General features: G+C 43.8%; 2 protein-coding genes across 4 annotated transcripts; both read left to right on the top strand.

Annotated features, from left to right (window-relative positions):
• Nucleotides 1-624: 624 nt before the first annotated feature.
• On the top strand, nt 625-130,356 carry LOC125461262 (protein NDRG3-like). Of its 3 annotated transcripts, XM_048549813.2 has the most exons (17): nt 625-872; nt 37,956-38,025; nt 54,324-54,359; nt 64,503-64,608; nt 67,780-67,900; nt 70,666-70,728; nt 71,128-71,188; nt 74,126-74,212; nt 75,093-75,149; nt 88,386-88,489; nt 92,521-92,586; nt 96,141-96,192; nt 98,515-98,562; nt 99,655-99,690; nt 102,482-102,533; nt 114,402-114,440; nt 119,481-121,841. In XM_048549813.2, exons 2-17 carry the CDS (start codon nt 37,969-37,971, stop codon nt 119,648-119,650), a joined length of 1,155 nt encoding a protein of 384 aa, XP_048405770.1. In that variant the 5' UTR covers nt 625-872; nt 37,956-37,968; the 3' UTR covers nt 119,651-121,841. The 3 variants fall into 3 exon arrangements, with proteins under 3 accessions (XP_048405770.1, XP_059508726.1, XP_048405771.1); XM_059652743.1 differs by lacking the exons at nt 114,402-114,440; nt 119,481-121,841 and adding an exon at nt 129,793-130,356; XM_048549814.2 differs by lacking the exon at nt 114,402-114,440 and having other exon boundaries at nt 626-872.
• A 45,883-nt stretch (nt 130,357-176,239) lies between these two features.
• On the top strand, nt 176,240-209,103 carry LOC125461410 (src-like-adapter 2). The gene is made up of 8 exons (XM_048550158.1): nt 176,240-176,476; nt 188,896-189,024; nt 191,698-191,800; nt 194,684-194,770; nt 196,726-196,829; nt 202,567-202,716; nt 204,918-205,047; nt 205,819-209,103. Exons 2-8 carry the CDS (start codon nt 188,946-188,948, stop codon nt 206,054-206,056), a joined length of 891 nt encoding a protein of 296 aa, XP_048406115.1. The 5' UTR covers nt 176,240-176,476; nt 188,896-188,945; the 3' UTR covers nt 206,057-209,103.
• Nucleotides 209,104-243,793: the final 34,690 nt, after the last annotated feature.

Below are 243,793 nucleotides of genomic sequence, written 5' to 3'. Positions count from 1 at the left end.
ACTCCTCAACAGAATTGCTACATCCCACCAACAGTTCCATACATTGACTATTCGAGAGATTAACAAATAGATATTATTTACATTCAATCTACCTCTAAAATAGTTTTAGACTTGTGTAAAATGCGATAAATAGTGGACTTTTCCCTAGGATGGGGGATTTCAAGACTAGACGGCACGTTTTTAAGGTGAGAGGAGAGAGATTTTAAAAAGACGAGGGGCAAATTTTTTACAAGGAGTGGTCCGCGTGTGGAGTGAACTTCCAGAAGAAATGATAGATATAGGCACAATTACAATGTTTAAAAGACATTCGGAAATAAGTACATGAATAGGAAAGATTTGGAGGGATACGGGCCAGGAACAGAGCATGGACTGGTGGGACCGAAGCGTCTGTTTCCATGCTGTATGACTCTAAAACAGTCTCCAACGTTGGCAGTGTTTTTAAACTTTAATTAACGTTGTCGCTGTTTCCTGTTTAATGCACCCAACCAAAATATCTTTCTTCTCTCTCCTGCGATCATTTTGCACCATTCAGAATTTTCATAACCTGCTCCTCATTTTGAACCGGGGTTTGTAGAGTGTTTGTACTGCCGTCCAGACGCAGTTCACTCACTTCCTGGGTTGGAGATGGGCGGGGTGAGCTCTGCATCTCTATTGCCACAGTGACTTCAGCTTCCATTCATTGCGGCCGGTTCCGGCCCAGACTTCTTGTTCCCTCCCCGTTTTCCACTCATTCTCCCTCCTCCCAGTGACGCATCGGAGTGAGATCGGTTCAGTTCCCATGAGAAGGGGAAAACAACGAGCAGTGCAGACAGACAGATAACAACATCGCCACTGACATTGCTATCTGGGACTCGGCGTCGCTGTGCAGCCCGGTGAGTATTGGATACATTTTGTATCAAGTTGGACAGAGTGGAATGCTGAGAAAAGGGATACATTGAATGGGACACATGTCCCCATTCATTCCCAAGCCCCCCATATACACACACACGCACACTCGACTCCCCAGTTGCAAGAGTGAGATAGTTTTCGCTTAGTTTTTTCATTTAAACACGAACTAGGCCGAGAAAGCAAGCGTACCGCGGACCATGCATGGGGAGGTAGAGGAAACAGAAGAAAAAGCAACGACTGCTTGATCTCAGATCACGTGGAAAGAAGTGCTTATTTCTCTCCTAGTGTTGAATTTTGTGTTGCTAGCGGGCGAGGGTTTTGTTGGGAGGGGTGGACAGAGGAATGGGGATGAGTGTTGGGTGATGAACTCCCCTCTCCTTCAGTTGCACTCGTCCAATTTCTTGTCGGAAATTAACAAGCGCTGGGGAGGTGAAGGCGGGGCGGAAAGAATCGAAGCGCCGAGCCCGCAGGTTTGCAGTATTGTGCTGCAATGTTATGCATGCAGACCTGATTTAGGCTTACGGAGACGAATCTGTTCCTCCCTGTCCACCTTCTTTTGTGACATTAGCCGGAGAGATTCTGTCAAGGACACTGACACCTAGCGTGCACAGTTGCACTCCTGTAGCCTGCCTCCTTGAATTACGTAGTAATCGAGGCGAGATTGTAAATCCTACTTAACCCCCACCCCCCCCCCCCCCCCGCTCAGCAAAAGTATTTAATAGTTCTGTATCAGAGTCCACCTTGCTCGATTTGACCTTGTGGGAGGGAAAACTGGCGAATCCTTCTGATCTCTTTTTGAGTTGCCGGAGATAGTTAAAATAGTGTCTAGAGTTGTTGATCCTGTTTCTCGGCCATTTCTCCTCATAAAGAGCTGGTTGTTTTCTTCCAGACAGGACAGAGGTCCGGAAGACCGTCACAAGAGGACTGTTAGGCATTGGGCTCGACAAAGTCCCTTAATTAATAAGAAAGGATGTTAGGGCGACCTGAAAGATTTCAGTTGGTCTTGTCATGTGATGATCGTAGATTGTGTGACACTGGTGATCGCTGAATAATTAACATATACCCACTCCTTCCCTCCCTTTGCTTCACTCGGGGCGGCTGTGTATTAAGCTGTCCCCTCCCTGAACTCTGCAGTCCCCTCCCTACTCTCACCTCAGACCTTTTCTAATCAGTAGTTAAAGCTTAAATGGAATTTGTTGGAGAAAATCAGCAGGTCTGCGGCATTTGTGGTGAGAAAGCCAAGTTAGCATTTCAGGTCCAGTGACGTTTCTTCAGAAATCCAGGTCTCCGAGAAGGGTCAGCTGGACTCAAAATGATAACTTTGCTTTCTTCCTACAGATGTTGCCAGACCTGCTGGATTTCTCCAGCAATTTCTACTTTGAATTGCAGATGTTGAAGATCTGAAACAATGTTTTGTTTTAATTGTTAAAGCTTACTGCTTTGAGTGCATTTTAAAACGTGTCCTATTTTGCCTTAATGAGGGCAAAATGTTGGGAAACTTTCAGCACCTTTATGTAGAACATCTCCGTAGGATGGCTGATGTCAAATTGAGCTAGATTACTGTCCTGTGAAGCACTTCTTCTGTACAATTTACTACACGAAAGGCTGTTCATTTAGGAATTGGTGTGGTGGCCGCAGTTTTACTCTCTCTTGTGAGCTGGGTGACTGTTGATGAGGGTTTGGGGGTATGGTGTTAGAGTGGTCACTTAGCAGTGAACCTGAATGGTGAGTGTTGGTAGCTTGTTTAACTAAGACAGTATACCACACAGGAACCCGATCCTGTTGTGTGTCCATACGCTATTGGCTTTTCCACTAAAGATCACTAGACAATGTTTCAGGAGTGAATGCTGCTTGATAGTCCTCCTGCTCACCAATAGGTACAACAGTGCAGTCGTTCTCTGAAACCTGCTAATATCGCACAAGTTGAAGATAAAACTTGGAGGCTGTAGATTTGTATTGGGCAAATCTGGTCTGAATACAGTGCTTCTTGACTTCACTTGTGGTTTTACTCATGCTTTGTATTCCATTTCAGTGTGTTGGGTAGATGTGGACATGCCTGTTGACATTTCAAGTGCAGAAAGAGACTACATTGTTATTGCTTGTGGGACTGAATTTTCCAAGAAGTGTATCCTACCTCCTCTTTAGATGTTAGTTTCAGATGTTTAGTTTCAAAGGTTTTGGCCAGTGCCTATAAGCCATCTTTCACTTCTCTATTTCCAGGCTATTTGAGTCAGGAGGGGATCTACAAGTGCTTTTCAAACCTGATAGTGAGCAGGCAAACTATCTTGCTTTGGATTCCCAGTCAAGTAATGCCTTAATTTTAAAATTCTCATCTTTGTTTGCAAATCTCTTTTGATGTAATCTGCTCCAGACTCTCAGCTTTCTGAGATATCTCGACTTCTTGAACTCTGGCCCCAAATATTTCTGTTTTAAATTTCTTTACCTTTGGTGGCTGTGTCTCCAGTTACTGAGACTATAAGCTCTGGAATTCCTTCCCTCTGACCTTACTGTCTGTCTTAAGACATTGAAATTTTATTGAGGAGGTAGGTTTTTTGGTAATTTGACGTAAAATGGCCTTATGTGGCTCAGTGTCACATGTTTTATATTTCCTGTGTGGAAAGCCTTAGAACGTTGTATTGCTTTAAAGGTGCGATGTAAATATAAGTTATGATCATGAAGTCCTCACTTAACAAGGTGGGTGGGGGTGAACAATAATTACAAGCTCCAGTTGATTGTATTATGTGACAAGTCAGTGATAGAGGAATTTTAATCTGTTATAAAGGTATAATTATATTAGTGTCTCTTAATTATACATGAATGCTTGTGTTGCTCTTTGCCTTAGTGCAGAGGCATTTTCAGCAGAGTCACTGGCTCGTAATGTAGAAATTTCTGTTCCATTGGCAGTTTCAAAAATAGCACTGTTCATCTAATAACACAGTCCCAGTCACACTTTTTTTTGTTTGCTAGACTTTTGTTTAAGCAAAATGCAGTCTTGAGGCCAAATTCAATGGAAGTGATGCATTATAAATTCAGTATTGATTCACGATCGTGCTTTGTACATTATTAAAATGGTCCTGCTTCTATGTCGTAGCTACTGAGTCGTTTCTATTTCAGCTGCATGAGATTTGGCTACATTATGGTCTGAACTTACAAGGTTCCTGGTGACAAATTGAAATGGTTTATGTATAAATTTTTAAAAAACTTTTGTAAAAAATTAATAAACATATCATAGATTGAACTTGCAAACTTTATGCAGATAGGCTACCTGACTTTAGCCACTTGGAGAGATGTGCTATGGATTGGTTTGGGACATGTTCTATATTCTATGTTCTATGTGCACAGTGGATTCAGCAGTGGTAGAAAAACCCTGTGGAAAAATATAGAAGTAGCAACTTCTATGGGCTGGAAACCAGCATTACTTGCGACTGCGGGGGGAGAAAAGGCCAGTTGCCCTCCTGCCTTAGCACTCATGGCTCAATAGGTAGCACTGTTGCCTTTTGGACATAAAGTTCCAGTCCTGCTCCAGAACTTAAGACGCAAAAAGGACAAACTTGTGCCCCAGTGCAGAACTGAGGGCAGATTAGGCATTGGTTTAATGACTCATCCAAAAGACAGCTGTAATTCCAGCCACTTGCACTTCTTGCATTTCTATTGCTTTGCCCTTGGTGGCTGTGCCTTTAGATGGCTAAGCCCCAGGGTCTGGGAGTTCCTTCTCAACATCTCTGCCTCACTACTAATCTCCCTTCCTTTAAAGAGGGCATCTTTTGAAATAAGGGGTCTCCTATGTAAGACAGTGGTGATGGTTTTACTTGAGAGCTGAATGTCTTTGGACAGAGTAGTGGAAGCAGGATCGTTGAGTAATTTTAGAGCAGGGATAGACAGGAAGATAATGCTATTGGGCATTTGAGCAAGAATATGCAGTTCTGGCCTGACGTTATTGAAAGACAAGCAGACTAGGGAGGCAAAACAGCCTGTTCCTGTTCCTAATTTGTATGTTTGTACAGAAAATTGAACTCTTTGGCCAATCCTCTGCTCCCCTGTGCTAATATCTTCCCAATGTGGCTTTGGTTTGAACTTGTTTGTTATTCCTGTTTTACTACATTAGTAACCACTTGCAAATGGACAAGGAAGGGCAATATCTGTGAGGGTTCCCACTTCTGACCCACTCTCAATGTGCCCTTCTTTTGAACATGAATATTGGGCCTTAACAGAGTTGTTCTCAGTTAGGGAGCCTGTCAGGACTTGACGTCCAGTGAAGCAAAAATCACAACTGGTGAATAGGTGGAGGAACAGAGAAAATGCACGGCCAGAAAATCTTTTTCTCTCCCAATACTGAATCCGGGCACAATGATAAGGTGGAAAGACTCAAGGAGCCCTCTCTGTTAACTCAATGTGCTGTACTATTGGCTTCTCACAGAGGAGAAAACTGCATCAAGTTCCCAGCGGATAATTAAAATGGTCTGCCCGAACTCCCACCTGTACTTGGAACAGAAGTACAGTTCTGAGGCAGACTGGTAAGATTCCATGGTCCTGGCTGCAGCTGGGATGATCAGAAATGAAACAGTGCTCCATGGTAACCATTCACCTTTGTAACCAGAGTGATGGGGTTTGAAATTTAAACATCAACATGTGTGGAAGCTGCAGTTCTTAATTCCTTGGCTTACAGTGATTCTGTTACCATAACCTATCTTTGTCACAACTTTTTGACTCTGTGTGATTTATCTTTCTCCCTGTGTTTCTGACACACTTGCTCTCGCACTCACACTGTCTCCTCCCCCACCGTGTGGAATGTATTATTCGAAGGCAGTTAACTCGAGAAGAATGCATTATTGGAGAAGGCCATTCACACAAACAGCATAGATGTGTGCAAGAGACAACTCTGTCCTTGTAAATTTGTGACACTATTTTAGAAAAAGTACGTCACTATAAAATGCTCATAATCATTTGCTGCTATCATCTAGCTATAGGAGAATAGGAACAGGAATCAATCATTTAGCCGCTTAAGCTCCTCAGGCCTTCAGTAAGGACATGGTCCATGACATTATGCTCCATATCCCATAATAATCTTGGATTAATGAAAACCCATCAATCTCTGTTTTGAAAAGAACATTTAATCTATGATCAATGATTATTTACAGAAAAGAGTTCCGAACATCTACCACACATTTCGTATGTTTGGTAACTTCACCCCTGGCAAATCTGCTTTGAACTATTAGATCATGCCCTCAGTCCTGGACTCTTCAATCAGCAGATATAAGTTTTTCTCCATCTATCTTGTAATTTCCTCCCTGGACATGTTGGAATTTGCATTGAATCTCCCCATAACCTTTCGGGAAAAGTGAGAGATTTACATGCAATAGCCATTTTAGAGATTCTTCACACTAACAGAAGTATCCTCTAAGTGACCCTCGGACATATGTGAGTGAAGTTAATCTTCAAATGACTAATTGTTTCACTATAAGCAGAGAATCAGAAGATGATGACAGCACAGAAGGGAGGCTACTCAGACCATCTCTGAAAAAGGAACTGGTCCAGAGTCATTTTCCCTGCCTCTTCTCCAGACCCTTGCAAACGTTTACTTTAATTGACCATGCCTCACCATGCTCTCGAGCAGTACATTTCAGATCCTGATGGCTAATAATGTGAAAACGATTTCTCTCCTGTTGCCATTGCATTTTGTGCCAGTTCTTGCAAGCTTGTCATCACTGATCATCTCATACACACTTTCTGTAGAAGGGTCACCGGACCTGAAAGATTAACTCTGATTTTTTTCCTTCACAGATGCTGCTAGACCTGTTGAGTTTTTCCAGCAATTTCTGTTTTTGTTCCTGATTTACAGTATCCGCAGTTCTTTCAGATTTTATTTTGTAACTGATTCTCAATCTCTCAGCCAATGGGAACGGTTTCGCTCTGCCAACACTTTTCCAATGCCTTATGATTTTGAACGCCTTTGTCAAATTTGCTCTCAACCTTTTCTTCAAGGTAAATGGTCTCAATGTTTCGAGTCTTTACTAATATTTTGCCCTTCAATGGATGTGAAAGGTCCATCTAAGTAGCAGAATACTGTTTAGCATCTCCATGCAAGAGTCCTCTCCTTAAGAAGCTGTGTTTTGTCCAATTTCCTACTAAATACTCAGGAATTACATTAAAAGAAGAACATCGGCCATTCGTCGTCTGATCTAATCTCGTATCTGTCTCTTTATGGACAGCAGATTGGCCATGTTAATTTTGATATTTTTACTCCGACAAGCAATCCAGGAGTCTAAACTGCATCCTATCCTGCCTATGAGCTACAGTCCTAGACCCTGCAGGCCTGAGCTGCCACAGCATTACAAAGAAACTGGTTAGAGTATTGTAAAAGTTGAAAATCCCAAGAACGAATTTTGGGTCTAAATTTAATAGCGAGGTGTTGATGTAAATGTAAAAGCAAAATACTTTGGATGCTGGAAATCTGAAAGAAACACAGAAAATGCTGGAGAAACTTAACTGTTTCTCTGTTCACAGATGCAGCCTGACCTGCTGAGTTTCTCCAGCATTTTTTGTGTTTGTTCTTGATAGTAATGTGTTCTGCTGGATTTAACTACACTTCTGTAGTGATTGGAACCATGGCCAGGTGGATCTCATTGATGATAAAATCCTTGTCAGGGGTTGTTAATCCAGGTCATTCAGGGAGCTCTGGCTAGTAGATATAACCACAAGATTTAGAAAATCTTCTCAGTCTAGGGACTGGCTTGGAGCTGGCTGGTCACAGCACATGTACAGTGCGCTTATAAATAAAGGGTGACTTGGCCTCTGCGTGATTCTTTCAACTACCCTTAAGAGAGATCTTTGGAAGCCCAATATTTTATGACTGCATGAAAGCCAAGAGGGTGGGTAAAAGCTAACTAGTCACAAGCACTTCTGAAACATTGACACTTCTGTATGTGATAATAAGAGGTGAGAAATTCTATTTTCATGGTTATTCAAAGGTGGGAAAGAGGCAGCTTGTAACAGGGAACACTTCAGGGAGCAAGTTACAAAAATGAGAAAATAACAATCACAGACAGTGAGTTACAATGGCAGGCAGAACACCTCCCTTTTTATATTTAACATCAGTCATATATATTTTGTGAATGATTATTAGCTGGTTGCTATCTAATCATGTTAACAGATGCAGACTGAACTATCTAACCAAAATTGCTGACCTCGCCTTCATGGCACCCATTAACCTTTATGTAAACACCTCACTTTGCCCTTGCCAGGAAAGCTGAAAGTTGGGTAGTTACAAGGGACAAGCTAGTTATGCCCTTAACACATTCTGTCTTAGATCTGAACTCAAATCTTGGAGGAATAGATAGTCTAATAAAGAGAAGCGTTAAAAGAGCAGATATTGTGTGTAAGAGAGAAATGGGAAAATTCCATTATTAATTAAAGTGAAGAATCATAACTTGTCTCCATCTTTCTACTTCTAAAACCTTCAGGGAGAGAAGTACAGAAAAAGACTGAGGAATAGGAGTAGAGGTAGGCCAGAGGTAGATTCAGCCCCTTGATTCTGCTCTGCTTTTCAATGAAGTCGTAGCTTGTCTGGTAATTCTCAATTCCACATTCCTGACTCTTCCCCCATTAACCCTTGATTCCCTTACTGAATAAAAATCTGTCTATCTGAGCCTTGAATGTACTTACTCAGCCTTGACAGCCCTGTGAGGTGAAGAATTCCACAGATTCACTGCCCTCTAAGAAATTCCTCCTCATCGCTGTCTTAAATGTGCAACCACTTCTTCTGAGATGGCTTCCTCTGGTCCTAGTTTCTCCCATAAGGGGAAACAACTTTACCTCATGTCCCCTAAAAATCTTAAATGTTTCAATAAGGTGACCTCTCATTCTTTTAAATGGAATGTATTCAACCTCTCCTCAGAAGACAGTTTCCCACCCCCCAATATATGGCATCACCCTACTGAGTCTTCCTTGACTGCTTCCAATGCTACTGTGCCTTTCTTTGGATAAGGTGCCCACAGCTGTTCACAGTATTCCACCTGTATTCTGTCTGGTGCCTCGTATAGTTTTAACAAGATTCTGTGTTTGTTTCAGATTTCCAGCATCCAGAGTGTTTTGCTTTTATGTTTATATCAATGCCTCACTGTTAAATTTAGCAAAACAGAATGAGCTGCCGCAGGAAGTGGTGGAGGCTGGTACAATTACAACATTTTAAATGTATCTGGATGGCTATATGAGCAGGAATGGTTTAGAGAGATATGGGCCAAATGTTAGCAAATGGGACTAGGTTAATTTAGGATATCTAGTTAGCATGGACGAGTTGGACTGAAAGATCTGTTTTCTGTGCTGTGTATCTCTATGACTCTATGATATTCCCTTTGATATTAAAACCAGCATTCCATTATTTTCCCTATTTCCTGCGGAACTTGAATGCGAGTGTTTTGTGATTCATGGAAAAAGACTTCCAAGCTCCTCTGTTCTGTAACTTTATACAGTCTTTCTCCTTTCAAGTAATATTCAACTCCTCTGTTCTTCCTGCCAATGTGTATAACCTCACATTTTGCCACGTTATATTCTGTCTGCCAAGTTTTTGCCACTCACTTAGCCTATCAATAACCCTCTCCAGACTTTGCGTCATCCTTGCCATTTTCTGCTTAATTTTGTATCACCTGCAAATGTAGTTATTATACAGTAATTTTCCTCATCCAAGTTAGAAATGTATGTTGTAAATTTATTGTGGTTGTGGCACTTATCCCAACTCTCTGCCTTCTATTAATTAGGCACTGCTAAATCATGCTAATATCCAAAGCCATGAGCCCTTATCTAATTAACTAGCCTGAAGTGCGGAACCTTCTCAAATAGCTTCTGTAAATCTAAATATAATACATACACTGTTCTCCTTTTATAAATCTTGCTTGTTACTTCCTCCAGAAAGTTCTAGTAAATTTGTCAGACATGATTTTTCCTTCACAAAGCCATGTTGGCTGCGTCTTCATATTATTTATTTCTTAAAGCTCTACTATTACATGCTTTATAATAGATTCTAATATTTTCCCAGTTGCAGATGTGAAGCTAACTGGCCTATGATTTTCTGTTTTTTTTTCGTCTCTTTGCCTTTGCCAACTAATCTACCATTGTTTGTAAAGAAAACATTCTAGCATTTTCATATCTATAGTGCATTTTCTAACCTCAGCATGTTCCATGAGATTTGCAGCCAATTGAATTTTGAAATGCAAGCACAGATGTTCTTCTTATTTTCCCCTTGTTGTGTATGGCCTGCTCAATGGATTGCACAGACCCTTCAAAATTGATGCTTTGTAAAGAGAATGTTGTTTGCATGTAGACTGTTTCTCCCCATTCCTTGGGTTATTTTGCCGCTGAGAACATGGGTCACTAAGCAGCCAAATTTGTGCAGACCAAGGTCCTACCTACAATGATGTGACAGTAATCAGATAGTCAGTTTTACTAAGATAACAAAGGGTGGAGCTGGATGGACACGGCAGGCCAAGCAGCATCGTAGGAGATCAGTTTTGCTAACGTTGGCTATAGATTAAGTATTGGTCAGAACACCACTGGGGATCACTCCCATGCTTCTCTTCAAGACATCATGTCATAGAAATCATAGAATCCCTAAGTGTGGAAACAGGCCCTTTGGCCCAACAAGTCCACACTGACCCTCAGAGCATCCAACTCAGACCTATCACTCTACCCTTTCCCTGCAGCCCTGCATTTTCCATGGCTAACACACCTAATCTACACATTCCTGAATGCTGTGGGCAATTTAGCATCGTCAATCCACCCCAACCTGCATATCTTTGGACTGTGGGAGGAAACCAGAGCACCCGGAGGAAACCTGCGCAGACACAGGGAGAATGAACAAATTCCACGCAGAGAGTTGCCTGAGGATGGAATCGAACCCGGGTCCCTGGGGCTGTGAGACAGCCTTGCTAACCGCTGAGCCACTGTGCCATTCCTGGACAGGACGTTATAGGGTCTCAATTCAATTTTGTTCTTCATGACTGGACTGGGAGTGTCACCTTACATGTTGCATTCAAGCTGTGGAGTAGCTCATAGATCCAAAACTCTGACTGGGGTGAAAGTGCCTCCAACTGAAGCAGAACAACATCATGGAAATGTGGGGAAATGGATACTTGGAGAACAAGTGTCTATTGACATAGTACTGAGTGGATTTTGTGATTCTATGTCGGTAGATGTTTGCTGTCCAAGCTGAAATTGAACGTGTCCCTGGTGCTTTAAGGCACCACTGCTAACCACTGTTCGACCCAAATCTAATATCGATATTCATTTTTAAAAATTGATCCTTTTACAGTATGTGGGTGCTGTTAGCAAGGTCAGCATTTGTTACCAGCCCTAACTGTCCTTGAACTGAGTGATTTGCTTGGAGCATTTCAGGAAGCAATTAAGACTTACCTGCATTACAGTGAATCTGAAGTCAGTGTAAGGCAGTGATAATGGGAACTGCAGATGCTGGAGAATCCAAAATAACAAAGTGTGAAGCAGGCTAAGCAGCATCTCAGGAGCACAAACCTGCTGTGTTCATCCAGCTTCACACTTTGTTATCAGTGTAAGGCAGACCAGGTAATGAAGGCAGATATCCATCCAAGAAGGATAAGAATGGACCAGATGGTTTGGTGACAATTGTCTGATAGCTTCATCAGCTTTCTTATTTTTTTAATTGAGTTTAAATTCAAGCAGCTGCATGTCATCTGAGCAGGCCCTGAATCTCGATACAGATATAGCTTTTATGATTGCTGCCAGGCAATGGTTTTTTGAGGAGATTATGAGTAGATATCATCAATCCTGTTGGCCACAAAAAATTCCTCTGATAGTGAAACATCATTTGGCCATGTGTGGATTAATTGCGTTAAAGGATGTGTGGCTTATTCCAGAACTCCTCCAGTGTGGAGCAACGTGATAGAGATAAATGAAAGGTGCAGATGTGACAGCAGTCTATTTCAGCCAGTGAGATAAAAAGAAACAAAAATTCTAAAATATTTCCAAATACAAGTTGACACACAGTGAACACTGTGAAACTGCACTTCAGCCTCCGATATTAATGGGGGGATATAACAGTGGATGATGTTGTCTCTAGGTTTTGAAATGGAGAGTGAGGCAAATATTTCCCCAAAGTAAAAGTGACTACATTTGTGTACAGATTAACAGCATGTTTTTAAATTTTCAGAGTAACTGGTGTAATAAATGGTGGTTAAAGTTCTATAAAAGAATAACTTTAAGTCATAGAGTTGTGTGGCATGGAAACGGAGCCTTCGGTCCAACTGTCCATGCCGACCAGATATCCTAAATTAATCTAGTCCCATTTGCCAGCATTTGGCCCATATCTCTCTCAACCCTTCCTATTCATGTACCCATCCATATGCCTTTTAAATGTTATAATTGTACCAGCCTCTACTGTTTCCCCTGGCAGCTCATTTCCATATATGTTCCACCATCTGCATGAAAGCGTTGCCCCTTCAGTTCCCTTTTTTATCTTTCTCCTCTCCCCTTTAAACCTATGCCCTCTAGTTTTGGACTTCCCAAACCTAAGGAAAAGACCTTGACTGTTCACATTATGCATGCCTGACATGATTTTATAAACCTCTATAAGGTCACCCCACAGCCTCTAACACTCCAGGGAAAAGTGCCCCAGCCTGTTCAGCCTCTCCCTATAGCTCAAACTCTCCAGCCCTGGCAACATTCTTGTAGATCTTTTCTGAACCCTTTCAAGTTTCACGACATCTTTCCTGTGGCAAGGAGACCTGAATTGACCGCAGTATTCCAAAAGTGGCCTAACCAATGTCCTGTACAGTTGCAACATGACCCCCCCTCTCCATGCCTGACAATTCCAGTGCCTCAATGCAACCAATAAAGGCAAGCATACCAAACTCCTTTTTCACTATCTTGTCTACTTGGCACTCCACTTTCAAGGAACTGTGAACCTGCACACCCAGGTGTCTTTGTCAGCGACATTCCCTAGGACCATAAAGTTGTGTATAAGTCCTGCCCTGAATATCCTTTCCAAAATGCAGCACCTCGCATCTATCTAAATTAAACTCCAACTGCCACTCTATGGCAGCTCATCTTTGTTCCTTCTTTGTCCCTGAAGATGCTCTATCACAGCTTCCAGTTGCTGCTTAAGCTTTGCTCCAGTTTATTGTGCAGTAATGGATGTGAGTTTGCTCGCTGAGCTGGAAGGTTAGTTTTCAGACGTTTCGTCACCATTCTAGGTAACATCATCAGTGAGCTTCCGACGAAGCGCTGGTGTTATGTCCCGCTTTCTATTTATCTGTTTAGGTTTCCTTGGGTTGGTGATGTCCTAGGACAAGTCAAACAGAGGCACGCACGAGAATTCCTAGAGGCATGGCATTCCAACCGGAACTCCATCAACAAACACATTGATTTGGAGCCAATCTACCATCCCCTGAGAAAAAGAACAGGAAATGACATCACCAACCCAAGGAAACCTAACCAGATAAATAGAAAGCGGGACATAACACCAGCGCTTCGTCGGAGGCTCACTGATGTTACCTAGAATGGTGACGAAACGTCTGAAAACTAACCTTCCAGCTCAGCGAGCAAACTCCCATCCAGAACCTCAACCTGAGCTACAAATCTTCTCAAAACTCGCTATTGTGCAGTAATGTTGGGCTAAGGCATATTCCCGTGTGTTTGCCTGTTCTATACATAATCAAACCCATCCTTCCTTTCTTTGGTTCCTGTGGAGACCTTTATGTCTTGACTGCATCCCTCTCTGGCACCTCAGACCGAATGCAGAAGTAGAGAATTTTGCACATGCTTTCTCCAGTGTTCAGCCCCCTTCCCCCACTAATCCAGCAACAAAATCAGTTTCTTTCACTTCTGCAACATTGTCCAATCTGTCTCTACCGCCAACACCCTTGACTATATTCTAATGAGTCAACAGCAAGACTTGTGGAGTCTTAACACTGCTGGCATTCATTCTCCAACTTTAGTGCTTCCACCGTGCCACTGGAAACTAAACATGCAGCAATTGTGTCACATCCTTTGGGAATTTCACTCCTTGTCATCTCTGCCTTAACACCCCTGTTATTGCCTTCAGAAACCTCCTTAGGCTCATTCTATTTAACTGCGCTTATGACCTCCACATGATTCCTGTCTACATTTAACACCTCTTGGGATGTTTTCCAATGAGAAGCGTGATGCTGGTTCTGGGTAAGCAAGGGCAGAAAAGAATCGAACAAGGACATTGCTGGCTGTCAGTTTGACATCAAGTCCAAAATTAATTGGGGGAAAGAAAGTGGTTCAATGTCATGAAACTGAGGACTTTTTTTAGTTTTCTATCAGTTCCTGCATGCATCTTCCATTTATTTCATCAGCTGTTGCCTGGGGCTAAATATAATGATGCACAGAAGGATGGCACATTCGTGTATGCTGTGACCTTCATGATCTTCAGGATCGTCCCATGTACTGTGCAAAATGTGCTTGCTCTAATGTAGCAAATATGGCAAGCATTTTATGCACAGCAAGTTCCCACAAACAGTAAAGTGGTAATGACCAAATAATATATTGCAGATTTGTTGGTTGACCCATGAAAATGGGTCAGAATACTGGAGTGAACTTTATTTCTCCTCATCAAGTAGTAACATGGGTTATTTTACATTCAGATTTATCAGCTTAACTAAAATCTGTACCTCCTGCACTGAGCTCCCTGTGTAGTGGACTATAGTGTCAGCTTAACTTTTGAGCTTACCGTCTGATGAACCTGATAAAGAGGTTAGTTTTGTTTCCTGCACATCCATTTAACCATCTCTTTGTATGTTGTAGACAGTACCATTAATTTCATGAATAGTAGGAACTGTAGATGCTGGAGAATCTATGATAAGGTTCCCCATGGTAGGCTCATTCAGAAGGTCAGGAGGAATGGGATACAGGGGAACTTAGCTGCTTGGATACAGAATTGGCTGGCCAACAGAAGACAGCGAGTGGTAGTAGAAGGAAAATATTCTGCCTGGAAGTCAGTGGTGAGTGGGGTTCCACAGGGCTCTGTCCTTGGGCCTCTACTGTTTGTAATTTTTATTAATGACTTGGATGAGGGGATTGAAGGATGGGTCAGCAAGTTTGCAGACGACACAAAGGTCGGAGGTGTCATTGACAGTGTAGAGGGCTGTTGTAGGCTGCAGCGGGACATTGACAGGATGCAGAGATGGGCTGAGAGGTGGCAGATGGAGTTCAACCTGGATAAATGCGAGGTGATGCATTTTGGAAGGTCGAATTTGAAAGCTGAGTACAGGATTAAGGATAGGATTCTTGGCAGCGTGGAGGAACAGAGGGATCTTGGTGTGCAGATACATAGATCCCTTAAAATGGCCACCCAAGTGGACAGGGTTGTTAAGAAAGCATATGGTGTTTTGGCTTTCATTAACAGGGGGATTGAGTTTAAGAGTCGTGAGATCTTGTTGTAGCTCTATAAAACTTTGGTTAGACCGCACTTGGAATACTGCGTCCAGTTCTGGGCGCCCTATTATAGGAAAGATGTGGATGCTTTGGAGAGGGTTCAGAGGAGGTTTACCAGGATGCTGCCTGGACTGGAGGTCTTATCTTATGAAGAGAGGTTGACTGAGCTCGGTCTCTTTTCATTGGAGAAAAGGAGGAGGAGAGGGGACCTAATTGAGGTATCCAAGATAATGAGAGGCATAGATAGAGTTGATAGCCAGAGACTATTTCCCAGGGCAGAAATGGCTAGCACGAGGGGTCATAGCTTTAAGCTGGTTGGTGGAAAGTATAGAGGGGATGTCCGAGGCAGGTTCTTTACACAGAGAGTTGTGAGAGCATGGAATGCGTTGCCAGCAGCAGTTGTGGAAGCAAGGTCATTGGGGTCATTTAAGAGACTGCTGGACATGTATATGGTCACAGAAATTTGAGGGTGCATACATGAGGATCAATGGTCGGCACAACATTGTGGGCTGAAGGGCCTCTGTTCTGTGCTGTACTGTTCTATGTTCTGTGTTCTAATCTCAGATAGCAAGGTGTAGAACTGGATGAACACAGCAGACCATGCAGCATCAGAGGAGCAGGAAGGCTGATGTTTTGGGCCTAGACTCTTCTTCAGAAAATCTGAAGCAGGGCCTAGGCCAGAAATGTCAGTCTTCCGGCTCCTCTGATGCTGCTTGGCCTGCTGTGCTCATCCAGCTCTACACCTTGCTACCATTAATTTCTTCATGCTTTGTTAACAAAAAAAGAAATATTGAATAATAATGCAGAAAGCACCATTAAGGTTCTTGGAACCTCCTATAATAAAGTTGAAATTTGGCCTTGTTAACTGTCTATTTCAGCTTTTCTTAAAAACTCTTATTTGTTAGCACTTTTAACCCCTCTGGTTAATTTATACGATGTTTACTTGTCTGCAGGAGGATAGCTGGGGAGGAAATGCTTTCTGAATGGTGAAATACCCCTGCAATTTAACAACTGTTTAAAGAAAAGGCAAGGTGTATTGAGAAGTGGTGATTAATGTAAGATCTTTAAGAACCTGTAGAATGGGAGTCATGCTGATTTGTTAAGACTATTTAGACACCAGGAAGTGAAAGAGCTTGCAAATATGACATTTATTTTACTATTTATTCACTCATTCATGGGGGATGTGGACATTACTTATTAATTATATTTATTACTTATTTATTACCCATTTCTATTTCCTTGAAAAGGTGGTGATGAGTTCCATTTAGCTGCAGACCATACAGCGTAGTTATTCCCACAGTGTTGTTTGGGAGGTCTCTAATTTAATCAATCAATCAATCATCCCATTTAAGGCTGGCTTTCTGAGGTTATGGATTGAGAGGTGAGCTACGATAACTGCAAGAAAGGTCAAAGATAACACTTTAGCATTCTCACTGATTGTTCAGTTTAGTAGATACGTTTAAAAGATTGAAGCCTCAGGCTAGGAGTTGAGTTTATATTTTAGCCTTAATGCCTTGATTCCATTGTGATATATCATTTGGAGCAATTGCCTCCAGCAATTGACAACTGGTGTCGTGAGTGAGACTCCACTGTGGTGTTGAAAAGCAAGGAATGGCCTCCCTGACCTTCCTGGCATTTCTCCCTTAACCCAACCCAACTAAGAAATTTTTTGCACTGAAAGTTGAGGAGAGATTTTCGGAAGGATTGACGGAGTTAAAGAAGGACAAATTGTTTTCAGTGGCAGAAGATTAATTATTTAAAGGAGATAGAATGAAGATAGATGGCAAAAGAAGGTGTGATTATACACCAAGAGATTTTGTAATTTGGAAAGATGGTGAAAGCAAGTTTATTTGCTTTCAAAAGTGAATTAGAAAAGTATTTGAAAGTGTTTGCAGTGCAATGGGGCAAGATGAGTGGATTGGGAGTCCTCTTCCAAAGAGCTGACAGTGGCAAGGTGAGCCAAACTAATTTTAACCAAAGGCAAGAAAGAAACATGAATTGCTAACTTAAACTCTCCTCCTTTTTAGGATTTTCATCCATGTACAAACAGGCCGACAGTGAGAAAGCAAGACAAGTGTCATGGGAGGGGAAGGAACGTAAGTTGGAGAGGTTGATAAGTTGTTTATTTCCAGCCTCGTTCTGACTTCTTCCAATTCTTTGCTAACGATGCAAGGTTGCAGAGACACTGATCTTCTGTCTTTCATTCACTGGCTGAAGGTTGGCCATTTCAGTAGCTCTGAAGGTGGTTTCCTTTGGATAAGGGCAGTATGGTTGCTCAATGGTTAGCACTGCTGCCTCACAGTGCCCGGTGAATGTCTGTGTGGAACTTGCACACTCTCCTTGCCTCTGTGTTGGTTTCCTCCGGGTGCTCTGGTTTCCTCTCATTGTATGAAGATGTGCAGGTTAGGTTGGGTTGGCCATGCTAAATTGCCCCATAGTGTCCAGGGATGTTCAGGCTGAGTGGATTTGCTGTGGGCAATGCAGGGTTACACGGATAGGGCAGGGGTGTGATTTGAGTGGGATGCTCAGCAGAGTGTTGATGTGGACTTGATCGGCTGAATGCTCTGCCCCCACGCTGTGTAGGGATTCTATGATTCTAAATAAGGGAGTTTTCAGACAGAGCGCTTTGTAGGAACATGGCGAATGAGAACAGGAACTAGAAACTTTCTGATGAGATGAGCTGGGCTACTCTTGGGGAAAGTTGGCAGGATGTTGACAGACTGAATGTCCTCCTGCTATGCTGCGTCCATTCTGTGAAGATCATAGAGTCCTGACAGTGTGGAAGCAGGGTTTTCTGTCCATAGAGTCCACTCCAACCCTCTGAAGAGCATCCTACCCAGACACATTCCCATATCCTAAAGCTGAAACCCTGCATTCCCCATGGTTAATCCACCACATGTGCATATCCCTGGACACTATATATAATGGGACAATTTAGCAAGGATAAGGGAGCACCCAGATGAAACCCACACAGAAAGGGAGAACGTGAAAACTCACAGACATTGCCCAAGGTCAGAATTGAACCTTGGTCCTTAGTGCTGTGAGACAGCATTTCTAATCAACAGATGACTAAATGAATAAATAACAAAATGAGTCAGTGTCTTCTGCAGATCAGGAGAGGCAGGTATTTAATCAAAAAATTGTACTTCATAACGAGAAACTGTTAAGTGGTACCCTGCTGGGAGAAGAGTTTTGGTAATTTACAGTCAGCTAAAACCAATGGGAAATCAAATCCTCAGTTTACTTTGTTGCGTCACTCACTTCACCTGAAAGAAAAAGAGTGGAAAAATTGAGTGACAGAGTGATAGTGTTTTAACGTCTCTGGGGAGGGGAATGAACGTTATCAGGTTGCATTGTGCTTTGGGGGAGCAGGTGTATGTTTATCCGACAGCAACATTTCCGTTTACCATATGCACAACGAACGTTGCCAGGTCCTGATAGAAATAGTGAGCCAGGGTTGTTTGGTAAATAATAACACTGTTCACAACTTCAAAGTACTTTCCAGCCAATCCATTATATTTGAAGTGTAGTCACTGTTGTAGGAAATGTGACAGCCAGTTTGCACACAGCAAGCTCTACAAATACAGTAATGATTGGATAGCGATTTTATTTCTGTTGGCAAAGACAACTTGCATCTCAAGCCTTGGTGCTCTCAGTTCTTGCAGGAACAGTTTTATGCAGGAATCATCACCTGATCACTTGGATTGAAGCTTTAGCACAGAAAGAAACTTCAACCATCCGTTTGGGATATTGAGACTAGGTGGCTGGAGATGTAACCTGACTACATTTTCCTTTCACTTTAGACAATATTGCTACTTTCGCTCTTGAAATGCACAAGCAGAGTTTTAATGTGATCATGGATTATCTGTGAAGCTGGTACCTATTTCAATCAACCTGTTCAGAGATGACACATCTGTGGAGCAGGTGGGACTTGAACCCAGAGGTAGAGATACTATCACTTTGCCACAAGACATGTTCTATAGAGCTGGTATACTACTTACAATTGCTATCTAATTAGCAATTAATGCCAGCTGTGCTTATGGAATCTAAAATATCCCAAGACATTTCACAATGGCAATTGCCAACCTAAATTGACATAAAGCAGCATGAGGTATTGGGGTGCGGTCACCGAAACTTGTTTTAAGAGGGCTCTCGCACCGTTACCATCTGTCTTGGAGATGTTGGAAGGACGTGGAGGTTGATAACCAGCTTTTGTTATGAAAGATCCTTCTTTGGCCATCGAGCCCAGAAATGAAATTCAAATCCACAGTTTCCAAGCTGGGCCAGTGTTCTGTGCACCTGAAGACCTCTCTGCCACAGGGATGAGGATTTGAAAATAAGAGTTGTCAGAATTGACGATGGGGAAGAGAACACATTTGGGTGTGTCTGAGATTCTCCAGCATTTCATTGTACAATGTAAAAGTGTTGTGTTGACATCTACTGTCAAATTTATTCAGAGAGATTTTTGATGAGGGAACAAAGCCATAAATTAGACTTCCTATGATGACTTGCCAAACTTCCACAGCAGTAATTTAAGTTGAAAGCAAGCCACTGTGTCCTTTGTTTACAAAACAACAGGAATTTGTTTTTCTGTACTTTATGTGGACTCTCTGACAGCATTCAGCACAACTCCACTTTAAACCAGTGAGGACAGCTTATTTTCAACCCAATTTCATGTTGAACGAGAACAGGGAGGAACTCGGTTGGTTAGGATTAGAATTGTTGTCACGTGTGCTCCAGTTAAGGAATTCATGAATACAGTGAAAAATGTGCAGTTACCATTCTCCAGTGCTGTCTTGTTTACAAAACCAGAATTTAAAAATAAGCAATAGCAGAAATAAAAGAAAGCCAAAAGATAAGAAAAACATAGATCTTAAAGTCTAAGTGTTTGGAACCACCGATACAGATACCTAGGCCTAGCCATGGCCTGAAGTCTCTTGTCAGCCTGTGAGTTAATCTGTTTCTGACTGTGCATTTGTCTTCATTAATATTTTCCTCTTCACATATCAGGGGACGACACGGTGGCTCAGTGGTTAGCACTGCTGCCTCATGGAGCCAGAGACCTGGGTTCGATTCGAGCCTTGGGCGACTGTCTGTGTGGAGTTTGCACATTCTCCCCGTGTCTGGGTGGGTTTCCTCCGGCTGCTGCAGTTTCTTCCCACAGCCTAAAGTTATGCAGGCTAGGTGGATTGGCAATGTTAAATTGCCCACAGTGCCCAGGGATGTTTAGGTTAGATGGTTTAAACATTATGAAATCAGGGGTCTGGGTGGGATGCGCTTCAGAGGGTCGGTGTAGACATGGGCCAAAGGGCCTGTTTCCACACTGTAGGGATTCTATGAATAGAAACTTTTACAGTCAGTTTGTTCTCTACAATTTTACTGCTGTCAAACCTAGATAGCTTCCAAATTTCAGGTCTGCTGCTTTTCTTGGCCAATTTATATGGCCTTTCCTTGGATCTAATGCTATCCCTAATTTCCCTTGTTAAGGATGGCTGGGCCACCACTCCTATTTTAGTTCTGTGCCAGACAGGAATGAGCAATTTTTTGCAGTTCATCCATGTGTTCTTTAAATGTTTGCATTGCCCAGCCACCATCTTCTCTAAACAGCATTCTGCAATGTATCATAATGAGTTCTCACCTCATAGTTTCCTTTCGCTTAGATTCCGGGCTCTAGTGACGTCACTGTCCGATCTTAATTAAGCATCGTATCATGTTATGGTCACTATTTCCAAGGCACCTTGCACAGCTAGAATGCCAATTTATCCTTTAATGAGTACACAATGCCAGTCTAAAATGGCCTGTTCTCTTGTTGGTTCCTCAGCCTATTGATCCAGAAAATCATCCTGTCCACACTCAGGAATTCCTCCTCCAAGGTATTGCCGCAGATTTGATTTCCCAGCCTATATGTAGAGTATGTTAGCGGGCATTCTGTGGTTTGTTCAAGCAAATTTAAGAGGACAGGTATCCTAAATATCACCGTCTGTAATGTTGTGCTGGATGAAAATAATACAAAAATCGAGGCACATAACATGCTGCCACTGGGCATGAGAAATAAGTTGGGTAGGCTAGCTCACTACCTCCCTGCTGACTTCCACAATAGAGGATGGGCAGGCTCTGAAATTGGCAGCTGGCCAACTAAATAAATAAATTAAAGGCCGATTGAGCTTGTTTAAAATCTGATACTATGCTGTCCATGTCAAAATAGAGTTGGAGTTTGTAAAATGATGGCAGGAAATATAGAAACTATCTTCAGGGGTTACTCGTTTTGTTCACCGGAGAAACTCTCATTGTCACCATTGAGCCACCTACTGTCAAAATCCCTCTAACAGAGGATACGTTGGGAGCTGAAGGCAGCGTATGCTCGGTTTGAAGCAATTTAATATGGAGCCTTTATTCCAACCTGATCCAGGCAATTTTTAAAAATTCATTCATGTGATGCTGGGCCAGGCAGTCAAGAGTCAACCACATTGCAATGCATCTGGACTCACTCAGCAGATATTGGTGAACCAGGTAAGTTTTAAGATAATTGGGCCATGTTTTCATTTGAATTTAAATTTTCACCTTCTTCCATGGTAGGATTCAAACCCACATGCCTAGAACATTTGCCAGAGGTTCGGGATTACTAATCCAGTAAGACACTACCACCTGTCCATTCACCATATTTCAATAACAGGGAAAATGAACAAACCTGCACTGTTGTGGGCTAGTGTTGAAGTTGTATAAGGTAAAGAGTTGATTGGTAATAAGGATGTTCTTGCGCCTTTTTTTTTAAGCAGGTAACAGTGTTGCTACATTTCATTTTGGACCCCTGCACAAAGCGTTTGTTTGGATTTAAAGCCACAGGTGGGACCTAGTCACTGGATTGGAGGTAAAAGTAATCATGAGCAGAGGAGTGCCAGGATGGATGTAGGTCCCATGTGGAATCAGCAGAACTAGAGAGTGCAAGAGCATGGTTAAAAATTGACTATTATTAGGAAATGTGCTTAAAAATAAGGGATCACCTACTTTAAGTGGACATGAGTTGAAAATGTTTCCTGAAGAGAGTAGGTCTTTCAAACACTGCTTCCAGTACTTTCTTGTACAAAAACAATCTTTGAATATTTTTATATAGGTAGTCAGAATCTTGGTAACGAGAAGGGTGATGTGGGAATTTGAAGTTGAGGTAACGATCACACTTTGATTGTATAGATTAACGTGAACTTCAGTTTAATGATGAGGGGGAGAATGATAGGGACAGAGATGGCAGTGAGATTCATTACAGAATAATTGGTTCCACTTGTACAGTTTGATAAATTTAGACTGCAGATTCATCACTGATGAACATAAATTACATCAGTGATTGAGGCCAATAGAATAGATATACATTTAAAAGATTGGCTAGAATGGGACAAAAGAATACAGGTATTTATTGGTGAGCTTAGGTAAAGAGACTTAGGAACTGCTTCGTGTGGCGGAGCGTAAATACTTTCAGGATCCAAATGGCCTCTTTCTGTATTGTGTGGTCTGTGTAAGCATTCCAACTAAATAATTAATGAGCCTGAATTTGATTTGGATTCACCTAATCAGTGCTGGCATTTGACCAGTGTTCCACGGCAATGTATATAAAAAACAAAGACTGTTCTTGGGTGTATGAAATCACAATATATTACCCATTAACTCTGAAGAGCTTTCAAGTGGCTTGCACATTCTCCCTTTGAAGTATTGTTTAAATTCTGGTGAACATCACTAATCCTGAGTATAAAGGGATTGAGTTATGAGGAAAGAGGTATTTTATTGATGTATGAAGATTAGGTAATCCAAAATGTGCCAACCAATATATTTGCATAGCAGGTGTATTGTGGTAAAACATCCCTCTACGTAACAAAATGTGACACTGAGCTCTGTAGGCCATATTAGGACAGATGACAAAAATTTCAGACGAAGAAGTAGACTTTATGGGCTGTCGTAAAGGGGACAAACATAAAGGGGGAAGAGAAAAGTGTGGGAGATAATTTCCAGTCATTAGCAGCAGCTGGAGTTCGGACCACAAGTAGTGAAAAGATTAAATCTGGAATATTTAATTAATTCTGGAGGCCAGAATTAGAGGAGTGCACAGAATTAGAACTGATAGTGTAGAAATCAGCTGGGTGGGCCTGGTTGGAGGGATTTGAAAACCAGGGTGAAATATTACTTGCAACGTGTTCAGGAAAGTGAAGTATGCAAAAGAATTTTAAAACAGATTTTGGGAAGAACTTGACTCAAAGAACTATAAGGTTTTCAATGATCCACTAGGAGAGCGAAACTAAAAATAGACACCATTCAGTAGGAGATAACACGGTGTGGAGCTGGATGAGCACAGCAGGCCAAGCAGCATCTTAGGAGCAGGAAGGCTGATGTTTCAGGCCTAGACCCTTCCATTCAGTAGGAGATTGGTTAGTATTGTGGAAATTTTGCATATTACGTTCTTCAATCTTGCATAAGGACCATTTTTCAGCCTTAACGTTCCTTGCATTCTTGCAAGAGGAATTTAAAGAGTGTGCCCATAGGTAGACAGCTTGAAATCATGTTGATCAAACACTTGTGGCTGAGACTTCTCAAGATTGGAAGTGCAATCAACAGGAGGAGATTTTCAAAAGCAAAGCTATGGATGAGATTAACATAAATAAGAGATCTGCTGTGACACCCCTCAGAAATGATGGTGCATTGTGTCGTCGTCTTGTCTTTAAAATACTGTTTAGTAGCATGGTGCAATGTTATGTTTTTAAAGGATAGATGTGTAGCCTATATGTTGTAGTAACTGCACTTTGACCACTTGTGTTAAAGGACAGGCTGCAAAACAGAAAATGTTAGTTTTGAGAGAAAATTGATTTAAAGAAGCTGTAGACATGCTAATTTATATGATTGTCATGTAGAAATTTGCATTAGATAGCAAGTGCTGTCCACTTGCAATCCAGTCAGTTTTTTGCACCGTAATATTTCATAATTTTGAATAAAGTGCCCTTAAAGTTCAGCAGAATGCTAATAGTGTGAAATGTTTTTAGCTATCTGATTACCTGATAGACACAACTTAGTAAAGACCAAAAGTGGAAAGTGAGGGAAGTACTCGGGTCTGGCAGCATCTGCTGACTGCAAAACAGAACAAATGCTTCAGTTTGATCCTGCTTTCAATTCTGATGAAAAGTCCTGCTGTGAATTTAGGGAAGACTATTCGCACATCTCCAAGCATTTGTTGAAGTCACTACGTGGTGGGGAAAACTCTCTGCTGGTTGGAATCTTATCTAGCACAAGGAGAATCATTGTGAATGTTGAAGCCAATCATTCTCAGTCCCAACGCAACACTGCAGGAGTTCCTCCGGGTGAAGTCTAAGACAGAGTCAGCTTTAGATGCTTCATCAATGACCTTCCCTTCATTGCGAGGTCAGATCTTCATTGATGATTGCACAGGGTTCAATTCTGTTCATAAGTCCTTAGAAACTGAAGTAGTCTGTGCTGACGTGCAACCAGACCTGGTCAACATTCAAGGTTGGAGTGATTGGTGGCAAACAGCATGCACGTACTAAGTTCTGACCACCTCCAGCAAGAAATCTAGCCACCTCCCCTTAACATCCAACAGTGCTGCTTCATCTGAACCCACTTGATCAACACCTTTGTGCTTTGTGGATATTAACCAGAAACTTTACAAAACCAGCCCTAGAAATAAGGAGTTGACAGGAGCAGATCAGAGGCTGAGTCTTCTGGTGAGGAACTTTCCTCCTGACTTCCCAAAGCCTGTGCACTAACTTCAAGGTGTGCAGCTCCAACAACACTTGAAACTTAAACATTCACTTCCACTACCATCAAAGCATAGTGGCTGCAGTGTGCATCATGTAAGGATGCACTGCAGGAACTCCCCAAGGTCCCTTTGACACCACCTTCCAAACTTGTGACCTCTACCACCTCGAAGAACAAGGACAGCAGATCATAAGGCCATAAGATGTAGAAGCAGAAGAAGGCCATTCAGCCCATCCAGTCTTCTCCCCAGTTGAATGAGATCATGTTTGATCTGATCATCCTTAGTTTCATTTTCCTGCCTTATCCCCATCAACCTTGATTGCCTTCCTGGATGGGAACATCACCACGTGTGGTTTCCCCTGCAAGCCACCCACTCTCCTGACTTGGAAATATATCGCCGTTCCTTCATTATCACTGGGTCAAACTCCTGGAACACCCTCCCTGATGGCATTGAGGGAGAGAATAATAAATAGGTTGACGATAAATTGCACGGATTAGATAGAGCAGATTTAGGAGAAGGCCAATGTGAGCTTCGGCACTGAAGTAGACCAAAGCCCTTTCTATGCTATAACTTCTATGAAACACTTCACAAATGCTGCTGTTTGCTTTGCTCAGAAATGCGAATGGATTGAATGTTTTAAGAAATGACAAAAGTTCAATGCCCTGCAGAACACTTATGTTTGTCCCTCTGTCCCTCTTTCTGCACCTGCTGCCAGGGTTTCCAGTGTTTTTTTTGGTGTTTTCTATTTTCCTACTCTCCACACCATTCCCATAATTTATTCAATAACTGTAGAGTCTTTGCTCTGAAGCAGGAGATTGTTAGTTCAGTGACTAGTTTTAGATCTTGAGGTAATTTTTGTTTCCATGGTGAGTGGGATGTTGAACATTGCGGTTCTCAGACTGAGATGCATTTTATTCGGTTTACGGGTCCTCAGACTAATTGGAGCTAATGTGTGTAGGGATGGATCCATGCATCAGGATAAACCAACAGAAATAATGGGAACTGCAGATGCTGGAGAATCCAAGATAATAAAGTGTGAATCTGGATGAACACAGCAGGCCAAGCAGCATCTCAGGAGCACAAAAGCTGACGTTTCGGGCCTAGACCCTTCATCAGAGAAGGGGATGGGAGAGGGAACTGGAATAAATAGGGAGAGAGGGGGAGGCGGACCGAAGATGGAGAGTAAAGAAGATAGGTGGAGAGGAGAGTATAGGTGGGGAGGTAGGGAGGGGATAGGTCAGCCCAGGGAAGACAGAGACAGACTGGGCTAGGTTTGGGATGTAGTGGGGGGAGAGGACGAACTAGGCTGGTTTTGGGATGTGGTGGGGGACCCGCATGGGCCCAAGCTATGCCTGCCTCTTTGTAGGTTACGTGGAACAGTCCCTGTTCCGCACCTACACAGGCCCCAAACCCCACCTCTTCTTCCGTTACATTGATGACTGTATCGGCGCCGCCTCTTGCTCCCCGGAGGAGCTCGAACAGTTCATCCACTTCACCAACACCTTCCACCCCAACCTCAAGTTCACCTGGGCCATCTCCAACACATCCCTCACCTTCCTGGACCTCTCAGTCTCCATCTCGGGTAACCAACTACAAAATGATGTCCATTTCAAGCCCACCGACTCCCACAGCTACTTAAAATACACCTTCTCCCACCCACCCTCCTGCAAAAATTCCATCCCCTATTCCCAATTCCTCCGCCTCCGCCGCATCTGCTCCCATGATGAGGCATTCCACTCCCGCACATCCCAGATGTCCACGTTCTTCAAGGACCACAACTTTCTCCCCGCAGTGGTCAAGAGCGCCCTTGACTGTGTCCCCCGCATTTCCTGCACACATCCCTCACACCCTGCCCCCGCCACAACCGCCCCAAGAGGATCCCCCTCGTTCTCACACACCACCCCACCAACCTCCGGATACAACACATCAACCTCCGACACTTCCGCCATCTACCATCTGACCCCACCACCCAAGACATTTTTCCATCCCCACCCATGTCTGCTTTCCAGAGAGACCACTCTCTCCGTGACTCCCTTGTTCGCTCCACACTACCCCCCCCCCCCCCCCCCAACCCCACCACACCCAGCACCTTCCCCTGCAACCGCAGGAAGTGCTACCCTTGCCCCCTTGCCCCCATCCCAGGCCCCAAGATGACTTTCCATATTAAACAGAGGTTCACCTGCACATCTGCCAATGTGGTATACTGTATCCATTGTACCCGTTGTGGCTTCCTCTACAAATGGGAAAACCAAGCGGAGGCTTGGGGACCATTTTGCAGAACACCTCGGCTCGGTTCGCAATAAACACCTGCACCTCCCAGTCGCGAACCATTTTAACTCCCCCTCCCATTCTTTAGATGACATGTCCATCATGGGCCTCCTGCAGTGCCACAATGATGCCACCCGAAGGTTGCAGGAACAGCAACTCATATTCCGCTTGGGAACCCTGCAGCTCAATGGTATCCTCTCACCCATCCCTTCCTCCCACCCCAAGCCGTACCTCCATTCCTACCTACTAACCTCATCCCACCTCCTTGACCTGTGCGTCTTCCCTGGACTGACCTATCCCCTCCCTACCTCCTCACCTATACTCTCCTCTCCACCTATCTTCTTTTCTCTCCATCTTCGGTCCGCCTCCCCCTCTCTCCCTATTTATTCCAGAACCCTCTCCCCATCCCCCTCTCTGAAGGGTCTAGGCCCGAAACGTCAGCTTTTGTGCTCACAGGATAAACCAACAGTTTGCTTGCTTATGCTGTCAACATTGAGCTCTGTCAGGCAGTTGGTTCTAAATCGGATTAGTTTACGGTATAAACATTGTGCAGCTTATGGGCTGGGTCCAGAATCAAAATAGATTACACTATAAGCTCAGTGTTAATGTCCAGATGGTTTAATGCAATGTGGTGATGTACTGGCCCATTATTACTTTGCTTGTTGACCTACATTAGCTTTCAGCCCAGCAGCCGCCTCACTTGTAAGATTTAGTGTTTGGATCCTTCGGTGGCCCTGTACTTCTGTATTTTTAGTGATCTCTTTCACCCTCCTAGCCCTCTGAAATAACTGTACTCCTCCAAGATTGGACTTTGTAGCATTCCTGATTTCTTTTTTCCCCTCCCCACCTTGAGCTTTGCCTGCCATTGCCCAGTCCTGTAGATCTGGAATTATCTCCTTTTAAAGCCCTCCACCTCGTGGAATTTTACAGGACCGAAGGAGGCCATTCCGCCCATTGTGTTCTGTACTGGCACCCAGAAAGGGCTGCTCAGCTTGTCCCATTCTTTAGTTCTACCTCTGTAGTCCTCTAAGTTCATCATTTTCAGATATACATCCAGCTCTCTCTTGAAACCTCAGATGGAATCTGCCTCCACCCAGGCAGCACATTCTAAATCATATCAACCCTCTGAGCAAAAAAGATTCTCCTCATCTCACTTGGAGGTCTCTTGCTGATGGTTTTGAAGTTGTGATCCCTAGTTACTGACATAGCAGCCATTGAAAACAGAATATCCTTCTTTATTCTGTCAAAATCATTCAGAATTTTGAATACCTCAATGAGGTCACCTTTTAACCTTCTCTGTTCCATGGACAATAAGCTCAATTTCACTAATCTTTTCTTGTATCTAAAATTCCCTCATTCCTGGGTAGCACTCTGATAAATGTCCTTTACCCTGTCTCCAGGGTTTTAACATCCTTCCTTATTTAAGGTATCAGAACAGAACACAATACTCCAAATGTGGTCTGTCCAATGATTTGTAGAGATGTAGTGTCACTTCCTTGCTTTTATCCTTTTGTACTTCTATTTATAAACCCGAGGATCCTATAAACCTTCTTAACAACTGTTTCACTTTGCCTGGCCACTTTCAGAGAATTATTCATTTGAACCCCAAGGTTCCTCTGCTCCCGTACTCCCTTTAAAAGCTGTACCAATGAGCCTCTATTGTCTCTCCATGTCTCTTGTACCAAAATGCATTACCTGTCATTTTGCTGCATTAAAATTCATGTGTCAGATGTCTGCTCATTTTGCCAATTTGTCAGCGTCCCTGTGAAGTTGTTCAGTGTCATCTTCACAGTTCTCCCTAGCTTGGTGTCATCTGCAAATTTAAATATTTAGCCCTCAACTCCCATCTCCAAATCATTTATATGAATCAGAAATACAAGGGTCCTAACACTGACCCCTGGGGAACACCACTTTCAACTTGTCTCCAATCTGAGAAATGCCAATCTGTACCCACCGTTTCCTATCTTTTAGCCTACTTCTAATCAGTGCTGCCAAGGGCCATCAGCCCAAATTCTTGCTAATTTGCCGACCAACCTTCCATGTGGCACTGAATCAAAAGCTCTCCAAATATACAACATCCACAACGTGGCCCTCACGGACTGGTCAATGAAATTAATCAAATTTGTCGGACATAACCTGCCCTTAGCAAAGCCGTGCCGATTGTCTACTATTAACATATTTTTCTCAACTTATCCTGTCTTGTGGCCTCCCCAGTTCTCCCACTGTTGTCAAGCTGACAAGACTGTAGGTCCCTGAGTTATCCTTTGCCCCTTTCCTAAACAACAGTGTCTTCATTTGCAGTCCGCCAGTCCCCGGGAGTTAACCCTGTATTCAGGAAGGCCCGGAAAACTCCTGTCAGCAGCTCCATAATTTCCTTCCTTACCCCTCTCACCAATCTTTGGTATATCCCATCCAGGCCTTGGGACTTCTCTACCTGCAGTGCTACGAGCCTATTCAGTTGCTGAATAAGTGTCTATTAGAGAGCACTGGCACATCGGGCTCGATGGCAGTGTTCTTGCGGCTGTAATATTTTAAATGCTAAAATGGTTAGGCTGCATCTACAGTATCATGTGCAAGCTGGAATCCACATTTTTAGGACGGAAGTAATTGCGGAGGAGATTTCCCAGGATGCTCCCTGGGATGGAGAATTATGAAAAGAGATTGGACAGACTGGGGTTATTTTCTTTGGAGTAGAGGAGACTGCGGGGGACATGATTGAGATGTTTGAAATTATGAGGGGCGTAGGTAGAGGAAACTGCTCCCCTTCCCAGAGGACGGATCAACAACCAGAGGATATAGATTTAAGGTAGGTGCAGGAGGCTTAGAGCAGATGTGAGACAATTAGGAGAATCTGGAATTTGTAGCTATTAACAAGTACTTAGATGTACACTTGAAGTGCCAAGGCATACAAGGCAATAGGCCAAGTGTTGGACGTTTGAATTTGAATAGTTAGGTTGCTATTTTTTGACTGGCACAGACTCAATGGACCCTTCAGAAGAATATTTCAGAAAGGTCCAGACCCGAAACGTCAGCTTTCCTGCTCCTCTGATGCTGACGGGCCTGCTGTGTTCATCCAGCTCTACACCTTGTTATCTCAGATTCCAGCATCGGCAGTTCCTGCTATCTCTGAGATTCCAGAGCAAGGTTGATTTCAATCAGGAAGGTAAACTGAGAATGTTGGAAACAGTCAGCTGCTCGGGTTGTATCTGCAGCAAGAGAGTTAATGCTTTTGGACTGTGTCCTTTTACCAGTACAGGGAGAAGGTGGAGATTTGGCACCTTTATAAACGTGTGTGAAGATTGGGGCAAGATAGCAACTCCGAGCTAAGAGCGTCCAAATTCTTTTGAGATTAATAGCTAACTGCTCATTTATAAATACTTGAAATTGTTCACCAAAAAGCATAGTTTGACAACATCTGGATTTTAATTGTGATTAACTTCTTTGCACCCACGTGCCAACCTGTCACAGATGCCCTCTGCTTCAGTTCCCCTTCTCTTCTGAATATCTTCTCAACAAATAACTGGCATTTGTCTAGCACCTTTTTGATATTGTAAAACCTCTCAAGGTACCTCATGCCCCTTAGTTGTAGGGGTGGGAAAAGAGACTGTTCCAAGGACAAAGTTTGACGGGGAGAGGGAGGCAGCTATTGACGACAGGTAAATGCCTAATTGAGCACTAGAAGAAAAAGAACAAGTATTGAAGAGAAACAAGTGCAAATCCGTTTGCTGAGAAGATGGATTTAAATCGGGCCTTAGTTATCTTTGGACCTGTGGCAGGTTATCCCTCAGAATGGTATTCCAGGAATGACCTAGATCTCAAGGTATGAAATAGCTTCACGTATTTTTAAAACAAGGACTCTTGAACGTTGCTGAAAAGTGCAGTTGTTTTGTGGGGATCAAATAAGGTCAGGATTCTGCTGAATTTTGATTCCCTAGTGAATAGCTGTCAGCAATTCACCATCTAGCTTCCCACATCAGACTAAATCTCTAGCTTCCTTGTCAGAGCAAGAAAAATCTTTTTGGTTTTGGTGTGGGGCTGGCTGGATACGCAGAGTGGGTGGTTTAGCATGCCAGGGTGGGGGTTACTGTTAGTTGTAGTAGAGTGTGACTGAATATTTTAGTGAGTTGATGCCGGTGGGGGTGTGTGTGTTTAGGACGACCAGGTAAAGAAGGTGGATGAGGGGTAATTAGCAAGCGGCAGCTGGTATATGGGATTGGTTAACAAGATTACCAGGAGTCCTGTCCTAATTTATTAAAGGTAAGCTCCAGAGCCAGTTATCTGTCTCTGTTCTGTAATTACAAGTATCATAACTCCCAGAAAGATTAGATCACATCCTGCGCATAATTTGTTGTAGACAAAGAATGCATTAGTGAATGGATGGATTGAAATGATTTCTGTGAAGGTTTGTTGAAACTGGAATGAAAGACAACATTGAAAATTTTAGGAAAATGAGATTTGCTTCGTCCTTCTTGATCTAAAAAAGTTTTGTCCTTTCCCTCCTAACCTTACCGTTTTATGTAGAAACTGCTGGAATGATTTTCCCAAATATGTACTTTCCCCTTCCTGTTTATTGAAGTATTTTTAAAAATGCAATGGTATGATGTGCTTGAGTGCCTGATTTCACTCTGTTGTGCCTTCCGTTGTCAGATATTGCCTCAAGCCTGGCACACGGCCCAGATTCTCTAACTGACATTATGTTCACGGCTGTGTTGACTCTTTTAATTAGAAAAGATAAACAGGTCACTTTATCTTCTGATGCTGATAGGAAACACTAGTCTGTGTTGCTGAAATGACCCAATGGACAAGTCGGAACAGGAGACCAGAACCTTTTCCACTATTTGGATAAAATACAACAGTTAAATATGAGACCATATGTTTTGGCAGGAAGAATGAGCAGGTTGCTTATCATTTGGAAGGAATGGGTCTCAAAGGATAGAGGAACAGGTAGAGTAAAAATAAGGACTAAAATTTGCTGTCTAGGTTAGCAAGACCATTTTGAAAAAGCGAATCAAGAAGATGGCCTTGTTTCTAGAGGGATAGATTTAAAATCTAAGGCAGTTGTGCTAAACCTGTGTTGAGCGTTAGTTAGACCACATTTGTATAATGTAGTTCAATGTTACATAAAGGATGTGGAGACATTAAAGAGGGTCCTGAGGAGATTGCAAGTTTGATGCCGGAAATACATGAGTACACATTGTCGGGAAAGGCTTGAGAGACTGAATTACTTCTCTCTAGATGAATAGAAAGCTGAGGGGTCACCGAGTCATGATTTTTATAGATAAGAAAGGTTTTGATCAAGAATTCTGCTATTATCCCAGCTGGAGGTAGAATTGGACAAGTCAGTTTCCGGGATGAAATCTGGCTTTGTATAACATTAGTTTTGTTCTTTGCAATCTTGTTAGTATAGTGGTTAGTCGCTGAATGTATCTACAAGAGGCTGTAAATATACTCTCGACAAAAGAACATCAATGTTTATTGCACACAAAAGGAAATAAAAATCAGAAACTTCTTTGTATGATATATAAGATTATTTGAAACATTCATTACAAATATCAGATATTAAGATTTCTCTTACAGACAGTAAAACACTCAGAACTTTTCTTTTCTTCTGCCCTGACTATTTTGGAGGAAAAAGCCGTGGGGGAAAAAAAATTTAAGTTGCATTTATTTAGCACCTTTTTTACACCTTGAGGTCTTTCAAACCATCTCACAGCCTATTATCACACTTTCTATTGTGCCTAATATTGTTAGGTAACACAACAAGGAATTTGCGCTCAGCAAGATCCCAGATACAGCTTTGATTTGAACTAACGCCTTTGTTTTGACATTGAGCATCGGTCAGAAAACCTAGAAAAATCCACAGCTGTTAACTTTGAGTGGCGCCCTTTGATCTTTTGTTTTTGCCCAAGAAGGCAGGCAGGGCACAAGGTGAAAAATAAAGTCATTCAGCTGATCTAAGCTGAATTTGGACTGAGTTCTTAATGCAGGTACAGGGGACTAACCTTTTGTAACAAACTAACACTGTACAACCTGACTGGACCAGCATTCTGTTTGTTTTTGAGTGTAACTTTCAGTTCAAAGAACAAAGAAAATTGCAGCACAGGAACAGGCACTTCAGCCCTCCAAGCCTGCGCCAATCCAGATCCTCTATCTAAACCTGCCGCCTATTTTCCAAGGATCTGTATCCCTCTGCTCCCTGCCCATTCATGTATCTGTCTAGATCCATCTTAGATGACGCTATCGTGCCCATCTGTACCACCTCCACTGGCAACGTGTTCCAGGCACCCACCGCCCTCTGCATAAAGAACTTTCCACGCATATCTCCCATAAACTTTCCCCCTCTCACCTTGAAATCGTGACCCCCTAGTAACTGAGTCCCCCATTCTCGGAAAAGGCTTCTTGCTTTCCACCCTATACCTCTCATGATTTTGTAGACCTCAATCAGGTTCCCCCTCAACCTCCGTCTTTCTAATGAAAATAATCCTAATCTACTCAACCTCTCTTCGTAGCTAGCACCCTCCATACCAGGCAACATCCTGGTGAACCTCCTCTGCACCCTCTTCAAAGCATCCACATCCTTTTGGTAATTTGGCGACCAGAACTGTACACAGTATTCCAAATGTGGTCGAACCAAAGTTCTATACAACTGTAACATGACCTGCCAACTCTTGTACACGATACCTCGTCAGATGAATGAAAGCATGCCATATGCCTTCTTGACCCACTCTATCCACCTGCATTGCCACCTTCAGGGTACAATGGACCTAATCACCCAGATCTCTTTGTGTATCCATTTTCCCCAGGGCTTTTCCATTTACCACATAGTTCCTGCTTACTTGCTTATTAAAAACACAAATCTCGGCTCACAATCCTTAGAAATTCTCCATCTGTTCCCAGTGATTATCTGATTCTCCAACATGTTTGTCTATTCTAAATATTGGGACCGCAGCAGATTTTTGAATGCGTTACTTATATAAGTTGGAGCTGAGATGTTAGTGAGTTAACATCCCATGAATTTTTATGCTCCTTATCTCTTCATACAGGGGTATGTGAACACTGTCTCAACTTCTGGCCCGAATAGAATTGGGTGTGAAACATCTGTAAAAACAAATGGCATTAAGCTCTGTAATCTTTTATGGTTGCACCCACGTACTGCTGCCTACCCCTGTTTCTGCTGAGATGGCCAGGTCAGTGACCTTTGATCAAGCCAGGCAGTTGTCACCACTCAAAATCGCATCCTGTCGTTATCATACACGTTGTGACGATCAAAGCTGTATCCTGTTCTCGTTTTAGCAGTGTGACCACATACTTGTGATGTTTCAGATGTAGGAATTGTTCTATGTATCTGCCAATTCCAAGGGTATAGAAGCAGGGAATGTCCCCTGTAGGGGGAGAATCGCTCACGATATTCAGCGCCGGGTTGCGTACTGCGATCCTCCGCAGCTTGTACTTGCTTAATAATGAAGGATTGTGTTTTTGTAACCAGGTCAGTGTCTTGCTCTTGCATCAAGTCCGTGAGGGTCTCTGAAAAGCGAATCTAACAGGAGCATGTTATTTTTTCAGTTGCCCTAATGACGTGATGTTTTCATTGTCCATCTTGAACTGGTGCTGGATGTATGGGTACCACTAATCGTTTGCCCTGAAAGTGTTTAGTGAAAAAGAGTTCCAGAGAGTGTTCACAGCTGTGCCAACTGTGCCACTGTTTGAAGCATGATAATTCACTGCAGTTTGGATATTTGGAAGGATGTTGCTAAGAGTCAGAGAGCTAACGGTCAATGTGTACATTTGCAGTTAGGCCATTTCAAATAAGTTCCTGTATAGTGCAACACAGTTAGTTTCTTTCTCCCCTTAGTTCCCAATTGTCAACAACAAATTGGTAACCTCTTGTGAAAATGTTCATATGTTTGCTCGGAATAATATGTTCTGACCACCAGGATAAACGAAATATCAAAAAATAAAAATGCTTGTAGTCAAAACACTAGGATCTGACTTGTTTAGTCTCAGCTGCAATATAACAATCATAACACTTATGTTCCCTTCTCCCTCATTTGCTTTGTCTAGCTTCCCCATAAATCGACCTACACTATTCCTAGCAATCACTTACTTTGTTAGTTCCACATTCTCTCCACCCTGAGTGACAACCTTTTTTACCTAATTCCTTTTTGTAGTTCTTGGTGCTTGTTGCGTAGCGATGGCTTCTCGTTATCCTCTGCCGCACAAGAAGAATCATTCTCTCTGCATTATTGAGAAGGTTCACTATGTTATTTGGAACCTTGTGGCCACTGGTCACTGGGTGGTGTGCTCAACTGAGTTGGAGCGTTCACTCCAGAGACTAAAGGAAGATCCAGGGGCTGAATGGAATGCCGTGTTGTTGAAGGTGCCAAATATTCTCCTGAGCCTTTAAAACAAGGCCCTGCCATCCCTGACGGAGATGGGGTGTGAGGGAGGTGGTAGTTAGAATGGTACAGAGTCCCACGACACTGTTTCAAAGACGTCATGTTGTGGAGGGGCTGGTGCTGGACTGGGGGGTGGACTAGATCAGAATTGGGGAAATGGGTCTGGGTGGGATGTTTGGAGGCTCAGTGTGGACTTCTTGGGCTGAAGGGCTGGTTGCAACCTGTAGGGATTCTATGATAAGTCACGCAGCACTAGGTTACAGTCCAACAGTTTATTTGAAGTTCACTTGAGGAAGTATCAGCGCTCCAAAAGCTCATGATTTCACAAACCTGTTGGACTATAACCTGGTGTCGTGTGACTCTGGCCTCGGACAGGAGCAGGAAAGTTTGTCGTGGCGATCTGCCCGATATCTATGCCTAAATTCAATAGCAAGAAATTATTTGAGTGTCATTGCAATGTGGTCTGTGGGATCTTGCAGAGAGAGTCTGCATTCAAATGTAATTCATTGACTGCATAGTGCTTTGGGGTGTCCTGTGATCATGAAAGGCTCCATGTACATGCACCAAAAACAAAATTGCTGGTAAAGCTAAGCAGGTCTGGCAGCATCTGTGAAGGGAAAAAACAAAGTTAATGTTTCGGGTCCAGTGACCTTTCCTCGGAACCCACGTACGTGCAAGTCTGTCTTCCGTGGGAAATTCAAGCTCCATCCCATTCCCACCACTGACCACCCTGGGAGTGGCCGCTACCTACAAGGATGCTGCAGACCTGGTCCCAACGGTTCGCTGTAAACTCGACTTGAGCTGTTGCTCAACACACTCAGACACTCTGCTTAATTTGTTCTGTCTGCATCTATCGTCAATCAGTCTGTCTTGATTACCCCACCTTTTATCTCTCTCTTCAACTTGTCCATCAGTCACAACTTAAATAATAAAATGTGAGGCTGGATGAACACAGCAGGCCAAGCAGCATCTCAGGAGCACAAAAGCTGACGTTTCGGGCCTAGACCCTTCATCTGAGAAGAGGTCTAGGCCCGAAACGTCAGCTTTTGTGCTCCTGAGGTGCTGCTTGGCCTGCTGTGTTCATCCAGCTCCACACTTTGTTATCTTGGATTCTCCAGCATCTGCAGTTCCCATTATCACAGTCACAACTTAAAACCCACTTCTCTGATCCTCTGCTCTCATGTGAGCTTGTTGTCAGATTTTTTTATTTGACAATGTTTCGGTGCAGCACCTTGGGATTTTTGGCCATGTTAAAACTGTTGTGGAAACTCAAGTTGTTGTTGTAGTTAGTATTTTTTCACTTTTTCAAAGACACATTCAAGTAGCAATACTTTACGTGCATTGGATGATCAATTTTCCGGTAACTCTACAAATAAGAGAATTATTTATAATTCCGCTTGTGATTAAACACAGACTCACAGGAACCTTGCAGTACAGAGTGAGGCAATTTGGCCCATCATGTAGGCACTGGCTGTTCAAATGTGTTCCATTATCTACAGCCAGTCCCTCATTTTTTCTGCTTTTTTTCCCTTGAACGTTGCTCCTATCTAAATTGTGTCTTGAATACCTTAATTGAAGCTCTTTCCACCACACTTTCAGGCAGTGCATTTCGGGCACTGACTACTGGCCGTGTGAAAATGTTTGTAAATATCTTCAAATCTGTCCCCTTCTGTTGTGGATCCTTCTGAGTGGGAACAGCTTCTCTCCATTTACTCCATCCAGCCTGCTGTCTCCTCTATCATATCTCCACTTAGCCACCTTCTTTCTGTGGAGAACAGTTCCAATCTCTTCATTGTATCCTCGTAACTGAAAGTTCTTGTCCCTGGAATCATTCTTATAAGTCTCTTTTGTGCTGTTTCCAGTATCTTCACGTCTATCCTATAAATGTGGTGCGCAGAACCATACACAGGAGTCAAGTGAGACAATTATTTCAATTCTGACACATCCTGAGAGTCGTCATTGGCCAGTGCAAATTTTCCTTCAAAATTATTTCACCGAGTTGATTTCTGTTGAATCAGCACTAAAATGTTTGACCCAGCCTTTCCAATTCAGTCATTTAAATAAAATATCACAGGAAGCTTTTCAGGAGAGGTGTGAGCTAACCAGAATTTAATACATTGCTTTGTGATACTGTGTGTTTTGGTCATTGTGAGATTCTTACTGGTTACAGTTAATCCTCTGTATCCAGACACGCTGCTTAATTTGTGCTCCTTTTGTACTTTTTGCAGGATCCTAGAAGCAATGGAGGAACTCCAAGATGTTCAACTGACTGAGATCAAGCCACTCCTAACAGATGGGGTAAGCAATTGGCCTGGATAAGCCTATTTTCTGTCACTAGACTAATAATCAAAAAGCTTGGACTAGACCCTGAGTATATGCACTCCAACCCTACTGTGATAGTTTAAATTCAGCTTCTAAAAGGGATGTTAAAAATCATAAAGTAGAATGTTGGGACCACTGTGGCCTGGTGATAATGTCACTGGGCTCAGCCTAAGGCTATGGGCTCATCAGGGCAACTAATGGACTTTAAATTCAAATTGAATTGAAAGGTTGTCTTGATGGTGCCACCACATTTTAGTGCAAAACCCATCTGGCTCACCAATCTCCTTCAGGATAGAACATCTGCTGTCCTCGCCTGCTCTGGCTTACAAGTGACTCCAGGTCCACAGCAATATAGCTGACTCTCAGCTCCCAAGCGTAGTGGCCCTGCCACCCAAATCAAGCACAGTGGGTCTCCTGGAGCATCGATCGCCCATCTTAAGTGCTGGGTTGTGAAGGCTATCAATGGGCTTTCTTGCGCGAACTTAGTTAGGATGGAGGCAGGAATATGCAGGCAGGGGCCTGCATCCAGTTTGATGCCTCCCCACCACCAAACTGCTACATGGGGGAGGACAGAAGATTCCAGCTTCTGCAATCCTTTCTGTTTGCATTGGAAAGAACCACTGGCAGAAGCATATGTGGGGATGAGTGGAAATGTGCTGAAAGCAATTCCTGTAGGAAATTTCAAAAGGCAATTAGGCATTTATTAAAAGGATTTAGCTTGCAGGTTATGAAGGAAAATCTGTGGGATGAGGTGGGATTAAGTTGGACTACTCTTTCAAATAATAAGGACAGGCATAATGGATCGTATGATGCTAAGTGTGTTAATCTTTTCATGTACTATTTTAGGCTTTGAATAACGGTCTCCCTGTCCTTTAAGGAATGTTAAATTGCTTCCTTTCTGATATGCAGTACAATAGATTTTCCAGTACAGCTAACAATGCTGATCTATGCCAGGGCACAGTAGGTTTTGGACTAAGTGCAGGTAATTGGGATAACTGTAGTTTTAATGTTCATCATTTGCCTTAGATGTAGTTGGCCAAAGGGCCTGTTTCAAATCTGTCTGATTAAGACTGTGATTTTTCAGGGTCACACTTCTAGCACTTTCTGAAAGGAACTTCAAATTGCTGTCCATGCATTTGGTTTTGCTCTCTGTGAATGATGAAAAGCTTTATGGCACTTCCTTCGTTTCTTAAGTGGCACTGAGCAATTTTATATAACACAGACAGAATCTTGTGAGAAATGAAGAGCACTCTGAAAATCAGGGAATATAAAAGGAAAGAGGTAATATTCCTGTAACAGTGAAGGCTCACATTTCTGTATGTTGTTGTGGATGGATAGTGAAATCCCCAACATTTCTAGTATGATGTTTTGGAAAAGTGACAAGAGGGGAGGGGACATGAGAAATCCTGTGATGTGTATGTTTATTTAGCACAAGGTGACCAATCTTCCTGGCTTTTATGGGACTGACCTATATTTGAAGTGTGTTCTGGTGTGTCTTGCTCAGATGCTATTTGTCCCATATTTTTGATCTTTGAGCTTTTGTGTGTGTGCAGGAGCTATCTGCACCTGTGGATTGAAGTTATCACGTATCTCCCCCTTCCGGCTCCCACAGGCCTGCCACATCTTTCCATTCCCCTGCTCCCATAGGCTTCCCAGAATCCTCATCAACTCGGCTCCCTCAGACTTTACAGCAGAGCCTTAAAAGAGCAGAGTTTTATCCAAGAAAAGAGAGGATCGAGAATTTGGGCCATGACAGGGTGACCACCAGTAATATAGTGAAGGAAGTGAAACATAAAAATTGGAGGAGTGTGGAATTCACGGTGGGTGTTTGGAGTCTGGAGGAGATTATAAAGACTTTCAGTCATTGCTACTTAGAGGTTCCAATGTCTCTAAATTGTCCACCATTTTGGGTTCAGTAGTGAGTAGATTGTACCTGACTGCTTCCAAAAGTGTGTGGGTTAGGTGGATTAGCCCTGGTAAATTTTCCATAGTGTGCAAGGGCGTACATGCTTGGTGGATTAGCCGTGGAAATGCAGGTTTTATTGGGTAGAGTGGTTATTGGGTCTGGGTGTGATGCTGTTCTGAGGGTCAATGTGGACGCGATGGGCCGAATGGTGTCTCCCACACTGTAGGGATTCTATAATTCTATGACTTATTAGCTATCATAAATGAGCAAATCCTTATGGAAGAAAATTTCATATCTTAAATTATTGTTTCCACCAACTAAATTAAAATTAGAAGCAGACTGTGTGTTTTGTTGTGAAGGTCAAAAACATACACAGGATTCAAATTAAAGGGGAGGGCAAAACTGAAATTATTTCTGATTGCTAACAATGCTAATCAATTCATGACAATGTTGAAAATTTGAGAATGCTGGATAAAATCTGAATTATTGCTGGAAAAGATATACCTGCGTGATAAGATTTTTTTGTATTTCACGCAACAGGACAAACTCAAGAATGCCAAATTTCAAACCGTCAGTATAATTTATGTTACAGAAGGAAGTGATCTGATTGGTTAGCAGGCCAACTCTGGTCGCAGTTTCTTATAGGAGAATGTAACATGGGATTGTTGGCTTCCCCAAGCTCTCAAGTTTAGACCTGTGTGTTAAATTTACCACAGACAGACAAAAAAGGCACAAGGCTAGATTGTATTCCTTGCATTCGTAGAAAATGCTCCCTGTGTGTGAATGTGCATTAAAGCGTAAATGATCCTTTATTCTGAAGAATTTTAAAGTCTTAACTATAACTTGAACCTTAGTGTGTTATTTGTTCACACGTTGTATGAACTGTTTGAGGAATCAAGCACCACCAATATATTTTTTAAAAGAAGCTGGAATGAAATAATGGAATGCAAAAATTAGACCTTCATTCATTGTTTTCCTCCAATAGACTAGACTAAAACTAAAATGTGATTTAAAAATTGGGAACAAAGATGAGACCATTTCCTCGCACCCTCCCTATCGCTGTAATCTTCCCCACGTTCTCGGAACCTGTGCTCTTTTCATTCTGTGTTCTTTAGTATTCCTAATTTTAATTGTTCCATCATTGATGGCTCGACCTCCTGATGCACTCATGAATTCTCTCTCTCAACCTCTCCACCTCGCTGCTTCTTTGCTCCCATTTAGATTGAGACCGTGAATTTTGCCCATCAACCCTAACATTGCCCAATAAGAGACCTTCTCAAATTTAAATGATGTTTCTTGGGAGGTTTTGTTGCATTAAATGTGCTATATAAATATAAGTTGTCAGCTTCTTGCAAGAATCAAACAAAATAACCATAAAACAACAGTTCAAGCCTGCATTGAAGCATTTCTAAACAAAAAGCATCTGCAGTGGCAAAAAGGACCCCACTCTGTGCTGCCTTTGGTATTGACTTGTGTATTTGAGTTTAATTCCTGTCTCTGCTCTTTTAAACCTGTTAAAATTACAGACAGGATTAAACTCTGGTATGTCAGGAGCAGGTCTTTCCATTAACTGAACTTTTCTTTCTCATTCTACTGCAGAGTGGGTAGATGCCCTGTAATTATCAACCTTCCTTTGACTAAGCACTGGCTCTTCAAATAATTCCATTTCATTTCCTCCTCCTCACTGCAATGACCTGTCATAATTCTAGTTATTGGATCCCTTTCTTTCCTCATGTCACTAATAACTCAGCTCTTTAGAACTGAAGTTAAATCTATTGTCTTGTCAACTTGCTGATCCCCCTTTACAGCAATGCTGCTCCTTCCCCCTCCTCCTCCATTTTATTATCTCTTCCAAAAGTTTTTAAGGCCTACTGTTTTGAAATGTGTCCTTCTCATCTGACCTAGCTAAGGCCACTTGTATTTCATTGCAACTAGGATCCTAAATGCCTTGTTTCCAATACTAGGAGAACGGCCACCGTTGAGTAATCCACCTGACTCCCCAGTGTCTCTCTGGCACAATGGGAGAGTGATGGAACTCTCTCGATTTACCTCCCCCGTGGTACATCTCCAACCACCCTGAGGACCACTACACTAGCCAAACCCAAAGCTGCTTCCTTGATTGGCACCTTGTCTACAGGCCAACAATTCACTGCCTCCACCATAGTCTATGATAGTGATAAGAGTTGTATTATTTACAAGACGCACTGTAGAAACTCAACAAAGCTTCCTAGGAAGCAGCTTCCAAATTTAAGATTGTTTTGATTTTTTCACAAGATGCAGACATCACTAGCAAGCTGTCCATCCGTAACTTCCATTGAACCAAGTGGCTTGGTTGGCCATTTTGAGGACTGTTAAGAGTTTATTGTGAGTATGGAGTCATATGTAGGCTAGACCAGGTAAGGATGGTAGATCTCCTCCCCAGAAATATGTTAGGGAACCAGATGAGCTTTTTACAATAATTGATGAAAGTTTTACAGCTGCCATTCCTGAGGCCAGCTTTCAATTCCAGACTTTTTTTTCTTCTTAATTGAATTTCAGCCACTGCTGAATTGGGACTTGAACTCGTGTTGACCCAGGACATTGGCTTAGGCTTCGGGATTGCCAGTCTGGTGAAATTACAGCCTGCCTCTGCCCTTTCTAAAGCAAGGACGGCAATGGCCTCATGATGCCACTGCCTCCGTGTTCCTCTCTACCCTGACTTGGATGCATGTCATCGGACCAGAATCCTGGAGCTTGTGGCACTGTTGGGAGCGCTGTCTCTTGTATCCTTCACTTTGGCCGCTTCCTGTAAAATGAGAATGTAACAGGAATTGGAGTTGGCCATATGACCCTTAGAGTTTCCTTTACCTTTTGGCATGATCATTGCAGATCTTCTACTTCAACACCTTCACCTTGTCACTCTATCCCTTATTTCTCATTCCTGTGGTGCCCAAATCTCTGCCAAGAAAATAAACGGCACTCAGCTACTGGGATCCTGAGGTAGAGATTTGCAAAGATTTGCCTTTCTTCAGTCGCGCTCCTCCTCATGGCCAATCCCTTATCCTGAGACTATGACCATGTTTCAGCTTCTCCCAACAGAAACGTTTTCTCAGCATCGACCCTGAAAGAATTTTGTTTCAGTCAGATCACCTGTTATTCTTATTAATTCAAAGGAAACTAATTTACTAGGAAGACAAATGCAACTTTGGCATTTATTTTGAGAGGACTTGAATTTAAAAGCAGGGATCTACTTCTGAGGCTCTATTAGGTTCTAGTCAGGCCACATTTGGAGTAATGTGCACAGTTTTGGGCCCCATATCTCAGGAAGGATGTACTGGCCCTGGAGTGGGTTTAGAGGAGGTTCATGAGAATGGCCCCAGGAATGAAAATCTTAACACAGGACTGTTTGAGGACTCTGGGTCTGTACTCAATGGAGTTTAGAAGGATGGTGGTGGGGGGGTAGGGGGCGGGGGTGGTGGCGGAGTCTAATAATACTGAATGGCCTGGACAGAGTGGATGTAGGGAAGATGTATCCATTGGTAGGAGAGATTAAGTCCCGAGAGCACAGCTTTAGAGTTAAGGGAAGACTTTTTAGAACGGGGGTAAGGAGAAACTTATTTCGCCAAAGAGTGGTGAATTTATGGAATTCACTGCCACAGAAGGCTGTGGAGGACAGGTCATTGAGTACATGTAAGACTGAGATAGATGGGTTCTTGATTATCAAGAGGATATAGGGTTACAGACAGAAAGTGGAAGAATGGGGTTGAGAAACTCTTCAGCATGATTGAATGGAGGATCAAACTCAATGGGCTGAATGGCCTAATTTCTGCTCCTATGTCTTATGGTCTTATCAATGTAGGCCTAGTCTACTCAATTCTTCCACATGACAAACCCATTATTCCAGGAACCAGTCTAGTGAACTTCTGTTGCACTCTCTCAAAGGTGGGTATAGCCTTTCTTGGATAAATGGCTGAACTATACACGATAGCACAGTCCTCTACCTTGCCTCATTGGCTGCTTCCCACACCATGTGGCCTGGGGGAAACAATGGCTGCCTTGCAGTCATTAAACAGCCACTTGGCCAATAATAGACTGGAGGCAGAATTTGCCCCCCTCATAGACAGGGATTCTGGCATTACAGAGCTGCTGGCTGACCAGAGGCTGACAGTTTTCCATGTGCTGATAGGTCCACTGGAAGACTGGTGGCCACTACAGGTATTGCACACCAGCAATCGCCAATGGATTGGTACTTTGTCGTGTTTGAGGGGGTCAGTGATGGGGCCTGGAGCTTGAGATTCTATGGGGATGGGGGAAGGTGACCTAGCAGGAGTGAGGTACCTGGTGCAGTTTGTGTGTTTGGGTGGAGTAGGCTACCACTGGATCCAGCAGGCCAGTTAAGGAGGGACTTGTCCCTACCCACTACTGGCCTGTTTAAGGAAGCTAAACTTGATTTGCACCTCTCTCCCCACCAATTAGAGACATCTTTAGTTAACCTGTTCTGATGTTTTATGACAAATCTCTGGTGCAGATGGGACTCCACGCGATGAGGAAGAATTTCTTCATTCAGGGTGTGAACCTGTGGAATTTTCTACCACAGAAGGCTGTTGGGGCCAGTTTGTTGGATATATTCAAGGTTGAGCCTGACGTGGCCTTTTTGACTAAAGGGTTCAAAGGGTATGGAGAGAAAGCGGGAGTGGAATACTGAAATTGCATGATCAGCCATGACCATATTGAACGAAGCGATGGCATGGGCTCAGTGGTTGGCATTGCTGCCTCACAGTGACTGGGACCTGGGTTCGATTCCAGCCTTGGGTGACTGGGTCTGTGTGGGTATGTCATATTCTCCCCTTATCTGCATGTGTTTCCTCCTGCAGTCCAAAGGTGTGTGGGTTAGGTAGTTTGGCCATGCTAAATTGCTCCATAATGTCCAGGGATGTGCTGGCTAGTTGATTTAACTATGGGACATGCAGGGTTACAGGGTGGATCTGGGTGGGATGTTCTACAGGGGGTGGGTTTGGACTCGATAGGCTGAACAGCCCGCTCCCACACCGTAGGGATTCTCTGAATGGTGGTGCCGAAAGGCCTACTCCTGCACCCATTTTGTATGTTCCTAAACCTTGTCCTTCTAGCTCGGAGGTAGTGATGCTAACACAGTGCACTGTCACTGCTCCACAGCAGCCTCTCGCCACTATTGGATGATGCTTGAAGCTGGGGTGAGGCCTATAATGGACATTAATTGGGGTTTAGTTGGTCCACCTTTGGCAGGCAAGCCGCCCAGTGCCAGACCCATGTGGTGAGGAAAGGCGTGGGCAGTAAGGAGTAGGTGGGCTGCTCACTGGGTTTAACATTCCCAGTCCCTTAAACCTGCTGGAGGGCCGGGGTAGCTTTGAATCCAGCCCATGGTGAAGAAACCTGCACATATAGCACTTCAGGGTAGCCAGACTGATAACCTGTAACCCCACCATTGGCAACTATTCCCTTGCTGCCACCTGCAGATTGTCAGTTTTTCTTGAGCTAGAAATGACAGAGAAATAGTGTGCATCACGGGGAGCTGTGATTTGAAATTCAAGCTGCAATGAAAGCCTCAGAGTCGCTGGGGTGTTGCACCGTCCTCTTGGGAAACTTGAGTAAATCCTCAGCCAGATTTTCTTCAGCTGCCCTATGCAAAGGGGCGGTCCCATGAATGATTGCTCCCTGCCCCAGAGGGAAGCTTCAGGTTGGGATCAAACAATATGAGGATCCCATCTGCAGCCTCCTTCAAATTGCCTGATTTAGCTGAGAGAGAGCCAGAAAATCTGAGGGGCATCTGGCACCACTTTGTAATGATCAGTGCAGCACCATGGGTGACTGTAGATGGAGTGGTGGATATTTATTAGGCTTTAGAAATGGGACAGCCAGCAACACATCCAGTCTCATATTTTGTATCAGAGATAATGGGAACTGCAGATGCTGGAGAATTCCAAGATAATAAAGTGTGAGGCTGGATGAACACAGCAGGCCAAGCAGCATCTCAGGAGCACAAAAGCTGACGTTTCAGGCCTAGACCCTTCGTCAGAGAGGGGGATGGGGAGAGGGAACTGGAATAAATAGGGAGAGAGGGGGAGGCGGACCGAAGATGGAGAGTAAAGAAGATAGGTGGAGAGAGTATAGGTGGGGAGGTAGGGAGGGGATAGGTCAGTCCAGGGAAGACGGACAGGGCAAGGAGGTGGGATGAGGTTAGTAGGTAGATGGGGGTTCGGCTTGGGGTGGGAGGAAGGGATGGGTGAGAGGAAGAACCGGTTAGGGAGGCAGAGACAGGTTGGACTGGTTTTGGGATGCATTGGGTGGAGGGGAAGAGCTGGGCTGGTTGTGTGGTGCAGTGGGGGGAGGGGACGAACTGGGCTGGTTTAGGGATGCAGTAGGAGAAGGGGAGATTTTGAAACTGGTGAAGTCCACATTGATACCATTAGGCTGCAGGGTTCCCAGGCGGAATAGGAGTTGCTGTTCCTGCAACCTTCGGGTGGCATCATTGTGGCAGTGCAGGAGGCCCATGATGGACATGTCATCTAGAGAATGGGAGGGGGAGTGGAAATGGTTTGCGACTGGGAGGTGCAGTTGTTTGTTGCGAACTGAGCGGAGGTGTTCTGCAAAGCGGTCTCCAAGCCTCCGCTTGGTTTCCCCAATGTAGATTTTGTATGTTCGTTTTTCAAACCGCAAAGCCACTGTTACTGTCTCTGCTCCAAGTGGCTCAGTTGGTAGCAAACTTCCTTCTGATTCAGAAGCCTGTGAATTCAAACCTCCATTAATGTAAACGTGTCATCAATGCTGACACACCGGTGCAGTTTAAAGGGCGTTTCCCAATGTTGGAGCTGCTGTCTTTCAGATGAGCAGTGTGCTTTTTTAAAACTCACTGTTAAAGATCCCAAACACTTCTTTTTTTCTTTAAATGAAGGAAGGGGCAGCATGGTGGCTCAGTGGTTAGCACTGCCGGGGACCCGAGTTTGATTCTGCACTCGGACGACTGTCTGCGCATTCTTTCTGTGTGGGTTACCTCCAGTTCAAAGGCGTGCAGGTCAAGTAGATGCTTGTTCTAATTTACGCATTGCGTCCAGAAATGCAAGAGAAGGTGGATTAGCCATGGGAAGTGCAGGGTTAGCGTGGGTCTGGCTGGAATGTTGTTCGGATGGTTGGTGTGGACTTGATGGGAGAAACCATCTGACATGCTCTCTCCCCTCTGCTGGCTGCCAATGATCTCTCAACCTGACATTACTTTACTAGGGTACTTTATCTTCTTTGTGGGATCTTGCTTTGTGCTAATTTTTCTGACACACTCCCTACACTTCAAAAGAAACTGCATCTCAGAACTTCCTCAATGGCTGTAAAGTTCTTGAGGATGCTCCCAGAAAGGTACGATACGAGTGCAACAGAAATAGAAATTGCAGCAAAAGTTTAGCAGGTCTGGCAGCATCTGTGGAGAGAAATCAGAGTTAATGTTTCAGGTCCTCACAAGAAGCGTACTTTTTTTTTAACTATAATTTTGTCATTCCCTGTCTTAATTCATTGCACAATGCAGTATTTTCTTAAATTTTTGTCTTTTAATCTTCTCTCTCCAAATGGGCCTTTTACCAAATATTAGGAAATCATAGATTCCCTACAGAATGCAAACAGGCTCTTCGGCCCAACAAGCCCACACTCACCCTCCGAAGTGCACCCCACCTAGATCCATCCCCTCCTGTAACCCTGCATTTCCCATGGCTAATGCACCTAATGTATACACTCCTGAGCACTATGGCCAATCCACCTAGCCTCCACGTCTTTGTGACTGTGAGGAAACTGGAGCACACGGAGGAAACCCACACAAACATAGAACATAGAACATGGGGAAAATGTACAAACTCCACGCAGACAGTCACCCGAGGGTGGAATCGAACCCGGGTCCCTCACTCTGTGAGGCAGCAGGGCTAGCCACAGTGCCACTGTGCTGCCTTCAGTAAAGGATGGAGTGGCAGAAGTGCGATACGCTGGCTTATTGATTTAATGGTTTCTCCTGTCTCGGCCTGAACCCTTTCACTGGGATATAGTTCTTCACCCATTCTTCATGTCAGTCCAGACAGTGAGTGCTCACAGTTTGTAGTATTTGACCATGAGCCACATCATGGTCTAGCCTTTTTGCTGGCCTCACCTCCTGGCTGCATGTTTTTAGCTGAGGAGGCACAAGGTAGCCATGAGAGAGCTGGGACTTCGGCTGAATGTTTTTTCCCTTCTGTAAGACTCTCCAGCTGTAGACCATCACCATATCTGTCTGCTGTAGGTGCTGGGGACTGTACTGGCACTGCAGAGCAGGCTTAAGTGTTGAATGGTCTTCTCCTTCCCCTGTTTTCTACCTTTAACTCTCTCGTGATTTAGTAGATTATTTCACACAATGCATTGCTGTGCTGCAGGGTTACAAGAGGCCTGCCAGGTAAGGTGGATGAACTCGGGTTATGGATAGGAACATGGAACTGGGACGTCATAGCTATTACAGAAACATGGCCGAGGGAGGGATAGGACTGGCAGCTCCATTTTCCAGGGTTTAGATGCTACAGGAAGGATATAAAGGGAGGAGGGCAGTGGCAATTTTTGATGAAGGAAAATATTAAACTGTACTTAAGATATGCTTGGGGGTGGGGTATTGTACAATATAGCTGTACGGGTGGAACTCCAGAAATAAGGTGGAGATGATCACCTTGAGGAATGTACCATAGGTCCTCCAACAGTCAGCGAGAAACTGAGAAGCGAATATGGAGAGAAATCTCCAATAAGAATAAGAATAATCTGGTAGTAACAAGGGATTTCAACTTTCCAAACATAGACTGGGGCTTCCATAATGTTAAGGGGGGCTTGGATCGGGAGGAATTTGTTAAATATGTTGAAGAAAATTTTCTTTGTTGGAATGTAGATGTACCAACCAGAGAAGGAGCAAAACTTGACCTTCTCTTGGGAAATAAGGCAGGGCAGGTGACTGATGTGTTAGTGGGAGAGTACTTTGGGACCAGTATCATTATACTATGAGTTTCAAAATAGCTATGGAAAAGGATGGGCGTTGTATAAAAGTTAAAGTTCCAACTTGGAGTAAGGCCAGTTTTGTTGGCACGAGATAGGAACTTATAAAGTTGATTTGGGTAGACTGTAGGTAAAGATGCCTGGCTAGTGGGAGGCTTTCAAAGGAGAGGTAACAAGGTCATCCACAGGAGAAGGGAGAGACACTACATGAATATTTTACATCAGTATTTACTGTGAAGAAAGACATGGAAGCTAGGGAACTCAGGAAAACAAATACTGATTTCTTGAAAAGAGTCCATGTTACAGAAAAGGAGGTGCTGGAGATCTTAAAAAGCAGAAATGTAAATAAATCTCCAGGACTTCAATCATGTGTAGCCCAGAATGCTGTTGGAAGCTTGGGAAGAAATTGTAGGGCCCCTAGCAGAGACATTTGTATCATCTACAGCCATGGGTGAGGTGCTGAAAAACTGGAGGGCGGCTGATGTTATACCTTTTTATTTAAGAAAAACTGCAAGGAGAAGCCTGGGAACTTTAGACCTGTGAGCCTGACATTGGTGGTGGATAGGTGGTTGGAGGGATTCCTAAAGACAGGATTTACATGTATTTGGAGCGATGAGGACTGATCAGGGATAGTCAGTATGGCTTTGCAAATGGGCAACTATGTCTCTCAAACTTGATTTGAGTTTTTTTGAGGATGTGACCAAGAAGATAGATGAGGGCAGGGTGGTAGCCATTGTCTCCGTGGCCTATAGTAAGGTTCCACACAGTAGATTGATTAGTAAAGTTAGATTGCATGGAAATCAGGAAGATTTATGGGAATCAGCCAATTGAACACAACATTGGCTGGAAGGTAGGAGATGGAGGCTGGTGGTGGGGTGTTGTTTTTTGGACTGGAGGTCTGTGGCCAGCAGTATTCCACAGGGATTAGTGCTGTGTCTGCTACCGTTTATGATTTATATAAACGATTTGGATAAGAATTTAGGAAGCTTGGTCAGTAAGTTTGCAAACGACTAACATTGCTAGTAAAGTGGACAGTGAAGAAGGGTATCTAAGAGTACAATTGGATCTTGGTCAGCCAATGAAATTTAGATAAATGCGAGGCATTGCATTTTGGGGATCTGAACAAAGCCAGGACTTATCAGTTAATGGTAGGGCCCTGGAGAGTGTTGTTGAACAGAGAGAACTGAAAGTTCAGGTACATAGTTCCTTGAAAGTTGCATCACAAGTAGACAGGTGAAGAAGGTAGCCCTCATTGCTCAGACCTATTGAGGATAGGCGTTGGGATGTCATGTTGTAGTTGCACCGGACATTGGTGAAGCCTCTTTTGGAGTACTGTGTGCAGTTCTGATTGTCCTGTTAAAGGAAGGATATTATTCAATTGGAGAATGTGCCGAAACGATTTACCAGGATATTACTAGCACTGGAGTTCCAAGGGTAGGTTGGATAGGCCGAGACTTTTTTCACTGGAGTGTAGGAGGTTGAGGGTTGAGCTTATAGAGGTTTATAAAATTATGAGGGGGCATAGATAATGTGAATAGCAAAGGTCTTTTCCCAGGGTTGGAGAATTCAAAACCAGAGGGCATAATTTTTTTAAGGCGAGAGCAGGAAGATTTAAAAAGGACCTGAGGGGCAACTTTTTCCAGTGTGGTTCATATGTGGAATGAACTGCCAGAGGAAGTAGGAGTTGCAGGTACAGTTACAACATTAAAAGACATTTGACAGGTACATGAATAGAAAGGGTTGGGAGGGATATAGGCCAAATGCAGGCAAATGAGACTGGTTTGGAAACCTTGTTGGCATGGACAGGTTGGACTGAAGGGTCTGTTTCTATGCTGTGACTGAATGACTCTGTTTGAGAGTCAGGTTCTGACCCTGGTCCAGGTTGAGTTATTTGAGTTCATAGTTTCACACGTAGCTACACTGGGGAAGGACAATAATGATCTTCACTTTATCTACAATCCAGAAAGTGTGGAATGAGGTTGAGGACAGCATCCACTTCTCTCTAATTTGGAATTCAGTGATATATTGGTCATACTACTGTGTACTAATAACATCAGACCATAGGAACAGAATTGGGCCATTCGGCCTGTCGAGTCTGCTCCATCATTGGATCATGTGTTTCTCACCCCCGTTCTCCTATATTCTCCCTGTAACTCTTGATCCAGACACATCCTGTAGAGAATGTCAGTTTAAATCCCACCACAGCAATGTGAGAATTTTAATTTTGTTTGGTAAATAGTTTTTGTAAAGCCTGGTATCCATTAAAGTGACAATGTAGCTTCCCTGATTGCTGTAAAAACTGGACGTGAGTTTGCTTGCTGAGCTGGAAGGTTAGTTTTCAGACATTTTGTCACCATTCTAGGTAACAACATCAGTGAGCCTCCGACGAAGCGCTGGTGTTATGTCCCGCTTTCTATTTATCTGTTTAGGTTTCCTTGGGTTGGTGATGTCCTAGGACAAGCCAAACAGAGACATGCACGAGAATTCCTAGAGGCATGGCATTCCAACCGGAACTCCATCAACAAACACGTTGATTTGGAGCCAATCTACCATCCTCTAGAAAAAGAACAGGAAATGACATCACCAATGCAGGAAATGACATCATCAACCCAAGGAAACCTAAACACATAAATAGAAAGCGGGACATAACACCAGTGCTTCGTCGGAGGCTCACTGATGATGTTACCTAGAATGGTGATGAAACATCTGAAAACTCAGCTTCCAGCTCAGCGAGCAAACTCACATCCAGAACCTCAACCTGCGCTACAAATCTTCTCAAAACTTGCTGTAGAAACCTAACTAATCTCCTTTTAGTAGAAATTCCCTTCCCATCCCACGTCAATATAGTCATTCTCAGCACCCCATTCTGTAACTGCTGTTTCTCCTAGGCTCTTCTCCTCCCACTGTTTTCATCTCTATTCCAAAGTCTCCCCCCCCCCCCCAGTACAGAACTAGAGCATTATTTGCTGGGGGGGGGGGGGGCGGCGTGGGAAACCTATCTTGTCGAAGACATATACTGTTTGATACAGCCTGCATACTCACACTGGGACTGGGTGCTCCATGCCACTTCACTCATTTGTGTGATCAGCAGAATGTCTTTTTGCCTTGACAGGAGCATTCTGTTAGTACTGAGCACTACACTTGTTGCTACCACATTTGTTTTACATGAAACAGTTAATTCTACCTATTCCTGAAGCCTTTGAGATACCTTACCCAGGGTAATCTGAGGCAGGCTGGGAAGATTTGTGTCAGTAGCGACATCTTTAGGCCCATTCATGAGTTTACATAACATCCAGTACGAGATTATTTCACACTGTTTGTCATTGTCCCTCAGGTTGACTTTGATGCACTGTGTTCACCATGCAAGCTTGGCACTCAAATTATTGGCTGACATACACCAATATATTGTACCCTGTCTGTTGCAAACAGAATGGTCATGTATACACACTCTACCCGCTCCAACTCAACAAAATAGGTGACAGTCATTTACTGCTTCATTTCTCAGGACAGTGTTTTGACCAATCAAATTCATTCTGCCTGATTTAAAATTTAAACAAGATTGGCAGTTCACTACCAATTGTCATCAGCTGGTGCATTCTCCATGGCATCACTTCTACCAATCAGAGTCCACTTGACAACCAATCAGTACTGTACTTTGATACAGTATAGCTGTTGATTTCCTTTAGGTTGGTATTCTCGTGAATTGTTTCGTTGAGCACAGGAAGAAAATCTTTGACAGAATGTGTTTTCCTTTCAGACAGTCTCTCTCTTTCCTTTATGATTTAGTGAACTCTAACCTTGGGTGTTCCGTATGTGAATTCGCTTGGTTTGTACCTGTGGCACCTCTAGCTTAATTGATCTAGCAAGTCAGTCAGTTGTAGGTCAATTAACATGTAGAGAGATGATATAATAGATTTCAAGAGTAGATGGGGCATTAACCTGGGTGTCCTGGCTTAGAGATAGGGACAGGCTAGGTGAGTGGATGGATGCATGGCAGATGCAGTTTAATGTGGATAAATATGTGGTTATCCACTTTGGTGGCAAGAACTGCAAGGCAGATTACTATCTAAATGGAGTCAAGTTAGGTAAAGGGGAAGTACAACGAGATCTAGGTGTTCTTGTACATCAGTCAATGAAAGCAAACATGCAGGTACAGCAGGTAGTGAAGAAAGCTAATAGCATGCTGGCCTTCATAACATGAGGAATTGAGTGTAGGAGCAAAGAGGTCCTTCTGCAGCTGTACAGAGCCCTGGTGAGACCGCACCTGGAGTATTGTGTGCAGTTTTGGTCTCCAGATTTGAAGAAAGACATTCTTGCTATTGAGGGAGTGCAGCGTAGGTTCACGAGGTCAATTCCCGGAATGGCGGGACTATCGTATGTTGAAAGATTGGAGCGACTGGGCTTGTATACACTTGAGTTCAGAAGGATGAGAGGGGATCTGATTGAGACGTATAAGATTATTAAGGATTGGACACTCTGGAGGTGGGAAGCATGTTTCCGTTGATGGGTGAGCCCAGAACCAGAGGACACAGTTTAAAAATAAGGGATGGTCATTTAGAACAGAGTTGAGGAGAAACTTCACCCAGAGAGTGGTGGATATACGGAATGCTCTGCCCCAGAAGGCAGTGGAGGCCAACTCTCTGGATACTTTCAAGAAAGAGGTGAATAGAGCTCTTAAAGACAGTGGAATCAAGGGTTATGGGGATAAGGCAGGAACAGGATACTGATTGTGGATGATCAGCCATGATCATAATGAATGGTGGTGCTGGCTCAAAGGCCCGAATGGCCTACTCCTGCACCTATTGTCTATTGTCTAACTCGGTTGTACTTGACAAGGACAGCTGGAGATGGGCAATAAGTTGTGCTATTGCTGAAGAATTAGAAAACATTGTCATGAAGCCTGGTACTAGCGAGCAACTAGACCCCAATCCAATGTAGAAAATGAGCAATCCAGAAAGTTAACAATTAAGGAGAAAAGCACAAATAACACAGAGAAAATTTAGAATTAAACCACCGCCTTTTCTGTTTAAAGCCTAAGTCTATTTCGCTCAACATTGAATTAAAGTAGTTCTGAGGAAAGGTCACTCGACCTCAAACATTAACGCTGATTTCTCTCCACAAATGCTGCCAGACCTGCTGAGCATCAATTCCGTTTTTATTATTGAATTAAAATAATTGCTGATAAAAATGACCTTTTCCCTGTGCAATTTAACCATGTCCTACATGTGAGGTATCATTTATTGGCAGGCATTTTGTGGGGCTTTAACCTTCGAAGGCCCCATTGTTCTCCAGGATGAGCATCTGACCTGTTAATGAGCTGGTAATTGATGAAATTTCTAATGATTTCCCTTTTTGTCTTCATCCACAGAATTCTGCAAGGAACTTCCAGGATTTCGATTGCCAGGTGAGCGGACCCCACGTCCTCTGAAAGTCTGTAGCAGAATGTAACGTGGGTTTGTAGCACTGCTTTTCAGCATCACAGGAAAGTTGTGGGCCTGGTCACATTCCAACCTGCTGGGACGGAGAAAATAGAAAGCTGGATGAGATGGTAGGAACTGCAGATGCTGGAGAATCTGAGATAACAAGATGTAGAGCTGGATGAACACAACACGCCAAGCAGCTTCATAGGAGCAGGAAAGCTGATGTTTTGGGTCTAGACCCTTCTTCAGAAAAACTGAAAGGCTGGATGAGTTCCACAGAATTTGGATGAAATGGCTGAGCAGATCTCAGTCAGTGAATCAATTACTGGGGACGTCAAGTTTAAGGTGTATTGTTAGAGAGAACATGAGAAAAAACTTTATCACCCTAAGGATGGTGACTGTCTGCAATGCACTGCCCAGTTTGGCGATTGAGGCAGAGACCCTCCCCTCCATTAAAAGGAACCTGGATCTGTTCCTGAAGCAACGTAAGCTGCAATTGTGTTGCTGCCTGTGGGCCAATAAATCTGGTTCAAGTCCCACCTGTTCAAGATGGATGGCAAAAAGTATTTGCACAGGTTGATTCAAAAAATAAATGAACCAAGTGCTGGTAATTGGGAATAGATCGGGTGGATAGTTTATTCAGGATGGGCTGAATGATCTCATTCTCCAGTATAATCTTTCTATGGTTCTGTGGTAGTTGGTTTGCTTTGTACAGCAGAGTCTTGAGCACAAAGTCCGTGCCAACACTCCCAGAGCAGTACTGAGGGAATGTGACGCTGACTGAGATTCACTGTTTAAATGAGATCTTGAACTGAGGCTCCCTGTACTGTCTCAGATGGACATCAAAGATAAAACAACGCCATTCATGGAAGATCAAGGCTGTTCTTTCTGGTGCCTTTGTCTAATGTTTTATCCCTGAACCTGCATTGTTCACATTTTATCCCTTAACCTGCATCATTCACAATCTGTTCACATTTAGAACAGACGGTTTGATTAATTTATTAAATTGTTCGTCCTGCGTTGTTTTGTTCGCACCTCAGTTCTTTAAAAGGGCCCAGTGTACAGGGTGGGGGGCAGTGGCGGGTGGGGGGTGGTGCAGCAAGCCCTGAGGCAATGACATTGAGGTAGGCCCAGCCTGAGAATTGGCGACTTTGTCACTGGCTCTATCTGGCGGTAATGGTGGTGAAGCGGTGTTGGGGGTGGCGGGGGGTGAAATGGGGGCACCACGGTGGTAATCTCTAATGTTGGTATGCCTGATGCAGCTAGTGGTTAAGGTGAGTTGGCCAGCAGTGGCCCCTGAGGATCGCCGACTTTTGATATTAGTTGGGCCTGGTGAGGAGATGGTGCTTCTGGACCAGCTCAGAGCTTGTACGGAGGTGAACGTCCCTTTTTAAACTACAAAAATAGCACCGGATTATGGCGACAAATGAAAGCTTTTCACTGTGTTTTTATTGTATGTCACTGAATAGTACACGTGACAATAAATCATTCATTCATGTTAAAAGAGTACTTCACTGGGCGTAAACCTGTGGCAACTTTCAATGTAAGTGCTTTTTTTTGTTTAATGACTTTATTTTGTAATACGAGGAGCAGAGGATCAATTCCATAAATGGGGAGAGAAAGTCTGCCTGGGTTAGCTGTGTACAATGCTTATCACCCAGACGGGCCGCATTCAGTCACTAATCCCGAAGCTGGAGGTTTAATACATTCTGACAGAACACCCAGGTGGTACCATCATAATATTCTGTAGATTTTCGAGTAATCCTGGAATGAGTGTCTTTAACACCACAATGAACAGCTGGTGTTACAGTTCCACAAAGTGCAGTCTCCATCAGGCACAGCCTGCACTATTCGATGCGGGAAGAAAAAAAATTACAGCATGCATTTGTACAATTTGTCAGATTGTGCAGTGAATGTCAGCAGCAGGTTGGGGTTTCGGTTTGGTCAGATTTCTTCGTACCCAATTCTCAAACCTTTCCTGACCCCCACCAAACCTGCAGCAAGAGAGCTGCAAAACAGGAGATGAGAGAAAATAGTAAACTTATCACACTCAGTGTGGAGTTGCACTGATTTGCAGGCCCAATTGTGAGAATTAACTTGATTAGTCCATATCCATGCACAGCAAGATTTGGACAGCGTTTTCAGGCTTGAGCTGATAAGTGGGGAGGAATTTTTAAACTACACAAGTGCCAGGCAAAGGCCATCTCTAACAAGAGAGAATCTGATTTGTCTCCTGGTACATTGAACATCATTGCTGAATCCAGCACCGTCGACAATCCTGGGATGTCCCACTGTCAAAGAACTGAACTAGACCAACCATAGATGTTTTCACAATCAATCTTTCAGAGTACATGCCTCTGAGAATCTTGGCCTCCTGGCTCAGAGATAGGGACACTGCACTCGCCTACAGGATCACCCCCTCACCTTTCCCCCATAGACCAGCCGTATAAATGCAGGTCAGGAATTGTTCATCTGAAAACCTTGGGACTGATCGTTTCTCCAGATAAAGGATAGTTTTGGTTTCCAGATATAGTTACTCAGTCAGTCTGTTCATGTTTGTTTGTGCCCTTTGAAAAAGGTCTTTGCTTTTTAGGTCTGTTTGAGTTTGTGTGGACCAGGCAAAGTTTATTTCTTTTCCCCCAAAGGGCCTGAACTCCATGGGTGTATATGTCCGTTCTGGTCTATTCCGGTCCCGTATCTGAAGGCTTTCAGATTTCGGATCTTTTTGGTTTTCAGACTTGTGAATAAGGGATACCCGATCTGTACTGTGGCGACTGGAACAGGTCAGAGGCTGGGAATTTTGTGGTGAGTAACTTGCTTCCTGTCTCCCCCCAGAGCCTGCCCACCATCTGCAAGGGATAAATCAGGAGTCTAATGGAATACTCCCCACTTAACTGGATGACTGCAGATCCTAAAACACTCGAGAGACTAGACACTTTCCAGGACAAAGCAGCCCATTTAATTGGGACCACATCCACAAACCTACACACTGCTACTTCTGAGGGAGTGAATCATCTACAAGATGGTAGTCAGGAAGTGAGTTAGTCACTGTAGGATTTTGTAGCCTGTCACTTGGTTTTGTGACTGCTGTTATTTATATGCCAAGTCCTTTCAGTTTCTGGTCAGTGGGAACTGTAGGATATTCATTGTAGGAACTCAGCAGTGCTAATGCCATTGAACATTAAGAGGAAATGGTTCAATTCTGCCTTGGTGATGGTCATTGCCTGCCATTTGTGTGCCATGAATATTACTTGCCAGGGATCAGCCCAAGCTTTTATGTTGTCTGGGTTCTGCAGCATTTGGATATGGAATGCTTGGTATCGGAAGAGTAGTGAATGATGCTGAACATTTGTGTGCCATCATCAGTGACTACTTCTGTTTCTGACCTTCTAACGGAGAGATGCTCATTGGTGAGAGAACGGAGGGAGATCAGGCCTAGGATACTACTCTGGGGAGCTCCTGCTGAGATGTCCTGGAGCTGGGACGACAAATCTGTTGCAACCAAAACCATCTTCCCTTCTCCCAAATATGACTCCAACCAGTGGAAAATTTTCCCTCCGATTTCTACAGACTGCAATTTTGCTAGGGCTATGTGATGCCATACTTGGCCAAATGCTACCTTGATATCAGTGGCAGTCACTCTCACCCCAGTCTTTTTGTCCTAGTTTGGACCAAGGCTGTAAGGAAGTCAGTGAGCAGCTTCTAGGAACATGGGAACTAGAGTAGACCATTCAGCACTTTTGAGCCCGTTCCACTTTCTAATGAGATCATGGCTGATCTGTGGCCTAACTCCGTACACCTATCTCTGGCCCATATTCCTTAATTTCTTTTGCTTAGCATAATTTTAAATCTGCAATCGATAATATTAACAACTGACCCGGCATCCACTGTCAGTGTTCCAAACCTCTACCACCCTTTGGTTATTCCTTGGTAGCATTGTCAGCAGCCCTGTTGCTGATGTTTGGGAGTGGGGTTGGTGACTGACTGTGTGGTATGTGTCCTGCTTTTTGTGTACAGACATACCTGGGCAATTCTCCAAGTTGGGATACGTGCCAGTGTTGTAACTGCCCTGGAACAACTTGGCATGTTCTAGAGCACAAGTCTTCTATACTACTGCTGAAATCTATTAATTGTAAATCTTGAACACCTGATGACATTAAAACATTGCTGTGTATTAGTTTAAACAAGGATCAATTTAATATATCTGCTAAACTTGCAACCAAAGCCGAGAAATGGAAATCTGATAAATCTTCCTTGATTTATTATTTTGACATTAGTAGTTGTTCAGAACTTGCATGGGATCAGTTGGTTACATCTGAAGTCATGTGGAGAGTGTTACATTTTATAGGGAGATGGCAAACAATTTTTTGGTGACTGTGTGGAACAATATGAATTAATTGAGATAGTTTGGAACACAACTGCTTTTAAGATGGTGTGAGATACAGGAACCTGGCGTGTGCGTCTATTATCCTATAATATAAACTAGCCGTACGTATTGTGCTTTGCTATAGTTTATTAAAATTCACTCTTTACAGTTGAGTTTGAGTCTCCCATTTTTTAAGTAGACCTTAGAAATTCACAGATTAATGCTCTGATCTCAGAAGCTCTGTAGCATTGTAATGCAGAAGCCCAGTGTTTCTGCTGCTGTTGGAGGGAATGAATAGGAAAGAGACGTAATTTTCAGAGCTGTAATGACCTTTTAATTCCTCACGTCATTTTCAGCAAGTGTTCAGCTGCACTGTAAATGGGACAGAGTAGAGTCGTTATTTTATGTCCTTTAGTAATTCACCATCAATAATGGACATATTGGGATTGTGATTAAAAATGGCTGTCTCAACTAAAACTACAGTTTTATTGCATTTGAATTGCTTCAGTATGTGTCTTTTAGTAAATGACACATTTTGTTGAAGCTTTTCATCTTGCACTCAATGGGATAATTTGCAAGAATATTTTTCAAGGGAAAACAACATTTTATATTGTATGAGAGGGGTGTTTGGCAACTTGGTAGAGCCATTGCCATAGTTAATGCACCAGTTAATGCTTTGTTTTGCTTTCAGCTGAACTTTGAGTGTTAGCAAGGTACTGCCATCTTTCAGGTGAGCAAAAAGTTGTCAGTATACTATTTTGAATGAAGAAAGAGACTTGCGTTTGTAGAGTAGAGATAATAAAGTATGAAGCTGGATGAACACAGCAGGCCAAGCAGCATCTCGGGAGCACAAAAGCTGACGTTTCGGGCCTGGACCCTTCATCAGAGAGCTCTCGGAGAGCTAGGCCTGCTGTGTTCATCCAGCTTCACACTTTATCATCTTGGATTCTCCAGCATCTGCAGTTCCCATTATCTCTGCGTTTGTAGAGTGCTCTCCATGACCTCAGCACAATTGAAAGCACCTTATAACTGAGATAACACAGTAGCTCAGTGGTTAGCACTGCTGCCTCACTCTGCCGGGGACTCTGGTTTGATTCTGTGTGTGTGTGTGTGTGTGTGTGTGTGTGTGTGTGTGTGTGTGTGTGTGTGTGTGTGTGTGTATCTCCTCCCCCCCCACCCACCTCTGTCATTTTGTCGAGCATTCTAGATCATGCCTAGAGTAATAACTTTTAGACTTTTGATAGTTTAGTTATTTATGAACCAAATGAATAACCGGAAACTACAGTCACATATAAAATGATTGGGCACTATTATCCATTTTCTTGACCTTTTAAAGTAGTCAAAGGATTGACTCAGGTGACAAAGGTTGTTTATACTTTACATTCGCACTTTGAGCACTAACGTCTCATGGCGGCAACAAGCTGATGATGTGTTTGGACAAAGATCAAAGCCATGTGGTTGAATGAGGATTGGGGCTGGATGATGATTAAGCTGTTTCAGTGGGTAAGAGCAATGTTTGAGTTGCCATGATATGGGTTCAAATCACACTCCCAGGATTTCAGCGCAAAGATCAAGGCTGAAATTGGAATGCAGCACTACCAGAGCGCTGAAATACCAGAAATTCAATGAGAAATCAAGTGGATCCCATTGCGCTAATTTGAAGCAGTCAGAAGTGTTGGCCCCAGTGCATTGCCCAGCATTGAACCTTCAGTCACAATAGATTTCTTTAATTGTTATCACATTGCTGTTTATGGGATCTTCCTGCGCACAAAATGGGTTGCTGTATTTACGACATTACGACAGAGAATGTGTGTCAAAAGTACTCAGTTGGCCGTAAAGCACTTTGAAACATCCAGGGGCCACAGAAGGTGTTAAATAAATATGCATCTTCTTTACGCCTTTTTGAACATGTTCGTGTGACAAACTGATTATTAGGATTGCAGATGCCTTCCAGCGCTGTAGAACTACTCCCAATTCCAGTTAAATTACCAGCTCCTTAGAATCCAATTCTCAAGAGGGTTTATCACTAAGTGATGTCTGTGTTAAAAGCTCGGAGCTAGGATAATGATATTCGGTTTAAAATGTAATGCGTCAGTTTTCTGAAGCATCCAGCATGTAACAGCTGAGCAAGTTGAAGTATAGCCCCCTTACTTTCAATCTACCAAGAGCTGAGTTTATAGCCATGTTGGGAACTGATGACCCACTGGGGCCATGCTCCTGAACAACAGCAGCTTGCTATTGTATAGAGCCTGTAATGCGATAAAACATTATAAAACAGTATTTGACAGTGAGCCAGATAAGATATTAAGTGCTCAATATCACTAAACGTTTGGTCAAATGGTTTGGTTTTGTTTTGGATCTTAAAGAAGGAGTGACAGATTTGTGACTTAGCTGTGCCTTAATTTGGAGCAGCCTGCCCTGAGTCATAAGCTTGGAGGCAGTATTGGCTGTGTGGTCCAGGCTAATTTTCTAGGGACGCAGATTCAAATCCCACCATGGCATTCGGTGGAATTTAAATACAATTAAAATATCTGGAATTGGTCTCAGTAATGGTGACTGGAAACCATTGTTGAATGTCGTAAAAATCTATCTGGTCATCTAATGTCTTTCAAGGAAGGAAATCTGTTGCCCTTTTACCTGGTTTGGCCTACGTGCATCTCTGGATGTGACTAACTCTTAACTGCCCGCTGAAATAGACTGGCAAGCCACTCAGTTTAAAGGCAATCGGTGATGGGCAGCAACTGACAACTTTGCCAGGGATACCCAATTCCCACAATAGAATAAAGGAAAGAAGAAGGCCCTGCCCAGTGTTGGAACACTACAATAAAGCCTGAGAATCCATTGCAGTTCAGAGAGAGTTGGAGCTGCTCTCTTTTGGATGAAACTGAGATTCCCTCTGACTGTTTGGAAGAATGTAAAAGATTCCAAGTCTGTGGTTCAAAGAAAAAAAGAAATATATCCCCACTGCCCATTCCACATTCCAGTGAAAATGCCTTGTTATTTAAAGAATACTTGCTATTCCATATGCTGTCCAGGTCTTTCAGGGTGGGAAGCTCAATAGGTGTTGAGTCCCTTTATTTTCATAGCCATAACCTGGTATCTGCTCAATGATCTTTTGGCTTTTGTCAAAATGGTTCATAATCACGGTGCAAATATTAATAGCTACTTAGTGCAAGTACTTCTAGATCCATGCATGATAATGGAGATGCTGTATCTGAGATGCATTATTAAACAAGACCCATCTGACCTCTCTGTAGTGTGAAAACACCATCTCAGAAATCCTGTTTTTATGAATGTTTGTTTGTTTTTCATCTAGCATCACTTAAGTGGATGATCTTGACACTATCTCATTAGCTGACATGATTCCTACATTAAAATAGTGAATAAAGTTCAAAATTGGCCTTAAACACACTTGGGACATTGAGGTTATAAAAGCAGCTATAGAAGTTGAAGTCTTGATGGTCTCTGTGGTGCAGCGGTAGTGTCCTTACCTCAGAGCCAGAAGGCCTGGGTTCAGGTCCCACCTGCTCCAGAGACATGCATAACATCTATAAACATGTTGGTTAAAAATCTATAAATGCAAGTCTTTCTTTTTAAGATCAAAACTTTTTAGCTATCCGTCCTAGCATCCTTACTTTTGGCTCAAAGTCAGTTTTGATTTTATTGCTTGTATTGCTTTAAATGTGGTATAATAATTAATCATTGTTAAGGATGCAAGTGTTCCCAAGTGTTTTGAACAAACAGTTGTTTTGTCATCCAGAATTTGAACATTGCTGTAAAAAGAGACATGTTGCTGGAACTTTGTTACCTCATCAGGGCAAACACAAGATTTCCAAATTTCACACGATCACAGGAGAAGCGTGTGCTGATTGGTTGGTAAACCAAATGTGGCAGAGACCTTACCCTGGAGAAAGCAGTTGGGAAACTGTAGGTTCCCGAAACTCCTGGATAATTCTGTAGAGGCAGAAGGCTTGAACAGTTCCTTTTGTTTGCAGAGAATGCGCATGAACCCATGTCACTTCAAGCAAGTGTAAACAAAAAGCTTCAACATTATGTCTGTCTTTATAGCAAAACCATGAACTGCTTCTGTGGAAGCTTGAAAACTTGATCTGCTCTGTTACCACCATCCACATACCCCACTTGAAGGGGCTGACCTGGTTACCATTAGTGACCTGGGGCGCACTTTCTAGCAATCTATTAGAGAGCAGCAACAACAAAGATGAGTCCACACACTTTAGGAAGGATGTCACATTTTGGAGCAGAAATGAAGAACATACCGTGTTATTGTCTGAAACTGATACAAGTTTTCAAGAGGGGTTCAGACCTGAAACGTCAGCCTTCCTGCTCCCCTGATGTTGCTTGGCCTGCTGTGTTCATCCAGCTCTACACCTTGTTATCTCAAAGTTTTCAACCTGTGTTGTTGGAATTTGTTTGCAACCTAAATGAAAAATTTCTATAAAATCATGAGGGGCATTGGTAAGGTGAACAGCAAATGCCTTTTCCCTAGGGTAGGGGAGTTCTAAACTAGATTACATTTTTAAGGTGAGAGGAGAAAGATTTATAAGGTACATGAGAGCAACTTATTCACACAGAAGGTGGTGCAGACGTGGAACGAACTGCCAGAGGAAGTGGTAGTTGCAGGTACAGTTACAACATTAACAAGACATTTGGACAGGTACATGAATTGAAAAGGTTTAGAGGGATATGGGCCAAATGCAGGCAAGTGGACAAAGTGTGAAGCTGGATGAACACAGCAGGCCAAGCAGTGCTCTGGAGATGCTGCTTGGCCTGCTGTGTTCATCCAGCTTCACGCTTTGTTATCTTGGATTCTCCAGCATCTGCAGTTCCCATTATCTTTCATAACACGCTCTCCACACCTCTTCAACTCACTACTTTGTTTCCTCCTTTACAACATTCATTACACCTAGAGTTTTATAGCTTCTAATATTTCCTTGTGTGCCATGGTATCATACTGTTTTATAATAGGTCTGTCAAGCACCCTGGAGCATTTCATAATGCAGAAGTGCTGATGAAAGATCTAGGCCCGAACCGTCAGCTTTCCTGCTCTGATGCTGCTTGGCCTGCTGTGTTCATCTAGCTCTACACCTTGTTATCTTGGATTCTCCAGCATCTGCAGTTCCCATTATCACACACCGGCAAGTGGGACTAGTTTAGTTTGGGAAACTTAGTCCAGGCATGGACTGGTCGGACCAAACGGTCCGTTTCCATGTTATATGACTGTATTTCCTGGAATAATATCAGCGACATGGGTCTCTGTTGTGTGAAGAGAGTGGAGCTGCTATGGTTATGTTGTTTTGGAACAGAAAAGATTAATGGAAGATTTGATGTGAGTAATTAAGGAGAAATTGTTTCCAGTGACAGGGTTGGTAATCAAGTGTTGCAATTTTTAAGGCACTTTATTGAAAGGAGGATCTACAAGACTTTCTTTAAAGTACCAACTTGTTGTGTTTGGTAATACACTGCTGTAAAGACTGGTTGAAGCAGATTTTGAGACCTCGCAAAAGAAAAATGGATGAATACTCGGAATGAAAAGCTGTGAAGGGCAGTGGAGTAGGAGAGAAAGGTTGATTTTTGGTTGCTCCATCAAGGTGTTGGTACAGGCCTGGTGTACCAGATATCTTCCTCCTTTATTTTGATATTGTTTGCTGCTATTGTTTAGTGGAGATTGCTCTGTGAATTCAGAGTTTCAGAAAAGTAAGCAAAAAACTAAGTGGAGGTTTGCGATCTTTTCTACCTTCAGGAACATGACATCGAAACTCCGCACGGTGTATTGCATGTGACCATGCGAGGCACTCCAAAGGGGAACAGACCTGTCATCTTGACCTATCACGACATAGGCCTCAACCGTAAGTCTTTGCTTTTTAAGTTTTACCTCTCCTCAATCTGTGTGTGGCCAGTCTAGGGCGTGGGATTAGCAGACTGTCTGCAGATTGTTCAGTAACTTGAAGAGCACACTGGTCTGAAACCCTGTGCTGTTTCCTTTTGCCCAGATTGACATAGCTGAGCATTCCCTTCGCCAGACTAGAGGAAGCCAGGAATTCAGTCTTGTGAAAGTGTTGGGTGTAGCACTGAGTCTGAACGTTGTGGGCTCAAATCCCACTGCAGACACTTGAACACACAAACCTAGCCTCATTTTCCTACTGCTGTACTACCATAGAATCTCTGTAGTGTGGAAGCAGGCCATTCAGCCCATCGAGTCCACACTGGTCCTCCGAAGAGCATCCCACCCAGACCCACTCCCCAAACCTATCCCTGTAACCCTGTACTTCTCATGGCTAATCCACTTAGCCTGTACATCCCTGGACATTATGGGCAATTTAGCATGGCCAGTCCATCCATCCTGCACATCCTTTGGGTTGTAGGAGGAAACTGGAGCTGGGAGAATGTGCAAACAGACAGTCGCCAGAGTGTGGACTCGAACCCAGGTCCCTGGCACTGTGAGGCAGCAGTGCTAACCACTGAGCCGCTGTGGAACGCTCTAGTGTTAAAATGTTAAAGCAAGACCTGAGATGCCTCCCTCTGTTCTGGCTGAAAGAACTGCATCATTTCAAAAGAGAATAAGGAAATTCTCTCAATACTTATTCTTCAACCAGCATCAACTGTGCCCAGGTCTGGTTGCCTTGTTATAGGAAGGATGAAGTTACGCTGGAGCGGGTTTGGATGAGATTTACCTGGATGTTGGATTAGCCATGAGAAGTACAGGGTTACAGGGATAGGTTTGGGGAGTGGGTCTGGGTGGGATGCTCTTCGGAGGACCAGTGTGGACTCGATGGGCTGAATGGCCTGCTTCCACACTACAGAGATTCTATGGTAGTACAGCAGTAGGAAAATGAGGCTAGGTTTTTGTGTTCAAGTGTCTGCAGTGGGGTTTGAGCCCACAACGTTCAGACTCAGTGCTACACTGAGAGTTTGAATTATAAGGAGAGGCTGAATAGGCCGGGACTTCTCCTTGAGCATAGGAGGTTGAGGGGTGACCTTGTAGAGATTTATAAAATCATGAGGGGTATAGATAAGGTGAATGGCTGGTGTTGTTTCCCCAGGGTGGGGGATTTCCAGACTAGGGGGCATATTTTTAAGGTGAGAGGAGAAAGATTTTTAAAAAAGACGAGGGGCAATTTTTTTCTTACAGAGTGGTGAGCTTGTGGAATGAGCTTCCAGAGGAAATGGTGGATGTGGGTATCCTTACAACATTTAAAAGACATATGGATCAGTGCATGAGTAGGAATTGTTTGGAGGGACATGGGCGAAATGCAGGCAGGTGGGGCGAGTTGGGATTATGGTTGGCATAGACTGGTTGGACCGAAGGGTCTGTTTCCGTGCTGTATGTCTGTATCACTAAAACGCTTTAGCCCGTCATTGAATTGTATGTAAATTGCCTTGCTGTGTGTTATATTTCCTACATGACAACAATGCCTGCAAACAAGACCAAAAAATTCTGGTGGAAAGGAGCCTTCAAGCACTCTCCTGAGATTATATAAAGCACTTCATAATTTACACAAGAGTTGGAGAATGTTACTGAGTTCATTGCTGTATGTGTAGCTAACATGGACCCAACTGGGCCAAATGGCCCACCTCCTGTGAAGTAATGATTCTGTGTCTTTTTTTTTACTGGGGGAAAGGTGTTGATATTGCTGGTATCTAGCATGTTGTGCCATTTGATGGCGTTCTCCCATATCTCGCAATACTGCACTAATAGCTTAAAGGAAAAGCCATAGTTTTAGTTGAGGTATTCAGGGGTGTGACATGGATTCTGTGGTGACCCTTATGCGGTGAGTTCCTGAGGGATAGGAGCGATGGATTGTGGCATCAAGTAAGTGGCCCTGTTCAGGCAGAGTGGTTACTTTTCGGGAATCCCTGCTGCAAACCAGTTTAAAGAGAGGCGAGTGCCCAATTCTACAGTCTGATCACCCACTAATCCTGTGGAGTGGGATGAAAGAGGAGAGTGGGATCGGTTGTGGGATGTGGAGCAAAGAGTTGTAAGGCTTGAGCATTAGACAACGTAATCTTGTGCTGAGCCGCTGTGAAATAATGCAGGACTAGAGGGTTGGAGTTATAAGGAGAAGTTGGGTCTTTTCTCATTGCAGAGTTGGTTTTTGAGGGTTGACTTTAAATTGATTATAAAATCATGAGGGGCATGGATAAGGTGAACAGCAAAGGTCTTTTCCTGAGGGGGGGGGGGGGGGGCGTTCAAAACCAGGGGTATGTTTTAAGGTAAGAGGAGAAAGATTTAAAAGGGGCTTGAGGGGCAACTTTTTCATGCAGAAGGTTGTTTGTACGTGGAATGAACTACCAGGGGAAGTGGCCGGTGCAGGTATAGATGCAACACTTAAAAGACATTTGGACAGCTATAGGAATAGCAAAGGTTTAGAGGGATATGGGCGAAACAAAGGCAACTGGGGCTAAGTTAGTCTGGGAAATTTGGCATGGACGAGTTGGATTGAAGGGTCCATTTCTGTGCTGTATGAATCATAGAATCATCATAGATTCATAGAATCCCTACAGTGTGGAAATAGGCCATTCGGCCTAACAAGTCCACACTGCCTCTCTGAAGATCATCCCACCTGGACGCATTCCCCTAATTCCCCGTGTTGATCCCACCTAACCTAAACATCCGTGGGCACTATGGGCAATTTAGCATGGCCAATCCACCTACCCTATACATCTTTGTTGACTTTAGACTCTATCAGCAAATCTATGGGAGGGTGTCTTGGAAACCCAATGAGGTCAGAGAAAAAGAGATCTAAAACTAAAGGATAATGCAACTTCCTCATGGGCAGAAGCAGGATGTACTCACTAGATTGAAGCTTAACTTGTGAAGGAGGAAGGAATAAAAAGCTATGTTAGTGGGTTTAGGTGAAGTCATGTTGGATGAAGACTTGTGTGGAACCATAAACACTGACATCAACCAGTTGGGCCAATGGCCACTCTCTGTAAAGAGAGAGAAAGCAAAAATTCTTGTGAAGAAATTTTTCATCCCTCTGTTCTCCCACCATTCAGTCTTTGCTGTTTATTCGCAGACAAATCTTGCTTCAATACATTGTTTAACTATGAAGACATGCAGGAAATCACACAGCACTTCGCTGTGTGCCATGTGGATGCCCCTGGACACCAAGAAGGAGCTCCACCGTACCCAGCAGGGTGAGAGGTTTTTGGGCTTTATCTTTTGTGTCACTACTGCAACAAAGTTAACCTTGGGGGATTATTTTGGATTAATTTCTTGGGTGTTTCTGCCGTTCAGTCCCCGATCCTAAACCGCAATTCAGTTAGATCATCTTGGTTTCTAACCTGTAATACCCTGACCTAGCAAATACCCCTTGTGAGATTTTTGCTCCCTTTGCCGGTCTGCTCTGACAGCCTCCTGTTAGGTTTTTTGCCAAAACCCTCATAGTTGATAGTAGGAATTGTGGAGATCAAATGGATATGTTTCCTCTCTAAGTTTCCCTTTTTAGCCCCTTTGCCTGCCTTACCTTTCTGCCCAAGAGAAACAGCAGCCAGCTTGCACAAGGGCATCAACCCAGGCCTATTGAATGCCTTAAATGTTGTAAGTTGTTTTTTAATTCTCTCATGGGCCGTTGTCTGGCTGGCCAGCATTTATTGCCTGTCCCTAATTGCCCTTGAGAAGTTGTTAGTTAGCTGCCTTCTTGAATCACTGCAGTCCATGTGCTGTAGGTAAAACCCTAGTGCCCTTAAGGATGGAATTCCAGGATTTTGACCCAGTGACAGTGAAGGACGGCGATACATTTCCAAGTCAGGATGGTGAGTGGCTTGGAGGGAGCTTGAAGAGGGTGGTGTTCCCATGTCCTTCCAGGTGATAGAGGTCACAGGTTTGGAAGGAGCCCTCAGAGGAGCAGCTTTTAGATGGTGCACGCTGCTGCCACCGTGTGTCAGTGACGGAGGGAATGCATGTTGAAGATGGTGAATGGGGTGCCCATCAAGCAAGCTACTTAATCTCGACCTAAGATTCCATTCGCAACTGCTCAGATATTGAAAGCAGTTCATGTTCAAATGCGGGAAGTTCTGCCACGGGCAAGTCACCAGCCTGACTTGGAATTATATTGCCGTTCCTTCGGTGTTGCAGTGTAAAAATCCTGGAATTCCCACCCCAACAGCAATGTGGGTGTAAAACAGCTCACCACCACCATTACCACCTCGAGGACAATTAGGGATAGGCAATAAGTGCTGGTCTTGTCAGTGATGCCCACCTCCTGTGCCTGCGGGGGGACGAAACAATCCATTGCTTGAGTGATGGTTATTTATGCGAAAGGAATGCCAGCAAAACTAATGGCACCTCGTATTTGAATAAGATTCCTTAGCACTTTTTTTGAGAGTCATGTTACAATAGAACCTGCCAGGTAAGTAATAGATTTCTAGGAAGCATAAGGCACTTTTCTCTTTCCCTTGGTGCTCCCTTGAGAAAGCATAGATTGAGCACATACACTGCAAACTCGATTCTTCCAGTCTAGGAGAACAGAACCTTGGACACACCTCCTACTCATTATTTTAGTTCATATAACGTGACCTATATAGAACAGAAATCACATCACAGTACTTTACACTGGACATCCAGCATGGAAAAATTTGGTGAATGTGAAGTGTTTATTTACTAATGAAGATTGAATTTCCAGCCTCTCAACCTGCAAATGTATACAGGCTTTCCATAAGATTCATTTCATTGATGGCTGGGAGGTGATAGTAGAATCTTAGAAACCTTACAGTGTGGAAGCAAGCCACTCAGCCCATCGAGTTCACACCTAACCTATAAAGAGCATCCCACCTAGACTCAACTCTCACCCTATCTATAACCCTGTACTTCCCCTGGCCAATCCACCTAACCTGCACATCTTTGGACTGTGGGAGGAAACCGGAGCACCAGCAGGAAACCCACTCGGATGTGGGGAGAATGTGCACACTCTATACAGACAGTCGCCCCGAGGGTGGAATCGAACGCAGGTCCCTGGTGCTGTGAGGCAGGAGTGCTAACCACAGAGCCACCGTGCTGCCCATAGATGATGGTGGGGTATATGACAAGTTTGGTGGGGAGGAGACAGGTGTGACAACAGTGTGCTTGACATGTCACCGGTGCAAATAATTTTAATCAAAACTGATTAATTGCATTCATACCAGATGTGATGGTAATGCAACTTGAAGAAACAGAGGCAACGTAGGAAGTCCAAGGGAATAGATCAACTGGTCCAATGTTTACTTCTAAACAGCTGTTGTGCAACGTAATACGATGATCTAATCGCAACCCATTACCTGCTCAGGTAAATAGGACCAGAGGTTTTGATGTTGCTAAAGTGAGTCCAGAAATTGATATCAAAGCAAAGATCTGCGGATGCTGGAGATCTGAAACAGAAACAGAAATTGCTGAGGAAATTCAATAGGTCTGTGAGCATCTTTGGAGAGAAAGCAGAATCTGTGTTTCAGGTCCAGTGACCTTCCTTCAGAACTAACTGTAACTAGGAAAAGGTTGGAATATATGCTGAAGGGTAGAAGCAGTAGACTGTAGGTGGAGCCAGATGGAGCCCAGCAAGAGGGCACATCAGTTGGGCAGACAAAGGGATGGATAATAATGAGCCAGGGAAAAGAAAAGCTGCAAATGGGAACCATTTGTGGGTGAAAATGTGTTGGCTGTAATGAAAGCAGCCCAAGGCCTGGAGTGTGGGGATGGATAAAGGACACGGGAAAAGTTGCTTCGGCCCTAAAATTATTGAACTCAATATTAAGTCCCTGAAGGTTGTAGGGTTCAGAAGTTGATATATTCCTGCCTTTGGGATTGTCACACGGACCTTGGGATGCTGTTCCTGAAATTACCAGGATGTTGGGCTGCAGTAAATCGCTGCATGGAAAGGACAGCAGTGGAACGTTCCTGATGTCGTGTTTTCTGCCTTTTGATTTTGCAGGTACCAGTACCCAACTATGGATGAGTTGGCTGAGATGCTGCTCACAGTTTTAACCCATTTAAAGTGAGTTGATTGCAGAAATGGGCTTGGAGTATATCTTGGCTCCCCCACCTCTTCATCTGTGAATCCCCCTCCCATCCCCTCAACAACAGCATGATCTCCTCCCTCCGGACAAACCCCAGGGGATCCCTCTCCCACTGCAACTCTCTTGTCCTCTCCACCTATCTTCTCCTCTATCTGTCTTCGATCCACCTCCCCCCTCTCCCTATTTATTTCAGAACCCTCTTCCCTTCCCCCATTTCTGATGAAGGGTCTAGGCCCAAAACGTCAGCCTTCCAGTTCCTAAGATGCTGCTTGGCCTGCTGTGTTCATCCAGCTCCACACCTTGTTATCTTGACCTTTCTCTTCATTTGCCTCAAGTGTGCATAATGATTAGTTTTCTGATTTTTTTTTTTCTCACAGTATACAGAATGTGATTGGAATTGGAGTTGGGGCTGGTGCTTACATCCTAACCAAATTCGCAGTGAGTATCAAAATCTATTAAGGAATTCGTTAATTAATCCTGAGCTAGCAGACGCTTCCTGACACTTGTTCTCCACACTTCTTGGTTGCACCTTCATGCTGGTGTAAAACATGCATGAAGAGGATCCAATTTACAAGCAAGTTGGCGGTAATTAGGTGACTCCAGGCTCTGGGCAGTAGCTGACATTTTGAAGTGAACCCCTGAAACATCTCCAGTCCATTGCCATGTTATAACATGAAGCAACTTGCATGCACCAACTGCCCGATCATAATTTTCTCCTTTAATCTTGCTTTCAATTGACATCTTGTGCATGCCTCATCCTCTTTGATCAGTTTGATCCAGAGGAGAGGTTTGCCTGGTGAGTCCACGGCTTCCCCCTGATAGGGCAGTGAGATGTTTCATCAGCACTGGGCACTATAGCATGGCATGTCCACCTAACCTGCACGTCTTTGGACTCTGAGAGGAAACCGGAGCACCCAGAGGAAGCTCCTGCAGATGTGGGGAGAATGTGCAGACTCCACACAGATACAGACCCAAGGCTGGAATTGACCCTGGGACCTTGGCGCTGTGAGGCAGCAGTGCTAACCACTGAGCCACCGTGCCGCCCTCCTCTTCCTATGAGGGAAAGGAAATTTACAAGATTCCAGAATCTGAATGTTTAAATTATTTCCAGGACAAGGACAGTCGGAATTAATTGTAAGAATCATTGGCATCTGGGTTGGCAGCAGGGATTTGTTAGCCTGATGCAGAGCTGAGAAAATTCACAGGAATAACAACAGAAACACCAGGTTTAAAAAAGAAACAGGTCCCTAATCTCTGGGTTTTCACCACTTTTCTTTCCCCCTTTGACTTGCGTCAGCCTCCTGTGGTAGCCGTAGCTAAATTTATAGCTTCTGAATCGTGTGGTTCTGGGTTCAAGTCCAACTGCAGGCAACAAAAGTCCAAGCTGACTCCAGTCCTGCACTGTCAGAAATGCTATATTACATTTAGAGGCATTAAGCCGAGGCCCCCATTTGCCTCTTGGGTATGTAGAAGACCCCACTGTGTTATTTTGAAGAGAAGGGGAGCTAGCCCCACTAGGCTGATCACTATTGATCCCTCAATCAACATCACAAACAAAACTCTGCTCATTATCATGTTGCTTCTATGTGAATTTACTGAGTGAAAATTGGCTGCTATGTTTCCTACATTACTAGAAGTACTCCATTGGCTGTAAAACACTTTGAGACACCTGATAGTCATAAAAGCGCTGCAAACATAACAAGAAGTTTTTCCCAGTGTTGACATTGTGAAGCACTTTGGAATGGTTTTGCTACACAACAGACATTGTATTCCTGCAAGTTTTTGTTGCATAGGCAGATTGAACCATTTTTGTCTCCTTTCTGTTCGTGCCCCATTTACCAACATAAAGGTGAATTTTTGTAATCCTGTAGCCACATTAATTAGGAGGCTGGAGCAGAGATGGGGTAAATCGGTGTTCCCCCGTTCTCCCACCCAGTCTATTTGAGCAAACCTCCATGTTGCAATTCAGGGAGAGAAATAGCAGGCAAGTGGAAGGAATCTTTTACAGTAGGTCGGAGCATCTAAAGTAATAAGGGGAATGAGACAAGAAATTGCTCATGCTGAACTCCTACACTAATTTGGTATTGACCAGAAATATGTTCTCCTTGAGACATTTTCTTGAAAGAATTCACAATCTGATCTCTTTCTTAAATATGATTCACCCGACACTAATTGTCTTCCAATAAATTTCACTTAGAGTTATTTAATTCACAAGAGTGCTCCATGCTGCAAATGCTAAAACACAGGGTGCTATTTGCTTAATCAAATACTTTCTCACTTAGTGCAGATAACTTCAGTGCTTTGTACATGTATACACTTGGGCCCCTCTGCTTTTGCACCCACATTAAAATTGTATCCTTTCGATTCTATTCTATTTCTGCTCTTCCTACTAAAATGAATCACTTCACATCTCTCTACATTAAATTTCACCTGTCACTTGTCCTTTCAACTTTGACTGGCTGATGGAATGAAACAGACCCTTTGGGCCAACTCGTCCAATCAATCTAGTCCTGTTTGCTAGTATTTGGCCCAAGTTCCTCAAAACTCTTCTTATTTATATACCCATCCAGGTGTCTTTTTAAATATTGTAATTGTATCAACCTCCACCACTTTCTGAGCAGCTCATTGTGTACACGCATTACCCTCTGTGTGGAAAAGTTGCCCCTTAGGTCCCTTTTATATCTTTTCCCTCTCACGTTAAGGCTATGCTCTCTAGTTTTGGACTCCCCTAGCCTGAAGATAAGATTTGACTATTCACCTTATCCATGCCCCTCACGACTTTACAAACGCTTGTAAAAAGGCCCCCAATGCTCCAGGGAAAATAGCCTCAGCCTATTCAGCCTCTCCCTTTAGCTCAAACCCTCCAAACTAGGCAACACACTAGTAAATCTTTTCCTGCATCCTTTCTAATCTGCGTTCTTTCAATGTTTTGCACCATCCTGTTTGTGGTTCACAACGCTTTCAAGTTTGTATCACACTGATCCTCACTTGCACATTCTTCCTTGGTGAGCCTGACCTGCTGCACAGTCCTCCCAACATTGGTTAAGTTGTAAACGTCGATCAGGATCCTTTGTAGAACTCCCTGCTGCTCTCTGCATTTATAGAATCGGATCCTTTGCCTAGCTAGTAAGGAACTGTAGCCCCGAGTTTATACCTGAACAATGGCACTCCACCAGTGCAACCTCCCCTGGCTGTTACACTGACAGTATCTGTCTGGATCTTGTCACTGGAGTGCAACTTCAACACGTGATCTCTGGCTCTGAAACATGAGTGTGCTTAACTAAGCCACGGCTGATAGACAAGATACAGTGCAGCGTGTCCAATTTTGTTTCGAATTGATGTTGATATCTTAACTGTTTTTGTTTTTGTGCGCAGCTGAATCACCAAAATCTTGTTGAGGGACTGGTCCTTATCAACATTGACCCGTGTGCTAAGGGCTGGATGGACTGGGCTGCATCAAAGGTAAGTAGGGCTATACCTTTTAATTGTTCTACGAGGAAGTTACTTGCCAATATTTCCTCTCCTTTCCTAAATGGATTCACAACTGACACATTTTGCTGAGATTTGATTCCCCTCAACATTAGTTGTCTTCCAATATCTTCACTGTTCAGTTCAAGAGCCCTCACATTGAGCCTTACTGAATTTTGGCCTGCAGAGTGTTGACTAACTATCGAGGTGAGAGGGGCACAGTCCACCCTGACAGGGGATTTCGGGTTGTAGCACCGCACTGAATAGTTTCAGCTGAGTACTTGAAAGAATGGCATTGACATGGTCATGGGGCATAAGCAAGGGCAGTGGGACCAGTTGCATAGTATTTTTAATCTACCTAGTTCATGACATGCCTCTAGAACAGGTGGGACTGGAACCCGGGCCTCCTGGCCCAGAGATAGCCACACTATCATTCATTGTGTCACAAGAGCCCTATGAGACTAATTACACAGCTCTGACAAATGGGCTACAGGGACATTGGTTACATGCACTGACTGCGTCTGGTTTGTTTAGCCCATTCCTGATCAGTAGTATTTCTTTGCAGAGGTATGCTATGCGGGTCGATTTGGTCCTTGTTGGGATGCCATTTATTTCACTTGAACAGCCTGTCATTCTGTGCATACTCACCAGTATTGGACAGCTCCTAATTGCCCACTGATACTGCCATCAATAGCTATGACCTGTGGTTCAACATGAAGTGGTGGTTTCAAGACAAATCTGGGATGAAAAGCATTGGAAGTACTTGGTCTTGGGTGGATTGGTGAATCTTCTGTTGCTAGTGCCACCCGTTTATTGGAGGAGCTGCATATTTTCTTTCTTGAGGGAATAATCAGCCTCTTATTTGTTTTTCCAGCTTTCAGGATGGACTACGAATCTGGATGATATTGTACTGGCTCATCACTTCAGTAGCGTGAGTTGAAGCTGTTTAATGCACTTTGCTGAATGGGACTCCACATCCAGGTCCCTTCATTCAACCAGCCTTAGTGATGTTGTTAATGATTCTTTGTCCTCAAAATCTGTCCCCCTGTCTGTCAAATCTGCTCCTATCCAGCCCTGGACTCCTCCACTCTTGCAATGTACAACTCCATCGCCACCCTCCCTTTACTGAGAGGGATTAGACAGACTGGGTGCAGGGAGGACGGTTTCCACTGACTGCGAAGCATGGAACTGGGGTATGCAGAGTCCAGATGTGGGATGGACCATTTAGAACTGTAATGAGGGAACATTTCTTCACTCAGAAGGTAGTGACCTTATGGAATTATCTACCACAGAAGGCTGTGGAGGCCAAGTCACTGGTTATACGCAAGTAAGAGATGGATAAATTTTGAGATCTTAAAGGCATCCAGGGGTATGGGGAAAAAGTGGGAGTATGGCATTGAGACAAAGGATCAGCCATAATTGTACTGAGTAATGGTACAGACTCAAAGGGCTGAATGGCCTCCTCTTGCTCCCAGTTTCTGTTTTCTTTTCTGCTTCTGTGTAAACTCCTTGAACATTTCGGCTTCTGAATTTTGTGCCCATCTTTCCTGGAACTGCACAGACAGATCTCCATCTTCCAGTCTCATCAAAGAGGCTGTGGTTAAAGGTAAGTAATGCTTCTCGCCTTTTAATGACCTGTCTGCAGCCTTTGACACAGTTACACCCACTGTCTTTCTCCACTGTCTCTCCATGATCTTCCGACTGGGTCAGCGCTGACACCCCTGATTCCAGTTTTATCCTTCCCATCCTGGCTGAGAATCACATGCAATGGCATTCTGTTCCCACACCGTCAGGATTCCGATCCCATTTGGCATTGACGTGCAGCCCCCTACTTGGCAACAGTGTCCAAAAACCACGAAGTTAGTCTGCACGCCAGAGCTGATAACAACCAGCTTTATCTCGCTAACACCTCCCCTGAGCGCCTCCACTGACTTTAAATTAAATAAATGGCTTTGCTGACATTTAGTTCCAGAGCTGCAGAAATATTGTCAATTGAATGTTGCGAAGACTGAAACAACTACACGTGCAGTTCCCTAGCTCCCAGCTGCATTCCTCCCCTAGTAACCATGAGAATAAACCAAGCAGCCTGCAACTTCGACACAGTCTCTGACCCCGAGAAGTTCTAACCTCCAATCTTTGCCATCATGAAGACCGCCCCACTTTCTTTTCCATAGAGTCATCCAGCTGCACCATGACTCAGTTCATCTGCTAAAACTCGGCCAATGTCTTTGTCACGTGTAGAAGTGATAACTGTCTAACACTCCAGAAGCCTGAACACCATCCAGGACAAAGCAGCCCACTTGATTGGCACCACACCCACTAGCATTCGCTCCCCCCACCACTGACGCTCAGCAGCAGCAGTGTGTACTATCTGCAAGATGCACTGCAGAAATTCACCAAAGATTGTCAGACAGCATCTTTCAAACCCACGACCATTTCCATCTAGAAGGACAAGGACAGCAGACATAGGGAACACCACCACCTCCTCCAAGTTCCCCTCCAAGCCACTCGCCATTCTGACTTGGGAATATATCACCGTCCCTTCACTGTTGCTGGGCCAAAATCCTGGAATTCCCTCCCTAAGAGCATTGTGGGTCAACCCGCAGCTGGGGACTGCAGTTGGTCAAGAAGACAGCCCTCCGCCACCTTCTCAAGGGGCAACTAGGGACGAGAAATAAATGCTGGCCAGCTAGTGATGCCCACATTCAACAAATGAATAGAAAAATAATGCTTTCCTGGGTGACTTGCCATGGTCTAACCTCCACAAAATTGAGGCTTTTCAGAACTCTGCTTCCATCTCCCGACTCGCTCATCCATCACCCTGCTGTTGCTAACTTATGTTTGCTCTGAGTCAAGTAACATTTCGATTATGAAACTCCCATCCCTGTATTCTGATTCCTCAATGGCCTCACCTTTCCATTTCTCCAGAGTATCCACGCTCCTCTGATTCTGGCCCCATGTGCATTGGCGATTTTGACAGCTAAGCCTTAGGATGACATGCCTGCAGTTATCTTGTAATGTTCCCTCCGAGTTGCTCACACTCTGATCTGCGTTGTCGTGGCATTGGCTTCCAATTCTAGAAGTTGCTGTTGTGCAGGGACCTTGGAAGTTGGCACAGCAGGAAAAGGTGTTGGAGGGCCATTGATACCTAGGCTCCAAGCTCAGGAATGTTCCCCTAAACCCCTCTGTTCCCCCTCCCCTGTACTCTCTTCCACCTTTTAAGATACTCTTTGAAACCTACCCACTTTGCTCACCTGACCCAATATGTCCTTGTGCAGCTCAATGTCAAATTTATTGTGAAGGGATTGGGGATGTTTTGCCATGTTAAAGGTGCTACATGAATGCAAGTTGTCATTGTTGTGTAAGTTGAAGTTGTTTACTCACTGTATTAGTTGGGATTACTGCTGCAATCCGATTTATGCTTTCCCGTTAACTCCCTGATTACTCATTATGTAACTGTGGACGTTAAATACAGTTATTTTCCCTCAGCATGTTGCAGAGCAAAATAGCTCAGACATTACAGTGAAGCTTTTGGAGATATTGGTGAGGCTGTTGCTGTGGTGATAGTGTAGGCATGGTCTGCAAATGTGATAATCTAATTCCCCACACTGTCACTGTCAGCAGCGAAATACTTTGAGCCCTGGGAATGAGTCGGGTGCTGGCTCACAGGGAGCGGGGATTTGCTCATGGGAGATTTGGAGCTGGCTTAGGGAGGGGTGTTGGCTGAGTGATGCCAGAACTGTTGCACTTACTCATTTGACCTCAGCTAGACTCCTGTGTGCATTTCTGGTCACTGCATTACAGGAAGGGTATGATAACACAAGAGAAGATACAGAGGAAATAAGTAGGTTGCCAGCAATGGGAGATTTTAGCTGTGAGGAAAGATTGGATAGTCTGGTGTTGGTCTTTTTGCATCAAAGGATATTTAATTGTGGTGCGTAAAAGTATAAGGGAGTGAATACACTGAATAAGACATTTTCATTAGCAGAAAAGTCAATAAACAGGGAAATAGATTTTAAGTTATTTGCAGAATGGTTGGGGAGTCAGGGATCAGTAATTATTTTCCCCACTGTGGGGTACTGGAACTTGCTCCTGAAAGGATGGTGGAGGCAGAAATCCCCATGACATTTAAAGAAAAAACACTTTGACAGACTCTTGAAGAACCGTATTAAAACTGAAAGGACTGCAGGTGCTGTAAATCAAACAAGAACAAAAGTTGCTGGAAAAGCTCAGCAGGTCTGGCAGCATCTGTGAAGAGAAATCAGAGTTAACGTTTCAGGCCCAGTGACCCATGGCAGCCCAGTCCTCAGGGAGGGTCTCCAGACCCGAAACATTAACTCTGGCCTATGTCTATGCTGTAGCCATTCTGTGATTCCCTGTCTCCTCTGCTCGCTTTACCTTGTTTACTGTATCAAAACACTTGAACACATTGAATGCCTCTCTCTCAAATGTTCCCTTAACTTTCTCTGCTCTGACATTGGACAGTTCCGGCTTCTCCAATGTCTCTCAGGAAGGAGTTTGCGAAAGAAAAGCTCGGGAAAAATGGTTTCAGGAATGAGGAACTTGAGCTATGAAGATAGATTTGAGAAGTTGGGACTGTTTTCCTTGGAGAAAAGAAGGCAGAGAAGAAATTTGATTGAGCTGTTACCTTCCTAAGGTACTTGAACAGAGTGGAGAGGCAGAAGCTGTTTCTGCTTGTGAAGGGTGTTCCGTTTCACAAACATGAGGGAACAGATTTACAGTGATTAGTAAAAGAAGCAGAAGTGACATGAAACATGCTCAAGGACAGTTTTGTGTCAGCTAAACTGCTGTGGGTCAGGACCAGGTAAGGATGGTAGGTTCCAATTCTGAAAGGACATTAGTGAACCAGAATGTTTTTTATGACAATGGAGAGCATTTACACGTTTGATATTGTGCTCGCTTTATACTCCAGATTTTTAATTGAATTCAAATTTTGCCATCTGTCATGCTGGAAATTGAGCCCATGTCCCCAGAATATTAATTAAGGTTTCTGGATTGCTAGTGTAAGGTTACCATTACATCTAGAGTCAAAAACACACTGCCTGAGGGTGTGGCAGAGGGCAAATTGAGCTGAAGCGTCCAGAAGAGAATTGGATTGTAATCTGTAAAGGAAGCTGGGTAGGTCCACGGGGAGAAGGCAGGAGAATGGCACAAAGTAGTTCAGTGGTTAGCACTGCAAGCTATATAGTACCAGGGACCTGGGTTCAATTCCACACTTCTTGCGTGCAGAGTTTGCACATTTTCCTGATGCCTACGTGGGTTTCCTCTGGCTGCTCTGGTTTCCTCCCACAGTCCAAAGATGTGCAGGATAGGAGGATAGGCCATGTTAGATTGCCCGTTGTGTCCAGAGATGTGCAGGCTAGGGGGCTCGGCCATGGGAAACATGGGGTTATGCGGATAGGGTAGGTGAGTTGTTTCTGCTTGGGATGCTGTTTAGAGGGTCCGTATGGACTTGATGGGCTGAATGGCCTGCTTCCACACGATAGGAATTCTAAAGTGAAATGCTTATTTGGAGAGCTGGTGAAGCCACAATGGGCTGAATGGTGGTCTTCTACTCTGTCTTAGATTCTGAGATTCTCATAAATGATATATCCTTTATTCCTAATAGTGTTCTGATAAATTTCACCCACCTCAAAGCTTGGAGTTCCGTATTGACGCAGTTTAATCCAGCTGAGGCTGATGTGTAACAGTATAGCACAACTTCACTTTTGTAAATGAAATGATTTAAATTAGTCTCAACACAATCCCTAGTGGCATGAATCCCCCTGAAGATCTGCTTCTGGTTCAGAATCCGATAGAGTTAGTGGGGATAGGTTGCAGTATTGTCTGCTGACATTTAATGGCAGTGAGAGGCTTAGCAGAAAACCAGCCTGCAGAACTCTCTTTCTGTGCATCTCACCAACTAACATGCCTCATGTGCAGAAAGAAATTTTCAGTTTTATACACAGTCAGTTTATGCTAAACTTCGAGAAAGTTGCGACAGTTTTTTGCTGGGAGAAATGGAGAGGACATCGATGGGAGTAAGCTGCTCACCAATCTGAAGTTAACTTAATGACGAAAAGCTAAACCCCTTTGGCATGGTATTTGTTTGAGCCAAATTTTGCTCCGAATGTTACATTAATCGGTCCAAGGTCGCCATGGTTGAGATGTGTGCAGGAACACATGCTCTGGTGGAGATTGCACAGACACACTCAGGCCCATATCATACATGTGCATGCACCCACCACAACTGGCACATGAACACATACACGTGTTACGTACATACCACACATACACGTATGCTGTACGAATATGCCGTGGACACACAAACACATCACATACAAACATATGTATGTGCATGCATATGTATAAACGACAAAAAGTATTTATATTTACATGAACACTTCACACGTTAACCACACATGGGCACACGCACATAAACTCGGACACGCAGATGCGCGCGCGCGCGCACACACACACACACACAGATACGGACACACACACGCACACGCACACACACACACAGATACGGACACACAGCCCAGCACACAGTAAATTTGCAGAAGATCAGGCTGCATCTGTGAGCAGTTGACATTTGCCGGTCAATGATCTTTGATCAGAGGTGGAAAGTGTCAGAGATTGAGAGATGGAGATGGGGGTTGGGAGAATGCACAATAATGTCACTGGAGTCAGATTGGAGAGGTTCAGGTTACTGCTCGGGACACAGGTTCAAGTCCCACCCTGGCACTGGTGGCATTTCAATTCACTTAATGAAAAGGTCTACAATTGGAAATAAGTCTCAGACATTGTGACCGTCGATTTGTTGCAAAACAAAATGTAGTTCACGCATGTTATTTTGGGAAGGATATCTGTCCTCCTTACTTTGCTGGTGCTGCAGATCCATGGCAACGTGGTTGACTCTTAACTGCCCTATGAAATGGTCTGACAGCAATCCACTCATTTCAAGGGGCAATTGTGGGTGGATATGAAGTCCTGGCTGCCATCCCATGAAAGACTAATGGAGGCAAAAAAACCTCAGTGCAGACTTGAGGGGACGGGGCAAAGCAAAAGGTAGGTCTGTGATGGAGTGGAATGCAGTGAATTAAACAGGAGCAGTGGTGCATGGAGAGAGGGAATGATCATGGAATGTGCAGTGACAGACAATTAGTTTGGAGATGATGGCACCAGAAAATGATAGCAGTAGAAACATTGCTAGCTCCTGATAGCCAAGAAAGTGAACAATTATGATGATTTTAAACAGACATTAGGAGGGCTAAAAGGGAACATGAAATGCCTTTGGCAAACAGGGTTAAGAAGAATCAAAGGGATTCTACAAATACATCAAGAACCAAAGGGTAACTAAGGAGAGAATAGGCCCCCTTAAAAATCAATGAGGCCGCCTAAGTGTAAAACCACAGAAGATGGGGGATACACTAAAGGAGTATTTTGCATCAGTGTTAACTGTGGAGAAGGATATGGTGGATGGAGAATGTGGGCAAATAAATAGCAACATCTTAAGATGTCCATCTTACAGAGTAGGAGGTGCTGGATGGCTTAAAATGCATGAAGGTGGATAAATCCCCAGGCCCTGATCAGGTGTACCACAGAACACTGGGAAATGAGATATCCATGTCATCGATAGCCACAGGTGAGGTGCTGGAAGACTGGAGGTTAGCTAACTTGGTACCACTCTTTAAAAAAGGCAGTAAGGAAAAGCCGGAGAACTATAGACCAGTGAACCTGACCATTGGTATTGGGCAAGTTGTTGGAGGGAATCCTGAGGGGCAGAATTTACATGCTTTTGAAAAGGCAAGGACTGATTTGGGATAGTCAACATGGCTTTGTGTGTGGGAAATCGTGTCTCACTAACTTGATTAAGTTTTTTGAAGAAGTAACAAAGGGGATTGATGAGGGCAGAGTGATGGACATGATCTATGTGGATTTCAGTGAGGCATTTGACAAGGTTCCACATGGTAGACTGGTTAGCAAGGTTAGATCACCTGGAATAGAAGGGAGAACTAGCATTTGGATACAGAACTGGCTTGAAGGTAGGAGGCAAAAGGTGGTGCGGAAGGGTTGCTTTTCAGATTGGAGGCCTGTGACCAGTGATGTGCCACAGGGATTGGTGCTGGGTCCACTACTTTTTGTTGTTCATATAAATGATTTGGATATGAAATAGGAAGTATAGTTACTAAGTTTGCAGATGATGCCAAAACTGGAGGTGCAGTGGACAGTGTGGCAGGTTACCACAGAGTACATTGGTCCCTTATCAGATGGGCCAATGGGTTGAGGAGTGGCAGATGGAGTTTAATTTAGATAAATGTGAGGTTCTGCATTTTGGAAAGGCAAATCAAGGCAGGATTTACACACTTAATAGTAAGGCCCTGGGGAGTGTTGCTGAACAAAGACCTTGGAGTGCATTGTTCCTTGAAAGTTGAGTTGCAGGTAGACAGGATAGTGTAGAAGGCATTTGGTATCATAGAATTCCTCCAGTGTAGATGCAGGCTACTCAGCCAATCGAGTCTACACCGATCCTCTGAAGAGCATCCAACCCGGACCAAACCCTTTAACCCTGCATTTCTCACAGCTAGCCCACCTAAACTACACATCCCTCGACACTATGGACAATCCACCTAATCTGCACATCTTTGGCGTGTGGGAGGAAACTGGAGCATGTGGAGAAAACCCATGCAGAAATGGGGAGAACGTGCAAACTCCTAGCCACCCAAGGGTGGAATCAAATCTGGGTTAATTGCACTGTGATGTGGCAGTGTTAACCACTGAGCCAGTACAAAATGTTTCAATTCCATTCAGCCAAGTGAAATGCACGTTGTTAATAAAATTTACAGCAACTGAAACAGGCTATTTCATCCAACTGGTCCATGTCTATTAATGTTCAACATGTGCCTCAACACTGGTGGCCAAAAGTTCAAAAAATTTAGCAATCTTTCCTTTCACTTCCAATCATCATTCACGCAAGTGGCAGAAGTAAAACAGCACGTCACATGTCCGTAGTCTAAGAAAGATGCAGAAAAATATCCAGCTGGCATGAAAGAGAAACCACTTACCCAGAACACATCATAGATAAAAAGTCCACCAAGGAGAATACAGCCTGTGCTGACATTGTTAAGGTGCAGGAGCTCAACACCGTTAAGAGCAAATGCTAATCCAAACAGATTGTTGGCAATCCAATGCTTCTTCAGCAAATATGCTTTCCTTTATTGGTCAGTGCATTGAGTGTAGGAGTTGGGAGGTCACTTTGTGGCTGTACAGGGCATTGGTTAGGCCACTTCTGGAATACTGCATGCAATTCTGGTCTCCCTGCCATAGGAAGGATGTTGTGAAACTTGAAAGGGTTCAGAAAAGATTTACAAGGATGTTACCAGGGTTGGAGGGCTTGAGTTATAGGGAGAGGCTGAATAGACGAGGCTATCCTTCCTGGAACATCGGAGGCTGAGGGGTGGCTTTATAGATGTTTATAAAATCATGAGGGTGTGGATAGGGTAAATAGACAAGATCTCTTCCTGGGGTGGGGGAGTCCAAACTACGTTTAATGTGAGAGTAGAAAGTAGAAAGCAACTTTTTCACACATGGGGTCGTGTGTGTATGGAATGAGCTGCCAGAGGAAGTGGTGGAGGCTGGTATAATTACAACATTTAAAAGGCATCTGGATGGGTACATGAATAGGAGGGTTTAGAGGGATGTGGGCCAGATGCTGGCAAATGGGGCTAGATTTATTTAGGATATCTGGTTGGCATGGACAGGTTGGACCGAAGCGTTTGTTACCGTACTGTACAACTCTATGACACTATAACACTGTTAGGTGACAATCCACCTGTCAGCACATAAAGCAATTAACAGAAAACCTAGTAAATAATTCCAAAGACACAAGCAGATGATCTGCCTGGTTATATTATTGTGAATTATACCTCAATCTTTTGAGTTTGATTTCAAAACAGAGGCTCAGTTGCACAAATGGGAATTAATAATTTGGTCCTTTACCCGTCAGGATCAATAAGCCAGTCCATTAAAATCTGGAAATGACTTCCTTATTGTGTTGCTTATGCAAATCTGTTATTATTGCAGTTTTCTGCAGTTTGAAACTTCCTCTGAACTTAGTTCTATATTTAAAAGGGACAAAATGTGCATAATTTCAAGTGGGGTGTGATGGACCAGGTTTGTGAAGAGAATACTGACAGAAGCCTAATCAATAGATACTTGCAGAAGGAGAGCTGAAGTGATCAGCAGTCTGTCTACTGCTGTTACTCTTTTTTTTCTTCACGCGTTCATGGGATGAGGGCATCACCAGGCAGCATTTATTGCCCATCCCTAGTTGCCCAGAGGGCAGTTAAGAGTCAACCACATTGCTGTGGATCTAAAGTCACATGTAGGCCAGACCAGGTAAGGATAGCAGTTTCCTTCCCTAAAGGACATTAGTGAGTCTGAGATAACATGGTGTAGAGTTGGATGAACACAGTAGGCCAAGCAGCATCAGAGGAGCAGGAAGGCTGATGTGTCGGGCCTAGACTCTTCTTCAGAAAATTAGTGAACCTGATGGGTTTTTCTGACAATGGATTCATGGTCATCATTAGATTCTTAGTTCCAGATATTTTATTGAATTCAAGTCCCACCATCTGCCGTGGGATTTGAACCCAGGTCCCCAGAATATTATCTGGGTCTCTGGATTAACAGTCCAGTGATAATACCACTAGGCTAACACCTACCCGTGCCCCCCCCCCCGCCCATCACCTTGAAATCTCCCCACTCCCAACCTCCCCCCAGACCAGCCCCCTCTTGTCCCTGCCTCCTTTTACCTGTCCGACTTCTCTCCCACCTCACTAGCAATGCCTATCCCCGCTTCTTACCTACTAGCTTCATCCCCGCCTCCTTGACCTGTCTGTCTTCCCTCCCACCTACCTGCTCCTCTGTCCACCTTCTATCATCGCCTCACCCTCTCTCTATTTATTTCAGAGTCCCCTTCCCCTCCCCCATTTCTGAAGAAGGATCCAGACACGAAACATCAACTTTCCTGCTCCTCTGATGCTGCCTGGCCTGCTGTGTTCCTCCAGCTCCACACCTTGTTATCCCCCCGTCGCCTTCTGCTTTAAGATAAAGTTGTTTAATTTCAACAGATTGTGAGCAACTTACTCAACGACATCCCTTAAATAAAAGCAGAAAACTCTGGGAACACAGCAGTTCAGGCAGCATTCAAGGAATGAGAGAGAAAATTAACACTTTGGTTCTGTGCCCTTTCATTACAATAATGTGACAAAAATATATTGATCTGAAACATTTAGTCCTGTTTCTCGAGAACTGCTGCTGGCTTGCTGTACATTCCCAGCATTTTCCATCCTTATGTTAGATTTTCAGTATCTACTCTGCCTTTGTTTGCATGGCCAGGTGTGCCCAGTATAATACATAGGGCAAGTGATTGTAAGAGTACATACATGATCCTGGCAATCTGGGATATACAGTATTTGTGAGGGATGCATCAAAGATAAATGACATAAAATGCTCACTCTAGATTTAACCACACAAACTCACCAATGGGGAAGTGAATAAGAAAGAAAAACATAGAAGGGAGGACCAGGAGTAGCCCATTCGGCCCTTCAGGCCTGCTCCACCATTCACTATGAGCATGGCTGATCATTTGGCTCTATAGCTTGTTCTATCAGTTTAGCGGCCCGGTGGCTCAGTGGTTAGCACTGCTGCCTCACGGCTCCAGGGACCCTGATTCAATTTCATCCCCTTGCAGCTGTCTGTGTGGAGTTTGCACATTCTCCCTGTGTCTGTGTGGGTTTCCTCCGGGTGCTCCGGTTTCTTCCCACAGTTCAAAGATGTGCAGGTTAGGTGGATTGGCCATGCTAAATTGCCCATAGTGTTCAGGGATATGTAAATTAGGTGGGTTACAAGGGGAAAGGGTCTGGGTGGGATGCTCTGAGGGTTAATGTGGACTTGTCGGGCCGAACGGCCTGTTTCTACACTGTAGGGATTCTATGATAGCCATAGTTGCAATAGCCAACTCCTCCTTGAAATCATACAGTGTTTTGGCCTTCAACCCTTTCTGTGTAGCGAATCTTACAGGCTCACTACTCTCTGGGTGAAGAAATTACTCATCTCAGTCCGAAATGGACAGTGACCCCTGGTTCTGAAGTCCTCTTCTATTGGAACACTCTCGTGTCCAGTCCTGTTTGAATTTTCTATGTACCTATGAGATTCCCCTCTCATTCTTCTGAAAGCCAACAAATAAGTCTTAACTGATTCAACCTCTCCTGGTACATGTCAGTTGTGCCATCCTCAGAGCCAGTCTAGTAAACCTTTGCTGCACTCCCTTTACATCATGAACATCCTTTCTCGGATAAGGAAACCAGAACTGCGCACGCTGTTCCAGGTTTAGTCTCAACAAAGCTCTGTAGAATTTCTGCAAGAAGTACAAGATCGGGGCGTTGAATGGAAATGTGTTGAGTCTTTCTGTCTTTTGGACAGATTACAGTTTAAGAGAAAAGACAAAAAGACTTGGAGCATTTCCCACCGAAAGTTCAATAGATTTACATTCCCCAGTCACTTCCTTGCACTGAAGGCAACCAGACTACAGCTTGAAATAGTTACACCTTCAAAAGAAGGTTTCAGGAAATTCATTGGAAAATGCTCCAAATCTTTTGTCTCCTTGGCAGCCTGGTGGCTCAGTGGTTTGCACTGCTGCCTCACAGCACCAGGGACCTGGGTTCAATTCCACCCTCTCGCAACTGTCTGTCTGTGTGGAGTTTGCTTCTTCTCCTCGTGTCTGCGTGGGTTTCCTCCGGGTACTCCAGCTTCCTCCCACGGTCCGAAGATGTGCGGGTTAGGTTTTTTTCTGAAGAAGGATCTAGGCCCTAAACTTCAGCTTTCCTGCTCCTCTGATGCTGCTTGGCCTGCTGTGTTCATCCAGCTCTACACCTTGTTATCTCAGGCTAGGTGGATTGGCCATGCTAAATTGCCAATTGTGATCAGGGATGTGTAGATTAGGTGGGTTATAGGGTGATGGGCCTGGCTGGGATGCTCTGAGGGTTGGTGTGGACTTGTTGGGCCGAAGGGCCTGTTTCCACACTGTAGGGATTCTGTGATTCTTTCTGCCTTGTTGTTTTAAATTGAAATCTATTCAAGCTTTTCCTCTTTAGGCACCTATTGTTGACACCAGACAATCATGAGCAGTGAAACGAAGCAGCTGATCCAATATTGCCTGTTTTCAAGTTCAGCTAATTCAGCATAGCCAGTGTGAAAGCTCAGCTTCTCATGGGCATTGCTCAATGAATCCCAATATTCTGCTGGCAGGACTGGCTGACGATTTCATCATAACTGGAATTATGATTAATCTGACCAACGGTGGCACGGTGGTTCAGTGGTTAGCACTGCTGCCTGATGGCGCCAGGAACCTGAGTTCGATTCCAGCCTTTGGGTGATTGTTTGTTTGTGTGGGGTTTGCGCATTCTCCCCGTGTCTGTATGGGTTCCTCCAGGTGCTCCCGTTTCCTCCCACAGTCCAGAGATGTGCAGATTAAGTGGATTGGCCATGCTAAATTGTCCATAGTATCCAGGGATGAGTAAATTAAGTGGATTAGTCATGGAAAACACAGGGATAGGGGGATGGGTCTGAGTGGGATGCTCTTTGGAGGGTCACTGTGGACTTGATGGGCCGAATGGCCCGCTTCCACGTTGTAGGGATTCTGTGACTATGATATATCTCAAATTCGTTGTAATTGCAATACTTCATACCATCCAACAATTACCCTCATGTTCCATACACTCACTGTTGTTGAGATATTTTGACGGTCTCTCACCTTCTCACTCTTTTGGTTTCTGTATCTTTTGGCATTTTATATGAAAGACTCTGTGAATGTTAAATTGACCAAGTACAATATCTAGAGTTGCCAAAGCACTGTTTACCTGATGTTGTACCTCGAAGAGAATTCACTGTTGGATCCTGTACACAGCAAGCTGTAGTGTGGGGATCTGATTTAGTGATCTTCACCAGGAGCATGGGATATCAGTAAACAGTGAGCAGTTTGGTGAGGGAAAGTGCCCAGGACCAATTTGTTGTTTGTTGCTCACTGCAGTTTCATCTTCCCAAGGATAACCTGTTTTATTTTTCCCCTTATTTTCTCCTCCTCATTAAACCGCTGTCCTGATAGGAGGAACTGGAAACAAACTTGGAATTGATCCAGACCTACCGGCTGCATATTTCCCAGGACATCAACCAGGAGAACCTTCACCTCTTTGTCAACTCATACAACAGGTAGAGACCGTTTTATGTAAGGTTGTTCGATCTAGGCTTGGATTTAGCCCTGGAGCGATGCTATTGTTTTTAAAAAGTATACTAAAACGCTGACTAGGAAGGATGAATTTAACCCTTTATCTCGTCTTAGACCAGACGAGATTCAGGTCCCTTTGTTTAAACATTTGTGTGCATGGGAGATATACATAAGAAGAAAATAGTGTTCAGCTCAAATCTTTATGATAAGAACAAAGGTTTTCACACAATTTTACAGATGCAAATTTCCAATCGAAAATTCCTGTGAATAATAATACTATCCAGCTACATCATTACATATTCACACACACCCAGCTGCCGTAGGTACTTTGACATTACAGAGAAACCAATACTGTTTATTTAACCCCACAGTCTACATTACACTAAGGTGGAGGTGACAGCCTAGTAGTAGGATCCAGAGACCCAGATAGTGTTCGGGGGACCCAGTTCAAATGCCGCAAGGGCAGATGGCAGAATTTGAATTTACTTTAGACCATCAATTCCAGACTTTTAATGCTTGTAAATCCATTGCTGACTGAGGGAAAACCTATCTGGTTCAGTCATGTCCATTAGGGAATGGAACTTCCATCCTTACTTGGCCTGGCCTACATGTGACTCCAGACCCACAGCAATGTGGTTGACTCTTAACTGCCCTCTGGGTAATTAGGGATGGGCAATAAATGCTGCCAGCGATGCCCTCATCCCATGAATGGATGAAAGAAAAGTCAATAAATTGTAATTCTCACTATTAACCTATTCCTTGCGAAGAAGCACAATACATTTTAATGCTTAAATTATGTCTTCCCTGTTAATAAAATTATTCAGAAAGTTGATGAGACAAGCAAAGCAACAAAACCTGGATGTCATCTCAAATCTGTGTGCTGAATTCCCAATCTCAGTCTGGATAATGCCTTTACAATACCCAGGACAAAATTAACTGGGGTTTCTACTCCTGAACACTGGTACAACACCCTGCTGGAAGGTTCTATATTTAGATTTTTAGGGTGTGAATGCAGTTTGATCTCTGCCTGTGCTGCCCCCCATACTCGAACAGTTCCTTGACTCCCATTACCATCTTTCAAGTCAGGATCAGACAAGTGAGGTGCAGTGTTTCCAATTCTGGAAAAGAAAGTACTGCCTTTGAAAAATGAGGGGGTAAAGGATTCACGAGTCTATCAAAACATTATATATGCCATCTGTTGTATGTGCACATGGTACAGAAAGATCTGCTTCTACTGAAGCATAGTTTGGGATGAATGCAAGCAGTGATTTCTTGCCAAGATGAGGATGGGCTGCCTTTGCAAATTCGGAGCTACTTGACTAATTTGTAGTGTGCTGAGGTGGGAGGGACATTCAGGATGTCTGCAGAAAATTAGGCATTAGAAAAAGAAAGCTGGGTGGCTTGGCCATGCTAAATTGCCCGTAGAATTCAGGGACGTTTAGGTTAGGTTGGTTTATAGATGGATGGGTCTGGGTGGGATGTTATGTGGGTCAGTGTGGACTTGTTGGGCTGAAGGGCCAGTTTCCACACTGTAGGGATTCTATGATTCTATGAAAATTTGAACATTTATTCACACATGCATGGGAAATGTATATGTCAACAAAATAGTGTCTAGCTCAAATCTCCAATACAAGAACAAAGCTTTTACAGACGACAAGCTTCTGGTTGACTATTCCTACAAATGTTACCATGCAACCATTCATTCAGTGAAGTACAAAAGTAGATTTGAGGATTATGCAACAAAATTTGAGGGAATTTCACATCCACCCTACACTGAATTTTGATAAAGACTAGAATAGATATTGTGTGGTGTGGGGTTTTACTCCACACAGAGCTGGTCTCATGAACTTATTTGCCTGAGGAGCTAACTACATTCCAAACGCATGGGGAGCTGAAGAATAAACTCTTTCTGACCCGCTCAACTTGCAGATGTAGCTCCTTCTGGAAGAGCAGGAAGGTGGAGTGTATCTTGTTTCAGAAATACTGAAAGTAGAGCTGTCCTTCTGTGTTATCCCTGGACCTGTAATTCCCTACACAGGAGATATTTCTAGTCTCAGAATAAAATGTGTGTGCGTCTGAAGTCAGCTATTTGGGAGGAAGGCTTGTGGGGAGTGGATTCCTCTTGCTAGAATCATTGAATATTTGCAGAATTGAGGTAGTGGTGTTAGATCGGGTTGGACAAAGTCAGAAGTCACATGACACCAGGTTATGGTCCAACAGGGTTTATTTGAAATCACAAGCTTCAGAGTGCAGTTCCTTCACCAGTTGAAGTGAACACTCCCATGTACATCTCCCGTGCATTTTGTGAACTTCACCTGACAATGGAGCAGCGCTGTGAAAGCTGGTAATTTCAAATAAACCTGTTGGACTGTAACCTGGTGTCATGTGACTTCTGACTCAGCAGAATAGAGGACAACCAATATTTTGTTGGGGTAAGGAGTTACGTGGAGTGTAGGAGACTTGTACTGACTGTCCCACCTTGGCAGCTGGCAGAATTTAATTTCAAATTTTGAAATTTAGCGTCAGTAATGGGGAATATTAATCTATTATTGATTTATTGAAACCCAACTAATTCACTGATGTCCTTTCGGGATGGAAATCAGCCAGGTTGGCATCCAGACCCACAGCTGTGTGATTGACAGTTAACTGCCACCAAGCCACTCTATTCAAGGACAGTTAAGGATAGGCTACAGATGCTAGCCTTGTCGGCAACGGCCACATCCCATGAAGCAACAAAGAAAACAAAAACTGGTTTTCTGATTCTAATGTGGCATCCATCTCCACATTGGTGAACGCAACAAAATTTATTACATGGATGGAAGGACTTAGAGGGGGCACCGAGCCAAAGTATTGGTTATTTTCTCCTCTGGTCCTGATCAATAACCTGAGGCAATGCTCTCAGTTCAGTTGGTTTTCTTTGCAATGTGATGATACAGAGAGACTCAGAGACTTGCTCTGTAGATCCACGTAATGGTGGAAACTTGGGACTCTAGTTACATTTAATATGGAAAAATGAACAAGGAAGTGTTGACCTAGCAGTTTACAATGACAAGTGAATCACAAAGCACGGCCAAAAACTGTAACAAGGCATAGGATTTGGTAAACTTTTTACAGAGTTTGGAAAAGATGTACAAGGATGGGGGGGGGGGGTCTAGGCCCGAAACATCAGCTTTTGTGCTCCTGAGATGCTGCTTAGCCTGCTGTGTTCATCCAGCTCCACACTTTGTTATCTTGTACGACGATGTTGCCAGGGTTGGATGGCTTGACCTATAGGGAGAGGTTGAATAGACTGGGACTATTTTCTCCCAGGCATTGGAGGTTGAGGACTGACCTTATAGAAGTTTTATTCAATTATGAGGGATGCATATAGGGTGAATAGTCAAAGTCTTTTCCTCAGGATAGGGAAGCCCAAAACTAGAGGACATAGGTTTATGATGAGAGGGAAAGATTTGGTAGGGACCTAAGGGGCAATTTTTTCATGCAGAGGCTGATGCATATATGTAATGTGTTGGCAGAGGAAGTGGTGGAGGCTGGTACAATTACAACATTTAAAAGGCATCTGAATGGGTACATGAATGGGAAAGGTTTCGAGGGATATGGGCCAAATGCTGGCAAATGGAACTAGATTAATTTAGGTTATTTCGTTGGCATGGACATGTTGGACTGAAGGGTCTGTGTCCATGCTGTATAACCCTATGGCTCTATAGCAGGAATTGCGCTATTTTATGAATTTTTTAAAAATCTGTTTATTTAAAAATTTTTGTAAAAAGCAAGAACAGAAATTGCTGGAGAAAGGTCTGGCAGCACCTGTGGGGAGAAGACCATGTTAACATTTTGAGTCTGGTGACCCTTCTTGGTTCTGAGAAGGCATGACTGAACTCTAAGCATTTACTGTTTTCTGTCTACAAATGCTGCTGAATTCCCGCCGTAATTTCTGTTTATGTGCATTTCAGATTTCTAGCATCCGCGGTTCTTTATTTTATGATAATGACGTACTTCTCCTCCACATTTACAGTCGTCGAGATCTGGAGATTGAACGACCCATCCTTGGTGTCAATGAAACAACTGTTAAAACTCTTCAGTGAGTAACTGTTAATTATAGAAATTAAATGTGTACAGTGGAGAGTAGCTAATTATTCATTGACATCGTGTCCTTTTAAAGTTGCAACGTCTGAGGGGCTATTAATTTGTCTAACATTTGATCAAAATAGTATAGACAGATATTTATCAGCCCTGGAAGTGGATTGTAAAGTTAGGATTTTTACATTTTATAATGCCTCACTTTGCAAGTAAATCTAAATTTGCATGAAGCTTGACTTCTGGTCTGCTGTTTCACAATCTGGCTGGAGAGAAATTTGGTAGCAATCGCCATTAGCAAAAACTTATATTAAGTTATTCCAGTCAATTAAACTTGGAGTCTCAGATATACCCACTGCAAGCACAGTCTTGGCTTGAAAGATGCTGTTTTTCTTCAAATTTCTCCCTCAATCAGTTGTTGATTTTTTTTTTCTGCTGTGTAATTAAATCTTGGAGACCTTTTATGCATGATACTGAGGTGCCAACTTCACAACTTTCATGGTATCTCTGCAATTCCACTCAGAATAACCTGTACACTCTGAAGAAGAAAAATCAGGAATTCTAATATCTTCTGTTTCATCCCAATTGTTCCTTTGTAACGTTAAGTCTAGGACTAGGAGTCTGGCCGATGTGGATAATGTGGTATCACAACTTTGCCTAACTATTTTTGTTGTCATTATCTACCTAAGCTTGGGTATTATTCTGCTGTTGTTTCGGATCAAATTTGTTACACTGGAGTTTGGACATTTTTCAGTTTTCTGGTTCCACTTGGCAGATTTTGTGCTCTGTATGGTTAAACCCTATGCTACTGACCCAGCAAGCAAGGAGACTTACATAATTTATCAGCAGATCTGCTCTGTGTGACAGTGGATGTGTGAGAAGAACATGTTATGGCACAGGAGGGAGGCCACTCGGCCCAAACACCCTGCGCCAGCTCGTTAAATGGGTACCATGCCAATCTCCTGCTTCTTCCCCATATCCTGACACATTAGCTTAACCCTATACTCATCCAATGGCCACTTGAATGCCTCAGTTGAACCACCAGTGATTTTCGTCCTTTCTTGTTTTGGCTTTTACTAGTATATAAATAAGTGACTGACTGTAAACAAACATATTCAGTCCCAGGGCTTTGTGATATAGCTGGTAGTGACCCTACCTCTGGTTCAGAAGACCAGGATTCAAGTCCCACCTGATGATCACAATGCTGTGACATAAGATGAACAAATAGGTTGATTTAAAATAAACATATTCAGCCCTGTGTTTGTCATTGAAATAATTGTTATCTTTGCCCAGCGTACATAAACAGAAACACTGTTCATCAGATTGGCTGCATAATGGCAGATTTTAACTTTAGGATTGAATGATCCTTCTTAGTGGTTAGGCTGTCCATTTCCTCCACTGCAGCACAGTGCAACTCAGCCTACCTCGCAGTCACTTACTACCAAGCCCCTCCACCACACCTTACTCATCTTGATCCCAACACTCTCCCATACCTGACTTTTGCTGGCCTCCTGAATTCTATTATCCACAAGTGCCAATGCATTCCAGAGCTCTGCTGTCTGCCTCCTATCCTGTGCTAAATCTTGTTCCTCTAAAATCCCTGTTGTCATTGGCCTCCATTGGTTCCCTGTTCCCCACTGTGTTAAAATTGAGATGTTTCTTCTCCCTCCCTGATGTTTAGCCTCTTCAACTGCCATCTCTTATTCATTTCGTGTTATTCTTCTAATTCTGAATTTCAATAGTATCAGTCCTCTTCCTCCAACTTTGGTAGTTGAACATTCGACCCTCTTGGCCTCCCATGTTTCAAGGTCTTCTTTGTAAACACAATGTTGCATGTTGCCCGATTGTGTGTTGGGACATTTCCGCCATATCAAAGGCTTATAGGAGCTTGGTTTATTTTTTAGTGTGATTTGTTTTTTTATAAATGAGCAAAACAGGATTTGTTAGACTAGCGCCAGCTCCCAATCCTCCCCTTGTGGAGCATTCATAACAATACAAGTCATTAGGAGACAAAACACATTTAGGAAACACAAACTCATAAACAGCAATGCTTATGAAAGTAGCTCCTGAGACCAGTTTGCCAGACACACTGACAGCTGTGTGTATGTGCTTTACCATTTCTGATGGTTGCTGGCTAATATTTATGCGATAACATTATGTTGGCAGACAAGCTGTCAGTGTCTCAGTCAATTTCCAACCCATTTAGGCTAAATCTTCCCAGGTTTCTGCATAGATGTCTTATAACGTTGCTTTAATAAAGCACTGAAATGTTCTGAGATAACAAGGTGTGGAGCTGGATGAACACAGTAGGCCGAGCAGCATCTTACGAGCAGGAAAGCTCGGGCCTAGACCCTTCATCAGAAATGGGGGAGGAACTGTCTATTCAACTTAACTTGAAATAAATAGGGAGAGAGGAGCAGGCAGATTGAAGATGGATTGAGGAAAAGATAGGTGGGGAAGAGACAGACAGGTCAAAGAGGCGGGGATGATGCCAGTAAAGGTGAGTGTAGGTGGGGAGGTAGGCAGGGGATAGGTCAGCCCACAGAGGACGGACAGGTCAAGGGGGCGGGATGAGGTTAGCAGGTAGGAAATGGGGATGGGTGAGAGGAAGAACAGGTTTGGGAGGCAGGGATGAGCTGGGCTGGTTTTGGGATGCAGTGGGGGGAGAGGAGACTTTGAAGCTTGTGAAATCCACATTGATGGCATTGGGCTGCAGGGTTCCCAAGCAGAATGAGTTGCTGTTCCTGCAACCTTTGGCTGGCATTGTTGTGCCAGGAGGTCCAGGATGGACATGTCGTCTAAGGAATGGGAGGGGAAGATGAAATGGCTTACGACTGGGAGGTGCAGCTGTTTATTGTGAACCGAGTGTAAGTGCTCTGCAAAGTGGTCCCCAAGCCTCCGCTTGGTTTCGCAGAGGCGTCCCTGCCTCTTTAACTTGTCTGTCTCCTCTCCACCTATCTTCTCCTCTATCCATCTTCGATCCTCCTCTCTCTCTATTTATTTCAGAACTCTCTTCCCCTCCCCCATTTCTGATGAAGGGTCTAGGCCTGAAACGTCAGCTTTCCTGCTCCTCTGATGCTGCTTGGCCTGCTGTGTTCATCCAGCTCCACACCTTGTTATCTCGGATTCTCCAGCATCTGCAGTTCCTAATATCACTGAAATGTTCCCACTGACTCTTCGCTGTCAAATTGGGGAATTCCCATCACCCCTTATTCCAGTATCAGTGATTTCTTTGTTTTCCTTGTGTTTTGCACAAATATCTTTAGCCTCAACTAAACTTACAATATCTCTCAATTTTAACATCCCAATATTGGCTACAATATTCAGATCCATCAAGATGGTGTGTGGAGTGCAACTGATCTCCAGCCTGGAGCGAGTGCAGGCCCATGGCTAGAGAAGAGCTGTAACGTTGGGTGTTTAACTTATTTCTTTAGTTTTTGACTCTTTACCTAAGATGGCGCTGAGAATTGTTTTCACTGTACTCCTGTATCTCTGTTACTTGAGTACACATGACAATAAAACCTCGTTCTAATTCTAATTCCTTCTGTTTTCTCTCAGGTGTCCTGCTTTGCTGGTTGTTGGTGATACGTCTCCTGCAGTGGAGGCAGTGGTGGGTGTATCAACAGCTCATTTAGTCATTGCTTAATGTTCTGATCAGATGTTTTTACTGATTAACCTAGAGAATCTTTTGGGTTGCTTATTACCATTCCCTCCCTTTTCAGCAAGCTGGCTGGCCTGAGAGAGTTTGTTCCTTGCTGTAATTTGTTTTGTTACTTTAAACATCAGAATACTCACACACAAGCCACTGTAACATGGCCAAGGATTTAGTGAGACACCACGTTAGATAATATGGTATGTGTGCTCAGCTACGTCACACTGCACAATTCCACAATAGCGGAAGGGTCTAGGCCCGAAACGTCAGCTTTTGTGCTCCTGAGATGCTGCTTGGCCCGCTGTGTTCATCCAGATTCACACTTTGTTACATTGCCATGGATTGTTAACAACTTTTACACCTTTGATCCCTGCTTTCTGCGCTTACACTCAAAGTACGTCAAAGATAGATGGAATGACAGAATCCCTACAGTGTGGAAGCAGGCCATTCAGTCCATCCTGTCCACACCGACCCTCCAAGGGGCATCCCACCTAGACCCACTCCTCCCTACCCTATTCCTGTGACTGTGCATTTCCCATGGCTAATCCACCTAGCCTGCATATCTCTGGACATCATGGACAATTCTCATGGCCGATCTGCTCCAGCTTCCTCCCACAGTTCAAAGATGTGTGGGCTAGGGGGATTAGCCATGCTGAATTGCCTCATAGTGTTCTGGAATGTGTGGAATAGGTGGGGTCTAGGGTGATGGCCTGGATGGGATGCTCTGAGGGTTGGTATGGACTTGGGCCAAAGGGCCTGTTTCCACACTACGAATTCACTGTACGAATCCACTTAACCTGCACTACTGTGGACTGTGGGAAGAAGCTGGAGCACCCAGAGGAAACCCACACAGACACGGGGAGAATGTGCAAAGTCCACACAGCCTGAGGGTGGAATCGAACCAGGGTCCCTAGTGCTGCGAGGCAGCAGTGCTAACCTCTGAGCGACTGTGCCACCCAAGATAAGTGACATCAGAGTAACAGTATGAAGTCAGTAAAATATATTAAACTCCTCTGATCACTCTTATGAGAGTTATGTTGCTCTCGCAAGCGTCATGGTTCTAGTTTTCTTGCAGACTTTCAGAGTTTGGTTGACTTTCTTTCTCATGGAACAGTTCCAGCTTCATGATAGAAAGGATGTAGAAGCACTGGAGGAAGTACAAAGAGGATAAAAGATAATAACAGAACCAAGAGGATATAAATATTGGGAAAGACTCAGCACACTCCTTTGAAAAGTGCAGTTAAAGAACAGACCTGATGAAGTGAAGTCGCCTTGTAAAATTTTGTTAGGGTCAACATAAGGAATACATTTCCACATTTTCTTTCACAGACTGTGGTCATTCTTTTGCAAATCTAACATTACCCCAAATTTCCCTTGAACTGAACATTTTCTTGGGCAGTTAAGAGTTAACCACACTGCGAAGTATCTGTAGGCCAGACCAAGTAAGGATGACCAATTTCCTTCCCCGTGGCACATTAATGAACCAGATGGGGTTTTACAGCTATTGATGGTAGGTGTCACTATCATCATTATCAGACATTAGCTGTCAATTCCATATTTACTGATTCAATTTAAATCCTACCAGCTACAGTAATGGGGTTTGAACCAGTGATTCCAGGGCTTGGGTCCTTGGGTCAGTAGCCTAGTGATATTACTACTTAGCCACTGTCTAACAACTTATGTTTTAAAAGCAGTTACAGTGGAAGGGGAGAGATAGTGGGACCTGCTGATGCTGGAGAATCTGAGATAACAAGGTGTGGAGCTGGATGAACACAGCAGGCCAAGCAGCATCAGAGGAGCAGGAAGGCTGACGTTTCGTGTCTAGACCCTTCTTCAGAAATGGAGTGGAAGGGGTTAGGATGTTGGGGGAGAAATAAAACAAAAGGAGAGAGCTAGTATAAGTTGGAGAATAGAGCTGAATGATGCAGTGTAGGTAAAAACAAAACTAAATTAGTAAATGGTAACAGCAGAATTAGATGTGCATTTGAAGAAAATGGATATGATGAAGAGATGCCTTTGGTGCACTTTTTATTATGAAGGTTTAAAGCTATGTCAGCCTCATTTTCACTGGAGCAAAGTATCTATTATGACAGTATAGGTTTTGGAACAGAGAATATTCAAGTCTGTAACAAACAGGGCAGTTTGGTAAGTGGCATTCATGGGACTATATCCCTATTGGAGGATGTACAGCATACCCTCTGCTAATCAATTGTGATGTCTCAGGTGCAACTTCAGGTCACAGTTGCTAACCTTGTTCCTGATTTTTCTATCACATTTTAGGTGGAGTGTAATTCTAGGCTAAACCCAACCAACACAACACTGCTCAAGGTGAGATTTCCCTGAAGCCCTAGGGCTTTCTTCTCCGTGTTCGGTGTATTAAAGCATTACATAAATGTAAAAGAGTCAAAAATAAGTGAATTCAACAGGATCTTTCTCTAATGAGCATACTTCGACAAGCAGCAGCAAGTTTCATTTTGGCTGATCAGTATTCAATTCTATCATGTAAGCCCGCGTGGTGAATATCCCCATCCCTGACTTAATGGCTCAGGAAACATCAATGAGGAAGATGTTGAGGGCGTTCTTGGGGCTTGCATCACTGAGCAATTTCTGTGGAAATGTGCTTTGCCAAGCTTTCTGTACATCAGGTAGGATTTGAGTGACAGAGCCATAACAGCGCGGAAACGGACCCTGAGATAACGGGAACTGCGGATGCTGGAGAATCCAAGATAATGAAATGTGAGGCTGGATGAACACAGCAGGCCCAGCAGCATCTCAGGAGCACAAAAGCTGATGTTTCGGGCCTAGACCCATCAGAGCTGATGAAGGGTCTAGGCCCAAACGTCAGCTTTTGTGCTCCTGAGATGCTGCTGGGCCTGCTGTGTTCATCCAGCCTCACATTTTATTATCTTGGAAACGGACCCTTCAGTCCATGCCAAACATAATCCCAAGCTAAACAATTCCCACTGCCTGCTCCTGTCCCATTATCCCTCCAAACTTTTCCTATTCATGAACATTTCCAAATGTCTTTTTAAACCTTGTAATTGTGCCCACATCCACCACTTCTTCAGGAAGATCATTCCACACATGAACCACTGGAGTTTTCCATCGACCCAACTTCTTGTTGGCATAGTGAATTGAGTGAAATTAGTGAATTAATCCAGAATAGTAATGCAGTAGGTGAAACTTAGACAGTTTGCCTCTGGTTCCACGTGCTTCCTTTACATTTCTTTAAGTCCTGCAGTAAGATTGTTGAATTGCCATGCAACTGGAATATTGTTGATCATTAAGTGATGAGACAGTAATACACAACAGCAGGGAATGCAGACCGTTCAAATACTGGTTCTGTTTTGCTTTTGATCTGCTGAAAAGGCCAGAATCTGGTTGCACTTATACAGTAATGTATCTTCCCTTTATTGGCAGATGGCTGATTGTGGAGGACTTCCGCAGGTTGTTCAAGTAAGTAGTTAATCCTGGCTCTTTCTATGAGTGTACTTGTCTACCTCCTCTGGACTTGTTCATTGAAATCAGATTCTAAATTGCCTGGGATGAACATTTCTGATCGTGGATCACTTGGGATGGACATCTGGAATTTGTTTGTAGGTTCTGGTATTTGTTTCCCACACCACTGCTGAACAGGAATAAGTAAAAGTAAAGTGACCATAGTCCTTCAGGACTATAGTCTGGTCTCTCATTTGAGAGATAGACAACTGGTAGTGGTTTCACACAGCATCACCTTGCCTCAGGAGAGGAAATTAAGAGGGTGAATTCTTCATGGTGACCTCAGCTGATATGGCAATTGAAAGTGGCATCATTAACCTCTCAACAGTTATACCTCAATGTTTGAAAGTAAGGCAGTTCGAGATATTGAACACAAATCAGTGCAGCTTGGTGTGTCCCATCCTTTATTGAAAACAATATTTCATTTCAAACATTTGATTTTTCTTTCAATTTCTTATCCATCAATTTGTTTTGCTTTGCTCTTGACAAGTGTAATCCCATCTGATGGGATGCAGTTATTCCTCCTGTTTTTCCCCATGTGAATAATAATTAGAGATGGGTTAATGAGATTGATTAAAATTTAGTCACACCTTGCCTGATGTCAGTGATGGGTTCCTCCTAGAGAGCCATATCACAAGCTGGGTCCTGCCCTTTGATCTACACATCCCTGTGGCTGGGCTCAGAGTGGCAGACACCCTAAATCTCAATGAGGAAGGTTCGGCGGAATAGAAGGAAAGAGGGGGGAAAGAAACCAAATCATAACAGGAATGTCTCCCAAACATAGGGTTGAACTACACAAGAGAATGTGAATTCCTCTTTTAGAAAAAGCATTGTGACCAAAGTATGTTTTCACTTGCCTCTGCATTGAGAACTCTACTGAAACGTTGGTGACTTCTTCATCCATGCCTGGTTTGGAGTGGGGCCACGGGGAGAAAATCTTCTCCATTTTTGTTCCTACAGTGAGAACATCTGATTGCCTGCAGTTGCCCAGAGATAGAGCTCTGCTAAGGGCTTGGAGCAAGGGTGCTGAATGCTGAAGGGTTACCAACATTTTCAGTTATCCCTCCTGTCCTGTGAGGAACTGCCTGCAAACCAACGTACTTCCTCACAAAACATAAACACAGCGAAAAGGAAACAGAGTTGAAGCTTTTAATCTTGTACTCTTGGAAGCAGAGTGCAAGAAACACATTTGAGGAGAGATAGTAAGAACTGCAGATGCTGGAGTCAGAGATAACACAGTGTGGAGCTGGAGGAGCACAGCAGGCCAGGCAGCATCGGAGGAGCAGGAAAGTTGACATTTCGGGTCGGGGCCCTACCATGCTCCTCTGAAGGTGCCTGGCCTGCAGTGTCCCTCCAGCTCCACGCTGTTACACTTGAGAAGGGACACCATGTTATATATTATGCTCAGAGGATGCTGATTGGCTGGGCTATCATTGGCATGGGGATACAGCAAGATCTGTTATTTATCAGTCTTAATTTTCAGACCAGGCAGGGTAGATTTTGATTAAGGTGTTGACATGGGAATACAGCAGAGTTTGGCTTTATTTTTAAAAAGATGCAACATTGTACAGCTTCCTTTTGCCTACATAAAGTAGGGGTCCTGTGTATATATGTATGTAGCTCTTAGTGTACCTTTTTCCAATCAAGAGTTCATGGAACCAACCAGACACTACTTCATCCCCATGGCAACAGCCTGACCAATCTGGAACTACCTGCCTGTTTTTAAGACTGACCAGTATCTGTTCCTGCTGCATCTCCATGCCAGTCATGCCCCAGTTTATCTCCTGGTGTAAGCTGTACTTGTGTGATTGTACACCACCCATATGATACTGTGCGGGTTCTCTCAAACTGCCCTCACAAAGTACCATGAAAAGAAAACTCTAAGGGAGCTATCAATATAATCTTCAATTTTTTTTTATAATGTACAGAAATTTTGTTTAAGCACAGGCTTGATTTTTTTTTGCTTGGCCACATATGCACAGGATAACTTAAAGGGGCAACCTGCGAGAGAACATTTGGTTCTGTAAGCAACATGCTGCATGCCAGAGAGGCAGCTGAAGAGGGCAGACTGCACTTAATGCTAAACATCTAGAAGCAATTTTGCTCCACAATCCTTAATCAAGCTTCTTATCTTCCCAACTATTTTCCCAGCCAGTGCTTCTTGTATGTATTTGGATTGCCTCCTTCCTTGAGGAAATATCCTGGGAGAGCCACGCTTTACTACTGGCTCCGATCATCATCATTTCATTGAATCCCTACAGTATGGGAAGAGGCCATTTGGCCCATCAAGTCTGTGCTGACCCTCCAAAGAGCATCCCAGCCAGTGCCATATTCCCCATGAACCCGCATCGCTAATCCACCTAGTCTGCACATCTGTGTACGCTGTCAATTTAGCGCGGCCAATCCACCTAACTTTCACATCTTTGGGCTGTGGGAGGAAATCCACACAGACACAGGGAAAACAAGCAAACTTCGCACAGACAGTCACCCGAGGCTGGAATTGAGTCCGGGTTCCTGGCACCATGAGGCAGTCGTGTTAACAATTGAGCCACTGTCTTTTTAGGTGTAGAAATAAGCCATTTGGCATGTTATGCCTGGACTAACACAGCGCATGTCTATGCAATGACAGAGCCTTGTTCAGAACTTGCTTCTTATTTTGAAATGTGTTAGCAAAACTAAGTATGGTGATTTAATGATTGTCTGTCTGTCTGTCTGTCTGTCTGTCTGTCTGTCTGTGTTTGCACCCTAGCCTGGCAAGCTGACTGAAGCCTTCAAGTACTTTCTGCAGGGAATGGGTTACAGTAAGTATAACCTCCTGAACTTCAAAGTTGGGATATTCAGCAACTTGATTTCCAAGCCTGCATTTAGCTATTGTCAGTTTAATGATGGAGAAAGCTGCTTTTTATCCCTGTTACTCCAGGAGACTTTTTGACTTAATGCAAGAATTTCAGACTGGATGGACCCCAGAATGTGGTGGCGGTGCTGGGGGTTTCTCCCTCAGAGGAGAATTGGAAAGTGCAGATTTGTTAGGGTAGCGCAGTTTCCCAGTATTTCAGTATTTTACAGCAGATTGCACACTAAAAGTCGGCGACTCTCTCAGCCTCATGCAGGATCCATTTGGAATCTCCTGCATGGTTTCCATAGTAATTGTTCACATGTAACTTTTTAGTTTTAGTCAGGATGACTAGGCTTCCGCTCCCCGCTCAGGGAAGCTCTGTACAGTGTGAGTTTGACATGACTCATTAAATTGATTTCATGAAAACCTTGTGTGCCTGTAAATGGTAGGACTTTTAAGATTACCGTTTAACTCTGGATTAAATAGAAATTCAATCTTCAAGCACTTCAATTATTAATTGCTTGGAATTAAATTTTGCACCACAGGATTGAGCAATTCAGCCCAAATGGTTTTGGTCAGCCCTCATTCTGAACACAAATCACCCTCATCTGACCCTTTTAGCTTTCTCTCGAGCATACTCATCTGTCTTCTCCTTAAATTAATCGATCACTTCAACCAGGTCCTTCAGGTAGCATATTCTACTCAAACCATTCTCAGAAAGACCTTTTTTCTCCTGAATTCCTGTTTAAGAAGCCCCCGGTAGCACAAAAGCTGACGTTTCGGGCCTAGACCCTTCATCAGAGAGGGTTTAGGCCCGAGCGCCAGCTTTTGTGCTCCTGAGATGCTGCTTGGCCTGCTGTGTTCATCCAGCTCCACACTGTTATCTCGGATTCTCCAGCATCTGCAGTTCCCATTATTTCTCATAAGAAGCCCTACTTTTTATTTTGTCCTCATCCGATGTATATCCTATCAAACCCTTTCAGCGTTTTCAAGATTTTAATCTATCAGTTTTTGTTTGTTTTGTATCTTCACATTTTACCTCTCCTTCCTTCCCCCAAATTCCTCCCCCTTTCCCGCCCCTCCTCCAACTTCCTCCCCTCCCCTTTCCCCCTTTCTCCTCTCCCTTGGTCCTCCCTCGTCCTCCCCTTCCCCTTTTCCTCTCTTGCTGTCCTACCTTCTCCCACCTTCATCCTTCTTCCCACACCCCTCTGCCCCGTATCATCTTTGTAAATTCTTTTTGTCCCCCCACCCCCAATGTTTTTATATCCATCATGTTTAATTAACATCACTGAAAAGTGACACACTCGTGATTTCCTGAGATTCATTCTCATTTGCACTGCCTACCTTGCTGGGTCGTGGAATCATGCTAGCAATAATGTTGGGTGTTTCTGACAGCACCGCACTCTGCAACTGTTTATATTTTGCTGTTTTCTGAAACCTGCTTAGCGGTTCCTTGGGCCACTCTGAACTGTTTTAGGTACCATGCCTTGGGAGGGATACACTGTCCTTGAGGTGCTGCACTGTAGGCCTTATCATAGTGAGACTTGAACTTCAGTGGTTAAATTAGCAAGAACAATTACACAAACTAGTTGTGTATTCCCTGGAATTTGGAAGGTTCACCGTGATTTTGATTTCAGTTTTTAGGATATTATGAATACAGATAGTGTAGAGAGAATTTTTTCCATTGGTCGGGAAGCCTAGAACAAGGTACGTGCCTTTAAAAGAAATGAGAACAAAACTCCCATAGAATCCCCCTACAGTGTGGGAGCAGGCCATTTGGCCCATTGAGTCCGCACTGACCCCTCCGAAAAGCATCCCACCCTGTAACCATATATTTCCCATGGCTAACCCATCTAACTTACACATCCCTGGACACTATGGGCCAATTTAGCTTGGTCAATCCACCCAAACTGCACGTCTTTGAGTGCGGGAGGAAATGGGAACACCCAGAGGAAGCCCAGGCAGACGGTGGGAAAAACGTACAAACTCCACACAGACAGCCACTAGAGGGTGGATCGAACCCAGACCCCCAGTGCTGAGAGGCAGCAATGCTAACCACTTACTCCCCATGCTGCCCCTTTCAAAAGTGAAATTAGGAAACCCTTCTATGTGCAAAGGGTGGCAGATGTTTGGAACCCTGTTCTACAAATGGCCCATTGGTGATAGATCAATTGTTAACAAAAGCCCTTCAAACGCCGATTTTAATATTAACAAAGAAACTAGGTGGTGGAGAGACGAGTTAGGTCACTGATCAGCCTTGGTTTTATTTCCTGTTGCGTCTGAACAGGCTCAGAAGAATGAAGTAGGCTCCTCCTCCTCCTTCCATGATCCTATATCTCTTGTTGCTGACCCAGTTAAATTTATAATTGGTGTTCAGTAGATGCTTCTGTACAGTCCCTTAGCGTTTCTGTGTGGCATTGGTCGATTTTGAATGGTGAGCCATAAGATAATGGGAGGGGTGCCTTCCTTGGACAAACTAGTATTGTATACAGGCTTGGTTTTCCCCGTCTGACCCAGGGGGTCTTGCAGTTTGCTGCTGTTTTATTGCAGCTTCTTTTGCTTCGAGGAAATAGAGGGGAGTTTCTTAAATGTCAGTTTCTGTCAGGTATTTGTAATGATGATTCGGACATGAGGGGGAGAACCCAGCCTCAGTAAGGTAAGTATTGCATTATTAAAGTGCAGGTCACGCTTTAGCTTCCGCAGTGCAGGGGTATAACCCAACCAGGTATGGTGATTTACTAACTGTCCCCATTACTATCTTATTTACAGTGTTTCACAGTCATTGTAAGTACTTGAAGAATGGGCTTGAACGTCTGCATGCTCTGGGATGGGGTCTCTTATTCACTGCTGCTGTTTTTAATGGGGAAACAGCTCTGGGGTTTCCTTTTAAGTGGAATTAAAAGACCCAGCACCAATCTAATAGAAAATCTCAGGGATTTATAGAACATAGAACATAGAACAGTACAGCACAGAACAGGCCCTTCAGCCCACAATGTTGTGCCGACCATTGATCCTCATGTATGCACCCTCAAATTTCTGTGACCATATACATGTCCAGCAGTCTCTCAAATGACCCCAATGACCTTGCTTCCACAACTGCTGCTGGCAACGCATTCCATGCTCTCACAACTCTCTGCGTAAAGAACCTGCCTCTGACATCCCCTCTATACTTTCCACCAACCAGCTTAAAACTATGACCCCTCGTGCTAGCCATTTCTGCCCTGGGAAATAGTCTCTGGCTATCAACTCTATCTATGCCTCTCATTATCTTGTATACCTCAACTGGGTCCCCTCTCCTCCTCCTTTTCTCCAATGAAAAGATTGTAATAATCTCCCAGTTGACTGTTAGCCCCCTTTGATTGTCTCATGACTTCAAAAGAAGCACTAATTAGAACAGTACAGCACAGTACAGGCCCTTCAGCCCACGAATCACCCAATTCACACCTAAAATCTGATGATAGTTGCCCCCAGCTCAACTCTAGTCTGGGGTGTGTAGCATATTTTCCAGTGCTTGTGTTTGTTTGGATTTAGAGGCATAGATTCATAGATGTACAGCACAGAAACAGGCCGTTTGGACTGACCTGTCCCTGTGGTGACTTGGGACCTCGATAACATGCCATTTTACTCCATGTGCTTTGCAGAATCTCACCTGTGAAAACATGAGAGGCGATCTAAGAAAGATGACTTCTTTTTATTTTTTGGGATGTGGGTGTTGCAGACACGGCCAATCAGTGTTTGTTGCCTAAGTATCCTTGAGCGGAGTTACTTGCTGGGCCATTTCAGGGGATAGTTAAGACCCAACAATGTTGGCTCTGGAATCACATGTAGGCCAGACCAGGTAAGGAGGGCAGATTTTCTTCCCGGCAGGACATTAGTAAGCCAGATGGATTTTACAACAACCAGTGACAGACTGGGCATGATCACCATTACTGAGATTAATATTCAATTCCACGTTTTATTAACTGAATTTAAATTTCTTCAGCTTCCTCTTTGGGAGTATCTGTCTCCCCGTCTCTCCCTATTTATTTCAGAACCCCCTTCCCCTCCCCCATTTCTGATGAAGGGTCTAGGCCCGAAACGTCAGCTTTCCTGCTCCTCTGATGCTGCTTGGCCTGCTGTGTTCATACAGCTCCACACCGTGTTATCCCAAAATAATTAACTTGGGTCTCCTGGATTACTGGTTCAATCAACATGCCACTGTCTCCCTACCATTCTTTTTTTTTGATGCTGTGAGGTGAAACCTTTCATTTTTAGGAGGAGGCCAATCGGCCCTGCCATTCTTTGCCAGCCCATTCTTTTTAAAGAAACTCTAATTTCTGCAACTTGTTCGGTTTTAAATGCAAATCCAATTCCAATTACCCTCTCTGGGTGAGGAGTTTATTGTCCAATTTGCCTTGCTTGCAGTTTTTAGACCCTTTCAATGCTGAAGCTTTGCAATACTGGGGAGAGACTTCCCACTGGAAACCCTAATGCTCTTCCCCACCCCCCCCCCCCCCCCCCCACTTTCTTTTGACCTGTTATGTTCCTCACATTGGCCTCTGCGATAGGAATAGACACAGCACCCAATGTACCTCATGTGATGCTTGACATTGGTCTGACTGAATCTGCAGTTTGCTGCATGGAACAGGAACTGCACACATTGCTTTGTTCTGACTCTGCTTGATTAAACACCCACCAACACCCTCCAACTCCAGGCCCCTTTCACCACCTGATTTGACAAAGGATCAGTGAACCTTAGGCAAAGTGCAGACTGCAGCACCGAGAGGTGGAGACATGCTTCAGTTCGTCATGTCTGTGTGTAACTTCTGACAAGCATTTAATAAAAAGGTTTTGTGAGAGGATAAGGAGGTTTGTTCGAAAAATGCATGTATTTCACCCCCACCAATACATCCTTTCCTAATATCTCTCCCCTTTTCCCCCACCGCAGCATACAACGTGCACAGCTATGCAAATAGTCAAAATTCACCAAGATCACTGTATAAGACCACACAACAAAGTGGGAATGAAAATGTGAAATTCTGTGATGTTTACTTTTAATATCCCCCTCACCACCAATATCTCCCTCACATGCAACAACGAAAACAGAAATAGCTGGAAAAGCTCAGCAGGCCTGGGCAGCATCTGTGGAGAGAAAGTCGGAGTTAATGTTTCGAGTGAAGTGACCCTCCCTGAGAATGGTCTCGGGGTTCTGAGGCCTGTCATTTAACCCAAAATGTTAACTCTGTTTTTTTCTCAACAGATGCTGCAGAGCTTTTCGAGCAGTTTCTGATTTACAGCATCCGTAGTTCTTTCAGGTTTTTATTTAGTATCTTCCTCACATTATCTGATTTCCAGCCGACTCTTAATTTGCATCTTTGTTTACACTTTCTTCTGATTCATTTTCCCAAATATGCAGAGCTGTGGTAAGGGCTCGTGTAGTGCAGTGGTAGTGTCCCAGCGTCTGAGCCAGGAGACCCAAGTTCAAGTCCACTCTGCTCCAGAAGGATATGTAATATCATCCACGAGCAGGTTGATATTTGCAGAATGAGGGTGTCCTGAGAACTCCCCTCTCACATTACCAATATCCTGACAACTGGAAATGTTTCCCCCACCCATATTCTAAGTACCGATGAACTAATTTTAAGTAAGGTGGTGAGAGGATTAAGTTAGGAAGACCGACAGTATGGACGAGATTTGAATTCCTTGATATTGTCGATTTATTGTTCATTTATGCTGCTGTATTCTGGAAGATTAAGACGTCATTTAATTGATGTTTTTAAGATAATTGAGGTGAGGCAGAGAGAAAAGAAACGTCCCCATTGGAGAATTCGCAACAAGGCAGCATTGTTTTAAACTAATATTAGAATAAGGCCATTCGAAGTGACATCCAGAAGCAGTCCATCACACAAGTGCTGTTGAAAATTTGGAACTTTTATACTTTCCAAAAGGCTGTTTTAGAATGGGTTTCAATTGAAAACTACCATTAATATTGTGAATCTCACCACCACACGGTGGCTAGAATCTGTTCTAGTATGGATTCTATTGAATGTTGCTGAAAAGGGGCATACTTTGCTGAAGTTTTTCATCCTATGATCATCAGGACAAATGCAAGAATGTGAAATTTCAAACAATTTATACCTCAGGAGGAAACGGTGCTAATTGGTTGGCAAGTCAACTCTGTTTGGTTGAAGTAATATCATGACAAAAGCAACAAGGAAATATAGGTTGATTTTATAAGAAGAGCCAATAGATCCTTCCGAGCTCCAACCGCAAGGTTTAGACATATTTCCTTTCTTCGCAGAGAATGTGTCTCTGTGTTTGAATGCAAGTCACTTGCCGAAAGCTTCAGCAAAATGTTTCCATATTCAGTAGTGTTCAGGTTGTGAACTACCAAGTTAATTGAATGGGGGAGCAGGCGAAGTGCCTTCTTGAGTTGCCAGGACCCATAGAAGACAATGATGCTTTCAGGCTTCCACATGCCATGTGGCAAATGGCTCCCTTGAGGCGGGTGCAGGTGCCAGAGCCCTCAGCTGTGCCAGTCTTCCTCCTTTTCAACCTAGGGGATCTCCAGCACCATTGGAAGAATCAGTGGGAAACCCACCAAAAGAATTTGCCAAATTCTCCACAGCAGGTGGTGACTGGTCCAAAGGATTGGCAGGTCGAGATCCTGCCCCACCAGTTCCCTGGGCATATTGAGGGAGAAAGGGGCTGAGTGGAAATTCAGACCACTGGTGCTTGAGGTTCTTAAGAGCATGAATAATTCCCAAGAATCAACTAGGAACATCATGCTGCCACTTAGATGGTAAATTCCTCAGATGTAAAGTAACAGCTTGTTTTAATGAGAATCTAAAAGATGCAGCTGAAACATTGAATGATGTAGGACAGAAGTTTGAAATCCTCATCACTTGAGTGATTTCACATCTGTTTCAATGCTAATCCAACCGCGTGCACGCACGCAAAAACCAGTCCCCCCCACCCTGTGCCCCCACCACACCCCATTGTGTGTTTTTTAAACTTACAACGAATTACACCCAGACATATAGTGCACTTGAGTCATATGATCTAGTGAGGAATGAAAAGTCTTGCCTTGTGCTCCACTAGACTCAGCTCCACTACCCAGCCCTAAACAAAACTGAAAGAACTGCCAAAGCTGTAAATCAGGAACAAAAACAAAGTTGCTGGAAAATCTCACCAGGTCTGGCAACATCTGTGAAGGAATAAACAGAATCAACATTTTGGAGGAAGATCTGAGGAAGGATCGCCAGACCCAAACGTGGCACAGTGGGCCAGTGGTTAGCACTGCAGCCTCACAGTGCCAGGGACCCGGGTTCGATTCCAGCCTCAGGCAGCTGTCTGTGTGGATTTGCACATTCTCCCCGTGTCTGTGCGGGTTTCCTCCCACGGTCCAAAGATGTGTACGTTAGGTGAATTGGCTATGCTGATTTGCCCACTGTGTTCAGGCACGTGTAGATTAGGGGGGATGGGTCTGGGTGGGATGCTCTGAGGATTGGTGTGGACTCTTGGGCCAAAGGACCTGTTTCCACGCTGTAGGGATTCTATTAAAGTTAACTTTTTTTCCTTCTCAGATGCTGCCAGACCTGCTGAGCTTTTCCAGCAACTTTGTTTTTGTTCCTTGTTTTTGACCCAGTCCTAATCATTGTTTGTTGAGGATTTTTTGTTTGATTATTCTGCGAATTTTGAGCAGTGGGCCGTACTGCTGCCTCATGATGGGTAGAGGATACTGTGTGGGTCGTCTTTTTCTTTAAAATTCAGAGGTGCTGTAATGCACCACCAAATCGCCCTTGTTTCAAACTAAAGCTGCGGGGTATTTTTTGTGACATGGTCGATCCTGTTCACCTGTGCCTTCATTTACATCCACTTAATGCCCAGCTGTATCTTGGTTTATACTGGTCTTGCTATCAGGCTTTTCACTGAGCAGTTGTGCATGTTTTACTCGCACAACCCACCAGATTAATCATAGTTGTAGCAGGTTGTCTGCGAGAAATTTCGGTGTATATTGTTGAGGGGGAGTGCATTTGCTTTGGATGTGCGTTCTCCTGCTTCAGGACACTGGCTAATATGAAGTAAATTCTTGATAATACAAGCAGCTATTTGCTGAATGGGGGCTGATGTGCTTTGAAGGAAAACATCCCCCACAGAATGATGCAACACTGGAGAGGGCCACTCGGTCCACCTGCCTGTGCTAGCATATTGCTGAGTTGTGATCTCTATGGGCTCAGCTTTACTCCTTGTCAGTGGTGAGTGCTCATGTGCTTCAGTTTGTCTCCAAGAGTCAGGGTTTGAGCTCCTTTTGCATGAGAACGTTTATGTCATTTTGTCCATCTATGTCTGGAATCAGGGTCAAGATGTGCGTTCTTGAAATAATTGACTTTCAAAATATTTTGTCGCAAACATCACCCTCTGGCTATGTTTTGCAATGAGCAGGTGTATTGTGAATGCCAATTGGAAAGAAGTAAAGCAACTTACAAAAGAAATCTTTTTGAGGGTAAAGAGTGAACGCCAGCAGGGTGACATTTCCTACAGTGCTGTCTAATCAGGGGAAAGCTTCATCTTCAAAAGTCATTAAGCCATGACAGTAAAAAAACTTGATCAGTTGTGACCCAGTCAGTACTTTTTCCTTTTTTTATTTCTTGTACCCACCCTCCTTGTAACTTGTTTTCTCATGGTCTTCCCCCAACCCCCATTCCACAGTCTCTATCTGTCCCTCAAACCGCCTTCCTCTTTCTCCCAGTCTACTGACCCACTTTCTCATTCATCTCTCTCCGTCTCCAACTCCGATTGCTCAGTCTACTCCTTTCCCCTGACACACACACTGTTCCAGTATACAGCTATACCCCAGCAGTCTTCCTCAGCTTCCTTGTTTCCTCATTCCAGTCTCTGACTCCCCCATCTTTCCTAGTCCCCTTCCACCAATTCACCTTCTCCAATCTTCGGTTCTTCCCCTTCCTCAGACTCACTGTCTACTCTGGCTCCTAATTTCCCAAAGGCTGTGAAGATTTGAGTGAGTATAAGTGTTTTGGATTTGCTGTGCCATGGCCTTTCACCACTGGAAGCTGTCTTATCTCTGCTTTGAGTCCCTCCACTAGACTGCGTCTGACATTGGTAATGAACTGGGGAGTGGGGAACAAAACAAACATAATGACCGTCTGTTGTAGAACCTCATGGGATACAGTTATTGTTAGATTGTTCCCTCGTGGAGCTGTTGGAAAGGACTCCCAGTACATTAATGTAAAGGTAACATTACCTAAGTCCCAGAGGGCCATATGGCTGCTTTCTCACTGGAGAGAATGATGACCGGTGGTGAATTTAACCTGAGAGTTGTTATGTCTCAGGCGAGGAGCTAGGTTGTGATGGCAAGACCTTCAAGGTAACCTCAGTTAGTGTGGGAATTGAATCTGTCCTACGTTGCAAACCAACCATCCATCAACTGAGCTAACTGAACTCGAACCAGTGCATTACGGAGTTTGTGAAACCAGAAGGTACCCAGCTTGGAGCCATTTGGTTGTCTCAACTGATCAGAAGTAGATTGTGTACAGTTGTCACCTAGGTTAGAGACAAAAATATACCTAGTCTTCCCATTCATTAGTACTAACCTCACTTAGAGTCATACAGCATGGAAACAGACCCTTTGGTCTAACTAGTCATGCCCACTAGGTTTCCCAAACTAAACTAGTCCCATTTGAATGCGTTTGGCCCAAATCTCTCTCAACCTTCCCTATTCATGTACCTATCCCAATGTCTTTTAAACATTGTAGCTGTACCAGCACCCACCACTTCCTCTGGCAGGTCATTCCACACACAAACCACCCTCTGTGTGAAAAGGTTGTCCCTCAGGTTCCTTTTAAATCTTTCTCCCCTCACCTTAAAAGTATGCCCCCTAGTCTCGAACTTCCTCACCCTTGGGAAAAGCTCTTTGCTGTTCACCTCATTCATGCCCCTCATGATTTTATAAATCCTCTATAAGGTCACCCTTCAACCTCCCATGCTCCAGGGAGAAAAATCCCAGTCTATCCAGCTTCTCTCTATAATTCAAACCCTCCAGTCCTGGCAACATCCCGGTAAATCTTTTCTGAAGCTTCTCCAATTTAATAATATCCTTCCGACAACTGACTGACCAGAACTGGACATAGTACTTCAGAAGTGGCCTCACCAACATACTGTACAACCTCAACATGACGTCCCAACTCATAAACTCAAAGGTCTGAATGAAGGCAAGTGTGCTAAACCCCTTCTAACCACACTGTCTAGTTGTGACACAACTTTCAAAGAACTAAGTACCTTAAACCCCCAGGTGTCTCTGTTTGCCAGTCCTACCCAAGGCCCTACCATTATTTATATAAATCCAAAATACAACACCTTGCATCTATCCAAATTAAACTCTATCTGCTACTCCTCACACCTTTGGCCCAAATGATCAAGATCTCTTTTTGTAATCTTAGATAACCTTCTTCACACCTTTAAACTGCAATGGGTGGGGAGGATTTGGTTAGTTGCAATGTCCACTTTTGGTCGATAGCTTAGTTGTACATGAGCAAAGAATCATTTTGCAAGATAGCAAGAGGTTTTTGGTGTCTATGGACCTGTGGCCAACTCTGAGCTTTGGGAAGAGAATGTGAGGAAATTGGGAATGGATAAAGAAAAGGAGCAACAGTTTACTAAATGAACAATCCATAACTTATTATTGTGTGTGCTCTCTCTATATTTACCCACTTTATTCTGATCTTTATCCTTACCTGTTCAAAAAATGGAAGAGTTGTCCCTTTCAACACCATGTTCTGTGCTGCTGGAAAGGCAAAATTTGATTCCATTACTTCCTGTTAAAATAGATTTGAGTGAGTTTATGTTACTATAAAACCCCTCAAATGAGTATCTCTGACCAATAAGGGTCTCATTTGCTGTTCTTCCAAAAGCAAATGTGCATGCTGGGAATGTGAAATGAGAACAAAGTGTTGGAAACACTCAATCAGTCTGTGGAGAGAGAAGCAAAGTTAACCTTTTAGGCTGATGATCTTTCATCGGAATAATTTGTCAGCTGCTACTCTTAACATCCTGTGTATGATAGTCCATTGTCTTAAAACATAATAAATGAATTCATGTCATTTACACCTCCTCCAGAGATGATGCAGAGATCTCTCTTCCTACAATGACAATATTGTTACCTGAGATTCACTGATGTGTAGGGCTGTTCTCTGTGCTTTATTGTATGTGATCTCGTTTAAACCACTGTTAGACTCTTTGATTTCCGTATTCTCTATGTAATGACATGGGAGTATGTCAGCATGAACCCGAGAGGGAGCTATAATCTGGTGTTAGTTTTCGGTAGAGCCCCTTCCTTCCCCCACTCCCTTCCTAGTTGTATGAGCAAGCCTGTGCTTTGGCCTCAAACCGAGTTCCCCTCGTTCGATTTGCAAAGCTCCCCATGTCCCACTCTTTGTGTTGCAGTTAGTGAAACTGTGACAGCAAGCGTGGGCAGGTGAGGGGGCCTTTCAGTGTTAGAAAAGCATTGCCTTTAGCAAACGGTGCAGTGTCCAGCTGCCAAGCCAGAGTTAGCACTGGTGTACAAAGGAAATTGACTTCAGTACAGAATGTAGAAAGTGTGTTGTGGGTGGTTTTGTGCACCCCCAGTGATTTTGAGAGTGTGCATGCACCATTGTTTTCTAACCAACACCAAACACTCTATAGAAAGCAGCAAGCTCCCCCACCCCATCTGTGTCTTACAGCCTTTGCAACATACTCCCAGCTGTCTGCTGTTAGGTATTGTGTGTAATGTGCATTGTATAACCAATAATAACCCTGGTTCTTTTCCTGTGTGTCATCCCCACCCGCTTTACAGTCCCTTCCGTCCAGCTCAGCCACCTGCACAGTGAAACAGGTAGCTCTATGTGCATTCAACGTTTCCCATATGCATTAATCTCACACCCTCTCCTTTTGTGTTAATGCTTTTAGATTTTTCTATCCTGTAGTGGTGACGAGACTACCCAGAATGTGTGCACAAATGAATACACTGAGACAGTCCACCCCTCTTAATTCAAAGTTGGTTAATTCAACGTATCTGATTAATTGAAATCCCATTTAGACATTGACTTGCTGGATTTGGGACAATTATTTCTTAGCACAACCGTTGACTTTGAATCATCAGGAGTAGACTTTCATACACCGCTTATTTGCAAACCATTTAATAGAGGGATTGTTTCAGTTTGCTGGTGAATACTTTTTGGCTGGGTTTTTATTTTGGTGGCTCTTCCCATTGCATCCTGGGACATTTGGATTCAATTTTGCATCTTTTATCCCAAAGGTTCTAGAATACCCACCTGGTGTAGAAGTCTAGAGTCACAAATTGGGATACAGAATGTTCCCAGAAGCAGCCAGTTTGATCGGCTTGATATGTTAAACATAGTGGAATAAAAACCTGATTATTTCATTGACTCAATGTTAGGAGATAACCAAAAACCTCACCAAAGACGTGGGTTTTAGGTGTGGTTTAGAGAGGGGCCTCTCAATAGCTGGGACTGTGGCCTAGTATGATGTCGAGAATCTCAAGTGAATGGGCATCTTTGATGTGAGAAACTCAAAACAGTTGGCAGCAATAAGACATTTGCAGTGACTCTGGAAATCTGACACTCAATCTTTGGTAAGTAAGCAATCTTCAAAAGGAAGTTCTCCCACAGTTTCCTTGCAAGATCTTGGAGCACTGGATGAAGAGAGGAGCGTGATAGATTTTGCCATATAATGGGATTGTGATGGGAATAGGTTGAGCATGGTTTAACCACCCTTGAAATCCAAAGTTTGGACTCGTTTACCAGTTGCAAGCCAGGCTGACTGATGTGAATTCTATCCCGCTGCCATGTTTAGTTAGTTTGTTTAAGCGCGGCTCCTCTTGCATGGCACTGTTCTATTTTTCACTGCAATGACATTGTGACACGCTTCCTGATTTGTGTGGGTGTGTGTGTGTGTGATTTGTGTCGGGTATCTCGCGTACCTCCACTTTCTTTCTCTCCCCTCAATACAGGATGCTTCCCGCACATGAGTGAATTTGGGGCTTGTGTGTTCAAACAGACCATTCTCCTTCCAAAACATTTCTCTGGTTACCTCCATTGCGATGTTGGGTTTGCGTGGGATTGTGGGTTTGCAGGGAACCATGACAGGTCTTGAGGCAGAATGTGCTAGATTACCTTGGACGAGCGAGTGTAAGTGTTGGTAGCACTCATGTGAGAGTTAGAAGACTCTGAAGTTTTACGTTGAAGACCCCTTTGCTCTTCAGTTAGCTGATGTAAAACATGTCCTAACGCCATTGGAAGAAGAGTAGGGGAGTCCTGGTAACTATTTACCAATGTGCTGAAAATTTTGTCAAACATTAAGATTGACAAGTCGCCAGGCCCGGACCAGATTTGTCCTCGGCTGCTTTGGGAAGCGAGAAATGCAATTGCTTCGCCACTTGCGAAGATCTTTGCATCCTCGCTCTCCACTGGAGTCGTACCTGAGGACTGGAGAGAGGCAAATGTAATTCCTCTCTTCAAGAAAGGAAATAGGGAAATCCCCGGCAATTATAGACCAGTAAGTCTCACGTCTGTCGTCTGCAAGGTGTTAGAAAGGATTCTGAGGGATAAGATTTATGACCATCTGGAAGTGCATGGCTTGATCAAATACAGTCAACACGGCTTTGAGAGGGGTAGGTCATGCCTTACAAACCTTATCGAGTTTTTTGAGGATGTGACTAGAAAAGTTGATGACGGTCGAGCTGTGGATGTGGTGTATATGGATTTCAGTAAGGCATTTGATAAGGTTCCCCACGGTAGGCTCATTCAGAAGGTCAGGAGGAATGGGATACAGGGGAACTTAGCTGCTTGGATACAGAATTGGCTGGCCAACAGAAGACAGCGAGTGGTAGTAGAAGGAAAATATTCTGCCTGGAAGTCAGTGGTGAGTGGGGTTCCACAGGGCTCTGTCCTTGGGCCTCTACTGTTTGTAATTTTTATTAATGACTTGGATGAGGGGATTGAAGGATGGGTCAGCAAGTTTGCAGACGACACAAAGGTCGGAGGTGTCATTGACAGTGTAGAGGGCTGTTGTAGGCTGCAGCGGGACATTGACAGGATGCAGAGATGGGCTGAGAGGTGGCAGATGGAGTTCAACCTGGATAAATGCGAGGTGATGCATTTTGGAAGGTCGAATTTGAAAGCTGAGTACAGGATTAACGATAGGATTCTTGGCAGCGTGGAGGAACAGAGGGACCTTGGTGTGCAGATACATAGATCCCTTAAAATGGCCACCCAAGTGGACAGGGTTGTTAAGAAAGCATATGGTGTTTTGGCTTTCATTAACAGGGGGATTGAGTTTAAGAGTCGTGAGATCTTGTTGCAGCTCTATAAAACTTTGGTTAGACCGCACTTGGAATACTGCGTCCAGTTCTGGGTGCCCTATTATAGGAAAGATGTGGATGCTTTGGAGAGGGTTCAGAGGAGGTTTACCAGGATGCTGCCTGGACTGGAGGGCTTATCTTATGAAGAGAGGTTGACTGAGCTCGGTCTCTTTTCATTGGAGAAAAGGAGGAGGAGAGGGGACCTAATTGAGGTATACAAGATAATGAGAGGCATAGATAGAGTTGATAGCCAGAGACTATTTCCCAGGGCAGAAATGGCTAGCACGAGGGGTCATAGTTTTAAGCTGGTTGGTGGAAAGTATAGAGGGGATGTCCGAGGCAGGTTCTTTACGCAGAGAGTTGTGAGAGCATGGAATGCGTTGCCAGCAGCAGTTGTGGAAGCAAGGTCATTGGGGTCATTTAAGAGACTGCTGGACATGTATATGTTCACAGAAATTTGAGGGTGCATACATGAGGATCAATGGTCGGCGCAACATTGTGGGCTGAAGGGCCTGTTCTGTGCTGTACTGTTCTATGTTCTAGTCATCACTAAACTGAGTCACTAGGCATCTACCTCATCACTGCTTTGCTCTGTACAACACTAGCTGCTACATTGGCATTCTCAATATCAGATTCTTCCAAAATGCTTTACTTTTAATGTGAAAGGTGCTATATAAAGGCAGGATTTTCTCAGTCTGTCAGCTAGGATTCTTAGATACGTATTGTGTTGAACTAATTTCACCCTCCCTCTTTGCCCATCTCGCGAGGCTAACCCAGAACTAGCCACGGGCTGCTGTGTGCTATTGGCCTGCAGCTCTGTGGGGCTTGTTGAGATGCACCTTGTGAGAGAGCGTATGGAATGGGAGGGAGGGATGAAGCGACCAGAAGCTTGATGAACAGATGGGAAAAACGGGGAGCAGAGTGTTTTAGGTCCGGATTTGCCGTGTAACCGTGCGCAATTTTTATTTTGTTTGTGATGGGAAAAGCCTGAGGCGAAAACATAACCTCTCCAGGGGGCACCGTTTAGTGCACCCTTCCTTTCCTCAAGCAAAGCCATTTCTGGTGCCATTTCTGGTCTGTTTGCCCAAACCCGACCCTCATTGCAAGGTTGACATCCTTTGTTGACGCAGTGCATCATTAGGACCTGTGCTGACCCGAGCAACAGCAGCAGAGTCCATCCAATGATGCAGTGGGGCTTTTGGTGTGCAGTAGCATTGAGACCTCTTGCCGTGGAGGCGTTGCAAGTTTACTAGTGGAAGTTTCCTGGAGAAACCCGTGCGAGATGCGGGAAATTGATGCGTATGTATTTTTGTTTTTAAAGCAGCCAACAGCACCTCGGAGTATTGTCTGGGCTATTCTTTGATCCACAGTCTGTTTTAGTTGATCTGAGCAAGGGCAGCGTTGGCTGGCAGTGCAGTAGCTCTGGTCTTCGGATTGAAAGGACCAGACATTGTTACAAAATGGAAGTGGCAAACATTGGGAAGGTCTGTGAGCATCTGTCAAGAGGAAAATGTTGTAGAAGTTTAAAATTAATGACAAATTAATCTGCTGGGCGTTTCTAGCGTAGGAAAACGTCTGTGTTTAAGAGCAATATCATACAACTAGAAGAATTAAAACCCCATTTGACATTCATAACCAAATGCTTAGACAAAGAGCTGTTAAACAGCATCTTGAAGGACACAACGGGGAGGGTCGATTTGCTAGACCTTGAATTCTACGTGGTCGAAGAAAAAGTCACCAACAGTGAGGTGAAGCAAGTGGGAGAAACACAGTAGTTGAGAAGTCAGAGAAGGGTGAGAAGTTGAGAAGGGTGGTTGCAGATGTGGAAGGGGGCAAGACTAGGGAACACCATTTAAAAATTATTGAAATCATTGGCTGTTATATTTGTTCATAGCCCCGTGTGTTTTGCTACTGGGCCTCACAGGGCATGGAAGCCTGCAGCTGTTCACCGAGCAAGGTTGGCCAGTTCCTGGGTGGAGCTGGACAATGTCCAATGATGCTGCAGTCAGTGATCTAGAGGAGGGATAAGTCAGTCAGGATTCCAAACGCTGACTGAGTTGTCCAACTGGGAACTGCATGGTGGATCCGATAGTGGGGCAAGGAAGAGATTGGATGGGGGTGGGGAGGGTCAGCACTCAAAAAGAAAACAGTTTTTCACCAAGTTGGTGAGCAGAGCAGCTGTTCCAGTCCAACTGGTAGGGGACAACATCGAAAAATGCGCACACACTTTGTTTCGGAGTGTCTTCCGCTGTGCTACAGAGGAAAGATAGGCCGGTGGAATGTAAGGCAGGAAGGAGACGTGCTTCTGATTAATAGGGCAATTTAGTTTCAGAGCAGAGATGCGAGTAGACAGATCCATTCCTGGCGATTTTACTAGCATTTTCCAACCCAGTAAATGGTTCCCCCCGCCCTTCATACGTTCTCCCCAGGAAACAATAATCCAGCAGGCTTGTAAACAAAACCAGTTAAAAGAGCTGACTACCAAACTTTTTTGTATTTGTGTGTGTGTGTGTGTGTATATTTTTTTTCTCCCCCTCCCCGTGCCCACCCTAGTGCCAGCAGTCAGCATGACCAGGCTATCCCGGGCTCGCACCACCTCTACCTCCAGCGTGGGATCCGGAGAGGCCGCCCGCAGCCAGCTGCCTGCCAACAGCCAGGCCGATGCCACGGGGAGCAGTGACCCAGTCCAAGGCAGGTCCCCGACCCTGGAGGTTTCCTGTTGAAGCAGCAACTTGAGCCGTTAACTTATTACGTCGTTTCGTTTCTTTCCCCTCCGATTCAAGAGGTCGTCAATTTGGCTGAGTCGCAGCCTCGAGTGAAAGCCCAGCCACAGAGACCCAGTTTCCTTTTACAGTCGTGTCTTTATAGTGCATGCCTGACTCAGTGTTTGCTCTCACACTGCAGTTGATTTCATTTCTTTGGAATATTCATGTTTTAACCAGTGGTACCGAATACAGCGTGTTACATCCCCGAATTCCCTGTGTGGTTAACCGAAGAAGCCGTTCGCGTCTTCCCTGGATTTAAAGGGGCATTGCCAGAGGTTTCCTCCATTTCCCACCCCCACACCCGCACTTCCCAGCTGACCCACGCCCATTCCTGGTCAGGAGCAACGGATAGAAACCAAGTTACGACAGATGCGCAGGGGGCTGGACGTCTGAAAATAAAAACAAAACGCGATGGGACCAGGTCAGATCGCATCTGCAGCGAGAGGGACGAGTTAACAATTAAAAGCAATGACCCTGTGTCCAGAGATAATGGGAACTGCAGATGCTGGAGAAGCTGAGATAACACGGTGTGGGGCTGGATGAACACAGCAGGTCAAGCAGCATCAAAAGACCAGGAAGGCTGACCTTTGGGGTCTAGACCCTTCTTCAGAAATGGGGGAGGAGAAGGGTCTAGACCCGAAGTGTCAGCTTTTATGCTCCTAGGATGCTGCTGTGTTCATCCAGCTCCACACTTTGTTATCTCGGACCCTGTGCCCAAACAGTTTGTGGACCTTGAAAATATTTGTTCGTTCTCTCTCCACAGCTGCCAGACCTGCTGAGTATCTACAGCATTTTTTTTTAAGGTTCAACAAAAAGCCTTTGTGTTTTTAACTCTGCCGTTAGACATTGTTATTTAGTTGAGATTATTTTTCTAGCTTTTCTGCAGGTTCTTCACCTGCATGTCAGTTAGCTCATTTGAATGGATGGCTGGTTCGCAATACACTGGATGAGAACTCTCCTCAATATCTCCCCTCAACAGAAATTGGTAACCCTCAGGTTAAGTACCACCAATTGTCTCTCTGTCTAATGAGAGAGCAGCCCTTTGGTATGGCAAGACTGTGACAACGTTACCCAACCATTCTAGCCCGGAAGCTTATGAATTTGGATTCTGAGCCATGTTTGACTCTGTAACCTAAAATGACAATGCAGTGCAGAATCCCAAGCAACTTCAACATTGTGAAGAGGCGTGGGTCCTGTCAAGGTTATTAAAGACGCCATTGGCAATATTCTGATGTTCCTGCCCCCCCCCCCACCCCTTGCAGGCAACACCAATAGATATGGCAGATTAATTGGCTGCCCATCTCATTCTGTTCATGGAGATCTCTTTGTTGCAAAGTGGTAACTAGAAATGCCACTAATGCACTTCAGCATCCAAGTTATTATCAGTCATCGCAGGTACAAATTTAGAAGCTCCAACAAGTAACACCCTATAGTTTACTCAGCATTAGCGGGTCAGGCAGCTAATAGGAATGTAGCAGATTGCAAACCCATCTCCACATTTAGAGCTATATATATAAAACTGTGAATGAGTCCCTCACAGTACCTTGCTTATTTCTGCCCGTTTGTTTGGTGCAGCTCCCTGTGTTAACTCAGCAAAGCTTACGAATACAGCCTGGACTCTGTTTGGTGTCATGGTGGGATACTGCTGACAGGAATGATTTTGGACTATTCTTGGGTTTTTCCCTTAGCCCTATGTATTCCCTCCCAATTGCGAAAGCCCGTTTAAATAGTAACTTTGTTTTATTTTCCCCTCTGCTTCCCCCTGCACCATCCCCGGCTTTCTATGTTAAAGATAATGAGGTTGGTTTTGTTTGTTGTCATTGTCTTGTTTACTGCTTACTGTAAAATCACAACTGCACCGGCTGCAAGTCAAGCCCACACCCCATGTGATTAGTGTCTGGATTCATCATCTCCTGTGTGGCTTCTCTTTTGTGTTTGTTTTTCATACGGCTAAGGCACTAGCTTGAAAAGTAATTTTCAGAAGTTTAAAAACTACAGGCACCAAAGCTAGTTGTGTAAGCTTGTAGTGTCTGTGTGCAGGTTTGTTGTAATAAATTGCAGGCATTTGACACAATAACTGTCCTTAAAAGTTCTAGAGGTGAACAAAATGGTGACTTTGAAATAAAGACAGAGCTCTGGCTAGAATTGACTCCTGTTTCTGGTGTCCATGTTTTCATGCAGGGAAATCCATTTAATGTCTTTTAAATAGTTGTTTGCTATTGTAGGACGTGTGCATTGCGGTTAAAATGAAACTGTTTGTTTTACGTTCATCAGGACCGATTTGGAAATTTGGCATTGTTTCATTTATCCTGACTTGCAAATTCTAGTTGCTCCCTAGTTATAAACTTCTCAAAGGCGACTGGGATGGGCCACTTCATATCCCATGAATGTAATAAAGGTAAAAACTCCACCCTTGGTAAACATGCAATGTCTGATACCCTGTTGTTTATACTGTAACTTGTGCCGAGCTCTGTCATTCCTCACCATATGCTCAGTCACCTACACTGGCTCCTTTTTCAAATCCCATCATGATCTCTTACCTCCATATCTCAGTTAACAAGGATTGACAGTTAGCTGTTCCTTCTGCATCTCAGTGGTTGGATTGCGGTTGGCAATCAGCAGCCTCCTCTCCTGGTATAAATTGTTGTTTCCGTTTTGAATGTGGTTTTTTTGTATGAGATGAAATGTCTCTTTTTTTGAGTGTTTAAATTCAGTTTGTTGAGGGGATTATCTCTGCAATCACCACCCCCCTCCCCAGGCTGTAGATCCTCAGAGATCTCTGCATTCAATGAATTTGAGCCCCGGTCTTCATTGCTGCAACATTGGTAACCATGTTTTCAGCTGCCTAGGGTTTTATTCACCTGTCCTAGAGAGACGTTAGCTTGTGAACCACATGCAAATCCCACAGGCGTGTGTCGTTCCAGGCATGCAGGAGAGTCGTTGCTTAATGAGTGAAAAGTTGTGTACACAAGAATGTGTAAGGTCACGGAGTATCATGCGATGCAAGACATTTCCAACCGCAGTAGGAATTTCAAAAGTCATGTTGTTTGAATATCATTTAACTCCTTCCTTCCATCCTCACTTCCCTCCTTTGCATGTCATCTCAAACTACATGATTGTCTCCTCCAAAAGGCTCTAGTGAAATGATTGGAATACCCATGGCTCCTTGCAAATTTTCCTTTCGGCTCTCTCTTAATGACCCCCTTCTGGCCCACCCTTACAGGCTTATTTGTTCTTCCACACATAATGGCTTTGGAACACTCTTGTGTTCTGCAATGGGTGGGTACTGCCAATAGATGGTGCTGTTGTCTGATTGCAAGTTACTGATGAGGTAGGTCCAATGATATAGCACCCAAATAGCATTTCCAGCAGCAGCAATGACCAAGCAAAATTTGACACCATGCTACATAAGGACATATGAGGACGGGTAGACCAAAGGCTTTGACAAAGAGGCATGATTTCGGGAGCACAGCACTTTTAATATAATTAAATGCCTCAGGCACTTCACAGGAACATTATAAAATAGCATTTGCCACAGTGTACAAGATATTTAGATCAGATGACTTTAAAACTTGGCCAAATGAGAGAAATTTTTAAGAAATCTTAAAAAAAGAAATTGGGGTGGAGAAGTTTCAGGAGAGAATTCCAGACCTTGGGCCCAAAGCCTTTGACAGACTTCATTACATTATTCTGTTATTTGATATTTCTCAGTTAGGATTCTTGCAGAGGCAATTCACCGGTTACCATGGCACATTTCCACATTTAAACCGATTGTTACATGAGTCATTTCAGAATTTCAAAGCAGGGTTTCATGGTTCTAGCTCAATAAACTCGTTGGTCTTTGGGACAGAGGGATTGTGGGGGTAAATCTGGAAAATGGGTTTAGCAGTTAAACTTAGGAATGTGCAAGAGACCAGAATTAGGGAAATACAGAGATCTCGGAGAGTTGTGGGATTGGAGGAGATCGCAGCGATAGGGAGGGGTGAGGATTTGAAAACACTGGATGAGAAATTTAAAATCAAGATATTGCTTGACCAGCAGGCAATGTAAGTCAGCAAACACAAGGCTGATAGAGCATCAAAAAAGAGGAAAGACAGATGGCCAAAAAAAGTGTTTAGGAACTGGGCAGGTTAAGGAATGTCTGTCAGTGATGAAATAATAAGGGAAGTGAAGAGGCCACAGGAACTATGCAGATATTTGGAAGGTTGGAGTTGGTTACAGAAAGTAGAAAGGGTAGGGCCAGGAATGGGTTTGAAACCAAGTTGAGAATTTTAAATCACAAGGCATTTGGGAGAGGGAGCTCAATTTTCGGTTACAAGACAGAAGCTTATGATTGTGTAGTATACAGAGGTTTCAACTCTCTTTATATGAATATTGCTGAAGCAGGAGACATGTTACTGAAGTTTTTTTGTCTAATACTCATCAGGACAAAGGCAAGAATAAAAAAAATTCAAATGATGACAGTAATTTGTTCTACAGGTGAAAATGAGAAACATAAGCTCCCCAAATTCGCAGGTAATTCAGCCAAATCAGGAGGCTTGATGAACATACTTCTTTTGGTCAACCATTGCTGAACAATCCTGATGGCGCCAATCGCTACATTAAAAACTAATTTAAAATGATCACTTTAATGCACTCAATTTCACTTGCTAAAAGTGACACAGGCACCCCACTCATTCCAAACAAAAGAGTAAAAGGAAAATAGTCAACTCAGGAAAGAGCAAGAAGAGTTGAAATGCCAGCGGAAATCACCAAAAAATGAGAACCTGATTGATGTCGTTGTCTACCACATCAACCTTGGAATAATCTGATCATTCTTCTGCCACTGAATTCCTAAGGTAACAAACTTATTCTGCAGCTGATCACTTTATAATTCACCACTGCCACACACACACACAAACCACTTTAAATCAGGTGCCTTTGACAGACTTTATTACATTATTCTGTTATTTGATATTTCTCAGTTAGAATTCTTGCAGAGGTAATTCATCGGTTACCATGGTGCATTTCCACATTTAAATCAATTGTTACATGAGCCATTTCAGAATTTCAAAGCAGGGTTTAATGGTTCCAGCTCAGTAAACTCGTTGGCCTTTGGGACAGAGGGATTGTGGGGATAAATCTGGAAAATGGGTTTAGAATGGGAAAGAAAATCCAACATTCACTTGGACCCTTGTTTGGAGTGGGACCACTGACAACCTCATTCATTGTCCCCGTGATTGAGAGGGTGGAGTCAGGAAGATGGATAGCCTTTTAATTGGACTCAGGGAATCAAGAGATATGGGAATTGGAGGGAAAGTGTTTTATTTTACGTTTTGATAGGCATGCCAGTCTTTGTTGCCTGTTCTCAATTAATCTTAGGTCACGTGGCTTTTAAGAGTCATTTGCTGGACAATCTTAATTGCACTAATAGCGACATTAAAAACTAATTTAAAATAATCACTTGAATGCACAGTGTGACTTCTGGATAAAACCAAAATACTGCAGCTGTTGGAAGTTTGAAACAAACGTGGGTAATGCTGGGTCTAGACCCGAAACGTCAGCTTTCCTGCTCCTCTGATATTGCTTGGCCTGCTGCTTTCATCCAGCTCGACACCTTGTTATCTCAGGTTCCCCAGCATGGGCAGTTCCTACTATCTCTGGATAACGCTGGAGGAGCTCAGCAGGTCTGGCAGTATCTATGGAAACAGGAACAGAGTTGACATTTTGAGTGCAGTGTGACTCTTTGTTGGAACTGGTACCTGCATTATTGTGAGTTTGGATTCGCATGTAGGCCAGACCAGATAATGACCACCAGTTTCTTTCCTTAAAACATAATAGTGAACCAGGTTCATTTTTGACAACTAAAACTGTCATTGATCACCATTTACAATGGTTAGCTTTATGTTGCTGATTTATCATTAATTGAATTTAATTCTAGTAGCTGCCGGAGGGATTCGAACCTACACCTCCCAAGGAATTAGGCTAGGCCTCTGGATTACTAAGGCACTGATATTACCACAATGTTACATCTCCACCTCATTGCCTGTCCTATCAATGCAGAAGGTCGATCATTACCTTTTTGAATGGTAGCAGACCTGAGGAACTGCATGAGTTCCATTTTTTAATGTTCTCATGTTCTACACTAGGAGCTCCTTTATTCTTTATCCCCTGTGGTAGGTAGCCTGAACATACCAAAGCTGAGAGTAGCTGAAAACAAGCTGTTATGGTCAGAAGGATCCTGGTACTTTCGTGGCAACCTGCACACACACACACACACACACACACACACACACACACACACACACACACACACACACACACACAGTCATCCCTTTCTGTATTTGAGGTTTAGGATATCTGGTCAGCATGCACGAGTTGGACTGAAGGGTCTATTTCCATGCTGTATAAATTCATGGTATGTCAATTCATGGAATGCTGTAGAAATACCTGATATGCCACCTGCGTCCCAGTGCCCCTGCCATGTACGACACACTTAGATGGGTTTAAACGCAATACAGGGGGGCAATGGCCCACTGGTATTATCGCTGGACTGTTAATCCAGAGACCTTGACAATGTTCAGGGGACCAGCATTCGAATCCTGCCACGGCAGATGATGGAATTTGAACTCAATAAATATCTGGAATTAAGAATCTAATGATGACCATGAATCTGCTGTTGATTGTCAGGAAAATCCATCTGGTTCACTAATGTCCTTTAGGGAAGGAAACTGCCATCCTTACCTGGTCTGACCTGCATGTGACTCCAGACCCACAGCAATGCGGTTGACTCTTAACTGCCCTCTGGGCAATTAGGAATGGACAATAAATGCTGCCTAGCCAGGGATGCCCTCATCCCATGAATAAAGAAAAAAGAACCATGGACATGATTGCTCCCTGAGACGTGGGAACATAATTAGCCCGTTTGACCTATTCTAACCACTTAGCCATTCAATGAGATCATGGCTGATCAGATAACCGTCAACTTCACTCTCCTGCCTTTCTCCCCTTAACCCTTGATTCCCTTATTGATTAAAAATTTATCTCATCAATGAGACAGCCTCAATAGCCCTCTATGGTAAAGAATTCCACACATTCCTTCAGGGAGGAGAAATTCCTCATCATCCCTCTGGTCCTAGACTCTCCCACAAAGAGGAATGACCTTTCTGCACCGACCTGTCAGATTCCCCGATACAAGTATTGAATATTATCGTGCAAGTTCTGTGCGTTTAGCCCAGCATGGGCACTAATCATATTTCCTCAGCTATAAGCAGACCTCAGTAGATAAAGCAAGGTCAACCACCTGGCATCATGTATTGGCACTTTGAGTGATTTATTTTTGTTGATGCAGCCCCCACTTTTATGGGGACTGGTGGGCACTGGACCTGGCATCAGAGGTGCTGAGGCCATAACACCGGCAGAGGCACAGCAGGCTTGCTGTACAGTGGGCACTTGGCAGTTTTTCTAAAAGAGTTGTATTTTAATTTTGATCATCCAAGACCCTCCTTTAAAAGCTGATTTTGCTTTACCATACATCCCATCGTACACCTATGTTCCCTATGGTTTCCTATATTTCCAGTGCAATTTATTCCCCAGTTTCAATTCCGAGTTCGTGTTCCATCATTTTAGAAACGCATCAGAGTAAAATTAAGCAAGAGGAACGTAGTCCCTAGTGTGTGGGGTATTGTATAGAGCTGTTGCAAGTGGACTGCAAATTAACAACATAAGCAGAAATTGCAGGAACAGCTCAGCAGGTTTGGCTGCATCCGTGCACAGAGAAACAGAATTAACATTTTGGGCTGAATGACCCTTCTACAGAACAAATTAATATTGCAAATAAATGAGGTAAGATTATTCCTTCGTTTTCTCACACTCACTTGCTGTATGTTACGGATGAATATTCTGAACCCAGTGCATACTTTTGCATTAATTCCTAGCAGTGAGCCACTAACAGAGGACACCAGGTCAGCCATTGTATCTTCATTTTTGCACTGATCCAGGGTCACTGAAAACATTGCACCAGAAGCTGGCCAGATGGACTGAGACACTGCAGGGCGTTTCTTGCTAATTGGGCCCATAAATAAAATTTGAGAAGACTCTTCAAATTATTCCTCTTTTCAGCCAAAAGGCCAGCTGTTGAAAGCTATGTTTTAATATTTTTAAAGCCCGGCGACTGTTCATCAGTGTAAAGCCCAAATGATTGTGAATAGCTGTATAAAGTGCATCATTTAACATCATGTTACTAATTGGAACTCATGGATTAGATGCTCAGACATGAAATGTTTCTATGTTCGTTTTATATTTATTTTCAGCTATATTAATAAAACTGCACTAGGTATCGGCGTATATACCAAGGAATATACATTCAACGTAAATTTTCTTTTAAGAGATAGATAAACTCTAAAATACCGTCAAACCATGCTGGTTCATGGCAGATTTTACGATATGTAAATAAGTTTTGAACGGAAACTTGGGCCAAAAAAAAACACTTCTGAAAACAGGAGCAATTTTAAGCACAGGATGCACCCAGATGTTGAAACAAATGGAAACTCTTGGTCATATTCAGCCTTTAACACCATTAGCAGGTCAACTACAGAAAGTAGCATCATTAAAAAGCTAAGTTGCAAATTTTCACGTTCAGCAGGGAAGGAGAGAACGTAAAAACGAGGTCGAATAACAATATTGATGGGACGTTTATAAATAATATGATGTTGATATGAGAGGGGCGATGCAGACAGGAAGAGGAATATATGTAGAATTAATAAGGCTGGACATCAGAGATGTTCATTCACAGACCTCTAAATTGTGGAGAGGAAGTATAGGGAAATCTGAAATCTGAATAAAGAGATGATGAGAAATAGCAGAACTATCATAGTGTGGGAATTTAATTGTCGACATCATGCCTGACATGGCCAGGGAGTAAGTAGAGAAAAGGGAAATGGAATTCCTAAGATGTCAGTAGGACCTCTTCCCCAAGCAACATGTTCAGATATCCCCAAGAGACAGTGATGTGCCTAAATTTGGTTCGGGGTAATGAGACGGATGGTTGGACATGGGATGAGGCCGAGTTGGGGAATGCTAAGTTTAGGCCATTGGGCTGTAGGCTCCCGAGGTAGAATATGAGGTGCCGCTCCTCCAGTTTGCATGTGGTGTCTTTGGAGGAGGCCCAGGATGGACATGTTTCCCAGAGAATGGGAGGGGGAGTTAAAATGGTTGACGACTGGAAAGTGTTGTCGTTTGTCGCGCACAGAGCACAGATACTCTACAAAACCGTCTCCAAGCCTCCGACATAGAGGAGGCCACACGGATTTCACCAATTTTAAAATCTCCCCATCCCCGGCCTCATCCCATAACCAATCCTCCCTCTCATTCCCACTTCCTTGACTTGACACAACTTGTCCATCTATCCGCTCCCCCCAACTCACTGACCAATTCTCACCACTGCCTACCTGCACTCACCTCTCACCATCCCACAAACCTTCACCAGCCCCACCCCTCCACTCTATTTATTTCTGAGCTCCCTTCAACCTCCCCATTTCCGAAGAAGGGTCCCAACCTGAAATGTCAACTTTCCTGCTCCTCTGATGCTGCCTGGCCTGCTGTGCTCCTCCAGCTCCACACTGTGTAATGTCTGACTCTAGCATCTGCAGTTCTTGCTATCTCCTTGGTAATGAGATTGCTGGTTATGAACACACATATGAGAGACATGTGTAGGCCACACAGTCCCTCACACCTGCTCAGCCATTCTCTAAAATCATGGCTGATTTTAACCTTTCTTCTTTCTGAAGCAGGGTCTCGACCCAAAGCGTCAAACTTTCCTGCGCCTCTGAAGCCGCTCGGCCTGCTGTGTTCATCCAGCTTTACACCTTGTTACCTCAGATTCTCCAGCATCGGCAGTTCCTACTATCTTTGATTTTAACCTCATTTTTTCAATCCTGCATATCCCCGATAATCTTTAATCCCTTTGGCTATCAACAATCTATCTCGCTCTGCCTTTAAAATATTTAAAGATTTTGCACCCAGTGCTTTTTGAGTAAGGGAATTCCAATGACTTTCAACCCTCTGAGAGGAAAGATGTTTCCTTGGCCCTTAAATGGAGATGACCTTTTATTTTTCAACAGTGAATCCAAGTTCTAGATTCTCCCACAAGAGGAAACATCCTTTCAATATCCACCCAGTCAAGATCCCTCAAGATAAATGTTTCAGGCAGGCTAACGCTTGACTCTTGTTAACCTCCAGAGGATACAGATCTAGCCTATCCAGCCTTTCCTCATAAGGCAACCCACTCATCACAGGAAGAAAAACAGAAGTTGCTGGAAAGGCTCATGTCTGGCAGTCTCTGTGAAGAAAAAAATCAGTTAATGTTTTGAAGCCGGTGAGCCTTCCACAGAACTGGTTCCACTCATTCCAGGCTATTTGCCTAGTAAACCTAAATTTGTTACATATCCTGTGGTCTGTTTGAAAGTTCATTGTTAATAACAGTTAGAAATAAATGTTTCCGTTCATCTGAGATGTCTATTTGGTGTAAATGTATTCTCTACAGTCATCTACATTAGGAAAATGGATCAAAGAGAAACTTGCAGCCTGAAGCTTCAACAGTAGCCAAATGGTTAATGAGATTTTCATGATACATATTATATCTGAAAATTAACTAATTTTGAGGTGTCAAAAATTAAAACAAAATTGTATTGAAGTGGACACTTTCGTAAGCCTTAATAAAGAAACAAAATTGAATTGCTCATCGGGTCATGCAGATTTGTGAGATGAACAGAGTTACCATCATGGGTGAAGATGACCTTTATCACATTTCACATCACCAACTTTTTCCAGTTCTGATGAAAGATCATCAACCCGAAAAACTTACTTTGCTTTTATCTCGAGACTTGCAGCCTGACCTGCTGAGTGTTCCTGGTGTTTTCTATTTTAATTTCATATTTAAACTTAAAGATTTTAGTTAGAATCAGAGAAAGTTTACAACACTTGGTCTTTGCCTGGCAAAAGATGAGCCTTTTCCTACTGTCCAGCATTTGGGCTGTCGGCCTGAAGGTTACAGTCATTCTGGTGCATCTCCAGGCACCTTTTAAATTAGTCGAGGGTTTCTGACTTCACTTCCTTGTAGTTTACTACATTTGTTTCAATGCAAGAGGCCTGACAGGTAAGGCAGATAAACTGAAGGCATGGTTGCGAACATGCGGCTAGATTATCATAGCTATTAGAGAAACGTGGCTTAGGGAGGGGCAGGATTGATGTTCCAGGATGTAGATGCTATAGAAAAGATAGAAATGGGGGCCAGACAGGATTGGTTAATGATAACATTACAGCTTTACTTAGGGTGGATATTTCTGGGAGAACATCCAGTGAAGTTACATGGGTGGAACTGAGAAAGAGATAATCACCTTATTGGGATTTTACTATGGGCCCCGCCAATATTCAGTGGGAAATTGAGAAGGAAATATGTAGGGAAATCTCAGAAAAGAATGATAGGGTTAGGGTAGGCAATTTTCAAACATTAGCTGGGACTGGCATACTGTGAAGTGTGTTCAATATTATTCAATATTTGGATGTGCCTACTACAGAAGGAGCAAAACTTGACCTCTGCTTGGGAGGTAAGGCAGAACAAGTGTCTGAGAGGTTATGGGGGAGCACTTTGGGACCAGTGATCATAATTCTATTAGTTTTTAAATGGTTATGGAAAAGGACTGACCTGATCCGAATGTTAACATTATAAATTGGAGTAAAACCAATTTTGATGATATTAGACAGGAACTTTCAAAAGTTGATTTGGGGATGCTATTCACCTGGAAAGGGACAGTTGGAATGTAGGAGGCCTTCAAAAGTGAGATAACAAGAGCTCAGAAACAGTATGTGCCTGTGTGGAGGGCAAGCTTGGTGGGTGTAGGGAATGCTGGATGACTAGAAAAATTGAGGCCGTGGTCAAGAGAAAGGAGGAGGCATATGTCAGGTTTAAACAACCGTTAGCAAGTCAATCCCGAGAGGAGTATAAGGGCAGTAGGAGTATACTTAAGAGGGAAATCAGGAGGGCAAAAAGGAAACACAAGGCAACTTTGGCACATAGTGTTAAGGAGAATCCAAAGAGATTCTACAAATAATTTAAAGGCAACAGAGAAACTGGGAGAGAATAGGGCCCTCCTTATCAAACCTTAAAGATCAACAAGGCCCGACTATGCACAGAAGTGCAGGAAATGGGTGAGATACTAAACAACTGTTTTGCATCAGTATTTACAGTGGTGAAGGGCATGGAAGCTGGGGAGCTTGGGAAAATAAATAATGATGTCTTAATGTCCATATTACAGAAGAGGAAGTGCTGGAGGTCTTAAAATGCATAAGAGTGGATAAACTCTGGGACCTGATCAGGTGTGGGAAGCTACAAAAGAGATTGATTGGCCTCTTGGGAAGATGCTTGTATCATCAATGGCCAAGCGTGAGGTGCTGGAAAACTAGAAGGTGGCTAATGCAGTGCCATTATTTTAAAAAGGTGGTAAGGAAAAGCCAGGGAATTACAGACGATGAGCCTGACATCAGTGGTGGCTAAGTTGTTGGAAGGGATTCAGAGGGACAGAATTTACATGTATTTACAAAGGCAAGGATTTACAGGAGATAGCCAACATGGCTTTGAGCATGGGAAATCATGTCACACTAAGTTGACTTTTTTTTGAAGGCATGACAAAGAGGGTTGATGATGGTTGGCTACATGGACTTCGGCAAGGTGTTTGATAAAGTTCTGCATGGTAGACTGGTCAGCCAGGTTAGATCACATGGAATACAGAGGAAACCAGCCAATAGGATACAAAATTGGCTTGCAGGTAGGAGACTGAAGGTGGTGATGGAGGGTTGTTTTTTGAGGTGGTGGCCTGACCAGACTGGTGCTGGGTCTACTGCTTTTCTTCATTTATGTAAATGATTTGGATGTGAATATAGGAGGTATGGTTTGTTAAGTTTGCAGATGACACCAAAATTTAGATGTAGTGGACAATTCAGACCACAGCAGGATCTTGATCAGATGGGTCAGTGGGCCGTGAAGTAGCAAGTGGAGGTTATTTTAGATAAATGTGAGGTGCTGCATTTTGGAAAGGTATTTCACAGGACAGGATTTAGATATTTAATTATCAGGCCCTGGGCAGTGTTGTCAAACAAAGGGACCTTGGGATGCAGGTGCATAGTTCCTTGAAAGTGGAGTCACAAGTAGACAGGGTGGTGAGAAGGCATTTGGCACGCTTGACTCCTTAGGTCAGAATACAGAGTATAGGAGTTGGAGTGTCATGTTGTGGCCGTATAGGACATTTGTGAGGCCGCTTTTAGAATACTGCATTCAGTTCTGGTCTCCATGCTATAGCAAAGATGTTGTTAAACTTGAAAGGATTCAGGAAGGATTTACAAGGATGCTGCCGGGATTGGAGGAAGAGGCTGAATAAGCTGGAGCATTTTCCCTGGAGAGTCAAACGCTGAGGGTTAACCTTATAGAGTTTTATAAAACATGAGGGACATGCATAGGGTGAATATCCAAAGTCTTTTTCCTAGGAATGGTGGTCCAAAACTAGAGGGCATAGTTTAAAGGTGGGAGGGGAAAGATTTAAAAGGGATCGGAGGGGCAACTTTTTCACAGAGAGGGTGGTGTGTGTATGGAACGAGCTGCCAGAGGAAGTGGTGGAGGCTGGTACAATTACAACATTTAAAAGGCATCTGGAATGGTGCATAAATAGGAAATGTTGAGAGAGATATGGGCTAAATGCTGGCAAATGGGACGAGATTAGTTTAGGATAAAGTATCTGGTCAGTATAGATGAGTTGGACCGAGGGTCTGTTTCCATGTTGTATGACTCTCTGACTGGGACAGAAAATAAAGAGGAAGATCACAGTGAAAGTAGTGCTTAAGAGAACTGGCTGCAGGTTTTCCCATTCCAGCTGTTGTTCATATTATCGGGGATATGTGGCAGAAGTGGGAATTCATTTTATGTGTGGTGGCTGAATTATGAAATAGCTATGGACCTTTTTATCAAATTGGAACAAATCCAAGTGGCTACATATATATCATTGTTGGGCAGTGGCCTGCTTCAAAATATATTCCACTGCAAATCTCTCTGAACAGCAGATTTTTTTAAAAAGGCAGAAATGTTAAAAGATAGTAAGAACTGCTGATGCTAGAGTCCGAGATAACACAGTGCAGAGCTGGATGAACGCAGCACACCAGGCAGCATCAGAGGAGCAGGAAAGCTGACGTTTTGAGTCGGGACCCTTCAGAAATGGGGGAGGGGAAGAGGCCTCTGAAATAAATGGGGGGGGGGAATGCAGTGATAGCAGGTAGATAGTAGAGCGGGTAGCGAGAGAAGACAGACAGGTCAAGGAGGCAGAGATGAAGCTAGTAAAGGTGAGTGTAGGTAGGTAGTGGTGGGGATTGGCTAGTTAGGTGGGAGGAGCAGGTAAGTGGGAGGGAAGATGGACAGGTCAATGAGGAGAGGATGAGGGGGGGGCCTGGTCTTGGAATGAGGTTGAGCGTGGGCAGATTCTGAAAATAGTAAAGTCCACATTGAGACCATTGGATTATGGGCTTCAAAGGTGGAATATCAGGTGCTGTTCCTTCAGTTTCCGGGTGGTACTGGATGACACCCAGGATGGACATGTTGTCCAGGGAGTGGGAGGGGGAGTTGAAGTAGTTCGCAGCTGGGAGGTGTTGTCGTTTGTCGAGAACTGAGCGTTGGTGTTCCACAAAGCAGTCTGCAAGCCTCTGCTTGGTCTCCCTGATGTAGAGGAGGCCACATCGGGAGCAGCGGAAATTTAAAAGTTTTGAAGGTATGCTTTCAGCCCAAAGTGAATGTTGCATATAAACGGTACATATTGAATTGCTCTGATGAGGAGTTATCTAGACTCGAAATGTTAGCTTGCTGTCTGTCCACAGATGCTGCCTGACCTGCTATGATCTCCAGCATTTTGTTGATTTCAATGTATATTCAATACAAGGGAACAAAGTGAATAAGTTTTTATCAATGTCTAACATCATTAACTCAGTATGCAGAAACCTGTGAATTTGCACAATAAAAGATGAGATATTTTGCACAATAGAAGATGAGTAAAACAGGATAGTGTCAGGAATAAAGGATTCAAAAGTGAAAGCGTGCCCACTGGGAGAGGACATACTTACTCTTAGCAGAGCAACTGACCTGTGCAGGGTGCAGAGGGTACGAATCAGCAGCTAGAGGGCATTCTGCTGACAGATATTCCAAGCACTCAGGGCGGAATGATCACAGACAAAGGACAATGGAAATAGACCACAGAAGACATCATGCAAAAGAGAAGAAGGCCTGTCCAGCCTGGGGAAAGCGAAATTTCTATTGCAAAAAAGAGTGAGTCACATTACCCACAAGTTTACAGCTAAGAAGATGCAGCTAACAGATACTGGGGTGAAAGCGGCTGAAGTTTCTGGCCTTTGGCCGGACAATTGGTTGCTTTAGTCAAGTCAATAGGTGAGATAACAAGGTGTAGAGCTGGATGAACACAGCAGGCCAAGCAGCATCATAGGAGCAGGTAAGCTGATGTTTCGGGCCTAGACACTCACTGCTTCCCTTTAATTCAATAGGTGAGACGTGGTTTATGACTGTTAGAATGAGAAACACAGAAGGAGAGCACCTGGTTAACATAAAGGATCAGACATTGGAGCATCATGCAACATCATGACCCTCACAGCCCTTTGTAAAGTTCTGGATGTGAGTTTGCTCGCTGAGCTGGAAGGTTAGTTTTCAGACGTTTCGTCACCATTCTAGGTAACATCATCAGTGAGCCTCCGACGAAGCACTGGTGTTATGTCCCACTTTCTATTTATTACAGAAAGCGGGACATTACACCAGCGCTTCGTCGGAGGCTCACTGATGATGTTACCTAGCATGGTGACGAAACGTCTGAAAACTAACCTTCCAGCTCAGCGAGCAAACTCACATCCAGAACCTCAACTTGAGCTACAAATCTTCTCAAAACTCGCTACCTTTGTAAAGTGGCTCAACATGGCAATATGGAAATGCAGTAAGGTTTGAAATTAAGGTTGAGGCAATAAGAAAGCACAATACTTGTCCCAGATGGCCACACACTCGGTGCACCTACTGTAGCAACATGAATGAGGATCTGGAGTTTCCAGATCAAAGATGGTAAGTATGGTCTCTCATCTTAGCCAGAGCTAGACTAACACTTGGACTGGTAACCCTGAGCATGCTAAAAGCGATTTGCAGAGTGTTACAACTGACTGAATTATTGACTATGCAACACACCTTAGATGAGCACAAAGATGTGTCCACAGGGTTAGGACTTCTTCTGAGAGAATATGATCCTGAAGTAGATGTGAATGCAAGACCATTCAACGTCTGCTGAGGAAAGTTCTCGATGTTCTCAAGGCCAGAATGAAAGACAAGGGAGAAGAGTTGGGAGAGACAGCAGAAACCAAAGAAGTACAAACTCCTACAGAATGAATGACCAGAATAGTAGCAACAAAACACCTTGGAAAGCTGAGAGTATGCATTGACCCAAAGTACCTAAGTAAAACCTTGAAGAGATCTCAAACCCCATGCCAACCATCGAAGGAAATTTACCGCAATTTGCAAAAGCAAAAATCTTGATCATCTTAGATATGAAGGATTGCTGCTAGCAAGTGGAGCTGGATGAAAGAGTATCTTTCTCATTACAATCTGGATGACCTCTGGGGGATACACATGATTGTACATGCTGCTTGGCATTTCCACTGCTCCAGAAGACTATCAACGCAGATGCGAGATAATGGGAACTGCAGATGCTGGAGATGATGAAGGGTCTATGGCCGAAACATCAGCTTTTGTGCTCCTAAGACGCTGCTTGGCCTGCTGTGTTCATCCAGCTTTACATTTTGTTATCAACGCAGATGAGACAATTGGTGACCTTTGTTGGAGTGGAAGTTAAAGTGGATGGTTTACTCATTAATGATTGCGAAGACATAATGTAAAAAACTGTTGCTGATCACAACCAATGTTTAATGTCACTGCTCACCAAGTGAACCTGAATTTGAACAAAAAGCAATTGTACTTAGAACATAGAACATAGAACATAGAAAAGTACAGCACAGTACAGGCCCTTCGGCCCACGATGTTGTGCCGTGGAATAATCCTAATCCAAAAATAAAATAACGTAACCTACATTCCCCTCAATTCACTGCCGTCCATGTGCATGTCCAGCAGTCGCTTAAATATCACTAATTACTCCGCTTCCACGACTACCACTGGTAAACTATTCCATGCGCTCACAATTCTCTGGGTGAAAATCCTCCCTCTGATGTCTCCTCTATACCTTCCTCATAACACCTTAAAACTATGACCCCTTGTGGCAGTCAATCCTGCCCTGGGGAAAAGTCTCTGGCTATCGACTCTATCCATGCCTCTCATTACCTTGTACACCGCGATCAGGTCACCTCTCTTCCTCCTTCTCTCCAGAGAGAAAAGTCCGAGCTCAGTCAGCCTCTCCTCATAACACAAGCTCTCCAGTCCAGGCAGCATCCTGGTAAACCTCCTTTGCCCCCTCTCCAAAGCCTCCACATCTTTCCTATAATAGGGCAACCAGAACTGGACACAATATTCCAAGTGTGGTCTCACCAGGGTTTTGTAGAGCTGCAGCATAACCTCGCGGCTCTTAAACTCGATACCCCTGTTAATGAAAGCCAAAACACCATATGCTCTCTTAACAACCTTATCCACCTGGGTGGCAACTTTGAGGGAGCTATGCACTTGAACACCAAGATCCCGCTGTTTCTCCAAACTGCCAAGAATCCTGCCTTTAATCCTATATTCAGCATTTAAGTTCGACCTTCCAAAATGCATCACTTCGCATTTATCCAGGTTGAACTCCATCTGCCATTTCTCAGCCCTGCTCTGCATTCTGTCAATGTCTCGCTGAAGCCTGCAATAGCCCTCAACACTATCAACGGCACCTCCAACATTTGTGTCATCAGCAAACATACTAACCCACCCCTCAACCTCCTCATTCAAGTCATTTGTAAAAGCTACAGAGCAGAGGCCCAAGAACAGAGCCCTGCGGGACACCACTCAGCACTGACCTCCAGGCAGAATACTTACCATCTACAACCACTCCCTGCCTCCTGTCAGCCAACCAATTCTGAATCCAGACAGCCAAATCACCCTGTATACCATACCTCCTGACTATATGAATAAGCCTGCCGCGGGGAACCTTATCAAATGCCTTGCTGAAGTCCATGTACACCACATCCACTGCTCAACCCTCGTCAACCTGTCTCGTGACTTCCTCAAAGAACTCAATAAGATTTGTAAGGCATGACCTGCCCCTCACAAAGCCATGGTGACTCCCTACTTAAAGACTCCCAAAGTGCATAGGCCATGCATTAACAATGAAAGGTCAGTTTCACCCAGAGCCTGAAAAGGTGAGAACTGTAGTAACAATGCAGTGATTTGATTTGATTTTGATTTTATTGACATGCATACTGAAATACAAAAGTACAGGAGTACAGTGAAAGGTGTATAATGTTGCCACACAGGCAGCATCTTAAGTACAAAGTACCTAGGTACAGAATCTTACATACAAGGTAGAAAGAAGGAACAACGTTAAACACTGCACTAATTTTCGTAAAGAGTAAAACATGAAACAAAGTTAAAAGTTACACATTGCAGACCTTCTTAGTTTAAAGTAGAAAGCAAAGAAATAAAGCTGAAAGTTCAAACATTAGGTCTAAAAACAAAGAAGCAAAGAAACCTACAGCACAGGAACAGGCCCTTCAGCCCTCCAAGCCTGTGCCGATCAAGATCCTCTGTCTAACCTGTCATCTATTTTCTAACAGTCTGTGTCCATTTGCTCCCTGCCCATCCATGTACCTGTCCAGATATATCTTAAAAGACGCTAACGTGTCTGCGTCTACCACCTCCGCTGGCAACGCGTTCCAGTCACCCACCACCCTCTGTGTAAAGAACTTTCCACGCATATCTCCCTTAAATTTTCCTCCTCTCACTTTGAACTCATGACCCCAAGTAATTGAGTCCCCCACTCTGGGAAAAAGCTTTTTGCTATCCACAAAAACACTGCAATGATTTGTTAAATTTGACAACTATTTGGCAAAATTCTTGCCCCATTTATTGTCAGGGAGTGAACCATTGTGTAAACTCATGGCACAGAGTGTGCACTGGTATTGGGGCAAAGAATCACAAGTGGCATTCATTAAAATCAACCACCGAGAGATGGCAATGACAGCATCTACCATGTCAATGCTAAAGTGTGACAGCAGTGAGACAGGACTAACGCCTCAGGGTCAAATGGTTATATTCATATCCATGGTGCTAATGCAAACAGAAAAATGCTGAGCAGTGATCAAGAAAGAGTGCTTAGCCCAGGAACAAGGGGCCCTGCAACAGAGACAGAGTCAGAAATAGATTAAATCTTTATATCTTCAACAACAACCGTGTAAATATTCAATCTTCAGTGAAGCATCTCAGTGAAAGTTCCTTTCTCCATACCCACAGCTATAATCGATTTCTTTGTAGCAGTCTACTGCATTTACTTGATGGTATCTTCTTTATTTAATATCACTTCCTGAGAGCCTTAAGAAAACCACGAGCTCAACTCACTTCCCCAGCTTCTGTTTCCAGAGATTTTCTCTTAACGACACTGGGTCACGATTGATTTCTTTTCTTCTGCCCTGACTATTTTGGAGACTGCTAAACTGCACTGCTGCAGTCACATATCTTTTTTGACTAGATTCTCTCCAAGAGTAACCAAGACTAACCTTCCGGATGGCTCTCTCTTTCTAAATGTCTCCCTGTGTCAGAGCATACCTTATTGCTAGAAAACAGCTCATTGTTGTTCATTAACTTTTTTCTCCCGAACACTGCAGTGTTTACCTTGGGGGTTTACAAATTTCAAGACAAACCACTACTTCTTACAGAATTCAAAAAGTAAAACTAAAAATATGTTTCCCTTTCATAATGCAATATAGAAATGCAAATCAGACTTGAATCTGCACATGGCTCTGTCTGTTTTAGCATGTTTGCAAAAGGCATGTGGGCTATCAATTTTTGACCAGTCTTCAATTTGGGGCCATGTCAAAAGCCTTGCTAAAATTGATTATAGACATATCAATGCACCATCATTACCAAATCTCCATTTTACTCCCTCAAAAAAGTTTGCAGTTAAGTTAGTTCAATATGATTTTTCCTGAACAAACCTATGCTAAGTATCTCTAATTAATCCATTACTTTCTAAGACGCCATTTATCCTGTCTCCCAGAATTTATTCCATGAGTGAAGTTGCACTGACTGGCCTGTAATTATTTGCTCTATCCCATGCTCCCTTTTAGAACAAGTATACAACATTGCCCACCAATTCCCTTGCACCTATTCTGTATCTAGTAAGTATTTGAAAAATGTGGTCTGACCTTCTGCTCTTATCTCCTTGACATGTTTTAACAGCCTGTGGTGTATATTTTATTCAGCCCTGGTCAGTTGCCTACATGCAAGAGTACTGATCATATGATTATTTCCTTTCCCTTTATCTTTATCACACCCAATACTTCACACTCTTCATCCTTAACTACAATATCTTAGTCATTCCCCTCTTTTTTGAACAGATGCAAACTGTTCACAAAGTCCCATACAATTATCTGCTGCCTCTACATAGAGATTGCCTTTTTGGGAGCCTGTTTGACTGGACCAGGTGGTTTGCAATGCAGAGTGATGTTACTGGTGAAGGGCCAAATCCTGTGCCAGCTGAGGTCACTGTGAATCTTCTTGGCCTTACCTGGAGCGCAGTGAGCTCAGGTTAATCTCACCACCAGCCATCTCTCTCTCTCATGAGAGAGCAGCCAATTGCATTATGGTGACTTCCACTTTTTAGGTTTTTTATGAGCCTTGCTCTTTTCTTATTTATTCCCCTAGCTCTTAATATATTAATCTTTTGGTTCACCTTGATTTTGATCGCCCGAACTCTTCCTTTGCTTTGCAGTTTCTTTTTTAATTTCTCCCTTCTGTTTTCTATCTGCTCCACTTTCTGCAAAGTTGAGTTCTCTGTGTTTTCCTTTTTTGCTTTATTTTACACTGGAAGCCCTTTGACTTCCAGGGGGTTCTAGGTTTGGCCATCCCATCCTTTTCCTTTGTGGGAACCTGTTTATTTCAAACATTTTGAATCTCCCATTTCAATGCCTCCCACCCTTCTGACACGGAGTCTCTGTGAAGTAGCTGTTTCCAGCTTGCTATTGTTAAATCATGCCTCTGTTCAGTAAAATTGGTCTTGCCCCAATTTAGAACTCTAATTCCAGTGCAATCTTTGTCCTTTTCCATAATTATGCTCAAATAAATGAATTATGATCACCATCACCAAAGTGTTCCCTATTGCTACTCCTCCCAGTTGCCCTGCTTCATTTTTGGAAAGTAAGTCTAGAACTGCGCCCTCTTTTATTCTGCTTGCTACATACTGGTCAACAAAACTCTTCCAAATGCACCTCAAGAACTGTGTCCCCTCAATTCCTTACAAAAACAGAGCTGAGGGATTAAACAAAGTAGTACAAAGGGATTGATTAAGAAAAGGAAAATAGAGTAGAAGAGTACATTAAAACTATCTCAATTAATTTTGGGGCAGTTAAAATCTCCAACTATCACTGCCCTATCATTTTTGGACATCCCCTCGGTTCTTCTTCGTCTGTTTCCCTTTTGATTGTTTGGGGGTCTTTAGTACACTCTCCGCCATGTGACTGTCCTTTTCTCTCTCCCTATCTCAATCGTCACGACCTCATTTTGTTTTGATCCTTCAAACGTAGCATAATGGAGGAGGGCATAGGGAATGTTCAAGCATGTTATCATGAAAATACAGTGTCCCCAGCAAGTCGTGGAGATCTCTTTCCCACGACTGGCCAATATGGATTTCAAGCATCCATGATAGAGCCAGCCCTTTCAGTCAGGTCCGAATAGAGGCCAAGCAGGAAAGGACCCACCAGCCTCTTCAAACAGCACCCACCCCATCTGTGGCAGGTTGCGTGGATTCAGTATTGGAAAGTTTAGACCTGAGGACTCACAACTCCTGAGTGGAGGAATGCATCCTTCAGTCCTGAGAGGGTGCCCAACCTCAACAGAACACCTTTCTCTGACCATAATTGCCACATGCAGTCTTTTTGTATTAGCTCTACAGTTACAAGCTTCTGTATTAGCCACATTGCCACATTTCTCTCTGTGCTCTCAGCTTGTTTCCTTTATTTAGTGAGCTTCTCGCTTGAAGTAGATTCCCTTGAACACTACCAAACTCTATGTAAAACTTGCTAAATTATACTTCCTCTGCACTTAATCACTGGGAAGGAAGTAATTTTGAGCGATCAGAAGTGGGTTTTTTATGTTAGCAGCATTCAGGAATAGCAGGACAAGAGGAAGGCCAATGACCAACTTTTCAGGGTGGCTCATGATAGGCAAGAAATGCCAGCTTTGTCCATGCCAACCACACCTCAAGAATTATCTTACAATTCAAAAGCAAGCTCAATAACTATTTTGCACATGAGAGATAGGTTCATGGTTGAAAACAGAAGGTGGATCAACACTGCTCACATTGAAATGGTATTGTGGAAATAGCAGGGATTTCATTTACCCTATGATTTGAAATGATGCAAGGCAATAACTGTTCAGTCCAATAAAAATAATTTGTGTTTATAAGGCATCGTTAATGTAGCAAAATGTTGATCAAAGTGCATCACAACAGTGATTAACAGACAAAAATTGATACTGAGCCATATGAAGGGATGTTAGGACATTGTAACCAAATACTTGATCATTGAGTTAGGCTTTAAGGTGTATCTTAATGAAGAGTAAGAGATACAGAGTGGTTTAAGGACCAAGCGCCAGAGCTTCAAGCTAAGTTGGCTGGAGATACGGCATCAATGATGGACCAATAAAAATAGAGGTGGATGTGCAAGAGGCTAAATTCGAGGAATACAGAAATCACACAGGATTGTGAGGCTTGAAGTGTTTACAGGGAGGGCCACAGGTGTTGGGTGAGAGAGCGCACAGGGACTTAAAAACAAGGCTGAGGGGTTTAATATTGAGGCAGTTCTGGACAGGAAGCCAATGTAGGCCAGTGAGCACAGTGGGTGACAGAGACAGCAGTAGATTGTAGTCCTCGCTTTAGAGGAGGCAATGACGTTGTGGTATTATCACTGAACTATTAACCTAGAAACTCAGCTCATATTCTGGGGATCTGAGTTCAAATCTTGCCATGGCAGATGGTAGATTTGAAGTCAATAAGGAATCTAGAATTAAGAGTTTAATGATGAACATGAAATCATTGTCAATTGTTGGAAAAACCTATCTGGTTCACCAATGTCCTTTAGGGAAAGAAATTGCCATTGTTACCTGGTCTGACCTATATGTGACTCCATACCCACAACAATGTGGTTGACTCTTAACTACCCTTGGGCAATTAGAGATGGGCAATAAATGCTGGCCTAGCCAGAGATGCCCACATTCCATGAATGAATGAGATAAGGCTTCATCACCACAGCATTCCTTCACTGTAGCATTAGGTGGTCAGCTCAGAGTAGGACTTGAATTCATAACTTATTAATTCAGAAAAAATGTTACCTGAATCTGCAAGCAGGAAATTCAAGGGAAGCCATGGAGTTAGAGTGCCAGGAAAGAGAAGCCTTCTAAATATTTTCACATTGCACAGAGCCACAAATGTGTTATTTCCTTGTGAATTAATGCTGAGCACAATCTTTACACACATTTTGTTTTTCACTCATCTGGTCCTGGTTACTATTTAGAATCAGCCACCCACGACATTCATCAAACTGTTGACACCTTAAAACTTACAGTTGCACAAGATAGAATGGACTAAAACCATCACTCTCTACAGATTGTTTCAACGTAAACTTGCGGTGAAAGGCCACAAGCTCTTGCAGCATTGTACATGATCATCATGCAAATTGGCTTTGTACATTCCCATGTAAGCTCAAGTTTACAGTTTGTACCAAGCTCAGGGGACAGGTCAGAAAAGGCAGGTAACAATCTACAAACTGCGTAAGTGATTATAGAACCTCAAGTGCAAATCAGCAGAAATAAAGTTATCAACTTGTTGCTTTGCTCGAGGTTAATGTGAGATTGTAGTTAATAAGACAAAACAGATTGTCACCTGAAGGAATTTATTATACAAGTCAAGTTCAAATCACATTAACTCAGATTTTAGCAAGCTAACATTTCAAGTCTAGATGACATTTCATCAGAGCTTTGTTGTTTTCAGTAGAGATTCCAGCATCTGCAGTAATTTGCTGCTAGCCCAGATTTTGTATTGATGATGAGACAAATCTAATGTGCAGTAAACTGTTTGTGCAATAGATAGCAAAGAAGCTGATGAGCAACTGTGACCAGAATATACTGTGCAATGACTGTATTTGATCCAGTCAGGTGGAGCCTGCCTGCAGATTCTGCTAACAATCTCAAGCAGAATTGTTGAGATGGCGTCAGGCTGGGATCACCTCATTTCTCAGTGATTCAATCAGTGACAGCTTTTTGTTCACTCTGTCTATAATCCCATTCCTCCTGACATCAAAGTTCATTCATTTTTGATATCCACAAGTTTGGGTTCAGCCAGGGCCAGTCAGCTCCTGATCTCGTTACAGCCTTGGGTCAAGCATGGACAAAAGACTGAATTCCAGAAGTGAGGTGAGAGTGACAGCCCTTAACATCAACGCTGCATTCAACTGAGTGTGGCATCAAGGAGCCCTAGCAAAAGAGGAATCGACAGGGGCAAACGTTCCAGTGGTTGGAGTCACACCTGACACATAGGAAGATGGTTGTTGTTGTGGGAGGTCAATCGTCTCAGCTCCAGGATATCTCTGCAGTAGTTCCTCAGGGTAGTGTTCTAGGCCCAACCATCTTCAGCTGCCTCATCAATAACCTTCCCTCCGTCATAAGGTCAGACGTGGGGATGTTCGCCAATGATTGCATGATGTTCAGCACCATTCGCATGACCGTTCAGATACTGAAGCAGTCCTTGTTCACATGCGACAAGATCTGGACTGTATCCAGGTTTGGGCTGACAAGTGACATTTGCGTCCCTCAAATGCCAGGCTATGACCATTTCCAATAAGAGACAATCTAATTCATCACCCCTTGACATTGAATGCTGTTACCATCACTGAATCCTCCACTATCAACATCCTGGGGTGTATCTTTGAACAGAAACTCAACTGGACTCACCACATAAACTCAGTGGCTACAAGAGCAGGCCAGAAGCTGGGAATACTGTGGCAAGTAACTCACTTCCTGACTCCTCAAAGCCTGTTCGCCATCCTTAAGGCACAAGTCAGGAGTGTGATGGAATACTCCCCACCTGCCTGGATGGGTGCGGTCCCAACAACACTCAAGAAGATTGACACCATCCAGGACAAAGCATCCCAGTTGATTGGCACCACATCCCACAAGCATCCACTCCCTCCACCACCGACGCTCAGTAGCAGCAGTGTGTACTGCCTACACGATGCACTGCAGAAATTCACCAAATATCCTCAGATAGCGCCTTCCAAATGTACAACCACTTCCAACCAGAAGGACAAGGGCAGCAGATATATGGGAACACCACAACCTTGACGTTCCCCTCCAAGTCACTCACCATCCTGACTTGGAAATATATCACCGTTCCTTCATTGTTGCTGGGTCAAAATCCTGGAATTTTGTCCCTAATGGCATTGTGGGACAGCCCCCAGCAGGAGAACTGCAGCGGTTCAAGAAGCAGCTCACCACCACCTTCTCAAGGGGCAACTAGGGATGGGCAAGAAATGCTGGCCCAGGCAGCAGCACCCACATTCCAGAAATGAATATATAAAATAAAGTTTAATCCATTTGTGGGATGTGAGCATCGCTGACTGGGCCAGCATTTATTGCCCATCCCTAGTTGCCCTTGAGAAGGTGGAGGTGAACCTCTTTCTTGAACTGTTGCAGTCCACATGCTAATGACCAGAAAAAAAGAACAGGCCTGAGAAATGAGTGCAGTTTAGAATTCAACAAAGGATTACAAAGGGATTGATTAAGGGAAAATGAAGTATAAGCATAAGTTTGCAGGGTGCATAAACACTGACTGTAAAAGTTTTTATAGGTATGTGAAGAGAAAAAGATTGGTGAAGAACAATGTAGGTCCCCCACATTCAGAAACAGGGGAATTTATAATGGGAAACAAGGGATTGTTTAACAAACTAAACACATACCTTGGTTCTGTGTTTACAAAGGAGGGCACCACTGACACAGCAGAAATATTGGGGTTTAATGAGAGAGAGTAACTGAAGGAAATGGTGTTGAGGAAATTGATGGGATTGAAGGCAGATAAATTCCCAGGGCTTGAGAATCTACATCAGAGAAAACTTAAGGAAGTGTCCCTTGAAATAATGGATATAACGGTGGTTGTCACCAAGGTTCTATAGATTCTGGAACAGTTCCTATGGTTTGGACGACAGCCAGCGTAACTCCTCTATTTAAAAATCTGGGTAGAGAGAAAACCAAGAATTATAGACCAGTCAACTTGATGTCAGCAGTGAGAAAAATGCAAGAGTCCACGAGAAAAGATTTAATTGTTGAGAATTTGGAAAACAGTAGCAGGTTCAGACGGAGCATGGATTTACGAAAAGAGAATCATGTTCAACAAATCCACTGGAATTCTTCGATGGCACAACTCATAGAGCTGATGAGGGGGAGCCAATGGATGTACAAAGGACGTTTGACAAAGTCCCATGAGAGACTCAGAAGGTAAAATTAAAGGACATGGGATGAGAGTGTTAGTGAATATAAATGATAGAACAGTAGTTGGCATACAGAAGCGAAGTGTAGGAATAAACAAGATGTAGAGCTGGATGAACGCAGCACGCCAGGCTGTATCAGAGGAGCAGGAAAGTTGATGTTTCAGGTCTGGACCCTTCTTCAGAAATGGGGGAGGGGAAGGGGATTCTGCAATAAATAGAGAGAGGGGACAGGCGGTTGGAAGATGGATAAAGGAGCGGACGCAATAACCTCCGGATCCAGCGCATCATCCTCCGCCATCTGCAATCTGACCCCACCACCAAAGGCATTTTTCCATCCCTGCCCTTGTCTGCCTTCCGGAGGGACCACTCTCTCCGGGACTCCCTGTCTGCTCCACACTGCCCTCCAACCCCACCACACCCGGCACTTTTCCCTGCAACCACAAGAAGTGCTACACCTGCCCCCACACCTCTCCCCTCACTCCCAGGGCAGGCCCCAAGAAGACTTTCCACAGCAAACAGATGTTCACCTGCAAATCTGCTAATGTGGTATGTTGTATCCACTGTTCCTGATGTGGACTTCTCTATTTTGGGGAAACCAAGCGGAGGCTTGGAGACTGCTTTGTGGAACATCTACGCTTGGTTCACGATAAACAACTGCACCTCCCAGGCGCGAACCATTTCAACTTCCCCTCCCATTCTTTAGATGACATGTCCATCATGGGCCTCCTGCAGTGCCACAATGATGCCACCCGAAGGTTGTAGGAACAGCACCCCATATATGGCTCGGGAACCCTGCAGCCCAATGGTATCAATGTGGACTTCACAAGTTTTAAAATCTCCCCTCCCCGACCACATCCCAAAACCAGCCCAGCTCGTCCCTGCCTCCCTAGCCTGTCCGTCCTTTTTCCCACCTATCCCCTCCTCCCACCTCAACACCCACCCCACCTCCTGCCTACCAGCCTCATCCCCTCACCTTGACCAGTCCGTTTTCCCTTGACTGGCCTACCCCCACCCTAACTCCCCACCTACACTCACCTTTACTGGCTCCATCCCCACCTCCTTGACCAGTGCGTCTCCTCTCCACCTATCTTCTCCTTTATCCATCTTCCATCCGCCTCCCCCCTCTCCCTATTTATTTCAGAATCCCTTTCCTCTCCCCCATTTCTGAAGAAGGGCCCAGACCCAAAACGTCTGCCTTCCTGCTCCTCTGATGCTACTTGGCCTGCTGTGATCATCCAGCTCTACGCCTTGGTATCTCAGATTCTCCAGCATTGGCAGTTCCTACTCTCTTTGTAGGAATAAACAGGTTTTTTTCTGAATGGTGGGCATCAACTAATAGGTACTGCAAGGATCAGTTCATAGCGATTCACAATATATATTGATTGATATAAGGGAACAAAGCTGGATGAGAGGGCGAGCTATGAGGAGGATGCAGAGATGTTGCAGTGTGATTTGGACAGGCTGAGCTAGGGGCAAATGCATGGTAGTTGCAGTGTAATGTGGATAAATGTGAAGTTGTATACTTTGGGAGGAAAAACATACTGGCACATTATTATCTGAATGACTATAAATTGAGAGAGAGGGGAATGTTCAACCAGACCTATGTGTCCTCACATACCAGTCCCTGAAGGTAAGCAAGCAGGTGCAGCAGAAATTCATGGAGGCAATTGGTACATTAGCCTTTATAGTGAGAGGATTTGAGTGCAGGAGCAGGGACGTCTTGTTGCAATTATACAGGGCCTTGGTGAGACCACACAGAGAATATATTGTGCAGTTTCGGTCTCCTTATCTGAGGACCGAAGTTTGCGCTACTGAGGGAGTGCAGCAAATGTTTCCTAGGATGGCAGGACTGACATATGAGGAGCGGTTGAAATGGTTAAGATAATATTCACTGGAGTTCGGAAGATTCATAGAAATCTTAAAAAAAAAGGAGAGTCAGGAGGGAGGAAGGATGTTCCTGATGATGGAGCAGTCCAGCACCAGGGGTTACTGTCTTTGGGGTAAACCATTTAGGACTGAGATGAGGAGAAATTTCTTCACCTACAGAGTGGGGAGTCTGTAGAATTTGTTAGCACAGAGAGTATTGAGGCCAAATAATTGCATGATTTCAAGAGGGGTCTGGATACAGCATTTGGGCTAATGGGATCAAAGGGTATAGGATAAAAAAGAAACAGGCCATTGAGTTCGTTGATCAGCCATGATCACAATGATTAGCATTATTATTATGAATAGCAGAGTGGTCCCGAAGGACCGAAGGGCCTACTTCTGTTCCTCTTTTCTATGTTGCTATGTTTTTATGTATGACTGTTGTGGGGTAGAGGGAGGGGGTTTGGTGTTCCAGGATTTTGACCCAGCAACATTGAAAGGACAGTGAACTGCTTGAAGTGGGACTTTGCAGCTGGGTGCCTGTATCTGCTGCCCTTATCCTTCTGGATGGTAGTGGTCATGGGTTTGGAAGGTGCTGGCAGAGGAGCTTTGGTGAATTACAGGAGTGCATCTTGTATGTGGCACATGTAGCTCTGCTGCTGATCATCTGACTTTAGACAATAGCATTCATGTCGATTGCAACTTAGAATATAATGTTTCATCTGGGCAGCTCTTTGAAAGAAGTATTGGATTAGTCCTATTTTCCTGCTCTTTTCTCAGAGCCTAAAAATTTCCCTACCTCCTGAGTATTCAGCCTATTCCCTTTGGAAAGCAATTATTGTAACTACTTCCTCTACCCTTTCAGTTAGTGCAAACTGGAGCATCATAACCTGTTGCATTTGCAAATCTTTCATTATCACCTTTCGCCAAATATTTTATATTTAGGTTCCTGCGTTGTCATTTGCTGTCTTGAAACCCTTGGTGATTTTGAACACATTTATTATATCTCCCCTTAAACTTCTTTGCTCTAAGAAAAGTAATCTCCAATTTCTCCATATCAATGAAATTCCTCACTGCTAGTACCTTGCCACCGCATGTTCTGTTAACTCTGTTTTCTCCTTCACTGACGCTGCCAGACCTGCAGAGCTTTTCCAGCAATTTCTGTTTTTGTTCTTGCTTTACAGCATCCATAGTTCTTTCAGAAAGTAAGGAGGCATAGGATTCTGGGAGATTTGGCTGTCTGGATACAAAACTGGTTGTCCAATAGAAGACAGAGGGTGGTAGTAGATGGAAAGTATTCAGCCTGGAGCTCAGTGACCAGTGTTCCACAGGGATCAGTTCTGGGGCCTCTGCTCTTTGTGATCTTTATAAATGACTTGGATGAGGAAGTGGAAGAGTGGGTTAGTAAATTTGTCATTGTCACAAAAGTTGGTGGAGTTGTGGACAGAGTGAAGGGCTGTTGTAGGTTGCAACGGGACATTGACAAGATGCAGAGTTGGGCTAAGAAGTGGCAGATGGAATTCAACCCAGAAAAGTGTGAAGTGATTCATTTCGGAAGGTTGAATTTGAATGCAGAATACAGGTAATGGCAGGATTCTCGGCAGTGTGGATTGACAGAGGGATCTTGGGGTTCACGTTCATAGATCCCTCAAAGTTGCGGCCCAAATTGGTAGGGTTATAAAGAAGACATATAGTGCGCTGGCTTTGAGTGGAAGGGGAATTGAGTTTAAGAGCCAAGAGGTTATGCTGCAGAACTATAAAACTCTGGTTAGACCACACTTGGAATATTGCGTTCAGTTCTGGTCACCTCATTACAGGAAAGATGTGGAAGCTTTAGAGAGGGTGCAGAGGGAGATTTACCAGAATGCTGCCTGGACTGGAGGACAGGTCTTATGAGGAAAGGTTGAGGGAGCTCAGGCTTTTTTGACTGGAGCAAAGAAGGATGAGAGATGACTTGATAGAGGTGTACAAGATGAGGAGAGGCATAGTGGATAGTCAGAGACATTTTCCCAGAGCAGAAATGACTATTACGAGGGGGCATAATTTTACGCTGATTGGAGGAAGGTATAGGAGAGCTGTCAGAGGTAGGTTCTTTACACAGAGAGTGGTGGGTGTGTGGAATGCGCTGCCGGCAGTGGTAGTGGAGTCAGATACTTTAGAGACTTTTAAGCGACTCTTGGATAGGCACATGGAGGATAGTAAAATGTAGGGTTTGCAGGGTACATTGATCTTAGTAGGATAATAGGTTGGCACAATATTGTGGGCTGAAAGGCCTGTACTGTTCTATGTTTTAGGTTTTTATTTAGCACATGTTCTGTGTTTTCTCTCCAAGATGTAAGAAGTAGGCTGATACCTATCTATTTGCACAAAAATTTATAATATAAGAGGAAAGACGTTCAACCTATTCTGTTCAATAATTAAGTAACTGACTTGCATTCTCCTTACGTTTTAGCAGCCAGCTGTAAATGACTTCTGGGTTTTCATTTCCAGTTCCCCTGTAGAAGATTACATCACATGTTGCTTGCCATTTGTGAAGAGGCATCTCCTGGTCTCAACTGCACTTTGCTTTTCATCTGTTTGAAATTGTAGAAATACAAATTGGCATAGATTGAGTCTGCTTCTTTTGCATTATCAATGTGTAATAGCCCAAATCTGCATGGTGATTTGTAGATTTAACTCAGCTATTGCCTTTAAACTGAAAGTGGATTTTTCTTTACAATCACTTGTTTGGTATTGCTGAGAAATGAGATCCATAATCAATGGTGATAATGGGAACTGCAGATGCTGGAGAATCCAAGATAATGAAATGTGAGGCTGGATGAACACAGCAGGCCCAGCAGCATCTCAGGAGCACTGATGAAGGGTCTAAGCCCGAAACATCAGCTTTTGTGCTCCTGAGATGCTGCTGGGCCTGCTGTGTTCATCCAGCCTCACATTTCATTATCCATAGTCAATGGTCTTTGGCTTGCACTCATCAGGACAGATTGCAAGAATACCAAATTTCAAAGGGAGCAATAATTTATACTGTATGAAAAAATGGCAATGATTGGTTGGCAATGCCATGAAAAATGCACTAGGAGACCATGCTTTCATAGTATATCACTTTTTCCAGAGTCGTGAGTCCTTGGAAATCTCTTCCTCAAAGGCCAGTGGATGAATGGACACTTAATATTTTAAAGGCAGAGATAGATAGATTCTAAATGTCTTAGCTCAAAGGGTGTTGGGGGAAGCAGTGAAGAGGAGTTGAGGACACAGTCGGATTATTCATGATCTTATTGAATAACAAAGCTGACTGGAAGGGCTGAATGGACACTCTTAAATTTGTTCCTTCAGTTTTAAACTGGTGCATCAGTCTATATGTGAAACTCAAATGTCTGGAGGCTATTGAACTTGTAATCTGATTCTGAAGTAAGATTAGAGGGTGATACATATATGGAATGAACAGCCAGAGGAAGTGGCAGATGCATGTACAGTTATAACATTTAAAAGACATGTTGGAAAAGTTTAGAGGCTCATGAGCCAAATGTAGGCAAACCTGGTCGGCACAGATGAGTTGAACCAAAGGGTCTGTTTCTATGCTATATGTCCCTATGACTCTGACAGTTTTGCCATAGGCTGCATGGTGCTGTGGGAATTTTCTGAGGTTGTGAAAGGCGAGTCGCTCTAATTGTCATTATGAAACTTTCTATTTTTGAGATAGGTGATGTACACTTCGCCTTTAATCACTCTGAAGCATACTTATGATCTGCCAAGTGGGGAAAAATCTTCAAAGAAAAATACAACAGCAGAAGTGATACACACTCTTTATTGATGCCCACCCATCTCTTAGCTTGACTCAAATAACTTTGTAGCATAGCTGGGGATTAGGAGGAAAAAATTACCCATTAAACCTTCCTTTGTGATAGGAAGTGGGTGGAAGAGGAGGGGACACAGCCCTTGATATTTCTGATTAATACGTTGTAGTATATGCTACATTTCTATTCAAGAACTTAGAATTAAATAGTTACAAGGAAAGAGATGTAAATAGTGTTTACACAGTGGGGTGTCAGGATGGATTGTTAATGTTTCTGTTTACAAAAGGGAATGTAGGAAATCAGCAAGATTTGCCGATTTTCCCAGATTTATCCTGGAGCCTCCAGAATTTGAAGAATAGTCTCTGACTGCAAACAATATCCCAAAGAAAATCTGTAGATGGCATTAAATAACAGGGTGCTTTTCTCCATGCGTTCCTGGTGAGCATTGCCCACAAGAACAAAAATTCTTGCCCATCCTTTATCATTTTCTGTGAAAGCTTTGATATATTAATTTGAAAAATATGTTATTGGGACAGTGGGAGGAAATGTGGTTACGCTTAGCCTCCACTAGTTATCAAAGGGTCTGATCTCCTCTCAGTTGACTGTGGGAAGGCAGTGGTGTCTAATGGTTGGCCAATGGAGGGAAGGTGGGCGTGGGGATCTTGGGTCAGGAGGTCGTATAATGAAACCTGCAGAAATATGTACAATCATTTTGATCGTTGAGTCTCCGGGGGATTGTAATAAGACCATGGAAGAGAAACAGGCATGAAGGCCAATCTCATGAATCAACTCCAGCATAGATTTGTTGATATCCACCTCAGGCAGGCCTAACAGCAGACTCTGGTATGTTTATGCAATTCTCCACTGCGTCAGATGGTCAAGGGAATGAAATGGACAGAGGGGCCCTTTCCAATATTAATAGAGGGAGCCACAACACCGAACCAAGATCCCCTCCTCCCCATTACAGAGTGTACAGGCCTGCTCCAGACTCTATATTAATTAGAGGGTAACCAAAAGTCCGTGAAATAAGTGAGAAGCCACACAACACCAGGTTATAGTCCAACAAGTTTATTTAAAATCACAAGCTTTTGGAGCGCTGCTTCTTCACCGAGCGAAGTGATCGGCTGCTGTTTCATGAGGAAAATCGTTGAACAGTGGCGGTTGAGGGAGGTGGAGATGAAGTAAAGAGGAGAGGGGCCAAGTACAGGATGAAAAGCTGGCAAGATTCCAGCCACGCAATTTCACTTCCTTATGAAGAAGCAGGGTCTGTACAAAGCGGTGAGTTTAAATATAAACTGGGCATGTTGGCAAGATTACCAGCTTAATCCACTCGGGTACTGGCTCCTGTGGGTTCACCCAGCCTACTCCACCTCGCAGGAAATTGCTCATGCTTTTTCCAAATCCAACACACTTTTAAAAAAAAATCACCTAAGTTCACATCCCTAACTGCTTTAGCGTTTAAAGACCCCAGCACTCGAAGCCCTCCCACATTGCAGTTGCTAGATATTATATTTCGTAATCAGACCCATTTGTGATAAAAATAATTGAAGGAAACTATGAGGTTCGAGGGGCAGATTGGTTCTGCTCTTTTGGGAAATTATGTTAAATAGTAGACAGACGATGACTAACAATTACAGAACTAATACACAGTTGTCAACAAAAATACACTCCCTTAATGCACAAAAACCCATCAAGGCAAGTGTTCCAAATGTGACTGAAAAAAAAGAAGTTAAGGATTTTATTGGATCAAAGGAAGGGTTCTATAAAGCTGCTAAAAGAAGGCTAAACCAAAGAATTAGGAATATTTTAAAATTCCATGAAGAGGAAAACAAAGAGTAAGAAAGAGGCAATGGAATATGAGAATAAATTTCCAATTAACATAAAAAAATGATGGTAACAGCTTCTATGGCTGTGTAAAAGTGAATTAGTAAGAGAAATTGTAGATCCATCACAAGCAAAATTAGGAGAATTTGTAATGGGGTGTAAGGAAATGGCAGAGAAACTAAAGAAAAGCTCCCAGTGAGAATAGAGATCCTACAGACTGGTGTAAATGAGGATTTGGAAGATACAATATTAATGATAGTGAAGAAAAACTACTAGAGAAATTAATGAAACTTAAAGGTAATAATTTCCTAAATCCGATGGTCCACATCCCACAGAATTCAAAGAGATGACTATTAGAGGTAATAGACACTTTGGTGGTCATCTTTAAAATTCTGTAAATACTCCAGTGGTTCCTACAGATCGGAAGGTGGTGTATAAGAAAGGAATGAGAGGGAAAATAAGGAACTACAGAATTGCTAGCTTAACAAAGACATGATTGTTCTTGTTCATGAGTGATTGAAGGTTAATTTGCAGGTACATTAAGAAGTTCAATGTTATGTTGGCTTTTATTATAAGAGGATAGCAATAAAGATGTCTTACAGCAATTATATAGAGTCTGCTGTGACCACATAGTGTTATGTGCAATCTTGGTTTCTTTACCCAAGGAAGGATATATTTGCCCTGGAGGAAGTACTGTAAATATTCACCAAACCAATTCCTGGGATAGAGGATTGTCTTATGTGGAAGGATTAAATTAAATAGACTGGGCCTATATTTCCTGGATTTAGAGGAATGTGAAGTGGATTCAGTCAAACATGAAAAATTCTTAGAGGACTTGACTGGGTAGGTACAGTAAAGGCCATTAGCTACTTTTAACAACACGCCACTCAGAGAAGACAGTGACATTGTTAACTACGTTGCAGGCTAAATATGACACCTGTACCTGAGTTTCTGTTTATCAGATTTATGAACTTACGAATTGTGCAGTCACGTTTAGTTATGATGACAGTCTGTGCCCAAACATGTGGCATTGCCATGGGATCCCCTCTAGGGCTAGCTCTAGAACATGGCTTAGTCAGCACAGAGCGATGAGGAAAGAAGACGCCATATTGTCAGAAAGTCAGCTGGTGGAATTTAAATTCAATGATTAAAATCTAGAATTGAAATCTCCCGTGAAGCTTATTGTCGATCACTGCTTTAGAAAAGAATCCTAATCGGTTTAACTAATAAGCTCCAAGGAGGAAAATCTGCAGTCCTTATCCATTCTGAACGAGCATAGACTCCAGACACAACATCACCCAGCAATACAAACAACTCCCTCCCCCCAACACACACACACTCACACTGAGCGGCCTTTGCCAGTCCATCAGAGGGAGGTTAACCTGACGAGCAGGAGGGGATTGGGAGGTTTGAGGGTAAGTGGGTGGGGTGATTTGATCAGTCTCTGATCATGAGAGTCGCTGCCCCCTTGTGTGATCTATGTCATGCTGGAGGAATCATAGAATCCCTACAGTGTGGGAGGAGGCCATTTGGCCTGTTGAAACCACACTGCCCCCACCAGAGAGCATCCCACCCAGACCCAGACCCAAACCCCTACCTATTTCTGTAACCCTGCATTTCCCAGCTAATCCTTGCACATCCCTGGACACTATTGGGCAGTTTAGCGTGGCCAATCCACCTCACCTGCATATCTTTGGACTATGGGAGGAAACCGATGCAGACGTGGGGAGAACATGCACACAGACAGTCACCTGAGGGTGGAATTGAACCCAGGTCCATGGCTAACCACTGAGCCACCATACCACCCCATTCTGTGCCTGTAAAAAATTTTTTATGGGTTCATTCACAGATTTCAGTTGCTAAATGCCAGGAATCTTTGTGTGAACATTCCAGGATTTCAGCAGGCAGGCATCCATAACGCAGTTATACTCTTAGTTATACCCCTGAGACAGCACTTACAATCAAAATTGTCTGAACTCCTTCCACGCACATTAATTGCGGCCTGGTCAATGATAGAGATTGATGACAGTCATATCTTGGTGATTATAAGACTGCAGTCTATTTCAGATATGCCATTTTTCTAAAGAAAATAGCAAATTATTCCATTAAGAGATAGGCAAATTTGTTGTGATGTAGCTATTCAGGAAACAGCATGGTGAAGAAATACAAAGTTCTGGAAATATTCAACAGGTCAGGCAGCATCTGTGAAGACAGAGGCAAAGATAATGTTTATAACATCATCAAAGCTGCCTAATGAAAGATCATTGGCCTTAAATAGCATTTTCTGATTTTGTAATGGGAAGAGTGATGGTTGTCAATTGGACCTGGTGAGGCACAAATAGACTGCCATATTTCCCATGTTACTTTCAAAGATTTGAAGGGCCGAATGGCCTCATTCTGTGCTTTAAAGTTCAATGATTGTCTCAATTACCTCTCTTCCAAAGTATTTTATTGCCTGTAAAACATTTAGGGACCTCCTGAGGTTAGAAAAGATGATTAGTCAGGCCTACAATGTGGCTCACCCGTGGTTGCTAAAACCTACATATAAGGCCATAAGACGTTGGTGCAGAGGTAGGCCATTCAGCCCATTGTGCCTCCTCCAGCACTCAATGGTTGATCTGATAATCCTCAATTCCACATTCACGTGTAATTCCCATGACTTTGATTCCCCAAATCTGACTGTCTCAGCCCTGAATATTCTTAACCACCCAACTTCGATAGCCCTCTGTGGTAAAGAATTCCAGAGATTCATTATTACATAGAACATAGAACATTACAGCACAGTACAGGCCCTTCGGCCCTCGATGTTGTGCCGACCTGTCATACCGATCTCAAGCCCATCTAACCTACACTATTCCATGTACGTCCATATGCTTATCCAATGACGACTTCAATGTACCTAAAGTTGGCGAATCTACTACCGTTACAAGCAAAGCGTTCCATTCCCTTAGTACTCTCTGAGTAAAGAAACTACCTCTGACATCTGTCCTATTTCATTCACCCCTCAATTTAAAGTTATGCCCCCTCGTGCTCGCCGTCACCAACCTAGGAAAAAGGCTCTCCCTATCCACCCTATCTAACCCTCTGATTATTTTATATGTTTCAATTAAGTCACCTCTCAACCTTCTTCTCTCTAACAAAAACAGCCTCAAGTCCCTCAGCCTTTCCTTGTAAGACCTTCCCTCCATACCAGGCAACATCCTAGTAAATCTCCTCTGCACCCTTTCCAAAGCTTCCACATCCTTCTTATAATGCGGTGACCAGAACTGTACACAATACTCCAAGCATGGCCACACCAGAGTTTTGTACAGCTTTACCATAACCTCTTGGTTCCGGAACTCGATCCCTCTATTAATAAAAGCTAAAACACTGTATGCCTTCTTAACAGCCCTGTCAACCTGGGTGGCAACTTTCAAGGACCTCTGTACATGGACACTGAGATCTCTCTGCTCATCTACACTACTAAGAATCTTACCATTAGCCCAGTACTTTGCCTTCCGGTTACTCCTACCAAAGTGCATCACCTCACACTTGTCTGCATTAAACTCCATTTGCCACCTCTGAGCCCAGCTCTGCAGCTTATCTGTGTCTCTCTGCAACCTACAGCATCCTTCGTCACTATCCACAACTCCAATGACCTTAGTGTCGTCTGCAAATTTACTAACCCATCCTTCTACGCCCTCATCCAGATCATTTATAAAAATGACAAACAGCAGTGGACCCAACACCGACCCTTGTGGTACACCGCTAGTAACTGGTCTCCAGGATGAACATTTCCCATCAACTACCACCCTCTGTCTTCTTTCGGCAAGCCAATTTCTGATCCAAACTGCTATATCTCCCACAATTCCATTCCTCTGCATTTTGTACAATACCCTATTGTGGGAAACCTTATCGAACGCCTTGCTGAAATCCATATACACCACATCAACCGGTTTACTCTCATCTACCTGTTTGGTCACCTTCTCAAAGAACTCAATAAGGTTTGTGAGGCACGACCTTCCCTTCACAAAACCGTGCTGACTATCCCTAATCAATTTATTATTTTCTAGATTATTATAAATCCTATCCCTTACAACCTTTTCCAATACTTTACCAACAACTGAGGTAAGGCTCACAGGTCTATAATTACCAGGGTTGTCTCTACTCCCCATCTTGAACAGGGGAACCACATTTGCTATCCTCCAGTCATCTGGTACTATTCCTGTCGACAATGACGAGTTAAAGATCAATGCCAAAGGCTCGACAATCTCCTCCCTGGCTTCCCAGAGGATCCGAGGATAAATCCCATCTGGCCCAGGGGACTTATCTATCTTCACCCTCTGAAGGATTTCTAATAGCTCTTCCTTGTGAACCTCAATCCCACCTAGTCTAGTAGCCTGTATCTCAGTATTCTCCTTGACAACATTGTCATTTTCTAAGTGAATACTGTTGAAAAATATTCATTTAGTACTTCCCCTATCTCATCTGACTCCACTCACAACTTACCACTACTGTCCTTGATTGGGCCTAATCTTACTTTCGTCATTCTTTTATTCCTTAAATACCTATAGAAAGCCTTAGGGTTTACCCTGATCCTATCCGCCAACAACTTCTCATGTCTCCTCCTGGCTCTTCTGAGCTCTCTCTTTAGGTCTTTCCTGGCTACCTCATAGCCCTCAAGTGTCCTAGCTGAGCCTTCACATCTCATCCTAACATAAGCCTTCTTCTTCCTCTTGACCAGAGATTCCACCTCCTTCGTAAACCACGGCTCCAGCACTCTACAGCTTCCTCCCTGCCTGAAAGGTACATATTTATCTAGGACACACGGGAACTTTTCCTTGCATAAGCTCCACATTTCTAATGTGCCCACCCCCTGCAGTTTCCTTCCCCATCCTATGCTCCCTAAATCTTGCCTAATCTCATCGTAATTGCCTTTCCCCCAGCTATAACTCTTGCCCAGTGGTATACACCTATCCCTTTCCAAAAATCCTCCTAAATGCAGTATAAAATAGGGGATGCCTAGGTTCTGATTTTATGCCCTTGGTCCTAGACTTCCACAAGAAACAACACTTCTGCAACCATTCTTTGAAGACCCCTAAGAATCATATTTGTTTCATTAGGGTCTCCTCTTATTCTTCTAAACTCCAATGAGTACAAGTCCAATCTACTTGACCACTCCTCTTAAGAAAATCACTCCATACTTGGTATCAACCTAATGAATCTCCTCTGGATTGCCTCCAATGCCAGTATATCTTTCCTCAAATAAGGTGACCAAAACTATTCATAGGATTCCAGCTGCAACCAGGCTAGTTCCTCGTACAGTTGAGCAAAATCTCCCTATTTTTATTCTCCATTCTCTTTGAAATAAAGGCCAATATTCTATAGGAGGGTCACTGGACCCAAATCGTTAATTTTACTTTCTCACCCCAAATGCTGCCAGACCTGCTGAGTCCTCCCAATCGTTTCTGTTTCTGATCCCAATTGCATTGCCAGTTAGCTGATGAACTTGGATGCGAGCTTTATCGTGCACCAGGTATCCCAAATCCCTCTGTAATGCAGTTTCCTGCAGTCTTTCACCATTTAAATGATATTCAGCTCTTCAACTCTTCCTGCCAAAGTGCATAACCCCACAATTCTCTACACTTTATTCCGTTTTTTTAATCAACTCACTTAACATGTCACCCTCACTACATGCCTCCCCAGCTATTTCTATATTCCAATGCAGGATCTGTTCTCTGCAGGGATTAAGAATATATTTATCTACTGTACATTTTTGAAGTATACAACTACAGTGGGGCAATCGGTTATCACATGGTATTTATATAACAGAATTGGCAATGCCAAGGGTGTGAGTTCAAGCCTCACCCGGAGCAGTTCTATTAAAAGTGTGAAGTGAGTCATTTTGGAAGGTCAAATTTGAATGCAGAATACAGGGTAATGGCAGGATTCTCGGCAGTGTGGAGCATCAGAGGGATCTTGGGGTCCACGTCCATAGATCCTACAAAGTGGCTGCCCAAGTTGATGGGGTTGTAAAGAAGGCGTATGGTCTGTTGGCTTTCATTGGCAGGGGAATTGAGTTTAAGAGTTGTGAGGTTATGCTGCAGCTGTATAAGACCCTGGTTAGAACACACTTGGAATATTGTGTTCAGTTCTGGTCACCTCATTATAAGAAAGATGTGGAAGCTTTAGAAAGGGTGTAGAGGGAGATTTACCAGAATGCTGCCTGGACTGGAGGGCAGGTCTTATGAGGAAAGGTTGAGGGAGCTAGGACTTTTTTGATTGGAGCAAAGAAGAATGAGAGATAACTTGATAGAGGTGTACAAGATGAGGAGAGGCATAGATAGAGTGGATAGTCAGAGACATTTTCCCAGGGCAGAAATGATTATTACAAGGGGGCATAATTTTAAGGTGAATGGAGGAAGGTATAGGGGAGATGTCAGAGGTAGGTTCTTCACACAGAGCGTGATGGGTGTGTGGAATGCGCTGCCGGCAGTGGGTAGTGGAGTCAGATACTTTAGAGACTTTTAAACGACCATTGGATAGGCACATGGAGGATAGTAAAATGTAGGGTATGCAGCATAGATTGATCTTAGTAGGATAATAGGTTGGCACAACACTGTGGGTTGAAGGACCTGTACTGTGCTGTACTGTTCTATGTTCTATAAAACCATAGGTCAGTAGTCGCTGGCACTTTTTCTATGGCAATGTGTCGATCAATCAAAGTCAATTTGCCAATCAATCAATCCCCTTTTCTCATGCAGGATAATTTGATACTGCCTTTGAAATTTGGCATTCTTGCAAATTATCCTGAAGGGTATGAGACAAAAAAACTTTGAAAGTTTGTCTCTGTTTTGTTCCAGCAATATTTAAACTCTGTACTACTAAAAAACAACCAATTAATGAATTCATTCTTTGTTTCTTTCCCATCAACTGGGAGATTAATTAAGTCATGACCCATAATGAGTTGTGACAGGATTGTTGGCATATTTATGAGTCTCAATCATTCTTGCTCCATTCAACTGTTGTATAAAACCTCCAGCATTTTGCACTGCTCGGATTACGGAACTGCAGAGCCGTCAGGAAGCCAATATTTTCCAACTGTAAAAGGAACACATGAATCAGAGTGTCAGCTTTGATGTGTTGCCTGCTGGAGAAGTCAATATTTCTTTCTGCTTCATTTTAATCAAGTTTATAAAGATAATGGCACACGAGATTTTGCCAGGTGTTTTCAGAGAAGGGCTCTCCCAACAATGTTCCACTGATTTTAAATAAAGGCAAAGACCGGGCCTGAAGGATCCTTGAACATGAAGCAAATCAAGAGTATGGGATAAGACAAAGTTGAAGATAAGTCATAGGGTCATACAACATAGAAACAAACCCTTCAATCTAACTCATCCGCACTGACCAGCCATCCCAATCTGACCTAGTCCCATTTGCCAGCATTTGGCCCATATCCCTCGAAATCTTTCCTAGAATTAGAGATAGATTAAGTTTTATTGTCATGTGTACTTGGGTTACAAAAGTACAGGAATGAAGTGAAAAGTGTATAATATCACCAACACATGGCACCATCTTGGTACAAAGTGCCCAGGTAAAAATCTTAGGAATGAAAATAGAGAAAATAAAGAAAAATGTTACACTACATTACAGATACACATAGTATAAGTTAGGAAATAAGAAATAACATTAAAAGATAGACTGGGCTCCACTGGTTCCTAACCAGGAGCTATTTTTGTTCTGGGCAACTGGCCTTCCCCCCCAATTTGCTCCTAGCTCACTGGCCATCCCTGTTCACATACCCATCCAGATGCCTTTTAAGTGTTGGAGAGGAGGTGCAGGAATGGGCGATAGTTAATGTGAGTTGTAGCAGATGTCCATGAAGTAAAACATGACCCAGGCCTTCTGTGAGAGTGTCTGAGATTTGAGGCACCTGCATGACCTGTCATTTAGCGCTGGGAACAAAAGTTAGCCAAGAATCCCAACATCCCACAATCTCACTTGAACACTCCATTGTATTCTGATGTTGAATCTACCAGCTGTCCAAATGAGATATTTAACACTTGTATAAGAGCCACTATTTCCACTACAGCCTGGCCAAATTAATGCAAATTCATTTTGTGTTTGCACTATAATAGGGGGCCTGAGAATTATCAGGTCCCTTTGCTTAGAGTCACTGTCTGTCGGTTCGTAGTTTTCTGTCAAGCAATTTCCAATTGCGTTAATAGCTTTTTGGGAGCCCTTCAGAAAAAAAAGCACATTTTCAAAACACTGGTATGGAATAAGAAATATCTGGGAATTGAGTAGAGAAGGGAGTTACAATTCAAGAGGTCAGATTCTTATCACAGAAGGGTTACAGTACAGCACCAGCTCATTGAGTATCATAACCTGAAACCACTTGCTTTCTCTCCGTAGCCATACACATTAATTTTATCCACATAACTGACACAAATGCATAACACACAGTGTAACCTTACAGAGTCATTAACACACACACACACACACACACACACAGACTGTATTGTCACCTACAGCAGACACCTCAAGGCATTGGAGCAGTTATTTGCATGTGCAAGATCCTGTGAATCCACACCAACACCAGCGTCCTCACCCAGGCCAACTCCCCAGCATCGAAGCACTGACTACCCTTGAGCGGCAACAATGGGCGGGGCATGTCTTCCACACGACCGACACCAGACTCCCCAAGCAGGTGCTGTACTCCCACTTTCGAAACGGCAGGCCAGCCCCAGATGGACAGAGGAAGTGCTTCAGGGATGCCCTCCAGGCCTCACTGGCAAAGACACCTAGGAATCACTGGCCCAAGACAGTTCAAAGAGGAGGAGGAGCATCCAGGAAGGCATCGAACATCTCAGGGAGAAAGCAGAAGTCAGGCAACATTCTAAGGAGCGCGTTGCCACACCGAAGCCCCACCCACCCCCTTCCCAGGGCCAACTTCTGCTCCAAGTGTGGCAGAATCTGCAGATGTTGAATTGGCCTTTACAGCCACCTAGGCACTCGCCCTGAGAATGGAACAAAGTCATCCTCATCTGCAAGGGACTGCCAGTAATGATAATGACTATTGGCAGAATCTTACATGGATCTCGGTGACATGGCAGATCTGGCAGAATTGAGTGGCAAATGCAGGGAGGCCTAGCTCAATGTTAGGAGTAATTCATACCATCTTTTATGGTTTTCATGGGCAATGTGGTGAGGTCCTTGTTAGGCTGCAGTGAAATGCCACCACAAGGATGACCTTCATAAACAGCCTGTCAAACACCACAACTTGCCTCGTTAATATTCAGATTCAAATCTTGAGTGATTATCTAATCAAGAGGGATTGAGTCGGTTGGACCTGAAATAATTGGAATTGAGAAGAGTGAGAGGTGACCTTCTTGAAATGTGTAAAATTCTGATGGGAACTCCTTGGGTGGTGGTGGAGAAGTTATTTTCCCCTGTGGAAGAATCTTGAGCCAGAGCCAGATAAAAAGGGTTGTACATTTAAGACAGAGATGAAGAAGGATTTCTTCTCTCAAAGGATAGCGAATTTATGGAGCATCATTAAGTCTATTCAAGGTTGAGATGGACAGATTTTAATCGACAAAGGAGTCAAGGGTTATGGGGAAATGGCAGAAAAGTGGAGTTGGGGACTTTCAGATCAGCCACAATGTTGTTGAGTGACAGAGTAGGCTCGATGGGCTGAATGGCCTACTTCTGGTCCTACATCTAATGATCTCCACACACAGGCTAGGCATCAGGAACACTCACCAAGGAAACCATAGTGTGTATCTGGCGATATCAAATCACCACTTACTCTGAAAGATCTCCATGTTGGAAACTGGGTGCCAACATCTCCATAGGCACTGGTCACATGCACCCCATGTTCATGAACATTGGCATCTGACATATGCCAATCTGTAAGAACCTTCACGGCACATCATTCAACTATTTCCAGGACACTTCTGCATTTCAGTGCTGCACCTTGACAATGTCCCAGTGACCACCATCGCCATCCCTGGATATGTCCTGTCCATCCAGTAGGACAGATCCAGCAGAGGTATCAATACAGTGGTATACAACTGGGAGGGAGCTTTCCTGGGAGCCCTCAACATTGACTCTAGACCCCATGAAATCTCATGGCTTCGGGCTAAATATCTTTCTTTCATTGGGTGGGATATTGAATACAAGAGCTGGCAGGTCATGTTACAGTTGTATAGGACTTTGGTTCAACCACATTTGGAATACTGTGTACAGTTCTGGTCACCACATTACCAAAAGGATGTGGATGCTCTGGAGAGGGTGCAGAGGAGGTTCACCAGGATGTTGCCTGGTATGGAGGGCGCTAGCTATGAAGAGAGGTTGAGTAGATAAGGATTATTTACATTAGAAAGATGAAGGTTGAGGGGGGGCCTGATTGATGTCTACAAAATCATGAGAGGTATAGACAGGGTAGATAGCAAGAAGCTTTTTCCCAGAGTGGGGGACTCAGTTACTAGGGGGTCATAATTTCAAGGTGAGAGGGGAAAAGTTTAAGGGAGATATGCGTGGAAAGTTCTTTACGCAGAGGGTGGTGGGTGCCTGGAACACGTTGCCGGCGGAGGTGGTAGAGGCGGGCACAATAGCATCATTTAAGATATATCTAGACAGATAGATGAATGGGCAGGGAGCAGAGAGATACAGAACCTTGGAAAATAGGTGATAGGCTTAGACAGAGGATCTGGATCAGAGGCTTGGAGGGCCGAAAGGCCTGTTCCTATGCTGTAATTTTCTTTGCTCTTTGTTCTAAATATGGGTAAGGAAACCTTCCGCTGATTGCCATGTATCGTCCTCCCTCAGCTGATAAATCAGTCCTCCTCAATGTTGAACAACATTTAGAGGAAGCACTGAGGATGGCAAGAACAAGTAATGTACTCTGGGTGGGGAGTTCAATGTCCACCACCTAGAGTGGCTTGGCAGCAGTGCAACCGATCAAGCCGGTCGGCTCCTAAAGGACATAAATGCTAGGCTGGGTGGTGAGGGAACTAACAAGAGGGAAAAACATACTTGACGTCAGCCTTACCAATCTGCCAGCTGCAGATGCATCTGCCCATGACAGTATTGGTAAGAGTGATCACTGCACAGCCCTTGTGGAGACGAAGTCCCGCCTTCACATTGAGAATAACCTCCATTGTTAGCATTCTCTCCATGCTAGCCGGGACAAACTTCATACAGATCTAGCATCTCAAGATCGGGCATACATGATACGCTGTGGGCCATCAACAGCTGCAGAATTGTACTCCAACACAATCTGTAACCTCGTGGCCTGGCATACTATGAAGTCAGAGGATCAATCCTGGGTCAATGGAGAGTGCAGGAGGGCATGCCAGGAGCAGCACCAGGCATACCTAAAAATGAGGTGTAAACCTAGTGAAGCTACCAAACAAGACTACTTGCATGCCAAACTGCATAAGCAGCAAGTGATAGACAGCGCTGAGTGATCACACAACCAATGGACCAAATCTAAGGTCTGCAGTCCTGCTACATCCATTCAGGATTAGTGCATTCACAGTAATCTTTAGTCGAGTGGATGATCCATCTCCAGTCCCTCCAGTGGTTCCCAGCATAACAGATACCAGCCTCCTGCCCTGGTTTGTCTTATCAAAAATGCAACAACTCACATTTATCTGAATTAAACTCCATCTGCCATTCCCTCAGCCCACTGGTCCAGTCGATCCCATTGTACTCCTAAATAACCTTCACTGTCCACCATACCATCAAATTTGGTGTCATCCACAAACTTATAGAGTTATACAGCATGGAAACAGATCCTTAGGTCCAACTCATTCATGCTGACCAAGTTCCGAAACTAAATTACCATGCTTACTATATGCTTATCCAAATTGTTTCCATAAATGACAAACAATTTTGGACTCAGCCCTGGCCCTTCTGGCAGGCCTTTGATCACAGGTTTTCAGTGAGAACAACCTCTGTCTCCTTAGTGAAGCCAATTTTGTACCCAATTGGCTAGCTCTCTTTAGGTTCCACGTGGTCTAAATTTACCGACCAGTCTTCTTATGCAAATCCTTGTTGTAGGCCTTACTAAAGTCAATCACTCTTCAAAAACAAAATATGTGGCTTAAAATGTAGACCATTCAAGCGTCATTACAGTCGGAAATTTTGCTCAGTTCTATGAACTGTTGTCCTGTTTTGCTGTCTGGTTCTGTACCTGGACGTTAGTTTTTATGTAATGCTAAATGATAATCTTGTCAACAGCATTGTGGTTTCTTCATTTTGCACTAATAAAAAAACAGATCTCCCTGTCAACCTCAGAGATAAAGCAGTGATGCTGAGGTCATTGTTTGTGTTTATACACTGATATTTTAGGATTAGGTACTTTTCAGCAATGTGTCGGGCTCTGTGGTGAGCTAAGAGCAGAGCAGTGTTACGTCTTCACACCATACTATGGAAGTTAGGGACGTCACAATTGTTGACAAAATGTTCAGTGCAGGGTTTGGAGGACCGAAGGGCCTGTTCCTGTGCTGTATTATTCTATGTTCTTTGACAGCACATTGCCTTGTGTTAAATACCCAGTCTGGATGATGCAATATTTTTTGGAATTTCCTCACAGCTTACCATCAAAAAAGGCAAAAATGCAAGGGGTTTCAGTTTTAGATTCATTGAATTCAGAAATGGGAAAGCTATGAAAACCACACATGGAAGTTTGGTGAGAACACAGTGAGAGAGTACAGTGGACACTCCACGTTTCAAACAAATTAGCAAAGATGGAGTAGAAAGATTTAAAGCGATGATTCTTAAGGAATGGTTGCACATGCTGCAGCTTCTGGAAAGGCCTAATTGAGTTTTAATGAATAGGAAAGACTGAAGCAGATGTTTCCCTGGTGGCTTTGTCCAAATCCAAGACCCAGAATGGTCACTGATAAATATCAAACAGCAAGTTCAGGAGAAACCTCTTTAATCAGGCTGTGGTGAGAATGTGGGACTTGTGACCACATGAAGCGGGTAATGTAGAGGCGTTTAATGGGCGGCTAGATAGATGCATGAGGGAGAAAGGAACTGAGGATATACAGGTAAGGTGAGGTGGCGTAGAATGGGTGGAGGGATGTTTGGAGCATGGAGTGATGTAGTGCAATAAGATAAAGAGACCTGTTTTAATGCAGCAAACAATGTAATTCCATGTAAATATACAAATTTACAGTTTCTCATTTAGTGAGAACTAAAGAAAGGTTTGTAAAGAGGGAGGGTGGAGCTGATTCCCTTGAGCTGGAATCTATAACTCTGTATTCTCCAGGTTATAGTCCAACAAGTTTATTTGAAGTCACAAGGTTTCAAAGCACTGCTCCTTCATCAGTTGAAGTGATTTCACCTGCTAAAGGAGCAGTGCTCTGAAAGCTTGTGACTTCAAATAAACCTGTTGGACTATAAGCTGGTGTCATGTGACTTCTGACTTTGTCCACCGCAGTCCAACACTGGCACCTGCATATCTGTATTCTCCCGTATACAGTATGGCGATGCTGTATGTGTGTTAATTTTTAGTAATTGCCAACAGTTCTGTTTTATTTATTCAAGGGATATGGGGTCACTGTAAGGCCAGAATTTACTGCTCCCCTTTCATTTTTTTCTTTTAGATGGTGGGCGACCCTACTTGAATTATTGCAGCCCGTGTTGTGTAGGGACATGCACTGTGCTGTTAGAGTGGCAATTCCAGAATATGTACATTGTGATAGTGGAGGAACGGCAACATAGCTTCAAGTGAGGAACAGTGTGTGTCTCAGAGGGAGACTTGCAGTGTGTGGCTTTCTCATACAATTGCTGTCCTTGCCCAGCCGAGTGGTAGAAATGATGGGAAAGGAAGGTGCTATCAAAGGAATCTTTGCAGGTTGTTGAAGTTTATCTTGTAGATGGTATGCACTCTACCCCATGCATTGGTGCTGGGAGGAGTAAATTGGTGTGTGGATATGTCATATTGAGCTCTGGAGACCAACTACTGGTGGCTTGTGATTGATAGCTCTAAGATGAGAGTTTAAGGGCCAATTTAAGTTTCTGTGAAGTCCCCGGGAAGTCTCAGCAAGAAGGGACACATATCTTACATAACAAGTAGTAGTTTATTGCATGATAGTCATGGGTACAATGAACTGGTTAGATATAATTACAACTATCTGGAACCAAAGATGACAAACCTGTATTTATTTGAGTCTTGTCCTAGAATAACTGATACTCCGTTCAACTTCTGTGATAGTGGGAACTGCAGATGCTGGAGAATCCAAGATAACAAAGTGTGAGGCTGGATGAACACAGCAGGCCAAGCAGCATCTCAGGAGCCCAAAAGCTGACGTTTGGCGCCGAGACCCTTCTCTGATGAAGGGTCTAGGCCTGAAATGTCAGCTTTTATGCTCCTGAGATGCTGCTTGGCCTGCTGTGTTCATCCAGTTACACACTTTATTATCTCCATTCAACTTCTGCCTGAATTCATTAGGTTGGCTGGAGCTAATGCAACTTCAACATCAACTAGTTTTGAAATATTAATTTGGACATCTGACATCATTGGCTGAGTCAGCTAGAATAAGTATTTAAAGTGGTGAGACTAAGGCACCAATTACTTTGTCTTTGATGGAATCCAGCTGCATCCAAGAAAGAACAGAGTATTTTATCACACTTATCGCTTGTAGGTGCCTAGAAGGGCTTCGGGAGATGTGTTACTCACTTCAGAATTTCCCATCTCTGACCTGCTTTTGAAGCCACATCATCTTTATGGCTGGCCCAGTTCAGTTTCTGGTCAATGAAATCCACAAGATATTGTTTGTTGGGGGATTCAGTGATGCTAAAGCCATTCTTTTTTCTATTTTTTTGTGGGATGTGGGCATCACTCGGTGGGTCAGCATTTATTGCCCGTTCCTAGTTGCCCCTTGAGAAGGTGGTGGTGAGCTGCCTTCTTGAACTGCTGCAGACCTCCTACTTTGGGTTGACCCACAATGCCATTGGGGATAGAATTCCAGGATTTTGACCCAGCGACAGTGAAAGAACAGTGATATATTTCCAAGTGAGGATGGTGAGTGGCTTGGAGGGAAACTTGGAAGTGGTAGTGTTCCCATATGTCTGCTGCCCTTGTCCTTCGAGATGGAAGTGGTTGTGGGTTTGGAAGGTGCTGTCTGAGGATCTTCGGTGAGTTTCTGCAATGCATCTTGTAGATAGTACACTCTGCTGCTATTGAGCGTTGGTGGTGGAGGGAGTGAATGCTTGGAGATGTAATGCCTATCAAGTGGGCTGCTTTGTCCTGGATGGCATCAAGCTTCTTGAGTGTTGTTGGAGCTGCAGCCATCCAGGCAAGTGGGGAGTATTCCATGACTTGTGCCTTGTAGGTGGTGGACAGGCTTTGAGGAGTCAGGAGGTGAGTTACTCGCCGCAGTATTCCTGGCCTCTGACCTGCTCTTTTAGCCGCTGTGTTTATGTGACGAGTCCAGTTGAGTTTCTGCTCAATGATAACCCCCAGGATGTTGATTGTGGGGATTTTTTTGATGGTAACACCATTGAATGTTAAGAGGTGGCGGTTAGATTGACTCTGATTAGTGATGGTCGTAGCCTGGAATTTGTGTGGTGCGAATATCACTTGTCAGCCCAAGCGTGGATATTGTCCAGATCTTGCTGCATTTGAACATGTTCACACGAACTGCTTCAGTGTCTGAGGAGTCCTGCGAATGGTGCTGAATATTGTGCAATCATCGATGAGCATCCCCACTTCTGACCTTATGAAGGAGGGAAGGTCATTGATGAGGCAGCTGAAGATGGCTGGGCCTAGAACACTACCCTGAGGAGCTCTTGAAGAGATTCCCTGGGCCTGAGATGATTGACCCCCAACAACCACGACCATCTTCCTATGTGTCAGGTATGACTCCAACCACCAGACACCCATTGATTCCTCTTTTGCCAGGGTTCCTTGATGCCACACTTGGTTGAATGCAGCTTTGATGTCAAGGGCTGTCACTCTCACCTCACCTCTGGAATTCAGCTCTTTTGTCCATTGAAAGTCAAGAAGAGGTGATTACATTTTCTCTTGCTCTATGATTACCCACGTCTTTCTTGCCACTTATTAACCCGAGCCTGAATGTTGTCCAGATATTATTCCTGTGGACACGGACTGCTTCAGTGACTGAGGACTTGTGAATGGAGGTGAGAGAGTTGAAGGTAGTTGGGGCCAGGACACCACTCTAAGAAACTCCTGCGGCAATATCCTGGGGCTAAGCTCCAACTGCAACTATTGTTCTTTGCGCAGAACATGGTACAACCAGTGAAGAGTGTTCTTCCTGTTTCCCATTCCCAAGATTGGCTCAAAAACACTGCGGCAAACTGGGCTTGACTGAGATCTGTAGGATATAACTACCAAACTGCACTTTGTAAGAACATCAACGCACGTGAAAAACCTATTTTATCTTGGATTCACAAATCCACCTGTTGCAGGTGCATCTATCCTTGTCAGTTTGGTAGGAGAGAGCACTACACAATCTTTTTGGAGGTCAGGAGGTGTGTTACTCACTTCAGAATTCCCCATCTCTGACCTGCTTTTGAAGCCACATCATCTTTATGGCTGGTCCATTTCAGTTTCTGGTCAATGAAATCCACAAGATATTGCTTGTTGGGGAGTTCAGTGATGGTAAAGTCACTTTGTTTTCTCTATCCATTTGTAGGCTGTGAACAACACTGGGTGGGCCAGCATTTATTGCCCATCCCTAGTTGCCCCTTGAGAAGGTGGTGGTGCGATGCCTTCTTGAACCGCTGCAGTCCACCTGCTGTGGGTTGACACACAACGCTTTTAGGGAGGGAATCCAGAATTTTGACCCAGTGACAGTGAAGGAGCAGCAATTATATGTCCAAAGCTTACTTTGACATTGAGGGCCTGAGTCCTCTTTTCCCTAATTATCCACCACTATTCCTGAATGGATATGGCAGGATTGCAGTTTTGATCTCATTGTTGATTGTGGGATCCAAGCTTGTGAGATCGTTGTTTATGTGTAATTGTTGTTAATAATGCCATCGTATATCTCTAATTACTATCGAAGTCGACAAATGCCTTTTACCCCATTATGTTGTAGAATAAGTTATAACTGTGCAAATAAAAACATTTATTCTCTGTTTCTGCAGCATTTACACCAGGGTGAAGGCAGTTTCAGGTTGGGACACCTTGCAGAAGTATAGCATCTTTGTCTTTCCCCAGTATCACATTTGTGATGACGCCTGTTAATCTCCTGTTTCAGTCCCACCTTTTTACAAACTCTCCTCCAGACTGAAGTCCCTCACCCTCTTGTCTGAGGCAGAAGCTCTGGGTTCCTGCTCCAACATGCTTCCCACTCCAGAGATCTGCAACATTCAGGTCAGTATGTCCAGTGCAGGACAGAGGGATTTCTATGCTGTTCTATGATGGCATTCTTCAAAATGAGTCCATCACTGCCTCTCACGGGAAATAAATTGAAACAGGAGTAGGGAGAGATTTAGAATGTGCTGCCAATTCTCTATCATCTGCTTTATAACTCACTAGGTGAGAACATGCCGAGAATACTGTGTGCAGTTTTGGTCACTTAATTATGGAGGGTACACCAATGTTGGAGGCAATTCAGAGAAGATTTCATGCTGATTCCTGGGATGATGGTTCTGGCTTCAAGAACATTGGGTTTATATTTGAAAAGAAGTGATTTTGATGAAACATATAACAATCCAAGGAGGCTCAACATGTCAGTGCTAAGATATCATCGCCCCTTGCGGGGACATCTAAAAGAGTGAAGATAAGGGACTAGCTATTCAAGATAAGCCATTGACCATTTAACCTGGAGACAAGGTAGAATTTCTCCTCTTGGAGCATCATCAACTTTTGGCATTCTTTGCCCCACCCCACAGTAGAGATTGTGTTTTAGAATATATTCAGGCCTGAGTTCTTAATTGAAAAGAGAACCAAAGTTACGGGGACAGGAAGTAAAGTGGGATTAGCCAACTGAATTGTGGAGAAGTTGAAAAGCCTGTTTCCCCTCTTATTTCTTTACGTTCTCAAAATCTATGCTGCTCTTTGTTAGTATATTACTAATACACTTTCCGCTATTCAAATAAGTATTTATATATATTCCTTAAACGTGTTACAGGCTGAGTATTAAATCTCATTGCCTGATATCAACCTCCAAATTCCGTCATAATTCTCAAGCCACATTTCCACTGAAAAATTGTGGTGAGTGATCGAAAATAATTTGTTAAGATATGTGATTGAGAAATACAAATGCCTTTACCAGCATCTGGGTATAACACATGACTTATTCTTCATACAAATATGAATGGTTCTTTCCCTAATTAGACATACCTACCATAATTTGTTTCTTCCATTGCATCATTATACAGGAGATAACCTGCTCAAATAGTTTTATTGTTAATGTGTATTTGCTCATAAAGATTAATATTGATTCATGTTTTTCCACAACGTCAATTCGGTTAGTGAGTTAGTTAGTATGGGCAAAAAACTGAGGGTCCAGGCCTGAAACATCAGCCTTCCTGCTCCTCTGCTGCTTGGCATGCTGTGTTCATCCAGCTTTACACCTTGTTATATCCTGCACTGCCTTGGTTGCTTCGGTCAGGTCTACATTGTTCTGCTAGTTTTTTTTATGATGGTCTGTCTTCGATCACAGAACACCGGCAAGGTGGTATGAGGAAGGAATTCTTGCCAAATTGGTGTGTGGAACAGTTATCCAATATTTCCTGAAGGTAAAGTGATCCAATGAGACCAATGTAAAAAGCCACATCACATGTTGGTCACAGTACCAGTGAGTGAAAAAAGGCATTGGAAGAAATGGTAAAGGCTAGTCTAGTTGAAAGAATGACTGTAAAAGACCAAGAAACTTGGATCATCAAAGCCACTTGTTAGCAGAAGACCTCAGTCATTAATATTGTACCTGGAAGTGCGAGAATCACCATTGATGAGAGGCTCAGTTGCATCTACTGTGTCCCCAAATGCAAGGGTAGAGGAAATGGGTGAGACTTTTTTTTAAGCTTAAATGCCTCTCATCAGTGTTCAAGATCATCTGGTGATAAAGTACTCACACGTGGGTGCAGAAGCAGTGTCATCAAGAAAGGCAACTCCATTCACGTTAAAAAAAAATCTGACTCAGTTGGCATCCTTGCCACTGAGCACAGTGTCCATTGACTGCACTGAAAGGCTGTGGTTGCAGTATGTTCCATCTACTGGATACACTGCTTCAACCCACCATGTTCGCTTTGACAACACCTCCCAGATCCACAGCCTGCATCCTTGTTACATTGTCCAGGACTAGAGCAGCAACGTCATGGGGATGTCCTAACCTGTACATTTTCTCTAAGTTTCACACCTCCCTGACTTGAACAGGTAGAGCCATTTCTCTGTAACCGTTCTGTCAATGGCTTATTTAATCCCAATGAAGAACTTTTTAAAAAAATACAGAAACCTGATCAAATTCTGTGGTCAATGGACAAGGTTATTTTTATCTCCCTGGACAGGTCAAGACCTTTTGCCAATCTTTCATTGGCCTTGAGACCGGCAGTGAGCTGACATCTTAAACTGCCGCAGTCCATACTGTGGAGGCATTCCCACAACGATATTGAACATAGAACATTGGAACAAAAACAAAGTTGCTGGAAAAGCTCAGCAGGTCTGGCAGCATCTGTGGAGGAGAAAACAGAGTTAACATTTCGGCTCTGGTGACCCTTCCTCAGAACATTGGAACATAGGTAAAGGAGTAGACTATTCAGCCCATCAAACCTGCCCACAGTTCAATACGATCACTTCATAGCTGTTTAGGCATCCAATTTCGATAAACCTGTACACGATAGTAATCAGAAATCTATCACTATCTATGCTATATATACTCAAAGACAGAGCTTCCATGGCCCTTTCTAACAAACACTGCCAAAGCTTCACAACCCTCTGAATAAAACAGTACTCTCCTACTGTAAGAAATGGAATTTTAGGATTTTGATTTGTAGCCTTTAGATTTGAATAGTTCACTGTTCCTGGCAAGTTTCACATCTTCCATGAACTTAAGCTCATCTAAAACACATCTGCCTCAACTTGCATCATGCTTTCTTTACCTATTCCCTGTGCTGGCTGAGCTATTGTAGCTCCAAGTTGAATATCACCTAGAGTTTAAAATCCTCATTCTTCCTTGTAAATCACTTCATTGCCTCACCCTTCCCTATCTCTAATATCTTTTCCAGCCTCACCACTGCCCAAAATTATTGCTGTCCTCCAGTTCTGGATTCTTGTATTTTCAAAAACTTAGAACGTAGGAGCAGAAATAAGCCAGGATGTTGACAGTGAGGTCAGGATTGTAGGGTCCTTATGTCCCCTGCTGCTCGTGTCCTTCCAAGTGATGAAAATCACCCATTTGAAAGGTGCTGTTGAAGGATGATGAATTTTCACAATGTGTTCTGTAGTGCCACTGTGATGAAAATCAACGTTTCAGCTGGTGGTGATATTACCATTCAGGCAGACTTGAGATTACCAAATACAGCAAGTTGTTGGTCCTGCCTGTAAATATGTGTTGATTAAATCCTTATGTGGTCAGCTGAAAAAGGTTTTTCATTTTTGGGATTGTGAGCACCAAATGGCAAGGCTGGAATTTATTGCCCATCCTTAAATGCCCCTGAACTGAATGGCTTGAAAGACGATTTGGAGGGTTATTTGAAGAGTCAATATCTGTATAGGTTTGGAGTCACATGTAGGCCAGATTGGCTAAGCATGGCATACTTCCTTCCCTGAAGGGGATGAGTGAATTGCACAGCTGTTTACAATCATAGAATCCCTACAGTGTGGAAACAGGCCCTTTGGCCCAACAAGTCCACACTGACTTATCCCTCTATAACCCAACTAACCTCCAAATACCTGAACACTATGGGCAATTTAGCATGGCCAATCCACCTAGCCTGCACATCTTTGGGCTGTGGGAGGAAACCGGAGCAGACGGAAGAAACCCACGCAGACATGGGGAGAATGTGCAAACTCCACACAGACAGTCGCCTGAGGGTGGAATCGAACCCGGGTCCCTGGCACTGTGAGGCAGCATAATCAGCAATGGTTTCATGGACACTATTAATGTTGCTAGTTTTCTATTCCAAGTTTATAGAGTTATAGAGATGTGCAGCATGGAAACAGACCCTTCGATCCAACTCATCCAAGCCGACTAAATATCCTAAACTAATCTAGTCCTATTTGCCAGAATTTGGCCCATATCCTTCTAAGCCCTTCCTATTCATGTACCCATCCAGATGCCTTTTAAATGTTGTAATTGTACCAACTTCCATCACTTCCCCTGGCAGCTCATTCCATACACACCCCACCATCAATGTGAAAATGTTTCCCCTCAGGTCCCTTTTAAATCTTTCTCCTGTCACCTTAAATCCATGCCCTCTAGTTCTTGACTCCCCCACCTGGGGAAAGGACCTTGGCTATTCACCCTATTCATACTCCGCAAGATTTTACGCACCTCTGTAGGGTTATGTTAATTGAATTTAAACAGCTGTGGTGGGATTTGGACTCATGTTCCTGTTGCATTTATCTGGGTGTCTGGGTTACTAGTCCAGTGGAATTGCTAATGATCCCATTACTTCCCCACTGCAGTGGAATGTTGACAGCGAATTTTGCCTCAGTTCCTCCCAGCTATGTGTATCATGGCCACAGGATCCTCTGAAGGGTCTGCCTGCACTCCCAGACAGAATTCTATTTTTAAGGGAACAGGTCAAACCATATTACAGTCCAGCAGCAGCGAACGTGATATCGAGATAATCTGAAATCTCAAACAGATTGACAAGGGGGGCTAAAATTCCCCTGGGCGAGAGCATCCATCTGCCCATCTTCTCCCTGCTGCTGATGCAGTGCAGCCAATGAAAATTGAACTGGGCTTGACAGTGATGCCTCCACAGCAGAACAGCTGGAATGTCTGATTTGGCATGACTTTAATCCCAGGGCAGGTATTAAAATAATGGTAATGGTGTGTCAGGGCTCACAAATTAAGAACATCAGTGAATCCCAGCAACAGCCAGGAGAAAAGCAGCGAGAAAGTGAGCTGGAAGGAAAGTTGTGTGTGAATGTGAAATATTAACAACCCATCCCACCCCTAAAAACAACAATCAGTTCAATCTGGATTTGCTCGCTCAATGGAGCCTGTGTTGAGGGGCAAGCATTCCATTACACAGCCAGAAAAAGAGCATTGTGCAAAATGTGAGCATAAACAGGAACCATTTATCAGACAGGCTTAAGGTAGAACGTCACAGGAAACTGTAGAACTGATGCCAGGCGTGTAAATACTAGGACTCTAAGCCAGCACGTCATCATACAACACTGCACACACTGGAGACAACCCCAACAGCAGCTGCATACTGACTCATTCTGCTCAAACTTAATCTTCACACAGTTTGTGCTCTTCCAGAACACATCAACGTTCTTGCCTTCTTCACCCCAGGAGGGGCTTTATTGGATTAACTGTTGGTTGGGTGTTGCATTCCCCTGCTGGTAGCACAGGTACAGTCTCTCACAAGGAAAAGTGCAGGAGACAAGATAAGACTTGCATCAGCAAACAGAGGAGAAAATGCTGTAAGTACTAAACGTTACATATTTTACCTGCAGGGATGAGAACCTGGGAACTGGAGAAATGTACAGAATAAACAATGTCCTATTTGTGCTGTGATTAATGATTTTTTTGTGTGTGTTGGGTCCATCAGCATGTGAGATGAGAGTGGTAGAGGATGGGATCTTCCCATTTCATACAAGCCTCTCCCACGTACGATGGAGCGAACTGGGAACCATGGCAAAGCTTTCCTCAATTCTGCCCTAACAGTGTGCTAAATCAGCCCTAACTTTTCATGTCATGTTTTTTCACATTTTGCAATGTTTGCAGAGCGCTGTGGTGGGGGGGTATAGGTGCTGACTAAGGGGAAACAGTCACATTTCATGACACACTGTGGCTGAAGATATGTAACTTAAGAACAGAATGGTTAACAGGTACTAAGTTTTGTAGCTGTCTTGCAAAATTTAGTGAAGTATATGGTGGTGCCCGTGTTTTGTGAAACTCACGCATTAATCTCTTAAAATATTTTGCACTTCTTATTCACTCCTCACCAATTCAGACTGATTGGCAACAAAGTACATTTGTGTGGCACCATTCTCACTGCATATTCCTGAATTAGACCCGAGTGAGGGGCGGTTCTGGGTCAAGTGAGCTAGAATGGCCTAAACTGAATTCATGTATTCTTTACAACTTCCAGTTATCACAAGAAAAATCATTAAGGCTAAAACAGAGGGCGAACATCTCTTTGAGAATGAAGTGGTGGCTATTTTCTTTTATTGTTATTGCCTTTCGGGATGTGGTTAGGCCAGCATTTATTGCACATCCCTTATTGCCCAGAGGGCAGTTAAGAGTCAACCACATTGCTGTGGGCCTGGAGTCACATGTAGGCCAGACCAAGTAAGGATGGCAGATTTCCTTCCCTAAAGGACACTAGTGAATCAGACGGGTTTTTCCAACAATTGACAATGGTTATTATTTTCTATCTTTTTGGTCACTGAATCAGTTTTGGAATCTGCTCACGTAAATATTGAGAAACATTGGCAAGAGTCCAGTCTCCTCAGAAATTGACCAGTTTAAAACATTGAATGTTCTTAAAAATAAACTTTATTTAGGTCTAGCATCTAAAGTGGAACAAGTACAGGGTAGAATAAGGATATTTTCAGAATCTCTACACTAAAACTAAAAATACATTCTGAATTCAGTGCTGCATTTCTTCCAATTAATTAAGAAACCCTAGTTCTGTTTACATTATTCTAAATTCCAGTTCATAACTTTGGTTATCAGGAATATGGGGAACATTGGCATGCCATGTGAGTGCTAAGGTTTGTGTTACGTGGAAATGTGAAATTAATTTCAGTGCTTAAACTGTTATCATGTCCGCTTCAAAGCAGGTGGTCTCTCTTCGGTGCCAATTACTTGGCGTTATGGTTCATTATTACCCAAATGTATCATTGCTATGATAGATCTTTATCCCATCTAAAGTTTAAAGTTCCTTGGCTCAATTTAAAGAAGACCAGGAGGGTTCTCCAAATACTCCCCGCTAAAAAACAAGCTGCAACGCCCCAGTCCGTTCCCTAAAGCTAGATCCAGCATTGTTTCCCTCCTCATTGGCCTGCAATTAATCTGGTGAAAAATGTTCACGAGTACACGATTTAATTCCAGAAAGCAGGCTGAAGGATTGAACTGGAACACATCTTTAGACATTTTATATTTATTTACAGAGTTATACATTACAAATATGTATCTCCTGAATCAAACAATTCCTTTTGTCTGCATATACTTACAGGGGTCGAGTGAATCCCCAGTTAATGCATTATTACTTGCAAACAATGAGATACAATGCATACAAATTAAACAAATAATTACTCACAATTAGAATACAATTAGCACACATTTCATCCTCCATTTTTTTCTTCACACTGTTATTTTCCCAGTCCTTTCTCAATGTCCTACTCTAAAGCACTTGCATCTTTCTGTAATTTATCAGCATGTTATCGCCTTTTCTGAAGCTTTCAGTGCCTGATACAAGATTCTCAGTAACTGCAGACAGGCAAACAAATAAAACCAAAGAACTGCAATCACAAGAAATTAGAAACAGAAACAAAAACAGCTGGGAAATCTCAGTAGGTCTGGCAGTGCCTGTGGACAGAAAGCAAAGTTAATGTTTCAGGTCCAGTGACCGTTCTTCGGAGCATTCTGGAGAATGTTCTGGAGACGGGTCACTGGACCTGAACATTAATTCTGCTTTCTCTTCACAGACACTGCCAGACTTACTACAGAATGGTGATTATGCAACCCTTACCTGGGGTATTGGAAATGAGAATCATTTTGTTTATCCACACGTCTCTCCTGTCTCTCTCAGTTTACATGCTGTTAGCAAACCTGGAAATTATAATGATTCCAGGGATTTCTGTCTGCTCATGCTTGCCATTAAGGATCTTGGACAATCCTGGAATTTGCTGCAGTTTTTTTTTAACCGCAATAAGTTGATGTGATTTGGAATGTTTCGCCTGAAAAGCAGAAACAGAGTCAAAAACAAATTCTGAATGTATGCTGAAGATAGACAAGTAAACAAGGCAATAGAACAAATCAGATAGCTTTTTCAAATACCTGGCTGAGCATAATGGGCTGAAAGATAGGTGGTAACTTGAAAAGTTTGATTAATGATTTTTGCACACACACAATCTCTCTCACACAATCACACACACACACACACACACACACACACACACACACACACACACACACACACACACACACACACACACACACAAACACACACACACACATACACACACGTGTTTGTCTCACACACACTTCTCCCATTTATTATTATTAATATTTTGAACTATTTGACATAGGGAAGCAGCACTACCAACTCAAGAGGACTAGGATTGATGTCTCTGTTTTCAGTCTTTACTTGTGTCAGGTATGTTTTATTGTGACATGGATATTTGTACATTTGAATTATAAATTCACATTGTCTTTTAGCATGGTGCTACTACAGATACCTAAAAGCTGACACACAACTGTGACTGTCTAACATTTTCTCCTTGTACATACTCTGCCCTAGTTCTGTTACGATCTCAAACACAAACTCCCTGACGTGGATACTCTGTGAGCTTGAGTTGCATTTTCACAGAGGAGCACGTCACTCTCTGTAATTATCACTCACAGCCTGGAATTTCAGTTGAAAATTTTTTTAATGACAATCCTCTTCAGTCAGCAAACAATTTCTTTTACATGCATGGAAAGCTTCAAAGACGTTTCCCCTGCTTTGAATAATAGACTGGTGCATGTGTGACAGGGAGAGTCACAAGAAAGTGTAGGCTTTGCATTCCTCTCACAATGCATTAAGTCCTCTATGAATGTCAGGGGATTTAGCCTGAGGGGCTTTGATGTGTTGGCTTCCTGAAACAAGTGAGGGGGTAGTTCCTCAATAATGTGAGGCCAGAGCAGACCCACTTTGTTATCAGTGCTAGCTGCCTGAGCTCATTGTGCAGCACTCTGCGGTTGGAAACTTGGTTTGGTTGTACAATAGCTGTGGTTAGGTACATCCTCCAGATCATATACTGAGCTCACTCAAGATGACTGAGAACAGAGAGAAAGAAAAAGAAAGCGTTTTGCAGGTCAAAATGTTCTTATCACCCTACATCAATTGATTCTTTTTTTAAAACTCCTAAACAATAATAATTCTACAATATAATAAAATGTGAGGCTGGATGAACACAGCAGGCCAAGCAGCATCTCAGGAGCACAAAAGCTGACGTTTCGGGCCTAGACCCTTCATCAGATAGTACTACAATGTAAGTTTGATTATAGCAACCCAAATGTTAGGGTTAAAGATAACAAAGTGTGGAACTGGATGAACACAGCAGGCCAAGCAGCATCTCAGGAGCACAAAAGCTGACGTTTCGGGCCTAGACCCTTCACTGTTTATCTATTTACCCCACTAGGCAAGATGAGACTGGGAGACATAATTCAGAGCAGAGAAACAAATTATTTATCTCAACTATACAAAAGCCTGGTTGGGCCACATCTGGAGTATTGTGTCTGGTTCTGGTCACCTCATTACAGGAAAGATGTGGAAGCGTTAGAAAAGGTGAAGAGGAGATTTACCAGGACGTTGCCTGGAATGGAGGGAAGATCTTACAAGGAAAGGTTGAGAGCAGTAGGCCTTTTGTCTTTAGAATGATGAAGGATGAGAAGTGTCTTGACAGAGGTATACAAAATGATCAGAGGGATAGATAGAGTAGACAACCAGAGAATTTTTCCTAGGTTGGAGGTAGCTTTTACAAGGGAATGTAGTTTTAAAGTGAAAGGAGGTAGATATCGTGGAGACGTCAGAGGTAGGTTTTTTACTCGGAGAGTGGTAGGGGTGTGGAATGCATTGCCGGAGAGGGTAGTGGAGTCGGCCTCATTAGGGGCATTTAAGCGGCTATTAGATAGGTGTGTGGAGGATAGTATAAGGTAGGGATGGAGGTTAGATAGACCTTGGGTTTAGGGTAAAATATCGGCACAACATCGTGGGCCAAAGGGCCTGTACTGTACTATACTGTTCTATGTTCTATGTTCAACTAGTTTATGCTGGTGATTATACTGTACTCTGTCATCTTCCTCCCGTTCTTTAACTAACCCTGTCAGCATATTCCATTTTTCTTTTGTACTTGTCCAGTTTCTATCCAAATTGTAGAAGCTATTTGCCTCAACTTTTCCACGTGGTAGTGACTTTCACTTTGCTCTGGGTTAAAGTAGTTTCTCTCCAATTCCTATTTGATTTATGAGTAACTACCTTACTTCCTGAATTCTTAGCTTTGGACATCCCCTACTCCCTTTAACCCTCACCCCCATCCCTGATTAAAATGCACCCTCCCTGGGTTGGCATTGAATGGTATTTAAAGTTCCTGCCTCTTTTGACTTTATGAGGCTTTCAGGAGGGCTAGAATACAAGGGCAAAGATGTACTGGTGAGGCTGTACAAGGTTCTGGTCAGACCCACATGTGGAATAATATGAGCAGTTTTGAGCATCATTTCTAAGGAAGGCTGTGCTAACGTTGGACTGGGATCAGAGGAGGTTTATAGGAATGATCCCGGGGATGAAGGACTTGTCATACGAAGAGTAGTTGAGGATTCTGTGTCTGTATTTGGTGGGGTTTAGAAGGATGAGGGGTGGCTCTGAATGAAACTTACAGACTACTGAGAGGCCTAAATACAGCGGACATATGAAAAATGTTTCCGCTAATAGGAGAGACTAGGACCCATGGGCACAGCCTCAGAATAAAGGGACGACTGTTTAAAACAGAGAAGAGAAGGAATTTCTTCAGCCAGAAGGTGGTGAACCTGTGGAACTCATTGTCACTGAAGGCAGCAGAGATTAAGCCATTGAGTGTCTTTAAGATGGAGGTAGAGAGGTTCTTGATTGGTAAGGGGGTCAAGGGTTACAGAGAGAATGAAGGAGATTAGTTTTAGGAAACACATCAGTGGAACAGACCCAATGGGCTGAATGGCCTAATTCTGTGTCTACATCTCATTGTCTTATGACTCCATGACTCTAAAGGCTTGGTGAGCCAATACAAAGTTCTCATCTTGTACCAAACAGACCAGGAACAGACCTGAGCCCGCTGCCTTAGATTGTGCACAATGATAAGTCTCAATATCTGCTGGCTGTGTTGTAGGGAGACAGGGAATGGTGAGTGTGGTGGGACAGAGAATCTGTGTTTCCTGTTGGAACTCTACTAGGAGCAGTCACTGCTTGGTTCCCCGCAGAATTTGCATTGCATTTCACTGCTTCCTGTTTGGAACATACTTTGTCAATGGCCACCTGTGAGGCATCAGAAGCAAAAGATGAATCTAGGACAAGGGTTGATGCTTTCAGGAGAGGAAGTAGAAGCCTAGGAGAGGGAGCATGGAGCCCTGGTACAAAATGAAGCTTATCAAATGGTCCTGACGGATCAGAAGTTGATGTTTCCTGCAAATTGGCTTCATGAAACTCTCACAAACATCTAGGCTTGATGATTCAACATAGTCCTAGTTGGTTTCCTACATTTTGTCCTTTATAAACTTGAGATAATATAAATCCCTATTTCCTGTGTCCTTCTTTGCAACAATCCCTAATCTAAGTCCCTGTTTCCTGTGTCCTTATTTGCAACAATCCCTGTTCTCATATCACCCCTGTATTCACTGACATGCATGGGCCTTTGGTCAATTAGTGATATCTTGATTTTAAATTTTAATGTCTACTTTCAATTCCACCAGGCTCTTGCTATCCCTGTGGCTACTTTCAGTCCAACCACGCTCCAGTAAATGTGATAATGGGAACTGCAGATACTGGAGAATCCAAGATAACAAAGTGTGGAGCTGGATGAACACAGCAGGCCAAGCAGCATCTCAGGAGCACAAAAACTGATGTTTCGGGCCTAGACCCTTCATCAGAGAGGTCTCTGATGAAGGGCCTAGGCCCGAAACGTCAGCTTTTGTGCTCCTGAGATGCTTCTTGGCCTGCTGTGTTCATCCAGCTCCACACTTTGTTAGCCTCCAGTATATCTTCTGTCCACTAATGGTAACCGTTTCAGCATCTTTGATGTTTCCGAGTGATAGCGGTGTCTTTAGTTATCTTGTCTTCATACTCTGGAACACCTCCCTGTTCATCTCTGGCTCTCCATCTCTTTTTGTTCTCCATAGAACACCTTTAAAACCAATCTCTTTAACCAGGCTTTTGTTCATTTAACCTAACATTTCATATTAATCCCTCAGCAGAACCATAAGATATAAGCGTAGAAATTAGGCTATTTAGCCTATTGTGTCTGCTCTGCCATTCAATCATGACTGAATTTTACATAGAACATAGAGAACATAGAAAAGTAAAGCACAGTACAGGCCCTTCGGCCCATGATGTTGTGCCATGAAATAATCCTGATCAATAAATAAAATAACCTAACCTACATTCCCCTCAATTCACTGCTGTCCATGTGCATGTCCAGCAGTCGCTTAAATATCACTGATGACTCTGCTTCCATGACTACCATTGGCAAACTATTCCATGCGCTCACAACTCTCTGGGTGAAGAACCTCCCTCTGATGTCTCCTCAATACCTTCCTCATAACACCTTAAAACTATGACCCCTTGTGGCAGTCAATCCTGCCCTGGGGAAAAGTCTCTGGCTATCGACTCTATCCATGCCTCTCATTACCTTGTACACCTCAATCAGGTTACCTCTCTTCCTCCTTCTCTCCAGAGAGAAAAGTCCGAGCTCAGTCAACCTCTCCTCGTAAGACAAGCCCTCCAGTCCAGTCAGCCTCCCGGTAAACCTCCTTTGCACCCTCTTCAAAGCCTCCACATCTTTCCTATAATAGGGTGACCAGAACCGGACACAATATTCCAAGAGTAGTCTCACCAGGGTTTTGTAGAGCTGCAACATAACCTCGCGGCTCTTAAACTCAATCCCCCTGTTAATGAAAGCCAAAACACCATATACTTTCTTAACAACCTTATCCACTTGGGTGGCAACTTTGAGGGAGGTACACAAAATAATCAGAGGTATGGTTAGAGTAGACAGCAGAGACTTTTTCCTAGGGTGGAGGTAACTTTTACAAGGGAACGTAGTTTTAAAGTGAAATGAGGTAGATATTGTGGAGACATTAGAGGTAGGTTCTTTACTCAGAGAGTGGTAGGGGTGTGGAATAGATTGCCAGAGAGGGTAGTGGAGTCGGCCTCATTAGGGGCATTTAAGCGGCTATTAGATAGGCATTTGGATGATCGTATAAGATAGCGGTGGAGGTTAGATAGACCTTGGGTTTAGGGTAAAATATCAGCACAACATCGTGGGCCAAATACTGTGCTGTACTGTCCTGTGTTCTATGTTCAACTAGTTTATGCTGGTGATTATACTGTACTCTGTCATCTCCCTCCCGTTCTTTAACTAACTCTGTCAGCATATTCCATTTTTCTTTTGTACTTGTCCAGTTTCTATCCAAATTGTAGAAGTTATTTGCCTCAACTTTTCCATGTGGTTCAATTGTGGTGGGGAGAATGCCTTTGTGTCTTCTTCAGAATAATGGTTTGAGATAGTTAATATCTACATGAGAGGGCCATAGGCTTATAGTATCATGTGAAAGATGGGATCTCTGAAAATGTATCAGTCCCTATAGTGCACAGGATGCATCTCAGGAGGTGCCAATAAAACTCTGAGAATGCTAGAGAAATTCAGAAGATCTGGCAGCATTTGTTGAGAAAGAAACAGTTAATGTTTAAAGTCAGGTGCAAGTCTTCTTCAGAGCAGTTCTCATGAAGTCATACTGGACTCAAAACGTCCTGCCCACGGATGCTGCCAGACCTGCTGAGTTTCTCCAGTACCCCCAGGGTTTATTTCAGGTTTCAAGCATCCACAGCCTTTGTCCAATAAAACTCTACTTCACTGCTCTTAATTTTTAGAATAATTTAGGGACAAAATAACTGTAGTCACAAAATAACCAAACACCTGCAAACAACTTGGGGAACCTTACTTTTGCTTTACTTGCTTTGTCGCTACATATCTGTTAGCTGGGTACTATGAGCTGGTCACACTGTTACACAACACTCTAGCACATTTGATACTGAGGAAAAATCCAAAGTGCAAGAAATGGAAAGTCACACGTGAGTGAACCACATAACTCATAACCAGTTTCCAAGGATGTCTGGTGAGACCTTTGTACAGTACACAGTGATTAACACTGAATGTAGCAAAATCACAGGACTGTGGGTGATGCAGATGCCTCATAGCTGATCTCCTCAGGGTGAGTGAATAGACTTCCTATTTTCATGGAGGCCACAAGGTGTCATTTCTGTAAGAAGGAAACTTTAAACTCCTAAGGAGGTGCAATTAGTGCAGGGAGCCTCATCGCTCCAGCTCAGAATGAAACAGTCTTCAAACAATTGCCTTTCTCATTCCCAGTGCTGTGAAGCCTAACACCCAAAGTGTGAAAGACTCAACATGTTTCAATTTTATTTTTAGTTCATCGTTGGCATGTGATCGTTGCTTGCCCAACTCTTAACTACTCATTGTGTTCTTTGACCTGCTGCAGTCCATGTGGAGTAGGTCTTCCCACAGTTTCTGCAGCAGGTCAATACAACTGAGAGGCTTTGCTGGGCCTTTCCAGAGAGAAGTTAAGAAGTTAAGCTAACAGCCCAACCTGGTAAAACTGGCCTCTGAGGAGTTTTAGAACCTAGACGGGCTTTTTGAAACAATTTAGGGTGGCACAGTGGTTAGCATTCCTGCTTCACAGTGCTAGGGACCTGGGTTTGATTCCAGCCTTGCCTGGGTGGAATTTGCACGTTCTCTCCATGTATGCATGGGTTTCCTCCAGGTGCTCCAGTTTTCTCTCACAGTATGGTTAGGAAGATTGGCCAAGCTAAATTGTTCCATAGTGTCCAGGGATGTGTAGGATAAGTGGATTGGCCATGCTAAACCTCTATAATGTCCAGGGATATGCAGGTTGGGTGGTTTAGCCACATTAAATACCCCATGCAGGGTTATGGGGATGGGATGGTGGGTGAGTTTGGATGGTGTGCTCTTTGGAGAGTCAGTACAGACTCAGTGCTCTGTAGGAATTCTTTGATTCTGCAATCTGGTAGATTTGTGATAAAAATTAATGAAAGTAATGTTTTGTTCCAGATTTATTAACTGAATTTAACTTGCCCCAGCTGCCATGAACATATATCATCAAAGCAGTAACGCCACCACCATGATGCAACCCCTACACCCTCACCACCTCCCCCCATCCTCGTAACCCCACTACCATCCCATCCTGCTGCCCCCCACCCCCGGCACTAAATATACAGTCAGTACTTCTCATGGTGCAAACCTGAATAAAATGTTTCCTGTCAGTTAGCAAACAAAGCATTTGACCATTGGTAAGCTCAAACTATCCCAGCAGAGTTAAAGAAATGGGCTCGCGAGTGAATTCAATTTCAAATGCCTTGAAAGATGCGAGGGAAAAATATAGAAAGCTTAGATTTGTGGAGGTTGTAGAGACAATGTTTGTTGGTGAAAATCTCCAGATGAGATAAGTGTCAATGTTTTAAAATCAATAGGTCACTCAATGATAATTGACAAAAGTCCCTTTCTAGGGGCAGTTTTAGGTAATTTGTTTTCTCGAGCTAACCAGCAGTTCCTCACACAGTAGCACCAGGAGACGTACAAACAAACCAGTGGCTGAGCACTGTCACCCAGGATTTCCCCTCTTCAGTTATTTGAGGGGGCTCCACCTCAATCTTTGGTTGGGCGTCAGCCCCATGGTCCTGATTTAAATGTGGGAAGGGGTGAACAGGTCAGAGAGTCTCTTCCTGGGTCTGGACAAAGTGGCCGTTAACAGGTGCAGACAGCGGGCTGAGGAGGGGCTTGCTGTTCCTGACTGTCTGCCCATCTTTCCTCGCTACATCCACGCTCGGGTTTGCCCGGAGAGGGAGCACGCTGTGTTGGCCAGTGCAGTACAGACCTTTAGAGACCACAGGAGCTGAGTACGTCATCACTTTTCAGATAATGTTATTTTGCCTGGATAAAGTTCTGCTCCTGTTTATAACTTTCCTTTGACTGTGAGCATGTATTTTTGTCATAGTGCCGCCGCATGTTTTAAATTTGTTTAAAAGGGAGAGTCAAGGAAAAGCATTGTCAATTCAAAATGGCGTCTTTTTATTGAATATCTCTGTGGCCTAGTGCTGCTCTTTTCAAATATACCGGTAATTCTTTTGTTCGTGAGAGATAGTTGGAGCTGCAGATGCTGGAGATTCTGAGATAACAATGTGTGGAGCTGGATGAACACAGCAGGCCAAGCAGCATCAGAGGAACAGGAAAGCTGACGTTTCGGGCCTTGACCCTTTTTCCTGAAGAAGGGTCTAGGCCCAAAATGTCACCCTTCCTGCTCCTCTGATGCTGCTTGGCCCTTCTGTGTTCATCCAGCTCTACACCTTTCTTTTGTTTGTATTTTGTTTATACTTAGCAAAGAAATGCTGTAGCTTTGTTTATACGTGTGTAACTGTGTGAAGCAGTTGTTGTCAAAGTGTACCATCATATTTTATTTGTATTGAAAACAGATCTCTACAGGATGAGGCAATAGCTAAAGCAGTCAATGGGGCAGATTTTAGTGCTTTACAAAATACTGAATAAGATTGAGAACATTCTTAGCATAATTGTAAGAAATAGCCAAAGGTCACTGAAAACTGTAAGTTGATTGTCCACAATGTTAACCTCTTCTTGACATTTCAGCAGCAGAATTTGATACTATGAAATTGGCAATAGAATTGTTTAAAAACTGCAGATGCTGTAAATCAGAAATTGCTGGAAAAGCTCAGCAGGTCTGGTAGCATCTGCGGAGAAAACTCAGAGTTAACATTTCAGTTCAAGTGATCCTTTCTCAGAACTTGTTCACATTTCTGAATCGACATGAAATACATTACAGTGAGCTGCCAGATGCCCTAATTTTCAGGCATTAGTTAGGAGATAATGACTCACCAGGGCACCAAGAACCTCCAGACATCAGTCTTAGAAGCTGTTTTTCACTACTTTGAATGTAGAGAATTTTTAAATCCATTTCAGTAACTCAATTCTTCTAATACATTGACAACAACATTCAAGTGAAAGCAAAATACTGCAGATGCTGGAAATCTGAAACAAACACAGAGAATACTAGAGAAAATCTGCAGACAGAGGGAGAAAATGTTTCGACTCCGGTATGAGTCTTTGGTCCTGCTGAGAGGCTATATCAGACTTGAAACATTAACTCTTTCTCCACAGATGCTGTAGGACCTGCTGAGTTTCTCCAGCATTCTGTGTTTGTTACAATAACATTCATGTTCATCAGGTCACCATTCATTGCCTACCCCTAATTGCCCCTGAAGGAGGTGGTGGTTCAAGCTGCTTTCTTGAACCACTGCAGTCCTTGTCAGTAGGTATTCCTGCAGTGCTGTTAGGGAAGGAATTCCAGGGTTTTCACCCAGAGACAATGAAGGAACAGAGATACATTTCTAAGACTGAATAGTGCGTGGCTTGGAGGGGAATTAGCAACTGGTGGCAGGTTTGGAAGGGACTATCAAAGGATCTTTGGTGTGCTGTTGCATTGCATCTCTATGTACGCAATGCACATGTACATTGGCAGTGAAGGGAGAGGTTGTTGAAGTTGCTGGATGGCAAGTGAGGTGCTTTGTCTTAGATGGTATTAAACTTCTTCAGTGCTTTTGGAGTTGCACCTATTCAGGAAAGTGGGGAGTATTCAACTCCACTGCAGACTTGTGCCTTGTAGATGGTGGACAGGCTTTGGGGGAAACAGAAGATGTATGTGTGAGGGCAGGAATTAGTTTGACATAGCAAACCCTTTCCGCTTACTGCCTGGGGCTGACACACACGTGCATTTTATTTTATCCCTCCTTCCCGTTGAACCATGGGTGCTCATCAGATCTTCCTTCTCCTTGCAGCCCCTGCTGTTTAAAACATTGACGAGCAGGTTCCGTGGGGCGTGGACATTATGGGCAGCCGACCGAGCAAGTGCAGACACCAGACCATGGCCATGATTCCATCTAACCCAGCGAACCAGCCCTCTCCAGGTAAGATATACCGTCCACTGGCTGGCTCCTTTGTTGGGGTGGGGTGATGTGGAAAGGGAGGTGTGGGGGGGTTTGGTGCAAAGGAAGGAATGGGAGGGTGGATAATGATCAACCAGGGTACGGGCTCCTGCCCACTGCGGTGCAAACTGTATCCTGGAAAAGTTTACATCGAATTACAGTAAAGGCCCTGTTATGCGGATCCCAGAATTCTTATATAACTGGCATCCGAGATTCAAAAGGAGAAATCTGGGTGCTTGGGATCAGGATATTGGGTTTATTTCTGGTACCAGCAATTGGGAGGAATTATTCGATCAGCTGCTTTATTAAAGCTAGTTTAAGAGTTACCTTATCAATAAAGTCAGAGTCACCTATCATAGCCAGGTAAATTGGCATTTATCAATGGTCCAGGCCCCTTGTTCTTAAAAGGTGCATTCATCTTCTGGCAGCAATGTTGTCCCAGCCATCACTAGTACTGCTTATCCTACTGGTAGCTGTAGCTACCTGGCACCTCTATTCTCAGTTTCTGCTGGATAGCGGAGAGATTACTGTACATGGATTAGACCGCACAGAAAGAGGCCCAGTATTATTGTCGGGCCACTTCAGATACTGCAGCTGTTCAAAGAGTAGTTGGCTCACAACTAGCTTCTGCAGGCAACTAAAGGTGGAAAACAAATGTTAGGCCTGCAATGTCACCCGTAACAGAGACAACGTTGGTGGAGTTCCTGACAGAATTGACAGGGCGGTTAAAGAGAACTGATTGTAATTTTTTGGACATCTGGAACCATAGAGCATTGAGTCTAAAAAATAGAGCCAGATCATCCCAAGGTGAGGTCAGGGAAAACTACAGCACAAAAATGACGCTAGACAGTTGGAATTCTCGATTTGTGAACTGTTAATCTCGGAACCGAGAATAATATATCTTGTTAATCAAAGGTCTTAAGGAATGTGGGACAAGGATAGGTAGTTGGAGTTAGGTCACAGATCAGGCATGATTCCAATGAACAGGGATTGGGGCGAAGTTGGCTCCTCCTCCTCTTCCTATTACCTGAACATATAGGGGACTATTTTTTGCTGTGCCATTGCATGGTCGAGATGCAAGTTAATGTGGTCACCACTACTTTTACTTCAATATAATTTTACTTCTGTTGCCTGGAACCACTCTCATCAACAATTGAGATGTCTCTAATTCTTCCATATCTGCTGAGTCCTGAAAAGCTCCTCTGCTTCCTCAAAACAGACAAATAGCTCCATGCAGTCAGACATGTAACAGGCCTGGCTGGATGTCTGTGGCCAATGGTGTTTCACTGGGTCCTCTGTTGTTAGTAAGATATGTAAATGATTTGGATGAAAATATAGAGGCAGTCTGATTAGGAAGTTTATGGATGACATAAATAGGAGTTGTGGATAATGAGGAAGGATAGCCAAAGATGTAACAGGATATAGATCAATTGGAGAAATGGCAGATGGAGCTCAATCTGGACAAGTGTGAGGTGATGCATTTTGGGAGGTCAAATGCAAGATGATAGGATACAATAAATGCCAGGACCCTTAGAAGCATTGAATAACGGAGAGAGATATTGGGGTGCAAGCCCATAGCTCCCTGAGAGTGACAACACAAGTGGATAAGACGGTAAAGAAGGCATTTGGCATGTTTGTCTTTATCGGTCGGGGCATTGAGTTTAAAAGTTGTCAAGTCGTTGCGGCTCTGTAAAACATTATATAGATCACATTTTGGAGTCTTGTATATAGTTTTGGTTACCACATCATAGGAAGGCTGTGGAGGCTTAGGAGAGGGTGCTCCTGAGATGCTGTGTTCATCCAGCTTCACACTTTGTTACCAGGATGTAGCCTGGATTTGAATGCATTACATATGAGGAGAGGTTGGACAAACTTGGATTAGTTTTGCTAGAGCATTGGAGGCTAAGCGGCAACCTGATGGAAGTATAAAAAAATTATGAAGCATGGATAAGGCTGATAGTCAGAGTCTTTTTTTCCCAGGGGCGGGAGGGGAGATGTCAGATACTGAGGGGCATAGGTTTCATGTGAGAGGGGGAAAGTTTAAAGGAGATGGGCTGGGCAAATTTTTTACACACAGGGAATGGTGAGTGCCTGGAACGTGCTGACAGGGGAGGTAGTAGAAGCAGATAAGATAGCAATGTTTAAGACGCATTTAGACAGACACATGAACAGGTAGGGGACAGAGGGAGATAGACTGTATGCAGGCAGATGGGATTAGTTTAGAATGGCATCATGGTCAGCACAGATATGATGGGCTGAAGCATGCTGTGCTGCACTGTTCTATGTTCCATGTTTCTATATTAATCTCAGCCTAAATATATCATCTTCTAAAATGTTTGGTTTCCTTCTGGTCAGGACAAAAGATGTATGTTGAAGCCAAATGACATTGCTGTACATGATTAAATACACTTAGTGCCAAAATTAACTACACATTCTTATGACAGAAGTTGCATCCATGCAGTTATAACACTACAAGCTCATCTTTTATTCTGACCAGAATCATTTGTAGGCTGTTATATTTTGAGAAACAATAAGAAGAGTGCCAGGGAGGTCATTTTTAATTTTGCGCAGTGGCTAACGCCTTTATGCTAACCCTAAATTTTGCTAAGGAAAGGTTTCTAATCCCTTCAAAACTTTGTTTTCTTCTTTTTCTAGATATCAGCAAGGTTATGATGGTGGTGGCACTGTATAATTACCCGTCGACATCTGATACTGACCCTGTAATTACTGTGGGCGAGAGGCTGAATGTTGTTAGTGAGTAAGTATTACTCTATGTGTGGCTGTGATGGGCATGTTTTTAACTGTGGGTGCAGCCATTAACTCTTTCGAACATGGGTGAATCATTTCATTGATCAGATTTCCCTGTGAGCAGACATGTAAAATCCCAAAGGCTTCCAAACCAGAGAGACCATTCTTCAATTCAGTTGTGGTGTGAACATTAAAGATCTCCCTTCTCTCCTCTCCCTCACCTCCAGCAATAGGTGAAATAAATAGTTCATTTCAAATTCCTGACAGTCTGACCTTCCTAAAGATCAATGCTGTGTGTGCAATTAGCAGGAAATACAGCTAACAAAAGGATATTCTATTCTAACCCCCTCTGAAGGCAATTTAATGTCCTAGGGGCATGAAATAGATTTGGTACAGAGATAGTAGGAACTGCCGATGCTGGAGAATCTGAGATAACAAGGTGTAGAGCTGAGTGAATACAGCAGGCCAAGCAGCACCAGAGGCGCAGGAAGGCTGATGTTTCGGGTCTCGACCCTTCTTCAGAAATGTATTTCAGAAGAAGGGTCCAGACCTGAAACGTCAGCCTTCCTGCTCCTCTGATGCTGCTTGACCTGCTGTATTCATCCAGCTCCACACTGTGTTATCTCAAATAGATTTGGTGGTTCTTTCTCCCCATTTTCTCTAAAAATTTTCCTTTGTTGGTTGATATGAAACAACGTAGGGAGGGGGAAAATATTCTGTTTGACTAAGTGTTGAGAACCATCCACTGAGGCTGATTAAGAACTTGTTTACTTTAGCATTGCTCTGAGAAGGTGGATTTACGCAGCAGGAGGGTTGGTGGTGAGAAGTCTTGTGATAACTCCTCCAGAACTGCACCCAACCTGAGTTAGTAACCATAAGAAAAAAGTATTAATGCATTTATGTGAAATTCTGCTGATCCCTATTTGAGAGGCAGCATAACTTAGGGGTTTGCTATGAGTGGTGAAACAGAGAGATTCATGGAAACATACTGATTATTAATGTCACTTTGTATATTCTCCACATTAATATGGATTTCTTCACTCAACAGGGAAGGGTTAACTTGCTCCTGTCAATAGTGAAGTGGAAACACACAAACACTAAACCTTCCCTTGTTATTCATTGCTGCAATTAAATTCTCAAGTTAGAATGTAGAGTATTGTTAAGCTTTGGGTATTGTCCCTAGCTCTGAGCCTGAATGTCTGGGTTCAGGTCACACCTCAGAACTCAATGGGAATGGAAGTTGCATTCACAATGTGGCAAAAACATGAATCAACCTGTAAATTCTTCCAATATGCGCCAATGATGGGCAGTAAGTTTGGGAGAGATTCCAAGTCAGCTATGTGATGCAAGGAATATTGGAGTCTCCACCATCATTGTCCATAGCTCCAGAATGACAACATATGTGTCAAGATGCATGACCTTTTTGATGCAAAATTATATTTTATTCATAATAAAAATCATTGATAAGTAGACAGTAAAAGGTTCTCATTCTGATCCGTATGATCATTCCAACGAGGGAAAAGGATCAAATAACACATTGGAATTTCCCACAGAGTTACTGTGCAGTTGCAAATAATAAGGGCATTTTTACCACATGCGGGAAATAAATGTTTACATGTTAAGGCAATGAGGGATAACTGAACCCATCCCCATTTTACTTTGTCAGAAAGTCCTAGGATGGTACTCTCTCATGTTACCACAGCAACCCAGACATCCTGCAGAGGGAGTGGGAGGCTAGAAGGGTCCAGACACGAAACGTCAGCCTTGCTGCTCCTCTGTTGCTGCTTGGCCTGCTGTGTTCATCCAGCTCTACACCATGTTATCCCAGATTCTCCAGCATCTGCAGTTCCTACTATCTCTAGAAGCTGGTCTAGCCCAGCTTGGAGTCCATAGCATGAGGCTTGATTCCCATTCAGGCCAGGGTGGGTTTGGGAACCTACTCCTTGCTTTACCCTAAGCACTGTGGGTTGGGGCCTACCACAGAGCCCTCAAGAAGAAGTGCTTCAGACAGTAAGTTTGAGTGCAATGTACTCTGTCAAATATTTGTGTTGTTAAAGCAATTGGCTCATTGTAATTTAAATGATTAACGCACTCCTCTATAAGAGCCTGCATGGAATGAAATAGATTCAATGGCTCGAATCTTAAATGTAAGCCAGTATTTTGAACCTGCCAAAAGCCAGCTTCTTCTTAAAAGGAGGCTGAGGGTGAAAGGATGAAGAAGGGTCTAGGCCCGAGACGTCAGCTTTCCTGTTTCTCTGGTGCTGCTTGGCCTGCTGTATTCATCCAGCTCTACACCTTGTTATCTCTACTTAAAAGGAGTTCATTTTTTAACGAATGTGGTTAATTTTTAGTCAGTTGCTTACAGCGTGTTCTGTTGCTGACTGCAGAGAACGAGCAGAACTGACGCTGGGGAAATGTGCTGCTAAACTCTTATCCGAAAAGAGGCTGATTAAAATGCAGATGAAGTTAGACCATAAGAGGAAAGAGCAGAAGTAGGCCAGTCAGCCCATCAAGTCTGCTCCGCCATTCAATGAGATCATGGCTGATCTGATAATCCTCAACTCCACCTTCCTGCCTTTCCCCCCACCAAACACCCATGATTCCTTTTATTGATTAAAGATCTGTCTTTCTCAGCCTTGAATATAATTAACGACCCAGCCTCAACAGCCCTCTGTGGTAAAGAATTCCACAGATTCGGTCCCCTTTGAGAGAAGAAATTCCTCCTCATTTCTGTCTTAAATGTGTGACCCCTTACTCTGAGATTCTGCCATCTGGCCCTAGTCTAACCCATAAGGGGAAACAGCCTTTCTGCATCTGGCCCATCAAGACCTCTAAGAATTTTGTATGTTCCAATAAGTTCTTTTGAATGATTTTCTTTTTGGCTATTTTACAGGGAAGGTGATTGGTGGAAAGTGGTCTCGCTGGCAACTGGCAAAGAATGTCACATTCCTTGCAATTACGTGGCAAAGGTTTATCACAGGTAAAGATTATTCCTCACTTTCCATGTGTTTGACATTGTATCTATGTCATTGCAGTGACAGGAAGCAGCTTCTGGTGGAAATTTTTCATTTTCCTGCTACCTGTTTTCTGCTGAAGTAGAGGAAAATTCACAGCAATTACAGGTCTCACCCCATTTTCCACCATTGCATGCAGTGTTCAGGATTCTTTCTTTTACACTTCCTTGAACTTTCATGGGACAGCGGCCCGTTTTTTTTCATTCTCAGAGTCAGAAGGTAATGGCTCGGAGGCCTGTTCCAGCAATGGGAGGCCAGAATTTAGACTAATGCCCCAGGCGGTACTGAGGGAGTGCTTCATTGTTAGAGGTGCTGGCTTTTAAATACAAAGTTTAAATGAAGCCTTCTTGCCCAGAGGCATGCAAAGTCTTAAGGCAGTATTTCAAAGGACAACAAATAGCATATACTCTCAAATGTTTTAGACAGCCTACAACCAACATTGCCCTGACACAGAACAAAACACTGAAAGAACTGCGGTGCTGAAAGTCAGAAACACAGATTATCTGCCTGATATCACATTGCTATTTGCAGCACCTTGCCAAGCGCACCTTGGCTACATTTTCAAATTGCAGAGAAGTCTAGAACGAGAGGTCATAGGTTTAGGTTGAGTGATGGCAGATTTAAAACAGACAAGCGGGAATTATTTCTCCGAAAAGGGTAGTCATTCTGTGGACTTAGTTCCCCAGAATGAGTGGGAGGGTAGTGGAGGCCAGAAATCTTACAACACTTAAAATCAACATAGAACATTACAGCACAGTACAGGCCCTTCGGCCCTCGATGTTGTGCCGACCTGTCATACCGATCTCAAGCCCATCTTACCTACACTATTCCACGTATGTCCATATGCTTGTCCAATGACGACTTAAATGTACCTAAAGTTGGCGAATCTACTACCGTTGCAGGCAAAGCGTTCCATTCCCTTACTACTCTCTGAGTAAAGAAACTACCTCTGACATCTGTCCTATATCTTTCACCCCTCAATTTAAAGCTATGCCCCCTCGTGCTCGCCGTCACCATCCTAGGAAAAAGGCTCTCCCTATCCACCCTATCTACCCTATCTAACCCTCTGATTATTTTATATGTTTCAATTAAGTCACCTCTCAACCTTCTTCTCTCTATTTGGATGAGTGATGAAGTATCATTGTATTCAAGGATATGAGACAAGTGGAGGAAATTGGAATTGGCGTATCTTTTGTAGTAGTTATGTCAATGGGCTGAAGGGCCTTTTCTGCGCTGATGGAACCTATGCATGTGGCGGATGCCAGGACACTTAAAAATTTAATGACAGATTTGTAATTAGGAATGGGTTGATGGATGATGGGAAGCTGAGACGAAAATGGATCTGAGGCCAAGATGAGATCAGCCATGCTTGTATTAAATGGCAGAGCAGGTTCGAGGAGCTGGTTTACTTACTCCTGCTCTTGGTTTTCATGCTCAGTTCACTGTGAAGCACTTTGAGACGTCCTGGGTTCATGAAAAACACGAAATAAATGTGTGGACCTGGATGAACACAGCAGGCCTGGCAGCATCAGAGGAGCAGGAAAGCTGACGTTTCGGGTCAGGGCCCTTCTTCAGAAATGGGCTTTCTGAAGATTGCTGTAGACCTGAAACGTCAGCTTTCCTGCTCCTCTGATGCTGCCAGGCCTGCTGTGTTCCTCCAGCTCCTCGCTGTGTTATCTCAGACTCCAGCATCGGCAGTCACAATATAAATGTGTTTCTCTGTCACCACCTCCTCAGTCTGTTACTTGCATGTGCTGAAGTGCTAGGGAATGACAAGGCATGAACCAGTGGGTGCGAGTACGTCATTCACCATCAACACCATGTGTATGAATTCCAGGAAATTACAGACCGGGTTAAACTGACTGCGCCTCTCGTTTGCACTTTCTCACTTTCTTTGTTCTTTCTTCTCTCCTGCCCACAGATGGTTGTTTGAAGGCATCAGCAGAGAGAAAGCAGAGGAGCTGCTCTTGTTGCCCAGCAACCGATCAGGGGCATTCATGATCAGAGAAAGTCAGACCAGGAAAGGTGAGCAAAGGAAAAATCAATTTGAGTTTGCTTTATTGTCGCTTACACTCAATGAATTCAGTGAAAAGCTTATACATCGCCACTTACTGTGCCATCTTATGTACAAAGGTGCCGAAGTACAGCTTCTTCAGTTACAAGACCTTAGAAACAAAAGAGAAATAAAATATCCAGCATTGCAGAAGTAAAAGCCCAGAACGTAAAACTGTCCATTACACATTGGGCTCAATGTCAGATTCTATGGAACATAAGGCACAGGAAATGAGCAGGCCATTCAGCCCATTGAATAAGAGATATCGTGGCTGACCTGTAGAAAAATCCAGTAAAGAAACATCAATACTTGAACATGAATATTCTGGTTGTATTGCGGCTCCATTTTCCAGTATACATGGGGCAGCATGTGCCATTTGCAAGTTGTACTGGATTTTTCTTATGGTTTTACTTCAACTCTATACTCCCATTTTTTAAAGTCTTTTCTTTTCCCATAGTGTGAAAATAACCCAACGCTCTCTGTCTTAATTGTAGTTCTCACCTCAGTATCCAAAGCCTTCTGTGGGAGAGAATTCCAAGAGTTCGCAATCCTCTGAATGAGAGTAAAGTTTCTCCTCCTCTCTTTTATTCATTCAGGAGATGAGGGCATCCCTGGCCAGGCAGCACTTATTGCCCCTCCCTAGTTGCCCACAGGGCAATTCAGAGTCAACCACATTGCTGTGGGTCTGGAGTCACATGTAGGCCAGACCAGGGGTGAGGATGGCAGTTTCCTTCCCTAAAGGACATTAGTGAACCAGGTGGGTTTTTACAGAAAATCAGCAAAGGATTCATGGTCATCATTAGAGTCTTAATTCCAGATATTTATTGAATTCAAATTCCAAATCTGCTGTGGCAAGATTTGAACCTGGGTCTGCAGAACATTATCTGGGTCTACAGTCCAGTGACAACACCACGAGGTCAGCATCTCCCCTTTTGGAAGCGACCAACTCATTATTGGGAGGAAACCAAACCACTGCAGTTGCTGAAGAGCTGAAACAAAGGATGCTAGAGAAACTCAGCAGGTCTGCCAGCTGCTGCAAAACAGAGAAAAACAGCCTTAATGTTTTGAGTTGCTTCTTGTGAAGAAATCACACTGGACTTGAAACATCAACACTGTTTCTTTGTCTGCATGTGCTTCTCCAGCTTTCTGTGTTTTTATTTCATCAGCAGGAGAAACAAGTAACTTTTCTGAGTAGATTGGAGTGATAATAAAATCCAGTGAAATTACTTAACGGTATTGATCTCGTAAATAACATAATCGAATCCCTATGCTACGGAAGCAGGCCACTTGGCCCAATGAATCCACACTGACCCTTCAACGAGCATCCCATCTAGACTCACCCCCCCGACCCTATTCCTGTAATCCTGGATTTCTCCTGGATAATCCACCTAGCCCTTACATCCCTGGACAATACGGGCAATTTTGCATGGCCAATCCACCTAACCTGTTTATCTTCGGGCCGTGGGAGGAAGCTGTAGCACATGGAAGAAGCCCACACAGACACAAGAAGAATGTGCAAACTCCACACAGACGGTCATCCAAAGCTGAAATCAAATCCAGGTCCCGGGTGCCATGAGGCAGTAGTGCTAACTTACTGAGGTACCTTGCCACCCTTAAGATCATAGCTTATCTACAGTCAGCAGTCTTGGTCACGGCAAAAATGCAGTAATCAAACCAGTGTCAACAATAACATGTTGTTGTTTATTCCATTCCATGTGGGCTCTGCCTTTCATTCTTCTATATTCCAAGAACAGGCCTAACCTGTCACTCCTCATAAGACAGTCCTTCCATGCCAAGTATCAACCTACTGACTGCCTCCAATGCCAGTACATCTTTCCTTTGGTCAACAGTGGCCTGCTATTAAATTCTAGCCTAGTGCCAGAGCAAGGAAGCAGGTCCAATGTCTACCTCAGCTGAAATGGAATTGAACCGTCACTACTGGTGCGATTCTGAACCATATACTACAAAACGGAATGAACCAGCACCCACATCGTCCATAGCATGTGGAATTAATAATAAATAAACAAAGGCCAAATATGTAAATGTTAGCAAAGCTTGTGAGTATTTATCCTCTGAGACAGCATGAAGAAGTCACATGGTTAGACTCCTGTATGATGGCAGATGTAGCATTGATGCCTTTATCAGTACAGAATGTCCTGTGTATAAACAGATCTGTGCGTGTTTACACATTGATGCAATCAACATATCACTGGCCTGTTTGAAAGATTGCATCTGTAATGTGAAACTCTTGAGTACAGAATGCAGAGGGGGAAATTCTTTCATGTCTGATAAGAAACATTTGTAAAATTATTGCTCAAGAAATCTTTTTGGGGTCTTTTTACTTACCGCTCACTTATGTTTATCAATAATTAGAGTTTTTTTAAGAAAGCTTAGCAGCAAATTAATCAGAACCAGAAAACTAGGAGGCACCAGAAGCTAAAAGTCAATAAATATTATCACGACACTTAGAAAGTGATAAAACTGACTCATTAAAAAATCTCTGATTAATTCATTTCTGTTTCCAAAGCAAGTCAAGTCCTAGCTGTTCGCATTCATTTGCACTTTCTGTATGTTTCAAAGCCTTGTATTGAATTGATCAGCAAGATCTGTGCACTGAAGTTCATCAGCTGTGGATCAGTTGGCAGCGCTCATGTCTCACTTTTAAGTGTTTAATTCCCATTGTCAGGATTTGAATTAGTTGAAGTACTTGGTTTAGTGCAGTGCTGGGACAGTGTTGCACTTTCACAGGTGCAGTCTGTCAAGGGAACATTAAAAGGGAGATCCTTCAGCCCTCTCAGTTGGATGTCATAGATCCCGTTTCACTATTTCAAAAAAATAACAGGGGGACTTATTCCTTGTGCCCTGTCCAATATTTATCGTGCAACCAACATTGCCAAAATAGATTATCTAGTCATCATCAATTTGTTTATAGGAGCTTATTCTGTGCAAATTGGCTGCTACATTTCCTCCATTATGACAGTGACTATACCACTAAAATACTGTTTATGTTGTTGTGTGCATTCTGTGGTTGTGGAAGGGCCTGTACAAATGCTGGTCATTCTTAGAATTGTCTCAGTCATGATACCATGCTATACTTTTAAAAGTAATATTGCAAATAGAAAAGTATATCTGTACTGCAGGGATGTGGAACTCACAAGTACAGAATTTGGTTTGAAACCATCTCGTAGATGTGCTTTGTATAAATAAATGCTCAAGCCAAGAGTGAGATCTGCGATAGGAAATAACAGAGCTCGTGAAGCTGGATCTCAGGTTGAACAGCTACTCTGATCAATCTCAGCATGGAGGCATTTATCACACCTCACTTATTAACTGTGAACAAGTATACCTCAGAATTGGTTACAAATTAGTTTAAGCTGTTACTCTACTGAAATGAATAACTCTATAGTTACATAGGGAACAAATCTTATCCTGCTGAATTAACAGCTCCACAGTTACACAGTGAGAAACCCTTACCCTGCTAGAATGCAGCTTTTGACTCTAAAACTCTGCAAAATATCATTTTATTTGGCAAATCCAAGAAGCCTGTAATTATAATTGAATCCGAGTCACAGTCAGTAGATGTTTTTACTCCAGAAAGTACAACCATAATGTTCTCAAAACATTTTTGTGCGAATGAGTTAGACATGAACAAAATAAAACCCAGAAAGTGGTAAAATTTTGTGTGCAAATTTGAAGTGTGAAGGAGCTCCCCGTCCTAGAGATGATAAAGAGAGGAAACCAGATATAAGCTCTCTGTCAGTGTAAGAAAGCAGGCTGCCAGGTGTTTATCAGCATCGATTGGTGGTGCCTGTGAGACCGCACTCCACTGAACAGGTGGCTCTGTTTATCAACCAACAGCAATCTGAATCTTCCGACCACCTTCTGGAGGCAGCATTGTCAAGCGCCTCATCTATTCTCTCAGCGGTGCTTGCGACAAACTGCTTAACCCTTCCACTGCCGCAACAAGACTACCACTTCATTTCAATGTCTGGCAATGGAAGACCCATTGTGAAAATAGGTTAAATGCGAATAAAGCCCTTGGGTTTGTATCATGTCGGTGAATCCAAAGCACTTTATAGTCTTCAAGGTACTTTTTGAAGTGTACTTGGCAGTCATTCGGCTCCATGATGATCAGAAAGTGGAAGGCTAGAAGTTAGAAGTTAGATATACAAACATAGAGATCTACAGCATGAAAACAGACCCTTTGGTGAACAGATATCCTAAACTAAATTACTCCCGGTATCAGCATTTGGCCCATATAAACCCTTCCTATTCATGTACCCATCCAGATACCTTTTCAATGTTGTAATTGTACCAGCCTTCTCCAGCTCCTCTGGCTGTTGCCTTGCTTTTATTCCCATATAACCCTGCAGGAAGCGAGGAAGCTTTCCAAAACTTTAGCTCACAATAAGCAGAGACTATTTCTCAGCGCCTAACAGAAGTTGGGTACAATATGTTTTCAGGACAACACCTTTCCCTCAATATCACCACACTATTACACTCACACAGGATACAGCTCATAAGCAGCTTTCTCCTGGGCACTTGCAGATGGCTGTATCATTGAGATATTGGAATGTACAGGTCAAAGCATTCTCTGTGTGGATCAGTGCACTGTTGATTCTATGGCAGAATGATGTGGCTTCACTGTTTGAACATATGTGGTCACAGGTGTACAAGTGTGCGGCAGTGTTGGGAGTATAGCCTGTGGAGAGCACCGACATCCAGTAGCACAGTGGTTAGCACTGCTGCCTCACAGGGACCTGGGTTTGATTCCACCCTTGGGTGACTGCCTGTGTGGAGTTACACATTCTCCCTGTGTCTGTGTGGGTTTGGTCTGGATGCTCTGGTTTCTTCCCACAGTCCAAAGATGTGCAGGTTAAGTGGCTTGGCCGTGCTAAATTGTTGAGGGATGTGCAGGCTGGGTGGGTTGACCATGGGAAATGCAGAGTTATCGGGATGGGGGGTTGTTGGAATGATCTTTGGAGGGTTGGTGTGGACCTGAGAGGTCTCTTTCCACACTGTAGGGTTTCTATGATTACCAATGTTCTGGAACGACACCTTTTGAAGGGGGTGCAGGGGGAAACCCAACCCAAGATTTATCTTTCACCCCGTTTGACCCCTAAATCAGAACAGATAGCCCAGGATACTGTTCAGCCCATCGCCCATCAGAAAGTGTTATCCAATCATGCTCTTTTTGTAGAGATAAAGTTGCATGTTTGGTGTGTGCCCTGATATAACTACATCCTCAGGAGTCATATCAGAAGGAGTGTAACTGAACAACCTTGGGGAAGTGAAGTCTGTTGTAAGAGTCCCGAGTGTATAGCAGAAAGAAATACTGGTTGTAGAAACAGCCTGGGATGTGGCCTGACTCTATCTGAACAGATGAGCCGATCATTAAACAGCTGATCATCTTGGAGGTATAAAGGTCTCTTTTTATAGAGTACATCCATTTCCCCTTTAGAAAGTTACTCTTCAAGTACCTCCACCTTTCTTCCTGGCACTGCATTCCAGATTGTAACTTTGGACTATGTCAAACAATATAATTCTTATATAAATTCTTGTTATATTGTTATTATAATATAACATAATTCCTGCACTTGCTTTCCCTGTGTGGGATTGAAAGGGGTGTTGTGGGGGTCCTAACAGGTCCCTGGCCTGTTCCTGTCTTACTGTTCTTAATCTTCATGTTCCCATCTCCTGTTTCCTCAGGATCCTATTCATTGTCTGTCCGACGATCCAACAACGCATCATGGGATTCTATCAAACACTACCGCATTCATCGCTTACCCAATGGTTGGTTCTACATCTCCCCTCGGCTCACTGTCCCATCTCTGCATGATATGGTGGATTATTATTCAGGTACGCCTCACATAAACTCTCAAAACATGTGAAATTTTGAGAGCATTTTCACGCAGCTGATATGAGTGTTGGAGTGAAGGAAGTTATAAACATAATTGTTCCACAGAGGCAAGTATCCCATCACCAAGTCCCCTAAGTTTACACGTGGAGAGCCCTTGACATTGATCCAGCTCCCTCAGAGCCAGCTGAGCTCTTAACATAGATAATGGGAACTGCAGATGCTGGAGAATCCGAGATAACAAAGTGTGTAGCTGGATGAACACAGCAGGCCAAGCAGCATCTGAGGAGCACAAAAAAAGCCCGAAACATCAGCTTTTGTGCTCCTAAGATGCTGCTGGGCCTGCTGTGTTCATCCAGCTACACGCTTTGTTATCTCAGAGCTCCTAACATTCCTGTTTTTATCTGTCAGCCAGGGCTCCCTGATTGGACCAGATTAACAGCCCCAATCAGGTAACTCATATTCTATGAGGAACCCCTGGCTGACCTCGTTATAATCACCACAGTAAGAGGCTGGAGTTTCGGGGGCTTTCGAATCTGGGGAATGTGACTGGGATGAGGATGGCCAATCAGACAGCAGAAGACATTCCAAGATTTACAACTCTTAATAATTCAGCAAAAGTGTCCCTCATGTCTGGATTCTTTTCCTCTCCAGATTCCAACCTCCTACTCAGGGGAAACCCAATTCTTTTTCTTCCCAAAATTGGAAAATTACCTGGAGTGTTGAAAACTCACCTTTTTATTTCATAAAAGGTCTGAACACCCAGTTCTGTACTGTTGAATGCATCCTATGAACAACTGGCGATCACTGATCACCACGACCAGTGTGACAATAGCAATAGAAATTAGGGATTGGAGTAAGGAAACGGGATTACTTGAAGGGGAAGATGATGCACTTCATCCCAAGAAGGCCCAACTTTATTCTTTTTACAACACACCCAGCAACTCACTCAAAATAATTGACGAAACAAAGTGCTTCCCACCAGGGCAATACCACAATAACAAATATGTAGGGAGGAGGGGAGCTGGGGAAGGGGATTACATTAAAATGGTGTTGGATTGGGGGATAACACACTCCAGCCCTTGCAAACTGCACGTTCACCTGAATGCAAAATCCAGTGCTTTTTTTCAATAAAATCACCATTATGTTTCTAATAAAAAGGTCAAAACTCACACAACACTAAGCTACTGACCAACGGGATTATTTGAAAACACGAACTTTCACAGTGTAGCCCCTTTGCCAGCTGGTGTCGTGTGCTTTTTGACTTTTTCAACCCAGTACAACACCTCCACATCACGGCTATCATCTAATAAAACGAGCACTACCCACTAGGGGTATGGCAGCAGTTACAAAAGGTGAAGATAGGGGTAGAGGGAGTGGATTAAATTAATATGGTGATGGAGCGGGGGATGAATGCACCCTAGCCCTTATGGTACCCACTTCCTAGTTAAATGTGAAAACCTAGCTCCTTTTTCCCTCCCCACCTCACACCAACCTGTTCAGGGGTGTTATGACACACCTCTGGAGTAGGTGGGGCTTGAACCTGGGCCTCTTGATTCAGAGGTAGGGATGCTACCACTGCACCGAATGCCAGTGCTTCTCTTTAGCCAACATGCTCTTACCATTAGCCTTGACCTCTGGATTACTGTCCCAGTGACATTACCATTACACCATCATCATTCTTTACAGCAACCTGTTCAGAGATGTTTTATACATCTCTAGGGCAGGTAGGTCTTGGACTCTGACCTTCTGGCACAGAGGGAGGTTCACTACCACTGCAAGGGACAGAACAGCCCTTCTGTATAAACTCCAATGAGCATTTCCTGCTCTCAATTGACCATAATGCTGTTCTGGTTCACCCTGAAAGGGACCTGCAGTTTTTCAATGGAGCTATCGGAAAACAGGACAATAATTTTTAAATCGGGATGTGTTGGGCTGGGACAGAAAGTAGGAGAGTGAGCGTAGAGATTGAGAAGGAATTGGTGTCATTTTGGTTACGGGGCCAGAGTTTGTGGATGAGCTGAAGTTTACAGAAGGTTCAAGCTGGGAGGGCTAATGGGACAACTTGGAAAACCCCGTGGGATGGTGACTTGGAGAAGATATTGTTTGTTGACCTTTTCTCCAGTGGGAACATTGCCCCGGTATTTGTATCTGAACCTCTTGCAGCTTTCGCTGACTCTACATTCTTTGTGCCCCTCTGCAGAATGCGGTGAGGGACTGTGCTGCACTTTGAAGGAACCCTGTCACATTCAGGGGCCTCCCGTACCTCAGCAACGCCACCCGGACCCTATCGTTGTGCAGAAACCTCAGCTCAACTGGAACGAGTTGGACAGGTATGATGCATGCAGACCCCAGTCACATCACCAACAAACATCCGTCTCCAACATGCAGCCAGCGTGAAGAAGAGTTTTTAAAAAACTGCTAGCGGCACATTACAGAGCAGGAAAGGAAAGCTGGACAATGAGCCAGCTGATTTTTTGACCAATGAGGTCTTGATGGGCCGAAGGGCCTTTTTTCTGTGCTGTAGATCTCTGTGGCTGTTTGAGGTGGAGTTGAAATCCAGAGTTTGTCGTTGCCAGGAGGCGAAAGAGAGACAGGGGCATAAGGAGATGGGCAGGATGGTGAATATGGGTAAGGGAGGGATGGGATGGAGATACAATCCTCAGGTGGTGAGGGCACACAGAGGAACATTTCCAATGCTTGAGGAGAAGTTTCCTCAAGCAGCTGTAAACTGGCCTATTTTTAGGACAATAGCAATGCTCCAGCGTACACATGGCCTTGTGTCTTCTCTGAAGCCTGTGTGTTCTGTATATGTGAGACCCTGTGTGCGCATGTGTGGGTGTCTGTGTGTGTGCATGTGAGTGTGCGTGTGTGTGTATGTGTGTGTGTGTGTGTATGTGTGTGTGTGTGTGTGTGTGAGCGTGCATGCGTGTGCGTGCGTGTGTGCACGTGCATGTGTGTGCACATGTGTCTGTGTCTGCATGTGTGTGCAAGTGTGTATGTTTGTGCACGCGCGTGCATGTATGTGTGAAAGAGTGTGTGTGTAGAATCCCGAATGTTCATGCCCTGCTGGAATGCTCAACGTCCATCTCGTTCTTTTCCAGCTCCGACTTAATCAGTGACGGCAAGGAGCCAGGGGAGGAGTCCCCTGTCAGCATGGGTCTACGGGAAGCCATCAACTCTTACTTGTTCATGACAGAGGATATGGACCTAGATAAGATGAGCAACCAAGCGTCACGTTTGAAAACACTGGAAGCCCGATTACAGAGCAGCCAGCGACACATTAACCTTAATATGGTGGGGAATTTCAGTCACCTCAACTTCAACTCAGCTGGACTTTAACCCCAAAACGAAAAGAACATATGGGGATGGCTGTTGTGGACTTTGTTGCAGTCTCTTTAAATTATTTACAGTGGATAGTTAAGCTGCACTTTGTTACTTTCTTTTGTTCTTTTCATTTACACGAATGGGCCGTATAGCCCGTTGCTCTCAGTTTTACAGTGTGGAAGAAGGATTGAGTTATAGTTGCCAACCATTTCCATCCATTTGGAGATGTCCTGCCCAGGCCAAGTCAAATGTCCCTCTTTTTGGCCTTATCTCCAATTTTGCTTTGTTCATTCATGGGATGTGGGTGTCGCTGGCTGGGCCCAGCATTTCTTGCCCATTGCCAGTTGCCCTTGAGAAGGCCTTCTGTAGCCACTCGTATCATTGGGCTGTGGGTAGACCCCAATCTGAGAAGGGAGAATGTTGCAGGATATTGACCCAGTGACAGTGAAGGAACAGAGCTACATTTGCAACTCAGGATGGTGTGTGGCTCGTGAGGGGAACTTTCAATTATTGTTATACAGCTAGCAAGCAAAAATATTCAAGAGGGTTGTGAAACAAAGCACTGTTTTCAAAAATACTGCCCTAGTTTTCATACCAGGTGTTTAATTCCTGGTGACCTGGAGAGCTGGGAACACAAAGCTGAAATGATGAACTCTCTGGAGAGGTTCTATCACATGTGATAGTATTGAGACTGTGTTTCCTGCCTCTCTGTCCATTACTCTTGGCTCCTGCATTAGAATGCCAGAATCATTCTGGAGGTGTCCTCCTTTGCTCCCCTCCCAGGGGTGGTCACAGTAGAATTCCACCTGCAGCATTGTGGCCACACCCAGCAGATTGGAGCCCAGACAGTGAATGTGGTGATCTATTCGACAAAGGGGGGACTCACAGTCACACACTTAGCTAGGTGCTGAAAGCAATCAAGGTCAGCGATATTGACCTGAGATTCTCAGGTCCGAGCCAAGGCATCACTCAGGCTTCCTGAAGCACTCCATCCACCAACTACAATGGGATTGGTATGGCTTGCAGAACCCATTGCTGGTTTCTTGATAATACTTAACCTATTTTCCTCCATCATGGCTGATTTTACAACACTGTTCCAATTTCATTTTACATTGTAGTTAATCGACAAAGAGCAATTTTAGGTTGATGTGAAAGTGGCATCCCATTTGACCCTGTAAGATCACGACCCATCAAGTTTGTTTTAAAACTCCCCCACTACCATTTCAAAAAGCTGCTGCTTTTTGCAGTGAAGTTTTCAGATAAAGATGTTTTCTTTCAAAAACTAAAGCCACATTTTCTTGCTGACACTTTTGAACCTTGTTCCATTCGATGCCAAAACAAAGAGGAGTAAAACAATAAGAGAGATTCTAGGAAAGTTTTAAAGAAGGCAAACAGGAGGAGCAGAGTTGTCGGGAGGGATTTCCTGTTCTCAGAACCTGAGCAAATGATCAGTGACAGAGCTATTATACATTGGAGAGAATCAGGAGGCCAGTATTAGACAAGCACCAATATCTCAGAGGATTTGGGGTTGACGGAGATCAGAATGATAGGGAGAGGCTAGAAAGGCCAGGGGGAGATTTGAAAATGAAGAAGAGAATTTTACTGTAAAGGCATTTCTCAACTGGGAACATCAATTTATACAGCAATTACTGTAGTTCTTTCCAAACATTCACCCACTGAGACACCATGTCAAGGCTTGAAAACTGCCACAACCTTCTTGTGAAAAACACACTGTGGGGTGGGTTGGGGTGCAATGTGACAGCACACCTATTATAACTCTAGTTCCAGTTTGAAGGCCGTCCTCAATGTTGGGAACACTTAGTCTATAGCCATTGTATCCAACTAAACCATGGCATTTGTTGTACTCCACAGAAACCAGTTCTCTCTACTTTTTCAACAAATGCTATCAAAATACCCTTCCATTCCTTCTCCACCATGCGTTTGTTTAGCTTTACCCTGGAATGAATCTGCTATTCAGCACATCTCATCCATGTGATTGATATCTTATTCTAACTGCTCACTGGCTAAAAATATTTGTTGGATTCCTTTGTTTAATTTAAAAGCAAATCTGTGCCGGTGGTAGACACCGTTGCGTTCGCCAGCAACTGTCATAAGGGTAAGGAATGAGCAATTACACTATCACCAGTACTTTGCAATCGATATCATTTAGTGGTAACATGGGTGGGAAATATATTTGTGCATCAGGCCCTACAATCAAATTGCAGCTTTTGTAACAAAACTACAAAGCAATGTGAAAAGCAATTTTGTGCCCCGTTGTGTTCTTGGTCACAGACTTTGCTTCCTGCAGAATCTAGTTCACAGGAAATCAAGACAGCTGTCTGGTCACTGAATGGGAAATTCCATCAGCATCGGCCTTTTGCAGTATTGCATCCAGCTCTTGGAAAAGGCATGAGCTTGCAAGCCAAAGTAAGGCCATAACAATGGGCTAATCAGAGCTGAAATCAGATAGCAATGGAGATTGTAACACAATTGTAATTGTGATAATGAATTGAATAATCTCTGACTAGCAAGAAACCATGCAATATGCAGACGTTTCTATCCATCATCCGCACTAAGGAGGAAATGCCGAAGATCTGCACTCCATTTCCATGAGTGTTATATGTTGTGACTCAGAATTTCTGGTATTTGGAAAGAGTAGGGCTTTTGGGTGGAACCTAAAATGAGAAGGCACAGTTCACAATATGCATCCTAGGTTTATTTAAGGTGTGTTTCCACTGAGCAGTACTCTGTGGTGCAGGGGGTTCCTATGAAGTGTCAACTTCTACACGTAATTGCTGTGAATACCAAATGGTTTCCAAAATTGGAAGTTGTGTAGTCTATTGGGGTTGAATGAGGATGGAATTGATAGTTTGGTCCATTGAAATGAGAATATTTGGTACGTTGAAGAGGAAATGGCCTGTGTTCTTGGAATTCTTTGCTGGCATCAGAAACGTGTGCACATTCAGTGAAACAAGAAACCAAAATCTGAAAACTTTGACTCAAGCAAAGATAGTTCTGTATAATTTATTTGACAAATTCAGTTGTCATGATGTAAAAATATTTTCGCCTTATTTTGTTATTGCAAATAAATCAAACTTTGTAAGAAAGTTACAGCATTGTATGTCATTCCATAGGATCCCTACAGTGTAGAAGCAGGTCATTTGGCCAACTGAGTCTGCACCAATCCTCCAAAGACCTCCCCATGCCTGTAACCCTGCATTTCCCACAGCTAACCCATCTAGCTTGCAAATCCCTGAACACTATGGGCAATTTAGTGTGGCCAATCAACATAACATTTGAACAGTGGGAGGAAACCGGAGCACCTGGAAGAAAACCACACAGACACAGGGAGAACGTGCTAACTCCTCAAACATAGGTGCCCATGGCTAGAATCAAACCTGGGTCCCTGGTGCTGTGATGCAGCTGTGCTCACCAGTGAGTCTCCCTGCCACCCTTTCAAAGGGCTGTGAAGAACAAGGATTGAACCCTGGACACTTCCAGAGACAGATGCTGTTCTTAGAATCGTAGAGGTATAGAGGTACACCCAATGTTCCGCAGTTTCAATGAGGAGCTCGAAGCGATATTTAAACTATCAGATGAACATGATTAAATATAAGATTTGTTGCAATCGTTCACACGCCACTGTCTTCTCAAGGGCAATTAAAAATGGATAATAAATTCGGGCCCAGCCAGGGATGCCCATATCCCATGAAGAAATAAAAGAAAATAACAGAAGAGATACCAAAAATGAAATTGGTTGGTGCACATTATCAGTTGTCAGATTATTTTAGGGGAAAAAATGGTGCTGACTCCAAGAACTTATCAGACAAACTCAAAGATGGATACCTGATGGAATGAAGAACTTTAAAAACACAAATGCTTCTTTGGATTGCTTTTAATTAAATATGTTTTTATTTTAATTTATAGAAGGAAGGAAGAAGGAAGACTAAGTAGGGGTAGGTTGTAGGCTAAAGGTAATGTCACAGAACCAGTGGTACAAAGTCCAAGCTAATGTTCTAACAAAAGAAAAGATAAAATAAATTAAGGAAGAAATAATATTAGTTAGAGTCACAGAGATGTACAACACAGAAACAGATCCTTCAGTCCAACTTGCCTATTGCGACCAGATCTCTGAAATTAATCTAGTCGCAGTTGCCAGCATTTGGCCCACATCTCTAAACCCTCTCTATCCATATACCCATCCAGACCCCTTTTAAATGCTGTAATCGTACTCATCTCCACTACTTCTTCTGGCAGCTCATTCCATACACACATCACCCTCTGCATGAAGAATTTGTCCCTGAGGTCCCTTTTCTATCTTTCCTCTCTCACCTTAAATTTATGCCCTCTAAGTTTGGACTCCCCTATCCTAGGAAAAAGACCTGGTCAATTCACCCGAACCATGCCCCTCATGATTTTATAAATCTCTGCACGGTCACCCTTCAGCCTCTGCACTCCAGCTTATTCAGCCTCTCTCTATAGCTCAAACCCTCCAACCCTGGCAACATCTTTGTAAATCTTGTCTGCACACTTCCAAGTCTAACAACATCAGACCAGAATTGAATGTGGTATTCCAAAAGTGGCCTAACCAATGTCCTGTACAGCTGCAACATGACCCTCCCAACTCATATACTCAATGCACTGACCAACAAAGGCAAGCATACCAAACATCTTCTTCACCATCTTGTTCATTTGTGACTCCACTTCAAGGAATTAAGAACCTGCACTCCAAGGTCTCTTTATTCCCTTGGACCTTACCATTAAGTCCTGTCCTGTTTTGCCTTCCCAAAATGCAACACTTCACATTTATTTGCCACTCTTCAGCCCATCTGAACAATGTCCCATTGTAGTCTGAGGTAACTTTCTTCAGGGTTACTACATCACCAATTTTGGTGTCATCAGCAAACTTACTAACCATAGCACCTATATTCACATCCAAGTCATTTATATGTGTTGAAAAGCAGTGGACTCTTCACCAGTACTGTGGAACACTGCTTGTCACAGGGTCCAGTCCAAAAAATAACCCTCTATCACTCTCTATGTCTCCTACTTTCAAACCAATTTGGTACCCAATGTATAACTCTCCTTGGATCCCATGTGATCTAACCTTGCTAACCAGTCTACCATGAGGAACCTTGTCAAATCCCTTACCAAAGTCCATGTACATCATGTCCACTGCTCTGCCTTCATCAATCTTCTTCGTTACTTCTTCAAAAAACTCAATCAAGTTAGTGAGACATCGTTTCCCATGCACAAAGCCATGTTGACTATCCCTAATCAGTCCTTGCCCTTCCAAATATATATAGATCCTGTCTCTCAGAATTCTCTCCAACAATTTATCCACCACTGATGTCAGGCTCAACAGTGTATGGTTCCCTGGCTTTTCTTTACCACCTTCCTTATAAAAAAGCCAACCTCCAGTCTTCCAGCACCTCACTCATGGCTATTGATGATATAAACATCACAGCAAGGAGTCCAGAATTACTTCCCAGCCTCCCACAAAGTTCTGGGATACACCTGATCAGGTCCTGGGGATTTTAAGACATCCAGCAACTCCTCCTCTGTAATATGGACATTTCTCAAGGTATTATTCAAAAACACTATTATTTCAAATGCTAAGTAGTTAAGGAACTCTATCAACAAAGACAGATATCTTTGGTTTCTGTCTCACTGACTGACTATTTGTTTCCCCACGTTTTCTAGCTTCAAATTCCTTCTCCACAGTAATACTAGCACAAAATGCTCATTTAGTATCTCATCCATCTCCCATGGTTCCACACATACGTGGCCTTGTTGATCTTTAAAAGACCCTATTCTCTTCCTGGTTACTCTTTTGCCCATATGGAATTTGTAGAATTTCTTTGTGGATTCTCCTTAACCCTATTTGCCAAAGCTATCCCATGTCTTCTTCTTGCCCTCCTGATTTCCCTTTTGAGTTTATTGCTTATAATCCTCAAGGGATGCACAGCTGTCTGTACCTGCCAGAGGCCTCTTTCTTCTTTTGACCAGAGCTTCAACGTCTCTAGCCATCCAGCATTTCCTACACCTACCAGCCTTAACTTTTCACAGGAACATACTGCCCCTGGACTCTTGTCATCCCATTTTTGAAGACCTCCCAGTTTCCAACTGCCCCTTTACCTGCAAATAGCCTCTGCCTATCAGCTTTCGAAAGTGCTTGCTCAATATCGTCAAAATTGACCAAGCCTTGATTTAGAAATTTAATTTTTAGATTAGGTCTATCCTTTTCCATAACTATTTTAAAACTAATAGTGTTATGACCACTGGCCGTAAGTCACTTGTTTTGCCTTGTTTCCAAAGAGAAAGTCAAGTTTCGCTTCTTCTCTAGTAGTATATCCACATATTGAATAAGAACATTTTCTTGTGTACACTTAACAAATTCTTCTCCATCCAGGCCCTTAACACTGTATCAGTTCCAGTCAATCTTTACATTGTGTCTCCTTGCAAATTTGCTTCTAAATTTCCCGCTGATGGTTGGGGGATCTACAGTACAATCCCAATAAGACGATCACCCCTTTCCTATTTCTCAGTTCCACCCAAATAACTTCACTGGGCAGACTGCCAGGAATATCTTCCCTAAGTTCAGCTATAATGTTATCTCTAACCAAAAACACCACTTCCTCTTCCTCTCTTACCCCCAACCCCCACTTTCTATCCTTCCAATAGCATCTATAACGTGGAACATTAAGCTGTCAGTCCTGTCCATCGAAGAGCTAAGTGGCTGTAATAGCTGTGATATCCCAGACCCAAGTACCTAACCATTCCCTGAGTGCATCTGTCTTACCTGTTAGGCCTCTTGCAATGATTAGTTAAATTGGTGGTGGTTTATTTAAAACACTAGGTAGTTAGTAAACTCTATTCACAAAGGGAGGTATCTTTGTTTTCAGTTTCACCGACTGACCCTCGATTGACAAGGGACCAGAGTTTATCACTGAAACACAATTGGTGCCTCAGGTCCATCTGTAATCTCTGCACATTCTGTCATATTTTTGCCCAAATGTTCTCCCTTGTTTTTTAAGTGCCCATTGACTCTTGCTGGGCTCTGGTAACCAGGGCATAGGCAGATCCTCTGGGGTTTTTTTTCAGTCCTACAGCATGGAAACAGGCCCTTCAGCCCAAACTGGTCCATGCCAAATAAAATGTCCATCTACACTAATCCCATTTCCCTGCACTTGGCCCATATCCTTCTAGACCTTTCCTAACTGTATATTCGTCCAAATGCCTTTTAAATGATGTTAATGTACCTGCATCGACCACTTCTGCTGGCAGCTTATTCCATATGCGTACCACCCTCTGTGTAAAAAAAATGCCCCTCAAGTTCCCATATGTTCTTCCCCCTCTTACCTTAAACTAATGCCCTCTAATGCTCAGTTTCCCAATGCTGGGAAACAGACTGAGTGCATTCACCCTATCCATGCTTGTCATGATTTTATATACTTCTATAAGATGCCCCCTCAGTCTCTTATGCTCTAAAGGGAGAAGTCCTAGCTTGTCCAACTTCTCCCTAACACTCAGTTTCTTGAGTCCTGACAACACCCTTCTAAATTTCTTCTGCACTCTTTCTGGTTTAATAACATTCTTCCTGTAGCAAGGTGGCCAAGTGCAGCCTCACCAGTGTCCTGTACAACTGCAACATAACTTCCCAACTTCTATACTCAATGCCCTGACTGATCAAAGCCAGTGTGCCAAAACCCTCCTTCTCTGCCCTGTCTACCTGTGACTCTACTTTCAGAGAACCGTGCACCTGAACTCCAAGGTCCCTCTGTTCCACTACACTCCTTAAGGCCCTACCATTCACCATGAAACTCCTACTTTGATTTGACTTTCCACAATGCAACACCTCACACTTATCCCCAACTCACCTCAAACTCCATTTGCCATTTCTTGGCCTACTTCCCCTGATTAAGATCCTGATGCAATTTCTGATAACCTTCCACACTGTCCATGATAATGCCTATTTTAGTGTCGTCCACAAGCTCCTAATCAGGCTTTGCACATTCTCATCTAAATCATTGAAATAGATAACAAACAGCAATTGGCCCAGCACTGATCCCTGAGGCACACCACTAGTCATAGGCCTCCAATCCGACAAGCATCCTTGCACTTTTAATCTCAGCTGCCATAAAGGAGCCAGTGACCAGAGCTCTATTAATTTTAAAATAATTGTGGTGGCTGTTCTTTAACTACAATTTTGCATTGATTGGATGCTCAAACATGCACAATGTGGCAGTCAAGTCTACACATGCCAATGGACGTCCTGGCACTGGTCACTAAACTGTGACTGGGGAAAAAATCTTTAACAAAACATAAATGGGGATGGCATGGTGGCTCAGCCCGTGCTTTTCCCCAAGGCAGATGGTCTGCAATGCAGCAGCTCATTTTGGGGCAGCATGGTGGCTCAGTGGTGAGCACTGCTGCCTCACAATGTCAGGGACCTGGGTTTGATTCCACCCTCAGCAACTGTCTGTGTGGAGTTTGCACATTCTCCCTGTGTCTGCGTGGGTTCCTCCAGGTGCTCCAGTTTCCTCTTACAGTCCAAAGGTGTGCATGCTAGGTGGATTGGCCATGATAAATTGCCCATAGTGTTCAAGGAAGTGTAGATTAAATGGGTTATAGCGGGGTGGGTCTGGGTGGCATGCTTTGAAGTCCAGTGGTTTCCTCTTACAGTCCAAAGGTGTGCATGCTAGGTGGATTGGCCATGATAAATTGCCCATAGTGTTCAAGGAAGTGTAGATTAGATGGGTTATAGCGGGGTGGGTCTGGGTGGCATGCTTTGAAGTCCAGTGTGGACTGGTTGGGCCAAAGAGATAATGGGAACTGCAGATGCTGGAGAATTCAAGATAATGAAGTGTGGAGCTAGATGAACACAGCAGGCCAAGCAGCATCTTAGGAGCACAAAAGCTGATGTTTCGGGCCTAGACCCTTCATCAGAAAGGGTCTTTTTCTGACGAAGGGTTTAGGGCTGAAACGTCAGCTTCTGTGCTCCTAAGATACTGCTTGGCCTGCTGTATTCATCCAGCTCCACACTTTGTTATCTTGGTTGGGCTGAAGACTTGTTTCCGCACTGTAGGGATTCTATGATAAATTGCTGGCAAAACTCAGCAGGTCTGGCAGCATCTGTGGAAAGAAAGCAGAGTTTAACATTTCGTGCCCAGTGACTGATGAAGTCAGGACTTTTGACATATTCCATCTCACTGCACAATGGTTTGCTTACCAGACGTCATTCCCTCATACGTACAAAATCTGTTTCACAATTGTTGTCCTGTGTCAAGCCAAAAGAACTTGATTGTTTCGTCATAAGTCTGGAAATACAGTGCAGAAAACGTTTCCACCATTGTAACATCCCACACGTGTGACAAACCTCAACTTTTATAAGCCACATGATTATTCAATTTCTCCCCCTCCCCTCTTCTCTTAAATCAGTCTAGATACTTAAAGGTTACAGTCACAAGCAGAACACGTGGGCGGAAATTTGTGAAATGTGACAAAAATAGATGATTCATCAGTACTTAAAGGACAGCGTTCCCCTGAATGTTCCACTTAACAGTGAGAAGGATATTATTGATGGTGAATAACATGCCCCTGCACTTTGAACAGCCAACATCAGATTAGCAGGTCAGATCAAATGACCAGATACTCACACCTCATGGAAATGATGTAACATATGATAATTATGTAACTGAACTAATAATCCAGAGACCAGGGTTGGTAAGCCTGGCATGATTTGAGAATTTGTATCCAGTTTATTAATAAATCTGGACATAAAACATTTGACTCACTTAATGTGACCATGAAAAGACTGTGGAGTCTTTAATAACTAATTTAGAGCCAGCAGGCTATTTAGCAAAGAGACTTCAGAAGACTGGAGAAGTTTAATTGGATCTGAAATGTTAACTATGCTTTCTCATTGTGGTTTTGTCCGAAAATTAACTGTTAAGAGGCCCTCTTTACTCTATACCAGTAATTAGCATTAACCCTTAGCTATGCTGTTCATGCTACCTTTATATGACCTGGGCTAAAGCTGTCCCGAGAATCTTTGCAATGGAGAATGTGTGGGATTTGGAAATGCTCCACTCGTCAGCCATCTTTCCAATGAGCAGACAGCTTAGAAAAAGCTGGATAAACACAAAAGGTTAGTCAGTGTCTGTTCTGAGAAAAGATCATTTTTCTGAAAAATTATCTCCACAGAATTAATGAGATTTTCCAGCTTTTTTTTGCCCTTATTTCTGGTTCTGGCCATCGTAACACTTTGTGTTTGTACTGGTGAGATTTTGAGCCTACAGTCGGATCACACTTGCTCATTGGTCTGTAAATACCATCATACTGAGAAGATTGTTTCCACTGATTAGAAAGACAGTAATGAGAGGCTGAAAAGTGCAATGTAATCAAATCATTGGATGTTTAAAAATAGGCAGGAAATTTGTTTTGCACAAGTTGTACAAGTGAATAAGATACAATCATATTTTACATTCACATTCATTCCCAGGATATTAGTAACACCAGCAGGGCTGGTATTTCTTGCCTATCTCTAATTGTCCTTTGAGAAAGTGGTGGTGAGTTGTGAAACTATCACAGTGTGTGTGTGGTGTGAATATGCTACAGTGCTGTGATGGGAGGAGTTCCAGGATTTTGAGCCAGTGTGGATGAAGAAAGGGTCAGTAATTATCTAAGTCAGGATGCTATGTGCTGTATTGTTCTATGTTCTATGTGATCTGGAAGAGAACCATGATGTGGATGTGCCAGTGTTGGATTCGCAATTGCATTTCCCTCCATTTCAGCTGATGAAGGAGCAGTGCTCCAAAAAACTTGCGATTTCGAATAAACCTGTTACACTATAACCTGATTTCATGCGACTTCTGACTTGGAAGGACTGCATGGTGGCTTGGTACTTAGTACTGCTGCCTCACAGCACCAGGGACCTGGGTTCGATTCCACCCTCGGGCGACTGTCTGTGTGGAGTTTGCACATCTCCTCATGTCTATGCGGGTTTCCTCTGGTTTCCTCCCACAGTCCAAAGATGTGCAGGGCTAGGTGGTAGGAAATTGCCCTGTAATGTCCAGGGATATGTAGACTAGGTGGGTCTGGGTAGGATGCTTTGAGGGTTGGTGTGGACTCGTAGGGTTGAAGGGCCTATTTTCCACCCTGTAGGGGTTCTGTGGAGAACTAGGAAGTGATGATGTCCCTGTGAATTATCCTTCTTGGCGTTGGTCATTGCGGGTCTGGAACATGCTGTTAATCTTCACAGCCTCCCCGTGTTCCTCTGCTCCTCATTGTAATCCAGTTCCACCATAAAACAGTTTCCATTCTCTTGGTTATTCAGTGATTTCCATGAGAAAAATACATCTTGTTCCTTCCTCATTTATTTAATTTTAATGATATACTTTATTCATTTAAACAGTCATGTACAAGTACATACAAAGGTTCTAAATCATTTCTGTACAATTTTGGCAGAGACGAAAGAAAAATTAGAGCTTTGACATTTCTCAAAGTTGCAAAAGCAAAGGCATTCTCTCATTTTTCAATTGCAAATATGTATTTTATTAATAAAACCCTTGATGTAGATACACTGTTACTGAAACAGTTCTGTACTGGAAGTACAAACTGTTATTGGAATTTTGCATTCTCTGTAGTTTTGAAAAGCCCAAGGCATTTCCTACTTACACAGGGCTATATTTACGTGCATTTGAGGCACAGAGAGGGTCTAATAGCTGAAAGAACTCCCATCATACTTTGTCAGAATGACCTTATATGGTGGCCTTTCCCCATTGTATCTTTGTGGCAGCCACCTTAAACCTTAATGTGGCCCTTAGCACATTACCCTGGACCATGGAATGTGCCTGTCTGCAACACTCAGTTGAGGTTGACTCTCTGCTTTGGAAAGCCAACTAGACCAGGCATCTTTCACTGAGCTGATGGGTCATCCAGGTACAGTTGATGTTATAAGACCATAACACATAGGAGCAAAAATTAGGCTATTTGGCCCATCGAGTCTGCCCTGCCACTTAATCAAGGCTAATAAGTTCCTCAACCCCATTCTCCTGCTTTCTCTCCATATCCCTTGATCCCCTTGATAACCAAGAACCGACCTATCTCAGTCTTAAATGTACTCAATGGCCTGGCCTCCACAGCCTTCTGTCTCAGTGTGTGTCCCAAAGAACAGACCTGCGATAGGGTTAGGGTTAGGGTTAGGGCTAGGGCTAGGGCTCCTGTGTCACGGAGCTGCTCAGGATGAACCTTGACAAAAACCAATGCATCTTTCTCCAGACTTGCTTTACAAAGACATATTCCAGAAGGTGGTGTGTGACAAACACCTGACAAGCAGCGACCTTCTAAAAACTACCCAAGCGATGTCTTGGTGCTTGTTGGAAAGTTCTGGTGATGCAGCATTCTGCCAAATGACTGACAGTCTGTTCAGGAAACCACCTGACGGGATCCACCCTCTCCTTTTCCCACAGGATCCCGAGGACGCTATGTGCTGACTACTTCCTGATGGGCTTGTGGTCAAAGATATTTCCCTTACAATTTTTCCACAAGGGATAGGTGATACAGACAGTTCATTTACTCAGCACCAAGGCCAGTCCCATCCTTCACTACAATGGGGACAGGTATGTAGTGACGCTATGTGTTCGCATACCAAGGGTGTACTTTTCTCATGGAGTTAGTAAAAGCGTTACACTGAATTCAGTGCTAGTGTCATTGCTGTGTCATGATGTGAAACCTCACGGTGGCAGTCAGAGTGACCGTGTGACTACACAATGGAGCTGTAACAATAAAATAGAACAATAGTTCTTCTCTCCACCTTTTTGGGGCCAGGCAATAGCACTTCCAATATTATCGCAACAAAATCCATAACACTGAAGTAAATCTGGTTGCTCTTTATAACTTTCAAAATTACCTCTGTACATATATTATGCAGGTGACATAGCTATTGCTGCCAGCAAAATAATCACAAACAATTTGCATCTTTGGTGTCTTTCCTCCCATGTTCCTATATCTGAGGATCCCTGTACTAATGCATATAACTACTTTACTCTGAAGTAACACAACACAAGCCTTTATAACAATACAGTGTGCTGTTCTCTTCACAATATCGTTGTACATAAACATTTCATACAATAGAACCCCTACAGTGTGGAAGCAGGCCATTCAGTCCATACCAGCCCTCCAAAGGACATCTCATACTCCCCTACCCTATCTCTGTAACCCTGTATTTCCTGTGACTAGCCTACCTAGCCAATGCATCTTTGGACTGTGGGAGGAAACACACGCAGACACGGGGAGAATGTGCAAACTCCGCACAGACAGTCACCCAAAGGTAGAATCAAACCTAGGTCCCTAGTGCTGTGAGGCAGCAGTGCTAACCGCTGAGCCACTGTACCACCCTTTTATTTGTTGTGAAATACTTCTCCTGGATTGTTTCCTTTGAATCTTTCATCCCGAAACCAGATGAGGGATTTGGGTTGCTGACTGCACCAAGTTTTTCATCTCGCTGTTTTGCCAACAGTTGGCCTTGATTCCAGACCCACCGGTCCACATGTAAGTAGGTGATGCTGTGAACACAGGGTGTGCAGTTAGTGTGTTTAGAACTCCCCTGCGGAGATCCCACATTCCCACTGCTGCGGTATGTTTCACAAAAAACTTAGGTTCAAACGTTTTGCTTGAAGTCACAAGCAAATCTGTGACTGAGCAAGTGACATGGTCAATGTGGGACTGACCAGGCAGAGCAGGAATCGGCTTAGTCTCTGCAGGGACTGCTCATTTCAGCAAGAATTGGTATTGATGATCCTTGGGTAGGGGAAATAGAACATCAAACTGGCTTCCGTTCTATTCCCCTGATGTAATTATGTTAAGGTAGGATTTGCCCGGAGAGCACACGGGTAGACGGTTCTCCCAGCAATAATTAGAGGCAGGGGGGTAAGGGGTTGGGGGAAGGATAAGAGAGATGGTGATGGGTCCAGAAATATCCAGCACCTGCATCCACCTATTGTCATCTAAAGGTGTGCTAATCCCAATTTCCCGCACTTGCCCCAAATCCTTGAATGCTACAATATTTCAAGTGCAAATGGGGAGGTAGGCCCAATCCCCCAGCTTCAAAGAGTTGGGTTGCAACGAGTTCAATATGAAACCGGCAATTGCCCTTGGCAGACCTGGAAGCTCTTATCATTGTTCCTGCTTTGGGGGGACTTTCCTGCAGCTGCTCCACAGCATGGATATGTCAGGTGTTGTGGGTTTGATGGGGGATGACCCAAGAAACGTACCCAAGCTCATCCCCACTGGCTGGATGGTCACCGGACTTTTCCCAAGACAGATGGTCTGCAATGCAGCAGCACATTTTGGGGCAGCACGGTGGCTCAGTGGCGAGCACTGCTGTCTCACAGCGCCGGGGATCTTGGGTTTGCTTCCACCCTCAGGCAATTGTCTGTGTGGAGTTTGCACTTTCTCCCTCTGTCTGTGTGGGTTTCCTCCGGATGCTCCAGTTTCCTTCCACAGCCCAAAGATGTGCAGGCTAGGTGGCCAAGCAGCATCAGAGGAGCAGGAGGGCTGATGTTCAGAAGAAGGGTCTAGGCCCAAAACATCAGCCTTCCTGATCCTCTGATGCTGCTTGGCCTGCTGTGTTCCTCCAGCTCCGCACCTTGTTATCTCAGATTCTCCAGCATCTGCAGTTCCTACTATTTCTGCAGGTTAGGTGGTTTGGCCATGCTAAATTGCCCATAATGATCAGGGATGTGTAGATTAGGTGGGTCATAGAGGGGATAGGTCTGGGAGGGATGGTCTGAGGGTCAGTGTGGACTTGTTGGGCCAAAGTGCCTGTTTCCACACTGTAGGGATTCTACATTTGTCAGGCTCCCATCTTTTTTTAGGAAATCAGTTCCCCATCTCAGATCTGCTCGGGCACTCTGGTCGTTGTTAGGGTTCCTAGTCTTGAATAATTCTGAACGACTTCAACAGTAGGAAGGTTATGGAAAGCCGGCAGGATACTTCTGTCAGTGAGTTCTAAGAGAGCATGGGAGAGGAAAACAAGGCAATTTCAGTTCTGAGAAAAGGATGAGTTTGTAACAAAGGTAAATGATGAGTAAAGTTTAGAGGAAATGAAAAGCTTTACTCACTCTTAAGGAGATAGTAAGAACTGCTGATGCTGGAGTCTGAGATAACACAGTGTTGAGCTGGAGGAACACAGCAGGCCAGGCAGCATCAGAGGAGCAGGAAAGTTGACATCTGATGAAAGGTCCTGACCCAAAACGTCAACTTTCCTGCTCCTCTGATGCTGCCTGGCCTGCTGTGTTCCTCCAGCTCAACACTGTGTTATCTCCAATATTACTTCCTTGCTCTTATACTCTATGCCACGACTGATGGCAACAAATGTCCCATATGCCTTAACTATTCTATTTATGTAAAAACCGAAAGAACTGAGGATGCTGTAAATCAGGAACAAAAACACGAGTTGCTGGAAAAGCTCAGCAGGTCTGGCAGCATCTGTGAAGAAAAGAATCAGAGTTAACATGTCAGGTTTGGTGACCCTTCCTCAGGTCACCGGATGCGAAACATTAACTGATTTTGTCTTCACAGATGCTGCCAGATCTGCTGAGCTTTTCCAGCAACGTCTGGGTCCTATACATGTGCTCTGCCGATTTCATGTGGCTAATTAACCCAGTATCCCTCTGTTCCTCTAAGCTACCCAGTGTCCTACCATTCATGAAATACTCCCTCATCTTATCGCTTGGTCCAAGTCAGTTTCCCCATCTTTCTCTCACCTGTTTTCTCTCTGTCTCAAGTCTGATGGTGATGGGTCAGCAATGTAATAGCATGTATGGAATCTCTGGGAGTGTAGCAGTGAGTCTGCACACAAGTGGCTCAGTTTAGAAGGTGGCAACAGGCAGGTGGGACTCAGAAACTGCTCTCGCCCAGGTTGAGAGAGCAGCTCTTTTCAGGAGCACACAGTTCACCTCCTGAGGACCTAGTGGGAAATGACTCCCAGAATATTTCCTGCATCACCTCTCCACCCAGCAGATCAAAGCTGGCAGGTATCTGTGCACCAGCATTACACCAAGATATGAGCAGCCTTCAGAGACATCTGCGGGTCAAAATGCCAGACACAGTGGTGCCCACCTGAACTGGCATGCCAGGCACCCATGACACACTGAGACAACCACCAAGGATTTGGGCTGCTCATGTAACCAGGATGCCCAACACTTGCTCACTGAAGTGAATCTTCTGTCGGCAGATTGATTCTGAAGGAGGTCAAAGGAAGTGTTACAAAGGCACTTAGAAATATTCACATCAACTTTGAGTCTTGAATTTCACCCAGGATGGCTGCACTTAGCAGAATCAAATTTAAAGTAAATGGTGTGGTCTCCTTCAGAAGCTGGGCACATGTTGGAGGCAGAGAGTGAACACAAGAAGAAATCCTGAGCAAATCCCAATCTGCAGTATCCTGTCTGATTTGCAGCTGGACCTCCTGGATACAGACTGGCCTTAACAGTCACCGATAAATCCACAGGTAACCCAACTAACACCATATTTTATATGAGACAATGGGCCAGGCTGAATCATTATGGATGAACTGACAGGAGCTGAGACCAATGCTGGAAAACTCGGAGAAGTAGGCCATTCAGCCCTTCAAGCTTGCTTCCTGTTCAATATGGGGAGGCAATGGCCAAGTGGTATTATCGCTGGACTATCAATCCAGAGACCCAGGCAATGTTCTGGGCACCAGGGTTCAAATCCCACCACGGCAGATAGTAGAATTTGAATTCAATAAATAACTGGAACTAAGAGTCTAACAATGGCCATGAATCCACTGCCAATTGTTGGGGAAAAACCATCTGATTCACTAACATCCTTTGGGGGTGTCGGGAGGGGGGGGGAACTGCCATCCTTACCTGGTCTGGGCCTACATGTGACTCCAGAGCCACAGCAATGTGGCTGACTCTTAACTGCCTCTGGGCAATTAGGGATGGGGCAATAAATGCTGCCTAGCCAGCATGCCCTCATCCCCTGAATGAATAGAGGACATGGGCTGCATTGATAACAAATGACACTGCCTGCCTCGAGGGAATCTCTATAATTCTGCAATAAAAATTGTTCTCTCCATAAACAAATGACCATTGCTGATCCTTAATACCACATTCAGAATTTCTCCCCATGCCCCTTGATGCCTTTAACATCTCTCTTGAATATGTTGAGTGACTTGACCTCCATGGCCTTCTGAGGTAGAGAATTCCACAGGTTCATTATCCTTTGAGTTGTTTCCTCATTTCATCCTAGATAACAAAGTGTGAAGCTGGATGAACACAGCAGGCCAAGCAGCATTTCAGGAGCACAAAAGCTGACGTTTCGGGCCTAGACCCTTCATCAGAGAGGGGGATGGGGAGAGGGTTCTGGAATAAATAGGGAGAGAGGGGGAGGCGGAACGAAGATGGAGAGAAAAGAAGATAGGTGGAGAGGAGAGTATAGGTGGGGAGGTAGGGAGGGGATGGGTCAGCCCAGGGAAGACGGACAGGTCAAGGAGGTGGGATGAGGTTAGTAGGTAGGAGATGGAGGTGCAGCTTGGGGTGGGAGGAAGGGATGGGTGAGAGGAAGAACAGGTTAGGGATCCTCTTGGGGCGGTTGTGGCGGGGGCAGGGTGTGAGGGATGTGTTGCGGGAAATACGGGAGACACGGTCAAGGGTGTTCTCGACCACTGTGGGGGGGAAGTTGCGGTCCTTGAAGAACGTGGACATCTGGGATGTGCGGGAGTGGAATGCCTCATCCTGGGAGTAGATGCGGTGGAGGCAAAGGAATTGGGATTGGGGGATGGAATTTTTGCAGGAGGGTGGGTGGGAGGAGGTGTATTCTAGGTAGCTGTGGGAGCTGTGGCTTGAAATGGACATCAGTTTCTAGCTGGTTACCTGAGATGGAGACTGAGATGTCCAGGAAGGTGAGGGATGTGCTGGAGATGACCCAGGTGAACTTGAGGTTGGGGTGGAAGGTGTTGGTGAAGTGGATGAACTGTTCAAGCTCCTCTGGGGAGCAAGAGGCGGCACCGATACCGTCATCAATGGAATGGAGGAAGAGGTGGGTTTGGGGCCTGTGTAGGTGCGGAAGAGGGACTGTTCCATGTAACCTACAAAGAGGCAGGCATAGCTTGGACCCATGCGGGTACCCATGGCCACCCCCTTTGTCTGTAGGAAGTGGGAGGAATCAAAAGAGAAGTTGTTGAGGGTGAGGACGAGTTCGGCTAGGCGGATGAGGGTGTCGATGGAGGGGGACTGGTCGGGCCTGCGGGACAGGAGAAGCGGAGACCCTAGAGGCCATCTGCATGAGGAATGCAGGTGTATAGGGATTGGACGTCCATGGTGAAAATGAGGTGTTGGGGGCCAGGGAATTGGAAGTCCTGGAGGTGGTGGAGGGCGTGGGTGGTGTCACGGACGTAGGTAGGGAGTTCCTGGACCAAAGGGGAGAAAATGGAGTCCAGAGAGGTGGAGATGAGTTCGGTGGGGCAGGAACAGGCTGACACAATGGGTCGACCAGGGCAGGCAGGTTTGTGGATTTTGGGAAGGAGATAGAAGCGGGCCGTGCGGGGTTGGGGAACAATCAGGTTGGAGGCTGTGGGTGGGAGGTCCCCTGAGGTGATGAGGTCATGGATGGTGTTGGAGATGATGGTTTGGTGCTCGGGGGTGGGGTCATGATCAAGGGGGCGGTCCTCCTCATTTCATCCTAAATAGTCTACTCAGTATCCAGAGATTCTGGACTTGTAGATGAATAGGTTAGATGAGGAAGCTATTGATAAGAACGTAGCTACAATTTCAAACACTAATTAATGATAGCTTTTTATGTTGAAACAAAGAAAGTGCAGTGCCTATGGTGTGTGCATATGCATGAGCAGCTCAGAATTCTGTCGATCACAGTGACCCACTCCTTGTCTGGCTTAAACTTGGGCCAGTGCCTACAGCTTTAATGCAGTAATCACCACTTGCCCAGACTTCAGCATCTTGGCTGCTTTCCGGTTGGAGCCTAACCTGTAATGCTGACTGTCGTCTGACTGTCAGAGCATGGAATGTTCTGGCAACATAAAGCCAGCTGCTGTGGTTTTTATTTAAAACTTTGGCATATGTCATAAGTTGGTGAGAAAGACGCAGAACTGCTTACTGAATTCACGTAAGTGGGAGGAATGAGGCGTGAGAAGGAGACACGCTGCAATGAGATTGAAGTGATGGAGGTATTTTCTAATCAAACTGCTCAGTGATTGTTAAGGGGAGGTGATGACCTAGTGGTATTATCGCTGGACTTTTAATCCAGAGACAAAGATAACATTCTGGGGAGACGGGTTTGAGTCCCACCACAGAATCCATTGTCAGAAAAACCCATTTGTTTCACTAATGTCCTTTAGGGAAGGAAACTGCCATCCTTACCTGGTCTGGCCTACATGTGACTCCAGACCCACAGCAATGTGGTTGACTCTGAACTGCCCTCTGGGCAATTAGGGATGGGCAACAAATGTTGCCTTAGCCAGTGGCACCCTCATCCTGTTAGTGCATTTAAAAAAAGGACAGTCCTCTGGGGCAGTTGGGACTTAAATCCAGGTCTCCAGGCTCAGAGGTAGGGACACTAACCACTGCATCCCATTAAAGAGCCTCCCTTAGCACAGAACCTTTCAAAGCCTATTGCAGAATGAACTAAATTAGTTACATTTTAAAAAACCATCGTTCATGGGATCTCGGTGTTGCTGGCATTTATTGCCCCATTCCTTATTGCCCAAAGGGCAACAAAGAGTCAACCACATGGCTGTGGGTCTGGAGTCACATGTAGGCCAGGCCAGGTAAGGATGGCAGTTTCCCTCCCTGAAGGGCATTCGTGAAACAGATGGGTTTTCTGTATAATAACTGACAGTGGTTACAGATTCACCATTGGTTAGTTGTCTTTACAAATAAAATTCCAATTTCTCTATCTGCCATGGTGCCATTCAAACCCATGGCCTCAGCATATTAGCCTGGGGCCCTGGGTCACTAGCCCAGGGTCACTAGCCCAGCGACCTTACTGCAACTCCAATCCCTTTCCCTGGGAATATTACAGAACGCTCCCTTGCACTTTCTTATTTTGAATGGTTATTGTTTGTCCCACTTATGGAAAAAGATTGTTTAGAAATCAGGTCAATTAGTGCTAGTTGGTGCCAGTTTGCCTCCGGGGGCATTTGCCTGATGTAGCAATGCTTATGATATCTCCCCTGTTACTGAAGAATCAAACTGCCATTCATTACAATTAACAATAATGCAGAAACATTACATTCCTCTGACACATCAAGGGCTTTGGCGGGGGTTGGGGGGGCGGAAATCTGTTAGGTTACAGAGGATCATGCTTCCAGTAGAGTACCATACTTCAAGTGCTCAGAGAAAGGTAGAGTCTGAGATCTTGATAACCCTCAGGATGCATGCTACGTTACAGTGACAATATCTCTAAAGTCATCCTGTCATACTGAATGTGAGAAATAATGAGACACAGGTGGTAATACGAAAGTAATGTGACTCGTATATTCCAGTTGAAATTGAGTGGTGAAGGGGTTCAAGTTGGCAAGTCCAGAGCTGAGGATCTAAACATCAGTGCCAGAGTGAGAGAACTGAGAACAGAGCAGCCAGGCCACCTAAGGATTCAAAGAGCACCAGTAAAGTGTAGGAAAGTGAGGTCGTGCATTTCAGTAGGAAGAATCAAAATGCAAACTCTTATTTAAATGGAGAAACTCTTCATTAAAGTGCAGTGCAGATGGATCAGGGTGTTTTTGTGCATGTAACACAAAGGGTTAGCATGCAGATTCAGAAAGTAATTGAGAAGGCAAGTGTATTTTGGCCTTTATTGATAGGGGTTTGGGTGTTTAAAAATAACGTAGATTTGTTACAACTGAACAAGGTGTTGGTAAGGCAACAGCGATAGAACTGCATACAGTTCCGGTCACTATATTTACGTCAATTTATACTGGCATTGGAAGCAGCTGGAAAGGGGTTCACTCACCTGATTCCTGGGATGAAGGTGTTGAGTTATCAAGAACGACTACACAGTTTAGGCCTTTATTTGTTTGAATTTAGAAGAATGAAGGGTGATCTTAATGAAACATGTAGGGCAGATGCTGAGAAGATGTTCCCACTAGTGGGGGAAGTTCAAATTGTGGGACATAGTTACAGATGAAGGGGCCACTCATTTCAACTTGAGACGTGAAGGAATTTCTTCTTTCAGAGGGCAGTGAATGGCTGGAATTCTCTAACCCAGAAAATTGAGGGGATGGATCACCATTAGTACTTTAAGAGGAAGTTGATATATTTTTGACAAATCAGGAAGTTGAGGACAGTCGGGAGCTAGACCAAAAGAGAGGAATTGAAGGCTACAGCAGAGATCAGCCACGATCTTACAGAATGATGATCTGGGACTGAATGGCCTCCAATTGCTCCTATTGATACTCTTATACTGTACCCAGACACATTTGTCACCATATATGCATTGGCACTTGGTATTTTATCACCCTTTACAAATTTTGTTCCTTCTCACAGAGAAAAGAAATTAATGTCTAGTATTTCTACCACGCGAGAATCTCCACAGTGAGCAAAGGGAGCCTGACAAACAAACTTTCACATCAGACAGCAGCACATGGGAGTCGGGATAAAGGGACCAGCTCACCCAGCCCAAATGTAGTGAGAGAAATTGTCTCAGGCTATTGTCAATTAACTCAATTAACTGGTCCTTCTCCTGGTATCAGATTTTGCCATCAGGAGGAAAATTCACTTCCCCAAAACTGCTCAACAGTTTATTCAAACATTGTCTTTGAATGAAGGAAATGCAAAACCCAACTTATATCAACCAAGTTCCTGGGACTGCATGTCCCTCTTGAAGCAGATTACCAGATGACCTCCAGTGTCCAGCGTCCAATCACTGTGAAGCCCCATTCCTGCCACTGGCCATCCAAATACCCAATCAAATCTGTCAACAATCCTAAAGATGTCTTTCGGATAACTCTCTGACATTTTTCTGCCAAGAAAATGACGCACAGATGTACCTCATTTGTATACCCACTTGGATTGAAATGCAATTGCGTACAAATGACCTTCCTGGTCTCAGTCATGCATCTTTAACTATGCAGCATAAATACTGGAGGCAGCTATATTATAAGCTGAAGGGTCTTGACCTGAAATGTCAGTTAGTCTGCTCCTCTGATCTTGCTTGGCCTGTTGTGTTCATCCAGCTCTACACCTTGTTATCTCTATATTACAAGCACTTCCAGGCTGTTGTGGCACAGTGATAGTGTCCCTCCCTCTGAGCCAGTAAACTTGGATTCAAGTTCCAGTTGAAGCTTGTTAAGACACACTCAACCAGGTTGATTAACAATATCTGGAGCATTTCAATAAAGACACGCTGTGGGCCAGACTGTTGCCTTTGAACACACCCATCTCCTGTACCTTCCTACTCTTGCATCAACATAGAAGATGGAAACTGGAGTAGGCCACTTGGCCCCTCTTTCGAGCCTGCTCTGCCACTCAGTATGATCATAGCTGATCGTTGAGCTCAAGATCTTAATTCCCACCCCACCCCCATAGCCCTTAATCCCTTCAGCCACAAGCAGTATATCTATCTCCATCTCAAACATATGGTGACCAGGAGTGTGTGCAGCTCCCCTTGTGGTCTAACCAGGGTTCAAAAGCACAACTTTTCAATTCTAGAATTAAAGCTGAGTTCTTAGTTTGCCTTTTCTTCCAGGGCCCCGCTGACCTTTAGAGCAACTTTTAACCATTGTAGGATCAGGAACAGGCCATTCAGCCCCTCTAATCTGTTCTGCCATTGTATGAGATCATGCCTTTGGCCCATATCTCTTGATAGCTTTGCCTAACAAAACTAAAAATAAAATCACTCAGATTTTAAAGTAATAATTGCCGTTTGTGGAAGGGAGTTCCAAAGCATTACCACCCTTTATGTGTAGAAGTGCTTCCTAAATTGGAGCATTTATACTCAGAGATGTCTTTGTTCCTCCACTCCGTCCTGATTTTCACCTTCCGCGTGTAATAAATGAGATTCCAATCTAAACGTACCACCGCACACTTATTGCCAAATTCCAGAATTTATAAAATTCATGCAACATGCCTTGCTTCCAAAGCCCCTCCCCACCTGCACTCAGAGGGCAGCTTGCATCGGCGTCCCGGATATTACAGTTCAATAACTGGAGGCTGCAAGACACCTTGTAAGGACCACTCGGCCCGAGTTATTTTGCATTTCTTCAAAGACAAACTTGTGAAAACTTTTGCAGTCAAGTACAATTTGTGCTAACTATGGGATGACAAAAGTGGAAAATTATACATTACCGCACGCACCATTTGGGTTTTAGTTTTTTAAAGGTACAGTTGAGCAAAGAGAAACCACAAAGTTATTAACAGCAATTGGTGAGAGAAGATGACCACCACAGGAAGGGGACACTGCTTAACGGCCTGGTGATATAAATGTTCTTTCCTGTTTTGTCTTGTGGTTTTGTTGAAGGTGGAACCATCAGTTGGCAGATCTCTGAGGTCTGTATGTTCAAGCTCACGCACTTGAGCATTAGTATTAAGGCTGAAGTCCAACGCGGTATTGAAGGAATGCACTCAAAAATCAGATAAGCTGGCCATTATGAGATTGGTGTTTCTGGAATCTTACTATGTTCTAAATGACTCATCTTGTTTCCTAAGACAGGGAATACACTTACAAAGTAATAACACTGACCACAAAACTGCTTTGGGCTACTCAGAGCCTTTGAAAGGCACCATGAAAATGCAAGTTCTTTGTGCAGGTTCAGACAGAAGGAGTCAACATATTTTCCGTGATCCCCAGAAATCCAGAAGTACCATTCCTGTAGGAAATAACTCTCTCTCTCGCATTCCCATTTTCTATCCATCCTCTCTAGCCCACCTCATCTGCTGGTTTTCTCCGGGCATAGACATGTAGCCACTCCACATCCCCCACTGGGTCCATCTTATCCCAGCAACAAGGGACAGCCTTTACTGCAAGTGGTGAACACACAGTTTAGAATCATGGCAAATAGGGACAAAAAGATCAAAAACCCAGAGAACTGTGGCTACTGGAAATCAGGAGCAAGAACAGAAACTGCTGGGAAAACTCAACAATTCTGGCAGCATCTATGGAGAGAGAAAGCAGGGTTAATGTTTCAGATCCAGTGACCATCCTTCAGAAACATTCACTCTGCTTTCTCTCCACTGATGCTGGCAGGCCTGTTGAATTTTCCCAGCAATTTCAGTTTTTGTTTGTGACAATAGACCATTTTGGCTGCTTTGAGTCTGCACCACTATTCAACCTTATCCTTCAACACGATATCTTCAATATCTAGAAATCCATTGACCTTTATCTTGGATATACTTGTTGACTTGAGCTTCCATCTCCACTGGGGTAGAGAATTCCAAAGATTTACCACCCTCCGAGTGAAGAAACCTCTCCTCATCTTAGTCCCAAACAGCCTGTGTTACGCTTCACTGTGTACCCTGGTTCTGAACGCTCTTGGCCAACAGTCGTTATTTCTGCATCTATCCTGTTGAAACCTGTATCAATTTAGCATGTCTCAATTTTACTAAGTTCTAGAGAAAACAGGCCTGATCTCCGTAAGATGTAGGAAAAGGAGCCTGAGTCTGCTCCAGTATTCAATGGTATCATCCTTAACCCCACTCTCCTGCCTTTGCCCCATAACCCTTGATTCCCTTTCTGATTAAAAATCTGTCAACCTCAGTCCTGAATATAATTAAAAACTTTCCCTCAACAGCTGCTGCTGATAAAGAATTCTACAAATGTACTGCCCTCAGGGAAATTTCCTCCTCATCTTGTCTTAAAATGTGCGACCTCTTTACTCTGAAATGACACCCTCTGGTACTAGACTCACCCACTGGGAGGGATGGAAAACCACCTTTCCATATCTAACCTGTCAAGTCTCGTCACAGGGCAACCCCACCACCCCATGGATTAAAAATAGAAGATAAGAGCAGGAGGAAGCCATTCAGCCCTTCAAGACTGGTCCATCATTCTTCACGATCATGGCTGATCATCCAACTCAACAGCCTAATCCTGCTTTCTCCCCATAACCTGTGATCCCATTCGCCCCGAGTGCTATATCTAGTTGCCTCTTGAATACATTCAAAGTTTTGGCATCAACTACTCCCTGTGATAATTAATTCCACAGGCTCACCACTCTCAGGGTGAAGAAAATTCTCCTCATCTCCGTCCTGAATGGTCTGCCCGAATCCTCATACTGTGACCCCTGGTGCTGGACACACTCACCATCGGGAACATCCTCCCTGCACCTACCCTATCCAGTCCTGTTTGAATTTTATACGTCTCCACGAGGTCCCGTCGTTCGCCTGAATCCCAGTGAAAACAATCCCAACCTAGTCAATCTCTCCTCATATGTCATACCCAACATCCCTGGAATCAGCCTGGTAACTCTTCGCTGCACTCCCTTCAGAGCAAGGGCATCCTTTATCCAACAAGTAGACCAAAACTGTACACAGTATTCCAGGTATGGTCTCACCAAGGCGCTGTACAACTGCAATAATACATCCCTGCTCCTGTACTCGAAGCCTCTCGCAGTGAAGGCCAGCATACCATTTGCCTTCCTTACTGCCTGCTGCACCTGCATACTTGCCTTCAGGGACAGGTGCACAAGGGCACCTAGGTCCCAATTCACACTGCCCTGTCCCAATTTACATCCTTTAAGGTAGTGGTCTGCCTTCTTGTTTTTGCTTTCAAAGTGAGTAACCTCACATTTATCCAAACTATACTGCATCTGCCATTGATTTGCCCACTCACCCAACCTGCCGAGATCACGCTGAAGGACCTTTGCATCCTCAACACAGTTCACCATCGCTACCCCCCCACCCAATTTGGTATCATCTACAAAAATGGAGATGTTACATTTTGTTCCCTCATCCAAATCATTAATATACATTGTGAATACACAGCGAACAGCACCAATCTCTTTGCACCCCACTAGTTATTGCCTGCAAGTTTGAAAAGGACCCATTAATTCCTACATAATAACAAAGTGTGCAGCTGGACGAACACAGGAGGCCAAGCAGCATCTCAGGAGCACAAAAGCTGACGTTTCGGGCCTAGACCCTTCATCAGAGAGGGGGATGGGGAGAGGGTTCTGGAATAAATAGGGAGAGAGGGGGAAGCGGACCGAAGATGGAGAGAAAAGAAGATAGGTGGAGAGGAGAGTATAGGTGGGGAGGTAGGGAGGGGATAGGTCAATCTAGGGAAGACGGGCAGGTCAAGGAGGCGGGATGAGGTGGTAGGTAGGAAATAGAGGTGCGGCTTGAGGTGGGAGGAAGGGATGGGTGAGAGGAAGAACAGGTTAGAGAGGCAGGGACAAGCTGGGCTGGTTTTGGGATGCAGTGGGGGGAGGGGACGAGCTGGGCTGGTTTTAGGATGCAGTGGGGGAAGGGGAAAGATTTTGAAGCTGGTGAAGTCCACATTGATACCATTGGGCTGCAGGGTTCCCAAGCGGAATATGAGTTGCTGTTCCGGCAACCTTCGGGTGGCATCCTTGTGGCACTGCAGGAGGCCCATGATGGACATGTCGTCTGAGGAATGGGACGGGGAGTTAAAATGGTTCGCGACTGGGAGGTGCAGTTGTTTATTGCGAACCGAGCGGAGGTGTTCTACAAAGCGGTCCCCAAGCCTACACTTGGTTTCCCCAATGTAGAGGAAGCCACACTGGGTACAATGGATACGGTATACCACATTGGCAGATGTGCAGGTGAACATCTGCTAAATATGGAAAGTCATCTTGGGTCCTGGGATGGAGGTGAGGGAGGAGGTGTGGGGGCAAGTGTTGCACTTCGAATGGTTGCAGGGGAAGGTGCCGGGTGTGGTGGGGTTGAAGGGGAGTGTGGAGCAGACAAGGGAGTCACGGAGAGAGTGGTCTCTCCAGAAAGCAGACAAGGGTAGGGGTGGAAAAATATCTTGGGGGTTGGGGTCGGATTGTAGATGGCAGAAGTGTTGGAGGTTGATGCGTTGTATCCGGAGGTTGGTGGGGTGGTATGTGAGAACGAGGGGGATCCTCTTGGGGCGGTTGTGGCAGGGGCGGGGTGTGAGGGATGTGTTGTGGGAAATGCAGGAGACGCGGTCAAGGGCGTTCTCGACCACTGCAGGGGAGGGGGGAAGTTGCGGTCCTTGAAGAACGTGGACATCTGGGATGTGCGGGAGTGGAATGCCTCATCCTGGGAGCAGATGCGGCAGAGGCGAAGGAATTGGGAATGGGGGACAGAATTTTTGCAGGAGGATAGGTGGGAGGAGGTGTATTCTAGGTAGCTGTGGGAGTTGGTGGGCTTGAAATGGACATCAGTTTCTAGATGGTTACCTGAGATGGAGACTGAGATGTCCAGGAAGGTGAGGGATGTGTTGGAGATGTCCCAGGTGAACTTGAGGTTGGGGTGGAAGGTGTTGGTGAAGTGGATGTACTGTTCGAGTTCCTCTGGGGAGCAAGAGGCAGTTCTGATACAGTCATCAATGTAACGGAGGAAGAGGTGGGGTTTGGGGCCTGTGTAGGTGCGGAGGAGGGACTGTTCCACGTAACCTACAAAGAGGCAGGCATAGCTTGGACCATGCGGGTACCCATGGCCACCCCCTTTGTCTGTAGGAAGTGGGAGGAATCGAAAGTGAAGTTGTTGAGGGTGAGGACGAATTCAGCTAGGCGGATGAGGGTGTCGGTGGATGGGGACTGGTCGGGCCTGAGGGACAGGAAGAAGCGGAGACCCTAGAGGCCATCTGCATGAGGAATACAGGCGTATAGGGACTGGACGTCCATGGTGAAAATGAGGTGTTGGGGTCCAGGGAATTGGAAGTTCTGGAGGAGGTGGAGGGCGTGGGTGGTGTCACGGACGTAGTTAGGGAGTTCCTCGACCAAAGGGGAGAAAATGGAGTCCAGATAGGTGGAGATGAGTCGGTGGGGCAGGAGCAGGCAGAGACAATGGATCGACCAGGGCAGGTGGATTTGTGGATTTTGGGAAGGAGATAGAAACGGGCCGTGCGGGGTTGGGGAACAATCAGGTTGGAGGCTGTGGGTGGGAGGTCCCCTGAGGTGATGAGGTCATGGATGGTATTGGAGATGATGGTTTGGTGCTCGGGGGTGGGGTCATGATCAAGGAGGTGGTAGGAGGTGGTGTTGGAGAGTTGGCGTTTGGCCTCGGCAATGTAGAGGTCAGTGCGCCATACTACCACTGCGCCTCCCTTGTCTGCGGGTTTGATGGCGGCTCTGTTTCCTCTCTGCCAACCAGTTTCCTATCCATATCAACACACCTCCCCCAGTACCACACGCTTTCACCTTGCACATAATTCTTTCATGTGGGACTTTATCAAATGCTTTTTGAAATTCCAAAAAAATCATCTGGTTTTCTCTTGTCAACTTGACTCATTATATTTTCATAAAATTCCAACAGATTTGTCAAGAATGATTTCCCTTTCATAAATCCATGCTGATTGTGTCTGATCCTGCCACTGCTTTGTAAATGCTCTGCTATGAATCATTGACAATAGATTCGAGAATTTTCCTGACTACTAATGTTGGGCTCTATAATTTCCTGGTTTCTCTCTACCTCCCTTTTTGAATACTGGAGTGACATTAGTCACCCTCCAATCTGCAGGGACTGTTCCAGAGTCTATAGAATCCTGGAAGATGACCACCACTGTATCCACCATTTCTAGAGCTACTTCCTTAACTGCTCTGAGGTGTAGATTATCAGGCCCTGGGGATTTATCAGACTTCAATCCCAACTATTTTCCCAGCACCATTTCTCGACTAATATTGATCTCCGTTTGTTCTTCCGTCTCCCTAAATCTTGCATCCTCCAACAATTCTGGTATCTGATTTGTGTTCTCTTTTGTGAAGACACAACTAAAGTATGTATTCAGTTCCTCAGCCATTTCTTTGTTCCCGAACATACATTCCCCAGTTTCTCTCTGTAGCGGACCTACACTTGTCTTTACCAATCTCTTTCTCTTCACATACCTATAGAAACTCCTAACATTAGTCTTTAAATTCCCTGCAAGCTTACTTTCAAACTCTATTTTCCCCTTCTTAATCAATCCCTTGGTCCTTCTTTGCTGAATTCTAAACTGCTTCCAACTCTCAAATTTATTATTTTTCTTGGTCAATCTGTATGCTTTTTCCTTGGATTGGATACTATCTCTTTTTTCATTTGTAAGCCGTGGATTGGCCCTCTCACCCATTTTGCTTTTGTGCCAGATGGGAATAAACAGTTTTTGCAGTTCCCCTATGTGTTCCTTGAATGTTTGCCATTGCCTATCCCCTGTCATCCCTTTAAGTAACTCTCCTCAATCTATCAAGGCCAACACATGCCTCACAGTTTCCTTTAATAAGGTTCAGCACCCTAGTCTCTGAATCAACAATCTCACTCCCCATCTTGATAAAAACAAATTCTATCATATTATGGTCCTCATCCTGAAGGGGTCTTGCGCAGATAGATTGGCAATGATTTCTTTCCCATTACACAGTGCCCAGTCTAAGATAGCCTGCTCTCTAGTTAGTACCTCCACATATTGAACATAGAACATAGAACATTACAGCACAGTACAGGCCCTTCGGCCCTCGATGTTGTGCCGACCTGTCATACCGATCTCAAGCCCATCTAACCTACACTATTCCATGTATGTCCATATGCTTGTCCAATGACGACTTAAATGTACCTAAAGTTGGCGAATCTATTACCGTCGCAGGCAAAGCGTTCCATACCCTTACTACTCTCTGAGTAAAGAAACTACCTCTGACATCTGTCCTATATCTTTCACCCCTCAATTTAAAGTTATGCCCCCTCGTCCTCGCCGTCACCATCCTAGGAAAAGGGCTCTCCCTATCCACCCTATCTAACCCTCTGATTATTTTATATGTTTCAATTAAGTCACCTCTCAACCTTCTTCTCTCTAATGAAAACAGCCTCAAATCCCTCAGCCTTTCCTCGTAAGACCTTCCCTCCATACCAGGCAACATCTTAGTAAATCTCCTCTGCACCCTTTCCAAAGCTTCCACATCCTTCTCATAATGCGGTGACCAGAACTGTACACAATACTCCAAGTGCGGCCGCACCAGAGTTTTGTACAGCTTCACCATAACCTCTTGGTTCCAGAACTCGATCCCTCTATTAATAAAAGCTAAAACACTGTATGCCTTCTTAACAGCCCTGTCAACCTGGGTGGCAACTTTCAAGGATCTGTGTACATGGACACCGAGATCTCTCTGCTCATCTACACTACCAAAAATCTTACCATTAGCCCAGTACTTTGCCTTCCGGTTACTCCTACCAAAGTGCATCACCTCACACTTGTCTGCATTAAACTCCATTTGCCACCTCTCAGCCCAGCTCTGCAGCTTATCTATGTCTCTCTGCAACCTACAGCATCCTTCGTCACTATCCACAACTCCACCGACCTTAGTGTCGTCTGCAAATTTACTAACCCATTTTGGTCAAGAAAACCATTCCATATACTCTCCAGGAATTCCTCCTCTCCAGCACTGTGGTTGATTTGATTTGTCCAACGATCACCAACATTACCCTATCTCGTGCATCTCTAATTTCCAGTTTAATGCCAATCTTGACATCACCACTGCCGTTTGGGGGTTTATATAAAACACCTACTCATGTTTTTTGCCCCTTGGTATTTCTCAACTCTACCCATACAGACTCCACACTGTCAGAGCTAATATCCTTTCTCACTATTGTGTTAACTTCCTCTTTAACCAGCAATGCTGCTCCGCCACCTTTTCCTTTCTGCCTGGCCTACCTAAATACTGAATATCCTGGGACATTCAGTTCCCATCCCTGGTTACCCTGCAGCCATGTCTTTGTAATCGCATTTATATTGTACCTGTTTACATCTATCTATGCGATTAGTTCATTCACTTTATTCCAGATGCTCTATGCATTAGGGCACAAAGCCTTTAAGCTTGTCCTTCTAATAGTGTTTGTCTCCTTTCTTTCCTCAATAGTCCTGTTTGAATCTTGTCCTTGTTTTCTCAGTCCATCACTTCTCTTATTCCCTTTTCTAGCTTTTGTTTTTGTGCTTGCTGCCTTCTTCTCTGACACTTTACTATAGGTTCCTACCTCCCGGCATATTAGTTTAAACCCACCCCAACTACTCCAGCAAACACTGCCCCGAGGACATCAGTCCCAGTCTTGTCCAGGTGTAACCGGTCCAATTTGTACAGGTCCCACCTCCCCTGAGAACCAGTGCCAATGCCCCAGCACCATCTATGCAGCGACGTATTCAGTTGGTATATCCTGTCACTTCTCTTCTGACTAGCACATGGCACCGGTAGTAATCCTGAGATCACTACATGAGGACTGAGGTTTCTTAACTTCCTTCCGAGCTCCCTGTATTCTGCCTTTCGGACCTCATCCCTTTTTTTAACCCGTTGTTTGTACCAGCATGTTTCATGACCACTGGCTGTTCACCCTCCCCCTTCAGAATGTCCTGTACCTGCTCCGAGACATCCTTGACCTCACACCAGGTAGGCAACAAACCATCCTGGGGTCTTGTTTGTGGCCACAGAAACACCTGTCTATTCCCCTTACACTTGAGTTCCCTATCACTATTGCCCTGGCAGAATTTTTAACCCTCCCCCGCTGCAGCAGAACCAACCATGATGTAATGAATTTGGCTGCTGCTGCTTTACCCTGCGAGATTATTCCTTCAACAGTATCCAGAACGGTATAACTGTTTTGCAGGGGAATGGCCGCAGGAGATTCCTGCACTTACCTGCCTATCTCTCTTTCTCTGACTGGTGGTCACCCATTCCCTTCCTGCCAGCAGATTCTGGGCCTGCAGTGTGGCCACCTCTCTATACCTGCTATCGACGACACTCTCTTTGCCTCACAGGCACTGCACATTGTTCCCAGCCGCTGCTCCAGCTCTGACACTGGATCTTCCAGGAGCTGTATCTGCAGTCACTTCCTGCACACATGCTGACTCAGGGTGGGGGGGCTAGAACTGTCCCTGGCCCACATGGAGTGACAGGAGCAAACCAACACTCTGAGCCCTTCTGCCATGGCCCACATCTTTAAGTTAAACGAATTAGCCTGAAGTGCCTTGGGACATTCCTGAGGGAAACAGCGCTATACAAATGCAAGTTCTTCTGATCACATGGCCTTTCTGCTGGCTTGTCTCATCCATTTTGCTAGTTGGAGCTGTGGTTGGCTTTAACACTCCATAAACACAGTGCTACTAAAGTCAGCTGCAACATCCAAATCCCAGCCTTGGAAGGAGTAAATGCAGAGCCGAAGAGAGATGAAACTGAACAGATTGGGTCTGTGTTATTTGACGGTGAACTGTAGTTGAGTGTGTTTGGCTTTGGGCATCAGTTCTTTTGGCTCTTTCCCAATCAAATCCAGCTGAAAAGCATGAAAAGACAAGTACATGGAGATTCTGTGAAAAAGCTAAATTTGTATAAGCTCTGCAAAGTGTGCTGCCAAGTCTTAAAGAGATGGCCTCCCTCTAGAACAAAACTCATTTCAGATCAATGCTAAAACAGGTCTCTACAACTGGGTCTCAGTGGTCTGGGGAGGAGGGAGCTGTAAAACCAGAAATCACACATCTAGTCAAACGCTACACCATAAATACATCTCAGGCAGATCATTGTTCATCACAGGAGAGACGTGAGTGACTGGACGTGCAGTATTTGATTGAATGGGGAACCACAGTTGTTTTTAAAAAAAGACCAGAACCATTAAGGAATAGAAGGGAGCAGAAACAGCAACTGCTGGACAAAACTCAGCAAGTCTGGCAGCATCTGTGGATAGAGAAAATCCAAGAGAAACAAAATTGGCATTTTGAGCTTTGGTTTGTTCTGACGAAGATATATTGGACCCAAAACATTAACACGTTTCTCTCTCCACAGATGCTTAGTGCCAGTTCTGAGGAAGGGTCACCAGACCCGAAACATTAACTCTGATTTCTCTCCACAAATGCTGCCGGACTTGCTGAGCTTTTCCAGCAATCTGTTTTTGTCTGTAGTTGAGGTGGTGTTTAAAGTTGCTGGAAGCCAATAATCTCATCTCAGGCCACCAAGGGAGTTAGAAATTAGGAACAAAAACAGAAGCTGCTGGAAGCTCAGCAGGTCTGGCAGCATCGGTGAAGGGAAAAAAAAACAGAGTTAATGTCTTCGTCAGAAGTTGCTGGCGTAACTCAGCAGGTCCGGCAGCATCCGTGGAGAGGGGAACAGGTAATGTTGAGTCTGACATAACTGCTTCAGGGCAAACCACAACTTGAAATGTCATCAAAGTTTCTATTTTTCTCTCTCCACTGATGCTGCCGGACCTGCTGAGTTTCTTCAGCACTTTTTATTTCAGTATCCACAGTATTCTGCTTTAACAGCAGTGCAGGAGTACCGCAGGGTAGTGCTCTCGGTTCAACAATTCCAGTTCTTCGAAATCAGAAGGGGATTGAGGATGACAGGGGGAAGGCAGGAAAGAGGTGTAGAGAATTATTGGGTCAGATATTCTCATGGGATCGTGTAGCAGTGTCAGACACTGCTGAGCTTCTCCAGCATTTTCGCTTTTCATTTTGTTACTCTGGAGCATCCCCAGCCATCAAAAATAATTTCTTAGCATGAATTTACAGACAGATTCCCTGGAATTTGATTCATTGCAATTTTACTGTAGAAGTTGCACTCTAAATTTAACCTCATATGTCAGCATTAATTTTCATCCTTCTTCCCAAGCCTGGGAGACCTATCTTTCTTCATATCTTGGTTTTCTAAATATTAGTCTTGCATCCCTTTGCCCCAGCTGTAAAAAGCAACAATTATCCATGACTACAGATCTACAGGGGCAACAGTCCTTGGATACTGAGATAATAAGAACTACAGATGTTGGAGAATCTGAGATAATAGTGTGGGGCTGGATGAACACAGCAGGCCAAGCAGCATCTTGGGAGCACAAAAGCTGACGTTTCGGGCCTAGATCCTTCATCAGAAAAGGGGGAGGGGGAGAGTGTCCTGAAATAAATAGGGAGAGGCAGATCGAAGATGGATAGAGGAGAAGATAGGTGGAGAGGAGACAGACAAGTTAAAGAGGAGATAGACAAGCCAGTAGAGGTGAATGTAGGTGGGGAGGTAGGGAGGGCGTAGGTCAGTCCGGGATAAGTGAGAGTAAGAACAGTTTAGGGAGGCTGGGACGAGCTGGGCTGGTTTTAGGATGCAGTGGGGGGAGGGGAGACTTTGAAGCTTGTGAAATCCACATTGATACCATTGGGCTGCAGGGTTCCCGAGTGGAATATGAGTTGCTGTTCCTGCAACCTTCAGGTGGCATCATTGTGGCACTGCAGGAGGCCCAGGATGGACATGCTTTCTGAGGAATGGGAGGGGGAGTTGAAATGGTTCACGACTGGGACATGCAGCTGTTTATTGTGAAGCGAGCGTTGGTGTTCTGCAAAGCGGTTCCCAAGCCTCCGCTTGGTTTCAAGGTGTGGAGCTGGATGAACACAGCAGGCCAAGCAGCATCTTAGGAGCACAAAAGCTGACGTTTGAAGGGTCTAGGCCCAAAACGTCAGCTTTCCTGCTCCTAAGTTCTTGGAAACTGTCCTGATCACTGGGCATGAAGTCTTTGATAGTACCCCACCTACTTAACATATTGGTAATGCTACTCTGTGTAATTTACCAGAGGACAACAAGATGATCTTGAAGGGCTGGATTAAGCATTCGTTGCATGGGTGGATCGGAAAAGTTAGGGCTATTCTCCTTGGAATAGAGCAATTCAAGGTTTGATAGAGATCTTCAAAATTATGTCTTTTCAGAGTGGATGGGGAGAAGCTGCTCATTGACCCACTCTGAATTCCCAAGGAGTAGTTGTTTTAGATAACAGAAGCAACAGTGACTCCAGTAAAGTCCTTTTTAAAAAAATACACAGTGAGTGGTAAGGATCTGGAGCACACTGCCTGACAATGTAGTGGAGGCAACTTCAATCTTGGGCTTCATAAGCGAACTAGACAATTCGCTGAAGAGAAAACACTTACAAGGATGCAGAAGTAGGACTAAGGAAATTGATAACGCAAAGAGCCAACACAGGCATAGAAGGCTAAATGGCCCTTACGCGGCAACCATTCCATTATTCTTTTAATTCCTTCATGGGATGTGGCATCACAGTCTAGGCCAGAGATAACAAGGTGTAGAGCTGGATGAACACAGCAGGCCAAGCAGCATCAGAGGAGCAGGAAAGCTGACATTTCAGGCCTAGACCCTGGCCTGAAACGTCAGCTTTCCTGCTCCTCTGATGCTGCTTGGCCTGCTGTGTTCATCCAGCTCTACACCTTGTTATCTCAGATTCTCCAGCATTGGCAGTTCCTACTATCTCTCACAGACTAGGCCAGCATTTGTTGTGTGTCTCTGATTGTATAGAACTGAGTGACTTGCTACACGATTTCAGAAAGCGATCACATTGCTGTGGGTCTGGGGTCACATGTAGGCCAAGCCAGGTAAAAGGACAGCAGATTTTCTTCCCTAAAACACGTTATGAACCAGTTGGGTTTTTTTAATGACTGTCAATTATAAGTTTCATGGCAGCATATCTGAGATTAGCTTTCGATTTCAGATATTAAAAAATGAATTGAATTGAAATTGTCATGGTGAGATTTGAACCTGTGTCCCGAGGGCACTGGCCTAAAATTCAATGCTTCCACCTTTTCTGTTATTGCAAGGACAGTGTGTACTGTTAGGAGCTCCTCTCAGCATGTAGCAGAGTTTCAGACACCAAAAGCAAGTGTTACCCAAGCACTAATAATAAGCTGAATATCATCTCCCGATTGACATAATTACAAAATTCTTAGCAACTTTCACCTTGAATTTAAAACTGTAATATCCTGCTTCGGGTCAGTTTCTCTCAGGGTTTGTGGATTACTTGTGAAGCAAAACCAGCCACCTGTGCCCTACTTATGAAAGAAACTGGAAAAAACAGAAAACCACCAAGAATACCAGGTGATAGCACAGCTGTCTGATTCACAGTGCAATCTGTAACCAAGAGTCAGCTTGTTGCCTCTTTGAATTTTCAGGCATTTAGTAGAAGTTAAAGGAGCCAACTTTTCAGAGCCTGGATATTTGGTGCAAAAACCAAAATATCCAGAGGTGCTTCAGTGTTCTGATTGGTTAGCCAACAAACCATCAAGCACAGTACAGGACAAACACTTACAAACACAATATAGCAGGAATAGGCCATTCAGCCCTTGAAGCTATTCGTGATGGTCATCCATCTCAATGTTCCTGCTTTTCCCTCATATCCTTTGAGCCCTTAATGCTTTATCCAACTCCTCCTTGAAATCATCCAAAGTTGTAGTGTAGACTGCTTTCTGTTTTCGAGAATGTCCACAGGTTCACCATCTGAACAAAGAAATTTCTTGTCTCAGTCCTAAATGGCTTACCTTGTATCCTTAGACTATGGCCTCCCTCTTCCATTGGGAACACCTTCTCACATCACTGTGTGGTCCAGTTACAAGTTTATAAAGTACGCTGAGATTTTCCCTCATTCTTCTGAGTTCTGGTGAATATAAATCCTAACCGATACTTGTCATATGTCAGTCCCACTATCCCAGGTCTGGCAGCATCTGTGGATGTTTCAAGTCGAGTGTGACTGTTTCACCAAGCAAGGAATGGGAAATGCTGCCAAATCTGCCACGCTTCTCCAGCTTTGTGTGTTTGATAAATCTCCTGTGCAGTCCCTCTCAAGGCAAGACATTCCCTGAAAGGGCACTACCCAGAACTGAACACAAAACTCCAGGTAGGACACAACCAACAATTTATAAGTGATTAGATGTAACTTCCCTGAATAGCTTTCTCTACTTACAAAGTCAAGGATTCCTATGTGCTGTACCAACCTGTCCTATCACTTCCAAAAACTATTGTTATGTGGAGCCAACTTCTGATCTCTTCTAGTGTTTTACCATTTAGTTTATATGCCTCTTCTCATTTTCCCTTCTAAAATGCATGCTTAATCAACAACTGATTGAGGTAATAAACCATACAAATTTGCAATGCTTTCAGAACAAACTTTGGATTAATTAGAGCAGATTAAGTTGCAGTAAAATGCTTGCATTCTTTCCATCTGCAAAATCTTTATCACCTTCTGAAGGTTGTATCTAGCACATACTTAATATAGATTCTTGGGAGCGGGTTGCCCTTCAACCGACGTCTGTCAAATAGCTTCCTCCATCCTCACTTCGAATCCCTGAAGGCCACTAATCGAAGCCTAAAATCAACCTGAACAATCTCAATTAGATTGAGTACAAAGAAAAAAATCAGGAAATGAAAGTGCTGTTGAGGTGAAAGCTCAAGGCAAAAATGACTTGCATTAAGAACAAAACAAAACAAATTCTCTTTTATTATTCAAACACTAAGAAAGAAGAACTTGCAACTGCTGATAAACATCATTGACTACAAAGATAATGCGCTACATACAAGAGCACATTCAAACTCAGCCACCCCCTTGTTTAGTGCATAGTCCATGTAAACATAACTCATTCTGCGCCCATGATTCAATGTGCTTCAATTTCTTGTCGTCGGCTGCGGCTTTTGAATATCGAACAATTTGTGTTTTCAGTCTCAACAGGCTCTTCACGCCAAATAGTTCCAGCAACAAAAGAAAACAAGCACAAAACACAATTCTAACAGCTTTTAAACGGAGAAAATAGCATGCTATGCAAAAGGTGATCAATGTTCCCAGCAAATGGGGTAAGGTAGGGAGG

The sequence above is a fragment of the Stegostoma tigrinum genome, chromosome 19, assembly GCF_030684315.1.
Source record: "Stegostoma tigrinum isolate sSteTig4 chromosome 19, sSteTig4.hap1, whole genome shotgun sequence".
In the NCBI taxonomy this organism is placed as follows: Eukaryota; Metazoa; Chordata; class Chondrichthyes; order Orectolobiformes; family Stegostomatidae; genus Stegostoma; species Stegostoma tigrinum.
Note: the sequence above shows the minus strand (reverse complement) of the source record. Positions and strands in the feature narration are given on the sequence as shown.

Excerpts from the sequence above, each read along its gene's own strand:
- LOC125461410 (XM_048550158.1), top strand. The coding sequence starts at position 188,946 with ATGGGCAGCCGACCGAGCAAGTGCAGACACCAGACCATGGCCATGATT. Across the intron at positions 191,801-194,683 it reads AGGCTGAATGTTGTTAGTGA|GGAAGGTGATTGGTGGAAAG; the intron begins GTAAGTATTACT and ends GCTATTTTACAG. Across the intron at positions 196,830-202,566 it reads AGAAAGTCAGACCAGGAAAG|GATCCTATTCATTGTCTGTC; the intron begins GTGAGCAAAGGA and ends CTGTTTCCTCAG.
- LOC125461262 (XM_048549813.2), top strand. The coding sequence starts at position 37,969 with ATGGAGGAACTCCAAGATGTTCAACTGACTGAGATCAAGCCACTCCTA. Across the intron at positions 54,360-64,502 it reads TCCAGGATTTCGATTGCCAG|GAACATGACATCGAAACTCC; the intron begins GTGAGCGGACCC and ends TTCTACCTTCAG. Across the intron at positions 114,441-119,480 it reads CCACCTGCACAGTGAAACAG|TGCCAGCAGTCAGCATGACC; the intron begins GTAGCTCTATGT and ends TGCCCACCCTAG.